A 210,871-nucleotide genomic window follows, 5' to 3' on the forward strand; every position below is an offset into this window, starting at 1 on the left:
CTCCAGAGTGCACTACGGTGTTTACGGATAGTGCAGGTGAGGGATTTCACGAGAAACCGGCCGATCGCAAAATATGACCATCACCGATTCGAACAAAAATTTGCAGTTGTGTTCGGTTTATAAATCCCCCGGCAATATTTTGATATGAGAGCTTTTTTGAAAAGCGTTTCTACGTGCATCTTAAAAAAATTTGCTCGAAAACTGTATTTTAAACAACAAAACTATCTGAGAACGAGTTGCAGGAAATGAATACTTCTGCACGAAAAATATATAAACTGAAAAAAATGCTGCAATTTAAAAAAAATGTTTAAAATTTGAATTGCATAAAAAACCCAAAAAGCTTTTGACCAACTATAAACCTTTTTATGTGGGTCGGGTTACTTTATACTGGTCAAGATTGAATTTGTCCTTCTATAATGTTTTTCGATAGGAAGCCAAGAAATATGTTTAAACGTTGTAAGTAGTTATTTACCCGTCAGACGCTTTTGTCAGGGCGGCCTAGGTGCCCCTAAAAGAATTTCGGATTTTCGTAACACAAAAAACAAGAAAAGTAAACTAACAAATAAACTTAACTTTTACCGTTTATTCTCCGTTATTCTTCTCTGCTGTCAACACTTCAATCGCTGGATGCTGTTGCACGTATGTGAGCGGCGGTTGCTTCCGACTGGCTGGGATGCCAACGGTCGCGTTCATCTTCGTCGATTCGTTCACTGCTCCGGCAGCGGTCCTTGGCTAGAGAGATGAGCTTGGCTCCTTTGTTGGAACCTCCCTAGCGATGGTGGTGATAAATCACCGAATCGCCTTATCGCCGTAAACGATCCTGGAAGTCACCGCAGTGATCTTTTCAGGGGAACCTTTGTCCGCCCTGCTTCGTTCTCCTTAGTGATGAACTGTGGAGAAGAAATTGGCTCGTTCGACGGATCCTCCACAGTGAGAACCGTCGGTATTCGGTTCCTTGTTAATTAGCCGGGGTAGCGAAAGAACTGCTTTGCAATTAGCCGGCAATCTCGACGGGAAATTTTACCATCGCACTCGCGCACTTCGCTACACTGGCTATCGTGGCGGGAAACTGTCTCGAAAACCAAACACGGAATCTGGTGGACGTCTGTATTTCGCCGTGATGCATCACTAACTGGCTCAACTACAATGTCCGCCTCTTGCACGATGTAAATAAACCGCCCGCCTTGCACCACCGCCGTCTATGACAATCTTTGTTTCGCAAATTCAGCCATCTTTTCGACAGAATTGTGACCTATGTTACTTATTCACAAACATAAAACAAAAATTATCTATCTAAAAACGCGAAAATTTCAACTGAATATGAACGGTATCGAACAGCGGGGAGCATACTATTGTGTAAACAAATACACTCCACGGAGCGTATACGCAAATACAGGTATATTTCCGCCCAGTGCTAAATTGTTACACTGACGGGTTACAACGTATTTCAAACCTGTGCCAATAAAAAAACAAAGCAAATCTTGGAAAGTAAAAAGCAATTGACATATAAATGTTATTTTTTCAAAAAACTAGTAGCTTCAAAAATATTATTTACCAAACTTCTATTTTGTTAACACATACACTATTCTCGAATGCTATCTTTTATCAAAACTTTATTGAAAACACTTTTTTCAGCAATTTGTTTAAAACAATTAATGTTGAGAATTGAAAATTTTGTTTCGACAGCCAATTGGTAAAAATGAGATGTCATCTCAAGGACTTTTCCGGAATTCAAAAATTCATTAGATGCCAAATGATTTCAAAATCCAGGTCTGATGTCAAAGCAAAAATACAAGTTATGAAAAAAAATTCTTCATACCTTCGAAGTGATAAATAAAAGTCTTGAAAAACACAATTTTCTTGAAAAAAAATCTATTGTGGGACTTTCAAAAAATCCATAGGTTTGGGGATTCTAGTTGACAGTGGTGAAGAAACTTGTCCATATAATAATTGGTTTTTAACTGTGAACTTCAAAGATTTTTTTTTAAATTTGGTTTCCTGGAGGTGGGTATGATAATCACTTCGATATAAGCAATCATGTGACAGTAGCTAGTTAGACCGTGATGTAGCAAAAAAGTATACTACAAAATATTGCGAGGATATGTTACGCTTTTATAATGAACTGGAATCGGCAATATTTTTAGAACAGACTGTATAACGAAGCCGAAACTGTGATTTTAAATTGCTCAGATATTTTATTATTAGCTACAAACATTCATTTTACTAACTACATTTACTACATTTTACAGTACCTAGAAAATAACAACAGATTGTTAACTTTGACAATGCACTAAGACGATGAAACTTTACAAACTTTGACCTTCCTTGAAGTAAGTCGATGTGTGTCAAATAGCTCCGCAATTGTCGTTACGCTTCAATGGATACCCGAATTGCCCGTACGGCAGCTGTGCAAGGTGAATCCATTTCAGCAAAGCCGAATGCGGAAGACATCGTGTGGATGATAATAATCATTAATGTTTTGAAATGGCAACAGGTTTATATAATAAATAAATAGTAACAGGAACTGGTAGTAGAAGAAATCCCAATCAACAACCAAAGATGAGCTAACAAAAACTAATAACGGTAAGATCCCCAAGCTACAAAGAAATGCAATTGATCGAGATAGCTACTAGGAAATCTACATGCAAGATAAAACATAATGCTCACCCACGTATGGCAACGTGCAATTTTCACAGTAGCTATATTGTCAAATTCGTCTGACTTTTTAAGACTTAATGTTCGTTCACGTTCGTTCGGTTACGATTGAATGCCTGCGCGTTTGTCGCTTACCGATCACGAATTCAAACTAGGAAGCACTTCAGTTAGAAACATGAGCGATAAACAAATTTCAAAGTGCATCGTGCTGGTACGTGTTGCAACATATGTATAGTATTAGAGCGAATTGACGTGACACGATGCACACCATTCTAACGTTTAGCAAATCTGCTGCCGCATAGTGATTGGATCCGGCGGCAGCGCCTTCAGTACAATGGGAAGCGTTGAAATGTTCACAAGATTAATTCGTCTATTCGCGGCTGCCTGTTTTCAAGGAGTGTGTCCTTGAACCCTGTTGCGATCGCAAGTCCGCTCGGATCGCGTTAGATCGATGACTGCGCACGCACGCGGACTTACGTCTCCGCTACAGTTCGTCGGCAGCGTTGGCACATTAGCTTCAAGAGCTAACCGACATTGAACCGAGTAAAACAGCTCGCCGCCGTTCGATGATAAAGGCGATTGTGTTTTACTTTTTTTAACTGTCTTTCAATCGCTTCGTCATACAAATCGTAAGCAACAGTTGTGTATGATTTTTTTTAACTATTTGAACGTGTCGATTTTGATTGGACATGCCAAATTCCTGGATAATTTGCACTTGAATTGATTGAAATCTTTTGTGTGGCAAGTGTTGAAGATAAAGTGGGACAAGCCCTTTGTTCAGCAAAATCTTTGATCATTCTTAGGGTGGGGTTTTATCTTGACGTACAATAGATCCATTGAAATTTAAATTTGAAATTTCACCATTAATACTTATTCTGATATGTTGGTTGCTCTTCAGCCTTTCTGGCACTATGATTAAGAGGTTGTATTTATGTTTATAGCGTACAGCCGATGTTAAAGTTCTAATTTCACGTTTTGCAACAGGAATGATTCAATTTTGAGCCGCTGTCAATTCAACATGATTTATTATTTCAGTAAAAACTTTTTGGCCATGTCATAGCTGTTGTGCTATCTTATAACAAACGCCATTTAGTACATTTCGAGAAAAATGATTTTGAAATTTTGAAATTGAATATTTAAAAATTTACAAATGTTAGAAGCTTTTCGGAGAAAACAATCGATGTTTCTATGTTTCCTGTAGTAATCTCCTGTTTTATGTGACAATCGGTTGACTATATTGACAGTTTTTGCTTAGATTGTAAATCAAAGTCACTCACATACGTGTCATAAGTGGTTATTGATGATAAAATATGTATGACGTGTCACAAATGTGATCTGAAGATTTCATATAAAAATGAATCATAGCGGATTCGTAAAATTGAGTTCTACAAGATGACGACACGAATGAACTCATGATGAATAAAGTTCATGTTTGACAATTCTCGGTGGTTTGTTTACCTTGTCAGTTGCGTGAGTGCGAGTGCAACGGGTGCTCATCTGTTACATTCGAACTCACGTAACTTCCATGTAAACAAACCACCGAGAATTGTCAAACGAAGTTCATCCAGCTCATTTTGTAGGGTTATGTACGTTGGTGCAAAACCTAATTATGCGTTATAGATTACTATGCCCAATGTCATATTTTTCCATGCGGCAGCAGCAATATCAGGTTACAAAACGATGGTATTGGAACACAAAGTTTTCACAGTTTTCCTTCTTTATTCGAGAAAAACAGTACACTGAAGTCTTTTCATGCGGTTTTTATTTATGCTTTTTTATGCGACTTTTTTATGCGTATTTTTTAAGTTATGCTGTTTTTTATGCGGATTTTCAAAGTTATACGGTTTTTTTGTGCGGATTTTCAAAGTTATCCGGTTTTTTATGCGGATTTTCGAAGATATTCGATTCTTTGTATGCAGCCTCCTTTTAGTTTTTAGGGCATCACCTGAAGCGAATTTTATTAAAAGACAGATCCTCGTGAATGCACATGCGCAAACAAAAGGCATAAAATGGTCATATTTTTGTTTAGATTATTAATTACTAGCCTTGGGGTTAAGGATAGGGGAGACTGAGGAGACTTGATCTCCTTTTTTATTTTTCAATCCTACTCCGTGGAATGATAAAAAAAACCATGTATTTTTTGTAGTTTTATATTGCTTCTAGGGTTGACTGATAATCATAAAAAAATTACATGGAAATATTATACTGGACATGAGCTATGAGCATTTTTGCAAAACAACAAAAAAATGGAAAAAAAATTGATTAGTGGAGACTCGATCCCCAATTTGGGGACACTTGATTATTTTTTGAAAATGTGTTTAAAAGAGCATGTAGGGTAATAAGCCTATTTTTACCCTGTTTCTATTATCATCCTACCCATCTGAAGCCTTTGGTTAGAGCAGCGTCTGCCATCTTTGCTCAACGCATTGGTTCAAATGTTGTTGCGATAATTGGGTTACTCGATTAGAATTTTTGCTGCACTCAAACAGAAGATTTTCACCATTCTCAAGACAATTTTGTTATTATATTGGCTTTTAATAAGAGTCGAATGACCTTTAGTCTAAAACCTATATAATCGTAATAAAAAATGGCTCCTAATAACAAAGCAAAGAAGCTGAAATAATAAAATTAATAATGAAATAATGTGGTACCTCCCCTAATAGGGCAAAAATTGGTACCTAACCCCATTCAATATGTATTGTGGTATTTATTAAATTGTTGTGATTAGATATTACTATTTTTGTTGCTACATATTACGCATCTCTCGCCTGATTTTTTACGAATTTCCCACTTCTCTGTGCAATTATTTGAAAGCTGTCGTTATTATGGTTGAGGAACGTCAAATCTGGGATGCATGGTTGCTACGTATACTGTAGTAAACAATTACAGTTAAGTTTTTGTACGATGAAGCGTTCATTTTTGACAGTTTTTTTTTTGTTTTTTTATGGCAACAATGACTTTAATTGTTCTGGTATGAATTTGGTTATTTTCAGTGGTGTGTATGAAACAATGCGAAGGGGATCAAATCTCCACGAATTTGAAGGGATCAAGTGAACCCATAGCATCTATTTCAGCAAACTTTAGTACAAATATAGTTGAACAAAAAAATCAGCTCAATAATAACGTATTCATATAATTGACATTCTCCTGTAATTCTGTATGCAAAAGTATAGTATGTAGTGGGTGACTTTATCAATTGTATAAAAGTTTGAAAATTTAGAAAATAAATCTTCTTCAATTCTTTAGATTTTTTTTTCTTTAAATCGGTAAAAAATCGGTAACACATGTCCAATTTATTTTTTTGTGTTAAAGAAACTTATGTTTAGATAAAACTACGCAACTTTCTAGTATATTCGATTAATGTATTCTGATCCGCCTTTGAGTTACAATGATGGGATCAAGTCTCCCGGGGATCAAGTGTCCTCAGTCTCCCCTATAAGGAGCATTCATGATGTCAGTGAAAATAAAAACAGAAAGTGACTGAAAACCTTCTAACCTTTCTCATAATAAAGGTTATGTAAGCGGTAGGAATTTTGACTGTTTAGCCGAGGCCCGCAGGGCCGAATATTTTATACCCTTCGACTCAGTTCGGCGAGATCGGAAAAAGTCCCTATGTGTGTGGGTATTTTTTTAACTTGGTGGTAAAGCGCCGACCCATCACACGTTCAGTAGTTAGACCATACTACCGATTTCGTCGATCGTGTACCAGAGTGAGGGACTCTGAACAGAGAAGATAAATCTGAACCCTAATCCTCTAAACTCCACCAAGAAATCTGACATTTGCCTGATCCCTCGGATTCCATTTGAAATGACTACTTCACTTGATTCCAGGTTTACCTGGCCGTGCTAGATTTCGCTGGTCTCATAACCGCCATATCAGTCCTGCACGGCATGATACATGCCCTCCTCTCTACGTTGACCAGTTGGATGCCGTGGTCGATCCAGCGATTTCGATTGGAGGGTGGCTTCCGGTTCACTAGTGCCCCGACAGCCCTATACTGGTGGTTTGTCGCGTTCGGTGCTACTCGGCGTAGTCCCCGACGGTGGAGCTAGCCTACCTCGGCGGAGAGTTCCCCGACGAAAAAATGTCTCCCGCAACCGGTGACGGACGCACTATTCTTCCTTCGATGCAGTCCGGCAGAATGCCGAGGTCAGTCCAGCGATTCCGGGTGGTGGATTGCGTTCGGTTCACTGGTGCCCCGACGATTCAAGCCGGCGATTCGCTACGGACTACTCGGAATAGTCTCCAACGAAGAGTTCCCCGGCAGTGGAAGATCTTCCGAAACCGATACTACCCGGGCAGATGCCAAGGTCGGTCCTGCGATTCTGGGTGGACCATTTGCCGGTGCTACTTCCCGATCTACTCGAACTAGTCTCTGGCGGTAGGCCTAGTCTACTCCGACGGAGAAATTTCCCGACGTTGAAATTTCTCTCGAAATCGTTATTTCGATGCTGGTCGGTTAGGTGCCGAGGTCAGTCGTGCGATTTCGGGGAGTCACTTTGACTTTAAGCTTGTCCGGACATGCCGCAGACTCAGGCGATTCGCATTTAATGCCAAAAGATCCTGACTCCTTCGTTGCAGAAGACAAAGAGTTAAGTCGCCGGGAAACTCTAAGCTTGCTCATGACCACACCTCACGCTTTTCTAAACTTTCTTACTTCAAATACTTGCTGTTCCTTGAGTACTATGGCTCTTAAGTTTAAAAAAAAATTTACATAGCAAGCCAACAAGCTAAGATTATCTGTTTTTTTTTTGGTGTCACAAGCTAGCACAACTCGATCACTCGAGAAATTGGCACTTGTCATAATCGTGTTTCGCTATATCTCAGTAACCCAGCAGAATTTAATAATTCTGAAAACGCACATTGTAGTGATTTTAAAATTCAGTAGCATGGCATATCTAACCCAGTTTACCCCATTAATAAATCTCGAGAACATTGCTTGTGTAAGAAAAAAACTTCTCTACTAAAACAGTTTCTGCCTTAACAGGGGGGGGGGGGGGGGGGGGGTCAAGAATCGCGTTCCTTCCCACTATATCTGGAATCGTCAGTTACCGCTGTACTCATGTAGAACCAAAATTTAGTCGTACAGCCTTTAAAGTAAACTTTTACCAATAACCAACAAAAAATAATTACCATGCTTCTCCTATTTAGAAGAGAAAACGTTTCTGGGCATCGATGTTCAGATGCAATTGGAATAAATCGCCAGTTGGCATATTTTTTTTTTATTCAAATCGTTTATTTGATAAGGCACGTTGCGTTAGCTTAAAGGTGCCAATTTTGTTTTGTTTTACATTTTAAATTGCTTAAAACTAGGGGATTACATATTAATTTTTTTAAAAATGAAACTAATGCGATATTATAGCTACCTTATATATCTACACAAGGGGATAATATTATTTTCGTAAGATTAGGGGGGTCATTTAGTTTTTGTGGCAATATGGTTTGACATTTTTATCAGTGAGATTATTGGAGCAAATAATGTTTAACTAAGGGGGACAATTTTTTACGACTAACTTAAAACTAGGAATAACTAGAGGGCATGATTGAATTTTGTAAAGATTCGTAATTATAGTTATTTTTGTGGGTAGTAGAGTTGGGCATTTTCAACGAGATTATATAATATAATAGAAAAAATTGGAAGAGACAAGAAGAGCTAAATGCTTCGTGATGATATTGGCGGGGGAGGGGGGGTAGGGGTGTTACTTCTGGGTATAAGAGTCAGGGGAGGGAGGGTAGACAAAGATGGCAGGGAGAGAAAATTATTTCAGTTTCAGGCATCGTGAGATCAACGGATGGATTACAAACTCGGGTGGCCTTCATCAGGGGAATCATGTACTGGGACGCCGGGTGGTCCTCCTCAAGATGGCAGGGGTTTTTCCAGACGATTTCGTAGTACGGCTCAGATGTGGATCGGCTACATTTCGAGTTAAGCGTGTTATGTTCGTGCCGTAGGTCCCGTGTTTGTTGGCTCATTCGATACAGATGCTTTGATACAGGTGGAAGAGGGTTCTGAGAATGATAAAGAAAATAAGAAGGGGCAGTTAGACTTGTATATTGATGGTTTTCACAAAGGTGTATATAAGGGACATATAGAGGACATCGCGGCTTCCCAGCACATCTCGAACCGGGACGTTGGTTGGTCTTCCTCGGGCCCGCAGGGTATCCATTAGCCGAGACCTGGCGGAACTGTACTCGGTGCACGCCCAGACAATGTGCTCGATGTCGTGATAGCCGTCGCCACAAGCGCAGATACCACTATCCACGAGCCCAATACGCCGGAGATGTGCATCCAGCGTGTAATGGTTTGCCATGAGTCGGGACATCACACGAATGAAGTCACGACCCACATCCATTCCCTTGAACCAAGGTTTCGTCGATACCTTAGGGATTATCGAATGTAGCCACCTTCCCAGCTCTCCACTGCTCCACGAAGTTTGCCAACTTTCGAGGGTTCTCTGATGAGTAATACTGAAAAATTCGCTGAAGCAAATTGGTCTTTCGTAAACGTCTCCTTCTAAGGCACCCACTTTAGCTAAGGAGTCTGCCTTCTCATTGCCCGGAATGGAGCAATGAGAAGGGACCCATACCAAGGTAATCTGGAAAGAGTTGTCAGATAAAGCACTCAGTAGCTCCCGTATTTTTCCCAAAAAATACGAGGAGTGCTTTCCATGTTTCATCGAGCGAATAGCGTCAATGGAACTTAGGCTATCCGAAACGATGAAGTAATGGCCTGCGGGTAATGTTTCAATGACTCCAAGGGTATACTGAATGGCAGCTAGTTCTGCAGCGTAAACTGAAGCAGGGTCACTGAATTTGTAGGAGGCGGTGAACTTTTGATTGAAAATACCGAAGCCAGTGGACCCTTCGAGGTTTGATCCGTCAGTATAAAACATCTTAGAACAGTGGACTTCTCGGAATTTATTATAAAAAATGTTTGGAACCACTTGTGGGCGTATGTGGTCCGGAATTCCACTAATCTCGTCTTTCATGGATGTGTCGAAGAAAACAGTAGATTCAGAAGTATTTATGAAATGCACACGGTTGGGATTGTAAGAAAAAGGGTTAATATTCTGCGCCATGTAGTCAAAGTACAGGGACATGAAACGGGTCTGAGAATTGAGCTCAACAAGCCTTTCGAAATTTTCAATCACGACCGGGTTCAAGATATCGCATCGAATGAGCAATCGATAAGAGAGTTCCCAAAATCGATTTTTCAACGGGAGAACGCCCGACGGCACTTCGAGACTCATCGTATGGGTCGACTGCATGCACCCTAAGGCGATACGCAAACAACGATACTGAATTCTTTCGAGTTTGATGAAATGTATGTTCGCGGCGGAGCGAAAGCAGAAGCATCCGTATTCCATTACCGACAGTATCGTTGTTCGATACAACCTAATTAGGTCTCCTGGGTGGGCACCCCACCATGTTCCGGTTATTGTACGAAGAAAGTTGATCCTTTGCTGGCATTTCTGTTTCAGATACCGAATATGGCATCCCCAAGTACCTTTCGAGTCGAACCAGACCCCTAGATATTTTACTGTGAAGACCTGAGCGATAGTTTGACCCATACCCAGCTTAATAGCCCAAGCAGACAAATTGTCCAAGGTATTCTGTAATGGTCCTTGTAGATCGACAGCTTTGGGTCCCGTAACAGACACCATGCCATCGTCTGCAAGTTGCCTTAACGTGCAGGAATTGTCAAGACATTCATCAATGTCGTTGACGTAGAAATTGTATAACAGGGGGCTTAGACATGAGCCCTGGGGAAGGCCCATGTAGCTAAATCGTGATGTCGATAAGTCACCATGCGAAAAATGCATGTGCTTTTCCGACAACAAGTTTAGTAAAAAGTTGTTTAAAGTCGCTGAAAGACCATGCTGGTGCAGCTTCTCTGAAAGAATGTTGATCGAAACTGAATCAAAAGCCCCCTTAATATCTAGGAACACTGATGCCATCTGCTCTTTGCTAGCGTAGGCCATTTGAATTTCAGTTGAGAGCAACGCAAGCCAATCGTTCGTCCCTTTACCTTTGCGAAAGCCAAATTGTGTATCTGACAGTAAGCCATTTGCTTCGACCCAATTGTCGAGGCGGGATAGGATCATTTTCTCGAACAACTTCCGGATACAGGATAGCATTGCGATCGGACGGTACGAATTGTGGTCGGAGGCTGGTTTTCCTGGTTTTTGGATGGCGATGACCTTCACTTGTCTCCAATCGAGTGGGACAATGTTTGCCTCGAGAAACTTATTAAATAAGTTCAACAAGCGTCTCTTGGCAGAGTCAGGCAGATTCTTCAACAAGTTGAATTTGATTCTGTCTGGCCCCGGAGCTTTATTGTAACACGACAAGAGAGCAAGTGAGAACTCCACCATCGAAAAAGGTGTTTCGTTCGCGCTATCGTGAGGAGACGCGGCGCGGTAAATCTTCTGTGCCGGGGCGGAATCCGGACAAACATTCTTGGCGAAATCGAATATCCAACGGTTTGAATATTCTGCACTCTCGTTAGTACTGTTTCGGTTTCGCAAACGCCGGGCCGTGCCCCAAAGAGTGCTCATCGATGTTTCTCTCGTTAGTCCGTCAACGAACCGGCGCCAGTAACTACGTTTCTTGGCTTTCATCAAACTCTTCATTCGCGTTTCTAACGTTGCATATTGTCGATAGCTAGCGGGTAACCCGTCGTCCCGGAAGGTCTTATACGCGGCGGCCTTCTCCGCGTACACGTCTGAGCACTCTTTGTCCCACCACGGATTAGGAGAGCGTTTTTGTATGTTCGCGCCGGGTACTGGCTTAGTCTGAGCTTGATTCGCGCTGTCGAGAATCAAGCCAGCCAAAAAGCTGTACTCTTCCTCCGGAGGAAGTTCTTGGGTAGATTCGATGTTGTCGGATATCGCGGCAGCATAGCTCTTCCAATCGATATTTCGTGTGAGGTCATACGAAATATTGATTGATTTCAATGGCCTTGAACCGTTATTGATTGAGACTACAATCGGCAGATGGTCGCTGCCGTGGGGATCAGGAATTACCTTCCACGTGCAATTTAACCGCAGCGATGTTGAGCAAAGGGACAAGTCTAAGGCGCTCGGGCGCGCTGGAGGAGCAGGAATCCGTGTCATTTCACCCGTGTTTAAAATTGTCAAACTGAAGTTATCGCAAAGATCCTGAATTAAGGAAGACCGGTTATCATCATAGAGGCAACCCCATGCTGCACCGTGAGAGTTAAAGTCTCCTAAAACTAGTCGCGGTGCTGGCAGGGATTCTAAGATGTCTTGTAGCCGTCGGTGCCCAACCGCGGTGTTGGGGGGAATATATATGGAAGCTATGCAAAGGCTTTTGCCTTTGGTTGTTACTTGACAAGCGACAACTTCAATACCTGTTATCGAGGGAAGGTTAGTTCTGTAGAAGGAATAGCACTTTTTGATCCCCAAAAGCACTCCTCCATAGGGGGAGTCTCGATCCAGGCGAATAATTTTAAAGTCGTGGAAGTTGAGATCTACGTCGGAAGTTAACCAAGTTTCACATAATGCAAATGCATCGCAACTCAAATTATTTATTAAAATTTTGAAGGAATCGATTTTCGGGATGATACTTCTGCAATTCCACTGTAGAACAGTGATCAAATCCGTGACCTCGTTCGATGAGTTAGCCATCGAAGCAATCGCTGAGAGGAGGGGCCATTTAGCAGTCAACTGCTTCAAAAATGTTCTCACTGTAGGGAGAAAAGCTAACATAAGACTTTTAATAGGATCAGTAATATTGAAAGTTTTTATTATCCAGTCCACTATGTCCGAGAGTTTTATAATTCCAGTGCTGTGATTACTCTCGAACTGAAACAAAGGAACACTTGGGATGTTTGATGTTCCTGGAAGTGCTGGGAACTCCTTCTCTGAGCTTAATCCTCCGAGACCAGGAGCTAATTGCTTCGGTTTGGTTGCAACACTTCCAATAGATGTCACTTTCGGAGCCCCGTCAAGGGACACCTTCTGGCCTTTACAAGGAACTTTAGGAGAGGAAATGTTCCTCCTCTTCCTATAAATTCTAGGCACCCTAGTAGATGTTCCCTCTTGTGGGTTACCAGCCTCGCCCTCGTCAGGAGGCAAGTGAGTATAGATGTTTGCTGAGGATGGTGGCGTAGCATTCTTTAACATTTCTGCGAAAGAATGTTTGGATCGTCCCGCAAGGGAACGTTTCAGTTTATCCCCGCGTAGTTTGTACGCGGGACATGCCGAGATATCATGCAGACTCTCCGCACAGTAAGGGCACTTTTCGGCTTGCTTATTGCACGAATCATCTAGATGATTCTCCCCACATTTTCCACAGCGGGCCTTATTGCTACAATGGGTGGCTGTGTGACCCAGTTGTTTACACTTTGTGCAATTCATGACCCGCGGCACAAACAGACGCACAGGCAGACGAACCTTGTGCAAGAGGACGAAATTTGGCAAAGCGGTACCAGCGAAGGTCACCCGATAACAGTTTGATTGGGGGTACGTTTTTGAACCATCCCCCGCAACTACTACTGAGTGCAAACGTTTGCACTCAAGTATTTTCACTGGCTGAAGTAAGCGGTCTCTGAAACGGCCAACCCCGTACTTCAGCAGATCCTCGCACGTCAAACTCTCATCGGTTACGACGCCTTCGGATTGTACTCTTACAGCCGGAATATACACGTTATAATCCCGCGTAAAGTGCTCACAGCAAGCAATATCGTTTGCCTGCTTTGAGTTGGCTAGCAACACCCTTATCTTGTCCGAGCGGACCTTTGAAATTTCGGTCACAGCCGAGAGCCGTTCCGTCAGGTCTCTAGAAATCTGAAGAAGATTCAGTGATTTAGTCTTGGGCCGAAAGAAGACCACAAATGGACCAGTTGAGAGTTCTGGATAGCGTTTGGGCCGGGGGGAGCCTTAGAAGTTGAACCCGATTCAACTTCCATTTGACCATCCGGAGAGGGAACCATAGAAAACGTCAACGCACGGGGTCAGCGCCCGCGCAGACGGAAGAAAGCAATAAATGTGCTACAAAAGACAAAAACCACTTAGCTTTAAACTGGTGTCCAACGACGAACCGATCCAGCTTATACAGCTGGCTATTGTTTAATCCTCACACGCGAACAAAAGACTGAGAACCGAACCGAACTGGCAAAATAACCTTGAATGCGGATTAACACTATTCTTTATCGCCTCACACAGCACTACGGACTAGAAAAAACAACCTCTGTCTCGATGGAGAGCTCGAAAACGACTGAGGCCAGTTGGCATATGTGTACGAAAGCAGTAATATAAGATTATTTATTAGATTAATGTTGAACGATAAAAATGTATTTCCCAACTATCGTCCCAACCGACAAAAAGAATTGCGGTACAAAGCTTTTAAGTTTAGAATATTGAATACCCTTGTAAAATTGACCTAAAACATTCGATGTGTGTCAACACATTGGTAATTGAATCTCGCTATAACATCTCTCACTACAGGCGGTCCAGCAAAGCTGACATCGTATATGAAAAGGAATTCACTCTTCATAATATCTGACCATTACCGGAAATCCTTGTAGTGTCATTTTTGCGAATATAAATCAAACACGGATAAGAGGAGTGCCACTGTAGAGGACGATGACGACGACGACAACGCTCGTTGTGCCACTGGCCGGTAGAATTAATTGCTCCCTCACGATCGAGTAGATACCGACTATTCTTCGCCAAGAGGGATAGAGTAGGTAACGCGCTAGGCAACTGAAACAGACTGTGCTGCCCACTATGTGTGTTGGCAAGGGACGCAATCCTGAGCAACGCGGTAGTTTTCTGCTAGTATTCAGGTAAGTGGATCTCGCAGTAGATTGTTGCGATAGCTGAAAGTTATTGAACTTGTTCGAGGTAAATGACAATCACTTGGTCTCGGGTGGGCCGGGCAGGTAACTGACCGATTGACCTCGTGTCTGCGAATTTGGTCTACGATGTAGAAATAATTTTCTTGCTATGGTAAGTGACAAGCAATGTATGCGTAATTAGATTGACGAAAATATGCTTGTCAGCTTATTTACTTATGATATAGAGCTTTCATTGATCCCATTAATATCGAACCAACATTTACATTACTAGTTTAACTATCAACTTCAATCAATTTAGAATTTGGACATTAATCTCGTCTTTTCGGTAACGGCTAATCATACATAAATCTTATTATACAATAAATATAATACTAATAATTACTAATATCAAGTGGTTAATTACTAATAACTAATCAAAATAGTTGTGATTTTAAGTTGATAAATACAAATAACGTGATAGAAAATGCGCACAGTTATGAGCCTGCCATGCTGAGCGTTGAATTATGTTGCCGCTCGGGCTGGAGTTAGAACAGAACCGTTGTTTTATTCTTAGAGTTCGTTCGTTTGGATTATTGAGATGTCTGTCTGTCGAAATAGAAGGTCGAGTCCCGCAACGGGATGTAGTGTAAAGGCTTAGCTTTGCTTCGCTTCGCCGTAGATTATCCGGTTTTATTTGCGCATGAAATTTGTCTTGATTTGTAATACATTCTTAGTATAAACGTATTTGAAACTAGAAGCAGTTTTTTGTAAAAAACATGCGATCACAAGATAGGTGTGCGTTAAATGATGGCTACATTTGCGCTAAATTGAGCCTTTTGTTGGGGAAGATGGGGTAAAACACACCCGTTAAGGAAATATAATCGTAACTCAGCTATAGAACATCAATTGGGAGAATTGAATTATTGATATCGTTTAGCCAACATTTTCCTCTGTAATAACAACCATAACACTCGAACGGGACATCACGTTTGATCAGTCGTTTGATTGAAACACATAGTGTGTTTTAGTTTTAAGGGATTTGCGTCAAGCCGGCGCTAATCTATTCCGACAATACGTTAGTGTCGGTTTCTGAAGAGGCGAAGCCGAAACGCAACATAGTATGAAATAAGGATTTGTGCCCTTCTGTACAAAGACTGGTTTTTACCAACAAATTTTCACCCTAGTGAGAAATTTTGGTTTTTACCAAATTTTCCTCCTTAGGGTGAAATATAGCATAGTGCTTTCGCATAGGCCTGCTAAGCCAAGACAAGTTTCGGCTTCACTTGTGTCTCATCGGCATAAACAGAACTTCTGCTCGAACGGGACATCACGTTTGATCAGTCGTTTGATTGAAACACATAGTGTGTTTTAGTTTTAAGGGATTTGCGTCAAGCCGGCGCTAATCTATTCCGACAATACGTTAGTGTCGGTTTCTGAAGAGGCGAAGCCGAAACGCAACATAGTATGGAATATTACGCTAGCTAGAAGACGTCTCTTGCTACTGCTAGGCCCCGTGTTGTTTGGCACAATTCTTGCTAAATCGTTTAAATTTTGGCCACCTTGTTAGCCATGGCTGGGCGTAATGCTCGATGACCGACTGAACATGTTGAAGTTCAGTCGGTCTACGAGCATTACGCCCAGCTGTTTCAGTGCCCGCTTCGAGACTATAACGTGCTCACCGACAGTGATTCCTGCTCGCTGCAGCACTTTACAGTTGCTAAAATAGTATCTCCGTTTTATGGTCGGTTTTCTGAAACTTCCCTCCTTGCAACAAGTTTCCAATCCTGTCGATCGTCTCCATTGCCAACATTTTCACCTCTTCCGGCATATCTCCCAGTACCGTTAGTACGATGTTGTCCGCGAACCCAACGATCTCTTCGCCCCTAGGCAGCTTAAGCGTCAGAACGCCGTTATACATCTCATAGGTCAGGACCCAGTTCTGGAAATAACTACTTAGCGTCCCTAGCTACACAGGTAGCTAGGGACGCTCATTTTGCGCTATTGAACGCATTTCTGACGTCTATTGTTATCACGGCATAGTATCGATTTCCTGTTTTTCCCTGTTTGCGCGCCATATCGGCTCTCCCGATTACTGCCCGAATAGAATCCACCGTAGACTTGCTCTTCCGAAATCCAAACTGGTTTTTCGACAAACCGTTATCGTTTTCCGTAAATGTTGTGAGCCTATTCGTCTTCAAGAGTTTTCCGAGCATATTGGTCTATACGACGATGGATCCTCGAGAGGCTTACCTGGTTTGGGCATTCCATTTGTCAGAGAAGTGGCCCTCATCTAGAAGCTTTTAAAATACTTTTCCGAGCATGTCCGGAAGTGTCTGGATTGTGGACGGCGAAGGTGTTTTTTTTTCGCTGCTGATACGTTTTTGAGAAAATAAAGTTTTCCTTTCGCTGCTCTTCAACACCTCAGTTGGTGAAGAGAACAATTTTGGATATAGAAGTTCGTGCCCCAAGCGGACTGAGTTCGAGGAAATACGACCACAGGCATCACCCTGCAAGCGGCCCAACCTCAGGAAATCCCCTCAAAACTGGCAAACCCAGAGCTGGTTCATTCTGGTGACCTCCTGGCTGCAGGTGTCGTTGAACTCGACAAAGACGTTCACTTCAGAGTGTTCAACATTCAAAAAATGTTTGAAGCGATGGCTGGCTCGATAAGGGATCTCTTGGGCTCGATTGAAAGCAACATCAACTACAACTGGAACCCAGAAAATTGTGAGTATTCTGTGTGTGGGAGTCAATGCCGCCATCACGAGAGATGCAGATGACAGCATTTTGGATGATCTTGTTACACGTGAGTCAGATTTATTTGCCATTTTCTAACAGATTATTTCTGTTAGTTGGTTCGTTCTTTAGTATTATTGTTGCAGTTGAGGTCTGGAGGGTCCGCCCGGCGACAGTCGTTTTTTCGCTTGCTTAGTGCTAATCCCTCATGTCTGAGGTAGTGCGCATTATAGCGCATCATTGCACGAATTATGCGCACTACCACCGACGCGATTCCCTTCCTTATAATAAGAGAAAGTACGATTGTCGCTGGTCAAATTCTCCAGTTTTCAGCAGCAGCCAGAATAGTTCGGAAAAACATCTGGATTTCTCGGCCGCGAATTAAGAGCGAGTAAAGGCGCTTTAACCAAGGCTTATTAGCCAGGGCAAGGTGTAAATACCTCTGTCCCATCCCAAAGGACCAAAGGAGTGACATTAACCTTCTTAGCCAAGTCACTCCCAACGATTTATTATATCCCCTTTAAACTGAAACGGTTGGTACGGTTGTCTTCGTTTCTTCCTCCTTTAGGATTCAAAACAATTCGTTAATTAACTTATTCATTAAATGAATAATTTAATTGTCGTCTAATTTTGAAACATCTTCAATCCCAACTCTGCACAGTAGGCTTGGCCGTTTTAATATTTGGGACCAGAGTCGAAAAATGTTTTTTTCGTTTACCAAAATCTGACGAAAATGACGAGCGAGCGATGCTACTTTCTAAACCACTAGAACATTACGAAACCGAAAATGAGACAACGGCCTACGACAAAGCATGCGGGTAAATTCAATTTCATTATTTCCTCCGCACATTCGTTTTCGCTTCGAAATTGAGAACGACATTAGTCTCTTCGATATTGCACATAGCGCTGGCCAAACGAAAAGAAACTAGTAACGATATTTATTTGCCGTTGATCGATTTGGGAGAATTACAAGCTAGCGATGATATTGGACGACTGAAGGGGCAGTGGTGTGCGTATTTCCTGTGTTTGCGGCGTTCTAGTTGCATTTTATGATGCACATTGCTATAATTTCATTTAATGAAAATAAAAATAAAAATCAAAATTACTGAATTGAAATTTAAACGAGATTGAATTTTCGTATTGTCATAGGAAACCGAATGTCACTACTTCTGCTACTCGCTTCCATAGAATCGAAAGAAGACGGGGCGTTGGCTTTATTGTTTTGCTTTGTGTGAATTTAGTAACGAAGGAGGCAGCGAAAAGACGAAGGTGAATTCAGTGAATTTCAACGTTCATTGAATGGGTATGAGAATTTTAGGCCCTGTTTGGGACATATGCAAATATGCTTCAAATATTAATATTGACAAGAAAAACACTACAGAATAACTGCAGTATTTTCCAGCATGCTTTTCAATACTGGCTGTGTAAGGGTTCGAATAGAATAGAATAGAACATGTCCGGAAGTGTCTGGATTGCCGCGCTCAATGCGCTTTTGGAGATTCCATCTGGTCAACGTATTGTGATGTGTGTAACACATATACACGAAAATATATAGACATTGTCCCATGTCGATGAGCTGAGTGGATTGATAAAGGGTGTCCAACATCAGATTGCATCACGAAAAAAAACACTAGAAAATAACCCACTGCGTATTTCCTCATGAAAATTTAGGTAGAAGTTGTTTAGAGTGTATTGTTTACGCTGTATTTTTGTCGTTGTCAGTTTTTCGAAAATTGGAAAAAATGCGTCACCCGAAATGGAACGTCGCGAATTAATTTTGATCAAGCGCCTGAAAAAACTCGGAATCGCGCAGTCAACGGTGAGTCGTGCGTCTGAACGTTACTTCCAAACTTCCAAAATTCAGCAAAACTCCATAGTTTACAGGAAAGCAAGGAGCCTTGATATGCATTATGTTCGAGTACCGGTACTTTACCGGTACTACTGGTACTGAGGGCTTTAGTACCGTAGTACCGGTTCTCACCAAAAAGGGTCGGTACTGCAAACCCTAGTAAGGTGCAAGCGTGCGGTTATGGTATTAAAATTGAATGAAATAAATATGCCTAAAGCTTATTAATACGTTATATTTTATTGGTTGAAAGTTTGAAAAGATCCCTTTGTATAAAACTCAGAACTTTGGGTTTCAAAACATGGTCAAAATTGATGTATAACAGTTATTTGAGTAAACGTTACCCTCCAATTGAGTGAACAAGTTTTAAATTGTTCTGATCCGAATCCATCAAAACGATTAGAGCAAAACAAGAATATGATGAAAATCAAATACACGATACTGATAGGTCTCATTCGAATCACAACTATACATAGTGAACAGTTAGTGTTTTAATTTACAGTGCTGAAAGAAAAACCAAAAGTGAAAGTTCATACTCATCTGATTGTTCCTTACCTGGTCCTACGACGACATCCGGCGGTGATACTTCTAGGTTCTTCCTGTTGCTACGTTGTCCGGTGTCCGCGGGGAAGGTTTCGTCGTTTCAGTTTCCTGTTGGGAAAATACGGAAAGTTTTCGGACTGCCCAAAATCCGATCTTTTCAAAAGTTAGGGGTGTTTCTATACCTTACATTAGTTTTTAAAACCCACTTAACTCAGAAACAATTCTAGCGTAAAATAATTACAGGTAAACTTCGATACAACGTACCCTCGATTCAACGTACCCTCGATATAGCATCACTCGATATAACGTACATTTTTCCTCGATATAACGTACATATTTTTAATTTATTTTTCAGGTCCAAATTTCTCCTTAATTACGCGTGTATTCCACATTTTAAGAATTCAATATGTTACACACAATCTTAAAACGTACTAATTATGCTTCTAATGAGTATGTTAGCAATTGGCTACTTCATTGAAGGCTGCCAGAGCGATTTTTTTCCAATTTTATTTGCGTATGGTCGTAATTTATTAAAACCAACCATGTATCTTAATAAATAATACAAGATCAGTCAGTCCTAACTGAAAACTAAAATGAATAATATTGGTGTGACCATTTTTGGTTGGTTTCGGGACTGTGGAATCTAATTCTCTGGGCCGAATGACATGTTTATGTTCCATAGTATGCTGTGTTACAAAAAATAGCATGATGACAATCAGATACAATCGCTTCATGATGACGGATCACTGACTCCTTTTATCATTTTCAACATTTGGGTCATCAAATTACATCAACCATATGGTCTGGTTTTAAGATTGTGTGTAACATATTGAAAGTAATGCCGACACATTTAACTCCGATTTCGGATAATCCTCAGTTCAATTCGCTGGACTCATGATTGTTTTGTCGGTTTTGCATTGATTTTGCCATCTTGTGACGCATGAAATGACGTCCTTTTGACGATCTACGAGGAATCCAGCTATATTTATCAAAATTTTACTGCTGGTTTTTGAGACTTCTGAATTCGGATACTAGAATCGAAAATAGTTTTCGAACCCTATTATGTGTCACATCATATAAATAAGAGTGAGAGATCATATTTGTAGTTACACGGACAACTGTGTACGTTCAACGACCGGTTTGGGGTATTTAGGAAACCGTTTAGAGGACAAATATATTTTCAGAAATTCTTGAATCGTGGATACAAGTGGATCTTTATAGTCTATTCTAATGAATAAAGTTCATAAATTGCTTTTATTTGATGAGGCGCAGACGGTGGGAATGTTAAAAAGCACTTTACAAGCCCAGATATAATAATAATGACTAATAATTTAATAATTAGGAACGGAGTCAAAATCATATTTTCAATAAATTTTATTCATATGATTAAAAAAAATAATTGTGGCATCTTTTTTGTGGATCCACTATAATTTTCTTACGAGAAAAGTTCTTTCACACTGCTAGGTATGTCATGTTTTTCAAAATTAGTTACGCGTTATCAAAATTCTACAAAATGAAGTACCATGGACAACAATTCTGTGAGCATTTTGCATGTTTCGATATAACGTACAATTCGATATAACGTACAATTTTTAAACCGAGATGTACGTTATATCGAAGTTTACCTGTACAATGAAACATCGCTAAGTATAAAATTGTCTTCATCGACTGTTTTATTTTTGATCATAAATACAGACTGCTTACGGCAACTATTTACAATTCTTACAAACATCATTTCTTATTTGATTAACATCTACATAAAATGAACATTATTCGCAGACTTTAAGGAAGATAGTGGAGCAGGACAGAAAGTGGTTTAAAAGAGTTGTTCGAAGGTATAGTTCGATGTTACTATTGATGGACATGTAAAAGTGTTGAAGGCACGGTATCTAGTCCAAATAGATCTTCAGCGGATTAGATAGTTTTATTACTAGCAGTTTATTGGTTATTCTTAAAATTAAATATTTTCACAGATTCTTGTTCAAATGAAATCAGGCAGTTTGACGAATGTTACTATAGTGTTATAGTGGATTTTGGATCGTAGTGAAAGATTCGACATAATTAATGGTAACATCACTCACGTTTCGCTATACCTATCCTATTCAATATGACGCACTGGTTAAATTGGACAAGCACATCCTTCTTACTACCGCATGCACAGTACAACAATGGTTTATTGGTTCATTTTTGATGAATATCGCGTTGCTTGACTTCTGGGACAACAAAAATAAATACACGCGCAAGCCTTCAAGGCATTTGGGCTAATACTTCATGCATATTGAAATAGACACGGATTAATATCTACAGAATTGCGGCTGTATTGAACAAAAACTTATGCTTCTAAGAGAGATTGACAGTTACTAATCACTAGAGATAATTTACGGGGTTTACTTGGTACCGATTAGGCGATGCCGAATACCCCTAAATGAGCAGAACACGATATGTGCGACCAGGCGAAAGACTCTGGTTAGCCAAAGTTTTCGAAATGATGAATAAAATATGGCAACTTTCTACCCTTGTTCACTTCGTCACACGCCGACATGACACTCTTGGTTAGCGGCCGTGGTCCACAGGAGAACACTCCTATCTTCGATACCTGTGGATGAGAAGAAAATGTAGAGGTTAGAAAGTGTTCAGAGTGGTCGTCAATTTTCCAGCAACTTTCTTGCGTCATTTTTATAATGATCATCAATCATGAATGGAACGATTTTCTTTTTTAAAAGTTTAATAATGGTTTTACATGAAATAAAAGGCGGTAAAACTGAGCCCTTTTTTCAACGCAAAGGTAAACCGTGAAAGTAAAGGAAACCCGAATCATACCTGTTACCCAGTACTTACATAGGAATGTTTCTTTTGTACAAACTTCAGAAAACTGGACATGTCTGGGCGACCAAAATGATTCACCGCTTTCAGCCCAGTAAACATGGATGTTTTCGCCAACCGTTGGAAATGATTTTCACATATGTACTGAAATCGAAAAATGAAGATGGTTTTTACGAAATCGTTTATACGATAAAAACTTCCACTTACCAGCATAGTCGTTCGCAGATCGAACTTATGGAAGAACTGGGTGATGAAGATGTGAATCTCCAGCACATTGGTGACGTCCTTCTTCTCGACATCCCGCAGAACATCGATGAACCACTCAAAGTGTTTGTGGGATGGACAGATCCACAGGAAGTAGACCTTCTTACAGGCCACTCCAGAATACCGATTGGTGCTGGTTCCGAACACCAGATCGTTCAGGATCGAAGCATACGGAGTGACTCCGATGCCACCACCAACCATGACAGCGACCTCGAACTTGTACCAATCCTGATTTCCACCACCGAAAGGACCTTCTATACGAATCTTCGGTTGATCATCCGGATTGTAGTTACAGGGGTCGAAATAGTTTCGCAATTTCCAGGTCCACGGACCTTGCGCCTTAATATGGCAACTGAGGAAGTTCTCGTGAGGGGCCGATGTAAGCGTGAAGCTGTGCATTTCCTCTGGTTTGATCTCGGTACATGATAATCTTACCCATTGTCCCGACAGATATTTGAGATTTGGAGGACGATAAAACTTGATCTTGATTACATCGGATGGGAGCAAGTCCGTTTCAATAACATCCAATGCCATGTACTTCGTACGTAGTGAAACGATTTTATCCAGCGTGTAAATGATTCCGGGACCGATGAAAAACAGCCAAAAGCGTGGTGCTCCGGTAAGACGGGCCAGCCCGTGAATTAAACATAGTATATACAGTAGCACGTACAACGAATGGGCATTCCAGAAAAACTTATACGCCTTCTTGCGGATCGTGGGATGTGCAAATGCAAATATGATGCACATAATCACGAACAAAAGAACACCTGTCACGCCTGGAAGAACGAATTTCATTTATAAGGTCATTTGATTGTATATTTTTTTCATTAACTTTACCTGTAACGGTTTGGAACAACCAGTATGTGATATCCGGTCGATAATCTGAGGTGAAGTGTACTTCCTTCGTGAGACACTTCAGATTCTCGATCGATTGCGTGGAAACGTGGTAGAAGTTTACAATATGGCCGACGGTGTGTAACACCGAGAAGAACAAGGCAGTACAAGCTGCGATCTTATGAAATTGGATGTGAGAATCCAGAGGGATGTACTGCTGAATTGGGAACTCTTTTAACTTCGTGATCAGATTCCTGAAATTTCATGAGAGTTAGTAGATGCCGTAGAATACTTATAATATATTACCTTGACATTGTGAGAAGAAGCAATGAGTAACAGAATGATAACGATGCAGCTGAGCCACGAGTGATCGCGATACCAACACCCATTATGTGTCTCAAATCCGTGTGTTCCGCCATGAATGAATAATCTGTAGGAAAAATTAAGTCTGTTTAGAATAAATCCAAGCACTGTAACTAACTTATTGCTTACGAATGAATCTTTCAACAAACAGCACAATCGTGATCACATAAAATATGAACAGATAGAAGATATTCTGTCGATTCTCTTCCAAAAAGGTTGTATAGCTATCCCATCTCTCCTGCACCCAGTTGCGTCGTGCATCCGAAGATGGTTCAATGTGAAACGATGTCATGCGTGCCACGTTTGTCGAGGTGTCCAAAAAGTTCTGCTTTGCTCCTTTGCAGTCCAATCCAATGGCCACAAAGTCTCCCTTGTATTCCTTCATCATCAGCTTGAAATCTTGATAAGTTAGGTGATTCTTGTGCTCCAAACCGACATCCTAGCGCGAAGAACCACACATTTAGATAAGTACTTTTTAACGATTGAAAATAAAAAAAAAACCAACGAACCTGAAACATTCCGTCGATAAGCTCCTTCACCTGATCATCAGTCACACTGGTAGTTCTGGCTATTTCCACCAGGGATCGCATCATTTCGCTCAGCTCGCCCTTGTCGATCACTCCATTCCTGTCGTTGTCGCACATGTCGAAAATTATCCTCAGCTTATCATCCGTTTTGCCACGAGAGAACAGTACGACCGTCTCCAGGAACTCCTGTGGTATTGCAAAATTGATAAACATAGTTGCTATAGTCTATATGAAAAGCAAACTCAATAGTATCTGTAATAATCAATAGTAAGGGGTCGCATCGTGCCTTCGCAAACTGGGATATAAATCAGTGAACCGTCTCAGAGGGGGACCCGGATAGGAATATTTCACGAGAAAGGACAAGTTTGCTGTGGATGACCGTTTCGAATGGAAGAAGCTGTTGAAATTCGCATCGAAGTACCTGATTTGGCAGGCTATCAGCATTTGTGGCAAACATAGTACACCATTCGAATGCATTCGTGATAAAAGGCATCTCGAACAGTTAGACTTACTAAGCTAAGAGTCTCCTAAAATGGCTTTTGCCACTTTTGAAACAGCACTATCAAAAACCATTGTTTTGGCCTGATTTGACTTCATGTCACTATTGAAGAATTCCAAAGATCTTTCCGAAAATCTCTAAAATCGTGGCTGACCATTTTAAATTTCGATGAAACTTTACATGTTTCACCGAAGATTAAACATTTTCCACAGTCAATAAGATTACTTTGACTTTTTTTAAAAAGAGCATAAAAGTTTCTACATGTAGCATTGTTCGATTACTGTATTTTTTACAATACAACAAAACTATTTCCGAACGAGTTACAAGAAATGAATACATCTGTGCGAAAATATATGCGCTGAACAAATGTTGCGTCATTTTTCACAAAAACAAAACAAAAATGTTAAAAATTTGAAATTCAAAGAAAAACCTTTCTTTATATTTTGTCAACAAAAACCTAAAGAGAAAAGAAACCTTTAGAATGCGATTGCATGATGGAGAACTTATCGGTAAAAAAGTTGTTCTAACAATAACTTTATACATATTTTTAAATTTCATGCTAATTGATCTACAACCCTGTAATTTTATTACAGAATATAATTCTAAGTATCATTTTAAATCAAAATGCCTTCAACAAAAATCTTCCAAAATGAACTAGTTGTCTAAATATATCGAAGTTTGCTCCAACAAAAACAATTAATTCGTGTAATTAGACCCTTTTTAAAAGTTATTAGCGTTACCCCATCACAAAATGCCAGCAATCTAATGTTCATCGTTTTAACACCATAAATGTAACTATTTCAGTCTATTTTATATTGTGTTTGGTGTGTGTGGTTATGTTCTCGTTTAGTGTAAGTGAATAGTGTAGTCATGAGAAGGGGTTTGTTTTGGGAATGCACATCGATCAGAACGAAAGATTTCAGGAGTCGGAGCTGAATCTCAACCATTCCTGTATAAAACTGAGTTCTTCTCGAATTACTGGAAATATTGCAGCTAGTTTCGAGGTCTTATCCCGATTCATTACTGCAAATAATTTTAAGCACTGTTTCTGTTTGCATGTATCTCTACTAAATTCTTTTTTTCCGGATCTTTTTTTCTTATTCTACAGGTCGGCAGACGTCTACAGTTTTAGGTGCAGAGTGCTGGTGGATATTCTTACTTGATAGGAAGCTGTCGCCAAGGCTTCCTCTTAGTGTCCAGTCATCCGATCTGGGACCATAGCTGTCCTTCGATGTCGCTCGACGCTCTTTCGTTGGTGGCCGTAGTTTAGCATGTTATTGGGTCACCGAGCGGAGGATTTGCTTATCAGGTACAGGAGTCTGCGACGGCTACTCACTCTTAGTACTTTCACTGTGGAAAGCCATAGCTGTTTTTATCATGGTGGGTCAATTATTCATCTGGAGATGTACTTGGCGTTGACCAAACCTAGCTCTCTCCCTTTTATGTCCTTCAGGATATAATTGTTTTGCCCTTCCTTGCGAACGACGATTGCTTTAATTTTTCTTTTCGCAAATTTCGCGTTAATTTTTTTTGCTTTATCTGAAAGCACGAAATTTTTTGTAAAAACTGATTCTCCTGGTGTAAAATCGGAAATTTGGTTTGACGATCGAAGATTGTAATATTTCGCTTGATGTTCGAAGGCTTTCTTTAAATTGTTCCTGACAATATCAAGGATTTTTGGCATTTTTCTGATATTATCTATGATTTTATTTTCAGGATCTCGGAGGATGATATCAGGTCCCCTATTCGCATCCTCAACGGTGTCTCGGATGCAAAACTGCTTCCCGTTTGAAATCATTTCAGTTCCAAAATTCAGGAAATAAGGACTGTATTTTGTGGAGTCATTTTTAGCTGATCGGATGGCGCAGCCTATCTCTGGCAGGAACTCGTCCCACCGTGTATGATCTGCACCTAGATATGCTCTAATACTCTGTCCGATGACGCGGTTATATCGCTCGGCCATATTAGCTTGCGCGTGATATTTCGGTGTACGAAATGGCTCGACCCCGTATTCATCGAGCAATTTTTTATACTCGTGGCTGAGGAACTGGGTCCCGTTATCAGAAACTATACGCCGTGGAGTGCCATAGACCAGGAAGATTTCATCCTTCAGGATTTTCACCATTCGTGATGCTTCCGCTTGTCGCATCGGGAAGATGAGACAGAATTTCGTCAGCGTGTCAACCACCACGAAGATGACTGTGTTCCCGGATCGAGTTCGAGGGTATGGTCCACTAAAATCTACTGCGATTGTTTCCCATTTCCTGGTAACCAGTGTTTGATTTACCATTGGAGAGACAGTATTGCGATTGGGGTCTTTACAAGTTTTGCACACTTCGCAGTTTGAAACGTAACGTTTGATATCATCATCCATGCGCTGCCAATAGTAAAAAGTCTTTATTCTTGCAGTTGTCTTCGGAACCCCGAGGTGACCTGAGATAGGGAGATCGTGGTGTTCCCTTAATACACCCTCGATATGTTCCTGAGGAACAACTATTCTCCACTGCTCGGTAGAATTGTGCAAGTCATCCTTGACCTTGCAGAGTTTGAGAAGTTTCCCGTCAAAGATTTTGAACTTTGGGTACAGTGACGGGTCATCCCGTATCTTTCTAGTCATTCCCGTATACCAAGGTTCGGTGGTGTCCATAGGACATGTTTGCAGAGTCTCCACCACAGCCCGTGACAGGGCATCTGGTACTACATGCAGTTTACCCTTACGATGTTGCAACTCAAAGTTGTGTTCGGATAATCGCATCGCCCATCGAGCTAATTTGCCATTGGAATGTTTGAAATTTAACAGCCATAGTAAGGAAGCATGATCGGTTATAACTTTAAAGCGGCTACCCTCAATGTATGGGCGGAATTTTTCAATTGAAAGTATCACTGCCAAACATTCCCTCTCGGTGGATGAATATTTACGCTCGGTAGTTGATAACTTTTTACTGTGATAGGCAATAGTTGCCATGTTGTTCCCATCGCCTTGAATTAACACGCTGCCTATTGCTCGATCAGATGCATCACAATGAATACTGAATTGTTTGGTGTAATCCGGAATTCCTAGGATTGGTGGGGTAACTAGCAACTTCTTCAAATGTTCGAAAGCCATGTTAGCTTCTGGCGTCCAGTGGAACTTTTTCAGCTTCAGGATATCATTAATGGGAGCCGTATAATCTGAAAAATTTTTGATGAATCTAGAATACCACGAAACCATACCAATGAATCTACGGATTTCAGTGTGAGACTTCGGGACAGGGTATTCGCGAACGCACCTGGTTTTTTCGGGATCTACTGAAAGGCCTTTGTCGCTGACTATATAACCGAGGAACTGGATTGACTGCTTACAGAACATAGATTTCTGAAGGCTTATTGAGAAGTTTGCTTTGCGTAGACGTTTAGCGACCTCTTTTAGAAGTTGTATATGCCGCTCGAAAGTGTCTGTAGCGACGACAATGTCGTCCAAATAGACAAAGACTTCTGGTTCTAGGTCAGGTCCAAGAATCTGATCCATTGTTCTAACCAATGTTTGGGCGCTGTTGTTGAGCCCAAATGGCATAACACGAAATTGGAATTGACCTCTTCCAGCAATTGAGAAAGCAGTTTTCGGGCGGGAGGACGGATTCAAATTGATTTGCCAGAATGCGTCGCGAAGATCTATCGTGCTTAGAAACTTCGTCGATGTAAACCTACCAAGAATACGCCCGATGTGATTAAGAGGATAGGCATCTGGAATCGTTACACTGTTTAGCTTCCGACTGTCTAAACAAAGTCGTACTCTTTCTTCGTCCTTCTTTACGGCCACTACCGGAGAGTTCCATGGTGAGTGACAAGGTTCGACCACATTCAATTTAATCATTCTGTCCAGTTCCGCGTCTACTTTCTTCTGTATGTATGGGGAGATAGGATGATGTCGTTGTTTAATCGGTTTTGCGTCGCCTGTATCTATGGAATGGTGGTCTACATTCGTTTGTTCCAGTGTGTTGCCATCCGCTATTTTGAATAGTTTGATCGTTTCGAAAAGTTCCTTTTTCTGGGATTCATTTAGTTCGTGTTCTGTTGAATTCACTTTATGGTCTATTTCGATGTTACATACGTTCAATTCGGGCATTAAATCAAATCGCTTTACAAAGTCAACCCCTAATATTAGTGGTTTTGGAATTGTAGGTACTACTAGGATGGGCAAGATGTGGGTTTCATTATTATATGTTACCGGCTGCAGTGAATAACCCATTATTTTGTGTGAGGTATTATCTGCCGTGCGGATATTTTTGTTGAGAGGAATTATTCTTGCTGATGACTTGAGTATTTGTTGGTAATCTTTTCCTAATAGTGTACAAGTTGCTCCTGAATCAATCAGTCCGCGTGTTTTCTTACCGTCAATAGCAACTTCTGTAAAAAATCGTGGATCATCTTTAAGGTGGATGACCTCCGTTATGATTTGGTCGTAGTAGTTATGAAACTGAGTTTGGGGAATTTTGGACCATACTTCTAGGCAAAAACAGGATTGGTCAGGTAAATTATTCTGTAGAGTCGGATAACTTTTGCTCTCGGATTCGGGTTGACTCTTCACCGCGAATCCTGGGTTCAGTTTCCCAAGGGTGTACGACATTTGCGGCATTCCGTGGTTTTTACGTCAGGGCAACCACATCTTGTACAGAACTCTTTTGTTCGTTTCTCTGGGCAATTCTTAAAAAAATGATTATCATCTCCGCAGTTGAAACATTCCCGTTTCTTTGGGCGGATCCTTCTTCGTTCTTTTTCGGTTTCTACGACAGGAGGTTTGGACGAGGTTGCTACTGCTTCTACGCTTTCCTCTTCGTCTGTAGATGGCTCGAGTGGTTCACACGCTTCAATTTCTTCTAGCCGCTTCTTGACGTACGGTGTTTTGTTGCGGTACTGGAACGAAGGTTCTGCGAATGGAATAGGGAACATCTTGTTGTGTCTTTTCACAAGTGCTTCCGTAATATCGATTTCTCGGCACTTGTCCTTCAAATCTTCAATCGACTCTATTGTCTCAAATGTCAATTGTGACAAATAGGAAGGCCTCATATTCCGTCTTATAAGATGAAGTTTTTCCGTTTCCTGGTATGATGTTGCTCGTTGCGCGAAGAGAAATTGCATTGATGCAATATAGACGCTGAACGGCTCGTCTGGTCCTTGCAGACGATTTTCAATTTGTGATCTCAATCGAAAGTCGTAGTCTGCCGGCAAAAAATCTTTTTTTAATTGCTTTTTTATTTCAGTCCATCTTCGTGAAGGATCAGTCGCTGAAAGCTGCCTGTGAAGTCCGCTATACCAGTGCAAAGCAGTACCTTCAAAGAGGTGAACAGCCGATTGCGCCAATTCTGCTTCAGAGAGCTGGTCGCTTTCCGCGTACATTTCAACTTTGGCAATAAACTCGTTGACACTAGGGTAACGCCTTTCTCCAGAGAACTTCTCTAAATCCCACTTTGATACTGGCGAGATTCTTCGAGGTACGTCCGGTCTGTTTGGTTGTTGAAGTTGGATTTGGTGACGTGGTATTGAAGGTGGTGGCGAAGGTAGGGTTTGTGGAAAGCTCGACATTAACGCCAACATTTGTTGCTGCATTTGCATCATTTGAGCGTTGAAACGTTGTTGCTGTTCTACAAAGCGTTGGATTGTTGTTGATGTCTCGTTGCTTCTCTTCAATGTTTGTTCCAGAAGATTATTCTTTGGAATCGCACCTGTGCGGTGTCCTACCTGTTCTTCTGTGCTACCAGCCGCTCCTTCTTCAGCTGTTATGTCTGTGAGGATACTATCGCCATCTTGCCTAGCCTGTAATTTAGCCCTGAACTGTGTGACAAGGTCGTCAAGTACATTGCATTTTTGCATTAAAACGTTTCTCTCCACCATTTGATTTTCACTCACTTTGTGAACTCGTTCAAGGCGATTGAGAATGTGAATTAAACGGGAATCGATGGTCATAAGTTCACTGAGATTCGAGTGTAAGGATGGTTTTTGCAAGGAGCTTTCTATTGCCGATAGTTTTTGGCAACAAATTTCAATTTCAAAAGAAGGGTCGCGTTTTGACGTGTTTGGGATATCTCGAGTGCATGAATTTTCTTGTTTTAAAAGTTCACGAAGAGCGCGAGTTCTTCCAGTAGGTTGAACTATTTTACGGATTTCGCATTCATACTCTAGTTCATCCTCTAGTAATTTTAACGGGTCCATTTTTTTCTGTTTTTCAGATTTAGAAACACGTGATATGGTCTATTACGATTTCGAGGATGCAGAATTAAAAGGAATTATAAAGTCTAAATAAGTGTACAAAGGTATATCTTCCTTATATTATAAAGTTTATTTTAAATTAATTTGATTAATTCGATTTTTAGAACCCGCTGATTGAACTGTACTCTTGACCCAGCGCATTTCCCGGGTGTCGACGGACCAGCAAATCTACTTTTCAGAAAAGGGCCTTTATATCTACTGTCGAACAACTTTCCTTTCCGCCGAACTTCCAGCAAGAACCCGCTCCAACCTCATAGCACTGTGGACACGACGAGCTGCTGAAATCCGCGAAAATAAATTGTGGCGGAGGTATCAAAGGAATCCCACCGGTTGGGCGCCACTGTAACTCGATTTTCCGGTCCGAGCACCCTTACTGGGTGTGATGGTATTTAAAGGGACAATTACCTTAAGTACGAGGACTCATGTGGGCTCCTCTCCCGTTGACTGCAGCTGGTGGTGTCGGTAGAGCTATGAGGTTAGGGCAGGTCTGCAACAAAATGGAGGGAGAGAAGCCGATGAATCTACATTCACTCAATAAGCACTTAGTGCGGTACATCCAATCGCTCTTCTCACTCGTGGAGAAGACGCTGATTCGGATTGCAGCCGGTATCAGACTCACCTCCTCCGACCACTCTCGTCGGTACAGGACTCGTCGTGATGGATGCTGCCTTTGACTCGTGGTTCACCGCCGACTCCTTGGAGGTTATCCACGGCTTCTGCCCACGTTCACTTCCGAGTGGCTGGCTCGACTGCTGCGGTCAACGGGCGGATTCCGGTAAACCCTCTGGTTTTATCGAACACACTTGTAGCACACGCGGAAAGCTAAACTCAATAAAAAACGGACTTAGTTTCCAGGCACATAAACCGGTGTTGACTCGCTCACAGCTCACTCATGAAGAAGCTAAAGAAATCCTTTGCAGCGGCTTCTTCCAAGCCGCTATTGTCGATCGGATCCCATTATACGTCAAATGACAGTGGTTGACACTATCGCATGGTGGGGCGAAAAGCTCGATGGAGAGCCATGAACCACTATTAGCGCTGTTGGTAGGATAGGGTTTACGAAACCGTATTTGGGACTAGCAGTGGGATGGGATAGGATTCGTGAGCGTTAGGGATCGGATCATCATCGCCTGCTGATCGCCTCCTCATCGAGTTCATCCCAGAGTGAGTCGGTTGTCCGAACACAAGGATGAATGAAATTGGAAGTTTCATCGATTCTTCCCAGCAGAATCGCTACAATGGAAAAGTTTACAATAAAAAAAAGTTTTCCTCAACACCTCTTGACATATTTTTGTAATTCCTGCTACTTGCAGTCAAATACAATTTTCAATTCAATTTTAAACATCTCGAGAACTAAAAAATTTCAGATTTTTTTTATTATAAGCAGTTTGATTTAAAATGGAGTTTAGAATCATATTCAAAAAGAAAATTGCATTTTTGACTGCAAATACATGATGATAAATGAATTATAAAAATATGTTAAAAGTTGTTGTCAGGAAAAAAATTATTGAAAGTTCTTCATGATACAAATACACAGAAAAAATTTCTTTTACGTCTTGAAAACGATAAATATTAGATTGTTGACATTTTATGATGGGGTTTTTTATTATGTAAAAAGATAAGATTTACGGATCAGTTATGCTAACGCGTTGAGCCGTGTCAAATAAACACCAATAAAACCGTAGTACTCGCTTACAATATAGTTTAACGGTTCTTCAATCACATTAACTTTGATCATATAACAAAAACAAGGTTATGAAAGTGTAAATCTGTGTGTGAAACTAAAATATCTTAGAAAATATAAATGTCTGCTCAATTCTGCTTTTGTTTCATCAGTTGGCCATACGTTTCGAATAGACGGTTGACTATTTTATGATGACATAAGATTGATCAAGATGGAAAAATATTAGTATGGCAAGCGATCTGTTCGTGTGGAATCAAAAATTCATCGTTCGTGCACAGTCAATATTACATAAACGAAAACGTCCGGGAAGGCTTAAAAGACAAAATAGTGGTTTTGCCGAATAATAACATAATTGACCAAACTACTCAGAGCTGCGCTCCACTGAATGGAATTTTGGCATAATTAAACGGGAATTTTTTATTTAATTATTTTAAGGCTATAACTGAAATGGCCATTCGTTTATCAAAGGATATTTATATTCTATGTAACATTGAATAGGTTATATTATTAATCCATTTTATGTTTTCTTAGTTTAAGCTGTTACAATCGTCTATTTTGGATCTGCAGGCACCGCGAGAGATGCGCATGAGATTCCCGAGCGATCTTCGTATTCCTCTCTCTTCAAATATCAGCGAACAAGACTTTTAAACCTCAAAAAGGCAAGGGGTCTCAGAGACCCGGCTAGTTCCAATTCTTTTCAATGAATTTGTAATTTGAAATACAAATGATCGAGCATTTTCGGGCTTTCGATTCTCTCGCTGATAAAAAAACAAAATTGAGGTTTTTGATTTCATTGGGTCTTAGGAGCGAGGCTTCTTGAAGTCACAATTTTAGCTTGCCTTTTTGAGGGTTAAGAATAACTTTAGCTTCATCTCTCATGTCGGATTTATTTCTAACAATATTCTTGATGGATGATGACACATCGTATTGCCGACAAAGGTTCTCGGAAAAGGGGCAGAGTACACTTTGCTCCATAGTGCTCTCCGTTTTCCCATCTTTTGAGAGATTTCTCCCCTGTTCTAGGAAGTGGTTAGAGGTTAGAAGTTTTCCTTGAATGTTTTAATGATGTTATTTACGGGGAACCTCGGGTAACCATTGACCTCGCTGACCGATAGAGGCCAGATGGGCTACATTCTTGCTGCCATTAATTTCGCAGTTTATGGTTTATGGATGCTTCGATGCATCGGTTACGAGTACTAAAATGACCGAGAGGGATTTGGAGAATATTATCGTTAGTATGCTTTTCCATTTAAGGTGATGGCGATCGTGGCTGCTTCTGGGGAGAATACCGTACATTCTGGGGGCAGTCGGAGGGTTATTTCTCCTCCGATACAATAGACCACTTATATTAACCATAATCCTACGGATGGTATATCAAAAGTGGAGTAGTTTCCGAATTATACAGGAAGAGAATCCGCATAAATGACCTATAACGAACATATTCATTGAATGATCGTCTTAACCATTAAAGACGCAAACTTTGTTATTCAAATTTTGTAAACAAATTATCAAAGCTGTTATTTGATGGATCATTTTGGTATGTTGTGCCCAATGTTGTTTTAAAACAACATTACCCAATTAAAGCATAATTTACGGATTTTTTTCCGAATATAATATTTTTTTAATTCGAAAACTGAATAGTCCATACTAGACCGAGTATACGCGATGTTTAAATGTAAAAGTATAGCTTAAGCTTACGGATGTCGCTATAATACAGTTTGATCACTTACGCAATTCAATACTGATATCATTCAACACCGTCGCCCAAGCAAAAAATTTCGTTATGCAGAACAATTTAAAACACGTGGTTATAAGGAAGAGGGTTTTAATTTAGATTCTCGTATACATAGAAGATGACAAAATAGAAGTACGATTACACGACTAAGTACCGCGTACCACCCGTGAACCAATTATAAAATAGTCCCTCCCTTTTGTTATCGTAGATACCAAGCTGATGGACCTCTTTCGTGATGGAAATGTTTCCCGACCGGGTTTCGGAATATCTATTATCCGTATAGATTTTAAAGCGTCTTCTGAGGGTCCTCGTTTCTAAATTTTTTGTTTTTGACAATGAAAATGTCTTACTGCACTATCTGGGGTAGGGTGTCATTCTAAAAACTAAAATCAAACGATGTCACGTTTTTGCGTCACTATTTTGAACGCTAATAACGGATTTCCGTCTTTTTAGTACCAAACAATTCGGAATTAACTGAAATTATGTTTTATTGCTATATAGTTTTTGTATTTCAATAGTATACTATTGAAGAACAAGCAAAAATGAATAGATCTCGGAAAACGTGAAAACTCCCATACATCAGTCAATCTATCCCGGGCAGAGCCGACAATAAGGAGCATCTAAGCAACTAAATCAGATACGGAAGGCTAATTATAGAGGTACCGCGTGCTCGTTTGCGTCAGTCCTTGCTCGATTTTCGCACGAGTACGATCTAGACAATAGTGTCCGGACAATGCGATAAGTTCGAGTCGTGTGTACATGATGATTTGCAAAGTGGGTGGGTAGGGTGGCCTTGGGTTTGAACACTGCAGGGTACGACGTGTTTGTATGCCGCTTGTGAGTTTGCCTTGTGATTGGGATAAAGGGGACAAATTAATTTATTTTTATGATTGTGTGTGTGTGCGTTCGGTTAATGAGACGTTAAATGCTTTTGGTGGTTGGTATACGTAATGTGTTTTGGCGGTAAGGTATTATGTATGTTTAAAGCACGGACAAACTTAACTGGGCTTGCGTCTCTTGAAATGCGGGGTGTGTTGAAGATGCTGGTGGGTGAGCGGGGCTTTATGTTAGAGCAATTAATTTTCGTTTTAAAAATGTTAAAATCAAGCGATCTTAGGTAGCCAACCTAATAGTAAGGCCATCTGACGAAGAGAAAACATCGATTAGTTGTTATCCCAGGTTTGCAAGCATTGGTATTTTATGTCGGGCATATTAAGCAGCATAGTATTTTATATATGAGGTTCAAAGCAAAACTGGAACGGAAACAATCACCTTGTGTTTTGTTATATTTTTCCAAACATTAAAACTGGTATACGCTGCCGTTTTCTTTGTTGCTTCATTTGAAACACGTTTAGAGCTTCTGTGGTAAAGTTTTAGATTCATAATTGTGAAAGTTCTATAATATAAAACTGAAAATTTCAAAACTAGAAATTTAGAAGAATTAATTATGAAAAATTTAATTGGAAAACATTTCATATTTCGTTGCAAAACCAAATATTTAATTTAGTTTGCGTGCACTCAGTGCTAAGTGCTTGTATTTCACAAAGTTCATCCTTTGAAAAACATTTTAAGACATTTACTTTTTGAATTCTATTTGATATATCCTATTAAATTGCCTTCTCGTTTGTTTTCTTTACATAATTACCAAAGGTTATGTATTTAATAGGGATACCTTTCCCTATTTGCGCTAAAAGTTCTCTTTACAACAGGTATTATTTCATCTACTTTTAGTCCCACCTCCGAATCGAGTTTTGACATAGCTTCACATAATTTTTAGTTCTTGTTACATCTTTGGAATGAAGTCCACTTTGAATGGTCATACGATGGGATCCCACACTGAAGTCAAGAATTGATTCGAGATGTGGCAACAAAAGGCGAAAGTTTAAAATTTAAATTTATGCAAAAATAAACATATAAATAAAACATGTTGAACTACACACAGATACAATGTCGGGTGCATAAACCGTTCTACATTGTGATGGAGGAAGAGACCTGATGACACAAACAAATCAAGAATCGTCGGATATTTCGTCATCACCTCTAAGTTTCTCATTACTGTCAGTGTACGGAAGAAAAAAACTATCGCATTACAACAAAAATTTCTTTTCTGGTAAGTGATTTGGGAGTATGGAGAAAAGGTTCAGTCCTTCAACAAATCTGAAACTGTAAACTGACCAATCTATGATTTTCTTGAAAAGTAGCTAATGAACTTCTTGCGGTCTCACAAGGTTCTGACACGGTATTGGCCGAATTTGTTACTATTCCAGGACCGTCTTAGAATAGTAGGGGAAAGTGGTCGGTTGTCGGCACCCCTACCTAGCTTTTGACAGAAACCAGTCTTGGACATTCTGATAAATATTATTTGTGTGTTATATTGGCACGATCTCTTTGTGCCTATTACTGAAGCAAACAGATTCGAATGTTCTGTTCCACAACCAATATATGTTTTGAACAAGTGAAACTCTATTTAAGAGTTTTTTTTATGATTTGCTTAGTGTTATAGAAAGAAGTAAATCGATCGAAAAAGTATGCGCATTGAATATTTACGATGTGTACCGAAATGTTCGTCACAATTTTCAAAAAGGTTACTAAGATCGGCCATTTTTGTGGCAAATGCTCTCAATAACCTTATCGATATGGGTATTTTGGGACGGGCTTTACGAATAGATACCAGAGATCGATCTTTGGCACCATTCTGAAAACCAGGAAGGCGACTTCCGGTTTAGCGTTTTACGTTTACTTGAAGAAAGCCCACCTGGGCGTGTTATCACCATTAGATAGCACTGAATATACCAGATAGTCACGACCAGACAATTAGGTGGGGGGGGGGGGGGGAGGATTACCCTGTAGCCTTCGTCCCCTTTGACAGACTTCTATCTGATCTGTCTGAAGCTTTGGTAAAAAATGGACTGCCTGAAACTAACTCAATTGCAGTGAATGCGATCTGTCAGTGCATTAGCAGTGCGTAATATTCGCGGTAGTTTTTCACATACATATATTGTGGTTCTGATGAAGAATGATATTCATAATGCCGTTGATGGTTGTTGAAATGAATACGACTATCATTCATATTTTTATATGATTATCATTCATATTTTTTAATTTTTAGTAAATTTTCTTAGGGTCGGCACCACATTTTTAAAAATGGTTGAAAATTATCATTTTACTAAATTGTTAATACATTTCTTTCAAGTTGACAAAATAAATTAAATTCTTTCATAAGTTATTAGCTAAGGCCTCTAGCTTTCCATTGGTATACTTATTCCCATATATTGTTCAATTGGAGTAATGTTGTGAACCAAAAACAAAAGCGAGCCGACAACCGAACACATTCCCCTACAAACCAAAAAAAATTAAGAAAATGGGGTTGAAAGTTAGGGTTACCAAATTGGCTGATTCGGAAAGTTCTAACAGCAATTTATTTGAAAAAATACACGTGTTTCAGTAATGAAAGTTTCTGCAGATTCCCAGGCAAAAGTTTTATCTGACTACAGCACGTGATCTCCAGCCAATTCAAGCTTGTTTTCGTCGATAAATGTGTCTAGAAATTGATGAAAGAAATTTGCAGCTACGGACTCAAAACTAAGCTTTCCAACTTTGAAAAAACGATGGGCTCGAAGCTATACAAGCAAGAGTGCTTAGAGAAATGTATACTACCCACAAAAACCAAATAAAGCTATGGTTAGATTTGGCAAGCTACCATGACAGCCAGTAGGTGATACAGTGGTAACGTGGCAACAAAGTTGATTTCATCCTCAAGGATACTAATCTACCCTACTGCCCATAATCCAAAAGTATCAAACGGAAATTAGAGGATTCGAATTGAAAAGATGACTAAGGACGCTGTACCAATAGCTCAACGTTGGTATAAAATGCTACTGAATTTGACAGGCAAGTGTCGAGTTTTTCACGTGAGTGTGCAGGATTAGTTTTCTTTTCTCGTCTTTGATCTTAAAGCACTTTTTTAAAACTGAACGTGTCGAGGTGAAACTAGCAACTACTAAAACACTTGCATTTTACAAACAAAACAGTTACAACTTAGCTTGGGCTTTATCCATTGCTGAGTAAAAAAGCTTCTGTCGCTACGAGTCCCGAGCGGTATGCATGTAACTTAATTGACAAAAGCTCTGGAAGAAAATAACGAATTAAAATAATAATTGAGAAGCTTCTTTCTCTTTAACTTAATCTGAAATTGTTGGAATATGTTTTTAGTTTGAAACTAAAATGAAGGACATTTTAAGTTAACCCTACGGAAGTCGCGCATATGTCCCACTGAACGAGCAGCCGCTGATGCTTTAAAACGATTTCACTAGCTTTTCGGAGCAGCGAGCACTAGCGCGACTGCCGGAAGGTTAAACAACGTTTTTCATAATTGTCGAAATTAAGGACATGTCCTTTAAAATAAGAACGGTCGGTAACCCTACCGAAAGCGCCTAAACAAGCTGGCCCTACAGGTACCCGAAATCTTACTAGGAGGTCAAAGCGAAAGTACGGGAGTTTGGGTTGGTAACTGAGGTATAGAAAAGCGGATGTATGTTTGTGTCTGATTTTGCTATAGAATAGCAAAGTCAGATACAAACATACATCCGTAAACCGTTTCAAGATAAAATGCAATTTCAATTGTCAAATATCTCACCTGAAACGAAATCCGCCCATCCTGATCCTTATCGACAATGTTGAACATCTTTCGCACGAACATATCGTCCTGTTTCATACCCAGCGCAGCGGCAAATTCCGACTTCGACAGACTGGTCCGCATCACGGTCATCACTTCCCCGTCAGCTGACACATCCGATCGTCTCCGTCGCTCACCGGGCCGTAATCCAAAGGTCAGTGCGTATGCCTCCCGGAAGAAGTGCTCCAATCGTTTCTGTCGCCGTTCACGAGTCTCTGCCTTGGCAAGCATAAGATCACGCTGAATTTCCACGAAAGTCATGTCCTTTTTATGCAGCAGCAGAAAGTCTTCTAACTTCTTCACAAACTTTCTACGAGCAGAGTTTGATTCCAGTTCCATCACTAAATCATGATCGTTTGGCACTCGTAACAGTATGTAAGGTTTTTTCTTTTTGTAGTTTTCCTGGGATTGCTCCACTGTCACAATATCCACATTTTTCAAACTAAACGTTCTGAGTTTCTCCCCTTTACGATCTACTGTATGAATGGCCGCTTCTGGACCAAATTTCACTGTTACCAGTCGTTTGTGGTTAGCGTGAAGCCATTCTCGAGCAACCATTTTTTCAACAGAAGCTTTTCCGGTTCCATTAGACTTCAGTGCTTCCTGTTTGATTTTCAATTTTCTCCGGCGGCTGTTTTGTAGCTTAATAACACAATAACCCGCGCCGGCGCAGAGAATCGGAACAAACCCAAGAAATACACAAGAGTAGATGTAAGCCAATTCTGATCCGGAAAAGTAATCATAGCCTTCCAAGTGGTTGCACGGTTCCAGCAGAGTTGCATTCAACTGCTCCGGCTGTGGGCAAGGATCACCTTCATTCCAATGAAAGACATCCTTCTGAATTTCGTCAGACTCGATATCTGTGCTGTTGACGATGATATCCCACATGGTTATCTTGCGGAGCTCGGCTATTTCTTCCTTGGAAAATATGCTAAAAAAATAGTTATTTATTTGGTGTCCTGTCTTTATCAAAACTGCACATACCCATTGTCCTCATTTTCAAACCAAAATCGATCAGCGTCGCGTATCCTCGTGAATTGATCGATTATGACGGCAGTGAATAGCTCTCCTGGTTTTCCATCCGATTCTAACATGCCTCCCACGTACACATCCACATTGTCCAGTTGATTCTCGTAAGTTTTGATAAGCAATCTAAAATAAAGCAAACCATTTCAAAAAGTGGAAGGATAACAAAATCTGTTGAACATACTCCAGCAATTCGGGATTCTTCTCGAACACTTCCGGATTGATGTCCCGCCATGTTTTCTTCTTTGGTAGTTTGTATGCAACTCTAGCTGTATTGTAATCGGGCAGTCCATTATCTCGTCCGCGCATAATGTTCAACGCTCCCAGATCTCGCCTCGAGAATTCCATTGGCCCGAATAGTTGGTCGCGCACATCAGAACATAGCAGGGGATCTTCTCGTTCCGAAAGTTGTGATGCCATGCCCATTATGAACTCTTCGGTTGGAGTTTCTTCCAATACATCCTAATAAAACCATTTATGATTAGGATGATCGATTTAAAACTAAAAGCACTTACGTTAGAATTCCACCAGGTGGAGCACAATCTAAGCGCCGGGTAATCCATGTTGGTTCTACGGAACTCACACTTGCCATTACGACGGAATAAACCAGGAGGTATGAGAGAGTGTCCAAACCGAAACGCAGCGGCCTGAAACATGTGGCTTACTCCCGGATGAGTGTCGGCTTTGTAGCCTGAGTAGGGTGGCAGTTCTGCGTCCAAGAACGCTGGCAGGTACTCGTAGGTTATCACATTTTGTAAACTAGCTATCACAACACGCCGAGCTCGTTGGAAAATTTCCTCATCGGTCCAGTCTCTGTGTTGTTTGCGAACACGTTTGGCGACCACGTTGTGCCAACGTAGGAACAGAATGGCAAACGAGAGAACAGCGGGATTTTGATTAGTCCGTGGATCTCCCAAAACTAAAAAAAAGCAAGTTGGATTAAATGTTGTAGTCATCATATTGCCTATCGATAGGCGTTTGAACTTACGGTACAATCGCTCCGGACTGAGCATTCGCATCACATGCGGCACAGGATTGTTGAACAGCGGCACGCGTTGTGTATTCTTTATTGGCATCGTTCCGTCATTATCTGTTAGCAAAAGACCTTCCTGGAACGCCCGCATCGCATTCAACCAGGCCTCCGACGTACTGTAGATAAAACTACCATCAATCCACGCGGTCATCTGATTAGTCTGCTCCCTGGGGGCGTTCGGACTCTGCCCAGTGTTTCGATCGTATGCAGCTCGATGGAAGGGAATGTATCGATCACCGCGACACTCGCGATCGTACATTTCATCGCACTTTTCGATCTCTATCCGATGCATCTCAATGGGACAGCCTGACTCGGACGCCATGACGACCTCGTTCGTAACGACCTGACCGAAGAAGGCCAGTAGGGCAGTGCGGTTGTACTTCGACGGTAGCCCATCCTTACCACGCATGAACAATCGACTTAACCTGCGAGGTGAGGGTCGGTTGGAGCCCGCCAGAACGTACACTCCATCCGAATAGGCGGGTGGGGCTTTCCTGGTGAGGTGATTATCTGTGGATGAATGAATGAATAAAAATCGATTAGATTGCTTGCCACACCAGGACGGTTAATGAGTTTGTTGAAGCATGAACAGAACTGAATGTGAGTAATGAGAATAATTAACACATGTTACATACAATCTCAATAGCGATCCAGCCTTCACGCGCACAACTTGCATGCAAAAGTTAGTGTTTCGCGCGGATGTTAATAACGCGCGATTAATTACGCATGTCAGCAGATATTTAGTACCTTAGTGCAGCTTGACCAAACCAATACAAAACTTCAAGCTCTCCAATGACAGTGATGAACTTGTAAGTAATGATTGTCCTCCTGGCGACGTCGTCAGCAGAAGTGTCGGTCTTACTCATTACCCGCACGCACATTCGGTATTGTGCATGTAAATCAAAAACAAAAGTTATAATGCAGTGAAGATAAACACCAGACAGTGCGCACCGGAGAAAAAAGAGTGTCACAAATTATGTGCATATAATTTACGCAAAGGGGTCGGCCAGTTGCAAATTGACGTAAATCGCCCGAACTGAACCGATTGGCAGGTCACAGCACCACAATGCATAGTGACTCGACGTATATCGAGCGAGAAGAAGTAGATCGACACGAGCTGGACAGTACATTTTTTCGCCAGCACACGCGCACCTACGTTGATCTGCAGCCGCTGGTCCAATTGGCTCCTTTTGTGAAATAATAACCAAGTGACGTGGCAGAAAATTGATCTGCGCTATTTTGCGCCCACAGATCAATCTGCTCATTTAAGTTACGCCGTAGGCAGACTCTTTAGGACACGCATCCTGTTATGGGTTAAAACATTTACGAGACCCAGTAAATGCTTTTAGAAACATAGGATAAGACAAATACAAGTTAATCTAGCTGTTGGTAATGCTGGCACTAGATCGCCCAAAGTTGACACACCGACCTGTTTCTCCATCGAAAAAGTATACCATTTTAATAGGAATACTTGCACGAGATTTCTAATGGCTTATTGTTTGTCGAATTACTGAATGTTATCAAACATGATGAAAGTCAAGAAACCTAGTTACTGGCGCCGGTTCGTTGTAGGATTAACTGCAGCCGAGTTTCAATTTCATTAATTCTCATCAGCTAAATCAGTACTCATTTTCATGCGGGACATCACGCACAATTGGGGGTTTGTTCAGAAACGCAAATAGTGTTTTCGTTTTTTGGAGCTAGCATCAATCCGGATTCTGATGAGACGAAGTCGAAACGCAAATTTCATAACTTATTTAGTTATAGGTTTTGTGCTCTTCACTAAACAATTTTCGCCTTAATGTAGAAAAGGTAGTGTTTACCTAAATTATTCTTCACTAAGGAGAAATAAAGTATAGTGCATATTGCATTTGCTCACTAAGTCAAACAAACTTTCAATTTAATTAATTCTTATCAGCTTCATCAGATTTATTGTTGTGGGACATCACGCACGACTAGAAATTTGCTCAGAAACACAACGTTTTTTTGGAGCCAGTGTCAATCCGGCGTTGGCTTAGTCCTGTCACTAAGTCAGTGTCAGATTCTGATGAGACGAAGTCGAAACGTAAATTTCACAACAAATTTATTTTAAGGTGGCTTTGAAATTTTTTGCACAGGCGCATCATTCAATAAAAGAATACACATATTAGTGGAAAGTGTTGTTTCGTAACATATTCGCAATGATACGATAACACTAAGCAAGAAGTGATTTTGTCTGTCTGGTTCTGATTGTGGCATAACGAGTAAAACATGACGAAGATCGTCACAGATTCGATTGATTTCTTTTATATATGTCAGTGCACGATCATGTAATTCGTGAATTCGATTCATATAACATGGCTTCTCTCAAAAGTTTGCCTATGACCAAATTTTAACTGATATTGTAAGTAGCGTTTTACGTAAGCGTAAAATTTAATGGCTAATAAACCCTTTCATGCCCAACTTTTTTTCTAGTGCATGTAGGGTTTCAAAACTATTTTCTTTTAAACGGTGAGATCAAGATACACGAAAAGTCTTTTTTCATAAAGATAGGTGCTTCCCTTGCAGTGCTAGAAGTTACTCAATTTTTACCTTCCTATGCTCAATACAATTCTCCAAGAATATTTACAATAGTTCAATTGTATGGAAAATGTAGCCAAAGATCAGTTTTCAGTTTTCAAAAATATTGCACCATAACGAAGAAATATGAAAAAATTCATTTTCCGTTGTCAACGCAAACTGTTCCTGGCAGCACTGCTCGATCGGAATCCAATCAGACTAATTGGAATAACTTCAGTTCTAAAGGTTGATCCTTGTAACTGTTAATGCTCAAATGAAAGGCAATAGTCACATTTATTAGCCTTACTTGTTTTTGCGAGCAAATCTTACCTCAATCAAAAATTATAGCTGTTTAAAAACGTTGTTGGGGGCATGAATGGGTTAAGGGCAAAATAAGCCGTTGATCCGCGATCCAGCAACGTTGATGCTACTTCAGATGGAGTGATAGAGAGTGAAATTTTGCATAAAGCATTGCCATTCCATTCGTGTGCTGGTAAACCTGAATCGTTTGTCAAAATTTTTGCAAAGAAAAATTACAGCATGTTTTTGAAATGATACACTATAATCTTTTGATAAAATGAAAAGTTTTGATAAATTTGCTTCACGCAAAGTTTTAAAAAATCGCGAAAAAAATAATAAGAGGGGGGGGGCTCAGCCAGGGCAATTGCCCTGGGGCCGGGTCGTATTTGGGGCCCGCGTTTTAGCCCGGAAAATGGGCGAACACATCCAGTATTCATAGAAGAACAATAAAAATAGTAATAGTAATTTCTTTGCATTCATTCGCCTTATTAAATTGTTATTTGATGAAAGAGTAAAAAATGAAAACTTTATTTGATAGTTGACATTTGTTAAAACATACGTTCTTAAGAGAGTTGTCTACTTTGTGTACAAGTTAAAAAACGAGTTTTATCGCTTGAAGCGACGGAATACACTAAAAATGTTGAGAAACTAATTCAAAATATTTACAAAGAAAGCAATATACAATCCAACAGTAATGCGAGCGCACAAACAAACGCATCCGTCCTCTTCTACGTTCGCTTCTTTGATGGTGGTGCCGGTTGTTGTTTTGGAGACACTGGGCGCGATTGTTGTTGAGTGAATATTTGTTGCTGTCAGATCCGTAGATATTGGTTTAGTAGCCGTTTGTGGTTTGCCATAAGATAACGGTGTGTTGTTTACGGTTATAGTAGCGGGCTTTTCATAGCTGCTTTTGCACAATGTTTTCCGTGGTGCAGTGTCTTTTTGCAGAATTCGCCCATATGTATCTACCACGGGTGCGTGTTGTTTGATGAAACGTCCCATTTTCGGTTGATTTGCATAAAATGGTTACGTATGAAAGAGTTGGTTTGTACGGAAGCATTCTCACCACAAGAACAACGTTAGGGATAACAGGGAAAATGCGCTGTTATGGTAGCCACTTCTCCGTATTTGACATAAATTTATTAATTGTGATGTTAGGGGTGTGTGGAGACGCTTTCTAGAGCCCTTGCCTATATATACGTGGATGATGATGTTAACGTGGCAGCTTTCGTTGATGTGCTGTACGTTGTTCAGCGAAGTAAACGACTGTGTTTCTTAATGTTTGATATGATGGATTTGCAGAGCGTTATCTTCTCCCGGATTGAGCACAATCTGCACGTTTCAATAGCAACACAATTCGGCTGCAGTCGTTTTTGCAGTGTATCTATAGCGGAGCGATTTTCGAACCTCTACTCTGGGCGAGATGAGAAGGTAGACTGACATTAATTAACCGGTGATTAATATGGATAATTTTTGTATTCTTGTATTTTTATAGCACGTTCAAGAAATGTTTCGACTAAAAATGCATTGTGTTGAGATAGAACGGTGATTACGAATTAGCACCGTGCACGTCTCATTGCGTTGCTAATCGTTATGTACATCCGAGCAATTTTATCCGATTTGGATACCACGGAATAAGAAGCTGTCAAAATTCACCTATCTGGCACGCTATCTGTGGATGTGGCAACATGAGTCAACCGGAGACTAATAGAAGCCACGGACTCCAGAATTTCCCATGGCTGAAGAGGTACTAACTCATGATGAAGTAGAGGGCTTAGGCTTAAAAGGGCCCAACAGTAATATTAGTCTTGGGGCCCAACGCGGCTCTCGACGGCCCTGTTAACTTCCGCGAGATTATGCTTCATTTTTACTTTCACTAGTTGTTCCACTTCCTGCACTGGACGTCTAACGCGAGTTTTCTTAAAGTCGATTGAAGCTGTGTTTTCCCGTAGCACGGGTTATTTTGTTTCCTTTGGTTCCTCATCATCAGTCCTCAGACCTCCTCATGAGTGGCTCACAAAAAGTTGGGTTTTTAGCATTTTTTGAGTATTTTTGAACATATTATATTTACGCAACAAAAAAAGTTTTTTTGACTGTTGAAATAAATTAAAATGGCGGATTCATAAACAATCTCGCACAGCAGCTCGCCGCGGACAACACAAACTGCGTACAAGATTCAGCCCGTAATTTTTGTCTGAACAAAAATGTGAAGTGGTTCCTTATTCGGACGGCTTTGCTGCACAGAAAGGACTATTGTGGTGATTGAAAGATGAGATTTAGAACATTTTAGCTATATGAAAATAAGATTTAAAATAAAATAGTAAAATGAGATTTTTAACAGCGTTTTTTAAGTTCAGTCTGTCCTCAATTAAATTATCTAAAGCATTGTTTTACATGTATACATAGCATTTGTAGTTTTTTTTTGTAGTTGTGCACGAAATTTTGAGAAACATGGTTTTCTTGAAATGGGCTTCGAGGATGTTGGAGGCATGGAAGTCAAATTGAAGGAAACTGGCGGTGGTCAGCTGTTTTCGTCCGCCTCCCTTATCACTTATTTTTATGAAGTGATTCATGAGCAGTGCTATCCACCTGGATTATGCAACTAATAATTTTTTGATCTTATTTAAATGTAAACAATTAAGCAGTCTGAACTTCGAATTGCATATATTTGATCGCATGAATTTTAAATGTTGTTTGATTTGATGGCATTGCAAGGGAACATGTATCCGCCGGTTGATGGCAATCGAGTTGACATTTCAGACAGACTGAGTAAACTAATTTCTTTGTTTGTTTAGTGTTTATTTGAACAACTAGGAAACTAATCCACTGGGTATTTAATGTGCGTTGGGAATACGCATGTACGTCTTGTCTGAGTGAATGATGACTTTTTAATTATGTACGAGAGTTGAGGATTGACAATTCGCAAGAATAATTCAAGCTACCAATTTTCGGCAGTCATATCAGCAGGAAGAACAAATGTTTTATTATCATATTCATGGTTTTCGTTTTAGTCCAGCAAATCATCAATGAATTAGATTAATTGTTCTTATTGTATTGAGTGTTTGCACATGCTTTGGAGTAGTAAATGCACTATAGGGTAGAAGTATCATTCTTCGCCCCCTCCCTAATTTTCGCCCCCCTTGTAGAACAATTACAAATAATTCTATCTGCTCTACGATCTGGACCTCCGCGTTCGACTATTATTGAAAAACAAACTAAGACGAATAAAATGTGCAAACTGCCCTAATTTAAACAAAAATATTTCATAACGTACTTTTAATCGTAAATAAAGTAATACCTGTAGACCACTTATTTTCCGGAAAACTAAAAATGGTGACAATTTTTTATCGCGGGGAAAGTTATATAAATTTTGTGAGTAAGCGTTACAATTTTCGATAGTAATGTTTTTGAGCATTGCAGGAATACATTTCAACGCACATCCGCGATTATTACCTTTATTTAATTAAGTTTGAACAATTTTAAAAAGTGGCGAAAATTAACGCAAGATGAAACTCAATTCTAATCTTCGCCCCTGGCGAAATCCCATATAGCGTTCTTTTCTTCGTGTGGGTTTCTATCTTCGCCCCGTTCCACAGTTGTCCCAAAGTAGACTATTGATTGTAGCTATGTGATGTCTTTGAGGAAATTTCTCCGATCCTTATTTTAATTACATCGGATCGTTGACTAATCTCCTTAATAGTGAGTTACGAAATTTATTTTCTTCAATAATTCAGATAAAAAAATACTCACTTCAATAAAGTTGCAGAAAAACTTACCAGGAAGATTTCTTTCGGAAACTTTTAGTTTTCGAGATACAGGGATTTGTTTGTGAAAGACCCTCAAAACAGTTTTTTCACCTCAATTCACTCTTTCTAAAGTCAAAATCTCTAAACCGAGTAAAAACGGATAAACTACTTGGTAACTAAATGAAAGTACCTCTTTTTATACTGGAAAAATAAGAGCGCCCCAAGTCTGCTCTCTACCTATTCAGTTGCAGTGAAGACAGTCAGATTCTGCAATTTATCTTTGAATCCCGCGCAGTTGTTTTCGATTTCTAAAATATGTTATTAACAATTCAATTAAACTATATTAATAATAATTAGAAAACCTTTTACAAACGTAATGTTTGGTGTTTTACGAATATATATTCATGATATTCGGATTCTAAACAGCACCGAGCAGGTTTATAGGTTTTCTCTGTAAGGAAGACAAAACCTATCAAAATACAAGCTCTCCATTCATTTTTTCATAGTTTATAGAGAAACAAGCCAAAAATTAATTCGTTTGGAAAGCCTTATTGAAAACAAATACAACGGAGTTTCTGTCAGTGATTGAGGGGTTATATATATTAAGGTGCAGGACGAAAGGAAAAAATTTGAAATTTTATGAAGGTATGTAGCCATATTTATATCGAATACTTAATATAGGGGAGAGGGGGTAACAATGAAACACATTTTTATACGATTTCATTTTGATGATAATACATGTTATTTGTGTAGCTAAAAGTGATACATAGTTTCACTCTGTTGTTAACTAATGCATATATTTTTTCCAGCTGGTAAAATTCACGGGAAATAACTTTTTTTGGGTAATCAACAGTCGGTGGTAATATGTACCAGTGAGCCCCATGGGTAGGAACTATGAAACACGACGTCGTCTACAGTGAAATATTCTACTTGCGAATTTCATTCTTTTGTTTTGACAAATAATGATCCTAAAGCTTCCTATTAAAGTTATTTTGAGACGCAAATTGTTTGTTTCCGCAAGATATCACTATATCATCGCGTAATATCGGACCACCATATATGCATATAAGATGCAATCCTGAAAGAGGCGATAATTTCTACAAAACTTGCCCAAATTGACAAACTTTCCATTTAATGAAATGTATTTAATATAGATCACAAAGACAAGAAATTTTCACTGTTCCCCATATATCATCGTTTCACAGCTACCCAATGGGTCTATTTATGAAGATTGTCAAATTGCACAGAACCATGACAAGTTACCAAAAAACTTTGTTCGCGGCAAATGTTGAGCATAAAATTTGCTACAAATAACAGTAGAATAAACATTTTTCTGGTGAACTCATAAAAATGAAATAATGATTTTTATGGCAAATTTACTCTGACTGTTATAAAACAAACAAATATCCATTAAAAGAGATAGAGTTATCAGAAATCTTCCAAAATATAGTAACACGTGTAAAGAATTAGAAACCATGAAATATGAGGGAATGAGACGATTATGTTCATGCATTATGATTTTATTGCGATTGTTTCATAGTTCCTGCTGATCCACCGTTACCCTCTCTCCCCTACGTCTAGCGTAGTACAATGTCTATTTTGCAAAACCCACTTGTGAACATGAATAAATATAAATAGGGTGGATGCTCCTATAGTTGAGGTGCACCAATAGTTTCAGTAGTGGGTTATACGCCTAACTAAGGTACCAACCATCAACAAATATTTTTTTATCGATTCATCGCACTGAAATCGCACAATAAAACTGGTATCCTTGAAATTTGCTCAAAAAACTTTTAAAAAATTGATGTTCTTTGGATTTTGAATAGGTGCTCCCTTGCACCTATAGTTGACATAGTGTACCTATAGTTGCGAGTCCCATAAGACAACAATAGGATCAGATATTAACGATTGCACCACTATTGGTACATGTGTACCACTAGTACAAGCGGTTTTGAATACATAAATTGGTTACTAAACAATCTTTATATTTTCCCTATGAAGTAGGGATTGAAAGCTTTCGTTTAATGTATTAACATTGCCAATAGGTCTATTCATAGATTTTTAGCAAAAGCTTTCCTTGAGTATTCGATTATTGGTACATCCACCCTAATTGTCGAAGTTATAACCATTTCCACAAAAGCGCGTTTTCTCTAAGAGATTTGCCGTGACTACGATTGTTGTATAACAGCTCAATTGTAAACATAAAACAAAAAAAAATCAAAAGTACAGGCACTTGTGGTGTCCTCGAACTATGCATTGTAATTTTTTTTTATTTTTGCGAACGGGGACGATTTTTCCAAAAAATCCACTATTTTTCTATTATCACTAAGATTTTTTTTAAGAAATTCATAACATTGATATGAAAATTTTGACGAAAAAATGGAATCATTCAAGGACACGACAGTTAAATTACAAACAATTTAAAAAAAGAAATTTGACATCGGTTGAAAACATTTTCGGCAATCGTAGTCACAGCAAAAACATTTTTGGAAAAACATGATTTCGAGATAATTACGTGCAAAGTTTCTAGTATATACCCGGGACCTCATTAGGGAATAGTGAAATACGCTATAATGTTGGTTCTACTGCTTGGATATTTATAATAATTTGGAAAAACATTCTTAAGAACTTATACTGCCGCTCTACGTATAATTGTTTCATGTGTATTGGGTATTCCATTGCACATGGACTTTTTTTTTGCGTATAACGATAAGAAAGACAAAAGAATAGTTATTGTTTCGATTTTTGTATCTACACATATATCCTTTTAATTTAAGTGAACATCTGTAATCATTTTTGGCATATTCGAAATATTGGGAAGAAATTGAAATTGTTGCTCCAAGTCAACTACCAAAAAATATATCTGTTTCATTCATGATTTACATAAAGAATATCAGTTGATAATTCCAAAATGATTTTTAAAACATATGCTTGACATATTAATTTATGTATCCATTGCATCTGCTGCAAAACCGGAAGCAAATAAATTTTTAATCATGTGCAGTTACGAAAATGTAGTGAGAAGCCTTGGGGTGTCTTGATTTTTCTAGCATTTAGAGTATTTTTCTAGTAATGCTATTTAGTTAACGAATGGTTTGTTCGTTTTTGCACGTTGCTATTCTCGTTCGTTGGCGCGTACATCGCCTTCCTTGTTCGCCCGAAATATCGAGAACACTCTTATGGCGTTTTCGTTTTTTCTTGGTGCTACACCGGTGTAGTGCAAAGAAAAAGATAGACTGATTACACCCAAGTTTGAATGAGTGTAGCACCGACTACACCGGTGTAGTGCACTGTCAAAAACGAATATGCCATTAGTAGTCCATGCTCTTCGTGCATCCACACTCGCGCGTGCTCTTCAACGCATTTCACGCTTGCGAGATAACAAAGCACACGAGAATTTGCGAGAAAAATTTCCTACTAGATGAAAGCTTGGGTTTCTCGCGAGCATTCTCGCTCGAGATTTTGCTTCATCCGGGCGCGAACGATGAAGAGCGCTAGGCATGCTCTGCCCATGATCGCAAATCAGTCCCATAAAGATAAGAAATTCCATAGAAGACGGGACAAATATGCGATCATGGGCAGTGCTATTCGTACACGCTAGCGAACGAACGGACTTGGAGTGCTTCTCGCTCGTTTCGCAACACAACACAACATAACAAGACTACAGATACAAGAGCTTGTAAGTTAACATATTATTTGTTTGATAGTTTTTGAAAATATAATCTGGATTTGTCTAATCTTTTCACTATTACCAATTCTGTGATATTGTATCATAATAGAAGTCGTGAAATTGTGCGTGGGCGCACGGGGGCGAAGAATAGAGCAAGAGGGGGGCGAAGATTAAATTTAGGGGGACGAAAATTGAAACACATCTTGATTTAGAATATTGTTATTTTTTTATTAATTTGATGTTTTAAATCACTTTTATTCGGAATTATTGGATATTATATGATACGTGATGAGAATGATAACATAAAATTGGTTAGAGCAATTCAAAATTGTTAAAATTTAAAGTTTTTCCGCAACCAATTGTTTTAGTGGGGAATTATAGTACATTTACCCTATTACTGTCACGTGATCCACATTTCTTCTTGAGTATAAAAATATTGTAGCTTGATTATTGACGCAAAAGATGACCAGTTAGTTTCTTTTCGTTCTTTTTGTTTTCAATCTTGTTTTAGTAATTAGTGTAAAAATAGCGCATAAATCATCGGTTGTATACTGCCATGATACGCATAACAGTCCCACCTGCATAGGAAACCCATAGCAAATGGGACTGCTTTGCGGATCACGGCAGTATATCCGACATACAAAGTTTGTAGTTTCAGGTCTTGTGGCAAGGCTTATTTTATATCATTTAAAATGTGACTTAGACCGTCGCTGTTGTGCTATCTTATGACAAACGCCATTTTGGGGTAAACTGAGTTAGATATGCCATGCTACTGAATTTTAAAATATCTACGATGTGGCGCTTTCAGAATTTTCAACTTCTTCTGGGTTACTGAGATATAGCGAAACACGATTATGACAATTTTTTGAGTGATCGAGTTGTGCCATCTTGTGTCAATAAAATAAACAGACAACAATCCTTGATTGTTGGCTTGCTATAAGCGAAAACGTTCATAGCAAGCCAACAGATGTCTCTGATGACATACATAATTCCTATGCAGATCAACCATAATCATTAGCTAGGTTCTTGTCTAGGCAGTAAAACTTTGCGAAATGAGCGTACGGGGCTATTCGGACCCCCTATTCTATCAAACACCGTTCAGCGGCTTGCGGTTGCGCAGGCGATTGCACACGCCACAACAAAGAAAATACATGATGCGCCAATCGACAGCTGTGACTAACCAGATTAAGTTTATGTAACGGAATTTTTTTTTGTGCTTCTCAAGAAGTTTCTCTGATAAATATTTCATAGGTAAATATAATTTCATTGCAAAAAAGAACCTAGCGCTGCCATGGACATTATGACAGATTGGATAAGCGCGGAGTTTCATGAAGCGTGTTCCTTTCGATCAGGAAAGGCCGCGTGGAATTTTGGGGAAATGCGCTAATATTATAACACAAGAATCAATTGTCTGCGGAGAAATAAGTCAATACATAATCGTCATTAATAATAGTACCAAATTTTATACACGATAAATAATGTGTGTTTTACGAAATCTATAATTGCATAGATATATCGACAAATGTCTCGAGGCGCTAAAAGTAATCGCTTTTTATTATATTGTATTGTTTTTGGAATGCCGTGTTTCACCGCACTGAAGCAAGGAATACCGATTGATTTAATTGAACATATGCAACACTCCCGACTGTCGGCTATCCGGAGCTGAAGTTGTTTTTTTAGAAACCGAGTATTTCAAAATTAATTCAATAAATAATAAATCATAAACTATCGACAGCCAGTTGCCCAGAGTAATAAACACATGATAACACTACTGAGAGTTGCGTAGTTCGTATCTGGGACGGGACGTGCAAAGTGAAATAAAGTAACTGTCACCGCGAACCGGCAATGGTCTGTCATTGCGAACCGAACCTTACTTGACGACACGTGCAATTTTATTATTCTACTATTCTAGAGTTATGGTTAATGTTGTTTTACACAGCACAGATAAACGATAACATAATTCATGTCGTGTTTGAGCTCTATTATTTTCGGCACAAATCTCTACCTCATCGGCAGAAATCTATGTCGCATCGGCACAGCACTATCATCGACATCTGCTTGAAATAATTTTGCAAATGGATTTTTTCCTGCAAAATAACATCAATATCGGGAGGAAAAAAGAAGACCGTCTTCGCATGTCCCGTCCCAGGTTAGTATCACTCATCAAAGTGAATTCAGATTTGTACAACTTTTTACCCTATCCTACCAACACAAAGTTCTTCCCGTGGCAAAGGGTGTGATTTTTTTAGGGGAATTTTTGCCTCTGCGACCAGTATTCAAGTTAACTATTGTGGCTGCTCTTGTTTGCTATACATGTTACAAATTGCCCGAATGTAGTTGGAAGCGAGTTGTTTGATTGTCCACTATAGTGACAGAAAATAAGATCACTATCGGCGCATGCCTGAGTCTATTCCTAGTCCCATCAGGAGTACTTGCTATAAATTGAGAGCAAATCGGACAAGTCTAGACCGGACCAACGTGCCTGAAGTTTGTATGAGATTTTTCGACAATTTACATGGAGAAACCCCACTAACTCACATTTTCGCCGCTAGGTGACACTGTATGCATCGTAATATCACTGTAAGTAAAAATAAGAAAGATCATTTAATTGCCTACAACTTTGTCGAAGACTGCTAGTGAATCCGGCTTTGTTAAAAGAAGTTATTAAACTTTTAACGAAGTGATGTTTGAGTCAGTTTTGCATGGGGCCTAGCAGTGCATGATTGTGTATCAATACTTGATTCACACGAACTAAATATTTTTGTGAGATAATGGTTAGGTTTAGGTCAATAGTATGTTCAGAAGATTTATAGTAAGTAATATGAGTCATGTTTTGGTTAGAAAATTTTAGTTCCACATTTTACCGCAAAGAGGACGCCAACACTAACTTTTCAACGGAAAGAGATAGAGATTAGGGTTTTTCCACAAAGCTGTAGAACAAGCATTTTTAAATAACTCTTCTGAACATCTTGATATTCTATCTCACTTCTATGAAAAGTTAGTGCTGGCGCCCTCTATGCGGTCACAGGTGGAACAAAAATTTCCTAATTAAAACATAACTCGTATTATGTACTACAATTTATTTATTTATTTATTTATTTACACCAACAGGCCCCGTGGCCCCAATGGTGGTTCCTTATCTTAGTTATAATTTCAAAATTTACATTTCATACAGTACAAAAATACAACAATACATTTCAGACAGGACAAAAATATAACACTTCTCACAGAACATTCTTGCATTTGGAAATAACAATAATTATTGTAAACAAACAAGATAATCAAAATCATCAGTAGTCAGTAATGTGTTGTTCAACATCCAGGTCTCCACGTCGCACAGTGGCGGCTCTTCAAACAAAATTCGGACAAAACCTCAAATGTTACCTAATTTGGCTGAAAATCACAATTTAAGCTAATTTTGAGGTGCTGAGCTCATTTTTGATGTCAAAAGTCGTAAAATATTAAATGCATTTTTCCATACAGTGTCATTGAACCTTTCTTATGACTATGATCCCGTTTTCATGATAGATTTTCCGTTACTGTTCACCAATGTCAACAATATCATAAAAAATGAAGAACGCTACTTAAAAACCATTGTTGAACGTGTTGATTTACTGTAGATTATCTAACTATTTTACACAAAACACCATGTGTCTCCATATCAGCAAAAAAGCTTCAAAATCTCCTTAAACCTTTTTACGCACCTAGGCGCAGAACGAGACCATGATATTCGAAAAGTAGAGGTAATTTCACATAGAATGTATACTATGTGACCGTTCCGAAATGATTCCGAAATTTGTACAGAATACATTAGTGAACAAAGTATTTTTGATCTGACCACCTTACACATATTTAAACTAAAAAGTCATAGTTCCAAGCAAATTTACCAAATGTATTTTACTCACTAACCAAGTTCTTAAGTTCCTCTACACAATGAAACTAGTTGTGCTAACATCGAACCAAAATCGAAAAAGCAACATGCATTTGAAGTGAACAGAGCAATGGTGGTTTCGGAAATGAAAATCATTAAAAAATCCGGACATTGGTACGTTTAAACTCGTGTTAAAAATCGTGTTCTTATCCAATGATCATAAAATTTCGAATATACATCATTCAACACATAAGAAATTTAGGAAAAATATAAAATATCAATATTTCAAAAATAAATTTTTGAGGTTTTGGCCAGCCTCCGGCCACTGTGCGTCGTGTTGTTCCGGTTGACAAATTCACGATAGCGGACGTTTCGAGGCCAAGTCGACGCCTGCAGGGCTAGTGGTTTCCACTTCCCATCAAGCCCTATCCTGAACGACGCATAGTTAATATCGTCGATAGACTTCCACCCGGGAACAAGTTTTTTGATGTCAGTTCTGTCATTTGAATTCAGTCCGAGACACTGTTGAACTAAAGCACTCACTTCGCTTTCGGTAACATGAGGTTCTATATTCGACAGGAACAAGGAGAACTCTATATCATTTCGATGTGCATTATCAGTTGGTGAATCAAACCGACTTTTATTCTTCGATTCGTTCGGTAAATCCACAGACGAAATCGGGGTAGAATTAAATGGGCATGAACGCTTCTGTGGCAACAGTTGAGATAATGTGTTTTGAATTTCATCGATTTTTGATTTCATATAAGCCACCTCATACTCGATATTGTTCGAAGATGGGTTCGGCTCCGGCGACTCAGTCAGCGAGGTAGCGACAGTTTCAATGAATGCTTCCAAACACCTATCGCATAACCAGATAATATTTTTGGTAAGTGCCTTGATGTTAGCCTCGTTCAATCCGACACATTGAGCATGAAAACGTCTACAGCAGCTTCCCTGGCACACAGTAATAATATCGACTTTGCAATCGATCGCCATATCACACACTTCGCACACCATTCTGGACAGCAGAATAACAATAGCGACGCTTCTATCAGACTAACAATGGCACCTCGGCAGTTGAAATAAATCAAACAGTTCTGCAAAATATTGTAGAATTGCGTTCGTTTTGCACGTTGATAGACGCAGGATATACTGCGTAAGAAATAATTGCTGCAGCTGGACACTTTTTATCAGCGAGAAAGATGAATGTTTCGTATTAAATTCAATGTACACGTAGGGCGAAAACACAACCGGCGCACAGCGATCAACGATTTGACATTTCTTCTGAACATACTATACCATTATCTCACAAAAATGTATAGTTGGTGGGAATCGAGTACCGATACACAACCATGCACTGGCAGGCCCCATGCAAAACTGACTCACTTAACAAAGCCGGATTTACTAGCAGTCTTCGACAAAGTTATAGGCAATTAAACGATCTTTCTCATTTTCACTTACAGTGATAATGTTTATGTTTATTGACCAACAGGTCCCTTGGCCCAAATGGTGGTTGCTTAAACTAATTACATATTAAAATTGCCAACATTTTCGCTTTTATCGCATTCCGCGTCCGGTTGAAGTCAAAAGCCGTCACCACACTATGCATACAGTGTCTAATACTATGTATACAGTGCCACCTAGCGACAAAAATGCGAGTTAGCGGGTTTTCTCCATGTAAATTGTCGAAAAATCCCATACAAACTTCAGGCACGTTGGTCCGGTAGCTAGACTTGTCCGATTTGCTTCAAATTTGGTGGGACTAGGAATCGACTCAGGGGTGGGCCAGGCCGGTCTCCACAACAACGTTTGTTACTCTAATATTCCCTTCCTTTCCCGAAAACTGGTCAAACTAGAATGAGGAAGTGCTTTTTCTATTGCCCCTACTTGTTAACAATTTTTTGTTACCTCGGTTGATAATAAATCTACGAATAGCGGATCATCAAGAACACCACGAATTTTTTAGAGATAACAGCATCGAAATAATCGATAGATTCGTAAAGAAAACCCCACGAATAATGTGGCAGTTTACACAAAGCTGTTTTAAAATTATATTAAAACGCGATAGAGCAATTGGATAATCACTTCATCCTATAGCTTGAAAAATTTAATTTTCTGTTGGAAACCCTTCAGTTTGTTGTCAATATTCGACTATAAATCATTTATGCGCAGTGCAATAATTATATTTATACGTGATGAGTTCGCAAAACCACTATAACCAACCGGTAACTATCTGTAGGAACACCTGTATCCGTAAAGCATGAAGCGCGTTAGTCATGATTATGAACGCAGATTGTAATCTAACTGAGCTTTTTATTCAGTTTTTTCAACAGTCTCTTTAAGTGATTTTGAACTTTTTTTTTCATGTGTTGAACAACTATTCAGATGGGGTCTTCGTACAGTTTAAATTAATTAGATAGAGTCGTAAGCGAGTCGAAAGACTGTCCAAAACGTAGAACAATGAAATAATTGGACGGGAACAAGAAAAAAGCAGCGAAATGAATCAGCCAAGATTTTTGCATATAGAACGAACAGCAAAGAAAAAGAAAGAGTCACTCCCGAGTTCATTTAATTAGTCTCAGTTCATTTCAAAAACATAAGCTGGTGGAACATAATATAAAATAAGCAAATCAATGCGATAAAATTTCCGAATCGTTTATCTCTTTATTCTGCTTCACGACTAATTAATCGAATGAAAAAAAAATCGGCAAATGTAGGTACCATTAACCCATTACTTAGCTATTCGACCGACTTCGCAAATTCTGTGCACATGCATGAAAATCACATCGACCTCACTACGACCATCGAGATGCTTAATTGATATCTTATTAAGTCCGACCTCAACTGCTGACCAGGCTGAATGGCGTTGCGCTACGCCGGGCATCATATCTACCATGAACGCACTTTTACTTTCCACTGTACCGGCCCATCGCATTATTGTTCTCTGAGGACTCTCGACCGTGTCATTACCAAGGGGCGTAGTATTTATTTGACTACCCGAAATTACAGCGGTTCAACTGGACTGGACAAATTAATCTTGTTGCCGCCGGTTCTTCTCCACGAATGGCCTCTCGCGGAACTCTCAGATTCCAGCAAGCCCTCTTATTAATTTAATTCCTCAACAATTGGGCACTTGGGCCGTTTGCAGTTTATCCGCAATTGTTGTCTACCGAGTGGGTGCTCGGGACGTTTCAGAGGTTTCAAGTCGCTACTCGGTCGCCGGCAAAGTCTAAAGTTATCCGTCGTCATCGTCTGTGGCTCATGTGGAGTGGTTTAATTTTTATTGTTCCTTTTAGTTTAGCGAAAAAGAGTAAACCAGTTATCCAATTCGAGACTGCAATTTACGCTACCTTTTCGGCGGCACTGGAATCGATCGTATCGCGTCACGCGGGAGGAGAGCCATCCACATCAGCGGATTTTATTTGTGGTCAGGTGTGCTCCAATTGAGAGATAACTTCGATGACGGAATGTAGCCCACGCTGGCTCGTAAATCGGTCGCACTCCTTTCAGACAAGTGAAATGTTGATGCATGAGTGGATGGATTTCTGTAAGGTTTCATTGTATTATAGACTTGTTTTGGGTAACAAAACAGTCTCGTTTCGCTACGGCGGAGCACTTTTATTAGCAAATATTATTCTGTATGAGATTAGATGTATCCTATCATGTCCGCCTACTTCATATCTAATGGAAACAATTTATAAACTAGTTAGATATTCGATACCACGCATGTAGGACGTAGGTTTAATATTATAAACAAGAATTGTAATATCGCGCAAAGTAAGGAAAGATCCGCGGTTTTACTACGCATTTTGCGCAATACTTCAAATTTTATTATTGAAGATAATCCTGAATTAATGCTTGCTTTTAGCAAGTCAAACGGTATTCCGAAGGCGAATAATAATAAATAGTATATACGTTTATGGTGCGATTCAATGTCAAAACAAACAGATTAGTCTCAATATGTATCGTAAAATGTAATATTGTTTTACGAGATATATTGAACTTGAATTGTTGAATTATACATTTTTATTAACCCTTCAAAGCGCAAATCATTTCTTTTTTGAAATTTCACAGGAATTCTAGAGAAATAGTTTTGAGATCATAGAATAATTTTATTTCGTAATTTTTTTTTAGGCAAGCGTTGACTTTTTACGGTTTTTGTACTGGAAGTTTTTTATCCGACACTTACAAAAGAGAGACCCAGTCCAATTTTGACACTTCAAGTTTAAATCCGATTTTCGTATTCGAATATATTTGAAGCGGGTTTTATGAATCATATTCTTTCCTTGAGACTTCTCTTTTCGGTCGCTCATTTGTGTTTCTGAAGAAACCCATAGTGCTGCGTGAAAAGGAGCTCTGTTTAAGCCGATGAGAATTATTGAAGTCGAAAGGCAAATTCCATAACTAATTTAGTTGTAGGTTTTGTGTTCTTTACGCGCAAATCTGGTTTAAAACATTTTTCTCTTGAAAAATTGTTTTTACCTAATCATTTCTCCACTAAGGAGAAATAAAGCATAGGGTAAGAAGGTGCAAATCCGACCTAGTAAATGGTTATGGCTGTAAAATGCTCAGTTTACATCGGATCAAGTCGTTTTATATACCAAATTACAGGCAACTTTCTATGTATAGCATTTATTCGCATCTTGGTAAAATTTTAAAATACAAGCGTTTTACGAAAAAGTTCATTTTCGCTGTTTTCAAAAATGGTGGGGTAAACCCGACCGCCTATATTTTTGGTTGATTTAGCACAGATATTACCCAAATTTTATCGTTTTTCAATGATAAATCAATGAATGTTATGTTATTGAATTGTAACATGAAGAAAATGGAATTCAATGTCAAGCTTGGAATGTCAATCACAAGCAGTAGCACGTAAAGATATTCCCATTAGCATCGGAGCAATTGCTCCGCGAATACTATATTCATCACGTTCGTAATTATGAACCATTGTGCAAAAAAATGATTAATAACGACAATAAAAATATATTTCAATTTGATAAATAAACATGTTCTTAGCAAAAAAAACCTCTAAAAGCCCACTATTTAGAGGTCGGATTTGCCCCACCGCGTCATTTTTCATTACGATTCAATTAAAAAAAAATATGAAGCAAGTTGGACTAAATTCATCTATGCACTTTGTAGGACTTTAATCAAAGAATTTAAATCTACCTACATTTTTTATACATTCACTTTAGCAGTCAGAAATATCCTGTAGTCAATGATGCACAAAAATAAAATCAAAAGTTGTAAAAACACACTTATTGTCGTTGGAGCATCTCAATGTAGACTAATAAAATGCTGTCATGCCACCATCATGATTATTTTCGATGCTCTACCCGACAACATTGATATTTGTTCACGTAGTGCTTCCGATTTTCGATAACAGAGGGGGGGTCGGGTTTACCCAACGGTCGGATTTGCCCACCTTACCCTATTACATTGGCTTACTAAGCCAAACCAAGTTTCAATTCATCAATTCTCATCAGCTTAATCACAACTCCCTTTCCTGTGCTACATCACCCTGGACTAGCGGTTTACTCAGAAACACAAATAGTGCTTTCGTTTTAGGAGGTGGCGCCAATCCGGCGATAGCTTAGTCCTAAATAGGTGTCAGATTTCAATGAGACGAAGTCGAAGCGCAAATTTCATAACTAATTTATTTTATTTATTTTATTGATCGTACTTATTTTATTTATATCAGTGGTTATCAAATTTTTTCGTACCATTGACCTGACCATTAGAAATCACCCTGGGATGTTGTGGACCCCTACGGATAAACATCGATTTTGTATGCTATTTTTCTACGCGGACTCCCAGAAACGACTTCACGGCCCCTTAGGGGTTCGTGGACCCCAGGTTGAGAATCACTGATTTATATAATTTATTTTATTTCTTTTATTTGTTTTTTTAATTTCTTTTTATTATTCTTTTTATTTTATTTATCCCTGTTTTATTCATTTTTTTAAAAATTATTTCATTTATTTTATTCGTTTGACTTATTTTATTTATTTTATGCACTTTGGTATTAATATTCTTTTCATTCTGTCCAGTCATTCGTTTATTTAATTTATAATTTTTAATCGTATTCGTTCCATTCATTTCATTTCATTTGTTCTGATTTATTTTGATTTATTTTCTACATTTTATTCGTGTTTTTTCATGAACGACTGTATCTAGTTGGGTGCGGATTTCGCAATAATTTCACAAGATAATCAATGAGTAAGTAGCGATATAAGAAATGCTAGGTGGAATAAATTGAGTTTTCACATTCAATGTATTCAATGTATTCTTTGACACCGGTATATTAGCGTGATCGTTCTGATTACCCTGTAATTCCGTAATTGAAAATACGTTCGATAAAACATTCAATGGCGGTTGATGGGAATAATGTACCTTTCATTTGTTACTTAGTTTATGAAAATAAGAACCGACGTGATTTTAATTCAGAATAAAAGAATTTTGCCATGGGCATCGTGAACTATCAAAGGTGAGGCATTAGCCAGATGAGCATATGATTGGTCTTGAATGACCTAAACCCGCAAATCAAAGGAGCTTGGCACCTATTTCTAAAAAATTCTTTCAGTTACGGATTATACAGAGATTTGTATTCAACAATATCAACATAAACTTTCAAACCGAAAATCGGATCATAATGAGCTTCAACAGCAGAACGTTTTACCTAATATATATTCCTTGTTTGGACGGGAGTCTTTGTTTTTTCCTTTCTTAAGCATTCTTAATGAACGTGTCCACTGGAAAACAGACAGAGCAAGAATGACCGGAACAGTGAGAATCAAGAAACAGTGAAAACTCACCTTTTTTGAAAACACTGAGAAAAGATATGTCCTCAAGCAGGAATCGAACCTGCGATCTCCCAGTCTCTAGTTGGGTGCGTTAACCACTCCGCCATCGAGGAACTGTGATGATGCCATCACATGTTCCCAACAGTTTTTGTGATCACCGCTGCGGCCTCCAATACCTCCCAATTGATCCATCGACTCCCAATGGCGATGGCGGAGTGGTTAACGTACCCAACTAGAGACTGGGAGATCGCAGGTTCCATTCCTGCTTGAGGACATATCTTTTCTCAGTGTTTCCAATAAAGGTGAGTTTTCACCGTTTCTTCATTTTAACTGTTCCGGTCATTATTTCTCTGTCTGTTTTCCAGTGGACACGTTCATAAAGATTCCTTAAGAAAGAAAAAAACAAAGACTCACGTCCAAACAAGGAATATATAAAATTTCATCAACGGCTGGATTTGTCGTTAGCTTCTGCTGATAGGCTTTGAGGGCAGATATGGACATACCCCTCCATAGCTCTTTCACTGCCAACTGTCTGGTGGCGACTGAAATTAGGAAATGAGGCAAACATAAATATCTCAAGCCTTGAGCGCAGTCCACTGGACCTAAAAATAGATAACGAGAGAGATTTGGCCCGATCGGTGAGAGGGAGAGGTGACGATCTGCTTGTAGGAGACATTGGGAGTCGATGGGTCAATTAGGAGGTATTGGAGGCTGCAGCGGTGATCACAAAAACTGTTGGGGACATGTGATGGCATCATCACAGTTCCTCGATGGCGGAGTGGTTAACGCCCCCAACTAGAGACTGGGAAATCACAGGTTCGATTCCTGCTTGAGGACATATCTTTTCTCAGTGTTTCCAATAAAGGTGAGTTTTCACCGTTTCTTCATTCTCACTGTTCCGGTCATTCTTTCTCTGTCTGTTTTCCAGTTTTACCTAAGTTTAACAAAATCGATTATACGCATAGTCATAAATACACCGCCATTTGCTGAACTCGAAGAACTGAGTCGAGTAGTATATAAGACTCGGGGCTCCGGCCGGAAGAGCGATTGCATGCAAAAATTCGCATAGAAATCCGCATACAATACCGCACGACATGCCAAATCCGCATAAAAAACTTCACTACCTAGTTGTTGAAATGAAAGAAGTCCTTTTCAGCAATCGTTTATGTTTGAGAAGCTCAAAGCTATAAAAAGTTTTATTACAGTGATTATAGTGTTTGGAAAATATATTGTTGTCGACTTACGTTAGTCGTCTGAATAATCCAGACTACAGTTAATTCTATTTTCTGCAAATATAATGGCTTATAACCTAAGGGGCAATGCAAATAGTATATATTTAATTCAATGAATTATTTTACCTATACCTGATGTTACCTAATTCAATGGAATAGTATACAGCAATGAAGGCTGCATGAAATGAATATTCAATACTAGAAAATGAAATTGGCAAATATTACTAGAATCCGCACGTGTTCGCCGATCTTTCTCGATCTCCAATCACCTCTTGACAGTCGGTTCGTATCGCGATGAGACGTCAGTCATTTGACAAGTTCGCTGTCGCTAGTCTGAACATACCCCATCTGGTACAGTGCTGCCGGAACATCCCCGGCCCCGTGAATCCGGATATGGTTCCTGAAGCTTACTAGATACACCATTCCTTATCTCAATCAACGCCAACTTTACCACCGACCGTAGCAATTCTTGGCCGCTAGATGTTCGTACGGTTGCTTTTCGAACTCTCCCGTCTGGTCCTGGATATACCTTCTCAATTTTTCCTCGGATCCAGGTTCTGCGTTTGCCTTCGGCTACATAAATCAAATCGCCAACACGAATAACTGGGACGTCGTCAAACCATTTTGATCTTCGGTTCCAGTATCTACTCGCTCCACGCTTTTTTTTTATTTCGTTTATTTGACACGGCTCATAGCGGTAGCTTAACGGAGCCGTGGATCTTTTATGTGTTTACAATATGTAAAAAATAAAAATAACACAAATATTATTGATTGTCCGTTGGATCCCGTGCGCGTAACTTTTTATTGCGAGCGGAGACCTTCTTTCGCGGCTCGCCTACTGCGTCATGGGGACCATTTAATTCTCTCTTGTCCTCTACATCAAGTTCATCATCGTTAAAAGTGCCTTGGTGCTCGCGTCCAGATGTTCTTTCCTGCTTCTTGCACTTACGGGTGACCAATGTAAATCCGTTGATATTATCTTCATCACCGATGTTGCTTACAGTGGTTTCTGGGGTGCTGGATGCTGCTTTGGCAGTTGTCAATATGGACTGAACAGCTGCCACAAATTTGGCAACCGTTTGTGGTTCAGGTATTTGTATTGAAAACTCTTTTTTGGGTTGGTTTACCGTGGATTCGTTGGCAATCGGTAGAGATGTTTGCCCCTCATGGGTGCATAACGTAGTTTGATTAATAGTAGCTTCGTGGGTTTTGAGTTTTATAGTCAAGTGGGAGGGGATAGGTTTTTCGATCCGCACCCTCACCACAAGAACACCGTTAGGTGTACCCGGGAAGAAATTTCTCCACGTATCACGTGTAACTGATTTTGCGATTAGATCAGGAGTGGTACGTGGTGATAGGTCATGTAACTTTACATCTACATAGTCTTTTTCTATATACACGGGAATCTTAATTCCAACTTTATCACTTTGAGCCACGTGCTTTAAGTTGTTCTGCAAAACGAAACGTTCGGCTTGCACTAACGTGTTGAATGATATGAGTACGACATTACGAAGATGATGATACTGTAGATACATAACCTCCTTGAGCTTAAGCTGCATCTTCACCTTCAGCAGGTATTCCACTTCACGAAATCTCAATCTCTGAACAGAATTTAAAGTAGTTGACCGATGTGTTGGGTCGGAGCAGAGATTTTTCGTCAACTTTACTCATGATGGCAAGAATAAATTAAAAGTTTCCTTTGTTCTCGAGACAATGCACACTCATCGAGACAATGCACACTCATCGAGAGGCTGCTAGTTTTTGTTCACTTTGTTCGATTGTACTTGGGCAGAAGTAGAAAGTAGACTGAGTTCCTCCCTCCACGCCTTGTTGAGTTTCAGAGAATCTGTAAATACCGCGGTCGAAGTTCTAATTCTGTGTTCGCCGCGACTTGTCGTTGCTGTGGCCAGTTTTCATTCGATTTCCACAGCAAAGACGGCGCATGAAAACCTGCTGTTTATATCCGGCTCGGTATCATTTCCCCCACTTTGTCAAGCAGTCCGCAACATTCTCCTTTGACGGTAGCCACGGCCAGTCCTGCAGCTGGGAGTGTGTGAGAATCTCGCCTACACGATGGGCAACGTACTGCTTGTATCTTCGGCTGTCTGAGCGGATCCAAGAAAGTACGGTGCTCGAATCTGTCCAGAAGGTTGTACTGCAGATATTAAGAGAGTGACAATCGTGGACACGTACCGCCAATCTCGCTCCGAGTGGTTCCGCCTGTAATTCTCTCCTAGGAATAGATTGATACTTGATCGACGCAACTTTGCTTTTTGCCATGACCAACGTACAATAGACTCCCGCATCATTGACGACCCGAAAATATGCTGCGCAGCCTAGACCTAGTTCACTTGCATCGGTGAACACGTGCAGCTGGATAGAATGTGAATGATTTGGGTTAACACTGTTAAAATAGTAGCGTGGAATTTTTAAGTGAGAAATTCCGGGTAAGATGAATACCAATTTCTTCCACTTCATCCTCCGGAATTCGTTCGTCCCAATGAATTCCGCATCTCCAAAGGTCTTGGAACAACATTTTTCCATGAATCAGATATGGTGCCAATAGCCCCATCGGGTCAAATAAACTCATCAGCAAGTCGGCCAACCGTTTCCAGTCACGTACTCAGCGAGATCACCGTGGAATTCGATAGAGAACGTAAAGAAGTCGCCGTACGGGTTCCAAACCAACCCGAGAACTCGTTCCCAGCCATTCTGTTTATCCAGACCAACTTTCTATTGCTTTTGTTCGTTCCATTCTCCCAATGCATGCAAAACTTGTTCACTGTTGCTCACCTAGCGCGCGTGGATGGTGCGAACTTCTTTAGCTCGCCCTATCGCCTCTTCGGGTGAATCGTCTGAATCAAAATAGTCGTCCATATAAATGCTCCCAATTATTGCTGCTGCAGCGCTTGGAAATTCATCGGCTAACTCGAGTGCATTTTTGTACATCACGTGTTGGACAGAACATGGCGAGCAGGTCGCACCAAACGTCACCACATCCATGATGTAAGTATCCGGATCCTGTTGTGTATCAAATCGAAAAAGGAAACGTTGAGAGTATTTATCCTCCGGAATGATTTTCACCTGGTGGAACATCTCTTTAATATCGCCTCCAAATGCGATCGGTCGTTCTCGAAACGTACAAATGACAGATGGCAGCGATCGTAACAAATCTGGTCCTTTCATTAACTGCGAATTCAGCGACACGCCTTCAACTCGGGCGGCAGCGTCCCATACAAGCCGCTTCTTTTCTGGTTTCTTGGGATGTGTGACCACGGTAATCGGCAAATACCACACGCGTTTAGGATTAGCCGTATCCAACTCCCTTTCAGTTGCTTTATGTGCGTACCCTTTCGCCAAGTATTCTCGAATTTGCTAGAAAACGTTTTCGCTTAGCTCTGGATCTTTTGCTAGCTTAACTTCGAGGCCTTTTAATCTGCGCACTGCCATGCCCCAGCTGTCCGGAAATTTGAAGTCGTCGCTCTTCCAAATATGTCCAATCTCGAACCTGTTACCTATAGATACTGGAGCAAACGTCGTGTCGTTTGCTCCAGTATCTCTCGGGCTCGGATGTCATCCGTTGATTCTGGAAGCGGCAGGGTGCACACCACGGTCTCTTCTAACAAGTATTGCTGTCGCATCAGCTCATTGAGCTCGTCGTCAATTACTCGCTGGCAATCGTGGAGCCCGTGAAACCCGCTTTCCAGCAGCACGCTCTCACTTGGACCGTACACTACCCAACCGAGTGTACTTCGAACGGCCACGGGGTCGCCAGGATGACCAACGCGAGTTTCGAGTGGCGCAAACAGTTCTAGGTTCTGTAACCCAATCAGTACTTTCGGTTCAGCGTCAACGTACGAAAGAATTGGTAGACCCTGAAGATGAGTAAAACGTTCAACAAGATCCAAGACTGCTAGACTTTGTTTTGGTAGGTGTAGGTCTTTTACTGTGTGAGCCCCTTTTAAAAAGTGTTGCTGATGGCTACCTTGAGCCGAGATTATGATATCCACTCGTTTTGATGACCTGTACGCGCCACATTGGATATCTAGATCAGTTTCAACGGTTCGGGTTCGCCTTTTATACCCAATTTTTTCGCCACGCTCATCTCGACAAACGTCAATGATGATCCTTCGTCAAGGAAGGCGTACGTATCGAGTGTGTGTCGACCACTATACAGCGTTATAGGAATTATCTTAAACAGCACTGATCTGCTTACATGTCCGTGTGTATTACACTACGCTGTCACGGTGCGCTGCAAGACTTGCGAGCCTTCCTTCGCTTGATGTAAAACTGGATTATGCAACTCACGACAGCCATCCACATTGCATCGTATTCTTGATCTACACTTCCATTTACCGCGATTGAACAGGCATATCTCGCAAAGTTTTGCCTTCTCTGTAACCTCTAGGCGTGATATCATGTTCATTTGATGAAACTTTTCACAATTCCATACACGATGATCGACTTTCCCGCAGGCCGGGCAGGGCTGACGTGGTGGATTCTCGTCCCCGCCACTGCTACTATGAGCATGAACGTGCCCTTTCTGAGCTTGCTTTCCCCTCTCTTGGTTGGGTTTCTTCTTTCTCGCGTTGATCACCTCGCGTGATCCGCGACCAAAATGTCCATGAAACCGGCGAATTCCTTAAGCGTTGGCTCTTTATATGCTCACTGAAATCCGACCCACTGCATCTTATACATCGCAGGCAGTTTCTCAACAAGATCTTCCATCAATGAAGGATTTGCCAAATGACTGTGGAGCTTGGCCGCTACTAAATGGTCGCACAACTGAAGCACGGCTATACCAAAATCTCTCAGGGCATCCAGGTCTTCTGGATCCGGTGCATCCAACCTGCTAACCTTTTCCAAGAGGCCCTTCACAATCATTTGTGGTCGACCGTAGAAACGCCTCAGGTTTAGGCGCGGCAGTACTGGGCTTCGTGGGGAAATTTCGTTCAATTACCCGTTTTCCCCTGCATCAGTATCGTTTTCACCGTCGCAGCATTGGTTTACGGCGTTGCGAACGTCGATTCGATAGCGCCTCATGATCTGTAACCGATTCCTCTTCGACCAACAGAAGTCCTCCTTTTTGCCGTTCACGTTGGTCTTTCAGCCACTCTTGCACCAGCTCTGAACCATGCAATGAGCTGCGTTCGCTATTGCGTTCGTCCACAATCGCAATTTCTTCCAGCAGGAGCAATTTTTTCACATACTGCTCTTTCAGTCCTGAATTGCCTTATCTTCCGCCAGGCGTCGTTCCTCTTCCTTGAACTTTTCCTCCGCCAACTTGTTCTCCTCTTCCAATCGCTTCAAGGCTAATTGATTTCGAGCACGAGCTGATGATGGTGTACATCGCACCGAACTCGTAAGCTGGCTAACGGATTTCAGAACCGATGGATTTTTCAAAGGGGTTTGCGGATTTGGTGGGATTTTCTCGACAACGACAACTGGATGACCGGGTTGGGTCAATTTGCGACTTGTATTGTCCTTTACCAGCAGTACCACGGGCAGTTCGATACCCCCGGAGACACTCCGGCGCACATAAGGTGGTATCAGACAAGGCATTCGTTGCACTGTACCAGTATCTAGCGGAATATGACGTGATGAAGCGAAATATAGCAAATTATAGCGAAATCCAGTGCCTCATAACCAATTATAGCGTTATGTAGTGGATTATAGTAGAAGCGATATAAAGGAATCTAGTGACTACAGCGTAGCATTGCGTACTGGAATTAAATTTAGGCTAATATAGCGGTATCTAGCGAAATATAGTAAATAATACCGGAATAGGGCGCCATATAGCGGATTATATCAGAATCTAGCGGTTTATTGCAGAAGAGATATAAAGACGAATCTAATGACTAAAGTGGCCCCTAGCGCAATGTAACGAAATCTAACCAAATATATCAGTCCATAGCGCATTTTAGCGGCTTTTATCCACTCTAGCGATATGTTGGCGGGATCTAGCGGAATATAGCGCGCTTAAGAAGAATGTAGCGGATCATATTGGTGTTTAGTGGCTTATGATGAAATGTAGCAAAATCTAGTGGATAGTAGCAGATTCCAGCGAAATTTAGCATAATATGGACGATCATAGCCGAAGATTACAATGGAAATTAATGAAATTCTTATAAAATTTTGCAGAATTTAGCTGGTAACAGTACTGTAACCAGCTAAATTCTGCAAAATTTTACAAGAATTTCATTAATTTCCATTGTAATCTTCGGCTATGATCGTCCATATTATGCTAAATTTTATTTCTAAATACTTAGAAACTATCGGGATTATAGTGAAAGTGTAATAGTAGACATCGCGGATTACAGGCGAAGAGGCGAATGACCTTAAGGTTAAAACCTCTATAATATAAATTAAAAAAAATAATGCAATCAAATTCTAGCAAATTAAAGCGAATTACAGCGGAGTCTAGCAGAATTGACGGGGTTGTACCGCACCAAAGTATAATAAATTTAAAACTAGGGTTATACTTCCCAACAGCAAAAAATTAGATCCCTCACCGTTGACGTAAATAGGCGAAGGTCGTTAATCCAGCAACACTGCGAACAAAGGTTGCTAGAAGTCTATTGTTATGCAATTGAAGGAAATTAGTTTTTTACTTTACTTTGAGTTTTTCATACAGATAAGGTCAACTTTCTTAAAAAATGCAAAAATTACAAAAACTTTTGCAAATTTTCTACCAATTTGACAGTCAATACGCAAAACATCCACCTCAAGCATGTAGCTCATTTTCTATATATTTTCTACCAGATAGATACTAATATTCATATGGGTTATTCCTTTTTTTATTTCGTGTATAAATTCTTGCGTGTTTTTTTAAAGGGCCAATAAGCATACCATTAAAATTTACATATTTTGACAAATCTTCCGAAAACGCCTCGGAACAAGTAAAAATTTGCAAAAGATGAAGTGAAATAAATATAATTGTACGATATTCAGTCACAATAATAATAAATATATATTCTATACAGCACGATTCCCATCCGGTCTGCAGCAACTGAACGTGAAATTTGGTACCTACACTACCGAAAATCTAGGAAGAAATCTGCTAGGCTTGTTTGAGCGGATAGTACAGTTAAATTGGTTTTGCATCACTAGGAGGGGCATGGGGGAAGTGGAGGGCTTATGACTGTTGTGGGTTTTTACTCGTCCAAATCATCACCCTAATTATGGGACGGTAACTTGACAAACCATTTCAGGATAACGGCAAGTCAACCCGTATCCAATAAAGAAACCTTGGGATGGTATCAATGATTCATTTGAAATTTTCGTCAAATAAAGCAATCACAAATAATGTGAATTACTCATTCAGAATCAAGTATCCAGAGAAACCACATTGCCAGATTAGACAAATTAAGCTTTTCAACTATTTTGAAAATCGAACGAATATCATAACCAAAATGCATCCACCAAAAGATCACCATCTTTGGTGGAATGTAGTTGTCTGATTAAGTACACACATTTTGCAGACATAATAAAATGTGACAGGCCTCTTCATCTACTCGCCGCTGAATGAGGCTGGAGACATCAGTAATACTTAAAAAAGTAAAAAATGGTAGCTGCTGTCCTTTGGTAAATAAACCAGTCAAATAAGAAAGAGGCGGTGACCTTTACGGACACTGGGTACTTGCGGATTTACTTTTTAAAATTCATATCATATTTCATTGTTAAAATCAAAGCTAGAAAGGTTTAATCGCAGCTCGCAGCAGTTGGTATTGGCACTCACCTACAGCTCCCCAGTCCGGATGGGCCAAGTTATTATACCAGCCATCGTAGCGCTGTTTCTCCACGTGACTCATCAGCCGTTCTGCAAAGGAACAAAAAATTGACAAAGATTATTGTTAGGATAAGACATAATTAATATGCGGTGCTGATTTGAATATAAAACCATGTCTACATGTTTTTCGGCAACAACCTTGTGATCGGGGGTTCCAAAGCCAAAGTCAATGTACCCTGACAAGTGAAAGGTTTCTAATATGGTGTCTAGCAGTGTGCCGATCAAGAGATAAACAAGATGTAGTATGCTTCAGTTGGTCATCATTAATCATGCAAAATAATGTTTGATTTGGTACCATAACTGAACTATTTAATCTATTTATGGAGACAGTGTCTAATAAATCAACAATATAACGTTAGTAAATGTGATAATTGAATTCAAACCAATATTCCGAGAGTAGCGTTTTCTTTTTCGGAAAGGTAAAGTCTGTTCCATTTAGCATTTGGCCAATTTAGAGTGGCTCGACATATGACATTTTTCATATGCATGTACAAAATTTGGGACCAGGTTTGCGCATTGCGTTCAAAGTTTGTATGGAATTTTATAGGGGGAAATCAATTCAATAGTAATTCTTCAAAAGGGCTAATGAGACTTTTGTAAACAAACTTATTTCGCTCATTATTCCGCTACCGAGTTGAATTTCATAAAAAATACACATGAATCAACATCTTTATCCTTGGTAGAATCAATTTCAAATGTTTTCTGTGTTGAAATGATAACAAATTAGGAGAAATCAGCAAAACAAAAATTTGTTTACAAATCTTATTAGCCCTATTCAAATGTTGATATGGAATTACTTTGCATCTACGTTGATGGATGGAAACTAGCTACGAGCTTTCAAAAAAAAAAACAATTATAACGATTTCAAAACTTATTGTTCAATCCAAATGCAGAAATTTATTATTTCTTCCAGCAGTGTCAATACTCCACCGACACCGATACTTCAAACTTAAATAAATGAGAATATTGTCATCGCAGAGACTTGGCAGCTTTAATTGAAATGTTCAGAAATGCTGAATAACCAAGAGGGTGAATGTTTTGACGTTTCTTTGAAAAATGAATGAAGCCAACATAAGCTGGCTTCCTGGCTCGGATAGTTGCCAAAAATGACAGCGAACACGCTTTAAGCAGCGTTCACATTGCTAAGAGCCAATATTGTTAACTCGACCTGAAACTTGTCGAATGCAAACAAACTTCATTTTGATGTACTTAACTGGAATACAGGTAAAAAAAGAGTTCGGATTTTATGGAGAATAAGCAATGCAAGAAAAATCTCATATATTGTTATTATTTATTTATTTTGACTCCCACTTTCAGTGTTGTGCAGTTCATGTGAATAGACCTTAAACATTTGAAACATAGCTAGCGCTACTGGTATTTGGTGGCAGCTTCAGGCAACAAACAGTTTTCATGGGGCTGTGAATAACATAGACGTAGTCAGAAAATTAAAAGAAGGGGGGGGGCTTGTGTACTCCCAAGACCCTTTTTAGAAGGAGTACATCTTCAACGCAGGTTTATACCGCCGAATTAAAAATTAAACTTACGTGTTTGAGTAATACTACTTAAGGGCTTTACTGTTATCTCATATAAAATGGTACAACGGTTTATAACTTTTGCATATTTAAAAATCCTATTTCTTAGCCGTTCAGAGTCAGAATTAAAAATATGCATATCTGTTGAGGACAACCCTATCGCGGTGTATTAATTAGTACCCCGTTCAGCGCTAGGCTCTAACTCGGCAGCATAGCTGTCAATGTGTGATGCCTGATAAGCGCATCAATGAAATGTTTTTGTGGTTGTCAGTTTCAGTTTGTTTACGTCCTGTATAAAGTTGTACCGTGCTTTTAATGTGTTCGATAAAATATAGTTTGTTTTAATTGTTATCGTTCGCGTTTTATTCCCCTGATATAGAGACGATCCGTAAGCAAGTGTCGGGGACTTACACGGTACAAAAGTGGCGACGAGAATTCGCGAGTGTGGGTAGTTTTTATTCGCCGATAAACAAAACTAACCCAACATTCCGTCACCCGCGCGGAAGAAAAGAAAGTGGAGTGCGATGGCTGATGACGGTAGTGAGTTGAACGGACAAAATGGTGTTGACCCCCCAGGACTGTTAAATCAACGGCAGCAGTTGAATCAGCAGATTAATCCCGCACCAGCGGCCCACCAGCAGCAGCAATTTTTCGCTCCCGTTGTGACTACACACCAGCAACAGCAGCCGTTCATTCCCGTTTCTGCAGCTCAGCAGCAGCTGTTTACAAACATTCCGCCCCACCAATCGCAACCCCAGGTCAGTAATGATATGCTCATGCAAATAATGCAGATGATGCAACAGACGATTGCTCAAAGCCAACAGCAGTTTGCTCAAAGCCAGCTCCAACACCAACAGCTTATGGCTCAGCTGGTACAGCGGCAGCAACAGTCCGACGAGCAGCAACAACAGTTTTTTCGTACTATTGCATCGTCAATAAACGTGCAAGTACCACCGAACCCGGAACAGATCCTTGACTCCTTGGCAAGCAATATCAAGGAATTCCGGTATGAGATCGAGAGTAATGCCACTTTCGTAGTGTGGTACTCTAGATACGACGATCTTTTCGAGAAGGATGCTGCTAGGCTGGATGACGAGGCAAAAGTTCGTCTCCTAATGCGAAAGTTGGGTTTAGCAGAGCATGAGAGGTACGTAAGCTTCATTTTACCAAAGTTTCCCAAGCATTTTAGTTTCGCACAGACAGTTGACAAGCTCAAGAGCCTGTTTGGAGCGAAAGAGTCGGTTATCAGTCGTCGATACCGATGTCTGCAAATCGCGAAGAATCCTACTGAGGATCATGTGGCGTTCGCGTGTAGGGTAAACAAGGCTTGCGTAGAATTTGAACTGGGAAAGCTCACGGAAGAACAATTCAAATGCTTAGTATACGTGTGTGGTCTGAAATCGGAGAATGACGTCGAGATTCGTACCCGTCTCCTTACAAAAATTGAGGACAATAACGACGTTACATTGGAGCAGCTCTCCGAGGAGTGTCAGCGTCTGTACAACCTCAAACACGACAGTGCGATGATTGAGTCTGCAGCACCATACAACCAAGTGCAAGCGATACAGAAGTTTGGTGGGAAGCGATTAGGCGAGCGTGACCGAGAGTCACCACAACTGTCTTCGAGTGCTACCGGAAGGAAGCCAAGTTATCCTTGTTGGCTTTGCGGTGCATTACATTTCGTCCGAGACTGTAGTTACGACAACCATAAGTGCTCCGATTGCGGCCAAGTCGGACATCGTGAAGGGTACTGCGACAGTGCAAAGTTTCGGAAACCTGGAAGCAGACGTAAGAAGCGAGACGTCTCAGCCAAAGTGGTGGTGGTCGACGTATGCAGCGTGGAGCAGCGACGCAGATTTGTATCTGCCTATCTGGAACGGATATTCGACTGCAACTTTACACTGCATCTGACATCACTGTCATCAGCAGGGAGAGTTGGCAGAAACTCGGTAGCCCTGCGCTTTCGCCAGCAACAGTCAAAGCGAAGACAGCATCTGGTAACATTTTGCCACTCGATGGGGAATACGAGTGTGACGTTACAATCGGAGAAAGTACACGACGTGATCTGATCCGTGTTACCGAGAAACAACTACATCTACTCGGTTCCGATTTAGTCGAGAGTTTCAACCTTTGGTCCGTGCCCATGGACACCTTCTGCTGTCACGTGTCAGGCTCTCCTGCGGCACCCGCTGCACTGCAATCGATTTTTCCAAACGTGTTCACCGATCAGCTCGGTTTGTGCAGCAAAACTAAAGTGAAGTTGGAGCTGAAAAAAAGTGTTCGACCCGTCTTCTGCCCTAAGCGCCCGGTTGCGTACGCGATGTATGATGCCGTTGACCAGGAACTCGACCGACTGGAAAATTTGAATATCATCACCCCAGTCGAATATTCGGAGTGGGCTGCTCCGATCGTTGTCGTCCGTAAAGCCAATGGTTCCATTCGAATTTGTGGAGACTATTCCACGGGGCTTAACGCTGCGCTCCAACCAAATCAGTATCCACTTCCCCTACCGGACGATATCTTCGCCAAGCTGACTAACTGTAAGGTGTTCAGCCAGATCGATTTGTCCGACGCTTTCTTGCAGGTGGAAGTCGACGAACAGTACCGTAAGTTGCTAACCATCAATACGCATCGTGGCCTCTACTCCTACAACCGCCTCCCGCCAGGTGTGAAGATCGCACCTGGTGCCTTCCAGCAGCTCATCGATACAATGCTAGCCGGTCTGCAGTGCACGTGTGGCTACCTCGATGACGTCATCGTCGGCGGAAAAACTGAAGAAGACCACGATCGCAATTTGCGGGCTGTTCTAAAACGAATTCAAGATTTCGGGTTCACCATTCGAGTCGATAAATGCACCTTCCGCAAGCAGCAAGTGCAGTATGTGGGTCATATTGTCGACAGTCGCGGATTACGTCCAGATCCCGCCAAAATCGAAGTGATATCCAAGCTGCCGCCTCCAACCGATGTATCTGGTGTGCGATCATTTTTGGGGGCTATCAACTACTACGGCAAGTTTGTTCCCAATATGCGCAAGTTACGTTATCCGCTGGACAACCTTCTCAAGGACGATGCGAAGTTCCAGTGGACTGATGAGTGCCAGAGAGCGTTCGAGCACTTCAAACAAATACTCTCCTCGGATCTACTTCTCACACATTATGATCCGAAGCGGGAGATCATTGTCTCTGCCGACGCTTCTTCCGTTGGGCTCGGGGCAACGATTAGCCACAAGTTCCCCGACGGCACAATCAAAGTCGTCCAACATGCTTCCAGAGCACTCACAAAAGCTGAACAAGGCTACAGCCAACCGGATCGTGAAGGTTTAGCTATCGTCTTCGCCGTCACGAAGTTTCACAAAATGCTCTTCGGACGGCACTTTCGTTTGAAAACCGACCACCAGCCTTTGCTCCGTATCTTTGGTTCTAAAAAGGGAATACCGGTCTACACAGCCAACCGCCTCCAACGATTTGCGCTCAATCTACTGCTCTACGATTTTGACATCGAGTACGTGCCCACCCACAAGTTCGGCGACGCAGACTTACTCTCGAGGTTGATCAACCAGCACGTCAAACCCGATGAGGACTATATCATCGCCAGCATCAACCTGGAAGAGGACCTCAGGTCGGTAGTATCTCATACAGTTAAAGCTTTGCCTCTCAATTTCAGAGCCGTCGCACAAAGCACCCAAGCAGATCCACTGCTCCGAAAAGTCTACCATCACATTCAGCACGGTTGGCCGCAATCTGAACATTCAGAATCCGACATCCAGCGATTCCATGCCAGACAGGAATCACTCTCCGTGGTAGATGGGTGCATCATGTTTGCCGAACGGCTCGTCATCCCGTCGCTCCATCGCAAGCGATGCCTCGAACAGCTCCATTGTGGCCATCCTGGTATGCAGCGTATGAAGGCCCTCGCTCGAAGCTACGTGTATTGGCCCAGTTTGGATGCTGACATCGTCAACTTCGTCAAGGCATGCCAACACTGTGCGGCCGTAGCCAGGTCACCTCCTCACTCTTCACCGGTGCCGTGGCCTAAGCAGACCGCTCCGTGGCAGCGCGTCCACGTGGATTACGCCGGTCCAATCGAAGGCGAATATTACCTGATCGCCGTCGACTCCTTCTCCAAGTGGCCAGAAATCATTCAAACGTCCCGTATAACCTCGGCGGCAACCATCAGCATTCTCGGTGGGTTGTTTGCTCGGTTGGGTATGCCTGTTACACTAGTCAGCGACAACGGAACCCAATTCACGAGCGCTGAATTCGCAGATTTCTGCGCCTCAAACGGCATCGAACACCTCACAACTGCTCCGTTTCATCCACAATCAAATGGCCAAGCTGAACGATTTGTTGACACGTTCAAAAGGGCTGTTACAAAAATTCGAGAGGGGAGAGGATCGATACAGCAAGCGTTAGACATATTCCTGTTAACGTACCGAAGTACACCCAACCGGGCACTGCCAGACCAAAAGTCGCCGTCCGAGGTCATGTTTGGTCGCAAAATACGCACCTGTCTCGAGCTACTACGTCCCCCAACGGTACGAACTCCAGTGGCACCGTCGGACGATCACACAAAACCGAGGTTCTTCAGCCGGAACGATTCGGTTTACGCTAAGCTTTATGGCCGTAACGGTTGGAAGTGGGCTCCTGGAACAATCATCGAAAAAATAGGAGACGTGATGTATAACGTATGGGTCGATGATCGCCGAATGCTGCGTTCCCATATCAACCAACTCCGGAGTCGCCTAGCTGTCGACTCGATACCAAAGCAACCTGCCAATCAAGCCACCTCTCGTCAGTATTCGTTACCGCTCGACATCCTGTTGGGTGCCTGGAATCTACCAAATCAATCTTCTGGCACGCCAGCACCGTCCCTTGTTGCGAGCGGATCTGAATTATCACCTGTCTCCAGTCCCGAGCATACCTTGCTAGGTTCAGTGCCGGCGCTTGCGTCGTCTACACCACAGCAGGAAGTCTCGGCTTTCCCATCAACGTCATCGACATCAACAACATCAACATCAACTGAATTCGAATCCGCCATCGAAGTCGAATCCGTGGTAAATCTACCTAGACGTTCTTCACGAACCCGAAGACCGCCGAACAGGTTTGATCCGTACCACCTTTATTAAGAGGGGAGATGTTGAGGACAACCCTATCGCGGTGTATTAATTAGTACCCCGTTCAGCGCTAGGCTCTAACTCGGCAGCATAGCTGTCAATGTGTGATGCCTGATAAGCGCATCAATGAAATGTTTTTGTGGTTGTCAGTTTCAGTTTGTTTACGTCCTGTATAAAGTTGTACCGTGCTTTTAATGTGTTCGATAAAATATAGTTTGTTTTAATTGTTATCGTTCGCGTTTTATTCCCCTGATATAGAGACGATCCGTAAGCAAGTGTCGGGGACTTACACGGTACAAAAATATCGAAAGATTCCTTGAAGTCTAGAAATTGTTTCTATTGACGTTTTCGTTTGAGAATCTAGGAACGAAATCAAGATAGTTACTTCAAACAAACGTTTGCACGCAAAACAGTGGTGATGTTAGAAAAACTGAAATATACTTCAGGTTAGAACCCAAAACGATTTGCAGAACTGAGATAGCTTTAGCCTTAAGCAAAAGCAACACATAAGTTTTTAGGTGTAAATCCTAAATGTCGTAAATGTTGCTTCCCACAGCAACGATTGTAGTATGATTTATATTTGGATCTGTCAAAATATTAAGAAAGTTCAGTCGTTCACATTTACAAGGACGTAATGATTTTTTGTCTTATACAAAACAATCTAAAAAGAGCACTGGGGAGTACACAAGTCCCCCCCCCCTCTTCTTTTAATTTTCTGACTGCGTCTATGTTATTCATCACTTCATTCTGAACAGTTTCTTCAAACGTACCAAGTCTCTGCGATGAATATATTCTCATATAGAGTTTTAAATGTCGATGTCGGTGGTGCACTGGCAGTGTTGGAAAAAATAATAAATTTCTGCCATAAGTTTAAAAATCGTTATAACTATTTTTTGAAAACACGTAGCTAGTTACCGTCTTCCACAAAGTTGTTAATCAAGGTTTGAACTATAGTTTTATAAAGCTGGTTTTTCATATTAAGTGAAATTACGATCTTTATTAACGTTAATGTAAAATAATTGATTTCCCCATATAAAATCTCATACAAACTTTTAATGTAATGCGCAAATCCGGGAAGCAACCAACCACTACCAAATTTAGCACAGGAATTTGTGACCACAAAAGGAACTTAAAAAGTGCTGTGCCCACTAGTTTAAATCATTTAAATCTTCATAAATTTTTCCCATTCAACCACGAGCCATTTTATAGGGTAGAACGATCAAATATTGGTCGACTTAAATTTGGAGTTTTAATCGTGCATTTAGAAAAATTGAACACTTCTTATTTTTTATGTCCGCGCGTGCGCGTACTCTATTTTGATATTGCTATTTCCAATTCAGTTGCCAAAATGGCGTCCAAGCAGGAGGAATAGCTTATTAAAATTTTGGACGCGGGCTTGGCAAAATCTCTGGAAATTACCAACTCCACTGTGACGAACGTTATTAAAGTGATCGAAGAACGTCTGACGGCTAGGAGACCAGGATCAGGTGCAAACAGAAATAAGAATTCCGTTGTTGTACTTGTAAAGAAGAGCATACCGGACTTTCAAACGAAACGCTAACCTTTTCATAGCAGTTGTCGGCAAAAAAGTGGGGATATTATCCACAACTGAGCAAAAAGCCATGTTATTTTATTAAAAATACTATGCAGCTTGAGACAAAAAATGAAAAAAAACAATATTTTGCGATTTTTTCAAGAAAATTATTTAAATTGTTCAGCATTTTTATAAACAAGTGTCTTTGTTTAAATAAAAATTAGAGAATAGAGAGAGCATTTACTTTCACATCCAATGACCTACTTATTATCAAAATCGGTTAAAAATAGCAGAGCTATTGATTTTTTTCCAAATTAGAAACTTGCTTCGGGCGTTCTTGCATAAAATTTTCAAATAATCGATTTTTTGCTCGATTACGTATAAATTATGTATTCCGTCAGGGTGACAATTTAGCACTGGGTGGAAATATACCCTTTTTTGTGTATACACTCCGTAGAGTGTATTTGTTTACTTAAAGTTATGCCTACAGCTGTTCGATACCGTTCACATTTAGTTTGTAAATTTTTTGCATAGTTTCGCGTTTGTGAACGGTTTTGTTCGTACAGATAGGTTAGATAAGTTTTGTTTTATGTTTGTGTATAATTAACATAGGGCTTAGGTAGCTCTCCGCTCTCCTCTTGCAAAAATAAGTGTGCGTTGGTTATGCTGCTCACCGATGACAGCTATGCGACGAGGCGGTTGGTGTTTGTTGTGGTCGAGTGCGGAAGGCGGCCATCGTAAAATATTTAGAAAGTGACAGACCACTGAAAAATAGAGACGTCCCGTTACACCAGTTCGGGACAGTTTCCAGCCACAGTAGCCGTAGTGCAAAGTACGCGTGTGTGACGGAAAGTTATCCGTTGTAAAGTACCGGCCCGTGGTTTGGGCGCTTGTTTATTTTGTGGTGCCGTCGGGGGAAGCTAATCATCAAGGAATTTTCGCTTCCCCGGCTAACCGCAAAGGATCCAGACGCACCAATCCGCCCTCGCTGAAAAGGATAAGCCGAACGAGCCTTGCTCTCCTTCCCAGCTAATAGCCAAGGAAGGCGAAGCAGGGTGGACAACGGCTCCCCCTGGGAAGAACACTGCGGTGTCTTCCGGGATTCTTTGCGGGGGGCAAAGAATCCGGTGATTCGTCACCACCGTCGCTAGGGAGGTTCCGACAAAGGAGCAAAGCTCACCTCTCTAGATAATTGTTAAGGACCACTGCCGGAGCAGCCAGCGTAAACAAGGAGAACTCGGCCGTTGCTGCCCTGGCCGGTCGGAAAAAACTTCCGCCTTCCCGCCATCGCTCTACAATCGACCAGCAGTGGAGAGTAGTGGGAAAACAAAAGTTGGTAAATTTAGTTTATTTATTTGTTTACTTCTTTGTTGTTACGAAAATACGAAATTCTGTCAGAGGCACCTAAGCCACCCTGAAAAGAAGGGCCCGCCGCCGGGCAAACCCCTACTTACAATTCAAAAGTATGAGTGTAAACTTTGAAGTTAAAATTGGGAAAAAGCGAAAGATATAATTCTAGAACAGATATACATTATAATATGTACACATACAATGAATTTTTAATGTTATATGACTAAAATAACCATGTGTCCGGCTTACCCCACCTGTCCGTCTTACTCCACTTGTCCGTCTTACCCACAGTTCCCCTACTACGATTTGTCAAGTATTTTGGTGATGATTTTGATGATTTTCAATAGCTTTTTAGAGAAAACAAAATTTTGGGAAAAGAAGGCGAGTTTTATACTAATTACGTACAGCCACCACGCGCTAAAACGAACTTCTTATTTATGTTACGTTGACTTTTTGCTACGTGAAAACCAGATCTCACTGCACATGGCATCGAATTCATGCCCAAATGCCCACAGCTTGGAATTATATTCACATATTTGCTTGTAACCGGAGAACATGTGCATGGCATCGATTAATCGGAATTGCACGTAAGCGAATGTTCTAGTATCCCCGATGCGTGACAGTAATTGACAACCAATAATGTTGGCTGCACTAGCGTAGAACAAAGTGAACGTGCGTTAATAAATGTCAGCAGCGATTGGCACGATATTAAATTACCCACGAAAAGCTTCTGTTCCAAACGCTTGAATTTTCCATCCATGTGAATTAGGTACGGAGAATCGGCTGCTCCCTGTTTCGTGTCAATATGCAAACGTATCTAGAATCAGGTAACCCCTGCACTACACCTAGCTCTCTGGTGTTCTCAAAGGCAAGGACCTGAAAGGTTGAGCCACTCGTGGCGACGAAAAAGTGAATGCCAGGAGCATAAGCAACTGTTTGCAGCAAAGGAGATGACGAAGCAGCATTTCGACAAGGTCATCCTTTTTAAAATTACAGCAAAATTGCATGCTGCTAACCCAGATGCTACTTAGCAGTTGACAACTCACTGTCTCACGCTCTATATATTACAAACACAAGTGCGAACATGTAGGGGTGTTATTAATAGAAACGGAACACCAGAATACTGAAATCGGTTAGATCCAAACCATGTAACAATCTGCATATATTCGCACGATAGAGACCCTCTTAAGACTCAAGTTGTGGTACATATATAGAAAAATCAACTGCTGAACACCCCAACGGTTCAATTAAATCCCAAACCGGTGAATGTGTGACCTCAACGGCCAAATCAATTTAGCGCAAATTTTCCAATCTGAATCAAACGCTTGACCCCAGCAGTGCGGAGAGACAGACTGTGGTAGGATCAACGTTGGTAGGATTGTCTCATTTCGCTAACAGGCTAATAGGCACGCGTGAGTGCGACCTGTGCACAGTAAAATCCACCTAGCCCACAGTCGATTGTGCGCGCAAGTAGAACAAGCATTCAAATCATGACTGTTGGATCCTTTTAGAGTTGGTTTTTAAGTTGCGGTTTAACGTTGCCTCGGGGGTACATTAAACCAGAGTACCCGAGTTGCGGGACTGCACAAGATCACGATCACGTAATGTGCGGCTGCCTGGGCGCCAAAACTTTCGCAAATTCAAACAAGTAAAAGAATTATTTTGCGGGATTATTTCACGCATTCGACCCTTTACTTAAGAGTAGAAATATTGAGAAATGTTAAAAAAATGTAAAAAAGTGGTAGTTTAAAGCCCGCTTGATATAAAAATGAAAAAAATAAGAGGACGTATATTTTAGATACAATGGGATTCCAGAGTTGCGTTTCCATAAACTCGATTTTAACCACATATGAGTTGACCTTTCATATGGAACACAGTAAGCGGGCAAATCGTGAGCAATTGAGTATGATCGACAATCGGAAAATATGCCCTCTTTAGTGTGCTCTCTAATTAATGGATTTTTTTCCAATGCGTTTATTTGACACGGTTCGTATTAATGGTTCGTTGAATGGATAATTGATATTTATGGTAAATTTGCTTTGATTGACGCAAATTTGTGAACATTACTTTACATTAGTATTATAAACGCCTACAATTAGTTAGGAATCCAAAGTTTGCTCATTTGTTCGAACATATTTGTAAGGACCTTAGTGTCTATTTTCATTATTTAACCATTGGTGTTCGCCCTTGTGAAAATGAAATGAAGCTGCAACTTTTGGAAAGGGATAGAAAAGCCGCCATTATTGCTCTTTAAAAAATGTTTTGATCTTTAATATTTCAATCGACATCGAAGCTTATTCATTTGTTTCTTTGCTTGTAATTCATCTGAAAAATTATCTTAAAAATACCGAAAAAATTAAATTTAAAATTTGTGATAAGAGCCTAAAAACTTAAATAAAAATAAACGTTTATTAGTCTTTAGAATTTATGAATAATTACTGAAACGATATTTGTTCTTAAATTGGTGCAACTTCCGACAGAATCGTCGACTCGATCCAACATCAAGCGGATCGGACCAAAGTGTGTTTGTCGGACGGATTTTTCTAAAAAAGCTTACTCTGCTCCTGCTGAATATACTGTAACAGTGTGGAATCAAATGACGCTACCTTCAAGTATCGATACCACGACTACGACGATATCGAAAGTATCAGTACCTGCCTTCGATACCATTATCGATTCTATGTATCGATGTATTTTAATATTGCAACGTCCCTAGCGACACCTGCTTGATCGGTGCTACACAGTGTACGATTATCATTCAAAACAGGAATACTACATGCAAAGACGATTTGAAGAAATTAATAAACGTTTATTTTTATTTAAGTTTTTAGGCTCTTATCACAAGTTTTAAATTTAATTTTTTCAGTATTTTTAAGATAATTTTTCAAATGAATTATAAGCAAAGAAACAAATGAATAAGCTTCGATGTAGATTGAAATATTAAAGATCAATAACTGATAAAATATATTCGTAAATAGCTAGGGATTAATTTCGTACAGACAATTTTCATAAAGCATACGAATTTTTCGTACATATGATGAATCGTTCATAGTTCTATTGAAACTTTTATTTTTTGTTACGAGTTTTTCGTGAAAATCACGAAACGACTTTCGTTGGCTTATTACGAAACAGCTTCATTCGGCAAACGAATTGTTCGTTGCTATATACGAATATCTTTATAATAATTATGAGCACCATTCGTCAAACCGTCAACGTCAAAAGAGCTTCAATAGAGGTAGAAAATGGAGTGAAAGTTGCTATACGTCAGATAATTGTTGATCATCTCGACGATCTCGGTCTAACTAGCAGCCGTATCCGTGTCTGCCGGTTTCAGGAAGATTTCCTGAATCTCTTTCGCTTCCAGTTGATCCAGAATCCGAAGCAGTACGGATTCAGTTGAGCCATCGCAAACTGCTCGTTGGTGTTGGATGAATAAGTTTGAGTGTTTCTCTGCCGGATCAATGTCAAAATAATATGCTATTAAATACGAAAACTTCTCTTAGATGAACGAGATGAATTCGTGTGACCAACGACATTGTTCGTAATATACACAACCGTTTATCAAAATATACAAAACATTTCGTTTCATTCACGAAAAATAATGTCGTTTTCAACGACAACATTCGTGCAATGTACACTAAATAAGTAAAATTCACAACTTTTGTTCATCAAGCGGCCATTTCTTCACACCACGATCTTTCTATTCCTCAATAATGATGAACAGGTTGAAATAGAATCGAATTTGCCATATCGATCCCTTTAATTTTTTTTTCCTTTTTTATTTCGACTATGTTAGTCACAATGTCGGTTGTCACGGTAAAGATGGATTTGTCTGTCTATACCAGCACACATGCTAGTGAACTCGGGTGATTCGTAGTTATGCTGCCTAAGCTCGACCCTCATCAGCAGAAGACAAAAATTAAGCCCGTACGATATTAAGCCTATTCTAATGACCCTGCCACTTCTAGTTTTCCGATCTGTTTACTTCACATCCTTGCTCTCACTTGAGTAATCTCTAGCTAATTGAATGTCGTTAAAATGTAAAAAAATGCCTTTAATAAAAAAATCGGTGCTGTCAATCATCGATCCTAAATGATCTAATGCGACCAACGAAATCGTTTGTAATATACATAAACATTTATTAATATAAACGAAACAATTCGTTTCATTCACGAAAAATAATATCGTTATCAACGATTGCATTCGTGCAATGTAAATTAAATTGGTAAAATTTATGAAAACTTTCGTTCATCAAGCATTTCTTCGTAGCACAATAAAATCGATTTGGTCACATCGATTTTTTTAAAGAAAAAAAAAACAATTTTGTCAAGCATCGATCCCGAAACATCGACTGAAAACAATAAGAGGCTAATAAATACGAAAACTTTTCTAAGATAAACGAAATGAATTTGCGCGACTAACGAAATCGTTCATCGTATACATAAACATTTATTGAAATAAACGAATCATTTCGTTTCATTCACGAAAAATAATGTTCGTTGTTAACGTTGTTAACACTCCAGTAATGTACACTAAATATGTAAAATTTTCGAAAACTTTCGTTCATCAAGCTGCCATTACTTCACACCACAATCTTTCTAATCCTCAATAGAGGTGAGCAGGTTGAAATAAAATCGATTTTGCCAGATCGATCCTTTTAGTTAGTTAAAAAAGTCGCTTTTGTCAAACATTGATTCTAACTTATCGATTGAAAAAATAATATGCTAATTAACACTTTTTTAGGATGATCGAAATAAGTTCGTGTGAGCAATGAAATCGTTCGTAATATTCATAAACATTTATTAAATTCACGAAAAATAATGTCGTTATCAACTCGATGAGCACGGAATCGCAACGAAACAGTGAAAAGGTCAGCATTATTCTTCGGCCCCGCTAATAATCTATCGTTCAGCGAGCGCAGGATCCATCGATAAAGCGCAGGATCCATCGAATACAACACTGTGTGTGCTGTGTGCTGAGGTTTGTTTTTTTTTCTCTCTTCACTCTTCTCTATTGCATTGGGTCCCAACTTTGGGCCGCAATTTTGTTGCACGTAGTCGCCTCTCGTGATCCAATGATTATCTGTGCAAACAGGGAGGGTATACTACACTCTTTGAAAAAATGAAAATTACTTTTGACGTAAACCACAAAGCGACAAATTTTGCCGTCATAATGGAATTTTACATCTTTTGGCATGTGAAATAAAATATTATGTCTCTTTTGATGTAGAACTCGGTTGAATGGAGATGGAGAATTGTGAACAAAGCGCATTTTTACAATTCAAGAGAATTGTGACGCTCCTTTTATGTGCATCTTGTAAGATATAAATATTTTTAAGTGTGTAAGCTTGGCACTGTTCAACATGGAGATTGTTTTCAAAGGCAAATCAGCGTTAATCGGGAATGTCCATCTGATCCTAGTATCGCCAGATTTGGTGCCATGTTGCGAATGCACCCGGAGACCTATCTGGGAGCAGCTGCACAATTAGCGTACCATTTTGATAATAAAATGTTTACTGGATAGTACTCCTCCCAAAATAACACACTCTCCTTCGCTACTAAAACATTTCATGATTTGGTAGATTTGTCAAACCCAATTGCCATTGTGCTGGGGCATTCTGATTGACTCATTACCGCTGTGTGATAATAATTTATCATTTTGGCAACCTGTGCGAGTGCTTTTTCAATCCATATGACGATTGGTTCTAGTTCTAGTAATGGTCTGCAATTGCGTCAGCTGATAAACATTAGATTCTATTTAATTCTTCAGTTTGACATCGGTAAAAACTCCTAGAACAATTCGATCCGCCGATTATTCTAAATTGCCAGCACACTCGGTACCGCTAGAACAATAAATCAGTCTCAATGGTCAATATTCTATAGAGGGACTTGTTCTCGAACAGGATCTTAAAACGTAGAACAAGCACGTACTCACCTCTATACGATGGTACTTCACAAAATTTGTGCTCTCATAATGACCGTCATGACTAGGCAACTATGTATCACCTAGTCGTAAACAATTCGATTCGGTCGGCGGTGGTTTTTTTTCTTTCTACGAACAACATTGTTTGTCACTTGTCACTGGTAAGCGGCATAAATCATAGTCGATGCTAACAGCCTCATTAGTGATAGATTTTGCAAGCTTGCCTGCAAGAGCGCTAGGAGCTGTGAGGATTAATTGCTTCGAATTGCTGTTCAACAGCGGTTATGCAATGGTAGCCCACGGGTAAATGTAACATAGATATGCCTATAGGTCCACCAGCGTCGAATTATTTTAAAAAAAGACAATGATTGATTATGTGCTTATTCGAGCTTGAAGGGCAAATAACAATCTAATTTGAAATGGGTGAATCCTATAGAAGCCCCTGCCCTTTGAAGTGACAGGTCTAAGTGCATCTCAAGACACAATCACTTATTCGGATCAAATGGACGACGCTTACGTTAATTAACTGCCGATATCGAAAGAACCTCCAACGTGAAATATGACAAATATGTTCAATTGCGGTATTTTAACGAATGCAACGAGTTACACAGAACTCACACAACTCTCTGTCTTGGGACAGTGCGAGGCTTGGCAAGCCTTTCAAATCTAAAACGCAGCGACACAAACTGCAACGATCGCTCGTTTTACTCGGTTAATTAATTAAAACATAAAAGCAACCATCGCTACCGCACACGATTGTAAACACATTAGCGTAGCTAGAACAAGTATGGCAGGCTCATTGAAAAGATCAGTTTCAAATTTGATTTTTTTTTTATTTCGATTATTGAGGTTTTAACCTTAAGGTCATTCGCCTCTTCGGGTTAGAAAAATCTCTTATGAAAAATTTCTAACCCTATGTGCGGGGTTGGGACTCGAACCCCGGTGCGCTGCGTTCAAAGCAATCGATTTACCAACTACGCTACGCCCACCCCAAATTTGATTTATTTTATTCAAATTCTTCTTCTCCAAATTAGAATTTCCTGAAAAAATACTTATGAACTAAATTGCAAAGATAAAAAGGCACGGTTCTGTACCATCTACATCCATAAACAATATAAGTTCCGTCTAGATTAATAATGCTGAGTTTATTTAAGGGGTTCAGATCAGAGCATCGCTTTTGTGCGGATTTTGTATACATTGAAGCGAACTCATCTAACTTGGATCCAAAAACCAATTCAACATGAGTGGTTTGAATAAACGATCAGTTTTATGCAGTACACTCAAATAAACCGATATATTAATTTATTCCTTTTAAATTGCTGTTAGTATTACTCATTGCAACATATTTCTTTATATACTATTGAATATCAAACTATTTTCCAGTAATCATCTTGCCGCAATCTGTCGATTCAAACCACTATCTGTAGATCGTTAGAACAGAATCCATACACCTGTTAGGCCATGCGAACATCACTTTACAGCATAATGAAGTAACACATTGCGATTGACTAGTTGAAAGGAATTTATTGCCATTTTATACTCTATTCGTTCAGAAGGTTCACTCGGAATACAGCAATCGCTGCGAATCATCATTACGGGCTTTCTTGTTCACAAAATCAATCACGATTGATGCCCTTTAACGATTCATCTCGGTTATTCTTCAAACGTGCGATCGCCAGAAAACAATCGTCAACGGTGTGTCAAAGTGAATGAAAAGTTTATTATCTTTCCCGCTCGTGCAGCGGTCAGCTAGTGCTAGTGAATCAGCTAAATGTTTTTTTTCCTCCCATCCCATCTCACCTGCATTCATAGGCCGACAGATAGACAGACCGACAGTCAAACAGACAGATGGACAGGTTGCCACGCGCTATCGGCCAGCATCAAATACGGAGTGACCGTGCAACGAATATGATGTGGTATACAATGGATCAGACAGTGGAAAAGACTAGGCGATATTAGTTACAGCCGCGCATGTTTTCGAAAATCAATTATTTTTTGAGGAGGAGCTTAAGACATAAATAGTCTGGCAAGCGTCAATGAACGCAATGATAGCTCTGCAGTTGATTTATAAATTCTGCATAGTGGCACCTCTCCCTACAAAGATGTGACAAAATTATAAAAAAATGGCTAAAAATTTGAGTTTATACTGAATCCATTTCAGTTATCAGTTTTGAAATGCCACAATTGTTTTTTTTTACTTATTTGAAGGCGATGTTCAGTAAAGGGTTAATACACATGTCTAAAATAATAGCCCATACAGCAGTAATTGTTTCCAAACTAGTAAAAATCACTAATTTTACAACAATATGAACTTGTATAAGATAGTAATTTGTAAGATTCATGAGCAACGAGGCGTCTCCATAAAAGTACTTCGAAAAACAAGGTTTTGGCGAAAAATTGCGTAAAATTATACCTTTATATCCTGAAACTACACTTAACTTTGAGTTAGATTTATAATAAATGAATCATGGGGGGGTTATCTTAAAAATTGTATAAATGTAAAATACTTTAATTTTCTCAATTGCCTTTTCTTGATACAGCACAAATGAAAATGATTTCTGCACGAAAAAATTAAATCTACGGTTTAACACAATCATTCCATTTCCAATGAACTCAATACTACTCCAATAGACCTTAAATCTCTTGAGATGTCGCATTTTGAAGTTTTAATTATTTACTTATTTAACATAATTATATCCATCGGAATTTGGAGTCTAAATGGGCAAATAGATGGTTATAAATAAAAATACAACTGATAAACTAAAGTAAAACATTACCACATCAAATAAAACGTCAAAGCACAGTAGAGCGGCTAATCTTATTGACGAAGCGACTGGACAACTCATTGAACTTAAAAAATTCTTCCACCGCAGTGAATGTCCGAATGCATGCGGTAATCGGTTTGTTGGATCCAAACAAGGTACGAATTTGAATTGAACAGGAATCCTCGATATCACTTGTAGCAAAGACATATTGAAAAATGATTTTTCATCCCATTGCGCTAAAATTTTGAGAAAATTTTGTTCAAAGCGCCCAAAAAATCTGAATTTTATCGTTTACGTAATTCCAAACTTGCCACAATCTAACAAACCGTAATTGACGAAATGACGAAATATTACCGTCTTCTGTTTAATTTTACATGAAAGATGTACTTTCCATGCGCAGTGCCATAAAATTACACTATTCAACATTTTAAACAAACGCCACATGTGGAGTAAAATTACGTGGCTCGCAAAATTCAACGACATGTAAAATTAAAATCAAACGTAAAACTATGTCATTTTTGATGGTCGTATATGTCATGGTCAGGAGACGTAAATTTACACTATTTTTTCGAGGTGTGCAGAATAAATATTTGCAAAAAATACAGGACATTGATTTTTGGGGTTTTGTCACACGTCGTTCCACTGTGCACTGTGATGAGGTCTTTGATTGATGATGTTCTGCCAGAATGGGCGGCTGGCCGCGAAAGTACAATATATGCATAATCAATATAGTTTCACAAATTAACTCAGCCTTACATGACCAACTTTTAGATAGGATTTTTTTTTTATTTTTTGCACCACTGGGTGTCTAAAACAATTATTGCCAAAATTGACCGTCCCACTATGGGGTAAAGAGGCCGAAAAGCTGGAATAGATGCACAGAATAGAACATTTATTTTCATTTGTGCTGAAAATTGAGACAATTCTGCTTAATAAGCATTATATAGATGTTTAAGAAACAGTACACTGATACTTTATTCTGAGAAAGGTTATAGGTAATATGGCTTCTTTTAAAATTGTTCAAAAAATAGTGCGACCCTCTCCCTAATGGTGCCAAAATAGGCTGATCACCCTATATAAGAAGTGAATTTATTCTATTTTGTGATTCAACATTGAATGGCATCGAAGTGTTCGCCACAATTTTTTTTGATCGGTTTTCAAAAAGGTTACCAAAATCATATGTCGGCACCCAAACATCGTCGGTTGTCGGCACCCTATTTTTTTGGCAAATGCTCTCAATATCGCAATCAATATGGGTACTTTGGAACGGGCTTTACGAATAGATACCAGAGATCAATCTTTGGCACCACTCTGAAAACCAGGAAGACGACTTTCGGTTTAGCGTTTTACATTTACATGAAGAAAGCCCAGTTGGTCGTATTTACACCGCTAGGTAGCACTGCATATACCAGATTGTCACGACCAGACAATTTGGGAGGGAGGTTTAACCCTGTATCCCCCCTCCCGCTTTGGCTGACCTCTATCTGATCTGTCTAAAGCTTTGGTAAAAAATGGACTGCCTGAAACTAATTCAATTGCAGTGAATGCGATCCGTCAGTGCTTTTGCAGTGCGTAATATTCACACTAGTTTTTCACATACACATATTGTGGTTATGATGAAGAATGATGTTCATAATGCCTTTGATGGTTGTTAAAATGAATAAATTTCCTTTTCCCTTTGAATCTTGATGGTTATCATTCATATTTTTCCATTTTTAGTAAATTTTCTTAAGATGCCAACAACCGACCACATTTTTCAAAATTGTATAAAATTATCATTTTACTAAATTGTTAATAAATTTTTTTAAGTTGACAGAATAAATTAATTTCTTTCAAAAGTTATTAGCTAAGACCTCTAGCTTTCCATTGGTATGCCTCTTCCTATATATTGTTTAATTGGAGTAATATTGTGAGCCAAAAATAAAAGTGTGCCAACAACCGAACACATTCCCTTAATGTGAAATTGCATTACAATATATTATAAATAAAATTAAACATATAAGTATAAGTAATCGAACATTTTAAGTTATTGGGCAAATTGCTGATAGCAGGGATTTGATTGTCCCATAGACTAGTAAAACTAGCCATTATCAGTTGTTACCCTTCGTATGATTATTTCCTGTGACCGCAATACTTCTATCAGCTGATGAGATTTTTTCATGTTTGTTTTGATCGGCTGATAAAAGCAGAATGATTCCTTGTACAAACCACGGGTTGCCGTCCATGATGTAGATACCTAGTTAGAATCGACGCAAATGGAATATAAGACGTTCCGTTTCAACCAGATTGTTTTTCAATGAGGCGAAATTTGGAACACCCAGAAGACAATAATTGGATCGTTGAGGTGACAATAGACGCACAGAATAGAACATTTATTTCCACTTATGTAGAAAATTGAGGCAGGTATTTCTGCAAAATAAGCATTATACAGATGTTTAACCTTTCGGAAGTCGTGCAAAATCCAGCAAAATCGTTTTAGCGCACCAGCGGCTGCTCGTTCAGTGGGCCATTTGCGCGACTTCCGGAGGGTTATGAAACAGTACACTGCACAGAAAACAATATTCTACAGATACTTTATTGAAAGAAAGGTAGATTGCACACCTAGAAAAAATAGTGTAAATTTACGTCTTCTGACCCTGACATATACGAGCATCAAAAATGACTTAGTTTTACGTTTGATTTTAATTTTCATGACGTTTAATTTCGTAAATCATGATATTTTACTCCACATACAGCGTTTGTTCTGAATGGTAGGAAGTGTAATTTTATGTCATCGCGCATGTAAAGTATATGTTTCATGTAAAATTAAATGGAACACGGTAATGTTGCGTCATTTCGTAAATTACGATTTGTTGAATTGTGTCATGTTTGCAATTACGTCAACGATAAAATTCAGATTTTTTTTGGTGTGTAATATAGCTTTTCTTAAAAGTTTTTCAAAAAATAGTGCGGCCCTCTCCCTAACGGTGTCAAATTAGGCTCATTACCCTATTTTCGATAAGTCATTCATAAATCTAGACCAACATGAGAAAAGAGCGGAAGTCCAAATGAGAGTCACTCTTTGTTTACTTTCTCTTTTCCGTTAACGCGGCCGCTTCTACGTTTGCTCCTTAACTCTTAGCATAATATGCTAGAGCCTTTCAATATTTATTGAAACAATGTTGGAAAGTTTTATGTTGACGCAATAATAATCGAAAGAGAAAGTAAACACAGAGAGACTCTTATTTGGACTTCCGCCCTTTTCACATGTTGGTCTGGAAATATCAATAACTTTTCTAAAATTATAGTACTTTTCAAAACTGGCAAATTTTCTCAGCTCAGCTCTCGGGTCAATATATTCAAACATTTCGCATAACTAGCATCATTCTACGTTGAGCGACGAGCACCGAGTCAATTAATTCTCACCAACTAAGCAGCATCTAGCATGACCATACGGCGCGAAATCGCATAATAATGTAGGTACTCCGTCCGACACATTCCGAAGCATTACACACCGATATTGGTTATTCGCGCCTCATTTGAAGTGCCAAATGAGGAAAATCACTTTTAACGTAAATTTACGCTTCTCATCGTCATGATACCAGCGTCGAAAGTCTGGCGGCGGGACGTGAATCTAATTGAGTTCCGCGATGGGTCGAAGCTTTGAGAGTAGGTACCTACAGGCACAGTCGCGGATAACGCCGTACGTATCCACTATTCTATTTCTAGAGGAAAAACTAGGGAGAATGCAATAAATGAACATACCTTAATTGGATAACGTGTGAGATGATTTGCATGATACAGCAGACAACAGATCAGATGGCAACAATCACGACTAACAGTGGGACGAACTCTCAAAAATTAGCCCAAACTATTTTTTTATAAAACAATGCAATGTGTGCATAACAAAAATAAAAAATTTAATTTATCTGCATTATAAAGATGCCAAAGTATAGAAAATGCATAAATTAAGTCATATGGATATTATCACACCTTTTAACTACTGTAACTGCTGTGTAAAAGTTGGAATCTAAATTGGTTTTCAACACATTAAAACAACAGGAAATAGTATAACTTTATTTCTTTTATTTTTAATACCTACTATCACAAATATTTGCTGCGCTCCCTACAAACGTTTGCTAAATATGTTTTAGATGTATAGAAAATTTCTGCAAAGAAAAAATAAGAAATCGGATTTTGCAGATTATTGATTGAACACTTTTCCCCTTAATTTTTCAGTTTCATCCCACTGTATGACTACTTCAACGATGATGTTGATGATGATAATGGAGATGATGGATTATTGATTATTGGAGGCGTGGATCACTTTGACGCTTTATTTACACTTTTCGCGGTTCTGCTTTTAAAAGGAGTTAAGTGGAATTTGAACAATGTGCTGTGCCGGGTATTTGTATGTAAAACACTATTTGAGCCGGTCACGAGCGGGATAAGACTTTATCACTTTGTAGCAGAATCCTAGATGAGTATTGTACGAAACGTACTTAGGTATAAGGCAGGTTGAAGTGCTCGCATAAGCACATTTCGACAAACTGACTAGACAGAACCGGTTGGGGATGTTGAACCGCAGGGTGCGAATAAGTAAGGAAATGCTTCACGGATGTGTTTTAATGAGTCAATTTATTTCGCAATCAGAACGAATGTTTTTCATTTCTTTCACTTTTATTGATGATATCGAAGGAATAATGAAATACTTTAGCTATTACATTTGACGAAATTATTATGTTCGGGGTTTTATCAAAAGAAATTGTATTTTCAGCGTGAAGGAAGACGAAGATCATACGGTGAATTTTTTACACGTAAAAATATCTAAAACTTCAATATAACTTGCGCAAATCCCAAGATACAGTGATTTAAGCTTGAGCTTGAGCTTGTGCGACCACCCCTGGATGCTACTCCGTTATCGATCGGGACTAGCTGAAGTTGCACAGGGAATCAGTACATAATTATGCTTGGGAGTAGCGAAACATCTTTCAATGTGCAACTCCTGGTAATCCTAAAGTGTTTTTGATCAACACCGGCGCCGGCCAGGCCTGAACGTAGATCGCGGAAGGAAAGGGAAGGAATGGCTAGTCCGATACTTGATTTTGCTAAGGCCGTATATACTACTGCGCACTCCACAAGTACCACGGGAGGAGGATATTTTTGTTAGTAAGAGTATAGAAGTTGGATCTACTTCTTCTTTACCGACGTCGGAGAGGTGATTCTAGTACCTGTACTAGATATCGATCCACCAATTTCATGGACCGGGGCTTTACTTCCCTTCCGAAGGAAGACGTGACCACAGATTTTTTCACCTCAGAAATATCTCAACGACCTCGGCTGGAATTGAACCCAGGCCAACTGGAATGAGTGGCGGTCACGTTTACCACTCAACCACCGGCGCCGTCCAAATCCCAAGATACAGTGATTTGAAGCAAAAAACTAACAATTTCTCATCATGTTTCTCGCTATATATCAGTAACCAAGCAGAATTTCACAATTCTGAAAACGCCACTTTGTAGAGATTCTTCAGACCAGTAATGTGGCATATCTAACTCAGTTTACCCTAAAATGGTGTTTGTCATAAGATAGCACAACAGCGACTACATGTTTTCATTTTGAAGACACCTGAAAGGTTGTGAAGACGGGTTTTTTATTTTGAAGACAAATTTTTTCGGATGTCTTTGCTCATTTCTTGCAGAAATCTAGCTCAAAATCAAAAACCGATTCAGAATCCTGGTCGGTGAAGACAAACGAAGACATTTTTTTGTGAAATTTGAAAAATATACCTGGTATCCCTGCGCACTCCAATGTATACTCGACAGTGTATTGAGATATCTGACGTTCAAAATACGCACACTGAGATCTCGTATTTTTATGCAACCGCCCTCATCTTAAGCCAAGAAGCGGTTGGTTTTCCTGCTAATTCGCTGAGTAAACCATTTGTTTTCCTCCCAATTCAGACGTCAAAACGGCGCAATACCAACGCAGACGGATAATTCTATACAACGCAGTGCACTTTGGAGCGCGGGCCGTGGTGGATTTATCTGAACATATCACACATAATTTAATGAGCAACAGAGCGGGTCTCTCACGCCCAACCACCCCATCTCCAGCGCAAATAAAAGAGCGTTCTGCTTTTTCTTCGGTATGTGATCATTGTATGCATGAAACTGGCGCGCCTGTGCATCATTTGGAATGATTGCTGGTGGCAGTTATGGAATACGCATATTGCCCCGAAGAGTTTGATGTGGCATACAACGTTTGCTTACTACGTGGTCAGAAAGAAAACTGACGATTTTTTCATGTGTTCTGTTTTTATACGTGTATCGCATTTAATTGGATGGTAAAGGAGCAGTCCCAGCAACGCTCGCTGCTTGGTAGAATTTTACGGGCCAATCATGAAGTAGATAATTACTGCTTTCAGAAAATGTATTATTTCCATTATTTCTAGTAATTGTACATACTACGGAATTAGATACAAAATTATTGTACATTTTTCCAATGAGATAGCTCAAAAGTCTTATTTTTTCATTCAGTACAACGGCACGTTAAAAGGTGGGTGAACGGAGAGTAGTGAGTCTAGTTATGTACGGTATGTAAACTAGGCTCGATGGCGGATCCAAGACATAGTGTCTCAATCATATACATTTGGAACAACATCAGATGTTGTTTCAAACTGTTCTCATACATATTTATATATATTTAAATACACTAAATACGCGTCGATTTCTTCCTTCCGGAAAGGAATCGAAAGTTTTACTGTAATGTTAAAATCCAATTGGTACAAACATTACATTAAGGCGGGGCTGGTTGATAGAACGATACCCTCGGAACATGTCTGGCGCTGTACACGAAATGGTTCATAGGAAAGTCAATTGAGCTAACACCTACCTAAATCCACGAACCAAGTTATTTGCATGAATATATTTAAATACATGCAAACATCTCTTTTCTGTAAATCACTACCAGCTAGTGGGAGATAGGATGGTTAACACACACACACAGTACAACGGCACGTTAAAAAAAATCGGGTAAAATGCGGACCGAAATTTTTGAAACGGGGCCCCTATATTGAAACATTTGAAGTATTCTACTTCAAAAAATCGATTTTCTATTAATTAGTCCAAAATGTGCTTTAGGATGTTAAAAATGATATCCCAAAACATGGAAGACGAAAACAATATATAAATGCTCAAATTTTCAATTCTGCCGCAACGCCTCTTATGTATATCCCGTGTGTGATGTGATGTGATTAGAAGCCACCATCAGTTCAAGGTTTTACCAGTGAATGCGGGTAGACTTACAGTAGATCCGAAATAGTTTATCGTGAAACTTTCACATTATCGCTGTTACTGAAGGAAAATCAAAAGGGGTTGGGCGAGACACTGACGTGTACCTCGCGGGGAAGAAGAATCCCTTCCAACAATAATTTTCCAGTCAAAAGATAAAAAATTTCGCTATACCTGCTTTACCCACCTGATGATTTGTTTTGAGAAGGGTGCATCAAACTCTTATCGGACCTTCTGGCTGGCTATCCACGTTCCCTCGTCCAGTCCTCAATTCATATGATACCCTGGTGCTCCCAACCCCTCCCAATTTTCAAATGTTTTATAATATAACGAAAATCTATTATATCCGATTTTCCGATTTTTCCGATTTAATAAATATAGCGAACAACGTATCGCAATTAATGAAGATAACAAATAAATAAATATAATGAACATAATAAAAACAAAGCATATAGTGAAATTATGAATGCAACGAATATAATATATATGAAATAAAGAATATAATAAATATAAAAAATATCATAAAAGTAATTCACGATAGAATAAATATTTGAAATATAATAAACATGGATAACTATACCACTATAACAAACAAGGCAAATATATTAAGTATAATAAATATTTTGAGACCTATAGATAAACGAATATACTAAATATAATTATAACAAACTAAATTTTAATTTTAATTTAAATAAGAACAGATTTCGAACACTATGTTAGTGCATATTTAAAAATGAAAATTTAATATTGTTTTGATAAAGAAATTTAAAGTTCTGGCGACAGGAAATTACCTTGCTAGTATTGTATTGGATTATTACAAATAAAACAATAAAATTACTATATAATTTTACATACTCTTTAGTATAGCCAATGAACCGTCTATGAACTGTGACAAATATATTGTGTCAATAAAAATAAAAATACATGAAAATGAATGTAGTGAATATAGTGAATATAATGAATGTGAAATACGTGTTGAATATAATGCATAGAAATAATGCATGTATTCCTAAAAACCGAAATGCTGCCTATAAAATGGAAAATGGTGCACACGATTAATTAAAGCCCATCTATATTATAACGACAATAGGAATAAAAATGTCGTGTATAAAATTATTATTAAATATTCATATACATTAAAATGGATAAAATAAGTAAAATGAAACTGAAAAACAATGTAAATATCATATTAATATTATCGTGATGAATAAATTAAAAACAAGGAAGCATATGACAAGAATATATGAAAAATATCAAAATATTACAAAAATGTACATATTGAACATAATGAGGGGCGGCCGTCCATATACCATGTGAACAATTGGAGCAATTACAATGTCTTTAGAGATGACCGTGATTGTCATGTATCTGGTAAGAAGTCAGGAGGGGGCGCTTTGATTGCGATTTCAGCAAAACTAAATGCAGAAGTTATCAAAACTATAAAATCAAAAGAATTCGAGCTTGTGTGGGTGAAAGTACATGTTGAAGACGAAACTCACGTTTTCGCTTCGGTGTATTTTCCTCCAAATTTTGCTCGAAAAACGACTTACGAAAAGTTTTATCATGCTGCTGAATGCATTATTAATAGTCTTTCCCCGCACGTAAAAGTTCACATATATGACGATTTCAATCAACGCGGTATTGATTTCATACCAGATGCTGATAATGAGAGCATCCTACTTCCTGTTGTAGGGGAAAATGAAACTTTGCAGTTCATTTGCGATAAATCTGCCAGTTTAGGACTTAATCAAATAAATCACATAAGAAATCAGCGACATTGCTATTTAGATTTATTAATGACGAATATAGACGAAGACTTCTGTGTAACGGAATCACTTACTTACTTATGGAAGAATGAAGCTTATCATACAGCCATTGAATTTTCTATATTCTTGCACGTTAACGACAGACCTGGTGATAGTGAATTTGAGGAGGTATTTGATTACGAGTCCGCTAACTATGAAAGCTTGAGGCAAAAAATTAATGCAATAAACTGGCAAATGATTTTAAGAAATGAAGAAAATGTTGAAGCTGCCGTAGACATCTTCTACAAAATATTATTTGAAGTCATTCACGAAGATATACCACTGAAAAGAAGAAGGCGTCACTATAACTCAAAACATCCCATCTGGTTTAATAGAGAAATCAAAAATTTAAAAAATCGTAAGCAGAAAGCACACAAAATCTACAAAAAATATAACAGCGAAGATAACTTAACAAACTATTTAAATCTATGCGATCAATTGAACCTTGCCATTGATATCGCGTTTGAAGAGTACAATGCAAGAACAGAACGCAATATAAAAACTTGCCCAAAAAACTTCTTTAATTACGTAAAAACTAAAATAAAATCGGTTTATTTCCCAACAGAAATGCATCTTGATGGAAAGGTAGGCGATAACTCAGAGGAAATCTGCAATCTTTTTGCAACATTCTTCCAGGAAGTTTACACTACATTTTCAGAGAAGGATCGAGAGCGTGAATACTTTTCATTCCTCGCAGAACTTTCAAGAGATATTAACATTAAACAGATAAAAGTACATACAATCATGGATGCCTTAAAAAAACTTGGATAGCTCTAAAAGCCCTGGACCTGATGGCGTTCCACCGGTGTTTTTAAAAACTTTGTCAATAGAACTAACCGCTCCTTTATTTTGGCTTTTTAACATGTCTGTAGAATCAGGTTATTTTCCTAAAACATGGAAAAGCTCTTTCCTAGTTCCAATTTTTAAAAATGGTAAAAAATCCGATGTGCGTAACTATCGTGGAATAGCTATCATATCGTGCATTCCCAAGATTTTCGAGGCGATTGTTAATGAAAATTTATTCCACCAAATCAAGAACAGAATTACCCATGTGCAACATGGTTTTTTCAAAGGGCGTTCTACAAGTACAAATCTACTCGAATTCATTAACTACACATTAACAGCAATGGATAACGGAAACCACGTTGAAGCTCTTTATACAGATTTCAGCAAAGCATTTGATCGCATCGACATACCCATGCTACTTTTTAAATTAGAAAAAATAGGGTTTGAGCCAGGACTTCTTACATGGGTACAATCATATCTTACAAATCGTGAACAAGCTGTTAGATTTAAAGGGATAAAATCAATCCCAATTCAAGTTACATCAGGAGTCCCTCAAGGTTCTCATCTGGGCCCGCTATTCTTTATTTTATTTGTTAACGACATTTCCTTCATTCTAAAAAATGTAAAAGTTCTTATACATGCTGATGATATGAAACTATTTCTAGAAATAAGAAATGGCGAAGACTTTCAGACATTTCAAAACGAAGTAAATATATTTTATACATGGTGTAATAAAAGCCTTCTGAAACTGAATGTAAAAAAATGTAATTCCATAACATTGAGTAGAAAGAATAATATACAGAACAATAGAATCTTATTGGGAAATCAACAAGTAGAACAGTGTGACAGAATAAGAGATCTAGGAGTTATTATAGATTCCAAAATAACATTCATAGATCATTATAACACAATAATTAACAAAGCAAACAGCACACTAGGTTTTATTAAACGCTTCAGCTATAATTTCCAAGATCCCTACACAATAAAAACATTATATGTAGCCTATGTGCGTTCAACACTAGAATTTTGTAGTATAGTTTGGTCGCCTTTTTCAGCAACGCATGCAAACCGGATAGAATCAGTACAAAAGCAGTTTTTGATGTTCGCTCTTCGTAAACTAGGTTGGACTGGACTACATTTGCCATCTTATGAAGCACGGTGCATGCTAATTGACATTCAAACCTTGAAAGATCGTCGTGAATTTCCTATGGTATCATTTGTAAACGACTTTGTATCACATCGTATTGATTCAATCGAACTTTTATCGAAACTAAATTTTTATGCTCCTTCTCGACAACTACGTAACCGCAGCATCTTTTGTACAATTCGCCATCGCACTAATTATGCCAAGTTTGGCCCTTTAAACCAAATGATGAATATTTACAACAAACATTGCGAAAGCATTGACTTCACTATGTAGAAAACAAAACTTAAGCAGCAGTTTAAAGTAAACCAAAATTTTAACTAGTGTTAAGTTAGTTTCATAATTATTGTAAGAAACCGGTCTACATCTGATTGACGACTTGAAATAAATAAATAAATAAATTCAGGGGCAGAGAGAGTGCGCAAAAGTCCACTCTTGTCCGAGGTATTTTTAAAACCAAAATTGTATGAAAAAGTAAATTAATTATGCAACGTTGGTATTTACGGGAGATAGATTTCCGGCAGTGTACCCCTTCCGAAAAAAACTGCTTGGGGAAAAATGCTGCACAGCCGCCATCTTGTGATGAAATAGCTCGAAAAAATTATTTTGGTGAGATTCAATAAAATCTCAATTGTTACTAGGGGGAGTTGAGCTGGGAATGGGCGCACAAGTTCATGCATATACAATGTATTCTATCAGTATCACCGAGAATCCAAGAAATCATTATAATATATCTAACATGGCCGTCAAACGGCGGTGAGATAACTTAGTACTCAGAAGTTTCCTATCTTATGCCTCCACGTGAGTCTATTGATAACATTTGGTCGTTAGACCGGCGTCGGCTGGGTACCATTAGTCTTCTGCTATAGCAGCTGAATGAGATGGTTCCAACGGGCGGGCCACAAAGTCCGTATAGCAAAACTTATGTAGAGAGTTCAAAACTTCGAGCCCCAATCCTACGTTGAACTATGACTATGACTCGAACTGATGACAAATACCAAGCCGCACAGGACGCCTGTGGGGCTTTAGCGTGCACCGAACAGTGTTTTTGCTCTTACCCTGTCAAGCGTGGTTCTGACAAGGTTGACTTACTTTCCTTAGTTTTTCGAGGAAACGGAATGGTAAACACAAAAAAACGAAAGCCATGAGTTTGGAAGAGAGTGCTGCAATGGAGGTGGAAAAAGAGAAGGATTGCGCGGAAAACAAACTTGGCCCATTGGAGTATGTTATGTCCTGCACTTCGTCCATTCTCAACTCTCCAGCTAGAGACGAGGAGAGTGATCGAACAGTGGTCAAGGAGAATACAGACAAGCCGGTGAGTAGGAGGGCTTAGAGAATAAAACGAGAGGAGCACGAGGAACTCGTCATGTAAACGTAGCGGCCTACTATTGGCATAAGGTCGTCGAAATTCGAGTCCAAACTTGTTTAAAAGTGCATCACATCTTTACAACAACTGGCAACTCAGAATAAAGTAATGATATTCAGGATATCTGGCCACCAACTGACTTACAAATTGGCCAGGCAAAATGTTTTTTGCACCAGAACCATTTCTTGGTATCTGTGCCATCAAACTAGAACATTCAGCTTGGACAAGAGACCAACTACTGAACGGCTGGCGTCACGTACATAGTCGACTCTCGACAAGCTAAGAAATACAACGACTGGATCTGAAACGAAAAGATTTACGCATTACCACTAGCCTATTTACAAGACATTGTCCTTCCAAGTATCACCGGAAAAAATTGGCAAAAGTCAGGATGAAATTTATCAATTCTTTACAATTTAAATGTATCACAAAATCCACTGTGATCAAGTCACAAAACATCTTGGTACAATGCTTTCATTCGTTCCACCAATTAAAAAGAAACTAAAATAATGTCTGTCTTTTTATTCCAAAGTTCAGTTCTGAAGGTCGCCAGTTTTTAAACCTTTTTAAAACTCGTGGATCAACTCGAAATCTTCATTTTCTTTACACCTTCCACCACAGTCCAGCTCACGAACAAATCCATCATTTTTTTCGTTCGTTTACATGGCACTTCTTTATTCGTTAATCCATAAACTGAACTATGAATCTAAACTTGACCACGGGCGGCAAGGGACGCAACCAGTCCAATCGTCCAATTACGAATAGTAACATTCATTTTTATATCGCGTGTAATTTATTTGTTTTTGTGTGGTAAATTGCCCACTTGCACACAGCTTTTGATCCGCCAAGGGTATGTAGTGCCGTTCTTACTTCTTTATCTTTACTCAACCATTCAGTCTCTGAAGTGTCTATTGTTCATAATAAAATCATTCGAATAAATTAATAAAGTGGCGGTTTTGTGACCACCATCGACCGTCAAAAGCCGTTGGAAGATTAGGACGTTTCCTTTGATGACTCGAGCTATTTTCGACCGACGACCTTGGAGGTCTCTCAACTGCACTCGAACCATAGTTTTTTGTTGTTTGTTGCTGAAGTGTGAGACATCCTAAAATGCTTTATTGGAGAGAAAATGAGTCGGAGGATTTCTCAATGAGATGCTCGATACTTCTCATTAAGTAGGTAGCGATGAATCGCTCAGCAAACTTCCATATAATTCCTTTTACACCCAGCCCGTGGCAGAGTCCGGATCCGGTTTGGGTCATAATTAGTGCTCGCCTGGTCGCAGCACGTGTTGAATTGGTACGCTCTCGCGAGCAATTAGCCGTCATCGTCTATCGAGTAGGTCGGCCGCTGCGAGCCGGAATGGAAGAGGACAAATTCGAAGCTACACCTCACAACAAACTTGAGTGCGATCGCGGCTTTGGAATATGATTGTACATACATACTGCAATTATATAATCGGAACACTTAACAACATTTTCTCGGTTGTTATGTGACAGAGATTTAAATTATCTCGATGATTTACATGTTCGTGCAGGTCAGATGGAATTCGTTTGAGCCTCAGTGGATTTAAATGCGACGAATATGTCAATTTATTGTAGCCTATTTCTATCGTTGTATTCTGTTGTAGAACTGGACCCTGCTGGTTCAATGTCTACGATACTCTGCGAAATAATAAAAACATTTAATGTGCGACTTTGAAAAAGTGGACTATAATAGTAGAGGGTTGTTCATGTTTGATGTGACTCAACTGTTATTTCGGTCAAATAAATTTACTATCATCAAGAAAAGTCGCGGTGTGTCGAATCCAACAGTACCTAGTTGTTTGTTTCGCATTAAAAAAGATCTTTAAAGGGGAAAGTACTGAAATCATTCTTTCTCTCACTGGTCACTATATTTGTATCGTCCTTCTACTGAAACTCTTAAATATGGGGGTGAAAATTGGTATAGGCCTGTAGCGATGTATAAACCGATGAACAGGTCAGCTTGTCAGCTTGCACTTTCTAGACGAACAAATACACAACCGTTCTTTCAGTTTATTTTTCAGGCCAGCTGTTCAATGCTACACACTACACAGATTAAATTTATGTAATAAATAAAGTAATAAAACCAGCCGATAACTTTAGAGATAATACACGCGTAATACCAGTACGACCTTAGAAGACAACTCCACAGAACGACCCCAACTCGACGGAGGAATGCAGCCTACATTTCCATTGCCTCACTATAATTCGTTATAAACAAAACAATGAACTGACTGAGATCACTTACACTGCAGGTTAGTGACATTCAAGTTGATGATCTCGAACTGTTGGTTGACCTGCTGGGCCATCGCCGCGCAGAAAGAGGGTGAACTTGACTTCGACTCCTGGGACGCACAGTGGCTTACATAAACATAAACGAGACCAGTTTTTTTGTATGCACTCGTGGTTACCATAAATTGAAACGCTTTCGCTGTCTGTCCGGATTTTATCGAGCTTACCCCGTGTATGTAGGACGTTGAAAAATTATTATGGATGGTGTTGTTCAAGTGATAATTGACAGACGATAAAATAATATTTCTCTGGGATCCTTACTTCTATTCTTGAGCTCCGTTTTCGTAGAAGATGACATGGTTACTCCCATGTTTGCCAGACGCCGAATTTCGCGCTAAATCGTATTCAGAGTTGGCAGCACATTCTCAGATTTTAATGAAACTTTCTGTACATGAAGATTTTGTCACAAAAAGCCCAGTACCGTCTTCACGCGCACTGGGCCAGGGGCCACGTGATTTCAGGGGCCCCATACTGAGGATAGATCTACTGATAATAAAACCTGTATTCGGTGACTAACACTCACGCATGGCAGCCGCCCAGAAAGTATAAGAAAGAGCTTTCGAAATTGGCCAAACAATTTTTATCTCGCAAGCATTCTGCGAATGTGACAAAATCAATGAGCACTTCATCGTATCTGGAATAGTTGACGGACAAATCTACAATGTCAAATCCGTACAACAGTAACTTTGGTTTTTTAGGCATGACGAAGGCTTGACACTATTAGGTGACGGTGCAGCATGTTATGTCCGGACTATTTTAGACTGGTACAGAAGCGATAATGTTTTTATACTAAAACTTCTTCTAAACATTCAAGAACGTAGCGCAATTGAAAAAATTTAAGCCGTCTTGAAGGTAAACGTTTTTAAAATTGCATTGCCTATTTTAAAATCAAATCCGAGGTTTACCTATGTTAAATTTAAAACCTAAGTTTACGAACAAACGCATTTACGTCGGACTCTTTCTGCACGTCAGTTACCTGATATCAACACCGGATATGTGACATCACTGTCACTAATAACAAATCTAAACGAAACAATGCAACAGCGTTCTATTGTAATATCCGTAGTCTAAAAATAAGGGAATTGTATTTGATATTCACTTTATTGACATATTGCTTTTGTTTTTCAGGTATATTGCATTGTCAGGACAAATATAGTGCGCGATCAAATTATGTAATCAATCAAATCTTCGGATATGCACTTCCGGTTTCAGTTGACTCAGCGGTGTACTCGCTTTACTTCATCATTCCTTCTTTTGGCCAAGGCACTCCGCACCCTCTAACAACGTCATGCAACTATGAAGGTCAGATTCCCACATTTTAGTTATCAGTTTACTGCTGATTGCAGATTACATAATACAAATGCAAATGAGAAACGCAACGCAATATATTTTATTCCTAGCCTTAAACTGTCTTGTTACCTTACCAATTGGTACAATGTGTCATATCGAGATCGGAAAAAGTCTGTATGTGTGTGTATGTATGTGTGTGTGTGTATGTATGTGCGTATGTGTCAAATAATGTCACTCATTTTTCTCAGAGATGGCTGGACCGATTTGCCCCCCCCCCCTCAAATGAAAGGTGCAACCTTCCCATCGGCTGCTATTGAATTTTGGATCGATCGGAATTCTGGTTCCGGAATTACGGGTTTCAGAGTGCGGCCACATAGAAATTTCTCATATAAACTATAGGAAAAATTAAAAATAGAATTTTTATTTTTGATGCTGAATGTGTTCATGGTGCATGAAACGTCGAGATTTGATGCAAACTCGAAAAAAAATTTGACGACGATTCACTTTTTTGGATTTTGGCACATTTTTGCCTTTCTCATATAGAAAGGTTATGCAATCACTCTGAAAAACGTCAACCTAATCCCGGCCAAATTTTTTTTTCGACTCGCATAAGGTTTCTGGATTTTAACAGGGGCGTAGTTGATGGTTTACGGAGAGGGGTTACACCCCCCTCTACTGTTCACTCCTCTCCTTTAAAAATCTCCTTAAATCACCCCTCAGACCACCACCCCATCCAGCCCTCATACCCCTCCCTTTCAACCCCATCATCTTTAAACCACCACTATATCACAAAGCATACCAATTTAAACTGGGGAGTCGTTCGTTCATGGGACTTTCGCCCTCCTCACATACCCACCCCCGCATGACAAAATCAGTTAGCAAGCAGAGAACATTGATCTAATGCTAATTAGGCTAATGGAGTATGATATATTTGTTTCAAGTGTTTCACCGTCGACACGTAGCTCATCAAGTTCGTGGCTGGCATGCCATTGTGTATAAGTGCAAAGTGTACTAAGAATGTAATGGACATTTCCACGATTATGTTGAACATAAAAAGCCTCCGTGCCATAGTTTAGAGAAATGAGAAAGGCACAATTGCACCGCTAGGTGGATTAAAACAGGTTTTTTAAATACTGTTTGTCGCGGTGTCACTTGATCCCCGTGCCACACTGAGGCTCTCTCACAAATTTGACTCAAATTGGTGAACATTCACTCCTATCTAAAGCAGCTTGAATATTTGAACGTCGTCAAAATATATGGAGAATTGTAACGTTTTCAGACTTTCGCCACTAGGGAGCGTTGTAAGTGTCCAAATGTGGATAAGTTTTATGATTTTTATGCAAAATTTTGTGCTCAACAATGAATGCAAAACGATCTAAACAAAATGAGTGAATCCAAAAAAGTTATTAGTATTTCATTGAGATAATGTCTGACCAGTACTGGTACACTAATTTACAAATCTATCTTAAGTACAAGAAGGCATTAATTAATCTGTTCATTTTTTGGTTGTAATGTCAGAAAGGTATCGTAACCAAACGATTTGTAGCTCCTTCTTGTACTTGAAATGGATTCATCACCCTGTGCCACAATCGGTCATACACCTCTTCCATAAAATGTCATTTTTTAGATTAACTCGGACCATCTTGGGCGCATAATCTGTTCACACATTTTCAATAATAGGGCCCCGAGTGATCTTAAGACCACCCCGAAAAAGCCACTCTGCATACTTTGTTTTTCCAAAAATGATCTAGATTGTCTTTTGAAAAGGGTCAAACTTTTTTTTCATTTTTTTCAAATGGCTATAGTCTAAAAATGACAAATCCTACAAAAAAATGTTGTAGGAGTGATTTTCACAAAATTAGTCAAATTATTGAATAAAAATATTGAAAAAATTCTTCATAAATTCCTACACTGAAAAAAATCGATTTTAAAAATTTAAAGTTGTTTTACATCTTTGATTTGGATGAAGTTTTGTTCCAAGATAGGTACTTATGTTCCGTACACAGAAAAAAATATTTTGTAATTTTCAATTCATTTTCATGCGCAAATTTGAAGTGTGAATAAAAATGTAAAATTAAGTTCCACCACAAATACACACAACTTGTCGTGCTTTCTTCAAGCAATTTTATTACAGTCGTGATTCGCTGGTTGGACACTTTTTAACTGGACCGCTTTTTAGTTGGACCTCCGCTAGTTGGACCATTGCCCAACTAAAAAGCATCTGAACGTCAAAATCTCATGTCAAATTCACTTTGACCATCTATGTAACAATCTTTTACACTACTAATGTCTTCTTTAGAGAGTTTTTGACATTTGTCAGTTGATCCAACTAGCGAATTAAATTCGTTAGCTGGACATAGGCTGTGGCCCAACCAACGAATCACGACTGTATATTTTTACACGTTGATTGAAAATTGCAGTTTCATTAAACGGGATACCGCTGCCTTTTAATGTATTTTTAATGCGATATTGCTGTAAAATAAATGACATGTAATATTGCAAGAACGAAAGTGTAGAATCATATGCTTTTTGATGCTCCGATTGATTGCATTGAACTTAACTTAATTTCCAATCAAATTTTTGATTCAAGCTCTGTATGTTTACATTCGTATCGATTTACATGTCGGTTAAAGTTCATTATTTTTTGGTGTCTACCTACCGTCAAAAATTCAAGTTGAACACTTTCAAGTAAAAAATGTAATTTGAAAAAAAAACTTGTCCTTATCCAAACTGAGTTTTTTTTCAGTGTATTTTTATCGAAAACTAAACCAATGAAAGTCATAATCATCTCAGAATCCAATAAAACTCAGTTTGTGAGAAGATACTGTCTTTAATTTAGCAACTAAGTATATTTTTATTAATCAAGAATACCATTGAAACGAGTTTATATCATTTAACAAATATTTCATTATTACTTCTTTATTTTCTTGTTTAGTTCTGAGAAAGGATCACAATTATTTATTTATTTTTATATACAGTAATGTTTCGATTATATCACTATGCGTTTATATCAATACTCGTTTATATCACCCTCGATTATATCACAGTTTTATCTCGATTATATCACGCTTTTTGAAAAACAGACAAGGCACACTACGTTTTGATCCATTTAAGCCACATGTTGTGTCCTGGCACTTTTAGGATTTTTTTACAATTGATTTGCTTATTTACATGTAGGGTAATGAGCCTATTATTAGGTTTCGAACTATTTCTTTAAGGATTTATATATGATGAGGTCGGTCAAAAAGTCGATCTTTTTTATTCTTTTATCTTAAGGTAGATTCTTAAGAAAGTATCTGAAATTTTTTTAGAGGTCTAAGTAGTAGAAGCAAAGTTATAGCGCTGTTCATCTTGTTCCTTTAAGTGAATGGAGGGCGTGGCGCGAAACTTTAAACGGGAATAATCTCGAAATCATGTTTTACCAAGACGTTGTTGCAATTACTAGGATTGCCGAAATATCTTTCGGCCGATTTCAATTTTAGTTTTAAATTCTTCGTAACTTATTTACCGTGTCCTTAAGGGACCGTCTGGTTTAGCAGGTAAACAAATCGACTTCTTTTTTAAATTGTTAGTTATCCGCAGGAAAATCTAACAAATTAATGAGAAAACCAAAATACGCAAGATATGGTAGCTATGCCGAGATATGCATTTTCTCTTGAATCGACACTGACACTGACACGACAATCGACACTGAATCTTGATCGACACTGATTTTAATAGTCAAGATATTTGTCCAAAACCTTAACGTGCCAGATTCCTTCAAGTTTAGTTTTGGATTGTTCAACAATTTTAATGGGGTTTTCGATTGATGTGCACCGTTGTAGTGGAGTGCACTGGTTTTGCACTTTCTAGCAGAAGTGTCAATTGAACATACCCAGTTTTCTGCACTTCTGTTAGAAAGTGCAAAAATGGTGCAGTTTCAATGCACTCCACTACACCGGTGTCAATCAATCGAAAATCCCATAAGTACCGGTACGGGATACGTAAAGTGAAGCTGTGCGGGGAAAAATTATCCACTGATGCCATACCGTTTTACCTAATGCGTTAAATAAATATGGCAGACGCCGCTCTAACCAACGGTTTCAAATGGGTAGTGTGATTATACAAGCATGGCAAAAATATGCTCATTACCCTACTATGATTTATCATTTTGACTAACTTTAACTTTTTATTACTTTTGTTTATAGAAATACGTGGGTTAATGCTTGAATATATTTTTTTGTTTTGTTTTGAATATATCACGCTTCAAATATATCACGCTAAAATACAGACCAACCGTGATATAATCGAAACATTACTGTATAACATTTTTCAAACTATCTCTATGCATGCTATTTTGTATTATTTCTGTTCAAGGAAAATATTTTTGCTTCATCTTCTGAATTAGAATACCTTTTTGTTTCTACTTTGTAACCAGGAATAGGCACAAAACTGTGTAATTTCTGAGTGCCAGACATTGCATTGTTTTGGCGTTATTATACAGTTCTTCGAGTTCGTCTGACATTTTGTTGTACTGTTCAGTGGATATGTAGCAGAAATTTAATTTTTTGATATTTCTATCAGTTTGTTCAATTGTCCAGTTATATAACTCCCGGGGTATTGTTACGGTACTTACGTAGTCGCGAGCAAGACAGGCTCTTTTTGCCATTCGCTTGAGAATGCCACCAATAGTATCACAAGGTCCGTTTCCATGGGATTTTGTTTTTTGCTGGAATCTAAGCAAGCTTGCGAAGGTTATCTTATTTTTGAACTGTGCTACTGCTCCATCAAATATAAAATAAATTTTAGAACAGTTTGTCAACAAAAATTTATCATTTTTGAGATGAACAACTGAACTGCAGTCTTCCAGTCTTCCCGTTCTCCAGTCTTCCAGTCTCCCAGTCTTCTAGTCTTCTAGTCTTCTAGTCTTCTAGTCTTCTAGTCTTCTAGTCTTCTAGTCTTCTAGTCTTCTAGTCTTCTAGTCTTCTAGTCTTCTAGTCTTCTAGTCTTCTAGTCTTCTAGTCTTCTAATCTTCTAGTCTTCTAGTCTTCTAGTCTTCTAGTCTTCTAGTCTTCTAGTCTTCTAGTCTTCTAGTCTTCTAGTCTTCTAGTCTTCTAGTCTTCTAGTCTTCTAGTCTTCTAGTCTTCTAGTCTTCTAGTCTTCTAGTCTTCTAGTCTTCTAGTCTTCTAGTCTTCTAGTCTTCTAGTCTTCTAGTCTTCTAGTCTTCTAGTCTTCTAGTCTTCTAGTCTTCTAGTCTTCTAGTCTTCTAGTCTTCTAGTCTTCTAGTCTTCTAGTCTTCTAGTCTTCTAGTCTTCTAGTCTTCTAGTCTTCTAGTCTTCTAGTCTTCTAGTCTTCTAGTCTTCTAGTCTTCTAGTCTTCTAGTCTTCTAGTCTTCTAGTCTTCTAGTCTTCTAGTCTTCTAGTCTTCTAGTCTTCTAGTCTTCTAGTCTTCTAGTCTTCTAGTCTTCTAGTCTTCTAGTCTTCTAGTCTTCTAGTCTTCTAGTCTTCTAGTCTTCTAGTCTTCTAGTCTTCTAGTCTTCTAGTCTTCTAGTCTTCTAGTCTTCTAGTCTTCTAGTCTTCTAGTCTTCTAGTCTTCTAGTCTTCTAGTCTTCTAGTCTTCTAGTCTTCTAGTCTTCTAGTCTTCTAGTCTTCTAGTCTTCTAGTCTTCTAGTCTTCTAGTCTTCTAGTCTTCTAGTCTTCTAGTCTTCTAGTCTTCTAGTCTTCTAGTCTTCTAGTCTTCTAGTCTTCTAGTCTTCTAGTCTTCTAGTCTTCTAGTCTTCTAGTCTTCTAGTCTTCTAGTCTTCTAGTCTTCTAGTCTTCTAGTCTTCTAGTCTTCTAGTCTTCTAGTCTTCTAGTCTTCTAGTCTTCTAGTCTTCTAGTCTTCTAGTCTTCTAGTCTTCTAGTCTTCTAGTCTTCTAGTCTTCTAGTCTTCTAGTCTTCTAGTCTTCTAGTCTTCTAGTCTTCTAGTCTTCTAGTCTTCTAGTCTTCTAGTCTTCTAGTCTTCTAGTCTTCTAGTCTTCTAGTCTTCTAGTCTTCTAGTCTTCTAGTCTTCTAGTCTTCTAGTCTTCTAGTCTTCTAGTCTTCTAGTCTTCTAGTCTTCTAGTCTTCTAGTCTTCTAGTCTTCTAGTCTTCTAGTCTTCTAGTCTTCTAGTCTTCTAGTCTTCTAGTCTTCTAGTCTTCTAGTCTTCTAGTCTTCTAGTCTTCTGTCTTCTAGTCTTCTAGTCTTCTAGTCTTCTAGTCTTCTAGTCTTCTAGTCTTCTAGTCTTCTAGTCTTCCAGTCTTCCAGTTTCCCAGTCATCCAGTCTTCCAGTCTTCCAGTCTTCCAGTCTTCCAATCTTCTAGTCTTGCAGTCTTTCCGTCTTCCAGTCTTCATTCAAGTTAGTTATGAATATATACCAAATTCGTTATTGATACTTTTTGCATGTATCAAGCAACTAACAGTTGAGAAATTTTTTATTCTTATTCTGAGATGATTATGACATTCATTGGTTTAGTTTTTGATAAAAACACACTGGAAAAAAAATCATTTTGGACAAGGAAACGGTTTGAATTTTTAACGGTAGGTAGGGAACATAATTACCTATCTTGGAACCAAAATTCATTTTTTGTTAATCGACTTTCGAATTTTTAAAATCGATTTTTTTTTCAATGTAGGAGTCAATGAAGAATTTTTTCAATATTTTTATTCAAAAATTTGACTAGTTTTGTGAAAATCACTCCTGCAACATTTTTTATAAGATTTGTCATTTTTAAACTATAGCCATTTGAAAAAGTTGGTAATTTTTTTTTTACCCTTTTCAAAAGACAGTCTGGATCATTTTTGGTAAAACAGAGTATGGAAAATGTCTTTTTGTGACAAAGTCTTCATGTACAGAAATTTTCATTAAAACCTGAGAGGGTGCAGCCAACATTTGTTCGAGTTGGCACGAAATTCGCCAGACAGCTTATGCATAATTAATTTTCACAAATACAGTAAGAGTCCGTTTTTGGCACGTTTCGATTTTGGCAACAAATGAATTCCGTTTTTGGCAACCTTCTCGTTGTACATTGTCTTTTAAAAAATGTGCAATAGATATTTTTTGTATCAATTGATATCACATTTGACTTTATTTCTAAACATGAGAGTTATACTAACCCTTAACGAAATCAAAAACCTCGTTTTTTCCTAACGTTTCTCTCACACATTCGCTTCCAAGCTGACTGAAGTTTCACGCAGAATCGACTCCCTTCAGTGCTGGAAAAATATGTATTCCTTCACCAACCAACGCATTCATTTGTTATATGAGGGTAGAAGGTGGCATCTTTTATATTTTCGAGCATAAGTAAAGTGTTTAATCTATGCTTGATGTATTTTTGCTCGATAACTCATAGTCAGCATAGAATCAAAATTCAGTTTGCAACTGAAATTGAATTGAAACCGAATATAACTGAATGAATGCGCTATGACGCACGATTGATCGACAAGGCAAACAACCGAATCATACCCTTCAGCGCACCGAGCGTGATATTTCTTTCGTTTCTCTTTCAAACTCGCTCGGGGATGTCAATATTTCAGAGTTGTCCTAGGTAGTATATAGTGCTTGAATTTATTATTATCGTCCTACATTTTTTGTAACCTTGCTGGTATTATTGTATTCTGTATATCAATTAAATGAATAAGCTCATTTTTTTATGAAACTTATCGGATAAAATGTATCAAAGTAATAAAATAATAATAAATACCGGATTTTCGACCAAAAAAACAAGCTGTGGCCCTCCCTTATTGTTGATTTCCATGGAAATGCCGAATTAATTGGATAAATAATAAATTCAAAATCAATCGATCCTTTTTTCAACAATCACTAGCCTATTTAATGTAATGAACCAAAGAAGAGGCATAAAAGGAAGAAAGGGCGATTCATTTTTGACTAAAGTTTAATTATGCACCACCTTATGGCTTTTGAAAAATCGATTCCGAAATCGGCAATGGACTTTTTGTTTTGTTTTACGTGTCGCAACCAATTACAAGCAGTTTTCGGCTTCGTCACGCTCCCGCTTCAGCATCGAACGGATTTCCTTCAGGCAACACAATTACCCACTAATTCGTGATTATCTGATTGAATTCGATTAAACAGCGGTAGTTGATGGTGTTGCTCTTCAGATTGCCTTAATTTACAGCTTAAGTTGCTAAGTGCTATACCGCGTCGCAAAAAGTTTCACACATGTACCAAGCCGAGAATGTTTTTTTTTGCTTCGAATCTGAGGTCTGAGATCTTGAATGCCTACTCGCGACGGCGGCGCGCTACCATCGGCGGTGGAGGCTGGTTTCATGCTGTCGTTGTTGTGGTCGTTGTCGTTTTCGCTTGTCTCAGACCTCAAGCGATTGACGGATGATTCTCTCTCAAAAGCACGCCAAGGTCGATCGATCACAACAGCCTGTGCACGCAACTAATTGATGGTTGAGCGTCTGCACGGTAGTGGCTAGTAGCTAATTGGAACTTGAGCGTAGTCTTGTCTTTGATTTTTTTTATCAACTTATACAACCCTTGAAGATTGCATAATTCGAATGGCACTAGCTCCTAGTATTAAACAATTTCAGAAGTGGCAAAACTATATATGTTTTTGTCATTTTGTGCAAGTTTTTCATATAAGGCTTTGTTTTCGACTGGAAAACCACAGCTTAGCACAGGCAATAGTTTACCGAAATTGTTTGCTTGAATATCGGTGAGACTGAAACAATACCGGCAGTCGAGGAACGTTCAATTTCTCTCCTACTTTCACGAATTCGCTCAGATATTGTAAGCGCCGATTAAGCAAACGAAGCATTGAAAGACATCAAATTTTACTGCCCAAACAATCGCCAGGTGTTAATTAGCATTACAAAATCACGTGCACACAACTGGAGAACACGAAACACGGTTTAGCTACAATTCATTCAAAAGAACAAGTCATCGAACGTCAACCGTAGTCAGAGCAAGGTTCATTTTATCGATCACGTCCGGCTGTGCAGCAATGAAAGAGCAGTTACTCCCGCATAACTCTCGGCCCAACCGGAACTTGCTGGTTTGCTTAGAGTAACTCGTGTCCTCTTCAAGTCAATTCGTGTCACTAAAACGCAATAGAAACATACCCCTAGGGCAAGATGAACACTGGACAAAAATTCGTCCGAAAAACTGGCCAAACTGCCCATTCCACCCCTCTAAAATCACTTTCATTTCTGCAAACAGGACATATTTAGGATTTTATGAATTGGCCAGCTTGCCCCCTCTTTATGCAAATATGTATATCAGAAAGGGTTCGTTCAAATAATACGCAGCGTCCTCAGAAGTATTGTGAAAAATGTACTGCTTTTTATACGTATCTAAAACGATTGTCCATTTTTCCTTAGGTTGAAAATGACGAATTCTCTTTATAATTATGTTACATAGACATTGGGAGAGACTTGAAAATTTTTCACAACAATTACGATACATACTATTCTAACGAACCCTAAGCTGCTTATCGCATTCGAGTGATTCCGATGCGTCATGCCACAAGTCTGATGTGGTGACCGGCGAGCAGGCGGTGCTTTGAATATCCGTGCTCGCATTAGTTGTAAATCATTAAATCACCTCTCATCCGTCCCCGGAGTACCCATCGCTCACGGGGCAATCGGTGGAATGCATAGTCAATTGGCTTCCATCGTTGGTTGTTCTTTGGAAGCCGCTCTCTTCAAGGGGGTTAATCATAAATCAAATCGCATTCGATCCAGGCCGTGCTGGGTTTCGCAATTTTGACGGGTAGCTAGCTGCTGCTGTTTGATGCCTGTGAAGTGGGAGTGAATCATTTTACTCAATAATTATCGGCATCGCAAAGGTTGGAAGATGATGCTACTTATGAATTTTGATATATGAATAATTTTCTGTGGTTTGGTTGCACTTCTTATTACTGCAACATAGTGTAAAAAGTGCATCCACCGGGTATTTAAAAGATCGCGAGTTTTGTTCTGCGCTCGGAAGAAATGAAGTGAGACGGCTTAGATAGCAGAGTATGTTGGATTCTCATTTTTTTCAAGCTCGAACCCGAACCCAACAATGTTTAAACTGAAAAAGCCATGCCTGAGAATATAAAATTCAACATCCACCAGACCCGAACTCAACAATTTTAAGGTGAAATACCCTAACCCAAACATAGACTTCATAGGCTTTTGCAAAAATGTAGTACAAATGCAGTGACGGAAACAGCTTAACAAGCCGTTCTTGAATTTTTTTTACAGAAACCCCAAATTTAATTTGGATGTGCAATGAATTTGGCAAGCTGATGAAGTTTGCTCACTTTCTTGACATCGTTTCTTCGTTTGGATATATTATCGCTGCTATTGCTGGGAAAAAGGATGACGTCTGTACTGAACTAAACGTCGAGTTATCCAAAAACAACCAGCCAATTTCGTGCCTCACCAGGAAGGTTTCAACAGCTATATCAGTCCGGCCAAATTCCGGTACCTCTCGACCACCTCAGAAACGTCGTCGCGAGAATGGCTCTGTTTCGAGCAGTATTCTTGTTGCTGGTCGAAAGCTACGTGATAATTGCAACATTTTCAAGATTCCACCTCCCACATCGTTGATCTGGTTGTATCTTTCCCGCTTTCATCCCAGCGTTAGCAAGAAGACTTTCAAAAATATGTCTGGTAGACTAAATTGCAACGAGGAGATAAAGGTTATTACGCTTGTTAAAAAAGGCATAGACGTCAGTACTTTGAACTGCATATCCTTCAAAGTTGGAGTTCACCCAAGGTACCGTGGTACAGCTCTTAGCTCTGACACAGGACCGCAAGACATACTGTTCAGGGAATTTGAGTATAGCCGTACCCAGAACACTTGGTGAGCGCCGACAGAGTTTCCTCCGCTTCCAGAAGTCGCATGTACTCCGCTAATGCAACCCGGCTTATTACCGACCCTACAGAGGACTCCACAACAATTGGTAATGCCACTGTACTAAGCTACACCCCAATTTTGAAGGAGTGTCGATGCTCGCATGCTGGAACACAACGCAGTTGGTACTATGGAAGCCTTCGATCCCCCCGCTGCAGTAAAACGCTTGCCTCCAGCTTTCCGCAGTCGTTCCAGTGCTGTGTGTGGGGGTGTAAAGGAGTCTTCCAAGCCGCCTTTCTCGGCAAGTATTATACAAATTATAATAATACAACGTTTGAACCGGTTCACGCTTCTAACTAATCGTCCGACTCTCGCCGTAAGCTACTACTGTCCCATTCCTGCTCTCCGCGTCGCGCCATCGGGGTTCAACGCATATTGGGTCGCACCGCATTTGGCACTATGGAAGCCCTCAATCCCCCGCCACAGTCGAGCGATCCTATGTATGGAATGGGTTAAACGATCTTCTAGCCGGCAGCAAATGGTAAGTATACATACATCTGATCCTTCAAGCGCTGTAGACACATTACAGCGTTAGGGGACAACGTTTGCACGCATCATGCAACTGTTAACAGCTCGCCGTTTGAAAAATCCTACGATGCACGCCCAAAAAACTTAATTGAATACTTTAAAAGTCCTAACACAACGTTAATGTTATGGGTTTGATATTTTTCAGGTTGTCCTTTCATTCTGAGAGGTGAAAATGTCGCGTTAGGGGACAACAGCGCAAAAAAAATGATTTTCCAACCTACACTTATATTTATCAAAAAACCTGCTCTGACTCAAACTTTAGAGCATCTATTTGTTCTAGAAATTTGATCACACTTATATACTTAGATTTTCGAGTTCTTAGGAAATTTTTTTCACGACACTGCGTTAGGGGACAACACCAAAATGAACACAAACGGTCGCATATGAAGTGTTGTCCCCTAACGCGACTGAAGAATTTGTTGAAGCTCAAACAAAGCGATGTATATTACCTCTTGACTGGTGATTAGGGCAGATAAAATACGTCATAGGGTTGTTTATTTTCTTGTTACGTTACAAATACACAAATGTGACTCTGAAGCAATTCAACAAAGGAAAGACTGTCAAACGATTATACTCAGTCGAGCAGTTATTATATTTACATATTGTATATAATGTTGTCGCGAAATACGAGTAATACGGTTGAAAAAAATTTCGAAAGAGAATATCGCCCTTCCAGTTCATTCTCTGGAGTTTGCACTACTCTTTCTACTCATAGATCTGCAAGACGACATTTATTAGTGATGATTGCGGAAATTAATCAAAATGTAGCTGTTTGACGCAATTTATGGAAAAGAAGGGTAAGATCCAGCTTTTTGAAAATTTTGATATATTAGAGTACAAAAAAAAATTGTTAAAAAATTTCACGCAATTGCGGTCTTATGGCTCAGATGGCTGGCTTGTCATTTCGTGAAATTGTATCTTTTATTAGCGAATTCTAAGAAATTCGCATCCTCAGAATAACAATTTGAATTTAAAGTGCTATAAAACATCGAAAAACTGCATTAAACTACGATGTTTGGTTCATGTTGAAGAAAATCTATCCCAAAAAGACAAACCGGGTTAGTTCCAAGTGGTCAATAATTATCCCGCTAATTTGAAAGAATGTGACGACGAGTGAATGTTATTCCCTATGACCAAATTCTTCCGCGCGCTCTCATGCTTATTTGGTATTCTAATGCGTTCCATTCTATATCTTTGAAATCATTTCGAACTCTGTTCTGAAATTGTTGATAAATCCTTAAATAGTTTATTTACTGATATATGTAATAAAAAACTTGATAATTTTTCGATATTATAAGGCCTCCCCCTTAATGGAACCCCAACCCCCCCCCCCCTCTCCCCGTCCCTGAGACCGCGCATGACACTGCATGGCTGCGGTTTTGCTGAAATAGGTTGGTTATATCTTTTATGTCCATATACTGTTCTGTAGGCTCTCAAAGTAACTCTGCAGAAGGATTTATCGTATTGCAACGGAAAGCGTTAGAAGACAACACTTCAGTGCACCCCTCTGAAAGAACGATTAGCTTGTTATATACAAACAGCATATTTTTAGAAAGGTATTGATGAGTACTAATAGCTTCTGAAAAGATTTCATAGATAGCGTGCTTTGTTTTCGTGAAAAATTAAAAAAACATGATATTTGCGTTAGGGGACAACGCAAAAATGGTCAATTTTGCCCCCCTTTTATCCGACGATCAATTCACTCAATAAATCTGCGTCCGAAGATGAAATCTTTGTACAATATGTGAACAATAAAATGGAATTTAAGATTATTCCAAATAAATTTTATTACAAACCTGTCGGTGTGGTACGGAAAAATCAATTCAATTATTAAAAACGAGTCATAAATGTATTACTGGTTCTCATCGACGATCGTCATAAAATTCTTTTAAAAATTTCTATATATCTATGATTTGGGAGCCTTAAATCTATACCAACATATTTCAGAACAACTTTTACTTATATTAGATTTATTTTTATGAGGTAAGCGATACAAGTGCGTGGAATGTGTCTGTAGTATTCTTCGCTTCCAGTAATTTGCCTGTTACTCCGACATCAGATGTCAACCATTTCTCTCGTAGACGACGATCGTCGTATTCTGCGATGCGACACAGTTGATACGGAACGCCTCGAATCCCCCACCATAGTCGACCAAGCGACCGTGAGCCATTCCAAATACTGTTCGTGGGATTGAAGAAAGAATCTTCCTACACGCTCAAAACGACAACAAGGCTTCGCTCTCTGCTGAACCGCCGTCCTCCAACAACATCGAGGTTTACTACGAGAATGTTACTATGTTTCAATTGCCGCAAGGTTCTACTATATCGATTTTGTAGGCCATTTTGAAAGACGGATAGGTATTCTAGAGCGAATCAGTTATAAACATAGAACGGAAAATTAGGACTAGGTCGGCTCATATCGATCGAAAGGAAATGTGAATATTTCTTTGCCTTCTGCTGGTAGGAGTCGGGCTTTCCACCCAAAATACAATATAACTCATCACCATGTTTTACCGCCGACGCTAGCGTCGTCTCTGACGTATTCTCTGCCAAAGTTGATTGCACTACAATTCTAGAACGCCCAAACCTTCATGCCTGCGTTCGAGCTGTACGCAATAACTTTCTTTAGCGAGTTCCGTTCAGCAGAACCAACTAAGGGCGCCAGAGCACTGTTTCCGATCTGCAGCGTATTTTTACACTGTGGCGACGGCTTTTGACTTCAACCTGACGAGGAATTCGATAAAAGTTAAAATAAAGTCTATTCTGAAATGTAATTAGTTTAAGCAACCACCATTGCACAGTGGTCCGAATCCAGAATTTAGGATGACAAAAACATTTGTGACTAAACTACCGGCTCTAGAGATTTCATGTCTTCGGAACAAATAATCTGTGTCAATTGAGGCATCTTTTGAGGTAGGTGACATTAGGGTGGTCCTTATTGTTTGTACGATCTGAAAATTATTTCCGAAATAAGAAGAGATAGAACAATGAAGTGTTCCGCAAAATTGTAGTACAACCTTTTTCAAGCAACTTTGCTGAGGATGTCATATTTGTAACTTTAATGGTTTTAATTTTACAGCTATTAAAATGTTGTGTGATAGGGTATCCCTAACAAAATCAGTTTTTTCGTTATAACTTTTTAAATAATTTTTTTCCGTCAATAGCGTCTTCACAAAACTTTTAGAGCTTATTGAGACGAATATTATTTATATAGACATATTTGAGATAGCTCATTTAGTTCAAAAGTTATGAGCATTTTTAGCAAAAAACACAGCCTTTTCAAATGTTGATATCTTTAAATGGAGCAAGTGAAATTGATTTCTTCTTTTTGCATTCGAAAGATCACAATTGATAGTATATTTTATGAAAAAATCTCAGAGGTCATTTTTGTTTAACTCATTTTATTTTAGTTTGAATATTGAGAATATTACTACTATTTGTAGCATTAAAAGTGTAACCTAGCAACTATTTTGAAAATAAGATCAGATAGATAAACAAAATCTCAAATAAAACTGTCCAAGTGTGGCAAAGGGCCCACTGAGTTGTTATTTCTAATGTAGTCGTGTATCAATCCATCTGAACAGTGGAGAACGTAGTGTGATGTTTGGCTAGCCATCCTAGTCACACATATTTTAATTTACAGTATCAACTTTGTTAGCTATTTTCGGAAAATTTATGAATAAGAGAAACTAAAGATGTTAAAATCGAAAAACAGATAGGTATTCTAAAGTTAATCATTCGTAAACTTAGAAAGGAAAGCTGGAGCTAGGCAGGATCATATGGGCATGATCGAAAGGAAATGTTAAGAATCGGTGGTCGATGACGAAGTTTTGAGAAGGAAACACCAAAGTGGCGTGTTGGAAAGACGACAAATCGTTAAAGAAAAGATCGAGCCTTCGAATTAATGAGCCATTACCCAGTGGAGGCAATTCCAATGATGGCAACGCGACAAAAAAAGTTTTTGATGAATGGAGTTTGTGAGATCACGGGTTTGAATGCAGATTTATTGGAACGATTAGGTATCATTCTCGCCGTTATTAATAGCAAAGTAAAAATAAACTCCCAAGTTTTTGCAGGCTATTTGGAAGCAACGAGAATGATTTACGATCACGAGTATGGTTGGTTCCTCTATCTCCAACCCTTCATAAACTTTTGGTACTTGGTTCGTCTATCGTCAAGCATGCTTTTCTTCCTGTTGGTAGCGTAAATATGTTCCATGTTGATGTCCGAATCTTTTTCAAAAACGAAAATATCAAAAAACCAACACAATACTCTTGTTCAACATTATTTTTTACGTAAGAAACAACTCACTTGATGTTTTTACGTTGATTAAATGTAATGTACTGAGGATGAAAGACAATTCATTTCCGCAGAACAACACGCGAAAACATAAACGACGTCGTAGCTAATACAGCTGCTTCACGGCAACAGCCGAAATGATAGTCGTCAATGCTCTCTACCGTGTATCTAATTCACGTAACACGAGCTACCTCTACAATAACATTGCAAAGATACTGCCCTATACTTATTGTACACCCGTACCTGTTTGACCCCATTCTACTCTATGTATTTCTATGGTTTTCTCGAAACTTGCGGATAGACTTATTCCTCGTTTCTAAAGCCTTTTCGCTGAGGCATTACAAACGAGGAATAAGTCTATCGGCAAGTTTCGAGAAAACCATTCAAGAAAATTTAGCAGCTTTGCCAATATTAAAGATGTATTAAAAAATTGCTGCTTACTTCGGACCCTATGATCTTGTTGAAAAATAGGTCAAATAATGTTCCAGATCTCTAGATCTTCCGGATGCTAACCGGATCTTGATTACTCGTGACAAATTAACAGCATACATGGGCCTCTCGCCGCACTTAAGCAGGGTGCTGGGAAGGTTTTCCGATTCCCAAATGGATTATACCAAGGCTGTGACTAAAATAATAATTCAGCGGACTCTTCGCCACATTATGACGTAGTGCTGGAAAGGTTTTCCGCGGCTCAGGCGGAACGATATAAACTAATAATTAATTTTTTTGGTCTTTTGGCTTAAGTGCCAATACCTTATTTAGGACTGGTGGTATCCAACGGGGAAAAACGATCAGAAATGGTGAGTGAAGCTAAGCAATCATGTGAAAAAAATTCCACCCCCAGAGGCGAGACTCGAACTCGCAACCTTTGAGACTCCGGCCCAATGCACTAACCCTTATGCTATCCCTGGGTATGGTGACATCCCAGAAAGAACATATGGGGATATGCCAATGGGATAATCATATGTTCTTTCTGGGATGTCACCATACCCAGGGATAGCATAAGGGTTAGTGCATTGGGCCGGAGTCTCAAAGGTTGCGAGTTCGAGTCTCGCCTCTGGGGGTGGAATTTTTTCACATGATTGCTTAGCTTCACTCACCATTTCTGATCGTTTTTCCCCGTTGGGGACGATATACATCGGAAACAACTTAGCGGGCCCTTCGCCACACTCGAGAGGTTTTATTTGAGATGTTGTTTATCTATCTGATCTTATTTTAAAAATAGTTGCTAGGTTGCTAGGTTTTACTCTTAATGCTACAAATAGTAGTAATATTCTCAATATTCAAGCTAAAATAAAATGAGTTAAACAAAAATGACCTCTGAGATTTTTTCATAAAATATACTATCAATTGTGATCTTTCGAATGCAAAAAGAAGAAATCAATTTCACTTGCTCCATTTAAAGATATCAACATTTGAAAAGGTTGTGTTTTTTTGCTAAAAATGCTCATAACTTTTGAACTAAATGAGCTATCTCAAATATGCCTATATAAATAATATTCGTCTCAATAAGCTCTAAAAGTTTTGTGAAGATGCGATTGACGGAAAAAAATTATTTAAAAAGTTATAACGAAAAAACTGATTTTGTTAGGGATACCCTATCACACAACATTTTAATAGCTGTAAAATTAAAACCATTAAAGTTACAAATATGACGTCCTCAGCAAAGTTGCTTGAAAAAGGTTGTACTACAATTTTGCGGAACACTTCATTGTTCTATCTCTTCTTATTTCGAAAATAATTTTCAGATCGTACAAACAATAAGGACCACCCTAATAGCACCTATCTCAAAAGATGCCTCAATTGACACAGATTATTTGTTCCGAAGACATGAAATCTCTAGAACCAGTAGTTTAGTCACAAATGTTTTTGTCATCCTAAATTCTGGATTCGGACCACTGTGCATTGGGGCCAAGAGGCCTGTTGGGGAAGGCGCAACAAGTAAACAAATAAACAAATGCCATTTTGAAATCCAAAATGGCAGTTTCTGGTTACCAGGAAACCCCGAAAATTACCAAAAATATGAGTGTTACTGGAAATTTTAAAATTGAAGACAGCAGTTTTTGTTTAGCACAAAACCCTGATGATTATCATCAACATGTTACATGGGTGTCATTTGAAAGGAGGTGGTGCGTACATAAGAGAAACTGATAATTGCTTCCAGAGAAATCCAAAATGGCAGTTTCCATTAACCACAAAACACCTAAAACCATCATCAATATGGGTGTCGTTTGAATAAGGTAATCAGTAGGTAATGGATATTAAAGGTTTACGCAATTTGAAATCCAAAATGGCGGCCTCCGGTTATCACAACACTGGAAACCAGAATTAACAGTCCTACCATAAGCCGCACAAAAAACAACTTGCAGCAAAGATGATACTATGTAAGATTGTCAAATTCCACGAACATATCCGCGGCAATTTTATTTTCGTGATTCCGACACGCAAACAGTACTCAGAGTAAACGGTTAAAGCAAAAATATCTATATCTCAACGTTGGACACTATGATCTCCGCCTCAATTACTTTCATTTATTGCTGTATTGGATATAAATTAGTTCCTACTTAATTTTAATAAAAACATTCTAATAAAAGTATTATTACACATTTTTCAAGATTTCTCAAATTCTAGTTTCTCCTTGCACCCAGGGCAAAATGCTTCAGTGTAATATGCCCCACAACAAAAGGATTGTTCACTTTTGAGATACCAAAACTCAAGTGAAAGATTTAAAATTTTAATTAACCTTCAGCTTGCGATATAAAGAATTCGGAATACATTGTGTGGATATATTGTCCCCTCTGAACAGATGCACCACGAAAATAAAGCGTTTCTAAACGAATACTGGTAGCTATTCTGAAAGAATGTGCGATTCATCGACGTACATCACGTTATGTGCCAGTAAGACAATATTGCATCGGATTAACTTAAATAGAATAACTAATGTTTGGGCGACTTACATGGGGTTCCGGGTTCGGAGGATTTTCTTCCGTCTATCTACTGAGACGGCCCAGGATGATCATTGGTGAGCACCCAGTTTTATCGCAATCACTTCACTACACTACTAAGGTCCCCGTTTTACCCGTTCTATGGATGGGTATGCTGCCTTGCAGCCCTTTGTTCACTCACTTGGGATTGCTTTTCTTTACTCGACACTGCACTGCAAGGACTTTACTACTGCCGTGTATTCATTAATTACATACGGCTCACAACTTGCACTTCACTTGCAGTTTCCCGGGAATGTTACCTTGCAGTGAAAATATTCGCAACAAGCTTATTTATTTATTCCTTCACTCGCGACGGCCGATTTCACTGGGGTACGCACGAACGGTACTGCATCGATCGAGATATTATTAACCACTGCCTTTGTCAGCTGATTTGTCTATTCCGTCTCACACGGTGCAGCGATCATTTCTTCTGTGTGCTGGTGTGGTGTCTGATTGATCGGTACGGTCTTGCTATCGCAGTTTATGCTGTATTGCAGAATTAGTAAGGTGACACACACTTGTTCGGGTTTTTTTGGTGATGGGCATTTATAAGTTTATTTAATTCAGGCAATTAGTTTTAATTCATTCCGGTTTAGTTTACTTAGTATTTAGGCTTAAAGAATTCATTTAAATTTAGATTAATAAATATAGCTCTAGGCACTTTTACTCCTCAACATTCCGGCCACCTTGAAGTAGCACGGATACTTCAACTTCCTTTTGCTTCATCATAATCTTCTTATTCATCGTCGACAACACGGCGACACACAACCCTAGGCGAGCAATCGATTGGCAGGTGGCTAACGGAGCAAACTTGGATTTCGACGTTAGCTCCCGATAAAAAGTCATCAACGTAATCAGGCTTCACATCATCTACGGAGGCGGGGTACTTGTCGCCTTCGTCCTGTGCCACTTGTAGGAGGGAGTTGGTTGCCAGGAATGGCGCAGATGTAAAACCGTCCGTAATGGTTTGGAGCTCGTAGGCTATGAGCAGATCGTTGCGGTTGGGACGCCAGAGAATGCGATGACGCGGTCGGTTCTCGGGATGCAGCTGAATCTGCTGGTACATCTTCTCTATGTCGGCTACGATGGCGATCGGATGTGTACGAAACCTCATGACGATTGATAGTAGGTCCTCTTGGACGAAAGGTCCAACGAGCTGCTTATCGTTGACGAAAAATCCTGAGGCCGTTTTACACAACGCGTCGAAGACAACTCGGACCTTCGTGGTTGTGCTGGATTCCTTGAACATAGGATGGTGCGGGAGGAAGCAGTGCGAGTTCACATCGTCTTCTGGATCAATGAGCGCCATTCGTGCGGATTCGTCCATGAATTTGCAGCATGCGTTCTCGGTGGGTGGATCACGCTCTAGTCGCTTTTGAAGGCTCAGGAAAGGACGTTCGGCGATGGCTCTGTATTCGCCGAGGTTGACTAGCGGATCACGGGTGAGTGGCAAACGAACGAGATTACGACCGGACGAATCGCGAGTGGTGGTAATAGCGTAAAATTCTTCACACTGTTTTTCTTCTACGGAATTCACAGAACACGGCTCGACAGCTTCCAGCTCCCAGAACTTCTGCATCGGTTGATCTAAGCTTCGATCGACAGTGGTTAGATGGCAGACACGGGGAACGGTGGGATGATCGATGGATATTTTCCCGGAAACAGTCCATCCAAACACTGTTTCTATTAGCAACGGTAATCCCTCTCCCAGGGAACGCTTGCTGCCAAGATGCAGCTCGTGGTACGCTTCACTACCGACAACCATGTCAATGTCGGATGGAATATGGAATCTGGGGTCTGCCAACGACAACTCGGGAAGCTTCCACGCGGAAGTGTCGATCGGAACGGTCGGAAGGTTTACCGTCGGTCTCTTGAGGATCAGGAACTCAAGATTGGTGGAGTACGGTGTCGACTTCGACTTGATCCTAGCAGTCAATTGGCACTTGATCTGCTTGGTGGAGTCACCTATACCAGCTACTGCGACATCCACCTTGGTGCGACGAAGATTTAGGGAATTCGCAAGCTTGTTGGTTATTAAGTTGCACATGGATCCTGAATCCAGGAGTGCACGTACGGGTATTTCCTTGCCGTTCTGATCTACGACGAGGAGGCAAACTGTTTCTAGCAATACTGTACTGTGCTCAGCCTGGACTGACATGCTCACTTGGTTGTTCGGATTCACCGTGCTGGAAGGGCCAGCGATGGCGGACGTTGAGGGAATAGGCTGGCTTACTGCCACGACAGGAGTAGATTGTATGTTCGACGGTGCTGGCTCGTGCAACAAGGAGTGGTGTTTTTCGTGGCAGTTACGGCAGGAGAATACGGAGGTACAGTTCCTGGCTTGGTGTCCAGTACGGAAGCAATTCCAGCATAGGCGTTTCTGGGAAACCAGCTCACGACGCTGGCAGACGGACATCTCGGAAAATGCTGGACATTGGAAGAGTAAATGCTTCTCTGGACAGGCGAGACATGGCAGAGAACTGTAGTTCGATTCAACGGTAGCTGCCTTGTATGCCACCTTGAATGGTTTCGGGGTTGGAATCGAACCGGCCACCTTGGCTGTAACCGGTTGTTGTGACCGATATCGCAGATCAGTTATAACGGACGTCAGCATACGGGCACGTTGATAAAGAAATTCGATCAGCATATCGTAGGTTACGTCGTCGTTGTTGCTGGTTTTCTCCTCCCAAGCACGTAGTGTAGTTGGATCTAGCTTGTAACAAAGGAGGTTGACCAACGGAGTGTCCCAATAATGGACTGGTTCGCCTAACTTTGCTAAAGCCCTCACATGCCGGTGGAAATCATCAACCAAAACATGAATTTCTTGGGGACTTTCTTGATTGATCGGTGGGAGATCATATAGAGCTCGGAAGAGCTGACGCTTTAGGAACCGCTTGTTGTCGTACCGCTTTAGCAATGCTTCCCAAGTCGATGCGTAGTTATCTGCTTCAATGTCTACGGACTCGAATGGTTTCCTGGCTTCTCCCTCCAGCGACTGCAGCAGGTACTGCAGCTTCGCAACCGTCGGAATATCTGCATTGCTGTGGATCATCGACGTGTATGTGTCACGGAATGCGAGCCATCGCGAGAAATCGCCGTTAAACTTAGGTAGGTCGATCTTGGGTAAGCGTAGGTGGAACGAGGAAGAAACGTGAGCAGGGGTCGCCATTGTGCTGTTCAGCATGGTTTGGTTGGGATCAGCAGCACGATTCGACAATAGAAAACCTTTGACTCTGCAATACCGCGTCTCGAAATCCATGCGCTCTTCCAGGTGGGTATCTAACATCTCTGACTTATCGTACAGCTCGATCTGCCCTTGTACCTCTAGGAACTCCTTGTAGATTCGGTCAAGTGAATCGAGGCGAATTGGAATTTGGCAGGCATCCCGATCGCAATCGAAATCTTCTGCAAACTTCTCCACTGCCTTCTGCACTACAAGGATCCCTTTTCGTTGGATCACGTACTCTGACAGCTTCTTTTCTGTCTTGGTCGCCATTACTGTACACTTCACTGATCTTCACTACCACCACTTTAAATATCGGAAACGGGAAAACGGTACAAATCAAAAAATCGAACTCCTTCCCGGCGCGGGTACCGTTCCTACACGACACGGAATCGAAAAATGACACAAATCGAACGATACAAATCCTTCCCGTCGCGGTATGTCACTTTTTCGCGGAACGACCGAGAATGGCACGAAAATCGAACGAAATATCCTTCCCGACGCGAGCGTACCAATCTACGCGAAATTGCCACTCACCACCACCTTAGCAAAAGCATGCAATTTTATCGAGAACAGAAATTTTCCAAAAAAATCTGTTTCCGCCTTGGCGCTAATCAGCTGCGATGGTAAAAATTCGCACTGAATTACAGCGATGGACGATAGCGTCGAAAATGGCCTAATCAATAGGCATGGGGGCTGGGACGGGCAGTGTCTATGCAGTAGCGTCGCGTCAGCAGAAAATACCAATGGTGTACTCACCGCACCGATCCAACTGGTTGGGGTTTCCTCCGATCCGGTTCGAAGGACCAAATGTTTGGGCGACTTACATGGGGTTCCGGGTTCGGAGGATTTTCTTCCGTCTATCTACTGAGACGGCCCAGGATGATCATTGGTGAGCACCCAGTTTTATCGCAATCACTTCACTACACTACTAAGGTCCCCGTTTTACCCGTTCTATGGATGGGTATGCTGCCTTGCAGCCCTTTGTTCACTCACTTGGGATTGCTTTTCTTTACTCGACACTGCACTGCAAGGACTTTACTACTGCCGTGTATTCATTAATTACATACGGCTCACAACTTGCACTTCACTTGCAGTTTCCCGGGAATGTTACCTTGCAGTGAAAATATTCGCAACAAGCTTATTTATTTATTCCTTCACTCGCGACGGCCGATTTCACTGGGGTACGCACGAACGGTACTGCATCGATCGAGATATTATTAACCACTGCCTTTGTCAGCTGATTTGTCTATTCCGTCTCACACGGTGCAGCGATCATTTCTTCTGTGTGCTGGTGTGGTGTCTGATTGATCGGTACGGTCTTGGTATCGCAGTTTATGCTGTATTGCAGAATTAGTAAGGTGACACACACTTGTTCGGGTTTTTTTGGTGATGGGCATTTATAAGTTTATTTAATTCAGGCAATTAGTTTTAATTCATTCCGGTTTAGTTTACTTAGTATTTAGGCTTAAAGAATTCATTTAAATTTAGATTAATAAATATAGCTCTAGGCACTTTTACTCCTCAACAACTAATAATCAATTAGTCCGTGTTAAGTCAGACTGAACTAAGTCGCAAAATCTTGGAAAAATGAGACAAGCACTGGATAAAGAATTTCATCATCTACATTCGACTTCTACCAGATCTGAAATATATTATAATAAGCAAGAATTATGGCAAAAATAAATTTCAAATTGTAGAAGTCTTTAAACTCGTTTTTCTCGAAATAAACACAATTTAAGCAAAAATACCTATATCTTAATGTTGGATACTATGTTACGGAGATCAATTACTCTGATTAATTGCTGTATTGCAATGGTTCTTTTTTCGTATCACAGACCCCTTAGAAATCACCCTGGGTTGCTGCAGACCCCCACGGATAAACATCGATTTTGTATGCTATCAATATGTTATTTCAAGTTTGTTAGGTAACAAGACTTGAAATTTCAATCTGAATTCGGGAAATATATATATATATATATATATATATATATATATATATATATATATATATATATATATATATATATATATATATATATATATATATATATATATATATATATATATATATATATATATATATATATATATATATATATATATATATATATATATATATATATATATATATATATATATATATATATATATATATATATATATATATATATATATATATATATATATATATATATATATATATATATATATATATATATATATATATATATATATATATATATATATATATATATATATATATATATATATATATATATATATATATATATATATATATATATATATATATATATATATATATATATATATATATATATATATATTCGCAGACCCCGGCTTGAGAATCACTGCTGTATTGGATATAAATTAGTTCCTGCTTAACTTTTCATAAAAAAATTCTAATAAAAGTATTATTACACATTTTCAAAACATTTCAGATTCTAGTTACTTCTTTCACCCAGGGTAAAATGCCCCAGTGTAATATGCACCACAACAAAAGTATTGTTATGAGTTATGAGATGCCAATACTCAAGTAAAAAAACAAATTTCAAACCTTTTTTCAGCGCGCACTCTCAAATAAATATTCAATGCCCCGGCAATACAAATTCAGTCGAATTTTCTACAAAATTCGTATTATATATAATATATGGTTCCAAATTAGCAAGTAATAAATGAGAATATGGATATTGAATAGATTCAGAATTTTGAATTGATTTACATTGCAATAACAACTGTTTTTATTCTGGACACACGTGTTCCAAAAATTGTCCACCTAAATCAATAGAGATACATATAATAATGCAAAACTTACCGCCATCATTTCGCTGGGCCAACAGCAGGGATATCACGAAACACAATACCAGTAGGCCCACGAAGGGCCGATGGAAGACGCTCATATTTCGATGTAATTAATCCAGACGATGACTTTTTTCACCACTTATCTTTTCGGTATCATTTAGATTAAATTGATATCACTTCAATGAACACTTTAAAATATCACACGTTTCACGAATGGCTGCTAAGAGACAAAAACAAAAAAATAAACACGAAAACACTTTATTTTTTCTACCTTTCGATTCGACTTGGCACCATTTGCCTTCCTTTCAGCCACAGGACCGAATTCCTTTCACTTTTTTGTGCCGCACAATTAAGCCAACCCGACCACTACCGTTTTAGTTCACATCGAATTAAGGCTAAAGCGCTAAAATTCCAAAAAAAATCTGACGGTTTTCCGATCACTACCTGCCAATCAGCCAGTATGTCTGACTTTGAGATGTAATCATCGGCTTGTGGCGAAATGAACGGCGTGCACACTCTAAACGGTAGATTTCGAATTAGCTCTGTCAAATGTTTTGCTAGGGGTTGTTGATTTGTTACGTGACGTACGCGGGCATCGCTAGGGTTTAACCGTAGGAAGAAAATAAGATGGGCAACGTTTTGTTGAAATTCCGATCGCACACAATTGTATTATTGATCATCGGTCTCCGAACTACTTACACACGAGCAATGATCGTTTGTTTCGTTCAGATACGTATGTTGTTTCTTTGGTGTATTGTCAAATGTTTTTCGCTGTTTCGCTGTACTGTATGTTTTTTGTTGAATACGTTCTGCATCGGAATGGTTATCGTCTTCGATTCAAATAATGTTTAGTTTTGAGACTTGCAAAAAAAGGAATTTCCAAAACGATAATCACACTAGTATAGGAAGTAAAACAAATCCGGAGCGGGGTGGCAAACCAAAATTTTAGGGTAGCTTTATATCCGCTGTTTGTGTAGTATGAAAAGTTTGTGTAAATGAAACTAATTCCTCTGCCAACATTTGCGCCGAGTTATATGTGCCGATCTGACCTGTTTATGGTGCATGTCAAGAAATCTGAAAAAGAACAAGAAAACGACAAAGGTTAACAAAAATCCAGTAAATGTACGTTAAAAATATGAGTACTAGGTAGACAAATGGAAGGTTGGATTTCACTAGAACCAGTTTCATCCAAGTTTGTATTGACAAATGCTTTTTTTAAATTAATCTATTGATGAGTCTTTAAATGTCTGCATCATTTATCATTTCTATACACATCGTTTTCGTTAGATGATGATGGATAGTTGTATATGGTTGTAGATTTGATCATATGTTTGTTTTCAGAAAGTTGTTTTCAGATCGAGGACTGTTATTGATTTGCTATGGAAGATTTAATACAAATCAAAACTGTATTGTTCGGTTTAAATTTTGCATACAGAAAATGATGTATATTGTGTGGTAAGTAAGGTGATGTCCCCGGTTCTGAAACAGGTTTTGTTTGCTGCTTATAACTTTTGAACGGACCACAACATTTTTATTGCTGTATTTCTATTGTAATTCTTCATTCTTCGTTCTAGCCGCTATACATGGATAGAAAAAAAATACTTAAATAGTGTTTTGTGCTTAATATTAAATTATTTAGTAAATAAAGTAAATGTGAATAAACTACGTTGAAGACAGCTTTTATTTCACCACGACAAAATTCACAATAACAACAACAATCACTATAACAGCAACAATCACTTGCTGGACGTCTAGTTTTCCAGTCAAGAATATTCATATCACCATTCAAAATTTTATTATTATTATCATATAATGATCGTCGGTATTTGCCTTATTACAATTTTTGATTGGATGCAGCAAACCGGAATTTGCATTAACGCTAGGGCGTCTTCATGTTGGACTATAAAATAATCCAAATAACACATCAATGGTGTTTTCAAGCAAAGAAGGATCACTACCAGAGCTCGTCCGTTGCAGTTCTTTGGCTCTGAAATTATTGTCGCAGATAAATTTAAATACGTTGGGGTGATTCTTGAATCAAGACACAATTGGGTATAAGTTGTATAAAGCACAAGATTCGCTTTTGGACTGCATCCGAATGGTTGGCATAATTGCAAACTTTCGTTCAATCAAAAGCTTTTCAGCCGGATGTGAGTCCGAAAATGTCAAAGAATTTGCTACATTTTTTCCAAGCACAATCGTAGCATTTCAATCAGGGCACTGACTAAATTGCAAACTAAATTATCACATGGCTACTATTCAGCATATTGAGTATTATTCATGTGATCTTTGTGAATCAGATTTCAAAACTCCATTTCATTTGATATGTAACTGCCCTGCAGTAAAACAATAGCATGTTTGGATTTTTGGTTACAGGGAACTGAAACTCTGGGATTTGGTTTTGTTCCTAAACCAGTGTAATAAAGAGTTATAAAGTTTGCTGGGAAGTTCTGAGAACCAAGTCGATTACAGAGAAAATACAGCAGTATTTATGCAGTACGGACGACTGATCTTTGGAATTTTCGAGGAAGAAAAGGTTATATAATGCAACTTCCAAAAAGTCACAGCAAAAGGTTATCTAGTCGGGGGTATTGTCATCCTGTTATCTCAATATCCCCTCGGGGAATTCCTAGAGGTTGAAATGTCAAACAACTTAGAAGTCCGCAGAATTGAAAACAAAAATGCAAAGCTTAATGAAAGCCCAAAAAGCGGTTATTGGCACCGGTTGGTCGATATGTTGACGAGAGAAACATAGATTACCACTATTTGGGGCACTGCCCAACGTATTCGCAGCCGAAACTATACAAACGAAAGCGTCGAGTACTTCAACCGCTCGATATTCGAGCGCTCGATTGCCAAAAAAAAATCTGCCCGGACTCTGCGCCGACACAGAAGACCTACCGTGTTGCGTTCCCTCACGATGCCGCGAACAAATTACCGTTTTCAATGGTGGAATTCAATGGTGGAATTCTCACTTGCTCTTTTGTCATGTAGCAATAACACTCCAGGGTTGGATAAAATTAAATTCAACTTGTAGAAGAATCCACCTAGCCCCACGAAAAGGCATTTGTTGATTTTATTCAACAAGTTCCTGACGAGTAACATTGTCCCTCAAAACTGGAAACAAGTAAGAGTGATCGTCATTGCAAAACCGAGAAAACCAGCCTCGGACCACAATTCGTATCGACCGATTGAAATGTTGTCCTGCATTCGGAAGTTGTTTGAGAAAACATCCTTTTCCGCCTTTACAATTGGGTCGAAACAAATGTCTTTCTGTCGGACACAATTTGACATTTGCAAAGGTAAAAGGACGAGCGATTGTCTTGCGTTGCTTTCAACAGAAATTCAAATAGTCTATGTTAACAAAGAGCAGATGGCATCAGTGTACTTGGATATTAGGGATACATTTGGTCTCAATAAACGTTCTTTCAGAGAAGCTGCACCAATGTGTTATATCACCGATTTTAAACAACTTTTTAATTACCTTCTTGTCGGAAAAACATATGCATTTTTCGTATGATAATTTATCGACGTTACGATTTAGCTACATGAGTCTTCCCTAACTTTAGCCCCCTATTCTATAACTTTTACGCGAATGACATTGCCGAATGTCTCTTTAATTCCTACAAGCTAACTAAGGTAACTTGCGGATGACAGAGTGGTTTCTGTTGTAGGAGAGCTGTCTACCTGCAAGATACGTTGGATAATTTGGGCTTTTAACTTAGATATCGAATTCTCTACGGAGAAAACTAACTTAATTGTATTTTCAAGGAATCGCCAAACAGCTTCTATTGATGGGTCAAACTATCTCAACGATTGAATATCTCGGGGTCTAGTTCGACACTAAAGGTCCCTGGGGATGTCACATTAGGTATCTGAAACAACAGTGCCATAAAAGATCAACTATCTCCGAACAATAACAATAACATGCCCACTAGACTGGTTCAATTTTTGCCTTTTAGCTCCACCAGGCTCTACTGATTCCTTTTATGGTCCTTAGTAATTGTGCAAATTTTGGTACCGATTGGTTGTGTCTACGGACCCTCCAAAAATTTCAAAGTTTATATAGAAGTTTGTATGAAAAATCAGTTAACATTGAAAATAAATTCTTAAAAAATCAATTAATCAGAACACTATATATTTCTAAAGGTATTCTTCTACTGAACACATTCAGGAAACATTGCAAGTTTATGAAAATTCGTTGAGAAAAGTTATTAACTAAAGAAGCAGTATGACTTCAAAACAAGTGGATTTTATTAGTAACCATAGCAACGCTGTTTGAATAGCTACATCGTTATACAAGTGTAAACTAGACAGTGGTCACCCACCACTCGCGTATGGCAGATGCAGCTATTCAAACAGGTTTTTTTTTATTTCGTTTATTTGACACGGCTCATAGCGGTAGCTTAACGGAGCCGTGGGTCTTTTATGTGTTTACAATATGTAAAAAATAAAAATAAAACAAATATTATTGATTGTCCGTTGGATCTCGTGCGCGCAACTTTTTATTGCGAGCGGAGACCTTCTTTCGCGGCTCGCCTACTGCGTCATGGGGACCATTTAATTCTCTCCTGTCCTCCACATCAAGGTCATCATCGTTAAAAGTGCCTTGGTGCTCGCGTCCAGATGTTCTTTCCTGCTTCTTGCACTTACGGGTGATCAATGTAAATCCGTCGTCATTGCTATTATCTTCATCACCGATGTTGCTTACAGTGGTTTTTGGGGTGCTGGATGCTGCTTTGGCAGTTGTCAATATGGACTGAACAGCTGCCACAAATTTGGCAACCGTTTGTGGTTCAGGTATTGGTATTGAAAACTCTTTTTTGGGTTGGTTTACCATGGATTCGTTGGCAATCGGTAGAGATGCATCCCCCTCTGTATCTTCCGCGCAAGGTTGTCCGTGGTGTGCTGTTTAATTACAATACTTGCACGTGGGAGTTTGCCCCTCATGGGTGCATAACGTAGTTTGATTAATAGTAGCTTCGTGGGTTTTGAGTTTTATAGTCAAGTGGGAGGGGATAGGTTTTTCGATCCGCATCCTCACCACAAGAACACCGTTAGGTGCACCCGGGAAGAAATTTCTCCACATATCACGCGTAACTGATTCTACTTTGCCGTATTGCGACATGTATTTTGCGATTAGATCAGGAGGGGTACGTGGTGATAGGTCATGTAACTTTACATCTACATAGTCTTTTTTCTATATACACGGGAATCTTAATTCCAACTTTATCACTTTGAGCCACGTGCTTTAAGTTGTTCTGCAAAACGAAACGTTCGGCTTGTGCTAACGTGTTGAATGATATGAGTATGACATTACGAAGATAATGATACTGTAGATACATAACCTCCTTGAGCTTAAGCTGCATCTTCACCTTCAGCAGGTATTCCACTTCAAGAAAACTCAATCTTATTGAATATAATTTAAAGTCATCGACCGCTGCGTTGGGTCGAAGCAGAGATTTTTGTCAACTTTACTCATGATGGCAAGAATAAATTAAAAGTTTCCTTTGTTCTCGAGACAATGCACACTAGGAATCAGGAATCAGAATATATTGGCTCAAATGGCACGTTCCCCGTACATAGTCGGGGATTTGTGCCTTGCCGTGTGTTGTCATCATTTCCTGAGCGGAAGGAAAGGACAAGGAGGTGTGGGGAAGTAGACTTGGAAGGGTGGGAAAAACAGCACAAAACAAAAAATAAACAACAGGTAAATTAAACTCACAAGTAGTTCAACTTGCCTGCGAATAAGCCTAAAGCTCTTTACCACATTGGATAAGAAACTTTAGTATGTCTCTGAGTTTCAGTCGACCAAACATGGTTTCGTCTATATAAGGACGGCTGAAGACTCGTAATCGCAATTGCGCTAGCGCTGGGCAGTTGCATATCAGATGATATGAAGTTCCGTAGTCGGATTCACAAAGATCACATGAAAAAGACTCAGCGCGCTGAATAGTTGCCATGTGATAATTGAGTTGGCAGTGGCCGGTTAAAGCCCTGGTCAGCATGCCGCAGTGGAGCTTCGAAAAATGTAAGAGATTTTTCGAAACCACTGGGCATGGTTGTTCTAGAAACGCCTTTGTTTGGCGACACGTTTGTAGATTTCTCCAATAATTGCGGTGCTCGGACGAAGCCCAGGACCGTATTTTTTCCCTTATCCAACTTGTCGAAATTGGCAGCGCGGGCTCAGGACCAACGAAGTCAATCGCTGAACCTGCCCTGGCCAATTCGTCAGCCCATTCATTTCCTGTAATACCGCAATGTCCGGGCACCCAGACAAGGTAGATAGTGTTGACAATGCTTAGTTCTTCGATTTGGGTTCGGCACGCGATCACTAGCTTGGACCGAGATTTGTCTGAGCTAAGGGCCTTGATTGCAGCCTGACTATCGGAGCAGAAGTTTATAACTCTGCCGGACAAACTCAGTTGAAGGGCCGATTGCACCCCGCACATAATCGCAAAGATTTCTGCTTGGAATACAGTACAGTATCTACCTAGTGAGTGAGATTGTTCCAGTCTCATTTCACGACAGTAGACACCAGCACCAGCACGTCCCTCCATCAGAGAACCGTCAGTGTAACAAACCACTTGCGTTTGTTGTTGTCTTTCCATAAAGCCAGACAACCACTCCTCTCGAGAGCAGAGATTTTTGTCAACTTTACTCATGATGGCAAGAATAAATTAAAAGTTTCCTTTGTTCTCGAGACAATGCACACTAGATCGAGAGGTTGCTAGTTTTTGTTCACTTGGTTCGATTGTACGTCTGACTTGGGCAGAAGTAGGAAGTAGCATGCAAACAGGGTTGCTATGATTAATAATAAAATCCACTTGTTTTGATGTCATGCTGCTTCTTTAGTTAATAACTTTTCTCAGCGAATTTTCACAAACTTACAATGTTCCACGAATGTGTTCAGTAGAAGAATAGGGGAGACTGAGGAGACTTGATCCCCTTTTTTATTTTTCAATCCTACTCCGTGGAATGATATAAAAACTATGTATTTTTTGTAGTTTTATATTGTTTCTAGGGTTGACTGATAATCATAAAAAAATTACATGGAAATATTATACTGGACATGAGCTATGCGCATTTTTGGAAAACTACAAAAAACTGGAAAAATTTTTGATTAGTGGAGACTCGATCCCTAATTTGGGGACACTTGATAATTTTTTGAAAACGTGCTTAAAAGAGCATGTAGGGTAATAAGCCTATTTTACCCTTTTTCTATTATCATCCTACTCATCTGAAGCCTTTGGTTAGAGCAACGTCTGCCATCTTTGCTCAACGCATTGGCTCAAATGGTGTTGCGATAATTGGGGTACTTGATTAAAGTTTTTGCTGCGCTCAAACAGAAGATTTTCACCATTCTCAAGACAATTTTGTTATTATATTGGCTCTTAATAAGAGGCAATGACCTTAAGGCTAAAACCTCTATAATCGAAATAAAAAATGGCTCCTAATAACAAAGCAAGAAGCTGAAATAATAAAATTGATAATAAAAATAATGTGATACCCTCCCTAATAGGACAAAAATAGGTACCTAACCCCAATCAATGTTATAAATGTATTGTGGTATTGATTAAATTGTTGTGGTTACATATTACTATTTTTGTTACTACATATTACGCATCTCTCACAAGATTGTTTTTACGAATTCCCCAAATCTCTGTGCAATTATTTGAAAGCTGTCGTTATTATGGTTGAGGAACGCCAAATGTGGGATGCATGGTTGCTACGTATACTGTAGTAAACAATTACAGTTAAGTTTCTGTACGATGAAGCGTTCATTTTTGACAGTATTTTTTTTGTTATTTTATGGCAACAATGACTTCAATTGTCCTGGTGTGAATTTGGTTATTTTCAGTGGTGTGTATGAAGCATGGCGAAGGGGATCAAATCTCCACGAATTTGAAGGGATCAAGTGAACCCATAGCATCTATTTCAGCAAACTTTAGTACAAGTATAGTTGAACAAAAAAATCAGCTCAATCATAACGTATTCATATAATTGACATTCTCCTGTAATTCTGTATGCAAAAGTATAGTATGTAGTGGGTGACTTTATCAATTGTATAAAAGTTTGAAAATTTAGAAAATAAATCTTATTCAGTTCTTCTAAGATTTTTTTCTTTGAATCGGTAAAAATTCGGTAGCATATGTCCAATTTATTTTTTTGTGTTAAAGAAACTTTTGTTTAGATAAAACTACGCAACTTTCTAGTATATTCGATTAATGTATTCTGATCCGCCTTTGAGTTACAATGATGGGATCAAGTCTCCCCGGGGAACAAGTCTCCTCAATCTCCCCTACCTTTTGAAATATATAGTGTTCTCATGAATTGATTGATGAGGTGATTTTTTAAGAATTTATTTTCAATTTTAACCGATTTTCCATACTAATTTCCATATAAACTTTGAAATTTTTGGAGGGTCCGTAGACACAACCGATCGGTACCAAAATTTGCACAATTACTAAGGACCATAAAAGGAATCAGTTAAGCCTGGTGGAGCTAAAAGTCAAAAATTCTACCAGTCTAATGCCCACCCAAGAGACCTGTACCAGGTTGTACCAAATAACGACACTGTCGGAGTTGGAGTACCAGTGTTTCTGATTTCACTACACAGCAAACATTTATTTATTTTAATCAAACTGTAGAGAATCCAGCATCGTTGTTTGCGTATTGCCTTAGGTTTCATGCAGTCGACCCACACGATGAGCTTAGAAGTGCTGGCGGGCATTTTTCCGTTGAAAAGCCAGTTATGGGATCACTCTTATCGATTGCTCGCCCGATGCAATATCTTGAGCCCGGTGGTGATTGTAAATATCGAAAGGATTCTCGAGCTTAATTGTCAGTCCCGATTTATGTCGCTGTATGTTGATTACATGGCACAGAACACCAACTCCTCTACATATAATCTTAATCGTGTTCATCTTCTAGATAAACATGATTCAACTGTATTCGTCGACATATCCATAATGGAATAGATTCAAAGAATCCCGGATCACATACGCTCGCAAGTGATCCTAAACCAACCTTCAGTCTACATCGCAAAATTTACTGCTAATCGGAACACCCTTTGCATCAATTCATATTTTACCCACAGATCATCACTTCATCCTTTCGGACAGCCTTACTTTTATTGAGGATATCCGCTCGACGAAACTTTACTTGGGAAAATAAGGTAGTGCGCTTTATCTAAAAATCAAACCAGATCACCTTAGTATGGATTAGAGAAGGGCAAACGATTCAGTTTGGTGAGTGAACCGTCCCGGATTCACTCACTAAAATGAATCGACTCTTTTGTTCGATTCAGTGACTCGTGCTTTGAAAAATGATTGTTAGGGATAAAACGAGAAAAAAATCCAGGTCTTTAAGAGACCACTCATATTTGAAGTAATTTTCTATCAAAGTTCCATTTTCAATAATGGACTCATTTTATGTTTCTCGAAAACCACTAGAGAGAACGTTGACGTTGAAGGTACGTATAGGCGTTTTAGCATAATTTCAAAACGAGTAGGGTAAACTAATTTTGTTTCCTTCCATCAAATAGTTCGATCAAATTTGAGCCTGAGAAGAGGTTGTGCTATTATTTGACAATCTCAAATTGATCTGCAAACGTTGGATTTGGCGAGACCTCCCATTTAGACGCGATGTTATCAAAATCTTTTTAAATGCTCCATCTAGCAGTAATTGTGCCAATTTGGAAAACATGAGAGAACTTTGCTTGACCTTCGGTTGATTGAAGCACACATTTTACCATTATGTTGGATAAAACAGCTGTTTTGTTAATGTTTTATTCCGCGTAGAAAAACAGTGATTAATGTTTGTCATTCATTTTGCGTCATTCGCTCCAAAGATTCATAATCATGACAAACTGTCAAATCAACTCATTCGGTTCTTGTTGGATCTCATTGGGGTCATAATAATTAGTCCCTTTTTCAATGAATCGCAGTTCTTTAAAAAAAATCGCGGCTCATTCATTCATTTCTAAGAGTCGATTCTTTTGAACCATTCGTGATTCATTCACCCATCTCTAGTCTCTGCGCTTGTGGAGATGGTAGTCCCGACATAGAGCATATTATCTGGACGTGCGAATATTGTGGTGCCAGACGTGCGAATATTGTGGTGCCAGATCTCAATTACTGGATGCCCTTCAGGCCCAAGGAAGATCCCAACGATCCGGATCGGAAAGTAATGGCAACCCTTCTTCCCTATATGTGCCTCATATACCTCTTCCTGAAAACAATCAATATACAAATATAGCCCCTCCTTCTCTTTTTCTCGTTCTCAGAAGTTCCCTGTACTGCCTCTGTGGTGTAGACTCGAACCTGAGCGAAACTACGTGATCGTCTTCTTTATCACTATTGTGCTGGCATCATTTGAAATTGAAATCGAAAACAACGTGGAAGACTGACCGATTTTGAAGGATTCCCTGCATATCCGAGAAGGAACAACCGATGCCCCTTTGTGTTCTATCGGGGCAGTTTGAGACTGTCATTAAAGTTGTCGATTCTCTACTGACCATAAACTGTGCAAGCTTTCAACCATAAACTGCTACTGCTTTCAACCCGATGATGGACTAAAACCCCCTAAAAATGACCTTTTCAAAAAGAAAAATTGAATCTGTTTCCTTTCTTTATTATATTTGTAATTCCATTTAATTATATTTAAATATAAAGTAAACAAAGAGCTAAACTGTATTTCTAGTAGTTATATGAAACTACCGACCTCCTCAATCTTAGTACAAAGTTGATCCCATGTTTATTAATATAGTTTAAAATAGTCTAATCGTTTCTTAGTTTTAAAAGTAATTAAACTTAATGTTGTAACTTTCTAGCTTTAAGAAAATTTAAATGTGTAACAGGGACAATTGGCACCTTCAACTTTCACGGTATCCTGCCTTATCAAATAAACAGATTGAATTAAAAAAGGCGCAAAATATCCTGAAAACAACTATATTTTAAAGAATTTTGGTTAAAAGCATTTTAATTTTTAAATGACATTAGAATCATATTCTATTCATATTTGCTGGAAAATAGTATGAAATTTTAAAACATTTCAAGTTGATGTTGGAATAGGCTCTTCATGATGCATTAGATTTAAAACATTTCCTTTCTCCCAAAATGTTCATTGGAAAAAAATAAAAATAAATTAAACTGTTTTTTTTTGTTGTAATTTTATTGAATTTTTTCAACAATGTCACTAACTAGGGGAACTAGTTGGCGTTTGGGGTATGTTGGTGGCATTCTTTTTCTCCGTTTCTATTAAACATATAGCACTGCCTCCGTTGTGTACCTCAAGTAATGTGAAACACATTACCCACTGTGTATTGTTGCAAAACATTTTGTTTTGTGGAAGTTGTGGGCTATATTATGTTTTCGAGCATACATACTTTGAACATTTTTCTAATTTTAAACATTTTGTGTTATTTAAAGTAGTTTTCAAACTATTGCCCGAACGATTATATTTTTCTATAGTTCGTGAAAGCTCTAATATGCGATTGGGGTGCAATACTAATTTATTTGCATTGTATTTCATGTTGTTGGATGTTGATTTAATTATAGTTCTTCAAGGGGAGCGACTGGTGTAAAGTGCTCAAACTAAAAGTTATTTTGTTTTACGATTTTGAAGGCAAGACAACAATGGATCTTTTGTGTAATATCATGATCTATTTATACATTCATTGTGTGCGAAAAAAATATTACATACGAGCGTTCCAAGAGTAGACATCCAACCATTTCCATGTCGAAGAGCGCCGCGGCGAACACGATAACGGAAATTTAATAAGATTTGTAAAGCTCACTCACACTTGTAGTTACTCGATGAACCAAAAACAATGGAAAAACGCTCAAATTTCGGAAAATTTTCTCTTGAAAATTTGGGTAGAAATAGTTTGGAGTGTATCATTTACAGTGTATCAGTTTTTCGCAAATTGTTGCTGATAGATTGAAATCTGGGTAAAGGTTTTATAATGAGAAAAATAGATTGTAGACGACGAAGCGTTAATAACATTTGAAAAAGGTGTAGCTGTACGAATGATTTCTTTTGAGTTGAAAGCTAGTTAACAATTTCTTGAAAATAACTCCATTTGGAACATTTTCATTAGGAGCATTTTGATTTGTAATGGCATTCAATTCAAAGTTGTATTTGCAAAAACTTTTAATTTTTTTTTTAAATCTTTTTTATAAAATATGCGGTTGTGGTATGTTGGCGTTGACACACGCGGGGCAAGTTGGCGATTTGTTTCATCTCGTCAATTCAGGGGACATTTGCTTCTACCAATTGTCCGAAGGATTTCGAAAATTTATTTTTGCAAATGTAGTACCCGCCGAAGCCAGAATGCCGGGGTTTTGAGACTGAAATATAATGACAAGTGTCGAATAATGTACAGTTGTTTGATTTGATTACTTATTTTGTGGTATTCCGCCATAATACCCGGGGCTGGGACAAATTCGCTGCTTTTCCGCGTGACATATTTTTATCTTAAAAAAGAGACAATGCATTAAACATTGCAATAAAATTCAGGTATATCGCCAACAGTCCGAACTTTCATGCAACGAGCTCTATTTTGTAAGATCTACCAAAATCATAACGGTAAAAATTGAAATTGAAAACACCGCCCACTAGCCCCGGACTCTCCTAAAGGGAAAAGTTTAAGTGATATCTGTCTTATCACTAGTGTAAGAGTCACGATTTCACGATTGCCCGTAGCTGGCGAAAACCAGCAATCGCTGATCGCTAACTTAAACGGAAAGTTAAGTATTTACAGGTGGTGAAAACCTGTAGATCCGAAATGTGGGGTCGCCTAAAAACAATAACCTAAAAACCACCCGCATAATTCAATATGCTGGGATTTTCATCCAGCAATTAGAGACTTAGTAAATGATAACTATGTATCGAGCTTGCCAAAATGCGTTTACCATGTAGATTTAGTCTTTCGGAAATCACACGAACATAAAATGAACAATGATCTATAAAATATTAGCCCATTGTTAAAACTTACCACTATTGCTGATTCTCAGATAATCGCCAATTATCATGTCAATACAAGTTCATAATTTCGGATGCCAATAAAAAATATATATTCTCCCACAGTGTGTGCAATTATGAAAAACTTTATAGCTATTATTTGCGCTAATAACCTGTAGATCGACTAGTCAGATAAAGCCCACCAAGCAGCGTTTTGGGTCTCATCGGCAGAATACCGTAGCGCCGAAAAGTATGACAACACAAAGACCAGACCGAAGAAAAAACACTACACGACACCAGATTGCTTCCACAGCTCGGTCGGTATACGCGCTAAGTACGATCGTACACAGGAAAACAACCTTGAATGGAACGTCGTAGGGGAGGCGGCCTAATGGCGGACAGTCCGAGCAAGATGAGCAAGTTCTGAATTTGATTGTATGGCGTGGTTCACGAATTATTTGACAAAATAATTTTGTTGCTACGGAAAACAGTGGCAAAAGTATCTTTATTTTGTCAATTAGACGAATTCATCCAGCCTCTACATATAATCTTACATATCTCGACAAACATATGATTAGGGCTTAAAAGCCAACTGTCAACATTCACTAGAGGGAAGTGTCCCAAAATAACATCATGTTAAAAAAGTCATTTGCTAAAACGCTCCCTACTGGTGGCGAATGTAGATTTTTTGAAAAAATGACCCGATTTTGCGTAAAATTTCAAATTCATGCACGTTGAAGTGCTCCTGAGCTGTCTTTGATTTTATTCAGGATCTTTATTTATCTAGAGATCCAAAGGAAGATTTGAATCATAAAAGCGGCAAATCCATTAAAACTTAATTAACTTATTAAAACGTGTAATTAACTTATTATAAATTGTAAATTTTGGTGCTGTCCATTAGTTTTTCTTCAAAACTGAGTATCTAAAAAATTTCAAAATTGTACAAAACACTTCAATTAGTTGAGCCGAATACAGGGTCGCAATTTTGTTGAAGAAAGTGTTGAAAAGTGGCTTCCAAAGAAGCCTGTTTGTTTTAATAAGAATTTGGATTCTGTATATAACAGCTAGAGCTTCCATCCCGGATTTATTTCCCGGGAATCTCGGGATTTTTGGATTTCCCGGGATTCCCGATTCCCGTGTTTTCTGATTCCGGGGATTCAGGAATCCTGGGAAAAGGATTTTTAATTTATTTCAAAAGGCTTAGGTTCTACGAAAGAAATTTTGAGGGATATATCTTGACCGGCAATCATGGACTATATATCTTTAAACTCGACGATATTTTTTCGTGATTTTTTTAGGTATATAGTCCAAGCCTTACTCAAGACACTGCGAAAGAATGTTCATATTTTCATATTTCCTTACAGTAGCGTTAGTGGTGCGCACAATATCTCTGCAACCGATGAGCCGAATGATCTGATTTTTAACAGTTCTTTTAATAGTTTATTTTAAGGGCTTGCAAACAAATTGGTTATGGAAATGGCGGCAATTTCTTAAAAAATCGGTGAGTGTTTGTTTCAAAACTAGGGATGGTTTGTAGAGATATCATGCTTAACGTAAACGCTATTTAAAATAAGGAATGTTTCGCATGCATAATTTGTTATACCGGAACTGTAATATCTGTTTTATCGTGAATTTTGCATGCATGGATATAAAAAGAAACATATAACGCTGTATCTGTCCAATATCATGCGCATCCAAACTCTTTGAATATCGCTTTCAAGGATGCAGGCAGGATTTTTGAAGGGATAAGATCAAGCAATACAGATACTCGCCCGTAACAGGAAGTCGATGGTAGACTTCATCCATCGCTGCACAGTTCGTCCATTATCTGCTTGATTTTGATTCACACTTAATTCGGAATGATGCTAATCCTACTGCGACGGAAATGGATTCCACATATCACGTTTTCTCATTTGATCGGAAATAACTGTAAACTACCCTGAAGCAGCTCAATCTTTTCATTCAAGATTGCCAAAGAAGGTGCTTTGCGTCAAATTGATCACATTCCATTGAACTGTTCTGGTACGAATTCCAATTTTGAACAGTAACTCCAGCAGCTGCGATTAGTATATAGTCCCAATCGTAATCGTAATTACAAAACCTATTTTAATCCACCTAGCGGTGCAATTGTGCCTTTCTCAATCATGAATAACGAGAATGTGTGCGTTGTTTATATTCATTAAAAACTTTTAAATGCATATATTACATTTTATTATTATACATCACATGACAACTATACACAGGAAAATAAATCATTATTCGAGTTCTAAAATTTTGAAAAGGAAAAAACAGCCACGGTAATATTGAACTGAAAAACCTGTTTTAATCCACCTAGAGGTGCAATTGTGCCTTTCTCATTTCTCCAAACTATGATTTAATAGCTGGTTCGTACAATATAACTTTATGTAAATGTCTTTCATTCTTATTACACTTGGTAAGTATATATAAGAGCACCTTTTTGCATTCATCGCGGTATCGTTTTGAATCGGAGTTTTCTATGTGATCGACCTCCACAACCCGTAACTCCGGTGCTGGAAGTCGGATGGAGATGGAATTTAATATCAGTTTCTGGGGACGCAACACCTTTCATTTGAGACTAAGTTGAGCAAATCTAGCCATTTTCGAGAAACCAATATAACCGTTATTCTGACTTTGGATGCTTCCGGATCCGTCGATGGTGGCCAGTGTGGCCAAAGAGACTTTGAATGACTGTTGGGGACCTAGATCTACAAATTCAACAGTTGTGTTTACATTTTGGAAAAAAATCACCTTTTTACATTCATCGCAGAATTCGTTAGAATCGGGATTTGCTGCGTGATCGTACGTATCACCCTGTAATTCAGGAACCAGAACTCGGATCCACACAAAATTCAACAGCAGCTGATGGACCTTTCATTTAAAATTAAGTTTGTCAAAATCGGTTCAGAAAATTCCGAGAAACCGATTTGGAAAAATCAACAAATTTTGTTTTGTAACCATACTCTTCAACTCGTAATTCGGAACAAGATGTCGGTTGAAAATGAAATTCAATAGCAACCTATGGGAATATTATACCTTTCATTTGAATCTTAGTTTGTAAAAATCGGTTCAGCCATCTCCGAGTAACCGATGTGGACATTTTGTTAACAAATCCGCACATACACACACATACATACACACATACACATACACACATACATACATACATACATACATACATACACACAGATATTTTGCGATCTCGGCGAACTGAGTCGAATGTTATATGAGACTCGGCCCTCCGGGCCTCGGTTAGAAAGTCGGTTTTTGGAGCAATTGCATAACCTTTCTATATAAGAAAGGCAAAAGAATAATATTTAATTAGCTTAATAAGCATGAGTTCAATGTTATCTTCATGTGATTATAATTTGCAAAGGTTGGTGGAATGCGTTTGAACGTGTAGGGAATGGGGGTTTAGTAGAGTGGGTGTGGAGGATGCGTCAGAAATCCTTCATCTTATTTCGGTATACGGGGTGGATGAAGGAAATCTGGGCGTGAGGGTGATCCAAGAAGAGGGGAGTGATGAAGGAAGGAGGTGTAAGGGCAAGGTGGGGAGGGGGGGAAGGGGCGGCTACGCAATACTCAACTGCATATTTTGCCTTCCATTTGAGACTTGGTTTGAGAAAATCGGTTCAGTCATCACCGATGAACCGATGTGACTTTAATTGTGGAATATGCCCGGAATTCCGGACTTCCGGAATCGTCGATAGTGGACAATATATTCAAAGAATGTTTGATTGGCAATCAGTGATCTAGATCTACGATTAGAAGTAATTTGGTGACCATTTCAATAGTTTTTAGCCTCTGAGGTATTACGATTGTACCGATTTATATGGGAAATTCCAGTGTATCCTTACTAACACCCCTGTAACTCCGGAAGCAAGAGTCAGAACCGAATGAAATTCAGCAGCAGTCAATGGCATTACTGTATCTTTCATTTGAAATTAAGTTCGTAAAAATCGGTAGAGAATTCGTTGTGGAATGGGTGTGATATTAGCTTAGGAACTTGGCGGGTTCCCCGAGGGCGTCATGAACCGTCATAGGTGGCCAATGTGGTCAAAGCTGCTTTGATTGATCATTAGTGATCCAGACCCGCAAACTAGAGTAATGTTACATCAATTTTAATATGTTTTACATCATTTGAACATTATGGTGGTACCAGTTTATATGGGAATTTGCTGTGTGACCGCACTCTTCAACTCGTAACTCCGGAACCGGAAGTCGGATCAACTAAAAATTCAATAGCAGCTTATGGGAGCGTTATACCTTTCAGATGAAACTAAGTTTGCGAAAATCGGTTCAGCCATCTCTGAGAAAATTGTGTGAGTTTAAATGACACACACACACATACACACACACATACACACACACATACATACACACACAGACATTTGCCGATCTCGACGAACTGAATCGAATGGTGTATGATACTCGGCCCTCCGGGCCTCGGTTAGAAAGTCGATTTTTACAGTGATTGCATAGCCTTTCTTTATATGAGAAAGGCAAAAAGGTGCGAAATCGGCAAAGTCCCAAAAAGTCGATTTTAATAAAAAAAAATTTTCGAGGTAACACCAAATCTCGACGTTTCATGCATTTTAAAGATATTTGGCATCAAAAATACGAATTCGATTTCTGAAATTTCATGGGGTCTCCCCTTTGAAAAAAAAATTAGAGTTCCGACTTATATGGGAATTTCATATGTAACCGGACGATTTAGTCTATATTTCCGGACCCATATAAGCGATCCGTACGAAATTTTATGGACATCTGTGGGGATATTATAGCTATCATTTGGGACTAAGTTTGTGAAAATCGGCCCAACCATTTCCGGGAAACTGATGTGAGTTCGTAAATTTTGAAAGATGGCCGCTTTTCCCGGGCACTTCCGGAACCGTCTATGGTGGTCAATGTAGTCAACGAAAGTTTGGTTGGCCGTCGGTGACCTAGAACAGCAAATTTAAGTTGTTTGAGAGACATTTTAGCGAAATTTTTACCTTTTTTGCTTCCATCGGAGTATCGGTTTGAATCACAATTTGCTATGTGATCGCACGCCACAGCCTGTAACTCCGGAACCGGAAGTCGGATTGGGATGAAATTAAATAGCCATTTACGGGGACGCAATACTTTTCATTTGAAGCCAAGTTTAGTCGAATCGGTCTAGCCATCTCCGAGAAACCGATGTGACAGTTATTCTTAATTTAGATACTTCCGCCGGGGCTTCCGGAACCGATGATGGTGGCCAATGTGGCCAAATAGACTTTGAATGGATGTTAGTGACCTAATACTACAAATCGAAGCAGTTGTGGTCATATTTTGGAAAAATTTTCACCTTTATACATTCATTGCAGAATTTATTAAAATCGACATTTTCTGCGTGTTCGTACTCATCACCCTGTAATTCCGGAACCGGAAGTCGGCAAAGGGATACAGTATGTTTTATACATACATGCAGTATGTTTTATTTCATCGTTACTATTATGCGTAGGACATTGTGTAGTTGTTTTGAAATAATTCATATGAACATTCCAACTCGACAACATTTCAGTTCGAATTTCTACATATTAAAGTCTCCCCCTATCCCCCCTCACCCCTCACTACGCCCTATTGCTCAACTACCTACGCTCATGAAATTGAGCCAAGGCTTTTGAATAATTCATCCAAACATACCAATGTGGTAAAACTAAAATATATAATGTTATTTCGGAATGCTATATGAAATACCATTGGCACACCCGCAGTGTTGTCAATAAAAATGATTTTTGGTATTTAATTCGATGTATCGAACTTTGAACAGCTATAACATGGCTTAGAGACATTCTAACACCATACATCCTTCGACAAAGTTGTTCAGCATATCCTGGACTATACTTCTATCTATTTGTTGGCACACTACAGGAAGAATTGTAGTCTGTAGGATTAAAAATGCAAAAATGTAGGTTTTCCCATACTAATCTCCATACAAATTTTAAACGCAATGCGCTACGCCAAGTCAACACCAATCGACCCCAAATTTTGCACAGTTGTTTGGGACCCCAAAAGGAACCAAAAAAGTGCTGTGCTCGGTTGATGTGGCAATGATTACGTTTTTCCATATAACAATGCCCCACCCTAATACATACACACATACATACACACACAGACATTTGCCGAACTCGACGAACTGAATCGAATGGTATAAGTCACTCGGCCCTCCGGGCCTCCGTTAAAAAGTCGGTTTTCAGAGCAATTGCAATACCTTTCTATTGAGAAAGGCAAAAATTAAGTTATACATATACCTAAGAAAAATCATCAATAGAAGTTGATGTTACGAAAACTGAGTAACGAGTTATCAAATGATTCAATTATGTAAATGCCATCACCTGACAACTGCTCTTAGGATAGATATACATGCAAGAAACATGATGACAGATATACATGAAAATTTTTCAATTTATTCATTTGTTTTCAAGAAAATCGTTCACCTTTTTATTTTTCTTTTGTATTCTCGGGATCCCGGGATTTCCCGGGAAATTTATTATTTATTTCCCGAATCTCGGGAAGCTGAAAACGGTCGGGAAATGGAAGCTCTACTAACAACCCATTTATCAAAAAATCGGGTGGATAAATGGCAGAGCAAATAATTTTTCGAAAAATTAGAATCTTGCTCGCATGAATTAACAAGGGGACGGTCTCATATAAAATTTTAAAAAATCTGTTTTTGTTGTATTAGGTATACATTCATAAATATGTGTGAAAGCTTCGCAGTTAAAATTTGAAACACGATATAGTTATAGAATCCTATAGTGCGCGATAATGCCTCACTAACCTCTCAAGAGTTCTCGCGGGCAAATGTCTAATTTCTAATAATAACTCAACCAATTTTCAAACAATTTTGATGAAGATATAGATCGTTAGATATGGGAATAAATGTTCTCTCTAAATTCTTATTAAAACAAAGACACTTCTTTAGAAGAATGTCGAGCAATTTTCAACATTTTCATGGAAAATCGCAAAATAATGGTTGTTTTTATATTGTTGTCTTAAAATCGCATAGTATTTTAAAAAAAAGGAACATAACGTAGCAGGTCACTTGAAAAGTACAAATTCACTGTAGCACCATGAAAAGGAGGTTCTGACGTATCTGTGTTTTGATTGATACCTGACAAATTCTTGCATCTTTACATACAGAATTCGGAGTTGAATTTTCAACCGAAAGTCGATAAAATTACTGGTTTTTGCGGAAGAATTTCATCCAATTTTTAATAGAAATAAATAGAATCACAAAGGTGCATAAAATTGTGTAAAAGCACCCGGGAAAATATTTCAATACGGTGCACTCTACGCACAGCTCCCCTACTGATGTTTTTTATGATCTAAAGCCCCCTGTCTACTACCACACCACAGCGATTTACGACGAATTCGGTTCGACTTACGATCGGAAAGTCTTACGCCGATCAAGCAACCGCAAACCACACAGTCCGGTTCGTTTTTTATTGTTTCATTTTGCAACAAGCAGCAACACCTTCTGATAGAAAGTCTCAGCGCGAATCGAACCAAAACCTGAATGTTGTTGCTCGCTTAAACTTCCTGTTTATTTAGCGGTCCATTACTACCGTGGCAAATTGCCGGTCAAAGTATCGAGAGTGAAACCAGGACCGTCAGTCGCCATTTTCAACGACCCCAACTTGAAAGTGGTCTCTACGGACTCGGACAACTGAATCAGCAAGTTACGAATCAGATCGACAGTATAGGGTTTTCGATTGAGAAGAAAGTGAATTCCGCACGCTCCGACTGACCTATACCTACGCACGGATGAATCCGTATGCTGGTATTGTGAAAGACAGCACATCGAACGGCTAATTTATCTTCATTAATTTCTGCAAAAAAAGTTACCCTCTTGACTCTGAAAGGTAACGCCAACGAAGCGGGTTAAAGAAGATTGCCTCGAGGGCCAGTATGATTCGCCGGATTGCGTCGAAATGGGCACAATTGCTACAATCTAGCGTGAGAGGACAATTATTCGGCCGTCTAAGTCACGGTCGATGAGATTAGCTTTTTGAGAGGGAATTTGAACTGCTTAGCGGCATGGCATTTGCATGGAATTAAAGTTCGAGTGGGAATAATTCAGAGACACGTCTTGTTTGGGTACAATTAATTAAAGATTAAAGAGCCAAATACAAAAAACGCATCTGAGGATATCGAGGGTAGCACTGCGAAAAATGGTACCTATTGTATTTTGCTGGAGATTAGAGGTTCGAACCCCGCTCGATTTTCGGCTTGGAAGCTATAGCAAAATCGAAAATGTATAGGACAGATCTCGTTCAAAGGAATAGAAATTACCAATTAAAATTGATATGATGTTTCACAAAAATTCAGATATAAATACTGAGCAAATCTGATGTATACAAAGTATCATGTTCTCACTGTAATGAATTTAATATTGAGCAAACCAAGTGACCACTAGAATGCCGGATTAAGGAGCACATCGCAGAAATAGAAAACGTTTCTTGAGGACTTGGCCATCTACCATATGACTTAAAATCTAAGGTAGCAGAAAATGCTGCGGAAACGTGTCGTAGCTGAAAGATATTTTCGAACAATCTCCATAATCTCCATCAAGATTAAAGTAATGACTATTCATGACCACCCAAACGTTACCTGTATAAACTCCGCGCATTTACGTGCCGTGCGACGTTTTCCTGCCAAATTGCACAAAAAGCCTGTAGCATAGCGCAAGTTTGCGAAGACTGATACGGCACTTCAGTAGCGGACATAAAAAATACACAAAGCCTATGTCTTGCTTTCCAAAGCCGTTGAGAAGGATGTAATCTCGGCAAAACTTCTAAAATCGGGAGTGACCAGCTGTACGCAATCCATTGCGTGATCTGGATTATATTGATGGACGAAGAATAGCCGTCCGATCGGTTAAATGGCTTAATATACCATATCTTCAAGGGTCGCAAAATCGAAAACGATCCTCAATGCCGTCTTTCATGTTCTGATGTTTACGCTGTGGCAAATTCTGGAGAAATACCTAGAATACAACATTTGTAAACGAAACGAAAGATTATCCATGCGGAAACGAAATAAGCTGAAGCTAAAGGTAGAACATGGCTGTCCGACAAACCTGATTAAGCTAATCCGTATGAGCCTGCATCAACATAGCCGGAGCGACATCCGATTCGTTTTTGACGTAAGACAAATTGAAGCAGGGCGATTCACTCTCTAATCGTTTTTCATTAAAGTGCGCAAATACGCACGGAGCCATCATCAGATCTTGGAGGCATGTTGGCTTTGCGGTCATTCGCAAGGAAGACATTCACAAGGGGGATTTAGTAGTAGAGAGCACATTAGGGACATGGAAAAAAGCGAACAACATAGACAGGGAGAAGATGAACACATACTTGCACCATTATGGCACACGGAAGCTCACTCAGCGGGACTTTTTAAGGGCCAGACTTCCAGGCCAATTCAATTGTGCAACACTCTGACTCTGCACACCAAGAAAAAATCGTGTAAATTTACGTCTCCTGACTCTGACATACACGAGCATCAAAAATGACTTACTTTTACGTTTGATTTTAACTTTACATGACATTGAATTTCATAAATCATGTAATTTTACTCCACCTATGGCGTTTGTTCTGAATGGCAGTAAGTGTAAATTTATGTCATTGCGCATGTAAAGTATATGTTTCATGTAAAATTAAACGGAACACGGTAATGTTTAATCATTTCGTGAATTACGGTTTGTTAAATTGTGTCATACTTGCAATTTAGTCAATGATAAAATTCAGATTTTTTTGTGTGTGATATTTATCAACAGCACATCCCGAACCCAAAAGAAATCATTTAGCTGAGATCTGGCACCACAGTACTCGTCACATGACCAGACAACCTGTTCGATATCGTGATAATCGTCGCCACAATCTCAAAGAGCCTTTTTTACATGTCGGATATGCCGGGAATGCACATACAAAGCGTAATTATTTGACGTCGGGGCATCATCCGAATGAAACCACAACCCATATGCGTCCCCTTGAAGCAGGGTTTCGTTAACACTAATTTGAACACGGTCGTCTCAAATCTCTCGAGCCGTATTGAAAATCATTTTCCGGCCAATTATGGTTCTGTAACTCAAAGGGGCTGTTTGTCAAGCGACTTCCGGAGGATCCGCCCACTCCGAAACGACGTCGCGAGAAGCGATGCACCCAAAGCAGTTTTGTTGGTCAAGAAGGACACCGACTTCACGAAACTCAACTTCGTTTCTTTCCGAGTTGAGCTTCCGAGCGAACTAAAGGACACTGCACTCAAAGCGTCTACTTGGCCGACTGGAGTACTCGTTCGGGAATTTAATTTCGACCAGCCAAAGCAGGATAGATTCGCTAATGGGCTACTAGGATGCACCGCAGCTTGTATTATGGAAGCCCTCGATCCCCCCGCCACAGTCCAGCTACTGCAGCTAACGTTCACCAGTCGTCTCGGTCCTGTGTGCGGGAGTGGAGAAAGGGTCTTCCAAACTTCCCTCTGCGGCAAGTACCCATCCTTTCTGAATAATTCAAGCGCTGAAATGTTCCCCGACTCCAGTTCTCCGTTAATTGTACCGTATCAGCACCAGATGCCGTTCTTCCTGCCTGCGAACCGCAGCTGTTTACGAGAGACACCTAATCCAGCTGCATTGCATACATCCCACGTAATGTCGTCTCTTCGGTCACCGGGACGCACACTTGTCGCCAGCCGTGAGGAAGCCCCAGCCACAGTCGAGCCCTTCCTGCCAGCGACCAGCAGCCGTCCCGGTCCTGTGGTGGATATGGGACGAGGGGTCTTCCGTAAACCTACCGCAGGCAAGTACAATGCATCTGTGAGCTCTTCCTTGCCTCAAAGCTCTTCGATTTCCAGCATTGGTCAACGACGGGCTAAACTGCTGCTATTCTACCAAAATGCTGGTGGTATTAATTCAATCGTTGAGCAATACCGTCTTGCAGTCTCTGATAAGAGTCTTGACATCATTGTCTTCGTCGAAATATGGTTGAACGATGACACACTTTCCAGTCAGGTGTTTGGTACTGAATACGAGGTGTTCAACTGTGACCGGAGCCCTAGCAACAGCCGAAAATCCACCGGAGGCGGCGTATTAGTAGCGGTTAAAATCAGCTTGAAGGCAAGAATCGTCGAGAACACTTCTTGGGATTGTCTAGAGCAGGTTTGGGCGATTATCGAGCTTGGCGACCGTAAGTTGTACTTGTGTGCGTTGTATGTTCCACCCGACCGCGCTCGTGATACCGAATACGTTGAAGCACACTGCAGCTCAGTTTTTACTATCCTCGAAGATGCTAACGCTGTTGATGAGATCATGGTACTAGGAGATTTTAATCTTTCTAGCATTTCGTGGAAATCTTCCCGTAATGGATTTCATTATCCGGTTTCGGACCATTCCGTTTTCCACCCATGTGCAGTGAGGCTACTTGATAGCTATAGCTCAGCGACGTTACTACAAATCAATCCTATTGCCAATGAGAATAGCCGCCATCTCCATCTTTGTTTTGTCAGCGACCAGGTTTCCGCCACATCAATAGTGACGGCTCCCTCTCCCCTAGTAAAACCAGTAGCACATCATCCTCCACTGATCGCCACGATTGATAGCTCTGTGGTGCATGACTTCGATATATTACCACTTTCTGTCTCCTACAATTTCCGTATAGCTGATCATCGCCGTATCGCAGACCTTCTTTCTACTATCGATTGGGAAAATATTCTGGACTCCGAAGATGTCGAAACCGCAGTTCAATCATGCGTGCAAACAAGCCAGTCAACACTGTTTCTATCGATTTCAGCAAAATATTCAGCGTAATCTCAAGTCGCATCCTAAACGTTTCTGGAAATATGTGAACTAGCAGCGCAAGGAATCAGGACTGCCGTCGTCTATGGCTTTCAATGGGAACACAGCTACTACATCTCGAGACATATGTGCACTTTTCTCGGAAAAATTCGCGAATGTATTCACAGATGAGGTACTAACTATTGAGCAAATCGAACTCGCTGCTAGCAGAGCTCCACTTGTGGGTCACTCTGGGTGCTATCGATTTTAATGCAACGATGATTACCAGAGCTTCCTCTCGACTTAAGTCATCTTTCAATCCGGGACCCGACGGGCTCCCTTCCGTGATACTGAAAAGGCACATCGAAGTTTTGGTTGCTCCGCTTCTTCAGATCTTTAGAGCATCTATTACAAGAGGTTTTTCCATCTTGCTGGAAATCAGCGAACATGTTCCCAGTTCATAAAAAGGGCAATGAGCGAGACGTCAATAATTACCGTGGGATAACGTCATTGAGTGCTGTCTCGAAGTTGTTCGAGCTGGTGATTATTGGAAGCTCTTCAGGCTCACTGTAAGCAGTACCTAAGTGACGATCAACATGGCTTCACGTCCGGGCGGTCAACTGCATCTAACCTGTTATGCTTAACATCCTACATAACAGAGAGTATGGAACGTCGCGCTCAAACTGACGTCGTTTACACCGACTTATCTGCCGCTTTTGATAAGCTAAACCACGATATCACAATAGCAAAAATGGAAAGATTTGGAATAAATGGTAGTGTATTGCAGTGGTTTCGATCTTACCTCACAGACCGAGAGATAGCGGTTGTCATAGGAGATTGCCAGGGCCCTATATTCGCATATTCGTCAGGAATACCTCAAGGAAGCCACTTGGGACCGTTGATGTTTCTGATATACTTCAATGATGTACATCTAATTCTGAAGACTCCTCGATTGTTTTTTGCGGATGATCTCAAGATTTCTCGAATAATTCGTACAATTGAAGATTGCAGATTTCTCGAACAGCAGCTTCAAGCCTTTGCTGACTGGTGTACCATGAACCGTATGTATGTAAACCCGAAGAAGTGCTCGGTAATATCGTTTTCACGGAAAAAGGGTTCGATCTATTTTAAATACCGTCTTCTAGAAACAGAAATCGAACGCGTCAGTCACGCGAAGGACCTGGGAGTGATTCTGGATTCTCAATTTACGTTCAAACAACACGTCTCCTATGCAGTCGGTAAAGCGTCTCGAGCGCTAGGATGCATCTTCAGGATAGTCAAAAATTTTACAGACGTTTATTGTCTCAAATCGCTGTACTGTGCTTTATCCCGATCAATCCTAGAATATTGCTCTGAAGTAACGGCGTTGAGAGAATTGAAAGCGTACAGCGTCGCTTTTTAAGTTTCGCGCTCCGTAGATTGCCGTGGAGAGATCCTGTCCGAGTACCTAGCTATGAAAACCTGTGTCAGCTGATTCAACTGGAACCCCTTTATGTTCGAAGAAATACAGCAAGAGCTTTGTTAATCGCCGACACTTTGCAAGGTCATATAGATGCCCCAGCTATATTAGAACAAATTAATATAAACCTCGCACCACGAATATTACGCAACAACATTATGCTTCGATTACCGTTCAGACGCACTAATTATAGTATGCATGGAGCCATCACTGGTCTACAAAGGATTTTCAACCAGGTTGCTTCAGCTTTCGATTTCAACGTGTCTAGACAAACTCTGCGTCAGCGATTTTCTAGACTTTTTAATCAATCTTTTAACCACATTTGACTTTTTTACCGTTTTTGTGAATTATTGTATGACCACTATTTGTGTATATGACTTGAATGTTAGTAATAAGTTTATTATTAAAACCAACATCATTGGGGCTTTGGTATGCCTGTTGGTGTATAAGACTAATAAAGACAAGACTTTTGGGATAACAGAATCTCTATCTTTCGAGTGTCCTCTGACAAGAAAAAAAAATATAAATTTCGTTGCAGATCAATTAACTTCATAAAAATAAAAATTTCATAAAAATCACTTTTTCATGCACTCACCTAAGCTGTAGATCTACACTCCTTCCTTGAGGTAGATCTCCCCGTTTACAGTCCCATTAGTTACGAACGGGGCACTCTGTTAGCTACATGAGCAGATCGCTTGCCAAATCATGTATCAGCAAACTTTGAAAGTTCTTGCTTTCTTACTTCTTCCGGAACATCAACCTGTGTTGGGCGGAAAAGGATAGTAGCACCGGAAGGTACCGGAAGTCCGCCTTGACGTAAGTCTCATTATCTGATAAGACAATGAGGATTCGTAAGCATCTGGGTGTACAGATTCCGGCCCCGTGACTTTCCCACCATATTTTGCCGTTCCTCACCATTTGCAGCCTTCTGCCCGTTAAACGTATGCTGTCCCTTTCAGTCCTTTACTCTCTGAACGAAAGATTTGGAATGATTCAACTTTGTGGCCACATCCATGACCGAAGCATTGGGATTCCGCTTAAACATTTTCACTACACGCTTGCGATCCTGACCACTAATAGAACATACATTTTGACCACTTTTCTCCTTCCGTTCGATGTTGACTGCACGATTCGGAGTTGTTTTCCGACATCCCGATAAGAGAGCTGAGGATTTTCCAGGTGCTTGCGCAAAATCAATTCGCAACATTGCTATTCGAATAACGCAATTTTTCCAATTTTCGATAAAAATACAAAGTAAACAATACACTCCAAACTACTTCTGCCCTATTTTTTAGGAAAAAATACCCAATGGGTTATTTTCTACATCGTTCCGAGACGCAATTTGATGTGGGGCACTCTTTAGCCCTATCCCAGTGTGATCATGCATAAAGACGGCACTGACTGCTGTACTGCCGTACGGAGTGAACACAGAGGAATTACCCTACGAGTTACAGCATAAATCAACCACGCGCCGCCTGACGATAAATCGATCTTTTCATGGTAATCAAAAGATTTTGAAAGACATTAATTTATTGACCGATCACTGCTCCACCCGAATCCGGTTCGACCGCTAGCGGTTCAGGTCCCGGCTCTTAGTGCACTAATATGATGACCTTTAACACCCAGCGCAGCTCCGACTCAAGATTTATATGCCGCATTGGAAAGGATACTCTAACAGAGTGTTGCGAAGGGTGCCGTTCAACTAATCGAATAAGACCAATCCAGTTCAATAAGAAGAGAATAAGGTCTCACATGCATGTACCGTACATGCGAAAAAGGAGGAAGGTGTCTATATATCTAATAGTTAGTAATATTTTTGGTTATGTTTAATTCAGCTGAAATTTGCTTGCTTTGAACAAACTGTCCAATATTTGCTTGATACTTCATTCACTCCAATACGACTTAAAAATTATGAACTCAATACTCTTCGAAAGCATATTAAATGAAAAACAAATATTTTCCACTTGGGTGCCACTACGCGGAACTTCGCTAAAAGGGCAAATCCATTTCAGAAGCAATTCTCACATGTGCCTAATGAAAGGTAAATGTTTCGCTATGTTGAGTCAACCGTTCGGTATGCTTCTTGCCTTGATTCCTTCTCCTTAATCCAAATTAATCATTACGTCATGACACGAGCACCGACCCGCAGCAGACACAGTGGCATTCCGCTAAAAATGTGATTTGGTTTCGCTGGTTCGGACTAGAGTGGCAAAGGTTCGAAGCGAAACAACAAGAAATACTTGTCACGTAGTGAGTGCTTCAATTCCAGGCAGCCATCAGTCATCGTCATGCGTCAATCCGAGTGGTAGTTACTGGGTGAATTTGTAGATTTTGAAGCTTAGATATCTGGTTCACTTCCGCGTCGCTGCGTAGCTTAGGCGGTATGATGTGGCAAGAAATTTTACAGCGAGTCTTTCGGTATTCAAGCATCATGGTAAAAGAGGGGTTTATTGATTAACGCATAAAGTATATATAATTAGTATGTAACTTAAATAGTAAATACGACAGTGTGACAACTCTTACAACTGAACAGAAATTTTGCACAATTTCTCTTGGAAGTATCCTATGACCTTCGAAAGTGTATATTTTTATTATGTCGCAAAGATCTTAACCATCAACTTAATCTTATTTAATTATATAATTGGAAGGCTTCAGAAACCTTTCAACTGATAACTGATTCACAGTGTGAATTTCAACTGCAATTAGCCCCGTTTAAAAGTTAGCACCTTGTTAACGTCGACTTGAGAAGCTTCTGTCCATTTTTCACCTCATCATCGTAATGAATGAAGCAGCTCGGATTATGACCATCAAGTTTTCCTTAATTCACTTCATAATTCATCTCTCGCTTATTATTTACTCGATGGATGTTGTACGTATGTTGAAGCCCCTCGTTCAGTCTTACGACCAAATAAAACCATAAATTGATTAGAACTGCGCCACTCAGCAAGAACGAGTATCCGGCGTATTCAACGGGTTGAAAGAGGGGCCACGATTAATTTGATGAGGAATTATGATTGATTTGCATTCTACTTTGCACGATTCCTATTTTTTCGTCAATTTGGCTTCTTTTTTCTCTACTTCTTCTTCTTTTGTATGACACGTATGATCTCACAATTTTCTTGCCATTCACGCTCGTGCGATAATTGAATTAATGGCTCCGAATTGGTAACAAGGCCGACCCCAAACAATCCATGTGCGATGGTCAAATTTGATCCTTTTATGAGCTGAACAAACATTCGAATGAATTTACTCGCTTATGTGCGAGGGTATTTTACTGAGTGAAGGGAACTTGTGTTATTCGAAGCAGTGTTTGAGAGCTACACACACACGTAGTAAGTGTGGAGGGCTCTTGAAAAAACAAAAAGCGTATGTCTTTTGACAGTTTGATACAGAACGAAGCCAGTTCCCAAACCTTAATTTTATTGGAGCATACATATGTTTTGCAGTCTACATTTTTGCAGAACATTATTGCTCTGATTACTGTGTCTCATGTTAGGCACGATTCTATATTATTGCATTCGGTTTCGAGAGGTTATGAATTCTTACGATTTGATTATAATGTATGCTTCTACGCGACTCTTAATGAGTTAAAGGTCTCGCTTAGTAATAATTATACCTACTCAATTTTCTTAATTTATTTCAGGAATTTTTCCCGCTCGCGTTATTACTTATCAACTAGAGACGTTTTTAAGAAAAAATGTAAGTAACAATACACATAAAATTCAGCCTTGCTTATAAAGATGAGTGAATCGCAACTTCTGTTCGGATCAAGGCCGGAACAAAATGCCCCATCAATGACGTTTGGCGCTGTGCAAGTGTTCATTTCGAAAAAGTTTCAAAGTTGACGAAGCGTAACCGGAAACAGAAAGTGAAATCGGCAACGATGAAGCGTTAAATGCTGTCCTTCAATCACGTATCGTATTTTTTTGTGGATCTAATACATTATTCTGAACATCATTCAGAAATGGATGAATGATTTTTGGATTTCGTTTGATATTCAACGATAAAACAAACAACCTAAATAACAATTTAAGAGTCAATTTATTTATGGAATTTGCGTTTCGACTTTGTCTCATCAGAATCCGACATTAGCTTAGTGGCAGGACTAATTTAGTTTTTTGGAGCTAGCTTCAATTCGGCGCTAGCTTAGTCCTGTTACTAAGTTAGTGTCGGATTCTGAAGAAACGAAGTGTAAACGCAAATTCCAATACTAGTTTAGTTATCAGTTTTGTGCTCCCCACGCACAAAGATAGTTTTAAACAATTTTCTTCTTAATTTAATTGTAGAAAAAAATATTTTTTACCAACATTTTTCTCCACTAAGGAAAATATTGCATAGTGCATATTGTATTGGCTTGCTAAGCCAAACTACATGGCAAAAAAAAATCTTATAACTTTACGTCTTGCCAGATACACATAAAAGGAGCGTGCCAATTCACATAAATTTACATTTAATTACATGTAAAAATGTGAGTTGCTCTGCTTTTCCTAGGTCATTAAATCGGAGTTTTACATCAAAAGAATCACAATATTTAATTTTACATATCATAAGGTATAAAATCTTATTATCAAACAGAAAATAACGTCGCTACTTTGTCTACGTCAAATGTAATTTTCATTTTTTCTAAGAGTGTAAGTTTCGATTTCATTAATTCCCATAATCTGAATCAGAACTCAAAATGCAACGCAAAATTCCAATACTAATTTAGTAATAAGTTTTGTGCACTACACGCGCAAAGATGGTTTTAATCAATTTGACAATGGCAATGGCCACAAACGTCTTTTTCATTATTTCACAGAGAAATTATATAAATTTTATTCTTATGATTTCAAGACAGTCAGATTAGATTATTCAAGATAGTCCTAAAAGAGTTACCCTAAGCAGAAAGTTTGGATGACACATCTAACGAATTGAAAGATTTACTTGGTTTTACTCTTTCACAAGTTATACTCATGAATAGGAAAGCTAGCGAAACTAACATGCCAGAACGGTCCGAAATCACTAGAAAGTTTATTTAATTAATTTAATAATTATTTATTTATGCGTGATTTATTTATGAAAGTTTTAGAAAAGGCACGTTTCATGTTCCACGTGCGGGTAAAGTGGGAACATATCGCCTACAACATGGCGGAAGTATTCAAAATCCGACATAGTGTCGTAGCTGTCAAGGCGTTGGACACAGGACTAAAAATTGTCATTTAGATTCCAAATGTATGATTTGTGGTGATAATTCGCACACAAAGAACGTTTAACCACAAAAAGTCCCAAATGCACCAATTGTCGCAACAACCATAATTCGAATTTTCGAGTATGTCTTATTCGAGAAAAAAATTTGAATTCTTGTCCATCGACAAAACATGTGAAAGCGCATTGAACCGACTCAAAATTGAAATATAATCTCTCAACCAGTACAAGGATCTTCTATCTCCTCTAGTAATAAATCAATGTAATATTCGGCATATTACGAAATCCTCCATGGCTAAGCACGGTGCTTTATGTTTATCGCAGATTAACAATTAACGTTCCTATACGTTATCACACTACTTGTGAGAATCCGACGTTCTATTCTACGCGCCATCTCTCATTCTATAATGACTTGGATTGTATTTAAATTTCATATCAATTAAAAGTGGGGCAATAAAAGATTGTCATATTGTAGAGGTACATGATACATAGTATAAAGCATTGGTCTAATAAACATAAATTCGTATGATTAAAACCCACCCAGAAAACATTCTCATTCTCAATTGGCGATTTGCGGCAAAACCAAAATTAGTCATGCGACACCTATGATTCAGCTCATGAACTGGCAAAGTGATACAGTTTGCTTTTTTTCACCCGTAAGTGAGTCGTAGCTTACAACAAAATCTTCATTATCTTCTCGGCAAAAGCTTACCACTGCCAAAATATGAATGAAACGAGTAAGAAATTTAGTTTTATTTGCAATTATTCTGAAATTACAGCCATTTGCAACTATTTCACTCATACATTTCTTCGAAATGTAATCGGGGTATTATTGTGGTTATAAAAAATCGTTCCATAAATAAAGTTCCAACTCGAAACCGAGACCCAATCAGTACCAATGTCAAACTCCTTCATATTTAGAACTACGTAGGAGATTCAGTGAAGACGATCGGAGAGAAGGATCGGTTGTGCATGATACAAAGCTGACACTTTCCTATTAGCCGGATATATTCTTTCCTCGCCTGATCTGGAGAGTTTCCTGAATTTACACCATCTCATAAAGGTTTAGCTTAACTTAAGAGGAACGAGAAATGATGTTGCGGCGGCTACGGTGCTCAACAAATTACATTTCGGAACAGCACACATATAGCTTTGTGAATAATATTAGAAATCACCATGTTTTACACTCTTTTCGCAAGATGTTTACTCTTCATCTTATAAAATGATGGTTTTCCTTCATTTTCATAAACAATTATCAACAAATTGTTCGGTGATTTGGTGTTTAAAAGTTATTTTTTACCAATGTTTAAAGAAAATATATGCACTATGACAGAACAGAATGAAACCAGCAACACTTTGCTTCCTGCGCTATCTGTGAGCTGTTTCAACGTAGAATCGCCAATAGAAAAGTAGCCTTGTCTTGTAGACAAAGGTTTGGTCTATTTAACAAAAACAAGAAAGTTCGCAAAGTAATTGGTACGGAGGATTCAACAGAATCGAAATTATGGAAAGGAAAGATGCTTTCACTAAAACAAATGATTCAATTCATCAGGAAAGACAAAATGTAGTACTAGTTGTAAACTTAATCGATAAGCAAGAAGAATATACAAGGTGGTCCGAAGAAACCTGAACAACCAGGATATATTGGTTCCAGAAATTAGTGGACACCCTAATTTATGTTTGGCTTACTAACATTTTGGGAGAACCCAACATCTGCTAAACATCAAATCATTCGTTAGATATAGATTGAGAAAATTCATATACGCTATTGCTCTGAACACTTCTAACTATTTTCATACTAGTTATGGGATTTGGGTTTCAACTTCGTCTCATCAGAATCCGACACTAACTTAGTGACAGCACTAAGCTAGTGCCGGATTGACGCTAGTTCCAAAAAAACGAAAACACTATTTGTGTTTCTGAGCAAACCCCTAGTCATGCGTGATGTTCCGCAAGGAAAGAAGTTCTGATTAAGCTGATGAGAATTAATGAAATCATAACTTGGGTTGGCTTATCAACTATGCACTATGGTATATTTCTCCTTGGTGGAGAAAAATTTTGATAATAACTAAGGAGAAAATTGTTTAAAACCATTTTTGTGTGTAAGGAATACAAAAAGTACAAAAGCTCATCAGAATCCGACACTAGCTTAGTGACAGGACTAACACGGGGAGACGCATAAAAATTAACGCCCGAGAGCAGATCTAGACTGTCGATATTATCTGACAGCAAGGTGAAAACCAAAATTCTACACAGAGTGATACGGCAAGTGGCCAGAGCGAGTAGCATAAAGCGGTAGTCTAACCGAATCGTTCCATGGAAGTTTTCTCAGAGCGAATCGCACAAAACATCTTTGTATGCATTCTAGTCGGCCACTTGGAACGGCACGGTCGAATTCTGCGAGGTTACATACCTTTTTATTTCTCAAAGAATCGTATTTTTTTATTAAATTATCCTAAAGTACAACTCATTAAGAATATTTTCCTAAATTTTTATAGAGATCCGAGAAATAGATCGAAAGTGACAGCGCTTCCAAGCGCGCTTCGTCTACCAAGAACAGTGGTAACTTGAAATTTTAAGATTTTCTCGAAATGTTGTTTATCCAAAAATGGTTTTCCGTAATCACGACTACCGAAAAACCACTCAACCTATTTTCTTCTATTTTTTTTCAATCGATCGTAATTAATTTTTCTCGTACCTTAACGATTCCTTTTTTATGCAAAAAAAATTGTTTTGTGGATGAGGATTTTTAGTACAATTTGTTGAGCTTAAAACAGCGATTTTTTAAGCTCAAATCGTTCCCGAATGCCAGAAAAAATTATTATTTATTCAACTAATCGTTAAGGTACGAGAAATACTCATATACTGATGGATTTGTTGGGTTTTTGAATTTTAGTTAATCTATTGGTCTTCCATCGCGATCACCGCAAATCTCTTAAATAAAAAAACAGGTTTCAGGGAAAAAGCCATAACTCGGCCAATTATCAATATATGTTAATAACCTTATGCTTCTTTATTTCACTGAAAAATGTTCTACTAAAATACTATAAGTTTGATGTAATGAAAACGTTACTTTATACCTTTACGAAAATTCAAACTTTCTTGACATTTTTCGCACAAAAAGGTATGTAACCCCTTAAGAAAAGCTCAACTTCTTAACGAAGAGCACTTACAAGTCACGGATCGAATCGACGCTTTCAATAGGCTGTATTCTGTTAAGCGTTAATTCAAGATATCTTGAATTATACAGATATCTTCTTGGAGCACTATGGCGTCAAGTTCCGAAGTGATAGTTCGAAAGATTTTGAGTTCATTGGTATAAAACAATTTCCCAGACTTGATACAACTACAGATATCGTTGATAAATACAATAGAAATAAGTGGGCCGAGATGACAGCCATGCGGGATGCTCTTTTTTTGAGTATTTTCAGATGAAAAAGTAGCCTTTTTGGAAAAATCGTCCCCGCTTGCATTTCTTTTAATGAACCGTTCAAGGACACCACAAGTTCTCATACTAATGAAATGGTTTGGTTTAATGCTTTCAGTTAAGCTGTTTGACTGGAATGATAGTCACGGCAAGTCTCTTAAAAAAAACGAAAATTGTTAAAATTGTTAGTATTTTTTCGTGTTCTCAAGCTGATTTTATAAATTCGACATTGTACTACGAAAGACGTATAACAAGTATTCAATAAAAATATGGCTGCATAACTCTACAAAAATTCAAACTTTTCCTTATTTTCCCCCACCACAGTTTTGAAAAAGTCTAAAACCCCAAATCAAAAAGACTAACAATATCACGAATGTTTCTCCACAACCACAATTGAAACATAAAGCGGTAAAGGCTATAAATTTTATTATAAAACATCAATAATATCCTTTAAAATTCGGATTTCTCCTGAATTCTAAACTTTACCCACGTAGCAGTGGACTAAAACCTTTTTACATTTCTTATAAAAGAAATGTATAGAATTCGCTCAAACTTTTAAGATTTTTTCCGAGGCCCGGAGGACCGAGTCTTATATACCAATCGACTCAGCTCGACGATTTGGGACAATGTCTGTGTGTGTGTGTGTGTGTGTGTGTGTGTGTGTGTGTGTGTGTGTGTGTGTGTGTGTGTGTGTGTGTGTGTGTGTGTCTGTGTGTGCATGTAACGGACAAATTCTCATTCGTGTTTCTCAGCAATGGCTGAACCGATCTTATCCAAACCAATTTTAAATGAAAGAACTAAAAAACAGTAAGAACGCTATTAATTTGTTTTTGATTCTGATGTTTAGTTTTCAAGATATGAATGTTTGAATGCCTAAAAATGGCGCTTTATGCAGTTTTTTTGAATAATCTGCCGAAATTAACAATATAGATTAACAATTTATATGTTTTTAGATAGTTTTAACGAATACCTTTCGAACAAGCTATAGATTGTTGAAATCGGACTATTATAAAAAGAGATATTTAACATTAAATGCGGACGAAAGATTTTTATCATTTCCCATTGCCAGAAATATGACCAAAAACATGTAATCTATTATTAACGCCAAAACAGCTTATTTTAGGTCAATAGTATCTTCAGAGAATATAATGGAGGCAATATGCCCTTTCTTTTGGTATTGTGCTTTTGCTGATTAATCTCCCTATGAGTGAGATATTTTCATAAATTTTCTTGGAAGTGATTATATCGAAATGATGCCTTCATCAAATTTGTAGCTCTTACTTTTGCGAATAACTTTACTGAAGACTTCAAATATCTATTTTGAATGCTTTATAAGTTATGGCTTGTTGTTTGTGGATTACTTTTTGTCGCCTATTTACTGTTCAATATAGTAATAATCCATTGAAATAAGCCAAACATCATTTCGATAAAACGAATTTGGTATTTCATTTTTCATTCTACAACCGCTAGTAATAATCACCGAACACTTCCAAGTTGTCTGGAAGGAACTTGATAACTTATCAGTGCAAAAATGTTCATTTGTGCGAACCTTCTGACTGCAATTTTTCTAACTTATAACCATCGGATCGATCTGAAACATATCGGAAAATGAAAAGCGAAGTAAATAACTCCAAGCAACGGCGTAGCCAAGAGAAGGTTTTGGGGTCTAACACCATACAACTCCCCCCCGCACCACACAAAAAAGAATTGGATTGAAGTTGAAAATTTATTGATGCTGACTGATTTAATTCAATATTACAATAACAATTATCTGATCCGTACATTGATAACCTGTTGTTGTAAACATCATGAGGACTTTTGATAAATCGTCGGAATGGGGTCCTGATATGTAACTGATCTATTGGTCTATTCACAGTTGTCTGATAGCATCAATATCAAATTCCTGCCTGAAAACATTCCAATAGAAAATTCCAGAATTCAATCATTATCATCAGATTTCTTTTCAAATTGAGCTCGCTTTTGTAGAGATGTACTGTAATAAGGGTCTTTATTTAATAGGAAGCGAAGTTAAAATTGATTTAATGTCTATGAAATACAGAACTGCTCACCAAAAAAATGCATAACTTTCAACATTTGCTAAAAATGTTTTTGCCTTTCTCATTCATTCTAAAATTCGTCAATCTAATCCCGACCCCGAGGGCCGAGTGTCAAATGCCAATCGACTGAGTTCGTCGAGATCGGAAAATGTCTGTATGTGTATGTGTGTATGTGGAAAAAATGTGACCTCTGTTTCTCAGAGATGGCTGGACCGATTTGCACAAAGTTAGTCTCAAATGAAAGGTATAACCTTCCCATCGGCTGCTATTGAATTTTTTATTGATTGGACCTCCGGTTCCGGAGTTACGAGTTGAAGAGTGCAATCACACAGCAAATTCCCATATAAACTGAAATGAAAAAATTTCAAAATCAAATTTGTATTTTTGATGCAAACGATTTTAAAATGCATGAAACATTGAGATGTTTGACAAAAAATGACTTTAAAATTAAAACTAGTTTAAAATTTCTTAATAAGTTGAAAATGTTCGGCAGGACGCGGACCTCCCGGATCTTTCTCCTTGATCCGCCGCTGGTTTCAAGCGATGTTTCAGTATCACATAATATCTCAAAATCGTGGCTGTCGATCCATTGTATGTATGAGCAAAGCGTACTGAACATGTAATATTCATTTCCACCATTGTATTGAACATAACCAGCCATGGAATCGTAGTCTAGACAAATGAGAAAAGCACAATTGCACCACTAGGTGGATTAAAACAGGTTTTTATTTTGGGAATGCGTCGAGTTAAGACGAAAACGTAATATGATTAATAACGAGGATAATACTTTCCGAATGTAGAGAGAAATTTATGAAAAATGACGATTTCCATTCGACTCTAGCAGCTCCTGATCGATTTTGATGAGCATTTGATTTTTGTTGTATGACCAATTATATGTATAGGTCAAATGTTCAAAAATAGTAATTTAAGGTTAAGATAGCATCATTTTGAAACCGCCAATTTCGGAGGTTTAGTATCTTCGATGAGTTTTACAAACGTTAAACAGCGCACCATTTGATAAAATAATTTTGACGGTATACCATCCAAGAAGTATTTATGGTGAACTTTCTCAGGTTTATATTCATGACTACAATAAAGTCTCAACAAATTCGCTAAAGACACGAACTCTATTACTATTTTCTGAAAAAAAAATTCTGCATAATTTTAAAACTTCAAAAATTATGGTTTCGGAATTATGCCGTTTGGACAGTCGATTTTCACCAAACCCCCACTAAACCGAATTTCTGGCTACGCCGCTGACTTCAAGTAAGTAGAAATAAAGTCGTTCTACACTCGTTCACAAGAAACTTCTTCGAATGCTGAATATCTATTATAATACATTGAAACCCCGATTTTATCAGCCAAATATGAACATATGTTTGATGGGCTCTAGCAGACGAACAAGACTGAATTCGAGTAAATCCTTTCTTGAGCATGTTTTCCTTATCATGAAGATGGAAATATGCAAAAATAAAAAGTTCATCATAATCAGAAATAGTTATCAGACTACATCAAGGGATGGGAAGAATATTTTAACAGCTTCAGTTTATTATAAAGAAAAAAATTGCCCGATTTAGTCAATGTCCCCATTTTGTCAGTCTAAAATACACCATAAGATTGATAAAAATGGGTCTTTATTGTATGTATTATTCACTGTGTTTCACACTAATAGGTACATTCCATTTTTGGGGATTTTTTATTGCATCGAACTACAACAATTTTTAGGTAGCTTCCAAGGGGTTATTTAATAGACTTCTTCCAAAATTTGGCGAACCTATTCCAATTCGTATACCAATTAATTGGTATACTTAAGGGTTTATATGTTGCAGGTAGAGAAAATACTGAAATTTTTAACTTTTTTCCTACACAATATTACGAAAGCTTATTAAACAATTTTTCCTAATAAAATTGTGAAAATTATAAACTATTTGAAATTTTTTAATAGTTTAATTTTTTATTTAACCGTTATTTTTTAATAAATAGTGACCATCGCTTCACAACGTAGTCCATTTTTCATGGCTTGCGATGAGCACGATCTCTCGAATTGCTGAACTGATTAATTATGGAATAGAAATTAATTTTTAGTATTCTTTACAGATTTATCTCGCCGCGCAGATAGCTCTGAATTAGACCCGCTGGTGCCCTAAGACGATTTCGTTAGATTTTCAAAGCACGGTGCACCCTGTGCATTAACAATAATGAAAATTCCAGTAATGATGATGATTTTCCCAAACGGTGCGTTTTCGAGAGGTTTTTATTTGTTCTTTGGCATTAGGATTAGCGATAATAATTCAAATCAAGGATACTACTGGGAAGTCACTTTTAGAAAAAGTCGATATCGAAGTAAAATTTGGAACTATGCACGCATGCACTTCAGAGATAGCGTGATATCAGGCGCTGCGATTTCATTTCAACGCTTTTTTGTAAAAAGGGCGGTGCTTACAAATGTAAACATAAGGCTTTTTTCATACATGCGAATGAGAGCTTTGAAACGCAACAAATTAACCTAAAAATTTTGTTTCTGCGATATTTCTTTCTTAAACTAACTTAAACTGTACTTTTGTTTGTTTATTTAAAGTTTCGCCCTCCACGTTCCATGCAAACAAACAGGGCGATACTTTTTTTGCTAGCAGTTTAGAGGCGAAATGTGTCAATGCTAGTTTCAAGAAAAAGCGTTGATTTCTTAGTTCTCAGTCGCGTTGGAAATTTGAGTTAAGTATAAACTTCAAATCGATTAAAAAAAATCGATTTTTTGGCTCAGTACAATATACATAACCCCTTTAGGAAAATTCAGTTTTCCCACCACAATGCATTGATTGAGGAATTTAGATATTTTATTAACAGAGCATTAGCAATAATTCGTTTGTATGTCTATTTTATGGGCCATTTTTTCGCTTTCCCATTGATTTGGTTTGAGATTTCTAGCACTGATGTTGTCCTATGCTGATCAGAGTTAAAAATATTCAAATTCATTGAATGAAAATTGATCATATTCAGCCGCATGCATTTTCAATATTCAGTGACGCAGCTGAAAATGTCAAACGAACAAACCGCCCATTCATCCATGCAAATTTTCATTCGGCAAGGATTATTACACGAAGCGACCGTGCAGCAACGAATCAAACGCATCAAAGTAGGCCCTGGCACAATGTAAGCGATGATGATTGTTGTTTCATATGCTTTATCGACATTTGAAAACATTTTCCTAGATAATTAGTGTAATGAATATATTGTACGATATTCAACTGAATGAATAAGATGGATAGTTGAATGAATATTTTTTCTATTCACCGCGAGTCGCAACAGGTTCATTTTCAGCCGTCAACAAAGAGCTTCGATTATTTTTAACTCTGATGCTGATTTGAACGATTCTCTAAGTCCTACCACTATCCCATGTAGTATGTGTTATCAAAAACATCGCGAAGCATCAAGTTCTAAATGATCTCAAACGATATAATATCCGAAGAGAGTTATAAGAAATGTCTCATCACACTGTTAGGTGGATAAAAACCTTTTTTATCCACAGTTTCTTATTCAATATTTTGCAGACATTTTTATAAAATTGAATGGAATGTGGTTAAATATATCGCATATTTAGATTTCCGATCCTTTTTTCCTGAACCTTTATTTGGTGTGTTTAGAACGGGCAAAAAATTTCGATCTTAGTGGCATTATTCATGGAAATTGTGATTTATTGGATCTTGCAACGGAACACAAATGTATTTAGTATCGACCCGGATATTTATATATAACTTCTAATTAAGATCCTGTAACAAAACTATACAACGAGATTCCAAATTACATATACATATTAGGACTTTAATACAGAAATGTGATTTTTCGATAAGATCTGAAATGTTAAACCACAGAATGCGCTTATTGGCGTCGATTAGTCAGTAATTTAACAAAAAAAAACATCAAAAGCTACTCGCTGGACCAAGTATCAATACGTGCGCAACTGCTACACCATTCCAACCACCATCATTCAACCTAACAGATTCATCTCTCTCCATCGCAAGTGTTAGTGTATGAATATGTAACCGAGCATAATGTGCAAATAAGCTATATATCATGAGTGGTGAACAGTGTTGAGAGTTTGATTCAAAACATACAAGCAAAAGCTTGATCCTTCACGATCTACCATTGTTCCACAACCGACCTCTGCAGCTTACGACCAGCATCGTTAAAGGCTCGGCAGATCATTAAGTATCAATTCAATCGCGGTATACTCCTTTTGGCGACAAGGATGATGCGTTGAAATATTTATTGCAATTACTCAATTGACATGTAAATCGTGTGTGGGTAAACATCTTCATAAGAATGAAGGAGAGAGTCGTTAAATGAACTAACAACGATGCCTTGTGGACCCGGTTGTGAAATAGTTTATGATAATTCGTCGGTCGATAGTGATACTCGTATTTCAGCTTTCACATGAACCGTATCTATCGCATAAGTTCTGCAAAATGTGAAAAAGTGCATGTTCTAGTTTGGTAAATTCAGAATCTGAAAAGCACTTTGTCTTGATAACAAAAATACATCGGAGACTCTCAGACAATTCGACGTAATTAATAATCATGCACTTTTAACACTCTTTGAAGTAGTATGCACAATTGCACACTTGTGTACTAGTCCTATTAGGAGTGAAATTTTCAGTACTAAAGTATACATTTGCAATAGTAATGTCCAAATTTTGAATCACAATAAAATATACCTCGAATAGATGATACACACAATACCTTAATCACCTTTACCTGAGGAATCAAACAACTTGTCAACTGAATTGTTGGAATTTTTATGCGACCAAAAGAGTGTTTAAAAATGATACAACACGACAAGTAGGGTTCATCGCGGTTGCGGTAATTACCGCAACCGCGCGGTATTTACCGCACCCGCACCGCAAAAACTGCGGTGCGGTGAGACACCTTTTCTCGCGGATGCGGTGCGGGGAATGAGCTTTTACCGCGCGGTATTACCGCAACCGCACTTAAAAAATAATTGATAAAGTCTGCAGTCTTCATTAAAAAGTGAATTAAAACTTTGACTTTTACCATTTAAGAACGACCCAAATTATTACCTTACAATGGGGAAACATAATAAACATTTAATTGCTCTAATTTCCATGGACTTGACAATGATTTGAAAAGAAATCCGAATATAATCTGTATTCGACCTATCGTTACTTAATTTATTACAATTTGTTTATTCTAATATGATAAAACAATCTGTTACTAAGAAATAAAATCTATAAGCTGTGTCCAGTATAATTTGACATCATCATTTTTACGAAATATTTTGAACACTTTGAAAAATTTACAAGCGAACCTTTTCAAATATATAAAATGCACAATCCAATCATTGAAAAACAATTGAATTGTGCTGTCAAATCCAATTTAAAAATGCATCATTTCTCACGATTCCTCTTGGCAATGGTGAAATTATGAATCGTTTACGATGACATTTTCTCAACTGTGAATTTTTATTAATTTGGAGAACTTAAAGATGAACTTAAAAAAGCCTTAAGATTTAAAAACAACCCAAAGAATGAAATTATCATCATCAAACCAAACGAATTTGGAGGAATCAGCAGTAAGGGAGACACATGTTTGAAAAGCGTCCAGAATAAGGAGGGGTCCAAATTAGGCCGATAAACTTATCATTCGTTCTTCAATCTCGCATTTCTATCTCTTCTGGTTTCTGTGTAAATTCGCAATGAATTTTCCTGCAGTTCGTTTTTAAGACTCCTTCTACATAACATTTTTTTCGCATACGTCCATTGTTCGTCCAACTGGAAATATTTTGAAGTAGAATACTTCTAACGTTTCAATATGGTGTCCCGTTTCAAAAATTTCAGTTGAGAAATTTTCCCAGGTTTGAAATGCGAATATCTTCCGTTCTACTGGACGAAATCGCAATATTTTTGCACTATCTGATCGGAAATTTGTGCACGTATTTCGTATTAAATTTCGGAATTACTGCGACTACTATAAATAAACCAAAACAAGGATTTTCTTAAAATCCTTCGAAAACAGCGAAGAAAATGCGCAATTTGCCAGCATATCCCACGCAGAGTCGTCAAAAAGGAGCATGTAAGCGTTTCAGTACATACGGGAATGTTATATATACAGGTCACGCAAGCTTGTTTTGTATCAGTGGGTGCTTGCTTACCACACGAGCAACATGCTCGTTCGGACGGTACAATGAGCGGTATCATGTTTGCGTTCCCTACCAAGCGTCATCGCAAGGTTCTTCGTGATAAAATCCAGGGAATCAGCAAATCCGCCATTCGGCGTCTGGCTCGTCGTGGTAATGTAAAATGAATTTCTGATTTAATCTACGAATGCTGATGATGTGCAGGAAAATGTCATCCGAGATGCCTTGACCTATACTGAACACGCCAAGTGCAAAATCTCAATGAATGTCGTCTATACTCTGTAGCGGCAGGGACGCACTTTGTATGGATTTGGAAGTTGAAAAGGTAGAACTCACTTGTATCATTATAAAAAAGGCCCTTTTCAGGGCCACCAAAATCATTTCAAAGAATAAGTTTGCATTTTCTGTTTCATGGACTGTTTCTCCCTGGAGAGCAATTTGAGTTAAACCCTAAATTATGATTTATTTCAGTACGCAAATTGCAAATATGGTCAGAAAGAAACTGGAGTGAAGTGAAGTTTACTAGGCGCATTCAAAAAAGGTTTCAATTATCAAACATTTTACCAAAGTGCCGTATTACATTACTCTCTTTACCCTGAGTGTTTGATAATCTCCGTATTGGAAACACTATTTCAATTTTGTTCTTTATCAAAAATATGTGGTCGACCAACGAAAGGGTGGAGCTACGAAGAACACATATTGAGAACAACACAAAAAAGGACGAGCTTACATTGTGCTGTAGTCAAGTATAAAAACTGAGCATGCTGTTGCTCACGCTCAGTTCGTTTCCAGCATCAGCATGCAGCAGTTCGTTTGCAGCATCTCCCGCAAAATTCAAACCGCCGTCCGTTTGCTGCTGTTAGAAGAGTTGGCCAAGCACGCCGTCTTCGATGGCACCAAAACTGTTATCATATACACCAGCTCCAAGTAAATTTCGAACACTGCCCAAACAAAAGGTCCTTTTCAGGGCCATCAATTTATCGACAAAGAATTAAATTGAAATTTTGTTATTGCAAGCATCGGAAAGTGGCTTGTCAAGAGCGTTGTATGGTAAGTGAGCCACTTGTGAACGATACCGTCGCTTTCAAGTAGAATGGCACAAAACCAAAAGTTATTTGTGATTTAATGATTCAATTTACAAAAATCGAACGTTTTCTAACCTGCTCTGCTGTTGTATTGAATGAAAACCTTCGATTTTTGCGCTGATTGGAAATAGTTGTGACTAATTCTGTAGAATGTACAATTACTGAAAATAACGGATTTTGTGAAAGCTGTGGTTGGTCCGTACAATTCGATTCCAAGCAAGCCAGACTAGTTTTCGTTGGAAGGTCCACCTCTGACAATAGAAGTAAACTATTTTATTTTGAATTCAACTACAACTTCCTTGAAAACAGCACAGCTAAAAAACTTTTGGGAAAAACGCGCAAACCTAAATTTTCCACTATAATGGAAGCTGCCTGTGCCCCGCCGCACAGCATCATCAAGATTGATAGTAATTCAAGCCGGGAGGAAAGAGGTTGTAAGGCAATGGAAAACGAAAATTTCATTTATATCTTACTAGAATATAATTGGCTGGTCCTGAAAAGAACTTGTTGGTTTGTGGTTTATTTTGGGTCACAATTTAGGCCTGCTCGATTGCTGATAGCTGTGAATTTCTCGCAGGGCGACAGTTTCTGTTCAGTAGTGATGAGGCTTCCTAACGCCAACCGTGACTGGGGCACTTTTACACGGCCTTCGTTGCTTACTGCTTGCGGGGAGGCTTTCCTCCGGTGGACTTACGAGCGGTATGTTTGGTACGGGCCATTTATCAACAATGAATCGAATTGAAATTTTGTTATTACAAGCATCCGAAAGTAGCTTGCCAAGAGCGTTCGATGGCAAGTGAGCTACTTGTGAACAATATCGTCGATTTCACGTAGAATGACACAAAATAAAAAGTTATCATTTGTGTGTTTGTTTACAGTTTCGTGTTTACTAGGCGCATTCAAAAAAGGTTTCAATTATCAAACATTTTACCAAGGTGCTGTATTACATTACTCTCTTTATCCTGAGTGTTCGATAACCTCCGTATTGGAAACACAATTTCAATTTTGTTCTTTATCAAAAATATGTGGTCGACCAACAAAGGGGTGGAGCTACGAAAAACACATATTGAGGACAACACAAAAAAGGACGAGCTTACATTGTGCTGTAGTCAGGTATAAAAACTCAGCATGCTGTTGCTCACGCTCAGTTCGTTTCCAGCATCAGCATGCAGCAGTTCGTTTGCAGCATCTCCCGCAAAATTCAAACCGCCGTCCGTTTGCTGCTGTTAGAAGAGTTGGCCAAGCACGCCGTCTCAGATGGCACCAAAACTGTTACCATATACACCAGCTCCAAGTAAATTCCGAACACTGTCCAAACAAAAGGCCCTTTTCAGGGCCATCAATTTATCGACAAAGAATCGAATTGAAGTTTTGTTATTACAAGCATCAGAAAGTGGCTTGCCAAGAGCGTTGAATGGTAAGTGAGCCACTTGTGAACAATATCGTCGCTTTCAAGTAGAATGGCACAAAATAAAAAAGTTATTTGTGTGATTTGTAGACAGGTTAGTGTAATGATTCAATTTATAAAAATCGAACGTTTTCTAACGTTTCGATATAGGTGCTCCGTTTCAAAATTTTCGGCCAGAATGTTGCCTGTTTTTCTAAAAGTGAAAATCTGTTATTGTACTGAATGAAAACCTTCGATTTTTACGCTGATTGGAAATAGTTGTGACTAGTTGTGTAGAATGTTCAATTACTGAAAATAACAGATTTTGTGAAAGCAGTGGTTGGTTCATACAATTCGATTCCAAGCGAGCCAGACTAGTTTTCGTTGGAAGGTCCATCTCTGACAATAGAAATAAATTATTTTATTTTGAATTCAATTACAACTTCCTTGAAAACAGCACAGCTATAAAATTTTCCACTGTAATCAAAACTAGTGCCCCCGCCGCACAGCATGATCAAGATTGATAGTAATTCAAGCCGGGAGGAAAGAGGTTGTAAGGCAATGGAAAATTTCATGTATAATAATAATACTTTATAATTGGCTGGTCCTGAAAACAACTTGTTGGTTTGTGCTTTATTTTGGGTCACAATTTAGGCCCGCTCGATTTCTGATAGCTGTGAATTTTTCGCAGGGGGACAGTTTCTGTTCGGTAGCGATGAGGCTTCTTAACGCCAACCGTGACTGGGGCACTTTTACACGGCCTTCGTTGCCAACTGCTTGCGGGGAGCCTTTCCTCCGGTGGACTTACGAGCGGTCTGTTTAGTACAGGCCATGTAGCGAAAAATGCTGATCTGCTACTTCTCTGATGCTGGTAGTAGGACGACGGTTAAACGCTCGTTTGCGTGCCTTCATTCATAAAAGTTCAACAATATTTTCAAAGAATGTTGCAAATTGTCAACTGATAATTCAAAAAATACTCCAAATAAACTATGAATGTGCTAAAGTCGACAAAATCGCATAGAAATTGCTTATTCCAGAGCAGAATTTACCGTTCTAAAGTGTATTCTACTTCACTCCGGTTATGTCTCTGACATTACCCACCCATCTTTTCTACCAAATTAACAACTAATATTTTTCAGTTAGGAGCATTTTGCAACTTTTTGAAATTAAAGCTTTCGAAGTTAGTGTAGGGTTTCGATTTTTTTTGTGTTTCTCAAAGCCTCCCTTCATATTGTGACAAGTGTCAAAGTTAGCCCAGATACCAAATTTTGCACAGGACAATTTTTGACCCCTACCAACTTCAATTGAAGTTTTTGCCATTGGCATTATGGAAAAATATTAGAAAAAATACATAAAAAGGTAGATTTTTCGAACTAGCTATTAGAAAATTACAACTCATACAATTTTAAGAGAGCAATCTTAGTATTTGAATAAGAATACATCCATTTCTTGAAAAATATAAAGTAAGTGTTTTGACGTATCTTGTTCCTAAAATCTCCTATTTATAAAAACATTTCTGCTGTATGCTGTAAATCATACATCTTTTGCAGTTTTTCAAATGTCCTTCAACAACTCTGTACCGGTTGAGATGGGATGGATTCCAATTATGTTATGTGTAGAACGATTTCTGACAATTAAATTAAAAGTGTTCCTATTAATTGCTGCTGAAGAACGTTTTTGTATGTATAATGATGAAATACAACTACATTTCATAGGACTTCAGTGCTATACTAATATTTAGCTTGGTTCAAAAGTATTTGTCTCAAGATGTACGGCATTTTATTAATAAACCTTGCAAAGTTGACATTTTTTAACCCATTCATTCCCATGTTGTTCGTGGACAACAACGTTTTTAAACAGCTATAACTTTCGATTAGGCAAGCTTTGCTCACAAAAACAAGTAGGGCTAATAAATGTGACTATTGCCTTTCATTTGAGTATTAACAGTTACAAGGATCAGCTCTAGAACTGAAGTTATTGCGATTAGTCTGATTGGATTGGGACAGAGCAGTGATGACGGAAAATGAATTTTTCTTATATCTACGTTATGTTGCAATATTATTGAAAACTGATAAATCTTATCAATTTAGACTTCCGCTACGTGGAAAAACGCAATCAGACTATTGTAAGTATTCTTGGAGAATTGTATTGAGCATTGGAAGGTAAAAATTTAGCAGCTTCTAACACTGCGAGGGAAGCACCTATCTTTATGAAAAAAGGCTTTTCGTGTTTCTTGACCCCACCGTTTTCAAGGAAAAATAGTATTGAAACCCTACCTGAACTAGAAAAAAGTTGGGCATGAAAAGGTTAATAAATGTTAGATTCTGAGGAGTCCGTCAAAGTTAATGTCCGTGTAAATAGGAAATAATTTTTTATTATATATAGTTATACAAATCAATTAATAATTTTTCAACACACTTTCCAAAAATACAGAATTTTATCGCATTACCGCGCGGTGCGGTGCGGTAACTGCAGTGCGGTTGCGGTAAGTGGTGCGGTTTTATTATTTTTTTACGGTTACGGTGCGGACTATCCATTTACCGCCCACATCCGCACCGCGACGAACCCTAACGACAAGTGACATTTGTATAGCTTAATCTGCCTAGATACTACGTTCAAAACGAGATTTCAATGAGGCCAGCCGATCGTAAATTAATCAATTATAGTAGAATTTTCTCTAGCGCTTTGGATTCAACTCAATCCCTCCAGCCGCATTATAAAAACACTTGAACCTGAACCAAGGCCGAAAATTTGCAATGATTATTGCTGGAATGCAAACAATCTCCAAATCGAGAAACGAAAACTCTGTTGTAAGGCCTGATGGTACCTCACACACACAGAAGATAGGCCTCTTTCAGCTAACAATAATAGCCAAACTTCAATTTTTGGACCGTTTATTGCTGCTTCCATATATGTGTTACCTTGTCGCAATTCGACTATCGCGGCTTTGGTTCATAAAATAACGTGCGCTTTTTTGTTGGTGGCCTGATAGATACCGCGCGGCAACTGGACGAAAACGACTTTCGCCCCAAAAAAGCGATTTCAAGTGGTGCTCAAATGTGCTCAAATACTTTACAGCGGATTTTGGTTCACACAAAAAAGCACCAATTAATTCCAATGGTGCGTGGGTTTAAACACGATCGCCACATCAACACAACACCCGCACTTCCTCGCACCAGACCAATTGATGATCATCCTGTGTTTCAAAACGTTTGTCGAAGTGAGTGAAAGCTGTTTCAACATTACCGTCAGCTGTTCCGAACTTGGAACTGATTAAACAAACTAATCGGAGCACATTTTTGAAGTCACGTGTAGTGATCCGTTCGTCGTAGCAGCGAGGTATTATGTATCTACTGTTTTCACTGATGTCATTTCCACGTGGAGTCTGTTCATGTTACTTAGTTTATGGTACTGTTACACATTAGACATTTGGTTATTGTCTCTGCTAGTTCAGAATCAACAAGTAGATATCTGTTCACGAACCCAGCTATTATACCGTACCGAATTAAGTGTCAATTTTTCTTTTTTATTTGAATGCCAAAAATCACTTTCTGTATAATAAAATTGAGGGTAACTCATTTTACTTTGGAACACTATTCGACATTTCAAAAATAAATACATGTTCGTGTTGTTACACACTTAACTGGGTTGAACGGAACCCAATCGCAATTGAGACGAATTTAAAACAGCAAAACATTGTAGACTCCATCGATTCGCATTTTTTCCCAATTGAATAAGAGTTGAAAACGAGTAGTTTCGTTTGTGTAGATTGTGGTGCATCATAACCATAAATTATTACCAGACTTGATTTGGTGATGAGAGAGCAATTTGATACAAATTAGTTTCACTGACTACATTTTTTAAATTTTAATGAATGCGGAAGAAATTTCAGTATAGTGTACGTCGTTAATTGGGGTGGATTTTATCCTCGGGGTTAGTCAACTCTCGCAAGTAGCAATCCAAATGCTAATTGGTTTTATTTAAGTTTTTCGGGAGTTTTATCATAGCGTGACTAAGGGATGGAACTGGACGCGTTTTCGCAACATGTCACGCTTTTTCACCTGCAAAATTCAGTTCTACTACTAACATTTTCGAAAATTGAATGAAACTGATTCAAACGTCATGGTCTGGATTGAATTTGGAGACAGTTTGTGGTCAATGGTTTGAACAGTGATGGCGTCGTTTAGTGTAAAGAGCGCTTTGAGCAGCAACCTGTCAATATCCTGGAATGGACTGTTCGAGGCTTTCAGTTTTCGTGATCAGTGTCACACACAGAAGCGTGAGGTTGTTGGTGACGGACATGGTTTTCCTGAAAAATCAAGTAAAAAGCTGCGTTTAAGCAAAACTTTTGTGCAAGATGCAATGTAAAAGACTGCACACGTACAATGCCCAAAAGGCGAATCGCGCTGAATAGCAGAATTCATTGGGGAGATCACATGCGCGGAAGCTTTTAACGAACCCGTATTGTATCGTCATGCATGTATGACGAGATTTATGTGAAATCAGATTTCCGGCAGCTTCCTGGGTTCCTTTTCTACACTGTTCTCCATAAATTCGACGTCCCTGAGGAAATTAGAAAGCAGAAAATGTCTGAGTTTGCAAAAATACATGAACGACCATTGGGTAGGTGTACTTGAAGGGATGCCTCCAAAAGTGTCTACTTCCACTTCTGAGATCTCACGATAGTCCTACGCTTTCCTGGCCGGATTCAGCCTCATGCCATTACTTGAGAAATGTTCTGGAGTGGTACAATGCTAAGAAGATCAATTTCGTGCCAAAGAATCTTAATCCCCAGAACGCACCAGAATTGAGACTGATTGACCGACTGAAAAACAAGTTTCAGCGCGTCATGAAAACGACATCGGCTATACTAAATTTAACGTGACTAGCTGCGTTGAATACTAAAATTACGCAATTTTAGCAAAAGTTGCGTAATCTTAAAAAATAAATAAGACAACGTTGAGTGTAAACTAGACCATCCCACATCCCACAAACTGTTACGAGCTGATACTATCCCTCATCGGATCAAACATGCCACAGACTTAGAATGCAACGCTGAGAAGTGAATTCACTTTCAAAACAACATTCACGCAGCAACTAAGACTGTACAAAGCACCTACCCATCAAAGAGATCACACCAGTATCACCACACTGACCGACTGCGATGGTCAATACAAATACCTAGAAACTGGCGTCGGTCACGCGTGTCTGGCCTCAAATATTTGTACAAATGGCGTAGGCAGAAAAAAAGCTGTTTTTGACAGGTCTGGATCATATTGATTTATAATTTTCGATAAAAAAAACATTAAAAACAAGCGATTGCACTAATTGATTTGGTCGTCGATACTGTATTACTGAAATATACTTTTTTCATGATAACAACTCAAAACGAGTCATTGTAAAACTAGAAAAAACTCTCTCCAACTGTGCTTCCATGCAGGCGTAGATACAAATGTTCGCGGCTATCAGCTCTGAGCGACGTTGGAACGCAAGTGAAACCATATAGGGTGGGTGCTCCTATAGTTGAGGTATACCAATAGTTGCAGTAGTGGGTTATACGCCTAACTAAGATACCAACCGTCAACAAATATTTTTTTTATCGATTCATCGCACTAAAATTATGCGACAATAAAACTGTTATCCTTGAAATTTGCTCAAATAACTATTGAAAAAAATTATTTTCTTAGAATTTTGAGCTCCTTTGCACCTATAGTTGATGTAGTGTACCTATAGTTGCAAGTCCCATAAGAAAGCAATGGGATTTGCAACAATAGGAACCGAAATTAGCGATTGCACCACTATTGGTACATGTGTTCCTATAGTGGTACAAGCGGTTTTGAATACATAAATTGGTTACTAAGCCATCTTTATATTTTTCCTATGAAGTAGGGACTGAAAGCTTTCGTTTAATGTATTAACATTGCCCATAGGTCTATTAATCGATTTTTTATCAAAAGTTTTCCTTAAGCATGCGACTATTGGTACATCCACCCTACAGATGGGATTTTCATAGAGCGAGGAATAGAAGGAAAAATAATCGAGATAATTATCTGCCTCCCCGGGAGTTTCACTGCCCTTATCACAGAGAGTTGTGATGACCATTAAATTAACATTAGTGTATAAATTCGAGTTAAAGAACTTTAACTTAAGAAAAAGTGAACTTTTTCCAGTTGGACCGGTCTGAAGCAAAACCTTCTGTAGCGCATATAGCTCCATTAACAAAGATGCGGTACATACTGGAACACACAACGAAACACGAATGAAAATAAAAGTATGACATATATAATTTCGCTTTCGAAGAGGAGATACCCAGCTCAGGTGAGAAAAACAAAATAATTTGTAGATGACCTAGCTTGCATGAGATCGAGAGAAGAAGACCAATTACCTACATCGTTGTTTTTCTCATGCGATGGGTGCGTGTTCATGCCATAATCAAACGAGAATGATGGAGGCGCATCGTATTCTGTTACGTCTAAAATACTGCAGAATTGTTTGGGTTCGTCGCCTGGGGCATTGATGTTTCAAAGGCTTGATCCAAACAATTACAACACGTCGTTAATACAATTGAGATTCTTGACATATGAAGAAAGTTATCTTAAATCACCTATTAGTACAATTGCGCCTTTCCATTTTCTGCATTATTTTATTTTTACCCTTTGAATTCCTTTCATTTTCTGCTTACATAGGATCAAGAATCATCGAATATGTGTTTTTTAATTGTAAGTGTTTAAACGGTGCTGGCTCATTAGGCCGAAAGCCGGTAGGCCGAAAGTCATTCGGCCGAATGCCGTTAGGCCAACAGCTATTATGCTGAAGTGGTCACTAGGCCGAAAACCTTTTGGCCGAACGGGTGTTCAAGCCGAATGGGCCATTAGGCCGAATGTTATTTAGGACATTTAGTACCCCAGCCTATTAAACTCCGAGCACGTCTTGTAACCCTAGTGCTTTTCAAGACATCGGTGTTGACACAGATCGTGGAAATACAAGTGTGAACACCGAAATTGCCATCGTACCGTGATCGAACACGCATGGAAAACAATATTTTGACTTCTCCCGAGAACATTACTGATTGGCGAGAAGAAATCTCCTGATAGAGTAGGAGAATTATGATGAAAAACAAAACTTTAGGTTTAGCCATTTTTCTAAACTACCACAAAACCAATAGAATTATAGTTTCTGTGCAGAATTCTTCTTTAGAAAATTCTTAACGAGATCTAATTTTATCAGCGCTTTAAAAATTTAATTTGATTAAAAATTGTTGGTTGCAAAACTAGAAAAATAAAGTGACTCTTCCAGGCACTGTGGGTGAAACCGACACCTCATATGGGTAAGATCGACATCTCCTTTAATTTTTCTTCTCTCCACTTTTTTTATGAACAACGTGATATGCTCGTGTTTAATAACGTGTAAGTAAGTATATATATATATATATATATATATATATATATATATATATATATATATATATATATATATATATATATATATATATATATATATATATATATATATATATATATATATATATATATATATATATATATATATATATATATATATATATATATATATATATATATATATATATATATATATATATATATATATATATATATATATATATATATATATATATATATATATATATATCTATGTGTGCGATACAAACATAAGCTGTAGTTTCATCATGTAGTAAAGCGACGGGTATTCAATAAAAAATATGATATTTTCAGGCAAATTGGTCGGGTTCCTCTCTTTCGGCACGTGAGGTGTCTCTTTCGGCTCAAGATACTCCAGCATCTTCTTGGCGTGATGGGAAGACGCCTTTTCCGGCCAGAAGACGTCCTTCCCATCCGCATGATGCTCCTTTAAGAACGGCAGAAGAATTGTCTCAAGACACTCCTCCTGGTACACTTGTTGATTGATGGCCTAATAAAAATCTTATGATTCAATAGCCTAACGACCTGTTCAGGATATCATCCAAACAATATGTGGTATCGTACGACTATATGGGTTAAAGTTCGTGTATAATATTTTTTAATTAGGATGGCCAGACCGCTTGGCTCGCACCACGGCTTTGAAATCCCTCTGTCCGATATTGCGATGTACATCATAACTTTTGACGTAGGACTACGTCTTTGTTTTCGACATGGGGGTGCACTCTGCAAATTCTACAAAAATGGTATGTAACGAAAACCATGGTCCAATTTTAAACGCATATAATTCAGCCATCTCAAGATAAATTTTCAAATTTTTTGCACAAATCGGCCCGAAATACTTCTAAGAATAGATTCCAATAGATAAACCCAAAGATTTTTGATATCGTAGCATTAAAAAATTAAATAATGTACAACCTTGTCAAAATATCGCGCATTAACACACAGAAGATAGCGCTTCCCAAGCCCTGTACGACAGATTGGTGTACCTAGCGCGCTACGCTTCTATGAATGACGTCATCATCGACTATTTAAAGAACGGACTTGGCCAGACACGCTCAGTTCCCTGTTGAACGGCTGGCGAAGCAGATCGCTGCGCTGTGTTTTTTACAGCCAGTGTAGCTGAGTTAGAAGTCCGTTACACTGGCTGTGGAGGAACGCTACCCTGTGTCGCCCAACAGGCGACCGCTCCAACTGCTTCCTAAATGCCGGTGTAATATTGCCAGTAAATTTTTGGTTTAACTAGCACATGTATTTGCTATTTGCACTTGAAATTAGGTAATGTAGTGGTAGTAGTAAGCCATTTTGGTTTAAACGCAAGGACAGTTTTTAGAACAGGATTTGATTAATTAGTTTAGCTCATCTAAGCAATTTTATCAATTCTGTAATTTAAAAGGAATTTTACAGAACTTGGTGAATTTGGCCCCACTTGCAACTGGTATAATCAACCTGCACAAAGTGTTGCATAACGCAGGGCTGTTTTTTGGAACAAAATGTGTTATCATTCAGCGCTTCGCTATGCAAAATCACGATATTATGACAGATGGGCTAAGCGCGGCCGTTCCTTTCAATTGGGAAAGGCCGCGTAGAATTTTGGTGAAATGCGCTAATAGTGTCGTGGTGGTACTAGTTGTCTCTACCCATCATCATCAGCGTTGACTCATTTTGCATTGTGCGCTTGGGTTCAATGTTTGGGGCGAATGTGTTGGTAGGTAGGGGAACTGGCGGTAAAATAAACACGTTAAGCAAAGTCATTATTTTCTAACTAATAAGTGAATGAGATATTACAATCACCTTATATGTTTCTTGTTAGACATGTTTTGTACATATCTGGTAAATATACTTCGTCATAAACACATTTTTTCAAACATGATTCTTGATTTCTAAACATGTCCAAAACTGAGACATGTTTATAGCGAGTGGGTAAAATGAACATGTGGCGGTGGTAAAATGAACAGCTTCTGGTGACCTGCAAAATGTCCTGTATGTATGCAATGCGCAGCGTTGGAAAGCATTTTCCGATCAATGCTAATATCCCAACAAATCATGAGCTTTGCATACACACAGGGCATTTTGCAGGCAAAAAAAAATTTCACGGAAGAATTGAATTTTCATGACGTAATATTAACCATTTTACAATCCTGTGGCATCGAAACACATCTACAAACTTGGGGTTATCCATGGGTGTTTGAACTTTTAGAATCTGTTTGAGAGCAACTATAAAGCTTGGTCTATACATGAGATGTGATTATATTGTCTAAAATTTGATTTTTCTTCACCGGTCCGGGTGTTTTTTCCCACACACTAAGTACTAAGAAAATAAATATTTTACATTAAGTAGTATAGTCCTACGTCTACAATTCGTGCAACCCCATAGGGCTGCCCCTTATAGTTTTTTTTTAAATTTATGCTTATATTTTAGTTGGAATGTTGGTCTTCGAGAGCTGAAAGTAACTTTCATCGTCCAGCACGAACGACGTCTCGCTGTAGTTCTTCGTCATCCACCGGCACCGCGATTTCACGATCGCTATCTGCTCGTCCGTATACTCGGGAGACCGAGACTTCTTCCGATAGATGATATCCTCCATCATGAGAGTTCGGTGAATCAAGATATGGGAGCAGCGATATTTTCGGCCGGCGTCACGCAAACTTGTTCCATCCTTGTGGGGGCCCGCTCCTAAACCACGTAGACCGAAATTTGAAAATTTTTGACCCCCCCCCCCTAGTAGACTTTAGTAGACTTTTACCAACCCCCCCCCCCCACGCCAAAAGTATACGTAGACTTTTATTTTTTTTATTCGCAGGAAATGTGAATTTAGCAAGAAGCACATTATAATGTTCAATTAAAAATAAGCGTTCAGATTTATTTTAAGCTTTTCAAATATTAAAGAAAGATTTTTCACATTGGTTTTTTGTCTATGATTGATCAAATCAATTAATACCGATTCAAGGTGCTCTCCAACGTTTGTATAGCGGAATACTTCTTTTCAAGGTTAGTCACTCAAATATATGTAAAAAGATATATTGCTATAACTAGCTTAAAATTTGGCCGAAGTGCGACCTACACCAACAATACAGAATTGCTAAACACTTTTTGAGCATTACTGGTGCATTCAAAATTGTTAAATTATAAGAAACAATTACACATTAATACTGTCGATGTGTACTACCATCTAGACTAAAATAATAAACCAAACATGCACACAAAATTAACTTTTCGTGAAGAAATTTCAATATTTCTAAGATAATAAGATAATCTTAATTGCCTTATTTGATTAAGGGAACGAAGCTATTTAGAGTATTATCGCAAAGTATCAAAGTTTAACTCCGAATATTTTCGAAGATAAATATAGTAGAACCGGTTTGCATGGAGTTGCGTAGGGTCAAGACGTAAAATTTAACGGGTGTTTAAAGATTTTGAAATCAGTGTAAATGATTGCAAGAGAAAATGATTAACTCGAGTAAACACTTTGTTGTAGAAGTTTAACTACACTAGGGGAGAGTGAGGACACTTGATCCTTGGGGATATATGATTCCCTAGCCATATCTCATAATCTAAACATCAAAAATTACCACAATATAAAAAGAAAATGAAATATTTGGTCGATTATGATGTTTTAAAAACAAATCTAATGTACAACATTTGATATGGAAAAGTTGTACAATATTTTAAAAAATATGTGTTGATATCTATCTCGAACATCTTTTTACAATTTTTTTAAACGATTGTATGAGATCGAACTTATTATATAAGAATATTTTCAAGTACGATTACTTATTAAGGGCTTTTGCCTAGAAAAAAGCGTTTTTCGAATAAAAAGTTACGCAACACCAACAAAAAAATTTTTTGTTCACCTCATATAATAGGCATCTTTGATCCCTGTAACACTGGGAACACTTGACCCCTACCATTAGCTCTCTCTCAAACATTTTCGAAATGCATAGAAATAGAAAAACATTGTTTTCATAAAGTGCCTGGCACTATTAGTTGAACTAAAATGGTTTTTTCGTGAACAAATTATGGTATAAGTTACTGAAGGTTGGAAAAGCCAGTTAAACAGCACTGATTTACCGCAAATACTTGTCTTGACTTTCTACTGTGATTAAAGTTTGTTGTGCATCTAATAAGGTAGTCTAATTAATTAATTTACCAGGACAGGTGATTAGCTGACCATTCGTGTCTATTAGCCATAGTGGGCTTTGTTTCTTTAGCCCTAGTAGGCAGGGGATCAAGTTACCACACGTTTTTACAAAAATCTCGTTTTGACATTATTTTCAAATTTGTTCATATTACTGACAGGGCATAGTATTCGGATTTACATATTATTCATAGCTCTTACAATTCAAATTGACTACAAAATGGCGAATTTCGCAATTTAAATTTTTATTTCATTGAAAAGTTATTAGAAATAAACAAAAGTGGGATCAAGTGTACCCACTCTCCCCTACTGTTTTACCACCGAAATTAATAATTAAAAAATAAAAAAATTAATCCACTTATTGTTAAAAATTGGGTGTTTTGTTGTTACAATGCTTAACTTTGACCATTTTTTAACTTTTTATGGTTCATGCATTTAATGGTCCATGCATGTCTGTTAACTAAGGGTGTCTCAGATGATTTCACAGTCAAAATCTTCCGTCGAGAGGAATTTTGGGCGATCGTCTTTAGAACTGTCATTTTATATTATTCCTAGATCAAAACTATATCAAAATATTCGCAAGAAACAACAACGTGTGAGGTTGTCCAAAAAAATCGTGGGTTCTGGGTTGGGTGGTCGCTTAACGAGTAGTAACCTCAATAGTGTTCTAGCTTTGAAGTTTCTGCATAAATACTGAATAGACCGATATTTTGAATACAACTCTCTTTAAATCCCATTTATAATTAGAAATACGAGAATAACAAAAAATAAAAGTCTACGTAGACTTTTTCAAAGACCCCCCTCCCCCCTCGTAGACAAACGTAGACTTTTGCCAGACCCCCCCGTACCCCCTATGAGTCTACGTGGTTTATGAACGGCCCCTTGTCGAACAGCTTTATCTTCTCCGGACGGTCGCTACCGGCCTTCCGTTCTACGCTCAGAGATGCCAGGATCCGGTAAACTGTACTCACCGGCACGTTTTCATCTCTAAAGTGGTCTACCGTAAACTTTTTTCCACGATGACCATGCGTTTCGTAAAACCGTACAGCACGCTCGCGGAGTGCTTGCTATTTCGACGCCATCTTCGAATGAACTGACAGCACCCGAGCGGAAAGAAACATGGCGCCCATTTCTAGGGAGTCCAGAGAGCGGAGAGAAAAAAAAATTACGTTCTTTACTTTGATTACAGAAAGGTATTGAAATCATTCTTATTTTTATTAAATACCCGTTAGGATGCACGGTGTGTTTGGTAGAGCAAGTTTATTCGAAAAAAAATCAGCATCTCTAAAACTTCAGCGTGTGATAGAATGGACTTTTCTCTTTCATTTGCTACCAAAAGTAAAATAATCGGTCGGGGGCTCCAGAACAACTTTCTATTTAAAAGATTTTTTGTTTGAAAATGTAGGTTTCACAATGAAACAGTTTCAAATTTTTGCCACTAAGTATTCAAAATCAAATAATAAAAAAAATGAAAATTTGATGGATAATTTCATTGTCTACAACTATGTAGAAAACTACAAATCGATCTAAAATCGCTCGAGAAAGTTATTAAAAAATTTCGATTCGCGTGGGGTCTGCTGGTTAAAAAGTCGATTACCAAAAATATTTTCATTTGTGAAAAATTATTTGCTTCAATTGGACTGTGTGTTCAGAAAAATCCGAGTGCTGACAAAGTACCACCTTTAACCCTTTCATGCCCAACTTTTTTCTAGTGCATGTAGGGTTTCAAAACTATTTTCCCTTGAAAACGGTGGGGTTAAGAAACACGAAAAACCTATTTTCATAAAGATAGGTGCTTCTATGGCAGTGCTAGAAGCTGGTCAATTTTTACCTTCTAATGCTGAATTCAATTCTCCTAGAATAATTGCAATAGTCCAATTACGTGAAAAACGTAGCCAACGACAGTCTTAATTGAGAAGTTTTATCAGTTTCCAATAATATTGCACCATAACGAAGATATATGAAAAATACATTTTCCGTCGTCAACGTAAACTGTCCCTGGCAGCACTGCTCCATCGGAATACAATTAGACTAATTACAATAACTTCAGTTCTAGAGCTGATCCTTGTAACTGTTAATACTCAAATTAAAGGCAATAACCACATTAATGAGCCTTACTTGTTTTTGTGAGCAAATCTCGCCTTAATCAAAAGTTATAGCTGTTTAAAAAAGTTGTTGTCCACAAACAACGTGGGCATGAATGGGTTAAGCAAAAGAAATCCAGGTTCCACCGGTTATTGCACACCAATGCTATCTTATGACCAAGGAGATATAGAGAAAAGTAGATAAAATTGGTATGTAATTGATATTTTTCAATGATGCTGGTCAATATATATAAAAAAGGAACAGTTTTATCTGTCACACATTTATTCGTTTCTTCTATTTAATTTCTTCGCTCGCTCTGGAAGATGGCTAACGTAATCTTGAATCGACCTCCTTTTCCATCAACATCTTGCAAGATAAATTTGGCTTAAATTTAAACCTTTATATTTGAACAAACTCGATTAGATATTTAGTCATTTGAGAATCCTAATTGACCGTTTCAAAATTAATATAAAAATGATGGAAAAAATGATTGTATGAGATTTAGGTTCAAGTTTGTTAACTCATTCGAACAAAATTGGAGGAATTCTGCTCATCATGGATATAGCATCAAGGCTTTTCTTGTACTCCAATCACACTTTGGGTTCAAAGCATCCAATTAGAAGAAAGCCTACTGGCCATGCCTTTTTGACAAGAAATTCCAAAATCGCTAAAAATAGATTTTTGATATGTGGTCTTCGGTTTTATGCGAAAAATCTTCAATAGGCAGATTTAAATTACTTGGCGAATTCACTGAATGTATGGCTCAGCGCGATATGTACTTTACTTGTTCGCTTACTGTTGTGATCCGTGTTCTGTGAGTAACGATTCCGGAATTTCTTCTCCAAGGTAATTATGAAACTTGGTTTTGATCGCTTTTCCTATGACTATGTGAAATGTGTTACTATTAAAAATAAATTACGATTTGAGTGCAAACGAAATCCCATATTTATATCTTCTGATGAATGGAATTGTAACCCAAAAGTTATCGTACATGGTTCTAAAACTAAAGTTTTTTTTCTCTTTCTAAAATTGGTACTTTGTAAGCGCTTAAATTCATCTGAACACACAGTTCAACTAAACCCAACATTTTTTTGTAGGTCCTTGCAAATCGACTTCTTAACCAGTAGGCCCCGTGTAAATTTAAAAACTGATAAAATGGTAATAACTTTCGCGGATGATTTTTTATCGATTTATACGTTTCTGCAATGTTTTAGACAATATAATTGCTCATCAGATGCTCAACTTACGTATTATTTGAATATCTGTAGTAACACCTAGTGGCAAAAATGTGACCTAGTTTTTTTGTAAAACCTAAATTTTCAAACAAAAAACTTTAAAATAAAAAGTTGTTCTAGACCCCTCGACCGATTATTTTGCTTTTGATTGCAATTGAAAGAGAAAAGTCCATTCTTTCGTATCCTGAAGTTTCACGGATATCGAATTTTTTTGAATAATGTTGTTAAAGACACCGTGGATGTAGCAAATGATTTTTACATTAACCTTATTTTTCCACGAATTTATTATTTTGCATTAAATAGAATTCAAAAATATCTGATATGGCAATATTAAGAAAGTTATAGCATCATCAAATTGTTATCTATAATCAGCTCTAGAATCATATTATATTATTAAAGTTTACATGGGGTTTCGCATAGGCAAAGTGTCGAAGACCGCAAAGCGTCGTGAAACAAAGTATTGAAGACCGCAAAACGTCGCGAGAAAAGTTTTTAAGCGTCGTTCAGTCTTTCCACAACAGTTTCCAAGGATAGAATGAGGCTTCTTTTGAAGTTGACAACCATGTTTGTAGTATCATTGCAAAAACACAGCGGAATCAAACGAAAACTAAAAAATCGAACGAAAGCTAAAAAATCTGGAAATGATCATTGAAGTGTTAATTACAAGCAATACTCCCGATGGCCGGCTGTTTGGAGTTCAAATTGGTTGTTTCGAATTCTCTGAAATTGATCGCGAGCAACTTTCGTACATATTGCTAAGATCATATTATCTGTAGATGAATGAATACCTCTATAATATTTTCTGTTGGCCTGGAACCTTATGGAACTCGGAGTCTGTGCGTACATTTTTCAAAATCTATGGTCATATCCTTTTATGTAACGTCCAGCGAAAGAATAATTATTAGAAGGCGTATTCGAACGGCATTCATATTTCTACTGGATGTCGCGCACCTGACAACTTTGATTCAAAGTGAAAAGACAAAGCGCATGTGTACTTAGCTAAACCACAATTTCTACCAAGATATATTCATTTCCCTACCTACTAACAATCCTATCCCGCAACACTTGTGGATGATGCAGACAATACCACGGTCATAATAATCACAAGTGTTAAGTTAACATTCCTTCCCATCCCATCTACGTTATTGATCATACTATAATCTTAGTCTCTTTACGTTGCACGTTTCGTATAATGTACTACTCCCAAGTATCATACAATTGATCCAATATGCGATTTCATCAGACTTTGATCAACCACGGGAAACTCACAGGTGGTCAACTAAGCTAAGCTAAGCTAAGCTAAGCTAAGCTAAGCTAATAGGATCCAACAGAACATGGCACATTTACGTGACTAATGACAGTACTGTATAACAAAAATTAGATTTTTAATAATGTGTTTGAATCGATTGAACAATAAGCAATATATTTGTTACAAAGAAGCCATAGTAAATGCCAAAAATCTCAGTTTTTTCTCCGAATGCCGCAAGAGTTAGGAATCCCCGGCATAAAGAGAAGGGAGTCAATCAAGCTTGCGGTTTGCCGTTTACGACTCAACCTGAACACCAACGTCACAGAACGATAAAATGCGGAAGAACTTGCCGATGTGCGAGTCACCCATTCGTACTAGACTGAAGCGATGCCGCCGCCGGGCAATTTCAATGGCACCAGAGTAGCGGTACGCGTTTACTACCTTACCGCAAAGCTTCTGTGCGCCATCGAAGTCATGATTTGTAAATCACAAAAAAAGCCAAACCTTCCTTTTTTGTTCAGAAAGTAAGCGCGGTCTGTGCCCCCACTGGTAAGTCATTCTTTACCGGCACAAGCTGCCTCAAATATGAGATAAACCGCCCGCATTCATTCGGCAGATTGCGCCGTTTCTCGTCTCTCGCTCGTTAAAGTCTCCACACTAGACGTCTCGCGCTCGCTCTCGCAAGCATGTTTTTCAGAGTCTTGGCTTTCTATCGGACCACAAGCAGAAAACTGCAATTTCCCCATCACTTGCTGTGTGCCGTCATTGTTGATGTTTGCTGCTGGTGGTTAGTCGCATCGTGGTTGGTAGGCAGATCCGCAATGCACACGACCACGAACACGACTCTGGCGCACGATACCTAGGGGAATTATGGTTAAAACCGACACCTTAAGCTTAACACTTTTTCTAAGTTGCCACAAAACCAATAAAATTATAATTTTTATGCAGAATTCTTCTTCAGAAAATTCTTAACAAGACTTAATTTTTTCAGCGCTTCAAAAAATTAATTTCATTAAAAAATATTGGTTGTAAAACTTGGAAAACAAAGTGACTTTTTGTAAGCACTGCGGGTAAAACCGACACCCCATAGGGGTAAGATCGACACCCCCTTTAATTTATTTTCTCTCCACTTTATTAAAATCTTTATCTTTATTAAAAATGAGATATATGCGTGATTAATAAAGTGTGAGTATGTATGATGCAAATATGTGCTTTTTATTGTTTCATCATGTAGTGAGGGGAAGAAAGTTCGAAAGCGTAGTACTATAAATAAGAGTATTTTATGCTATAGGATTATTTATTGATATGAGTATTTCCAAATAATCCTTGCGCACATCATTGCAACCTCCAGTGTCATTTTATTTCGTAAGAGAAGATTTTCAAGCGTTCTACGTTCTGCTAATTGGATTCATTCACTTATAAGTGACACACACACTTCTTAGTAAAACTATCTTTTTCAGATTTGATTTTTCGGACTCTGATATCAACGATCTATTGGGGTATACATAATATCATTGTCTCATTGTGATGAAATTCGTCTATAAAAAAACCAAGAGAACACTAGAAATTCGGTTTGATGACCTTTTGGCAGAAATAGCAAAAGCTTCGTTAGAATCAGATAAGCAAAAATTCCAATTTTTGATTTTTAAAGAGACTTACAAGAAATAAACACAATAAAAGTATTTCTGTGTATTTCTGCTAATACTATAGTGTTCTAATAGGCTAATTGAAGTGTCACAAAGATCCCCAGTATTTTGAAATGAATCGCAACTATACACAACCATCTTAACAGGGTGTCGGTTTTACCCTAACCATAGGGTGTCGGTTTTACCCCAACAGCGCACATTTTTTTATAAAAGCAATTAAAAATATTGAATTATTCAAACTCGTCTTCAATGCACCTAGTTGATCATAGGACAGGCCGATAATAATAGGTACTGAAAAATGGGGTGATTTGAAAAGCTTTCGTTCGGTTAAAACCTTAAAATCTACCAACGAAATTTTACATCCAGACGAGTATGAACGCTGCTGTCGAATGTTTTGTTAATTTTTATGACATTCGGCGCACTAACGTAAATCCAATTTTTCTTCAAATGCTCTAAATAAACGTACTAATAATATTGTATCATTATGAAATGAATAAAAATTTGATTTCTAGGAAAAGTTGTGGGGTGTCGGTTTTACCCACAGTGTCGGTTTTTCCCACAATTCCCCTACTAACTGTTGGCAATGAAGATGACTCCAACTTCGTATATACTATTATATTGTTTCAACATCATCATCGTCATCATCATCGTCATCGTCAATAGTCATGCCAATCATTGGATCGGGGGTCTCTTTATGTGTTTAGCTTGAATGAGATTTTCTTTTCATTTCTAGAGACGGTGACTACAGTGAAGACGCGAATGAACATGGTTGGAAAAGTGGGAGGAAATCTTTTGTAGCAATACCTAATTATGGCACAAACACTTACATTGAACTTCAGCACATTACATAAGCTGGGCACAGAAGAACAGGTCCACAGAGATCCAAAGATTGGCGAATATGTTTATTTGTACTTTGTGTCGCTTTGGCCTCCAAAACCCTCTCGAGGGTGAGCTGGATGGTTGGTACTGTACCGCTACTGGAACTAAGTATAATTTGCTGGTAGCGAGATTACGATTGGCATACCGATGGCTCTTGATTAATTTGATTATCGTAAACTCGTTTCAATGCACTGCTCGCTTGCGAGTGTAAACGGTTTGCTTAATTATGCTCGCGCGTTTCCATTAGCTGATATATTGTGGGTTAACGAGTAAGCAGGTGACCATGTCTTTGAAATTAATTACACACAGCAAAATAGCTTCTACTATACGTGTCACTAGTAACAAACTAGTTGCAACTATTATTTTCGAAGCCAAAGGATGACTTTACTGTGCATGATTTTGACCCTTTTACAATCCTGTAAAACTGTTTCCTTTTCCCACCGAAAGATTCCTTTGTTCACTACCGATGCACCTGCAGTTTTTAGCCGATTGCAATTAATCCCCGTCACTATGAACTTGTCAACTAAACAAGTTTCGTTCGAAGTATCGGCTCTTTCTGAAGTCAATCAATTGCTTTCAAAAAAATAACTCGCGAAACCCCTTAATATAACACCAAAATCACACATGCTCTCACTCGCGAACTTGTGGGGCGTGTTGCGATTTCTTTTCGTATACAACGCTAATGAAAAATACTACGCAAAGCCATCTGAAATGGTGCCCGAAATTCAACTTCACTCCCGTAACACAGGCCTCTGCCGTAGGACAAAACGAGACAAAAAGTAACGCGACACCTCGCACTGCACTACGCTTTCCCTCCACTAAACCTGCGCGCTCCACTAGGAAATACTCAGACAGAAAAAAAACCATGCGTTTAAACTACACACACCTTAGGAGGAGTAATCAGGAAACTGGAAAATCACAACCGAACTCGCGAACACCTGGACGAAGACTACCGCTTCGAGGCGACTCACCAGGTGGGTTGTAGTAGCTTGCGCTGGAAATACTCTCCGGCAGATCCGGTACCGTGGCTCTCGCAGAAACAGCTGAGCGGTATCGAAGAAGAATGCGTGTAAGACACCGTCATGTCTGCCGATCGCGTCTTTACCTATACCAGCGGAAAAAAATGAGCCGCCGATGCCGCTAGAGAGGCAAAACAAAAAGTCTTGAAGAAGCAGGGTAGGGTGGGTAAATCAACAGATTTTACAATACAATTGCAATGCAATAATAGTTCAAAAGTTTAATTTAGAAAGACAACAATTTTTAAATCAATGTCTATAATGTGTTTGGGTAAGATTTTTCCTAATTTCAGCCGACCTTTTGATTTTCTTAATTTTGGGTGGTTCCTATAACCTATAACCCTAAAATTGGTTATGGATAACTTTTTTACATAATTCTGGGCACTGTTTATTAGATAATTGAATTGTGCACAGACAGAACCAAAACAATGTACTAAAAACTCATTTTACAATATCATTAACGCACTTACTGCTAAAAACTGACTTAATCCATCTTGCTAGATTTACACTCGTGAGATAAGACATTCCTTACATATATCACTGTTGAACCATTCATTAGTTTGCAGAACTCATGCAAAGTAGGCACCCAACTAAAAATGGATTGAACACAGTTTCGAGTGACAGCGACAAAACCTGGAATGAACTGAATATAAAATAAAACAAATTAAAAACTTTATGAAGCGAAAAAAATATTTAAAAAAGTTATGAAATTAATGGAATAAACTTTAGTTTTTGGTTCAGTGTATTTTCACCGATTAGTTGTTTATAATAATCGCACCAGTATTTTTTTTATTTGACGTTATTTGTGCCCTTCAATCACATCAGTCGGTTCAAAATTTTATTTTTGCCCTTTACAAATCAATAAATAAATAAATAAATCGGTCTACGACTTTATCGAATGCATGGGATTTTGCAAAAATGTGGTACATATGCAGTGCGGGAAACAACTTAACAAGCCGTTCTTGCAAAAAACTTGCGGAAAACCCAACTTTATTTTGGATGTGCAATGAATGTGTCATGCTGATGAAGTTTGCTCGCTTTCGCGACATCGTTTCTTCGCTTGGATGTGTTATCGCTGCTATCGCGATGACAGATGACGTCTGTGCTGAACTAAAGGCCGAGTTATCAAAAAATAACCAGCAAATTCCACGCTTCGCCAGAAAGGTTTCAACAACTACTCCAGTCCGGGCAAATGCTGGTACCTCTCGACCACCTCAGAAACGTCGTAGCGTGGATTGCCTTGATCCAAATAGTATTCTTGTCGGTGGTCGAAAACTAGTCGATAATAGCAACATTCTCACGGTTCCACCTCCCACGCCGTTACTCTGGTTGTATCTTTCCCGATTTCATCCCAGCGTTAGCTGTCTAAGACTGTCGAAAAAATGTCCAAAGAAGGACTAAATTGCAACGAGGATTAATTAATCCGCTTGTAAAAAGGCATAGACGTCAGTACTTTGAACTACATATCCTTCAAAGCTGGATTTCACCCAAAGTACCGTGATGCAGCTCTTAACTCTGATACATGGCCGCGAGGCATATTGTTTAAGGAATTTGAGTATAGCCGTACCCGGAACGTATGGTCCCCGCGACTGATTTTCCTCCATCTCCAGAAGGAGCATGTACTCCACTAATGCAACCCGGCATTAGGCAATGACCATGCAGAAATATTCGCAACGATTGCCATTGCCACTATCCCAAGTTACACCGCCACTGTAAAGAAGTCTCGATGCTGATCGCATACTGGGACGCATCGCAGTTAGTACTATGAAAGCCCTCGATCCCCCGCTACAATCGAGCCGTTGCAGACCGCGTTCAGCAGTCGTCCCGATCCTATGTGTGGGATGGGTGAAAGGGTCTTCCAACTCGCAACAAATGGCAAGTATGCATCTGATCCGAACACTTTAAGCGCTGATGTATTTTTCGCTTCCAGTAATTTGCCTTTTGCTCCGACATCTTGTGACCATTTCTCGCGCAAACGATCGTCGCCTTCCGGGGCGCGACGCAATTCATTCGGGATGCCTCCAAATCCCCACCATAGTCGACCAAGCGACCGTAAGTCATTCCAATACAGTTCGTGGGATCGAAGAAAGGATCTTCCAACACGCTCAAAACGGTGACATGGCTTCGCTTTCTGCTGAACCTGACCCGTCATCCAATAGCATCGAAGCTTACTACCAGAATGTTGATGGCTTAAATGCATCAACGCACAGCTATAGTAACGACCACGGACTGCTGTTATGACGCCATTGCCTTAACCGAAACGTACTCTGTCTCACCATGTGTTTGGTTCAACATTCGATGTCTACCGCTGTGACCGCAACGCCCTCAACAGCCACAAGACATCATGTGGTGGTGTAATTTTCGCGGTGGTATAAAAGCCCAAGTGATCAACGATGACTGCTGGGCGAGTTCCGAACAAGTGTGGATATCAGTGAAACTTGCCGATCGCAATCTGTTCCTGTGTGTCGTGTATCCATCTGACAGAATTCGTGATTACTGCCTGGTCGATGTACGTCTTCCCTCCGTTTCTTTCATCACCTCGATCGCTCACTCGTTTGATGATATTGTTATTCTGGGCGACTTCAACTTACCTGGTTTGACGCGATGCCAGGCAATTAATGGATTTCTACGATAGGATATCGAAAAATCGGCGCTTATCAACAATTCCAGATGTATCTTGGATACAGTAGCGCAACTCTTCGGCAAATTAATAATGTCATCAACAAGAATGGAAGTACATTGGACCTCTGCTTTGCCAATGCCCGCGCTTGTTTGCGAACTACTCGGTCTAGTCCCCGACGATGGATCTAGCCTAGTTCGACAAAGAGTTCCCCGGCGAGAGAAGTTCGAAAGCGAGCCAATCAGCCAGGTGCCGAGGTCAGTCCGGCGATTCCGGTGGAGTACGTCGTCCGGTTTGCTGGAGCCCCGGTGCGACTGGTGGTATCTCGTCGCGGTCTACGCAGTCTAGCTCTCGGCGGTGAATCTGACTATATGCTGACGGAGATTTCCCCGGCGAAAGAAGTTCTCCCGATACCGATTCTTCTTTGGTTTCAGTACCACAACTTCTTGAGCCCTTTGGCACCGTGTCCGGTCGCAGTCTACTCAGTCTAGTTCCCAGCGGTGAATCTAGCTTACGCTGGTGGAGATTCCGGATGGAGTGTGGCGTCCAGTTCGCTGGCGTTTCGACGACCCATACTCGGTGCCCTGTTGCAGTCTACTCGACTAGTCCTCGGCGTTGGATCTAGCTTATTCCTGCGGAGAGTTCCCTGGCAATTATTGCTCTCCCAAAACCGTTGCTCGATGTTCATCACGCCGTTTTCGCTGTAAAATCTACATCATAACTCTGTTGACTGCATTCCACGTTTTTACGTCGCTTCAAATCTCGGACATTCGAACACCACATGCTCCGTTGTCTTCTCGATGTTCTCACACTCCGGACACAATGGTAACGTTGCGTGCCGGAACCGATGAAGATACTTTCTGAAGCACCCGTGGCCCTACAGGAGCTGTTTCAGATGGAATCATCTCTTCGTGCTTTCTATTGACCCACGTCGACAGGTTTGGGATGAGCCGCTAGGTCCACTATCTTTTCTCCGTATTGTCCCATTCCTGCTGCCACGTCACCATCGAATCGATTCTCATAGTGTTCCTCACGTTTCTAGCGTTTCATTGATTGTAGCACCTCCAAAGATATTATTTCGTACGCAATCGCAACTCGTACGACCACCAGCCGTAGCGTCCTGTTCAGCTTTTCGCGGTTCCGCTTGATTTTCAGTGCCGCACCCCAGGCAGAAGCGCCATATCGCAGTATCAATGACGAAATACTAGATAATAGACCGACATTTCGCAGGTATAATCAACGTGGTTGCTAAAGCTCAACCGATCGTTGTTTATCTCTCCCAAATGCTGTAGTGCACGCTTCGATGCAATCACATTCCATTTGAGCGTGATCTGTATCCGCTGAACCGCTTTACAGTCGCTGGTGGTGAGGTATTTGCAGCTTGACCCCGTTCATCCAGCTCTCGATCGCGTCTATTGTCTCCGTCACCGACACCTCAACTTCTCCAAGTGTCTCACTCATCACCGTTAGTGACACATCGTCCGCGAAACGCACGTTTTTCACTTTCCCATGCACCCGCAGTGTTAAGACCCTATCGTGCATCCCGTTCCAAAGAGTTGGGCCGAAAATGGAGCCCTGAAGAAAGCCTACTGCGTCTTGCATTGACTTCTGCCCTTCGTTTGTCTCGTACAGCAGTACTCTACCCTGGAATTGGCCCTTTAGAGTCTGGCTCATTCTTTTATGCAGCGCTGCGGCATTGATCGATACGAGGCTGCGTGGCCCGGTGACTACCCTGACTTTGTCAGCAATACCAGTTTCTGTGCCTTCCACATTTCGGGGAAATTGCCATCACTTCTGCACTAGCATCTTGAACATGTCCGGATATGCCAGGATCGCAGCTATCAGCGCCACGTTTGATATTCCATCCGGACTGGGGGCTTTCTTTGATTTTAGTCGCATCGACGCTTCTTTGAGCACATCGTTAGTCGCTTGCCACTCAGCTGTGTTTGCTCCTTCTTTTTCGACGTACGGTGTCGGTAATCAGGTAGTCGTGCTTCGGGAAAAGACCCTCAACGATTATCCTTAGCTTATCCGGAAATATTTTAGCTGGTGTCGACGGGCCCTCATCTTCGTTGTGACGACTCAGTACGTGTCCCCCAGGGATTGGCCTCTACTTCTCAGCACAGCTACTTATGGCAAACTGGCTTGCTAAGTTTGATCTCCCGTTTTGAAGCATCCCTACCTTCTCGAAACGTTACTTGCGCTTCTCTCTCACTCTCCGATCTTGCTCTTTGAGCCCGCCTTCTGGCTCTAACACAAGCAACGTATAGCGTACTGAGTTACTTATTTCACCAGTGCACACCGTTTACTATATGACTGCAGGTTTCGTGGCATTGAAGCGTCACAAGACGTCACAATCCTTGTTAGATCAGACGCATCAACATACTTGATTCCGCTGTTCGTCGAAGTGACTTAGCAAAGAGCTTTTTTTTAAAAAGACTTTCGTCTTCCACTTTAGCTTGCCGGTCGTTCTTCTCCCTGCTGCAGCAGGGTTCCATTGGCCGATACGGTAGCGAATCGCCTGGTGGTCGCTATGGGAATATTTCTCGCACACTCTCCAGTCCATGTTCGCCATCAGTCAAGGACTATAGAATGTGGAGGAATTTCTCTCGGTACCGCTATCCGTTTCGTGAACCAATAAGCTCCCAGTTTTGTCACGATACCAGGAGCCATTTGGTTCCCCGCTGCGCCGCGATCTACTCGTTGTAGTCCTGGGCGATAGACCTAGCCTCCACAACGAGCCGACCGGTAGGTGTCGAGGTCCGCCGCCAATTTTCACTACAAGGAAATATTCTCACAAGATAACTTTTGCAAATGAAACTTTGGGAATTCCATATTAGGCATATTTTTGTTTAACATGTTCAATTTTTTATATTTTTTTTTTTTCAAACTATTTTGACGGTTCCAGTGTATGTCAATAACGTTTCTAATGTAGCGATTTTTAAATGGTGTGTAGTTAAGTGATAGAAATTGTTGATTTCCACGCATTGAGATGTTTGGGTGTCTAGATGATGTAGCTATTATGAAAATTGATGTTATTAGTCATTTCAAACTATGTATTTTAAAATAATATACAACATAGCTACAAAACTTTTAAACTCCTGTACGATTATTATTCAATTGCTATCTGATGCACATATTTTTCAAAGAGCGAAAAGTAGTATATTTCTAAATTATAGAAAATAAGCCGATTATTCAACGACATTTCTTGTTTTCTTGTGCTCTTGTTTTCTTGTTTTCTTATTTTATTTGTTTTTTTGCTTTAATGATTTCTTTTTTGTTGTTTGTTGTTTGTTGTTTGTTGTTTGTTGTTTGTTGTTTGTTGTTTGTTGTTTGTTGTTTGTTGTTTGTTGTTTGTTGTTTGTTGTTTGTTGTTTGTTGTTTGTTGTTTGTTGTTTGTTGTTTGTTGTTTGTTGTTTGTTGTTTGTTGTTTGTTGTTTGTTGTTTGTTGTTTGTTGTTTGTTGTTTGTTGTTTGTTGTTTGTTGTTTGTTGTTTGTTGTTTGTTGTTTGTTGTTTGTTGTTTGTTGTTTGTTGTTTGTTGTTTGTTGTTTGTTGTTTGTTGTTTGTTGTTTGTTGTTTGTTGTTTGTTGTTTGTTGTTTGTTGTTTGTTGTTTGTTGTTTGTTGTTTGTTGTTTGTTGTTTGTTGTTTGTTGTTTGTTGTTTGTTGTTTGTTGTTTGTTGTTTGTTGTTTGTTGTTTGTTGTTTGTTGTTTGTTGTTTGTTGTTTGTTGTTTGTTGTTTGTTGTTTGTTGTTTGTTGTTTGTTGTTTGTTGTTTGTTGTTTGTTGTTTGTTGTTTGTTGTTTGTTGTTTGTTGTTTGTTGTTTGTTGTTTGTTGTTTGTTGTTTGTTGTTTGTTGTTTGTTGTTTGTTGTTTGTTGTTTGTTGTTTGTTGTTTGTTGTTTGTTGTTTGTTGTTTGTTGTTTGTTGTTTGTTGTTTGTTGTTTGTTGTTTGTTGTTTGTTGTTTGTTGTTTGTTGTTTGTTGTTTGTTGTTTGTTGTTTGTTGTTTGTTGTTTGTTGTTTGTTGTTTGTTGTTTGTTGTTTGTTGTTTGTTGTTTGTTGTTTGTTGTTTGTTGTTTGTTGTTTGTTGTTTGTTGTTTGTTGTTTGTTGTTTGTTGTTTGTTGTTTGTTGTTTGTTGTTTGTTGTTTGTTGTTTGTTGTTTGTTGTTTGTTGTTTGTTGTTTGTTGTTTGTTGTTTGTTGTTTGTTGTTTGTTGTTTGTTGTTTGTTGTTTGTTGTTTGTTGTTTGTTGTTTGTTGTTTGTTGTTTGTTGTTTGTTGTTTGTTGTTTGTTGTTTGTTGTTTGTTGTTTGTTGTTTGTTGTTTGTTGTTTGTTGTTTGTTGTTTGTTGTTTGTTGTTTGTTGTTTGTTGTTTGTTGTTTGTTGTTTGTTGTTTGTTGTTTGTTGTTTGTTGTTTGTTGTTTGTTGTTTGTTGTTTGTTGTTTGTTGTTTGTTGTTTGTTGTTTGTTGTTTGTTGTTTGTTGTTTGTTGTTTGTTGTTTGTTGTTTGTTGTTTGTTGTTTGTTGTTTGTTGTTTGTTGTTTGTTGTTTGTTGTTTGTTGTTTGTTGTTTGTTGTTTGTTGTTTGTTGTTTGTTGTTTGTTGTTTGTTGTTTGTTGTTTGTTGTTTGTTGTTTGTTGTTTGTTGTTTGTTGTTTGTTGTTTGTTGTTTGTTGTTTGTTGTTTGTTGTTTGTTGTTTGTTGTTTGTTGTTTGTTGTTTGTTGTTTGTTGTTTGTTGTTTGTTGTTTGTTGTTTGTTGTTTGTTGTTTGTTGTTTGTTGTTTGTTGTTTGTTGTTTGTTGTTTGTTGTTTGTTGTTTGTTGTTTGTTGTTTGTTGTTTGTTGTTTGTTGTTTGTTGTTTGTTGTTTGTTGTTTGTTGTTTGTTGTTTGTTGTTTGTTGTTTGTTGTTTGTTGTTTGTTGTTTGTTGTTTGTTGTTTGTTGTTTGTTGTTTGTTGTTTGTTGTTTGTTGTTTGTTGTTTGTTGTTTGTTGTTTGTTGTTTGTTGTTTGTTGTTTGTTGTTTGTTGTTTGTTGTTTGTTGTTTGTTGTTTGTTGTTTGTTGTTTGTTGTTTGTTGTTTGTTGTTTGTTGTTTGTTGTTTGTTGTTTGTTGTTTGTTGTTTGTTGTTTGTTGTTTGTTGTTTGTTGTTTGTTGTTTGTTGTTTGTTGTTTGTTGTTTGTTGTTTGTTGTTTGTTGTTTGTTGTTTGTTGTTTGTTGTTTGTTGTTTGTTGTTTGTTGTTTGTTGTTTGTTGTTTGTTGTTTGTTGTTTGTTGTTTGTTGTTTGTTGTTTGTTGTTTGTTGTTTGTTGTTTGTTGTTTGTTGTTTGTTGTTTGTTGTTTGTTGTTTGTTGTTTGTTGTTTGTTGTTTGTTGTTTGTTGTTTGTTGTTTGTTGTTTGTTGTTTGTTGTTTGTTGTTTGTTGTTTGTTGTTTGTTGTTTGTTGTTTGTTGTTTGTTGTTTGTTGTTTGTTGTTTGTTGTTTGTTGTTTGTTGTTTGTTGTTTGTTGTTTGTTGTTTGTTGTTTGTTGTTTGTTGTTTGTTGTTTGTTGTTTGTTGTTTGTTGTTTGTTGTTTGTTGTTTGTTGTTTGTTGTTTGTTGTTTGTTGTTTGTTGTTTGTTGTTTGTTGTTTGTTGTTTGTTGTTTGTTGTTTGTTGTTTGTTGTTTGTTGTTTGTTGTTTGTTGTTTGTTGTTTGTTGTTTGTTGTTTGTTGTTTGTTGTTTGTTGTTTGTTGTTTGTTGTTTGTTGTTTGTTGTTTGTTGTTTGTTGTTTGTTGTTTGTTGTTTGTTGTTTGTTGTTTGTTGTTTGTTGTTTGTTGTTTGTTGTTTGTTGTTTGTTGTTTGTTGTTTGTTGTTTGTTGTTTGTTGTTTGTTGTTTGTTGTTTGTTGTTTGTTGTTTGTTGTTTGTTGTTTGTTGTTTGTTGTTTGTTGTTTGTTGTTTGTTGTTTGTTGTTTGTTGTTTGTTGTTTGTTGTTTGTTGTTTGTTGTTTGTTGTTTGTTGTTTGTTGTTTGTTGTTTGTTGTTTGTTGTTTGTTGTTTGTTGTTTGTTGTTTGTTGTTTGTTGTTTGTTGTTTGTTGTTTGTTGTTTGTTGTTTGTTGTTTGTTGTTTGTTGTTTGTTGTTTGTTGTTTGTTGTTTGTTGTTTGTTGTTTGTTGTTTGTTGTTTGTTGTTTGTTGTTTGTTGTTTGTTGTTTGTTGTTTGTTGTTTGTTGTTTGTTGTTTGTTGTTTGTTGTTTGTTGTTTGTTGTTTGTTGTTTGTTGTTTGTTGTTTGTTGTTTGTTGTTTGTTGTTTGTTGTTTGTTGTTTGTTGTTTGTTGTTTGTTGTTTGTTGTTTGTTGTTTGTTGTTTGTTGTTTGTTGTTTGTTGTTTGTTGTTTGTTGTTTGTTGTTTGTTGTTTGTTGTTTGTTGTTTGTTGTTTGTTGTTTGTTGTTTGTTGTTTGTTGTTTGTTGTTTGTTGTTTGTTGTTTGTTGTTTGTTGTTTGTTGTTTGTTGTTTGTTGTTTGTTGTTTGTTGTTTGTTGTTTGTTGTTTGTTGTTTGTTGTTTGTTGTTTGTTGTTTGTTGTTTGTTGTTTGTTGTTTGTTGTTTGTTGTTTGTTGTTTGTTGTTTGTTGTTTGTTGTTTGTTGTTTGTTGTTTGTTGTTTGTTGTTTGTTGTTTGTTGTTTGTTGTTTGTTGTTTGTTGTTTGTTGTTTGTTGTTTGTTGTTTGTTGTTTGTTGTTTGTTGTTTGTTGTTTGTTGTTTGTTGTTTGTTGTTTGTTGTTTGTTGTTTGTTGTTTGTTGTTTGTTGTTTGTTGTTTGTTTTTTGTTGTTTGTTGTTTGTTGTTTGTTGTTTGTTGTTTGTTGTTTGTTGTTTGTTGTTTGTTGTTTGTTGTTTGTTGTTTGTTGTTTGTTGTTTGTTGTTTGTTGTTTGTTGTTTGTTGTTTGTTGTTTGTTGTTTGTTGTTTGTTGTTTGTTGTTTGTTGTTTGTTGTTTGTTGTTTGTTGTTTGTTGTTTGTTGTTTGTTGTTTGTTGTTTGTTGTTTGTTGTTTGTTGTTTGTTGTTTGTTGTTTGTTGTTTGTTGTTTGTTGTTTGTTGTTTGTTATTTGTTGTTTGTTGTTTGTTGTTTGTTGTTTGTTGTTTGTTGTTTGTTGTTTGTTGTTTGTTGTTTGTTGTTTGTTGTTTGTTGTTTGTTGTTTGTTGTTTGTTGTTTGTTGTTTGTTGTTTGTTGTTTGTTGTTTGTTGTTTGTTGTTTGTTGTTTGTTGTTTGTTGTTTGTTGTTTGTTGTTTGTTGTTTGTTGTTTGTTGTTTGTTGTTTGTTGTTTGTTGTTTGTTGTTTGTTGTTTGTTGTTTGTTGTTTGTTGTTTGTTGTTTGTTGTTTGTTGTTTGTTGTTTGTTGTTTGTTGTTTGTTGTTTGTTGTTTGTTGTTTGTTGTTTGTTGTTTGTTGTTTGTTGTTTGTTGTTTGTTGTTTATTGTTTGTTGTTTGTTGTTTGTTGTTTGTTGTTTGTTGTTTGTTGTTTGTTGTTTGTTGTTTGTTGTTTGTTGTTTGTTGTTTGTTGTTTGTGTTGATTCTTTGTGGATTTCGACTATATTAGTTCCATTTCGAAAACTTTCCTCGACTGGAGCACTTGCCCATAAAATGTTCATCTACCCTTAACTGCACTGTATGATTTACTTGCTGCAGTTAGCTCAAAAGAACAACTTCCAACAAAAACTCTAATTAAAACAAATATTCCGTACTTCATCAATATTGCAACTCAATCAATCTCCCAGAGCACCGACTAGAGATCGAATTTCGCCCTAGGGCTTGCCAACCAAGCACCGGATTAGCGCGGTCAGACCTATCATGTCAACATACGAGCACATTTAATAATGCCAATTTTTCAAATTTGCCACTAGCAGCCGATACAGTTCAGATTTCAATCAATTATGATGTTTGCTGCAGCTTTTAAGACTTCATTAGGCTTATTGGCACTAATGGGCGGTAATAAGTCGAAAGGAGCGGCAAGTACGACAAGCGAGTTACAGACATTTTTGAGCAGTCTTTAGTTTTCTGAAGGGTGTGATACACTCGATAGTCCCTAGCTCTAGAACCATCCGACACGGTGACGATCGAGTGGGGCTCATTGGACGAAGGCAAATTAGTTGCATCTAGTTCAATGCGAACCGATCATTAGTTCTGCGAATCTGTTGCATCTACTTTTTATTAGCCTGGGACAGAGGTGCACGATGTGCGCTAGGTGCAGATGAAATTGGCAGTTTTATTAGATAAGCTGCTGTAATTTTCCTTTCATTCTGTGACCAGTTGACAAATTTATTTAAAATGTTGCTCCGAATAGCATGCATCAGTAGGCGATACTCAAGTTGACCGGTAATTGCAAGTTTCCTCGCACCTTCACGAACAAGCGCGCTGGCAATGAATATGTATGTAAATTACGCACGGCAATTTGCACAACAATTCGTTGAAAATCTTACTTCTCTTCCAACAGTTTTGAACGATTTGTCGGTTTTTTTATCTAGAACCACTGGCATTTAAATGTGCTGCACATTGAGTAACAGATGCAATCTAGCGGAACAAAATTTATAGCTTCTTTTGAAGCTTAAACGGTTCTTAACCTACAAAACAGAAAGTTTTCCTATTGAAACTCGTTTTATTATAATTTGACAGCTCCAAACAGTAGTAATGTGTTGGATTCATTTTCGTACAAAGTGGCTTATCATTATGAATTAATGTTCATCTTAGGACGACGGAGAGTTTCATGAAACTGTACTATCGTACCAATGAGCCCGAAATCATGAATCAGAATAATTTGAATTAATTGGCACGCTCGTTAAATTGTTTCTTGACAGGTCGTCATGCTTTAGTGGGAACGGAAATGGAGGAGAAAAGAAAGACAGGAAAAAAAATGAAAACACAATCCAAGCGTAACAAATCATAAAATAAACTAAATTAGTTAAGCAATTTGCGTTTCGACAACGTCTTATCAGAACCCGATACTAACTTAGTGACAGGACTAAGTTAGTTTCTGAGCAAACCCACAAGAAACACAAATCAGAAACACGATTTTTTAGAGCAAACGTCAATCCGACGTTAGCTTAGTTCTGTCCCTAAGTTAGTGCGGAATTCTGATGAGACGAAGTCGAAACGCGAATTACATAACTACCGTCCAACGGGGTAACATGCAACAGCGGAGTAACTTGCAACACTTCAACATGTTTCTGTTCAGATGAATTCAATAACGCTAATAATAATGTGTGTAATTCAGCACTGCAGCTGTCAAATGTTACCATATGTTATAAGATAATCATGTACTATGTCAATATTTTCGGTTTCTCTAGCGCGACAGGGAATTCTTCTTGATTAAGCTAAATGGCTCCTGGTATCGTGACAAAACTGGAAACTAATTGGTTCACGAAACATCGCTACCAAGAGAAATTCCGCCACATTTTGTAGTCCATCACTGACGATGAACATGGACTGGAAAGTGTGCGAGAAGTATCCCATTAGCGATTACTAGACGATTCGCTACCGCATCAGCTAACGGAACCCTGCCACTGCACGGAGAAGAACGACCGGCAAGCTAAAGTGGAAGACTGTAGCCAGCCCTGGTCGATCCGTAGCAAGCGTGTAGTTTATGCGTCACTTCCCTTAGGAAGACTACACGCCAAGATTTGTTTGCCCGGAGGGACTCTTCTTGGGGCGAGTCCTTGAAGAAAATTCAAAAACTACTGACTCACCAGATCTGCTGCTATCGATTGCTGCTACTGTCGATCGTTCTGAGATGCGGTGGTTGTGTCGATGACGTTGATGCGGTTGATCTAACAAGAAGGATTGTGACGTTACGATACCGCGAAACTTGGAACCACGCAGTAGACGGCGTCCAGTTTACTGGTTAAATAAGTAGTCCAGTACGCTACACGCTGCTTGTCTCAAAGCTAGAGGGCGGGCACAGAGAGCAAGATCGGAGAGTGAGAGAGCAGCGCAAGCGACATTTCGGGAAGCTAGGGCCGCTTTAAAACCGGAGATCAAGCCAGTTTGGCATAAGGAGCTGTGCTGAGAAGTAGACACCAATCCCTGGAGGGTGCGTAACGAGTCGTGATAGCGAAGATGAGCACCCGTCGATTCCGATTCTAGCACGATGAAACGTACTAGAGTAAGTTAAAGAAAATCGTTGAGGGTCTCTTCCCGAAGCACGATCCAACTACCTAGTCCCCGACACCGAACGGCTAAGAAGAAGGAGCTAACACAGACGAGTGGCAAGTGACTAATGACAAGCTCAAAGAAGCATGGATGCGACTAAAATTAAAGAAACCCCCCGGTCCGAATAGAATACCAAACGAGGCGCTGAAAGCTGCGATCCTGGCATATCCGGACATGTTCAGGATGATGCTGCAGAAGTGTCTAGAAGAAAGCAATTTTCCCGAAATGTGGAAGGTGCATAAACTGGTGTTGCTGCCCAAGCCTGGGAAGTCGTCGGGCGATGCAGTCTCGTGTAGGCCTATATGTTTGCTGAACTCACTCGGTAAACTCCTGGAAAGAATTATCCTTGACATGCTGTCGAAACGCATGGAGGCTGATCGCGGACTGTCCAAGATGCAGTTCGGATTACGCATAGTGTCGACAATGGAGGTAATTCGGACAACGCTCCAGAGTGCTGAGAAGGCTTCCAAACAGGAGCTAGAGAAGGAGATCGATACTGCGCCGTATAGTTACGATAGATGTGATGAATCCGTTCAGCAGCTGGGAAGCCATCGCCGCAGCGTTGCACAGAATGACCATGCCAGATCCTGAAGAGCTGCTTCCAGAGTATAGAAGTATAGAAGTCAATGCGAATCACAGCGGACATTCCTCAGGGCTCCCTTCTCGGTCCAACTCTTTGCGGCTGCGCAGGAAATCGTGAGTTTCACGGACGACGTGTCACTAACGGTGATGGGCGAAACACTAGATGAAGTTAAGATGTCGGTGACGAAGACAGTAGACGCTACCGAGAACTGGATGAACAAGATCCAGCTGCTTATAGTTCGCAAAACGGATGTGGACGTGCTGACCAACAGCAGTTGCAAAGCGGTTCAGCGGATGCAGATCACCGTTGGAGGGCACGTGATTGCATCAAAGCGTGCACTGAAACAATTGGGAGTGATAATGGACGACCGGTTGAGCTTCAACAACCAAGGCAACGAACACAATAGCGAGGATCACTCCCAACGTCAGCGGCCCGAGAAGCAGCACAGACATCTGCTATCTAGTGTTTCGTCACTGATACTGCGATATGGGGTTCCTGTCTGAGGTGCAACGCTGAAAACCAAACGGAACCGCGAAATTCTGAACATGATGGCCGCACGGGTCGTGAGAGCCTACAGAACAATATCGTCGGATGCAGTATGCGTTATCGCCTGGATGATCCCCATCTGCATCTCCCTGGCGGAGGAGAGCGAGTGCTACAATCAAAGAAACACCATAAACGTGAGAAAGATGTTGAGGATCGATTTGATGCCGACGTGGTAGCAGGAATGGGATAATACGAAGTAAGGAAGGTGAACTTACCGGCTCATCACAAACTTGCCGACTTGGGTCAATAGAAAACACGAAAAGGTGACCTTCTACCGAAAACCTCTCTTGTCGTATCTTCATCGGTTCGAGCACACAACGTCACCATTGCCGGAGTGTGCGAACTTCGAGGAGACACCGGAGCATGTGGTCTTCGAATGTCCAAGGTTCGAAGCGACGTGGTACTTAAAATGGGAGGACCGGATATCAACCCGGATAATGTAGCCTACAGAATGACAGGCGACGAGGGTAGTGATACAGATCATGAACCTCTTACAGCGAAAATCAACAGCGAGCAACCGTTTCTGGAGAGCAATCACCGCCAGAGAACTCTCCGCAGGGGTAGGTTAGATCCACTGCTGAGGACTAGTCGAGTAGACTGCGACAAAGCATCGAGTATGGGTTATCGGGACGCTAGCGAACCGGAACCCACGCTCCGTCCGTAATCGCCGACCGACCACGGCACCTGGCTGGTTGGCTCGGTTTCGGGAGAGCTACTCTCACTGGGGAATCCTCCGTCGGAGTAGGCTAGGCCCGTCGTCGGGGGCTAGAGCGAGTAGTTCGCGTTCAAGTCGGGAGCTCAATGAAGAAATGGTGCTAAATGGCAGAAGGAAGCCGAAGGACTCAGTAAATTAGACAATCTGAAGTTTGCCGCCAAGATTATTCTCGAAGGGTTATTTTGCAAAATTATTGAAAACTGATAAAACCTATCAATCTATCCTTTGACTCTCTTTTTAGGCAATTGACGTTGTAAATTTTCTAGCAGAATTGTATCGAGCAAAGGTAGGTAAAAATTGTGCAGCTTTTACTGCCCATAAAAGCATAAAAGTCCCATATAATTTGTTGTAGGAAATAAGTTATCTGTTGGATTGTATTCTTTATCACCACTGAATTAGAAATGCATAAATAAGAACTAAGATTACCAGGTTTGTTTTGAAAATGGAGAAAAAATACCAAAACATGGTTGTCTCATCTTGAACAGCGTTTTTCTTGGTTTCCTGATTTTAAATATAGGACTCTTGTGCTTTTCGGGTAGTGTAGCACTGTATCAAAATAGGTTTTTCGTATTTCTTGAACGCATCAGCCTTATGAAAATATTGTATTGAAGTGGACATGAAAGGATTAATTGCAATAACCTCAGTTCTATGAAAATGAAGGGCTAAAGCCCCAACAGTAAGCCTTTGAAGCGAATTCCTGTCATAAATCGAATGTTACAGCTGTTCAATAACGTTGTTTGTAAACAACATGGGCATGCAAATTGTTCATTTGGTCAATAACAGACTTCCTACGCACATCCTCAAGTTTGTACCTCTGTACAAAAATTCGTGCACGCGGTGTGTGACGAATAATCTTACCTCACTCTACGTGACT

General features: G+C 38.9%; 2 protein-coding genes and 1 long non-coding RNA gene across 9 annotated transcripts; 2 read left to right on the plus strand and 1 right to left on the minus strand.

Moving 5' to 3' along the window:
* Positions 1 to 21,247: 21,247 nt before the first annotated feature.
* Positions 21,248 to 195,295, minus strand: LOC131682401 (dual oxidase). 7 transcript variants are annotated; one of them, XM_058963838.1, is made up of 15 exons: positions 195,244 to 195,295; positions 130,172 to 130,378; positions 71,192 to 71,272; positions 41,249 to 41,803; positions 40,776 to 41,179; positions 40,445 to 40,722; positions 40,219 to 40,386; positions 39,196 to 40,165; positions 24,378 to 24,581; positions 23,998 to 24,307; positions 23,812 to 23,935; positions 23,509 to 23,759; positions 22,615 to 23,447; positions 22,423 to 22,551; positions 21,248 to 22,180 (listed from the first exon to the last, which is right to left on the minus strand). In XM_058963838.1, the coding sequence occupies exons 2-15, from the start codon at positions 130,254 to 130,256 to the stop codon at positions 22,052 to 22,054; spliced, it is 4,521 nt and encodes a 1,506-aa protein (XP_058819821.1). In that variant the 5' UTR covers positions 130,257 to 130,378; positions 195,244 to 195,295; the 3' UTR covers positions 21,248 to 22,051. The 7 variants fall into 7 exon arrangements, with proteins under 7 accessions (XP_058819821.1, XP_058819825.1, XP_058819824.1 ...); XM_058963842.1 differs by having other exon boundaries at positions 130,172 to 130,375; positions 195,244 to 195,269; XM_058963841.1 differs by lacking the exon at positions 195,244 to 195,295 and adding an exon at positions 131,208 to 131,226 and having other exon boundaries at positions 130,172 to 130,375.
* LOC131682403 (uncharacterized) lies at positions 25,860 to 31,488 on the plus strand. Its single transcript, XR_009304079.1, has 3 exons — positions 25,860 to 26,274; positions 31,101 to 31,184; positions 31,245 to 31,488. It is a non-coding gene; the product is annotated as an uncharacterized LOC131682403 (long non-coding RNA).
* LOC131682402 (uncharacterized protein K02A2.6-like) lies at positions 74,815 to 78,189 on the plus strand. The gene has a single exon (XM_058963844.1). It carries the CDS (start codon positions 74,918 to 74,920, stop codon positions 77,897 to 77,899), a length of 2,982 nt encoding a protein of 993 aa, XP_058819827.1. The 5' UTR covers positions 74,815 to 74,917; the 3' UTR covers positions 77,900 to 78,189.
* Positions 195,296 to 210,871: the final 15,576 nt, after the last annotated feature.

The sequence above is a fragment of the Topomyia yanbarensis genome, chromosome 2 (genome assembly GCF_030247195.1).
Source record: "Topomyia yanbarensis strain Yona2022 chromosome 2, ASM3024719v1, whole genome shotgun sequence".
Classification (NCBI taxonomy): Eukaryota; Metazoa; Arthropoda; class Insecta; order Diptera; family Culicidae; genus Topomyia; species Topomyia yanbarensis.

Bases quoted from the DNA above. Each gene is read 5' to 3' on its own strand.
- LOC131682402 (XM_058963844.1), top strand. From the start codon at position 74,918: ATGGACACCTTCTGCTGTCACGTGTCAGGCTCTCCTGCGGCACCCGCT.
- LOC131682401 (XM_058963838.1), bottom strand. From the start codon at position 130,256: ATGAGCGTCTTCCATCGGCCCTTCGTGGGCCTACTGGTATTGTGTTTC. The intron at 71,273-130,171 runs GTAAGTTTTGCA...GTTCCTTTGCAG, and splicing joins GGCCCAGCGAAATGATGGCG to AACGGCTGATGAGTCACGTG. The intron at 22,181-22,422 runs GTAAGTACTGGG...TCTCATCCACAG, and splicing joins TACAAAAGAAACATTCCTAT to GTATCGAAGATAGGAGTGTT.